Source organism: Rhinolophus sinicus, chromosome 12, assembly GCF_057876585.1.
Source record: "Rhinolophus sinicus isolate RSI-liver-muscle chromosome 12, RSI-T2T, whole genome shotgun sequence".
Lineage (NCBI taxonomy): Eukaryota > Metazoa > Chordata > Mammalia > Chiroptera > Rhinolophidae > Rhinolophus > Rhinolophus sinicus.
Genome location: NC_142512.1, coordinates 11,781,316 through 12,069,673, shown reverse-complemented (window position 1 = coordinate 12,069,673; position 288,358 = coordinate 11,781,316). Strand labels below are relative to the sequence as shown.

General features: G+C 40.8%; 5 protein-coding genes, 1 long non-coding RNA gene and 2 pseudogenes across 8 annotated transcripts; 1 reads left to right on the top strand and 7 right to left on the bottom strand.

Moving 5' to 3' along the window:
• Positions 1-38,361: 38,361 nt before the first annotated feature.
• LOC109460145 (peptidyl-prolyl cis-trans isomerase FKBP3 pseudogene) lies at positions 38,362-39,083 on the bottom strand (annotated as a pseudogene).
• Positions 39,084-46,818: 7,735 nt separating this feature from the next.
• Positions 46,819-148,879, top strand: LOC141568875 (uncharacterized). The gene is made up of 4 exons (XR_012492120.2): positions 46,819-46,936; positions 126,004-126,111; positions 126,782-126,852; positions 148,733-148,879. It is a non-coding gene; the product is annotated as an uncharacterized LOC141568875 (long non-coding RNA).
• Positions 58,041-109,710, bottom strand: MYH13 (myosin heavy chain 13). Its single transcript, XM_088788956.1, has 39 exons — positions 109,507-109,710; positions 107,622-107,765; positions 107,380-107,536; positions 102,217-102,244; positions 102,016-102,127; positions 100,942-101,034; positions 99,012-99,075; positions 98,813-98,911; positions 98,607-98,710; positions 95,212-95,350; positions 92,414-92,532; positions 91,537-91,686; positions 91,247-91,417; positions 90,188-90,497; positions 88,256-88,329; positions 88,073-88,160; positions 83,309-83,426; positions 81,879-82,002; positions 80,620-80,756; positions 78,902-79,157; positions 77,186-77,428; positions 75,402-75,578; positions 74,261-74,406; positions 74,055-74,145; positions 72,657-73,046; positions 70,252-70,378; positions 70,050-70,168; positions 67,640-67,836; positions 67,091-67,274; positions 66,544-66,709; positions 65,760-65,884; positions 64,688-64,996; positions 64,404-64,607; positions 62,782-62,907; positions 62,316-62,486; positions 60,294-60,398; positions 60,096-60,191; positions 58,528-58,662; positions 58,041-58,147 (listed from the first exon to the last, which is right to left on the bottom strand). The coding sequence occupies exons 1-39, from the start codon at positions 109,708-109,710 to the stop codon at positions 58,133-58,135; spliced, it is 5,817 nt and encodes a 1,938-aa protein (XP_088645082.1). The 3' UTR covers positions 58,041-58,132.
• MYH8 (myosin heavy chain 8) lies at positions 134,952-163,157 on the bottom strand. 2 transcript variants are annotated; one of them, XM_088801916.1, is made up of 40 exons: positions 163,079-163,157; positions 162,815-162,858; positions 161,104-161,358; positions 160,318-160,461; positions 160,080-160,236; positions 157,284-157,311; positions 157,075-157,183; positions 156,891-156,983; positions 156,699-156,762; positions 155,989-156,087; positions 155,795-155,898; positions 155,503-155,641; positions 154,188-154,306; positions 153,923-154,072; positions 152,659-152,829; positions 151,464-151,773; positions 151,287-151,354; positions 149,556-149,643; positions 149,351-149,468; positions 148,860-148,983; positions 148,626-148,762; positions 146,851-147,106; positions 144,911-145,153; positions 144,644-144,820; positions 144,420-144,565; positions 144,247-144,337; positions 143,768-144,157; positions 143,246-143,372; positions 142,733-142,851; positions 142,408-142,604; positions 141,132-141,315; positions 140,882-141,047; positions 140,660-140,784; positions 139,435-139,743; positions 138,564-138,767; positions 137,439-137,564; positions 137,178-137,348; positions 136,882-136,986; positions 136,229-136,324; positions 134,952-135,223 (listed from the first exon to the last, which is right to left on the bottom strand). In XM_088801916.1, exons 3-40 carry the CDS (start codon positions 161,305-161,307, stop codon positions 135,074-135,076), a joined length of 5,808 nt encoding a protein of 1,935 aa, XP_088658042.1. In that variant the 5' UTR covers positions 161,308-161,358; positions 162,815-162,858; positions 163,079-163,157; the 3' UTR covers positions 134,952-135,073. The 2 variants fall into 2 exon arrangements, with proteins under 2 accessions (XP_088658042.1, XP_019610778.2); XM_019755219.3 differs by lacking the exons at positions 162,815-162,858; positions 163,079-163,157 and adding an exon at positions 161,462-161,737.
• Positions 163,158-169,227: 6,070 nt separating this feature from the next.
• Positions 169,228-169,995, bottom strand: LOC109460144 (peroxiredoxin-1 pseudogene; annotated as a pseudogene).
• Positions 169,996-194,857: 24,862 nt separating this feature from the next.
• LOC109460130 (myosin-4) lies at positions 194,858-219,831 on the bottom strand. Its single transcript, XM_074319851.2, has 40 exons — positions 219,777-219,831; positions 219,516-219,564; positions 216,916-217,158; positions 216,663-216,806; positions 216,149-216,305; positions 215,216-215,243; positions 215,005-215,113; positions 214,821-214,913; positions 214,618-214,681; positions 214,379-214,477; positions 214,151-214,254; positions 211,920-212,058; positions 211,188-211,306; positions 210,937-211,086; positions 210,172-210,342; positions 208,299-208,605; positions 207,351-207,424; positions 206,688-206,775; positions 206,488-206,605; positions 206,039-206,162; positions 205,808-205,944; positions 205,428-205,683; positions 204,506-204,748; positions 204,021-204,197; positions 203,652-203,797; positions 203,279-203,369; positions 202,802-203,191; positions 202,170-202,296; positions 201,611-201,729; positions 201,286-201,482; positions 199,892-200,075; positions 199,646-199,811; positions 199,420-199,544; positions 198,839-199,147; positions 198,036-198,239; positions 196,572-196,697; positions 196,311-196,481; positions 196,121-196,225; positions 195,918-196,013; positions 194,858-195,130 (listed from the first exon to the last, which is right to left on the bottom strand). Exons 3-40 carry the CDS (start codon positions 217,117-217,119, stop codon positions 194,978-194,980), a joined length of 5,814 nt encoding a protein of 1,937 aa, XP_074175952.2. The 5' UTR covers positions 217,120-217,158; positions 219,516-219,564; positions 219,777-219,831; the 3' UTR covers positions 194,858-194,977.
• A 9,017-nt stretch (positions 219,832-228,848) lies between these two features.
• Positions 228,849-256,701, bottom strand: LOC109460129 (myosin-4). The gene is made up of 40 exons (XM_074319850.2): positions 256,532-256,701; positions 256,253-256,283; positions 254,514-254,757; positions 254,275-254,418; positions 254,009-254,165; positions 252,867-252,894; positions 251,996-252,104; positions 251,812-251,904; positions 251,615-251,678; positions 250,843-250,941; positions 250,647-250,750; positions 250,358-250,496; positions 249,955-250,073; positions 249,716-249,865; positions 247,484-247,654; positions 246,366-246,678; positions 246,202-246,269; positions 245,012-245,099; positions 244,812-244,929; positions 244,386-244,509; positions 244,161-244,297; positions 243,807-244,062; positions 241,494-241,736; positions 241,226-241,402; positions 240,252-240,397; positions 240,078-240,168; positions 239,602-239,991; positions 238,865-238,991; positions 236,900-237,018; positions 236,536-236,732; positions 234,955-235,138; positions 234,510-234,675; positions 234,295-234,419; positions 233,502-233,810; positions 233,211-233,414; positions 232,762-232,887; positions 232,501-232,671; positions 232,126-232,230; positions 231,909-232,004; positions 228,849-230,099 (listed from the first exon to the last, which is right to left on the bottom strand). The coding sequence occupies exons 3-40, from the start codon at positions 254,715-254,717 to the stop codon at positions 229,947-229,949; spliced, it is 5,814 nt and encodes a 1,937-aa protein (XP_074175951.1). The 5' UTR covers positions 254,718-254,757; positions 256,253-256,283; positions 256,532-256,701; the 3' UTR covers positions 228,849-229,946.
• A 2,473-nt stretch (positions 256,702-259,174) lies between these two features.
• On the bottom strand, positions 259,175-283,739 carry LOC109460128 (myosin-2). Of its 2 annotated transcripts, none has more exons than XM_088801915.1 (40): positions 283,675-283,739; positions 283,430-283,472; positions 281,508-281,731; positions 281,271-281,414; positions 279,699-279,855; positions 278,529-278,556; positions 278,337-278,445; positions 278,153-278,245; positions 277,687-277,750; positions 277,465-277,563; positions 276,706-276,809; positions 276,024-276,162; positions 275,552-275,670; positions 275,314-275,463; positions 274,006-274,176; positions 273,569-273,878; positions 272,842-272,921; positions 271,933-272,020; positions 271,726-271,843; positions 270,522-270,645; positions 270,297-270,433; positions 269,943-270,198; positions 267,730-267,972; positions 267,440-267,616; positions 267,212-267,357; positions 267,038-267,128; positions 266,562-266,951; positions 265,783-265,909; positions 264,972-265,090; positions 264,635-264,831; positions 263,723-263,906; positions 263,480-263,645; positions 263,254-263,378; positions 262,779-263,087; positions 262,488-262,691; positions 261,823-261,948; positions 261,562-261,732; positions 261,374-261,478; positions 261,158-261,253; positions 259,175-259,460 (listed from the first exon to the last, which is right to left on the bottom strand). In XM_088801915.1, the coding sequence occupies exons 3-40, from the start codon at positions 281,709-281,711 to the stop codon at positions 259,308-259,310; spliced, it is 5,823 nt and encodes a 1,940-aa protein (XP_088658041.1). In that variant the 5' UTR covers positions 281,712-281,731; positions 283,430-283,472; positions 283,675-283,739; the 3' UTR covers positions 259,175-259,307. The 2 variants fall into 2 exon arrangements, with proteins under 2 accessions (XP_088658041.1, XP_074175756.2); XM_074319655.2 differs by lacking the exon at positions 283,675-283,739 and adding an exon at positions 283,598-283,657.
• Between the last annotated feature and the right edge of the window lie 4,619 nt (positions 283,740-288,358).

Here is a 288,358-nt window from a genome sequence, read left to right as displayed (position 1 = left end):
TGCCCCTGGTTGACAATGTACTTTCTAAAAGAATAAGCCCATTTCCCACTGATTGGCAGCATAATCGCCCTGGGCTATGCTCTAATGTATCTTTGTGTAAAGATGTTCAGTCTTTCCTGAGGAGCTTTTAGTAGAGACCTTCAATCTGGTGCTGGCAGGGTAAGGCACAGACGAAGGCTACACCTCGGGGAGACGGCAAGGCAGTGGTTGCATCAGTTACCTACTGAGCGTCACAAGTGCTCTGAAATTTTGTGACTCCAGTTGCTGTGAAGTCAGGCATCCCAGTGAGGCTTGGCTGGATCCTCTGGCTCAGGGTGTGCCACAGGCTTCAACCAAAATGTTGGCCAGGGCCAACGTCACCTCAGGTGCAGTTGGGAAAAGGTCTGCTTCCAAGCCCAGTCACTGATCATTGGCAGGAGATTCTGTTCTTTACAGCCTGTTGGACTCAGGACTGAGTTCCTCGATGACTGCTGGCTGGAGGGAACCCCTCCACCCCGCCTCAGTTCCTTGCCATATGGGCCTTTCCATACGATAGCTTTTAACATGGGAACTTGCTTCATCACTCTGTGTGTGTGTGTGTGTGTGTGTGTGTGTGTGTGTGTGTGTGTGTGTAAGAGATAGAGAGAGAGAGAAGAGAGAGAGAAAGGCCAAGTATGCTGCTGACGGTTGCTGCAGTTCACAAGAGTCAGAACTGGGAATTGAACACAGGCCCCTTGGGACCCAAGCCCAGGGCTTCCTAAGACTGCTGATCCTAGTTTACATTAAGAACCTGGCAGGGTGAAGATGTGAACGAGAGCCTACCTAGCTTATTCAAGGTACCAGGAGGAGCTGGTAGGTCAGTCCATTGCTGAGGATATGACAAGAGATGATGAGACAGCCAACTCCCAAGGGCAGGAGGGATGATGATTTCACCCACGACTATTCAGGGAAGGAGGCAGGTTCCTCTTCAGGGACTCAGAATCCAAGGGAGTCAGAATCCAAGACAATAGAGAACCATGTTCAATCTTATGAATAGGCATCTGTTCTTTATTACTGGGGTTTCCCCTAGGACGGAATGCCCCCTCCTCCAATCCATCCTCACCTATGAACAGCCTTAAATTTACACATGGTCTCCAGAAGGCTTCTGGGCTTCCCAGGAGGTTTTCATTAAGGATGGAAAATTCTCTGACACTATTTTTTAGATACCACAGCTCCATCAAAACACCTTCTGTGGATGACTACGCACTAAAGGTCAATCTCAATTGTGGATACAACAGTTGAGATTCTTAGTTGCAGAAAAATTTAAGCAGAAAAGGATTTATTATGAGGTATTATACCATTTGCAACATGCCCAAGAAGTCTGAAGAGCCAAGTTTGGATGCCACACAGCTAGGAACAATGCAACCAGCTAACCACACCATGGGATTTTTCTGGCTTTAAATTCTGTCTTACGAGATGTCTGGGATCTGCTTCAAGATAATATGGGAGTGGGGGAAGAGCACGTGAGAGTAGCTCCAAGAAACTGGCCTCAAATTAATAATTGTTGAAATTGGTGCAGATAGATGTGTGTTCTTTTCACCAGCCTGTCTATTTTAAAAACAGATTTATTGAGATATAATTTACATATCATAAAATTCACCCACTTAAAGTATGCAATCTAATGATTTTTAGTATATTTACAGAGTTGAGTAACCATCACCACAGTCTAAATTTAGAACATTTTTATCAATACCTAAAGAAATCCTGTGTCCATTAGCAGTTACTCCCTTTGACGTCTCTTTTCCCATTCCCTGGCAACCAGTAATCTCCATTATGTTTCTATAGATTTGCCTATTCTGGACATTTTATGTAAATGGAATCATACAATATGTGGTCTTTCATGACTGGCTTCTTTCACTTAATATAATGTTTTCTAGTTTTATCCATGTTGTAGCATGTATCAGTATGTCATCTTTTTTCATTGTTGAATAATATTCCATTGTACGTATATACCACATGTTATTTATCCATTCATCTTCTCATGGACACTTGGGTTGCTTCTACCTTTCGGTTGTTGTGAATAATACTTCTATGAACATTGGTATAAAAGTATCTGTTTGAGTCTCTGCCTTTCTTTCTTTTGGATATACACCTAGGAGTGGAATTGCTGGATCATATGGTAATTCTATGTTTAACTTTTTAAGGAATAGTCAAACTGGTTCCCACAGCAGCTGCACCATTTTACATTTCCACCAGCAATGCACAAGGGTTCCAATTTTTCCGCATACTTGCCAACACTTGTTATTTTTTATTCTAGCCATTCTAGTGGGTATGAAGTGGTATCTTTTTATGGTTTTGATTTGCATTTCCCTGTTGGCTAATGATGTTGAACATCTTTTCATGTGGTTATTGGCCATCGGTATATCTTCTTTGGGGAAACGTCAATTCACATTTTTAAAATTGGGTTTTAAAAAATATTTTTAATTGCGTTGTAATACTTTTTCATATATTCTGGGTACAAGTCCTTTATCAGGAAAATGATTTGCAATATTTCCCCCATTCTGTGGGTTGTCTTTTCACTTTCTTGAGAGTTTTTTTGAAGCACAAAAGTTTTTAATTTTGCTCAAGTCTAATTGATTTTTTTATTTTATTGCTTATGCTTTTTGAGTGATATTTAAGAACCAGGATATTGCTATCTGTTTCAACATCTCTACATGTGGCATCTATCCTCAAGGTTGTGTCATGGTCACAAGGTAGGTACTGGAGAACCAGTTAACACCTCTACATTCTGAGCAGGAAGAAAACAAGGCGAAGAGGGACTCATCCCTCTTTAAATAACTTTCCCTGAAACTAATTTAAAAACTTGGAGTTGCAACGCAGGCTATGCCTATGGTAGGGAGATGGGGCACATTAACATTTTTGTCAATGTCAGGGTTGTGACAGTAAGTGAAATGCGTATGCATGGATAGCAAGTACCAAAGCAGCAGGCTGTGCTGGAGAGTGGCAGTTGCCTACCCAATATCCATTCTTTAGCATCCTTAGTGACAAGTAGGACTGTGGGATCATGTTGTCAGAGCTTCCAAGTTTTAGAGGCTTGGATTTCACATTTTACATGAGCCCTCCAGATTTTTCATTGTTGGCAACCAACCAAAAAAAAATATTCGACCTTTCCTAGGCCAAGCACAATACATCTGTGGCCTGTATTCCACCTGTGCTGCTTGTTGGCCATCTCTGCTTTCAGGTGAACATCAGAGCCCTTTAAACACCTGAAGGGCATGGGAGCCATATTACAATTCCTCTGTGTGGCTCCAAGCCAGTGGGTGGAAGTCAGGAGGAAGGAGGTTTTGGCTCAACTTGAGGAAGAACTCCATCCACGGAGCTGTCAAAAACAGAAGGAGCTGGCCGGGGAGGTAGGAAGTTCCCTGTCACTGGAGGTGTTTGAGCAGATGCTAGAGAACTGTTTGGCAATGACTTCTAAGGTCTCCCCAACCCCAGGAGTCTCTGAGGCTGTAAAAAAAATTACCATGTGACTACCGCTGCTGCTGCTGCGATGACTTGCTGAAAGGAGACCCTGTAGGAGGTGAGAGGAAGGCGAGATGCTATGCATCTGGATTGTTAGGGAGCTCGCAGCCCACCAGCTGCTGCTGTGTCCCCCGTTCCCTCCCCCCAAGTGACAAGGCAGTGGGAAACGGGATATGCCCTCAGCATCAACATGACCTCTATTAAGTTTAGCCTTTAGGGACAGCAAAGATTTACTTCTTACATATTCACAAGCATGATTTGATTTCTCTCTACTTAATGGCATAAGAGTACATGCGAGATATGTGGCTTTTCTTATGAAGGATGATTTAGGCTATTCAATTCATTTATTTATTCACTTTCAGGGCTGGCTTCATGGGGGTGTGAGCTGTGCCGGTGCAAGGGATCTGCATTCAGAAGGACCCATGTTTGGTTTAATGCCCTTCTGTCGTCTTCTTAAAAGTCTTACTCATTTTTGAACAAGAAGTCCTACATTGGGCCAGCCCGGTGGCTCAGGCGGTTGGAGCTCCACGCTCCTAACTGCGAAGGCTGCCGGTTCGATTCCCACATGGGCCAGTGGGCTCTCAACCACAAGGTTGCCAGTTCAACTCCTCGAGTCCCGCAAGGGATGGTGGGCTCTGCCTCCTGCAACTAAGATTGAACACGGCACCTTGAGCTGAGCTGCCGCTGAGCTCCCAGATGGCTCAGTTAGTTGAAGTGCATCCTCTCAACCACAAGATTGCCGGTTCAACTCCCGCAATGGATGGTGGGCTGTGCCCCCTGCAACTAGCAACAGCAACTGGACCTGGAGCTAAGCTGTGCCCTCCACAACTAAGACTGAAAGGACAACAACTTGAAGCTGAACGGCACCCTCCACAACTAAGATTGATAGAACAACTTGACTTGGAAAAAAGGCCTGGAAGTACACACTCTTCCCCAATAAAAGTCCTGTTCCCTTCCCCAATAAAATCTTAAAAAAAAAAAAAAAGAAGTCCTACATTTTTGTTTGTATTGGGCCCTGCAAATTAAGTAACGGGTCCTCCCTACTTTTACTCAAACTGTATTCAATGTCTAGTAAGTGCCAGGCATTGAGGATACAGGGCCACACCCAATGTGCTCATAGTCTAGTTGTGGGCAGGGGGTTGGGTAAAGTCGAGAGAGAAACAACCACTGCGATAACTGCTATATAATGCACTAAGTGTTTGCAAGAGGGAGATCTAACCTAGACAGAGAGATTAGGGGACAGAGAAGGCTATCCAGAAGACCCAAGGTCTGAACTTCAATTTGTTGAAATTCATTCTTCCATTATAAGAGAAGTATAGGCAGCCACCTGGATGCTTAACTAGAGACTACATTTCCCAGCATTCCCAGCAGTTAGTTGTGATCATGTGACTAAGTTATTACCAGTAGAATGAGTGGAAATGATGTGGACCACTTCTGGGTCTGGACTTCGAAACAACCCAGTGTGCATTCTCCTTCTTGCACGTGGTATCTGCATGTGGTGGTGAACCAGCTGCAGTCCTACAGATGACCATGAGGGCATGGAGGCTGGCAGAGCAATGACTGAAAGGAATCTGGGTTTCTTAAGGACCGCTAGAGCAGAGCTTCCCAGTCACCTGGACTGCTCATCTCAGAACTGCCATGTGAGCAAAAAGAAACTTCTATTTTTTAATCCACTGCATTCTGGGATCTCTTTGTTAGCCTGCTCTACCCAATACAATGAATAAATAGGATTTCGCCATGTGACAAAAGGGAGAGAAGACAGACTCCAAAGCACCCAGCTGAGATAGAAGATGACACATTCAGGGAATTGGGAGTAATTCAAGATGCCTGAAGTGATGGCTGTGGGAGGGAGGGTGGTGTCTTAGCTCAGGCTGCTATAATAAAATACCTCAGATTGGGTGGTTTCAACAATAGACACTTATTTCTCACAGTTCAGGAGGCTGGGTAGGAAGTCTAACACCCAGGTGCCTGTAGATTCAGTTGCTGGTGAGACCTCTCTTGCTGGCTTGCAGAGTCTCACTGTGTCCTCACATGACAGAGAGAAAGCTCTGTTTTCTCTTCCGCTTCTCCCAGGGACAGTACTACCAGTCATGGGGGCCCCCCCTTCATGAACTCGTTGACCCTTAATCAGCTGCCAAAGTCCCCACCTCCAAAAATAGTCTCATTGGGAGTGAAGAGCTTCAACATATAAATTCTAAAGGGCTGGGAGACACCCACATTCATTCCATAACAAGTGGGAAGGAGGACGACGGGGCCATATCGTGGGCCTTGTGTGACAGGCAAGGAGCTTGCATGTCATCTTGTTGGCTGTGGGGAACCAAGGTGGGGAGTCACATGATCAGATTAGCTTTTTGGTTTGTCAACTTCACTTGCAACCAGCAAACTTTTTAACTTATAAAGTATTTCACAAGACTATTGAGTAATAAATACAATGAACACTCACATACCCACCAGTGAGTTTGAAAAACACATTACAAAGTCCCCAGTATTTATTCCCTTCTAGATTGCATCTTCAGCTTAGTTACTTTTATTTAAAAAAAAAAAAAAAACTTAAAAAAAAAAAAAAAACTTAAAAAAAACCCTTTTATTTATTTAAGTGTGTTTTTCCAGGACCCATCAGATTCAAGTCAAGTAGTTGTTTCAATCTAGTTGTGGAGGGCACAACTCACAGTGGCCCAAGTGGGGATCAAACCAGCAACCTTGTTGTTAAGAGCACCGCGCTGTAACCAATTGATCTAACCAGGTGCCCCCAAAAGAATACTTTTGTTTGTTTGTTAAAAGATTTTATTGGGGAAGGGGAACAGGACTTTATTGGGGAACAGTGTGTACTTCCAGGACTTCTTTCTAAGTCAAGTTGTTGTCCTTTCAATCTTAGTTGTGGAGGGCGCAGCTCAGTTCCAGGTCCAGTTGCCGTTGCTAGTTGTAGGGGGCGCAGCCCGCCATCCCTTGCGGGACTCGAAGAATTGAACTGGCAACCTGTGGTTGAGAGCCCACTGGCCCAATGTGGGAATCGAACTGGCAGCCTTCGGAGTTAGGAGCACGGAGCTCTAACCGCCCGAGCCACGGGGCCGGACCAAGAATACTTTTTAAGGATACTTTTTAAGGATACTTATAGAGCAAGAATGCAAACAGGACATGCATCGTTAAATATCTTAGAGTGTCCTCAGCACCATGCCAGGTACTTTAGTGTATACACATTGAAGAAATGACCACAACTGGGTGGGAAAAAAAAATCCTGGTGCATTCCCTGAATGAGGTGACTCCCTTCTGAGACCAGCTGTGTTCTTGGAGGGGTACTGTGTTACTGGAGCCCAGAAATACCATGTGATGGAATATTTGCATGGAATCTCCAGCCATCGCCTGCTTCTTCTGATTCACGTGCAGATAAATGGTGCCATCAAAAGAAATCTGAGATATATCTCTGGAAGTTTTAAAGTTCTGATAAGGACTTTGAAGGATTTGAAAATACAGGTGGCATTCCATCTTTTCACCCATCTAACGGCTGTGACTTTGGAAGAGAAAGGAGAGAACACTGGGAGTGAACAGCTGGTGATGTTGATGGTGTTGAAGAGGATTTCATTTCCTGGGAAAGAGCCCAAGATACCAGAATATGAGGAAACTGACAAAGGACAGAGTGCCACAAAGACAAGGAAGAATGTGTTTGGCAGGAGATTTCCGAATGGCATCAAAGGGCATTAAAAAGATTGTAATGGGATGCAGAGTGGACAGCTGTTCTTTTTGTTTGCTCAGCATCCATTTGCTGTCTTCTTTTAACAGCCTCCTTATCTTTGAAGGGAAACCATCCATCTTCTACTCACACTCTATGTGACCAAAGAGCGTTGACGCCATCCTTTGGCTCCAGAAGGTCTATCAAAATCTCAATGACTGGTTCAGAGGTGACTGCATGACCCAATCTGGACTAAGGAGAACTGTGTCTAGGACTTTGTTCAAATGATTGGGGAAAAGGTATGCTTTCTTTCTTTATCAGAGTGGCTAAGTGATAGTTTATAAGCTTGGAGCTGCTGAATGCCACCCTGCCTTGATGAGACTGACAATGAAATCAACACAGCAGAAAGCAGAGCCTAATGATGGAGAGAGACAAATTCCTGAAAATATGAGAACACCTGGAGTTAGCCATGTCTGAAGCTAACCCTACCCCTTCAACTTTTCATTCTGTGAGCCAATATCCTCCCTCCTTCCCTTGTTATCTCTCTTGTTTATTGTAGTTTCAGTTGACTTACTACCACTGATAGTTGAGAAGAAAATGGAAAACAGCATCTGTGATAAAGACAGAAACAGGATAACGGAGATAACGCTATTATTCTTGAGTGAAAAATAAAGACAACTGGACCAGAGCCTTATTTATGGTCTTACATTGTCTATTTCCAAAGGCAAAGGGTATAGGGAATGGATAAGGAAAAATTTTCATGCTATTGGAAGAAGAAAAATATAATTTCATAAGCAACACTTGGAGAAGATTCATAACTAGAAAGTGACGATGGATTGATATATGTTATTTAAAGATGCAAATCTAAAGAAAGGGAAAATTATGTAGCATCATCTGCAAAGAAGGTCTGTCCATCAGGGGACGGTGGAGAGCTTTTGGGCCAGGAATAATGAGGAGAATCACAGAAGCAAGACCCCACTCTACCCACCCCCCGTCCCCCAGACCAGAGGAGCCGTCCAGAGGGTGCTTTCCTAATACGTATCACAAAGCATGAAACTGGGTTTTCATGGGGAATTCCACATACCCAGACATAAGCGGAAATTCTCCTTTTGCTAAAATTTAGAACATCTGATAAACTATTAACTTACTTTGTTAACATTTTCTCGGAACACAAAAGTAGCAATGGAACAAGCTGTTTCTTTATTTTTTAAAAAAATCGTTTTCCTCCTTGAATCAAAAAAAGAAGACATCTCTTTTGTGGAAAATTGGATAATATGGTGGTGCAACAACAACCACTTGCCCAGATATAGGTTGGGACTTATATTGTGTGCCAGGTGCTGGCTAAGTATTTCATAAATAGGCTCGTTTAATCACCACAGCAATTTTAAGATGTGCATTCTAGTAGGATCCTCATTTTGTAGATGAGGAGACTGAGGTTTAGTAAAGCTGAAAAATTTCCCCAAGCCAAGTCGGTGTTACAGCTAGAATTCGAACTCAGCCATCTGGATTCTAACCACTACACTACATTCAGTCCATATTTCCTTCTAGTCCTATAAATTCCTCATTTTGTTGTATATTTATCATTTTGTATCTTGCTTTTTCCCCATTCCACTTGATAATATGAGTACTTTCCCATGTTGTTAAAGACTCTTAATTTTTTTGTTAAAAAACTTTACAAGCATATAAAGTGGAGAGACTAATGTAAAGGCTGCCCATGAACCCCTCACACAGCTTCAACAGTTATCAACCAGTCTTCTTCCCTCCATCCACTCCCCCAGTCCATTAACTAAAGCAAAGTGCAAACATCACATCCTTCTGTCTGTAAATATTTCAGCATGCAATTTTAGTAATTCCTTAAAATGATCCGATATCCAGTCTGTGTCAAATTTTCCCGATGTGAACATGATTATAAATGCTATTCTAAATTTGGTTCTGAGAACACATCAGAAAGAATTGGTGGGTGGTATGGAAGAGTCAGAAAGCTTGAACCTGCCTTTTGGGAGTTTGCTGTAGAAAACAACCAAACCAAGATATGCCCCAAGTTTAGGAAACCAGATTTCCAAAAGTTCAGTAGAAAGAAATAGGTACAACTCCAGCTCAAACTGCATTGTCCAATGTGGTAACACTAACTACATATGGCCATTTACATGTAAACTAATTAAAATGAAATAAAACGTAAAAGTCATTCCCACCGTTGCACTGGTTACTTTTCAAGTGCTCAGTAGGCAGTTTAGAAGTAGTTCAGTGTGGTGAGTGGCTATTATATTGGACAGTGCAGATACAGGACGTTTCCATCGTCACAGGAATTTCCATCGGACAGCTGGTCTAGAGTCGAAGAAGGAATAGTATTTACAAGGAGCAGGAGATTCTAAACAATTAAAAAATAACTGTATTTATAATTATGGAAGGTCTTGAAAGAGTGCAGTGTGCCTGACAGGGGACTTGACCAGCTTAACATTCAAGAGGAAGTAGAATATATGCCTCAGGTCTCATTGCTCATTTATTTAGAAGATTTAATTGACTAGACACCACTTAGCCATGTACCAACAAGAGGTCGGCTTTATTTTTATAACTTACGTCCTTGTCTCTAAAAATCCCCTATTTATGCTCAGCCGTGGAAAGACTGAAGTTAGCCCAATCTTATAAATATCAGCTGTGTTTGGCCACTTCCAATTTAAAATAGTTTCATTTCGAGGAAACATTCTCTCACATTCACATATTGTTATTTTCTATTGCCATCCAGTTCAGAGCCCTTGCCCTGGGCTTGGGAAACAGAAGACAACGTTGTCTGTTGGTACCCATTCCTTTCCTCCTCGCAGCCCTCCATGCCTGTTCCAAGAGCCCCCTTGTGGGAAGTGGAGAAGTCAGACCTTTCCTTTCTCTGCCAGGCCATGCTTCTCTGTTTGACTAGGCTCTTAGGGTCTGTCGGTAGCTGCATGGTTGGCTGGATCCACCTAAGTGGGGTTCTAGGTAGGATTCAGCTGCTGTGCCTTGCTTGGTATATAGGTGAAGGCCCAGGCAGTCTGTCTCTGTCCAAGGTCCTAGGCTGGGTGGACCCTTGAAGATAGGTGGTCAAGCTCTCGGAGCCTCAGCCATTCCAAACACAGCAGAACACTTGGTCAACTGGGATCGCTCTCCTGAGTCAGTCCACCTTTATCCAGGAGGGTGGGACTTTCCTGGGTCTCCTTTCATGAAATCCCAGAGGAGGAGCCACCATCCCCTCTGTGCCCAGGTGTGTCACCCCACAACACTTTGTAATAGCACTATGCTGGGCCTCTCTGTGAGTTGCCAAATGCCAGTAAGTTAACTCCAGAAAAGGAGGGAGTACACGCTCCAGGTTCTAGAGTCACTCGTCTACCTCACGGGCACTTCTGTGCAGTCTCCCAACTTGGGAAGACAGGTCAAGAGTCTCCATACTACATGGGATGTGGGGAATGGTTGAAGATATAATTACTTCATTAGGAAATCTGCTCCCTCCGAAAGATGTTCTCTTGTCCCCTTTTGTCCCTTTACCCTTTTCCTTATCTCTTCCTGGTGCTAAAGCCACTAAACTAGTTTAGAAAGGTTTATTAGTTAGTCATCTATTGCTGCAGATCAAATTACCCCAGAACTCAGCAGCTTAAAACAAAACGAATATTATCTCACACAGCTTCTGATAGTCTGGAATCCATGTGTGGCTTAACTGGTAGGTTCTGGTTTAAGTTCTGTCATGCGGTTTCACTCAGGATCTCATCATCTGAAGCTGCATCTGAAGCTGCCTCATCTGAAGGTTTGACTGGGGCTGGAGGAGCTCCTTCCAAGATGGCTCATGCCCGTTGGCAAGAGGCTTTAGTTCCTTGCCACATGGGCCTCTCCATAGGGCTGCTCACAATATGGCAGCTGGCTTTCCTCAGAGCAACTGATCCAAAAAAGGGAGAATGACCAAGATGGAAGTGTCTTTTATAACCTAATCTCAGCAGTGACATACCATCTCTTCTGTGATATTCTGTGGTCTCACAGTCCAACTCTTACACGATGTAGGAGGGGAGCTACATAAGAGTGAGAATACCAGGAGGTAGGTGTTGATGGAGGCTGGCTCCCATGATGAGGTCATGGGTTGTGAGGATCTGGCTGGGGCTCAAGCTCTTTTAATTTCATCTTTTAGAATTTAGCCAAGTTGTTTTCATCACGCATTAAATTTTCCAGGAAAGATCCAGGAAGTGTCTTTGCTGCAATTACCCTTATACATCTACTTATAAAATTACGTTTTGTTTTTATTACTCAAGTAACGTGTATTAATTGTAGAAAAGGAAAAAAAATAGACAAGTAAAAAGGGAGATAAAAATCACCTTTTAGTCCCTCATTCAAAAGTAAGTTCTTTTTTTTTTTTTTAAGATTTTACTGGGAACAGTGTGTACTTCCAAGACTTTTCCAAGTCAAGTTGTTGTCCTTTCAGTCTTAGTCTCAGGGGGTGCAGCCCACCATCCCTTGAATGGGTGTCCAATCGGCACCCCTGTTGTTGAGAGCCCGCGCTCCAACCAACTGAGCCATCTGTCCCCCCAGGAGCTGAGCGGCAGTTCATTGACTTCATTCTAGTTGCAGAGAGTGCAGCTCACTGGCCCATGTGGGAATTGGACCGGCAGCCCTGTTGCCCAGAGCTCGCGCTCTAACCAACTGAGCCATCCATCCGCCCTCAAATATAACTTCTGACCAAAAACAAGAAAATAAAAAAGCAAAAGATAAATTTAAAAAACAAAATAACACAAAAAGAAAAAAGATAAAAAGTAAACTCTGACATATGGTTTTAAGAATTTTCTTCTGTATGAATGTTTACTCTTACAGAATTTTCTCTGTACGTTCATGCTTTTTTTTAAAAAAATATTTTTTTTAACAGGACTTTATTGGAGAAAAGTGTGTACTTCCAAGACTTTTTCCAAGTCAAGTTGTTGTCCTTTCAATCTTAGTTGTGGAGGGCGCAGCCCATCCCCAGGTCCAGTTGCCGTTTTCAGTTGCAGGGGGCACAGCCCACCATCCCTTGCGGGAGTCGAACTGGCAACCCTCTGGTTGAGAGGACACACTCCAACTGACTGAGACATCTGGGAGCTCAGTGCCATCCCAGTTCGAGGTGCCCTTGCGGAATTTGAGGAGTCGAACCGGCAACCTTGTGGTACAGAGCCCACTGGCGAACCAGCAGCTTTTGGGGTTAGGAGCAAGGAGCTCCAACCACCTGAGCCACCGGGCCAGCCCCATTCATGATTTTAACAACTATTTTTTGAACATCTATTATGTGTCAGTAATTCTACTTCCAAGAATTTGCTTAAGGAAATATTCAAGGCCAGCAGCAAAGAATCAATGAATTTGATCCAATACATATACTCTTGATGTTGTTTTACATTTGTTGGTATTTCAGATCTATAAATCTTTTTATTTATGCTTTCTGGTTCCAGAAGTTCTTATCCTCATCTGAGATGACATACATTAATATTTAAGCCGTGGAATTAAAAAAAAAAAACTGTTTCCAATTTTTTTGCATTATAATCAGAAAAGGTATAGTTATGGCCGGCCATACAGTGTCCTCGATAGCGACACTTTTATTTCATCATTTTTTGTTTCTTTGTTCTTTTCCTCTGAATTTTGGAAAAATTCTTAAAACTGATCCCTACAACTAACTCTTCACTTTTTTATTTTAAAATTCCTTTAAAACATTTAATTAGATAATTAAAGCATGTTGTGGATAACAAAAAAGGGTTCTATGGAAAGTAACTTCACAGGCTGATTGGTCATAAATTCCTAACTGGCAAGTCATGGTGGGTAGTCATGCCCCAGGCATATAACTTCTTTAATGAGAGTTTTTAAGCCAACCCTGCCCATTGTTCTTGTGCATCCAGGTTAACACACCTTTGAAATACCAGAAGTAATACCCCTCAAAGGATATTAACCCTCCAGAGAGCAGTAATCTCATTAACTGTCCTGTAACCCAATCCTCACCTTGCTTTCTCCAATCTTCCTAAATCTCTACCTTAATTTCAAATGCATCAAAGAAGCTGCAAAACTGTTATTCTCCAGAGCATTTGAAATTGTGCTCTCTGGCATATGTCATCAGTTTGGCTCAAATAAACTCTTATAAAAATTCTCTACAGGTTTGGACATTCTTACATTGACAATATGAAACAATATCCATAGCGTATGTATAAGATATAAACTACCACCATTGGTTTAAGAAACAAAACAACACCTGTATCTTAGTAGCTTCATCCTCTTCTCTGCTAATCACTATCCTGTAGTTTGTGGTTCTTATTCCCTTGCATTTCTTTATAGTTTACAACAAACTATGAATCCTTCTACAGTGTATTGTCTAGTTATGCAATTTCCCCCTTATGTGAATGCAAGCAAGTTGTATATGATCGTCTGTGAATTGTTTCCCTTCCCTCCCCAACGTTATGTTTGTGAAATTTATTCATATCGATGGTGGGTCTGCAATTAATTTTCACTGTGCTGTAGTATTTCATTGTGCGAATACATCACATTGCATCAATTCTGCCCTTGGATAATGGGAAATTTCTGGATTCTCGCAATTATAAACAATGCTGCTGTGAACATTCTAGTAGATGTCATCCAGTGCACACACAGAAGGATTTCTCTAGAGCAGTCATTCCCAAACTTGGTTACAAATTGGAGTCAGGCGGGGATCTTTAAAAACTACCAATGGGTGGCTCACAGCCCCAAGAAATTCGGATTTAATCGGTATAGAATCTGACTTGGGCATCTGGACTTTAGAAAGCAGGTAGTTCTGATGTTGAACAAACTGTGGAACCGTTGTCCCAGAGTATCTGCCTGGGAGTCTGCATGTACATGCTCTGTGCTACTGGATATTGTCAAATTGTTTCCAGTAAGGAATATGCAAGAGTTCCAGTTGCTTACTGCTTCAGGTTTTCAATGATATATGGTTCCAGCTGATTCAGATGTTTTTGTAATGTCCATTTTATCACTTGTGAAGGGAGTTGTGAATTCTAACTTGCGTTTGTTTTTAGTCTCCGTACATTCCTCCTTTATCACCCTTTTAATACTACCCTTATTTATCTCAGTTTATTGCTTTTTCATCTGAGTTTGTTTTCTCTCTAAGACTTCATATTTCAGAAAGGCCATGTCTTCCTCAGCCCTATGGTGGATGCAAAAAAGTTTTTTGACATTTTATTGATCCAGCAATGGATGGTTGGTTATCAGCGGTTTGCTCTTGTTCTGGGTCTTCTTATCGTGTTGCTGCTTTTTTCCCCCTCCTGTATTTTTTCATAAACCCCATGCTGGTTTTGTTCTCTTAATTTGCTCTTAAACAAAATATGATCTGATGCTTGTCGACAGGTAGAAAGCAAATTCCCTGTGGTCTCATGGGGGCTGGGTCCCATTTCCTTCCCAGTCTAAAACTGAAGCGAGGCTTGATAAACATAGGTCCTGGTCCACTGCCTTGAATAAAATAGGCTCTCACTTGGGATTGCACTGCTCTATGACGTGGCATCTTCCTCTTGCTCCCATCATAGGCTTTGGGGAGGGGTCAGATTTAACCAATTCAGCACTAGATCTGCCATAATTAATGGTGAGGCAGGAGAAAATGAGTGTCGGTGTCCTTTTCTGAAAAACGGAGATGACAATAGCATCTGAGGATTTATTGCACAGAATGGGCTTAGCATAATGCTTGACAGATGGCAAACATTTAATAAGTAGTTGCTGCCATCATTATTATTTTATTATTGGTATATTACTTATATATTGTATGTTGTGTATATATTAGGGACATGTGGTATTATTACTATTCACCCCACTGAAATGTAAGCTACAATGAAGGCAGGTATTTTTGTCTATTTTGTTCATTTCTTTATCCTTAGCAGCTAGAACAGTGCATGCCATATGGTAGACACACAAGAAATATTTGTCGAATGAATGAATTTTGGGGAATTTAGAGAGGCTGTAGTAGGAATTACTCACCACATGCCATTGTGAATCAGAAGTTGGCAGTGTTATTTACAATAGCAAATAATTTGAATCTACCTACATGTCAAATAGCAGGGGTTAGTTGAATAAATTACAGTATATCATATGTTGGAATGCCCTATCCCTATTGCAAAACATATTGTGCAATACTTTTTGATGGGAGAAATGTTTAGTTATATTGTTGGAATGAAAAAAGGGGAGTTACACAATAGTATGTTCAGTATAATCTCAAATATATGAAAAGTGTGTGTGTATAGAGAAAGACTGAAAGTGATAAAACAAAACGTTCATAGTAGTTGTCTCTGGAGGTGGGATTAAAGACGATTGTGAATTTGTTTCTTTGAGCTTCCTGTATTTTCCAAATATGTTTATAATAAGCATGTATAGTTTTAAAGACAACAGAGTGGGTGCTGGATCAGTCTGCATTCTCAGTTGCAAGCAATAGAAATGAACTCTGGCTCATTTAAGCAGTAAGACAATCTAGTTATAGGATACAGGGTAGCTCACAGAATCGCCAGGAGGGCTGGAGAACCAATGTCAGCAGCTACCCAGTGAGAAACGATGCTCCAAATCCCAGCACAGAACTGGCCCAGCTTCCCCTGCTGACATGGGGTGCTTGCAACCCTGGTAACCCAATCTCTCTCCTAGGAACCACCATCATCTCCAGAGAGGCTGCTCTAGTGCTACTCAAAGTGTGGTCCTGGAATCAGCAGCTTCAGCACCACTTGGGAGGTGTTACAAATGCAAATTATCGTACACCACCTCAGACCTACAGAATCAGATGCTCTGGGGTTGGACTTAGCCATCTGCATTTCAACAGGACCTCAAGGTGATTCTTAAGGTCATGAAGGTTGGAAAAGCACTGCTCCATTACTGCTGATGAACCTTTGCATTCAAAGTCCAAGACGAATTTGTCTGGCAGATCCTGGGTGATGTGTGCGCATCCTTGATGCCAGAGAGCTGAGAAACTGTGTCAGCCATGATCAGCTCTGCTCTGTACCAAGACTTATGGGGATGAGGAGGGCTCAAGACATAGAGAAGGGGTTCGGATGCTGACCCACAGAAAGGTGTGGCTGGTGTCTACAAACTATCCCAATGTTTGGAGCAATCAGAGAAGCAAGGTGGGATAAGGTCACTGTGTCAGATGACCGCAGAGACAGCAGCATTGCTTGATAATTATTTTGCTCTGGTCTTTGTCAGAACCAAGAACCAGTCTTCAAACTGAAAAATGCATAACAAACTTCTTTAACAATAAATTATAAACAAAAAGTATTAGGACAGCAGTTTTGGCCGATTCAATTCAACAACTATTTCCAAGCTGATTAAAGAACTAAAAGTACAAAGATAAATTTTAAAACATTTAAATAAAAACATAGAAGACTGTCTTTTTATCACTGAGGCAGTAAAGGATTTTTTAAGTCGAACACGAAGAGCTTAAACTGTAATGGAAAAGAAATGGTGACTTTGTTATATTAAATGTTAAACCTTTGTTATCAAAAAGCACCCTAAATAAAGTGAAAAGACAAACCAAAGTTTGGGAGAAGACATTTGTACCTATATCACTAACAAAAGATTAGTGTCAAGAATATATATATATATTTTAAATTGGGGAATATTGGGCAACAGTGTGTTTTTCCAGGACCCATCAGCTCCAAGTCAAGTTGTTGTTTTCAATCTAGTTGTGGAGGGCACAGCTCCCTGGCCCCTGCAGGAATCGAACCGGCGACCTTGGTGTTATGAACACTGCACTCTAACCACTGAGCCAACTGGCTGCCCTTGCCTAGAATATTTAAAACAATTTCTTCAAATCAGTAAGAAAGAGAAAAACAACCCAATAGAAAAATGTCTCAAAAATGTTTTAGTTATTTGTTGCTACATAAAAATTACCCCAAACTTAACAGTTTAAAATAAAAAATATTTATTATCTCCAGAGAGTCAGGAATTCAGGATTATCTTAGCTCGGTGGCTCTAGCTGATGATGTCCCCAAGGCTTCAATCACCTGTATTCACTTCCAAATTCATTCATGCAGCTGTTTTCTGGGGGCTTCGGTTTCTTACTGGCTGTTGGCAGGACTCCTCAGTTCCTTGCCATGTGGGATACGGCTGCTCACAATATGGTAGTTGGTTTCTCCCAAACTGAGTGATCCAAAAGAAAGAGAATAACCGAGATAGAAGCTGCAGTGTCTCGTATAACATAATCTCAGAAGTGACATGCCATCTCTGCTGCCAGAGTTTCATAGACGACCCCCTGTACAATGTGGAAGGGGACAGTACAAGGATGTGATCACTGGGGCCATCTTGGAAGCTGGTTTCCAGGTGGGAACACACAACTCATAGGTGAAGAAACAAAATCACCAATAAACTTATGAAAAGATGCCCACTGTGACTGATATCCAGGGAAATACAAATTAAAATATCGAGGAACTATTTCATACCCCAGAGTTTGGCAACTGTTCGTCTGACAATACCAAATGTTAGTGAGGATGTGGGAAAAAGGAACTCATGCAGTGCTGCTAGGAAGAAACGATGGAACTAACTGGTAGACTGCCTTGCAGAGCAAGTGGGTAACCCAGAGTTGAAGATGCTCATACCCCATGACCCAGCAATTCCACTACGTGACCGTCTTCGGGGAACTCTGGGGTATGTACACAGGGCTTGTGCTCAAGGTTATCCATTGCAATGGCCTTTGTGGAAATAGTCCAATAGTCCTTTAGCAGGGGATTTGCTTTAAAAAATGGATATTATAAAGCAGTTAAAATAAATGAATTGTATCTATATATATCAAGGTGGATACACTTCAAAAACAATATTGAGGAGTCTTAGGAAGACACATACATGTAATACTACTTATGCAAAATTTTCACATAAAAAGATCAGATATGCATTGTTCATGGATACATGTAAGTGGACTAAAAGTACAAAATGCAAAGGAATTGCATAGTACTTCTTTTGGGGGTGAGAGGGGGATGGGAGTGGGGCTTTAGCTATATTTGAGATATCTTATTTCCTAAAAAAAAGATATCTGAGACAAATACGACAAACCATTAACCTCTGTTTCATGTTGGACGTGGGTACGTGGATGCCAGGATGATACTAGTAATATTTAACTACTGACACACCCTGGGTATTGACCAGCCAGAACAAACACTGATTGTAATTTGAAGCCCCATCCTTCTGTCAACCATCACCTCATTAGTTGCTGGATTGTGGGTGGGTCTGAGAAAGACAGGGTGAGATGTAAACTGCCGCCAGAGCTGAGAGGTAGGTGTGTAGATGATTATCTCTCCGGCTGAAGACACACCTAGTAGATTGCCATGGGGCCCAGCTCTTGGCTCTATTCTACTAAACAATGTTATTTGTAATATGGATGAAAACATAGCAGAGACATTAGTCAGACTTGCAGGTGATGCAAAACCAGAATGAATGAATAATCCCACACTTGACTGAATCTCAAGACTCTCAGGATCAAGGCTGAGTCTCTAATGTAATAATCTCAACAGGTGGAAAAGAGACACTACAGCCAATTTAAAAAAATTAAGGAAGTATAAATACAGTATTTCATTTAACTAAGAGTCAATTACTACTATAGGATGGGAGCCACCTGGCTAGGCAGGTTTTCATGTGAAAATTCCAGGAGTCTTAAAACCGTTTATAATCTGCCATTGGGAATTTAAATTGGTTTCTGGATGGCAATTAGGTGATAGATAATTAAAAGCCGCAAAGAAAATACATATCCTTTGACCTAGCAATTCAACTTGTAGAAAATATTAAGAAGTATGCTAAGTGAAATAAATCAGACAGAGAAAGACAAATACCGTTTGATCTCACTTATATGTGGAATCTAAAAAAGTCAAATTCAGAGAAACATAGAATGGTGGTTACCAGGGACTGAGGGTGGAGAAAATGGGGAGATATTGGTCAAAGGGTACAAACTTCCAGTTATAAGATTAACAAGTTCTGGGGATCTAATGTAGAGCACCATGGTTATAGCTCATAATACTATATTACATACTTGAAAGTTGCTGAAAGAAGATTTTAAGTGTTCTCCCCACAAAAAAGAGATAATAGTTATGTGAAGTGTTATCTAAGGCAGTAATCATATTGCAGCATGTAAATGTATCCAATCAGCATGGTGTACACCTTAAACTTATACAATGTTATATGTCACTTACATCTCAATAAAGCTGGAAAAATAAGAAATCCTCAGAGAAACATACAAAGATGGATGTATAGCAATATTTATAAAAGCATTGTTTATCATAGCAAGAACAAAGCAAAACTGTAAGGAATCCATCCAGAGAGTACTAGTTAAGCATATAACATACATTGGACTATTACACAACCAATAGAAGAGACAGTATAATAAACATAGAAAATAGTTTGGAAGATTTTATAAGAATATATTTATGGGTGGTGGGTTGTGAGAGTTTTTAAAAACTTAGCTGTTGTTTATTTTGTATTTTCTAATGTTCAAAGATTATGTGCTGCTCACATGATGAAGAAGAAAGAGTTTTCAAAATTAGTTTTAGTTGAAAATACATCTAATATAATCCAACAATGTCATGTTGGTGCTAAAAAAAGAAAGTGGCCATTTATGTAATGAGTGAAGCTGTTGAGAGAAATGACCCCATTATAGCCTTCATGTTCCCCTGACGGAGGTCACATTTTAAGTGTTCAGAGGACCCATGATGTTGATGGATTTGGAATTATGTTCTACAAGTAATTGTTGAGAAATCACAGCTATTTATCCCAGAAAACAGATGACTGAAGGAAAACATACTGTCCTCCAAAGTTTGAATGCCCATCGTATGTAGAACATTGGTTCAAAGTTGCTCCAGAAAACAGAAACAGCTAGAAGTTACATGGAAGAAGAATTGGGTTTGCTATAAGGAAGAACTTTCTAATAACTAGGGATTGTTACTATTGCTATAATGAGTTAGACCAGTTGTGGTTCTTTGGTTGCAAAAAATAGAGTCAATGAACACAAACAGGAAAAAATTATTTGAGGTTTTGGGGCATCTTATAGAGATAAGCCTGGGAAAACAGACTCGGAAAAATGAAGGAAGCAAGAGATGTCTAGGATTCTAGATAGAAGGGACAACTCATCAAGATAATACTGTTGGAATAAATTGCACCCCCTTCTTTTTAAAGGTCTTGGCAGCACCACTACATTCAAGATCTAAAGTTCATGGAGTGAGAATCGAATAAGCCTGGCTTGGCCAAGGGAAGGCAGGACATTTTCAGTGACAGTCCCCCTAAGGTCTCATACAATGGACAAGAGATCATTTCAGAGAGAGAGAAGGGGGGGGGGGGAGAGAGAGCGAGAGCAAGAGCGAGAGCGAGAGCGAGAGCGAGAGAGAGAGAGAGAGAGAGAGAGAGAGAGAGAGAGAGAGAGAGAGAGAGATGCTTCCATAAGAAGGGAGAATGAATCCTGAATCCGAGGGATGAAGACAACCAAAGCCAATACATCATTCTACTGGGCCAACCATTTGCTTCATCACTGAAGGATTTTAAGCAGAGGCTGAATGGCCGGTGACTGATAACTACCTGCTTATGCTGCTGTGGGGGGATTCCTACATTGGACTGGGGGGCACTGTAGGCTGAGTTCTGTGGCCCCTCAGTAACCAGTCAGCCCAATACTCTATCTCAGAGCCATACTTAGAGTGCTTTGCGGCAGCCAGCGGCAATTTTCATTCAAGAATGTTAAGGATGTACTTCTTAGACTCCTCAGGGTCCTCTTGACCATCTGATATGATTTTATTACCCATGAATTAAGCAAAGCTTTCATGAACCCATATATTTTGTTATGCTCTGCGTCTTCTGGGTACTTAATTAGGCCCATCAGTTTGTGAAATCCAAAAGACCATTACCATGTAAATGAGTACTTCTGTTTCTTTGTCCCTCGAATTCTACTTCTAAGCATTCACAGATGTTCCCTAGGGTCACGTTTTGGGGTTTGGTGAACAAGTTTATGTTTGCCCTCAAGACACCTTTTGTTTTAAAAATTGAGGGCAATTTAAAAAATTGCTCTGCTGCTCACTCCCTCTCCACCCCCCCCCCCCAGGTTTGCTTTCCTGTGGAATGAGCTTCCACGGGAAATAGTGAAGCAAATGATTATAGAATGGAGTGACTCCATGTTTTCTTTGCATGGGAGAGGTTTTCTTCCCCCCATCAGAGCATGATGTAATCAGAACAAAACCCGGGTGGACAGAAAGAAGCTGAGAATAAGGGAGTCAAAAGGGGGAAGGCACCAGTATGACCTTCCTACTCCATGTGGAGTCAGGACTCCTACTTATAATCACAGAAAATTACTGAAGCAGATTAAAGCAGAAAAGAAAAAATTGAAGCTATTAGGTAGTTCACAGAAGTCTCAGAAAGATTAGATAACCAGATGGAACAAATAAGTAGGAACAAAATGGGGCTTTGCAGTCAGAGAACAGCAAAAAGCATACCACAGAACTAGTTCAGTAAAAAACAAAACAAAACAAACAAAACAAAAACCTGCTGCCAGCACCATTTAATTCCAGAGGGCCAGAGCTTGCATGGTTGACTGCTCTGGTTTGGACACTGGGCACCAATGCTGGCACCATTGCCATTTGCACTTCACTGTCACCCCTAACCCCACCCTATTCTTTCCTAGCTTCCATTGTCCTCCCCACCCTCATTCAAAACATAGGAGCGTGTGCATCTGACTGATGAAATCTGGATCACCGGCCATGCCTGAGCTTTGGGGGAGGCTAGGAGAGCAGGGTCAGGATTTTCTACTTTACTAATTACAACAGGACTCTTCCTCTCATTTGGGCAGTCAAAACCCACCAACGCTGCATGTTAGCACCTGACGTATTTTTCTAATCCAATTCTCTTAGAAACTCCATAAGCTGGTATTTCCCCCACCTTACGGATGAGTAAATTGAGGTTCAGAGAGGTGTAGTAATTGAACTGAGGTCATACAGTGAGTGACCTAACTAGGGCTAGAACCCTTATGTATTATACCACGATGTCTTTTATATGCTGGGTACTATATTTAGCCCTTGACACAACAACCCTGTGAGCTATGCATTATTATACCCATTTTGCAGATGAGGAAATAGAGGCTTACTCAAGTTCTCAGCTCATAAGTGATGGGAAACAGGTGGCATGACATTAACGTCAGCCCTTCAACTGCTACGCAGTGCCAATTCTTGGGAAAAGAGAGAAGTTGGGTGAGTCCTCTCTCATGCTTTCAGTCTTTGTCAGGCAGGTCTTGTGGGGCCATGCCAAGCTACCACCCAGACACCCAGCTCAGGCAACAGGACCTGTCACCTAAGATTCACACTGTCACCAAAGATTCAAAGCTTAGAGCGTTCTCACCTCCTGGTTTGTCACTTCGCTTACGATGAGTTGCCAAGTTCTTTTTCACATGCAAGATGTGTCTTCACTTTATCCTCCTCCTTCGTGCCCACAGCCACATCTCTGGTCCAAGTCTCATTACCGTATGCCAGTAATCTTGCACTATTTTTTCAATTGGTCTCCATGTCTTCAGTCTCCCCCGTGGGCCCATCTGCATGCGGGTAGCCAGTGTCTTTGTGGTGCACGGCATGTTTGACTCTCCAATGTCATTTCATCTCAGATGATTGGTCTAGGCCAGCCATGTCAACTGCCCCTATCCTCTGACAGGGCCATGTGACCCAATAAGACATGGAGAGGGGTATCTGCTGGAAGGATGTTTTAGGATCTGGTCGTGCCTGAATGTGCAACCACCCCAAGAATAAAGTAATTTGTGTTTGCAGAGTGGAGACATGGAATGATCATGGGCCTTTGGGGAGCTGATTCTACTATGCCTGCAGCCTGCCTACCCCTAAATTTCCAGTTAGGTGAGATAATAAATGCCCTTATTGTTCAAGGCACTTTTAATTGGGTTTCTGTTATTTGCCATGGAAAGCATTGTCACTGATAGCCATTTAGCTGAAATACAAATCTAATAATTTCCGTCCTCTGTGGTTTTGCATTGCCTTTGCAATCAAGTCCACATTCCCTAAGGGGGTTCACAAAATCCTTAGGTTGCAATCAGACAATCCTGCTTCCTCTTCTCCAACACACCCTGCACTTCTATGCTGTTTCCTCCCTAGAATGTTCTGTTCCTCTTTCTCCATCTACGGGATGTCTACTCACCTTTCTGGGTCAGCTCAAGCGACAACTCTTCTTTAAAATTTCTCCTAATCCTCCAGGCAAAATGAAAGAGTTCCTTCAGTCTCTGAGTACTTTGTGTCTGTGTTATGGTGCTCTCTGCACCCTCACACACAGTGACAGGCACTCCTGTTTCTGCTCCTTGGCTAAAATAAGAGCTCCTTGAAGGCAGGGACTATGTTCTATCCGTTTTGCACAGGACCTAATCTTTCTGTGAGTACTAATGAAATGTTTATTGAATGTATTCTTATTTCATTTAGATGAACAAGAACCTAGCATATGGCTATTACTTTTATTCATTTTCATTAAAAATAAAGCAATATTACCATCAATAATAACGTCTTTAGGTCTTAGTTTAAGAAGTTCTTGGATATATACCATCTCAATGAATCCTCACGGTATTCCTTTAACACCAATATTATCCCCACTTCACAGACTAGGGAACTGCACACCCAATCAAAGTACGTTTGTTAAGTGTCTGCAATTTGCATAATGTTATACAAAAGGCCAGCTGTGGAGGGAGCTTGCAAAGACATAAAAACCATAGTCTCTCTTCACAGAGTGTACAATTTACTTGGGGAGATAAAAAATGCAGAATAGTTCAGTCGCAAGAGACAAGAGCAATGCACTACAACAGTAAAGAGATATTGAAGGCAGTAATTTATTACATAAAGAAAGAGAGATACAAAACATAAGTACCATAACAATTAAGATGGAAGATAACATCGTGGGCTTACAGTGGAGGTCCATGAAAGAGCTTATAAAACAGAATTGACCCTGGATTTGAAAGATCAGTGGGATTTCCTAAAACGGAGAAGGGAGAAGAAAGGCATTCCTGTGAAAAATGAAGTCTTACAGACAATAGTTTAGTGGTAACCAGAGGTTAAGCAGGGAGCAAGGTGGTAGATGAGGGTAAAGGGGATGAAATATATGGTGATAGAAAGAGAACTGACTCTGGGTGGTGAGCACACAATGTGATACATAGATGATGTAATACAGAATCGTACACCTGAAATCTACGTAACTTTACTAACAATCGTCACCCCAATAAACTTTAATTAAAAAAAAAAAGAAAAATGAAGTCTTAATAGGGTGAAAGTGCATCTCTGCTAGGCAAAGAAGAAAGGATGATAGTGAAAGCCCCAAGGAAATGAAGGAGTGTTGGATGAATGAATGGGTGAATGGGTAGGTAGATGAATAGATAGATGAACAGATGAATAGATAGGTGGATGGGTGAATAGAGGCTGGGGCTCATTTTACTGAGAATGTCCCCAAACAGCAGTGTAATGATGAGTTGTGTTCTCTTCACAAAGCAACTTGGTTTAACTTGCCAACATGAGAGAAAAACACTGTGATATGCAAAATCACTTGCTGAATTAAAACATTTGAATGTGGTAAGAGATACAAGGACAGACCTTGGCTTAAGATGTAATCAGTCCAGTGTGGCCTTTTATTTTTTTTTAAAGATTTTTATTAAAATATAGCTAACATACAAAATTATATTAGTTTCAGGTGTACACTATAGTTATTCAACATTTATATGTCTAAAGAGGTGATCATCGTGATAAGTCCAGCAACCATCTGATATCATATAATGCTATCATTATATTATTGACTATGTTCCCTATGCTGTACGTTATATCCCCATGAATGATTTGTTTCATACCTGGAGATTTGAGCATCTTATTCCCTTTCACCTTTTCCCCCCTTTTTGAATTTTTCAATTACAGTTGACATTGAATATTATTTTATGTTAATTTCAGGTGCACAGCATAGTGGTGAGACATTTGTATAATCTAAGAAATGATCTCCCTGACTAGTTCTCACCTGGCACTATACCTAGTTATTACCATATTATTGACTATATTCCCTTTATTTTATCTTACATCACCATGACTATTTTGTAACTATCAGTTTGTCCTTCGTACTCCCTTCACCATTTTCACCATGCCCCCAACTCCCTCCCATCTATCACCCCAACAAATCTAGTACCCATCTGACACCATACATACTTATTAAAATATCATTGATTATATTCCTTATGCTATACCCTACATCCCCATCATTACTGTGTAACAACCAGTTTGTACTTCTTAATCCTGTCCCCTTTTTAAACTCATCTCTAACCCCCCTCCCATCTGGCAGCCATCAAGATGTTGTCCTTATCTACGAGTTTGTTTCTGTTTTATCTGTTAATTTTGTTTCTCAGATTCCACATATAAGCAATATTTCATTGCATCTGTCTTTCTCTGTCTGACATACTCCACTCAGCACAATACCCTCCAGGTCCATCCATGATGCCACAGGAGACAAGAACCCATTCTCCTCCATGGTTGAGCAATACTCCATTGTATATATGGTATATATGTACCACCTCCTCTTTATCCATTCATCCATTGGATACACTGCCTCCACATCTTGGCCATTGCAAACAATGTTGCAATGAACATATGGATGCACACATCTTCTCAAAGTAGCATTTGGATTTCTTCAGATAAATACCCTGAAGTGGGATTACTGAGTCCTTGTTTGTCTCTTGTTATAGCCTTTGTTATGAGGTCTGTTTTGTCTGGTATAAGTATCACTACCATAGCTTATTTTGTTTGTTTGTGTGTTTGTTTTTTTTCACTTCCATTTTCATGAAATATCTTTTTCCATTCCTTTCAGTCTGTGTGTGTCTTTCAATCTGAAGTGAGTTTCTTGTAGGCAGCATATGTAAGGGTCTTTTTTTTTTTTTTTTTTTTAAATCCATTCAGCCCTCCTATATCTTTTGTTTGGAGCATTTAATTCATTTACATTGAAAGTAATTGTTGATAGATATGTAGCTATTGCCATTTAATTATTCATAATTTTGATTTCTTCCCCCAATCTTAAAGAAGTCCATCTAACATTCCTCATAATACTGGTTGGGTGGTGATGAACTCCTTTAGCTTTTTCTTGTTTGGAAAGCTCTTTATCTGTCCTTTGATTATAAATGATAACTTTGATGGGTAATCTTGGTTGTATGTCTCAGTTTTCATCATGTTAAATATGTTGTACCAATCCCTTCTGGCTTGCAAAGTTTCTGTTGATAAATCAGATGACAGTCTTATGGGAGCTCCCTTGTAAGTTACTAGTTGCCTTTCTCTTGCTGCTTTTAGGATTCTCTCTGACTTTAACTTTTGCCATTTTAATTAGAATGTGTCTAGGTGTGGGTCTGTTTGGGTTCATCTTGTTTGGGATTCTCTGTGCTCCCTGGACTTGTATGTCTGTTTCCTTCACCAGGTTAGGAAAGTTTTCAGTCATTATTTCTTCTAATAGGTTCTCCTTACTTTCTCTCTTCTCCTTCTGGTACCCCATGATGTGAATGTTGTTACTCTTGATGTTGTCCCAGAGGTCTCTTAAATTCTCTTCATGTTTTAAGATTATTTTTCTTTTTGCTGTTCCAATTGGGTGTTTTCTGCTACCTTGTCTTCCAAATCATTGATTCAATCCTCTGCTTCATCTCGTTTGCTGGTGATTCTTTCTAGTACATTTTTCATTTCAGTCATTGTATTCTTCACTTCTGATTTTTTTTATGGTTTCTATGTCCATTTTTATGCTTGTTATTTCTTTGTTGAAGTTTTCACTAAGTTCCTTGAGCATCCTTATAACCATTGTTTTGAACTCTATCTGGTAGGTTGCTTGCCTCCTTTTCATTTAGTTCTTTTTCTGGAGTTTTCTCCTATGTTTTCATTTGGTACGTATGTTTTTGTTTCCTCATTTTGGCTGTATCTCTGTGCTTATTTCTATGTATTAGGTAGATCTGCTACATTCCCCAGTCTTGGTCAGGTGGCCTTATGTCATAGGTATCCTGTGGGGCCTAGTGGCACTGTCTCGCTGGTCACCTGCTCTGGGTGCTCCAGGAGTGCCCTTGTGTGGGTTGTGTGTGCCATCCTGTTATAGTTGAGCCTTGGCTGCTATGGCACATCAGTGGGTGGAATTGACCCTCAGGCTGACTGGTTGTGGAGTTTTGCTACATCCACAACTTATAGGCTGCTGTGTGGGGGTTTATCCCACTGGGTGGGATTCACCCTGGTAGACTCTGGTGCCTGTTCAGACTGCCCTTTGAGTGTACCACTTGTGGGGCTAATTGGGCAGTGCTCTGCTGTGGTCTGAAGCCAACCTCCAAGTATGTTGGTTCTGGGGTCTCTTAGGAGGGGCTCCAGTGCAGGCCCAGGTCACCCACTGCCTTTGACCAGCTGGAACTAGCTGGTAAGAGCTACAAAGTGATCTATGTTTTTTTGCTGCCTGTGCTAACCCTGCAGGTGCATAGGTTAGGCCACACTGTGAACCTGGTGGAAGAGTCTGCCACCAATACCAGGCCTGGGGTTGTGCACAAATTGCCAGGACACCCTGAGGCCTGCTGCCCCTGCCAGCTGCTTTAAGGTTCAGCCCCTGATAAAGCAAGTTGTGTTGTATGCAAGTTGGGTGATGCACGGTCTCAGGGAATCACTAGAGTGGGAAGAGTTGTGGTTAACATGTTAACATAGACTTGGTTTGGTGCCAGTACTGAGCCTGAAATTACTCAGCAAAAGTCTCGGAGCACACAAGGGCCAGTTGTAGCCTGCCTGGGTCTCTCAGACTCTGATAGGTTTTCAAGAAAGAATGCCATGCAACTGGGCCTGGCTGCTCTTGGAGAAAATGCCTTCAGTGTTGGGAGTTTGGGGCAGGGGCCCAGTGAGTCAAAAGGGTGGCGCTGCAGAGCTCACCAGACCAATCATATTCTTATTTGGGCATAAGCGTAGAGGGAGGGCTCAACAAAGGAAAGATGGGGCCAGCCTGCTGGCTGCATGGGAGAAGGACCTCTCATAGGGAAAATGCTAACTGTCTTCCAGCCCTCATCTCAAAGCCACACAACTCAGTCTGTCCCCCGTATGTCTCTGCACCCCTGAATGACTGTCCCTCCGCTGGAGCCCAGGGTGAGTGCCTGGAAGTGAGAGAATGTGTGTGGGTCCTTTAAGAGGACGCCTGAGTTTCCTACCACCTTCCATCCTACCTGGAAGGTTGGAAACCTCACTGCTTTTCACAGCTAGATGTTGCGGGGGCTCCTCTTCCTGGCATCGGTACTCTGGGCTGGAGAGGTTGGTGTGGGGCTGGGGTCCCTCACTCTTCTAGGGTGAACTTCTGTGGCTGAGATATCCTTCCTGGTTCTCAACCACCACAGGGAGGTTTGGGGTTAGCCAGTTCTGTGTCTTTGCCTCTCCTACCAGTCTCAATGTGACTATTTCATATCCTTAGTTACAAAATTTCTGTTCCACCAGACTTCTGCTGGTTCTCCAGGTTGATTGTTCTATAATTTAGTTGTAATTTTAATTTGTTCATGGAATGAAGCAGACACAGTGTTTATCTACTCCGCCATCTTTGATCTCCCAGTGTAGCCTTTTAATATTACATGTGGATATGTTTTCTCACAAACACGTGTGCAGAGACACACACAAAACTTTGCGTTTTTTTCTTTTCTCTTTTACTGTATCATGCCAAAGTTCTGTTTTGACTGAATTGTCATTTTCCAGCTTCCCGTGTGTCGGAGCCCAAAACCCCAATGAGTCAGCATAAATGAGATATTTGGACCCATTAAAATGGTAGTAGCAAGAGTTTACATAACTTGGGTAAAGGATACAATTCAGCTGGCTAGAGAAAGGATATTCTTGATGGGAAAGTGGACTTGACTCCTCAGTCCCATCTTTATTCCTGACAAAAATCTTGTCCTAAATTGATGAGCTTATGTTATCACGATGAGGTGGGAGTTGCCCCCTCCTCTAGCTTTTAATCCCAACAACTGATAAAGCCATATTAATAACATAATATCTTTAATTTCTGCATACTCTACAATATAACCCACCGTCTGTATTCCACACAGATGGTATGGAATTCTTGCTATGCTGCAGAAGTGGGAGCCATGCATCTGAATACAAGGGCTTTTCCTCCAGCAGAGGGTCTTTTCAGCTTAGGGTTTTCCTTAAGATGTGCCACGTTCTGGCCTAACTCACAATATTTGAGGTGAGCCTGAAATGTGTCCCCTTTTCTCAGCTTGAAAAAATCTTCCAGCCTAATATGGCTTGAGCAACTCTCAGTCTGATGTCTTGTGGTTTCTCTGTGAAGGCTTTTCTGGAAGACATTGTTGTTTGCCTACACAAGCCATTCCTGGCCCCCTTCTTTTTCTCTTATTGCCTCCAATTATGGAAGCAGGAAATCCGAATACAAAATTTCCCAGTCTCCCTTGAGCTAGATGTGGCCATGTGCCTTGGCTTGGGGCAATGATAAGAAGAGGAAGTCTACTTGGGGTTTCTGGGAAATTTTTCCTTTTTCATAAAAGAGACAAATTGAGAGCTCACTGATGTCACCTTTCCCTCCTTTTCCCATTCTTGAATGTATAAGTGATGTCTAGAACAGGGGTAGCCATCCTGGGACCATGATGCTACAAGTATGTGGAAGAAAAGCCAATACACTAAGAATGGAAGACGAGGAAGATAGAAAGAGCCAGGATGACACAGTTGAGCTGCCAGAAGTGGTTTGGAAGGCCACTTCCAAAACATGTTGCATTGTTTAAAGCTTTGTTGTTGAGCTCTCTGATACTTGTAGCTGAACACATTCCTGAACTGGTATGGTCTGCCAGTTCTTGGCTGAAGGATGGTGGTAAGGCACAAGAAGGAGGGACTATGAATCTTAGAGACTGACTTTGGAAAGAACCAAGGGTGTGGGAAGCCAGAAACTTGGGGAATGGGTTGATGAAAGGATTCCTCTGGCTATCTTCCTACTTGAGTTTTCCCAATTTCTCCTACCCCAAATACCTCTTGGTTTGAGTTTTAATGCATTAAATCCCTTTATAAGAACTCCAGAATGTTGTTGCAAAACAACAACTATAGCAGTAGTGAGTGAAAATTTATCTTCCCCTAGAGTCAAGCTCCACCAGGACATGGATTTCTGGATGTTTGGTTCAGTGCTTTGTTCCCAAGGTTCAAAACAGTGCCTACAACATAGTAGTTACTCGTTAAATATTTATTGAATCAGAGAATTGTTGAGACTTTGCCTTAAGAGGCTGTTGTTAGTTTGAAAGAAAGAAAGTTTGGCAAATTAAAAATGATGAGGCTTATGATCTGATCGTATGGTTTGACTGTATATTTTACTTTGCTTCTTCTAAGGTCTTTTTCATAATAGTCTTAAGGCCTGTCATGTCAATATATACCTTAAAAATAGTTCAAAAGGGGCGGCCAGTTTTCTCAGTGGTTAGAGTGCAATGCTCATAACACCAAGGTCGCCAGTTCGAGTCCCACATGGGCCAGTGAGCCGCACCCACCACAACTAGATTGAAAAACAACGACTCGACATCCTGGAAAAACACACTGTTCCCCAATATTTCCCAATTAAAAAAAAAGTTCAAAAGGCACAAGTTTTGGAGAATGGCCCACAAAAAAAGACTATTTTCTTGTGCTCTTCCATTATGCTTTTGAAAAGAGGAAATTCTACTGGACCTTGAGAATAGTCTCGAAAAGGAAAATTCTGGTTTACAGATATTTTGAGGACAGAGTTTTGAACAACACATGTGGAAGGCTTCTTTTATACTATTTTAATTGTACTCTATGTATAATGTATTATATCTAGTCTCAAACAGTTTGGTCCTAAGCTATCCTTCCAGCCTTATCTCTGCTTCCCTCTTTACACCTCAATCAAATGGTGCAAGACCCTTTTCCACCTTTAATCTGACCATCTCCTAGTCAACCCTCAAGACCCACTGTGTTCTTTCCCAATCCCTCCAAGTAGTGATAACTGCTCTGATCCTGAAGGTCCTATAACCCCTCATTCCTGCCTCTCTGATAGCAGCTTGTCTGGCTGCCTCATGTGCCAGATTAGGTCCTTCCCATCTTTTGGCCCTTAGTACACACTGGGAGCAGAGTGCATAATGATGGTCCCAGCTTATGTTTACTGAAACTCATCTCATGCTGGACACAGTTCTAGGTGTGTTACATATAGTGATTCATTTACTCTTCCCAATAACCCTGAGGTATGTACTATGGATAACCCCATTTTACAGATGAAGAAATTAAGGCACGGGGGTCTAAGTGTCTTGCCTGAGGTCATCCAGCTAGTGGGTGGCAGAGCCAGCATTATTACATACTGTTCTCTTAATCACTCCATTATACTTGCCTCTGTGAATGCATTTATGTTGGCATGAAATTGAATAGTTAAGGGTGTTCGATTGGTGGATTTAACTAATTCTGCAGATTTTACTGAGCCATACTATGTGCTTGGTGCTGTCCTAGGTCTCAGGGGTATAGTGACAGGAAGGGAACCTGTCCTCATGGAGTTAACAGTCTGGTCCCAGGGAGCGTAAAGTCAACAAAGAAGTAAATAAATTGATGGACCAATATTTATAGAAATTGGGCAGGTCTGTGCATCAGAAAGGAACTTTCCAGATCTGGGGAGTGAGAAGGGGACAGATCCTACCACAGGGTGCTACTATTAAAATACCGTAGATGAGGCAGGCTGAAGATGAAAGAATCATAGTAGGAAATTTCACAAAACCTACTAGGCAGAGATCAATCTTAACCATGAAAGGAAGAAAGAAAGAGGGGAGAGCAAAGCAGAAAAGAACGACAGGGGTCTGAGTAGCATGTGTCCAAGCTGTGGAGAGAGAAAAGGGTGGTAAAAGAAAAGCCTTAAAACACTGTCAGGACAGAAAGAGGGCCAGTGGTAATGAAAGGGACTCTTACAAGTGCCTGGAAATAGGCTGGAGATGATTGTACAGGCGAAGGTTTAAAAAGGCTTTGTTCTTCTGTCTGATAAGGAAAGTCACTGTGGTCCGCAGGAAATAGGGAGCTCTGTGTGTGTGCCTGTGTGTGTGTGTGACAGAGAGAGAGAGAGACAGAGAGACAAAGAGAGAGACACACAGAGAGAGACAGACAGACAGACAGACAGAGACAGAGATTGAGGGGTGGGGAGCATTCTTTCACCCCAAATGCAGGATTATTTTCAGTGTCTATTCTGTATCTTGCACCTGCCTGAGTGAAGGAGCTGGGACTGTCCCCATGAGACATCCGTGATGAAGCCAGGCCCAGGGGTAGGAAGGTGGGGAGGTCACGGTGTGCCTGAATCGCAGCACACAGCTTTCTGTGCGCAAGCACAACTCTGCTGGACCAGCCTCTGGGCACTGAGCCCCTGCTTTGGGGTCCCAGAGCTCACCAAGTGGGAGTGTGGATGCAACAGCGAGAAGCAGGGACTGACTGCAGCCCTTATATCCTGCCCCAAGGGCCTCTGGGTAAGACAGAGAACTAGTGAACATGGTACCCCAGCTGCCCTTAGGGAGCCCCTCGTGACCCCAAAGGCCATGTGGGCCCTATGGTCTGGCTCAAGTGACTTCTGGGGAGTGACCTGAGGGCTGCAGAGAACATGAGGCTGGGATAGTCTGCCTCTCTTGCATCCCTGCTATGAGAGTGGCAGTGTAAGGAGGTGTTGAAGAATCTGGGTTCTGGAGTCCCTTCCATGATCAAATGATCAAATGCAGGCTCCCTCCCTTCTTCCAGACTGGCTTTGGGCAAAATGCAACCGCTATTTCTGCATCTACAAAATGGGCACAGTCGTGCCCCCTCATGGGATTCTAGGGGGAGTGAAAATCTTACAAGGTATAGTAAGCACTTAATAAATATAAATAATAGTTGTTGTTATTATTATTATTGCCCGTGGGGGTTGTTTGTCAAGGAAAAGACACGCATTCTTTGGAATATACCATTCCCCTTTGTTCCTTAGTTTCAAGGGCAATCAAAGTTTTTCAGTACATGATGAAGTCTAAGGACAGACCTTAAAATGAAGTCCCAGAGCTCCCAGCTGTCACTTCCTTCCTCCTTTGTCCTGGGTAGTAGTAGTTAGTCTCTTCGGGTGGTGTAACCCTGGGTTAATAAGTGCCAGGAGGTGTGCCTGTATATAAACAAAACTAATTTGCCACTCCTTTCGAGAATTCGAATAGCTGAGTGACATTAGTTGGGTGATCTGGGCTTCAGTGCCTCCCCCCCTGCCCCCCCCCCCTCCGCCTCCCTGCCCCACCCCAGCCACTGTACTATGAGGAGAAACTAATAGTTCTCCAAGTCCCTGACCCCAGGACGTGCTGCCTTCAAGGCTCTGCCCAGCCAGAGCAGCCCTTCTCTTTCTCTGCTCACTGCTTAGTTTTTTCCTGGTCCTACAGAGGAGGCATGGGCAGGGGGGTTGATTTGCATAACATTTGAAAACAGAATTTGGGCAGCTTTTGTTAGATGCCAAGGGTCCTGTGAAGGGCACAATGCTAAAGAGGAAAAAACAAAAGGAAATATTCTGGGAATTCCCAATTTGTTCTTGGCATCAGGAGCAATCCTAATGTACTAGGAAGTTTCTCTCTGCACCCCCATCCCCTCCACCCACCCGCCCCCTTCCTCCTAATACTTCCTGAACATTGCAAGTGCTTGGGGCTGATGATTTTAACCTGAAACAAGCCCCAAGTGGTTCCAATAGTTAGTTCCTTTGGGTTCACCTCAGGAGATAACTTTTGTAGAGCAGGTGAGTTCAGATGGGGAGCTCAGCGTGTGTCTTAATCTCTTGGAATGTGTTGGCAGCCAGAGCCCTTTGGGGACCAGGCATTCCACTGTGGGCCTCGCCGTGGCCTTGTTCTCATTGATATTCCTTGGCTTTGCCTGCTACTCCCTGAAGATGTTAAATGAGGCACTAATGGTGGCTATGTCTTTGCAATGTTGTGAGGATTGAATGAGTATATATGCAAAACAGGCGTAGCACCAGTGCCTGGCACATATTAGCACTTAATAGATATTAGTTATTTTCGTTTTACTTTCGTTAAAAGTAAACACATCTTTGTAAAAACACATTCTTCCCAGTGCCCCATGGATCCCTTTTGGAAGAACAAATCTTTCCACTTTATTCTTTGAGGCTGCCTAGTGTTATTCTTGATTTTTTTTGCATTGCCTTATAAAATTTAGAACTAACAATTTGTTAACTTCTGCCAAAATAAAGAAAGGCCGGGAGGATGGGCGGGAAGGGAGAGAGAGATAGAAGGAAGGTGGGAGGGAGGGAGTAAGGAAGACATTTAAAAGGCTGTAGAAATTTGGGAGGAATTGATACCTTTATACTATTGAGTCTTGTGATCAATAAACATACCATATCTTTGTTTTAGGTCTTTTTAAATAGCTCTAATGATAAAGTTATTTTATCTGTACAGGTCTTATATATGCTTTGTTTTATTTGCTGCTAGGAACTTGAATTTTTTATATTCAATGATAAGTAGTATAATTTAAAAAAATCATTTTCTGCCTGTTTAGTGCTGGTATACACAAGTACAATTGACTTTTGTATTTTGATTTAAATTTTTTTTATAAATAATATTTTTGTTTTGGATTAATTTTAGATTTACAGAAAAGCTGCAAAGATAATACAGATAGCTCCTGTATATGCCAATTTTCCCTGATGTCAACATCTTGCATAACTGTGGCACATCTATCAAAACTAAGAAATTAATATTGAGACATTATTAATAAATAAACTCCAGATTTTATTTGGCTTTCACTAGTTTTTCCAACAGTGTTTTTGTTGTGGTTGTTGTTGTTACAGGATACAAGCAAGGATATCTCATTGTATTTAGTGTATTTTGAGTTTTTGAAAATAGCTATCTTGCTAAACCCTCTTATTGATTTTAATTTATCGATTCCTTGGAAAATTTTATGTATATCAGCAAATAAATGCAATTTTGTTTCCTCCTTCCCGATCCTGGTACTTTTAATTTCTTTTTCCTGCTGTATTATATTAGGTAGGACTCTGATTAATAGAAATAATGACGGTGGGTATTCATGTCTTATTCCTCATCTCAAAGGAAAAGCTGTCAACAAGCCTGATGTTTTTGTAAGCCTTTGTGTTAGAGACTCTTTATCAGATCATGGAAATTCCCCTTTACTCCTAGTTTAAGAGGGAGCATTTTTAAAAATGGTGAATGGATGTTGAATTTTATCAGTCTTTTTTCTGCAATGATCATATGATTTTTCTTTTTTAATCTGTTTATGTAGAGTATTATTTGTTTATGTAGAGTATTCATTTTCTAATATTAAATCAAATTTACAACCCTGGAATAAACCCAAGTTTATCCCAGGATATATAATCTTTCTTATACTGTATATTCAGTTTCCTAGTATAATTTTTAGAATTTTTTGCATTTATGTTCACGTTCATGGTTGAGATTGACATATACATATATACATATATATGAAGTATGTATTTATTTATATCAAAGGTTGCTCTGGCCTCATAAAATCAGCGGGGTGGTGGTGGTGGTATACCTTCTTTTTTTTGTTTTCTGGAAGAATTTGGATAAGTTTGGAATCATTTCTTCATTAAATGTTTCATTCTCATGTGTGTCCATAGCCAAGAAATATGAGATCCTTGAGTGTCTCACAACCATCTTGACCACACTATTTCTTTTCAGAGTCTCGGAGCACCTCTCGTGAATTGCACTAATCATTCACAGTCACCCGTAGAGCACATGTTTGTCTGGTCTCTCCTGGCTCTGCAATGCTGAGGCAGTGGGGGTGAACCCCGGTGATTTACTCCAGTATTTCCTGGGTGGAAAAGGAATTTTTGTAAGCTTGTGGGATAAGTGGTGGTTGGGAGAGGTGCCCCATGAGCTTGTTTCTTGGGGGCGGGGAGGAGATGGAGGACATACAAAGCCCAGGTATAGAGCCCCAAGCACCCAGGATGGGAGCTCAAACATCCAAAGCTGTTCATTGGAGTGTCGGCTAGAAGGAGAATCAACACAGAAGTGTGGACGACAAGCAGTGCTCCTTGTTCTCCAGCTCCGCGGCCTCCTTCTTTTCCCGACTGGCTGGCTGAGATGTTCTCAGCATTTTCCGTGATAGGGAAACCTCCACAGCCATTTGTTTGGGAGGACAGGGTGTGACATTCACAGCGAGGCTGGTCAGGGCACATTCCAGGAAAGGAAATGAGAGAAGGTTTCCTTTTCCCTCTTCCTATATTATGCCCTGGGGGTGTCTGCCTCACTGGGGGCAGGTTGAGGTTGTTCTAGGACAGGAGTGGAAGGAGCTATCTCCTTTCCTTTCCAAAGCTTTGGCCACAACAGGTCCCTTCGAGGTTTAGTTAAAATTCCATGTTAGTGATTTTCATAAGTTTTGTTCTCCAGCTCTCTTTATACATTAAAAATGAGGACCTCAAAGGACTTTTATTTATGTGGATCCTATCTATTCATATTTACTGTTCTAGGAAACAAAACTGAGAAATTTAAAAATATTTAATTTATTCAGAATAACAATAATTAACCCCCCAAATTAACATAATCTACTTTTATGAAAAATTTATTTAGAATATATTTTCCAAAATAAAAAAATTAATAACTGGCATTGTTTTACAAGTCTGTAAATCTCTTTAATTTCTGGCTTAATATAGCTGATTCTCATGTCTGCTTCAGTGTTAAATCTGCTGAAATAAGCTTTTGTTTCTTTTCTTTTTTTTTTTTTTTTGGCTAAACTATGTTAAAAAAAATTCAGGTTTACACATATATGTGGTTGGAAAAGAAGGAATATTTTAATAGCTTTTCAGATAATTGTGGATTTCTTTTTTGATTGTTCACTAAAATGAAAACTGGTAAATTTCTAAAAGTTAGTTGCAATGTAAAATCTAAAACCATATCATTAAACTTTTCAGACTCTGATATATTAAAGTCCATTGGTCTGTCTTGTACTTCGCTTTTTTTTTTACACTGAATATTATTTTATATTAATTTCAGAGGGACAGCTTAGTGGCTAGACATTTACATAATTTAAAAAGTGATCCCTCTGACTAGTCTAGTACCCATCTGGCACTATACACAGTTATTATCATATTAGTGACTATATTCCCTATGTTTTACTTTACATCTCCATGACTATTTTGTAACTACCAATTTGTATTTCTTAATCCCTTCACATTTTTCAACCTGCCCACAAGTCCCTCCTATTTATCACCCTAAGAAATCTAGTACCTGTGTCTGATACCACACATAGCTATTAAAATATTATTGACTGTATTCCTTATGCTATACCCTGCATCCCCATGACTACTGTATAACAACCAATTTGTACTTCTTAATCCCTTCCCCCTTTTCATCCACCCTCAAGTCCCCTCTCATCTGGCAACCATCAAAATGTTCTCTGTATCTATGAGTTTTTTTTTATTGTGTTTGTTTATTTTGTTCTTTAGATTCCACATATAAATGAAATCACATTGCATCTGTCTTTGTCTGACATACTCTCCTCAGCACAATACCCCCAGGTCCATCTATGACACCACAGATGACAAGAATCCATTCCCTTTCATGATTGAGCAATATTCCATTGTACCATCTCCTCTTTATCCATTTATCCACCGACAGACACCCAGGTTCCCTCCACATCTTGGTCATTGTAAACAATGTTGCAATGAACATATGGATGCACACATCCCCTTGAAGTAGTGTTTTGGGTTCTCTTCAGATAAATACCCAGAGGTGAGATTACTGGTTTCTTCTTTGGCTCTTGTTATAGCCTTTGTTTTAAAGTCTATTTTGTTTGGTGTAAGTATTGCTACCCCAGCTTTTTTTTTTTTCATTTCAATTTTCATGAAATATCTTTTTCCATTTCTTTACTTTCTGTCTGTGTGTATCTTTCAATCTGAAGTGAGTCTCTTGTAGGCAGCATATGTACAGGTTTTGTTTACTTATCCATTCAGCCTTCCTATGTCTTTTGATTGAAGTATTTAATCCATTTACATTGAAAGTAATTGTTGATAGATATGTGGTTATTGCCATGTTATTGTTCTTTTTGATGCTGGATAAATTTTTATTGAGCCTTTTAGTTTACAACATGAGGTAAAAGGAAAATGAGTTCTCCTTAACCAGTATTTTATATAGTTGTAGTAAAATATTTTAAACCAGGGATTTAGAATGGATTACGGTTTTTAAAAGTTGAGGGATCAAGTAAACAAGTTCTAACTTAGCTCCTTGAATCTTTCAGTTGACTTTTCCCTTACAACAGTAACCAGGTATAATTATTTACATAACTTTCTTCAAGGCCATTTCTGATGTCTTTACATCTGAAGCATTGCTATTTCAATCAATATCCACCAATTCCACTTCAAAAATAAGTTTTGCATTTGGTGGAATTTTGGCATCAGGCTGTCCTTTCTTTCCATAAGCCCATTCTGGTTCAATCTCTAGTCGAGCCTTTTCTCCTTTCCTCATTGTCAAGAGTGCTTCATCCCATCCTCTGATAACTTTGTCTATTCCAACCTTAAAACTTAAAGGCTTGGCATTTTTATTCTTCTTTCAACTCGTTTGAATATTGGTATCAAAAGCAGTTCTGTTCTGTAGTGTTCCTGTATACCAGCAGTGAACAACATCTCCCTTTTTGGGGTAGTTGGTTTTATCCCCTTTTTTAAGAACAGATTTTGTGTATTTTGGTGGACCCTCATCCAGAGTCTCTTCAGACTTGGTTTCTTTGGGTTTATCTTCATTAAGCTTCACATTTTTCACCTGCTTGGACACTTTACTTACACGTTTAGTACCCTTGAAACGCTTATTTTAAAAAAGATGGTTGTAGGCTGTAACCAAATAGGATGTAACCTTGTTAGCTGTCTTGGCCACATTTTTAATGTTTCCTGATAACTTATATTCTGCAAGAAACAAATCTGAACCGTGGTCCTGTAGAAACTTGATAATGTCCTTCTTGGGTAGCTGCTCTCGGCGCAGCTGCTCTAAGGTCCAGGCCCTCTGTGGAATGGCAGCCGCCATCTTCCCCCGCTGCCACTGCTTTTGTTTATATTTTTTATCTTAAGTCCCTCTAACATTCCTTGTAATACTGATTTGGTGGTAATGAACTCCTTCCTTTAGCTTTTTCTTGTCTGGGAAGCTCTTTATCTGTCCTTTGATTCTAAATGAAAGATTTGCTGGGTAGAGTAATCTTGGTTGTAGGCCCTTGCTTTTCATCACTTTCAATACTTGGTACCAGTCCCTTCGGACCTGCAAAATTTTTGTTGAGAAATCAGTTGACAGTCTTATGGGAGCTCCCTTGTAGGTAACTGACTATTTTCCTCTTGTTGTTTTTAAGATTTTATCTTTAACCTTTGGCATTTTAATTATGATGTGTCTTGGTGTAGGCCTATCTGGGTTCTCCTTGAGACTCTCTGCACTTCCTGGGCTTGTATGTCTATTTCCTTTGCCAGATTAGAAAACTTTTTAGTCATTATTTCTTCAAATAGGTTTTCAATTCCTTGCTCCTTCTCTCTTCTCCTCTGGTACCCCTATGATGTGAATGTTGTTATGCTTAATATTGTCCCAAAGGCCCCTTAAACTGTCTTCGTTTTTTTTCTTTTTGGATTATTTCTTCTTTTTGTTGTTCTGTTTGGGTGTTTCCTGCTACTTTATCTTCTAAATTACTGATTTGATCCTCTGCTGCATGTAATCTACTGTTGATTTTCTGTTATGTATTCTTCATTTCAATTATTGTAGTGATTATTCCTGATTGGTTCTATTTTATGTTTTCTATCTTCATTTTTATGTTTCCTATCTATTTGTTGAAATTCTCCCTGAGATCATTGAGCAGCCTTATAAACAGTGTTTGGAACTCTGTGTCTGGTAGGTTTCTTGTCTCCATTTTATTTAGTTCTTTTTTTGGAGCTTTGTTCTGTTCCTTTATTTGAGAAATGTTTCTTTGTCTTCCCATTTTGGCTGCTTCCCTGTGTTTCTTTCTATGTATTAGTAGGGGTGCTATGCCTCCTTGTCTTAGTAGAATGGCCTTATGGGGCCCAGTGGTTTAGTCTCTCTGGTCACCAGGGCTGAGTGCTCCAGTTGTGTCCCTTTTGTGTTGAGCCTTGGTTGCTGCTTGCACATCAGTGAGAGGGATTGACTTTCAGGCTGATTGGTTGTGAGGACTGGCTGTGACTACAGTGGAGGAGCTGCTGTGCAGGGGCTGATCCTACAGAGCAGGGTTCGCTTTAGCAGGACTCTGGTGCCTGTACACTCTGTCCTTTGGGTGTGTCATCCTTGGAGGCAGCTGGATGATGCTCTGGCTGGGTCTGAAGCTGGCCACCAGGTGTCCCAGCCCTGGGACCTCCTGAGAGGGAACCTGCTGCAGGTCAAGTTCAGCCACAGCCAGTGACCTGCCCAGGGCCACCCGGTGTGAACCATAAAGCAATTTGAAGATGGTCACTGCCCACACTGGGCTTGGAGGTGCCTCAAGAGGCCAAGCCACAAACAGGCTGGTTTTCACTAGTGCCAGGCTTAGGGATGTTCAGTCAGAGGTGTGGGACATGCTGAAGCCAGATGCTGGTTTGTTTGGGTTTTGTGAACCTTTGAGAGATTTTCGGAAAATCTGCAGCATGAGCCAAGACAGGTTGTTTATATGGGAAAGCCACCAGAAGTGGCATAGGTGTGTCTAAAGTTGGGTCGGGCAGGATCTCAGGAAATTACCAGGGTGGGATGAACAAACAGTGTTAGCTTGGTTGACAGAGACTAAGATATGGTGGCCACCTGCATCTGCACTCTGGGATGGGGGAGGGCTCAACATGGAAACAATGGCTTCTGCCAGCTCCTCCATCCAGGAGAAAGCTTCCCCTCCAGACCTTACCCTGGAGCCAGACAACTTAGTTTCTCCCCGTATGTCCCTGGCACCTTTCCAGCTGCTGCCCTAGTGCTGGAGCTCAGAGTGAGTGAGTCCATTAGCAAGTAAGTCCATGAACGGGTCCTTTAAGAGGAGTGCCTAGGATTGCAGCTGCCCCTTGACTCACTCAACCACAATCTATGCTGGTTTGCACAACCAGAAGTTATGGGGACTTCCCTCCCCAGGACTGAAACCCTGAGCTGGGGAGTCTGGTGTTAGGCTGGAACCCCTTGCTCCTCAGGGGTGGGTGCCTTCACAGCTGAGATACCCCTCCCAATTATTAATGGTCACACATGGGTGCAAGACCAGCCCATTCCGCATGTCTGCTCCTCCTACCAGTCTTGAGGTGGCTTCTTTGTATGTCCTTAGTTATAGGCTTTTGCTTCAGCTGGACTTCAGGCAATTCTCAATGATGGTTGTTCTGTAGTTTAGTTGTAATTTTGATGTGGTCATGAGAGAAGCTAAGTACAGCATTTACTCAGCCATGTTGACTGGACTATCTTGCACTTTGTATGGATCTTTCACTCACGGATGATTTTGTAATATCATGCATTGGTCATTGGGAAAATATTGGTTCACTGAGTTTTGCAGGTATTTCAAATGGTAACACATTTTAATATACAGTATAATATAAAAATCATTTATTAATATCACCACCATTCTCATCAGAAATGTCTTTAAGTATTGGGAAGCTATCAACCGCTATCATGGTAGAAGATACAAGTTTTTCAAAAATTCCATTTTTTCATTTGAAAGCTCAAATTGTATCATTGGCCACAAATATTATTATTATTACTTTTATTAAATATCATTTGTTTTTCCTTAAGTGATAAACATGCTTCATTCACTTTCAAGACATGGTCTGCCAAATATGCAGTTTGTAAAATCTAGCTTTATAATAAAGTAAAAATGGTGTTTCATGAAAAAAGTGTCTTGTGCAGCTTGTAACTCAATTGCACAAGGGCTTTTCCTCAAGAAAATCATCATACTTCAGTTTGCAGAAGTCCTTTTGTATTCTTTCAATTTAATCACACAGAATATTTTAAAAATGTATTCAAGGATTGTGGTTTAATAAAATTAATTATTTGTACTGCTTCTTTAAGGACATACTTAAGTGAAACTGAATTTTGTGTTTTCCGAGAGTACCTGGCAGAGAGGAATACGAGTACAATGGTGCCACTCATTGTTTGGTAGTACAGTTTGCTGCTACTGCCTTGATTTGGGCTATGGCATCAATAATTTACCACTGCTTTTGTGCCATCAGTGCCAATGTCAACACAGTGAAAAACGGAAATGATGTCTTGGAATTATAATGAAAATGGTTTTGACCTTGCAGACCCCCTGAAAGGGACTTCAAGACTTCCAGAGGTCCATGGAACACACTTTGAGAACTGATACAGTATGATATCAACTCAACTGGACCTAAAAATATTTGATAATTCCCAAAATACAATAAGCCTTCAATATGATGGTGATGGTGGTGATGATGGTGATGATGATGATATCTACCATTTATTAATGCTGACTGTATGCCTGGTCTTGTTTAATCACTCCATATGAATTGTCTCTTTTAATTCCCACAACAGACCTGTGAGATGGACTTTATTGTTTTTATTTCACAGATGGGAAAACAGGTTTGCTATACCCAAGACCATAGCTAGTAAGTTGGGGACCTGTGAACTTTATGTCATTGGTTCTTTTGAACAACCCGTGGGGAAATGAAGGCAGGAGGGTTGGTCATGGGAGAAGTGAACTGAGAGGCAGTCACGGCAGAGGTCCTAGCTGATTCCATGGGCGTGGGGTGATAGGGGTGGGACTCTGGAGTTGGTATGGTTTTTAGCTTTGAGCAAGGGGATTGTCATTTATCTCCTCTTTGTCCAGTCATTGGATACAGACCGCCCTGGGTAAGGGGGTATGATCCTGGGTGAGGTGGTTTTCTGGGGTGGAGGGCAATTCCTGAGGAAGGACTTAGCTGAAAGCTATCAGCCATCAACAGTTCCAACAATGGTAGTAATAAGTGCCTGGTTATCTCAAAGGAGGGCTTGGAGGAGTGCCACAGCACCCACTATAGGGCCTGAGGCTCAAGATGTAGTCAAGAGGCTGGCTTTCAATTAAGGGATTCACTTCTGGGGAAGAAAGATAACTGTGATGACAGATCTATGTGAGCTCCAGTAAAGGCAGCTGGCTGGAATTCATGGAAGAGGAGATTCCAGCTTCTTCAAGGTAAGAGAGGTCTTAAAAGCCCCAGACCCAAGCTGCCTAATGCCAGCATCCCTTCAGCATCACTTGAAGAGAGGCCCTTCACGTTTCATCTGAACTGCTAGGTCATGTGGACTTGCTTTGCTGTTTGACGTTGGGCAAGTCAGTTTCCTCATCTTTAAAATAGAAATAATAATATAACAACTCACTTCACAGGAGTATTGGGAGGCCGAAGGGAGATGGGGAGGATTAAATCATTTTGTAAATAGTGAGCTCACCTGCCCTGTACTAGACAATGTTAGAACATTCTTCTTTACATTGAGCAGGAATCTGGGTCCTGTAACTCTTACCCACCGGTCAGTGCCCGTCTTCTACTCTACAGCAGTGGTTCTCACTGTATGTTCCCAAGACCAGCAGCATCAGCATGATCTGGAAACTTGTTAGAAATGCAGATTCTCAGGCTCCTCCCCAGAACTAGTGAATCAAGACCTCTGGAGGTGGGGCTCAGCTGTCTGTACTTTAACAAGACCTCCTGGTCATTCTGAGACACACTGAAGTTTGAGGACTGCTGATCTGGAATACAGTTTCTCAAACTGCGGTGAGAGATTTTTTTTTCTCCAACCCATGTGGATCTACTGGGCAGGACTACGTAGTAGCCATCTCACACTGTATACCAGACTCCCAACAGCACTTCTGCAATACTGACCATGTGTCCTATTCACTGGTATGGATCCACTGGATTCACAGCAGTATCACATAATGTGAAAAGCTCCCAAACACTCTTACTTCTGTACTTATCCCATGGGAGACCGTTAACAAACAGTTTAGAGGTGGGCACTGGACCCTGGACCACATCGTGAATAGAATTGCTCCGGATCTGGGCTCCTCAAATGTGATGTGCTCACGAGTCACCTGGAGATCTTGTTAAGGTGCGCATTTGGATTCAAGACATCTGGGAGGGGCCTGAGATTCTGCCCAGGGGCTTCTGTTGCTGGTGTGTATGTAGGATAGCAAGGCTCTAGACTAGAGCAATGCATAGCACATTCTATAATATCTCTTTGCTCTTGAGTGTCTATCTAAATATTTGAAGCTAGGAATTGTACTTGCATTTCCAGGCCTCTTCTCAAGGCTAAACATGACCAGTTCCCCCAACTGTTCTTTAGGTAGCAATGTTTCCACACCCTTACCCTCCAATCCAGCCTGCCCCTATGCATACCACCCACTCCCCACCTCTCAGTTCAGGCCTTCTCTTCTTTCTTTACCTCTTTCACCTCCTCCTGCCATTTGGAACTATTTATGTCAGTGTTTCCTGGGCTGGCTCCAGTCCCAGGGGCATTTTCAGATCAGTCCTGCTTCTGGAGAGCTCTTCAGGTTGGAGGAGTATCACGCGAGAGCTGTGTATCTGCCCAACCTGTACTCATGTCTTGGTGAGCCTCCTGTTCCCACCTCCCCTCTCCAAAACCTCCTGCCTGCCCATCTGGCGTCACCTGAATCCAACATCAGTAAGCTGGGCTTTCCTATCTCCATTGCCCCTTAAAGCCACCCTCAGGTATTGGAGGGCCTGGGAGGATAGCACAGAGCAGAGAGGTGTCCTTCCTCGGCTGGGGGGATTGTCTCTCTCAGCAGGCCAAGAGGAAGTAGCTTTTATGACAAAGTTGACACTTTTGTGACATTCTTCACAAGGACCCCCCATCCCCACCATCCCAAACTCTCCTCCTCCATCTCACAGGACTTCCCAGAGCCCATCCTACTCCCGCAAAGCCAGCCTTCATCCAAGGCTTTGTTTCAGAAGATCCCCTGTAAGATGCATTTGCTGGGAAGGAGTAGAGGTAAGCCAGCTGCAGGCCTTCACATCTCAGCAGGGATTCATCTATCAAATTAGTGAGTAGTGTGCCCAGCCTCAAGGGCATAAAACTCAGGACTAGATACGTTTAAAAACTTATACAGAGCTTTACAGGGAAATGAACACTCAAAGAGATTAGAAACTCCATTTCATTACCCGGATTGTGGGCTTGTCTGACACATCCATAGATTTTCATATGGCTATGATCAGTATGTATATATTAACTTAGGCTTTTTTCATTTGACTTTATGTAGTAAACACATTAATATATACATCTCGATGTAGCCAAATGTTGTTTGTGCTTTTGCCTCTTAAAGTATATACATAACTCTCGAAGTATACAAACCCTCCAAGTAATCCCAGACTAGCATGGTGGTTGCAGGTTCGGGCCCCAACACTTACTAGCTGTGTGACATTAGGTAAATTCCTAACCTCTCTTAACAGCTATACCTGTGAAATGAGATAAAATAAGACCTTCCAGCATAGAGGTTTTGTGAGAATTAAATGAGATGATCATGTAAAGTTCTTGAAACGATACCTGGCACATAAGAAGTGCTCAGTTAAGGCTGCTGTTATTATAGTTATTACCAGAAGGCACTCAGGCAGTCCTCTAGTACTAAGCACTTGAGTCACTTGAATTATTTTATTTTCAAAATGCCATTATGAATGTTCTTTCTTTCCAGAAACCTCTAGGGACTGCCTCATCAATGCTAGAGGATTCTAAGGTGATGAAGAGACTGTCCCTTGATGGAGTTGGCAGTTGAGTGGTGGAGAGAAACCAGGGAATGAACGGGCCTGGGTAGGAAATGTTGTGTGTCTGCACAGGGATGGGAGAGAGCAAGCAAGGGAGGTGAGAATCAGGAACCACTTGGAGGAGCAGTTGACATTTGAGGTGAATTTGGAATATCTTTGAGAGAAAGGCACGGCTGACATTTGTTATTTACTTCACTCCTGCGTTCCGAGTGCTTAGAACTGCTCGTGGCATGTCACAGGCCCTCAGTGAATTCATTGTTCAAAGGATGAGTTGTCTGCTTGCTCCTCAGAGGGAGCAATGCCTCAGCAGGACCGCCAGCCTGCTGTGGGCTGGCCCTGGGTTCAGATCCCAGCCTTGTCCTGATCTGGGTCCAGATGTTTTGTCTGGCCCCACCCAGACCTCTCCTTCCTGACTCATGGGACAGGAAAATTCTGACGGGAGGGCAGTGCTTCTGAGCAATGATTTCTCCCTGCTCCTGTCAGCAGTGAGAGGCCCTACATGGAATTCAGGTCATTGTGGGGGAGGAAATGATGTTATGTTACGAGAAGTAAGACTCTTAGGACTTGTTGAAGGATGAGGGGTGTCTGCTGGGTCTGAGTGCCAGCTGGTTCAACAGAGAGTGAAGAAAGCTATACCATACATAATCCTATATTTTAGAATCTTTTATTCACAATGGTTTCTCTTTTGTGGGAAAGAGGCAAGTGAGAATAAGTATGGAAAGAAGGGAAATGCCAACTGGCATTCCAAGATAGCCCACTTTGTGCCGGGGAGTTTACAGACGTTGTGTGGATTTGTCCACACTCTGACTCTGGGAATGCAAGGCCAGCCCAATTCCCAAAGTGAGAAGCCGACTCAGCAAGCCCACAGAAACATGCTAGTGAACCCCCATAGTGAATAGTTGGTGCTTCCCTGTCCCCCTACCCCCCCCCCCCACTTGTTCTGGGAAGAGAAACTTGACCTAGTGCGAGGAAGTGGAAACATCCCTTCGAACTCTCAGTTCCTGGAGTTTGGGTGGGGTTGGTCCCTCATGACTCAGACCTGACCTATTAAAGATCCAAACTCTCCTACCATTTCCTGACCATGGGCCCAACCATCCCAGGCAATCAGAGCCAATGAAAACCAGCCCTGGGACTTTTGCTGGAACTCCTACGACAGAGAAACTCTTTTGTTCAGGCTGCCAGCATTTGACGGTAAGATATGGGACCTAAACTGGCCATTTTATAATCCCAAAGGGGCAGGCTTCCTGGGAATAAAGTTAATAGAGGAAAGAAAGAACTGTGGAGGAAAGAAAGAGAGAAAAAAGAGATCAACCGGGCCGACCCGGTGGCTCAGGCGGTTAGAGCTCCATGCTCCTAACTCCGAAGGCTGCCGGTTCGATTCCCACATGGGCCAGTGGTCTCTCAACCACAAGGTTGCTGGTTCAACTCCTTGAGTCCTGCAAGGGATGGTGGGCTGTGCCCCCTGCAACTAGAAAACGGCAACTGGACCTGGAGCTGAGCTGCGCCCTCCACAACTAAGACTGAAACTTGACTTGGGAAAAAAAGAAAAGAAAAGGAATCAACCACATATCCATGGGTCCAGTCAGCCTCAAGATTGACTACACTGCAATTTTCATTTGGGTGAACCAATAAATCATCTTAGACACGTGAAGCTGACTTTCTACCACAGCTAAGTGAGTTCTTTTTTATTTTTTTTTTAAGATTTTATTTTTTATTGGGGAAGGAGGACAGGACTTTACTGGGGAACAGTGTGTACTTCCAGGATTTTTTTCCAAGTCAAGTTGTTGTCCTTTCAATCTTAGTTGTGGAGGGTGCAGCTCAGCTCCAGATCAAGTTGCCATTGTTAGTTGCAGGGGGCAGAGCCCACCATCCCTTGCGGAGTCAAGGAATTGAACCGGCAACCTTGTGGTTGAGAGCCCACTGGCCCATGTGGGAATAGAACCGGCAGACTTCGGCATTAGGAGCACGGAGCTCCAACTGCCTGAGCCACCAGGCCGGCCCTAAGTGAGTTCTTATAACCAGGGTATAGCAGTGGAATTGTGACTTGGATGGCACTTTCCTTCCTATCCTTGCCACTTCCCGGCACTCTGCAGGGTGTAAATCCCCTGAGAAGTCCTCCTAACTTGTTGCCTTGAATAAGCTGATCTAGTAGGACTGGTAGGAGGTTGGGGGTGGGCTTGGCCCTGCACGCCCCAATACCCCTATATACAGAATTGCAGATTTGTTTTTACTTGGATTTCATTGGTTTCACTTAGTGCTGTGTTCTGGTAAATGTTTAATGAGCAAACAAATAAAAAGCCTTGTTTCATAGTGTTTGCCAATTTCTCTGGTGTGAATATTTTCATCATGGTGTATTTCAAGCTATCAACATGACATCACTGAATGGGGAGATGGGACAAGAATGAGAGTGGCAGACCATTAGATGGTATTTCCACCATACATATTTATTACTTGTAAACAATCTCAAGAGCAGAAATAATAACAAAATGTAGTAAATAATTAGGAAGGTATGAGTTTTGAATTATTATTCCCTTTGTTTTTAATATAATTTATCTCATTGTAAGTTTATATAAATTAGCTTTTAATAATGTTTGTGTATAACAACTGGCTTACAAAACTTCTTTTTTAAAAAAGATTTTTATTAAAAAGATAGCTAATATACAATATTATATTAGTTTCATGCATAGACTACAGTTATACAACATTTCTATACCTAAAGAAGTGATCACCATGATAAGTCCAGCAACCATCTGACACTGTACCATATTATCACAATATTATTAACTATATTCCCTATGCTGTACATCACATCCCCGTGACTTATTTATTTTATACCTGGAAATTTGGACCTCTTATTCCCCTTCACCTTTACCCACACCTTTTAAAATTTTCAATTACAGTTGACATTCAATGTTATTTTACAATAATTTAATTAATTTAAGGTGTTCAGGATAGTGGTTAGACATTTATATAATTTAAGAAATGACCCCCCTGACTAGTCTAGTACTCACCTGGCACTATACATAGTTATTACCATATTATTGACTATATTCTCAATGCTTTACTTTACAACCCCATGACATTTTGTAACTACCAATTTGTAGTTCATCCTTCACCCTTTTCACCCTGCCCTCGCAAGTCCTGTCCATCTATCACGCCAATGAATCTAGTGCCCACCTGACACCATACATACTTACTACAATGTTATTGACTGTATTTATTATGCGATACCCTACATCCCTATGACTACTTCATAACAGCCAATTTGTAACAATTAACCCCTTTCACTTTTTAAACCCCCAACCCTCCTCCCATCTGGCAACTATCAAAATCTTCTCTATATATCTATGAGCTTTTTTTCTGTTTTGTTTCTTTTGTTCTTTAGATTCCACATATAAGCAAAATCACATTGCATCTGTCTTTCCCTAGCTGACATACTCTACTCAGCATAATACCCTCCAGGTCCATCCATGCCACCACAGATGGCAAGAACCCATTTCCTTCCATGGCTGAGCAATATTCCATTGTACCAGGTCTGACAATTAAGTTCACAAACTTGTTGCAACGATGTTGCTAGCCTTTTATTGATGTCAGAGGGATTATTCATTAAGAATTTGTACCAAATGGACAGTTAACCAAGTTTACCATTTGGAAGTGCTGAAAAGGCTGCGTGAAAAACTTAGACGACCTGAACTTTTCACCAACAATTCATGGCTCTTGCATCACCACAATGCACCAGCTCACATGGCACTGTCTGTGAGGGAGTTTTTAGCCAGTAAACAAATAACTGTATTGGAATACCCTCCCTACTCACCTGATCTGGCCCCCAGTGACTTCTTTCTTTACCCAAAGATAAAGGAAATATTGAAAGGAAGACATTTTGATGACATTCAGGACATCAAGAGTAATAGGATGACAGCTCTGATGGCCTTTCCAGAAAAAGAATTCCAAAATTGCTTTGAAGGGCAGACTAGGTGCTGGCATCGGTGCATAGCTTCCCAAGGGGAGTGCTTTGAAGGTGACCATAGTGATATTCAGCAATGAGATATGTGGAACTTTTTCTGGGACGAGTTTGCAAACTTAATTGTCATATCTCGTATATCTGTAACACCTCGTCTTTATCCATTCATCCATCGAGACACCCCGGCTGCCTCCACATCTTCACCACTGTAAACAATGCTGCAATGAACATATGGATGCACATGTCCCCTTGAAGTAGTGTTTTGGGTTTTCTTCAGATAAATAACCAGAAGTGGGATTACTGGGTCCTTTCTTTGCTCTTGTTGTAGCCTTTGTTTTAAAGTCTGTTTTGTCTGGTATAGGTATTGCCACCCCAGCTTTTTTTTCATGATATATCTTTTTTTCATCCCTTTACTTTCAGTCTGTGTGTGCCTTTCAATCTGAAGTGAGTCCCTTGTAGGCACCATATATAAGGGTTTTGTTTTCTTATCCAGTCAGCCCTCCTATGTCTTTCAATTGAAGCATTTAATGTATTTACGTTGAAAGTAATTGGTGATAGACATGTAGCTATTGCCATTTATTATTCATATTTTTTTATTTTTTATTTTCATCTTAGAGAAGTCCCTCTAAAATTCCTTGTAATACTGATTTGGTGGTGATGAACTCTTTCTTGTCTGGGAAGCTCTTTATCTGTCCTTCAATTTTAAAAGATAGCCTTGCTAGATGGAATAATCTTGGTTGTAGGTCCTTACTTTTCATCACATTGACTATTTCGTGCCAATCCCTTCTGGCCTGCAAAGTTTCTGTTGAGAAATCAGCTGACAATCTTATGGGAGATCCCTTGTAGGATCTCTAACTGCTCTTCTCTTGCTGCTTTTAGGATTCTGTCTTTGTCTTTAACCTTTGCCCTTTTAATTACAATATGTCTCTGTGTGTGCCTGTTTGGGTTCATCTTGTTTGGGACCCTCTGCACTTCCTGGACTTGTATGTCTTTTCCTTTGCCAGGTTAGAAAAGTTTTCAGTCATCATTTCTTCAAATATGTTCTTAATCCTTTGCTTTCTTTCTTCTCCTCCCTATGATGCAAATGTTGTTTTACTTGATGTTGTCCTAGAGGTATCTTAAACTTTCCTTATTTCTTTTGTCTTTTTTTTTGTTGTTGTTCTTTTCTGATGGGGTATTTTCTGCCACCTTGTCTTCCAAATCATTGATTCAATCCTCTGTTTCATATAATCTGTTGGTGATTCCTTCTAGTGCATTCTTTATTTTAGTTATTGTATTCATTTCTGACTGGTTCTTCTTTTATGGTTTCCATGTCCTTTTTTATGCTTACTATCTCTTTGTTGAAGTTCCCACTAAATTCCTTGAGCATCCTTATAACCATTGTTTTCTACTCTGTATCTGGTAGTTTGCTTGCCTCTATTTCATTTAGTTCTTTTTCTGGAGTTTTTCACATTTTTTTCATTTGGGATGTGTTTCTTTGTTTCCTCATTTTGGCTGCATCTCTATGTTTATTTCTATGTTTAGGTAGGTCTGCTATGTCTCCCCTCCTTATGTATTATGTGCCCTGTGGGGCCCTGGCACAATCTTCCTGGTCACCTGAGCTAGGTGCTGCTGGAGTGTCCCTTGTATGGTTTGTGTGTGCCCTCCTGTTATAGTTGAGACTTGCTTGCTTTGGCATGTCAGTGGGTGGGATTGACCCTCTGGTTGATTGGCTGTGGGGTTTTGTCATATCCACAGCTTATGGGCTGCTGTGTGAAGGGCTTACTCCACTGAGTGGGATTTGTCCCAGGGGGCTCTGGTGCTGTTGAGACTGCCCTTTGGACATGACACTTGTGGGACTAATTGGATGGTGCTCTTCTGTGGTCTGAAGTTAATCTCCAAGTGTGTTGGTTCTGGGGCCTCTTGAGAGAGGTTCTGGTGCAGACGCAGGTCAGCCACTGCCTGTGACTAGCCAGGGACTACGTGGTAGAAGCTGCAGAGCAACCCATGGTTAGTCACTGCCTGTGCTGTACCTGAAAGATGGTGGGAGATGCCATGCCGCGAACTGAGAATGGCTGCCACCAGTACCGGACCTGGGGGAACTCCACAAAAAGCCAGGGCACCTGGAGACCTGCTGCCACCTGCCAGCTCCCTTAAGGTTCAACTGCTGATAAAGCCTCATGTGGTACACGAGTTGGGTGAGGCAAAGTTTCAGGGACTCACTAGAGTGGGAAGAGTCATGCTTACCAGGTTAATGTAGACTCTGGTGTGGCACCAGTGCTGAGTCTGGAGTTACTCAGGAAAAGTCTCAGAGCACACTAAGGCCAGTTGCCACTCACCTGGGGTCCATGGATTCCAATAGTTTTCCAAGAGAGTTCAACATGGGCAGGGCTCGCTGCTCCCCAAGAAAGTGCCACTGTTGTTGGGGGAATTTGGTGGGTCAGGGTCCCAGCAGAGCTCACCAGATCAATTCAGATTCATATTTGGTCATTTGGCCAGATTCAACACAGGAAAGATGGCGCCTGCCTGTCAGCTGCATGGAAGGACCTCACACAGGGAAAATGGTGACAGTCCCTCCAGTCCTCGCCTCAAAGCCACACAACTCAGTCTCTCCCAGTATGTCTCAGATGCCCCCTGAGTCACAGTCCCTCCACAGGAGCCCAGGATGAGTGCCTGCGAGTGAGTGAGTCTCTGTGTGGGCCTTTAAGAGTATGTCTGGGTTTCCCGCAACCTACCTCCCCACCTACATGGTCAGAATTCCCACTGTTTTTCACAGCCAGATGTTGTGAGAGCTCCTCTTGCCAGAACCCGTACTCTGGGTTGGGGAGCCTGGTGTGGGGCTGGAGTACCTTGCTCCTCTGGAGGTGGACCTCTGCTACTGAGATATCTCTCCCATGCTCACCACCATACACAAGTTTGGGGCCAGCCCATTCCGTGTCTCTGCCCCTTCTACCAGCCTCAATGTGGCTTTAAAAAACAAAACAAAAACATATCCTTGTTGATAGAACTTCTGTTCTGCTAGACTTCAAATGGTTCTCCAGGTTGATTGTTCTATAATTTAGTTGTAATTTTAATGTGTTCAGGGAAGGAGGCAGGCACAGTGTTTATCTACTGCACCATCTTGTATCTGTAGATCCAGTTACCATGTTAAATGAATGATCTGTAGGGTCAATAAGGACCTATGTCAAACAACCTCTCCTAGATCACCAGTTTATTATAAAAGGATCTAATTCAGGAACATCCAGATGGAAGAGATGCGTAGGCAAGGTGTGGAGAAAGGGCTCTGAGCTTCATGCCCTCTTCATGTGCTCATAAACACAAAAGATCACAACATTTCATAAAAATTACAATTGGCTTTTGTGAACTGGTATGAGCTGATTCCAGTACACCACTGAAGCTACGCAGATCTCAGAGGAAATGACTGCTTCTTCATGGGCTCAAAAGCTATGAGTGTGGACTCTGGTTTCAACAAAATAAGGGACTTGGAAGCAATCGTAAAATCTTGATTTTGATGAAGGTCTGTGCCAAACTGAAATGTACAATGAAACTGAATGTGTCATTAACTATCTGAATGGGATTTATGACATGGAATTGTTCGCATGCTACAGTGAGGTAGCACTCTTACTTTGCATGGTTGTCTGGTCCTGCTCCATGGGAGGGGACATGGAACAGTGAAATAGGTGTGCGGGGCCGAGGTCCCATATAAGTTAGGGTGTCAGCAGGAAATAGATGGCACACCTAGATTAGCATCATATGAGTGTTTAAAGAAGGGACTCTACAAAGGCGTGGGCATGGGGTGAGGGGACCAGTTACTGGAGGTGGAGAGGCCTGGGGAAGTGGGATGCCTGCTAGGAAATGGAACCTTTGACTGCAGGGAGGGACACAGGGAATAAACACCCTTGACCTCACTCTCCTTCCCTCTGTTCTTCTATCTCAACTCCCCACTGGCTGGACCCAACCAAAAGGCAGAGGGCAAGGAGACCTACTGCTGTCAATCTCTTGGGGCACTGAAAAAAGGTGGAAGGGGTCTGAATGGTCAAATGGTACAGGTCCTGACCTTGGGAATCTCTCTGTGGAATGGACACCCTGATCCTTTATCTTGAGCTTGTTGGAGCTGCCATAGGCCACCTTCATCTCAGAGACATTTAGTTCTGGCCACTTTCACTGCTAGGGGCAAGAGGCAGTTTGTGGAGGTGCTCTGCCTTCTCTTCCATCCTGGCAGAAAAATCCTAGGATGAGGAGAATGAGGTCTGGGGAGGAGACCCTTGACCATGGTCCCACCTTCCGTTACCAGGGCCATTCTATCTGCCCAGTTGGTCCTAGCCCACCATCTCGAGATTATGCAGGGCCCTCTTTCTTCTATGGACATTCAGTTGGGGGAACCCTGGCCTGGGAGCCAGGAGACCTGGGTGTCTAGTTCTGACACTATATCCTGAGGGTTACCCGATCCTATCACTAACCTGAATTTTCTCCTCTGCAAAACCAGGGGCCTGGGCCTGACGATTATGATTCCCAAACATCTCTGTCTAATGTCAAGACTTTAGGAGTGTAATCTCTAGGTCATTTGCATAATGAAAAGCATGTCTTTCCACAGCCAGGAGGTGGCAGCAAAGCTCCGCTTTGAAGGGGCCTGCAGGCCAGGGTAGGCTCTGCTCTCCAAGTCCCCAGAACTCAGAGTCCAGTTTTGTGCCTAGGTTTCACTGCTGAATAACAACAACAATAATATCATCATCAGTTTTCTTATCACTATTGTTAGTAAAACAACCAAAATGCCATCTCCAGTTTGGGCAGTACTGCATAGTTGAGGAAACCTGCACAGTATCACAGGAATCTTTCAACAACCCCATTGTATAGACAGATAGTCAGCTCTCAGCCCCATGCTGAACCTGAGACATTCTCTGACTTACCTAGGCCTCCTGGGGAGTATGATGTGCCAAGGCAGGAACCCGAGCTTTGGTCCTGTGTACTCTCTATCTCAGGGCGTGGGAGATCCCAGGCAAGATCCTCTCTACCTCCCTCTTCAATTTAGAGGGGCCAGGGGTACCCCACCAAAGACCTAAGGGCTTGAATTTGGCTTCCAGCTGCCAGCTGGAATTTGGCTTGCAGATGCTGGGGAAGAACACGCAGGACAGGAATCTCACGTTCACTCCCTTCTCTTTCTTCCAGTCCTCAGGAAAAACCAATTTTATTCTCATCAGGGCAAACTTGATGTCTAGGTGTGAAAGGTTCTCATTCATTCATTCATTCATCATCTCCATTCAATAATTGAGATTCTTTTTTTTAAAATTTATTTTCTAATTTAATAGGAAAACATAATATATTTGTTTCCTCTCACTATTCTTCAGCTGTTACAAACTAACGTTTAATGGAATTCTGGCTTCTGCCTTCTGTTTATTTATTTATTTATTTTTAAAATTTTATTGGGGAACAGTGTGTTTCTCCAGGGTCCAAGTTGTTGTCCTTCAATCTAGTTGTGGAGGGCCCAGCTCAGCTCCAAGTCCAGTCGCTGTTTTCAATCCTTAGTTGCGGGGGGCACAGCCCACCATCCCATGCGGGAATTGAACACGCAACCTTGTTGTTGAGAGTTCGTGCTCTAATCATCTGAGCCATCCGGCCGCCCCTCCAGAAGCTCAGTGGCAGCTCATTGTCTTCAATCTAGTTGTGGAGGGTGCAGCTCACTGGCCCATGTGGGAATTGAACCAGCAACCCTGTTGTTCAGAGCTCCCGCTCTAACCAGCTGAGCCATCCGGCCTCCTCCAATAATTGGGATTTTGATGCGGTATAAGACATTGTTATGAACCGTGAAGGGTACAGGAATGTTTTTTTCTCTTTTAACTCAGAGATCTGGGGGCTCAGGGCTGGGATGTGGAGGGCCAGGTAAGTGCAGAGATACTTGGGGGTGGCTTCTTCCTCGGGGTCCATAGGTAAATTGGGGGGTACTTGAGCCGATGGAATTCAGATCTGTTTTTGTCAGGGAGGAGTGATTCCATAGGAATTTTTGTGTTGTTTTTTTTTTATAACCTTCAATTGCCTGGTGTATTAACTCCTCAAACAGAGGAAGTCCCTTAGAGACACAGCCAAAGCCCCAGACTGTTGTCCATCTGGACCCCTGTCTTACACTCTACCTATGTCCTGAGGTCATGTCTCCCCCTCCCCATTATGATAACAGGTTGCCAGAGTGCTAACTATATGCCAGGCTCTAGATCAAGGGCACTTCTTGCATATTCTTATTTACCTCTCAAAACAACCCTATAAATTACATTGTTATACACCATTTCACATGCGAGGAAGCTGAAACTTAAAGTTGTGAAGTAATTTGCCTCAAATCACAAAGCTAGTGAGTGATGGGGCAGGACTGGGACCCAGGCAGGTTGGCACCCAGGGATTTCACCAGTACAGCACACACCACACGGAAGGAAAACCCACTGCTGTGAGACTCTGTGCTATATGGCAACTCTGAAGAACTGCCCTCTAATTCCCTGCTCAGCATTGGGTAAGCTGTACCCTGTCTGCAACACGTCTGGAAAACGAAGGTATTAATACCTGTCTGATCTCCTGGTGGATTTGTTGGGGGACCGAAATGGAAAGGAGAAAAACAGACATGGGACTGCTTAACATCGTACACAATTGTTCTTTGTATACGAAGTGGCATTATCACTCTTCTTGGGAGAGCAATGCGGAGTGGCAAGAGGGTTGGACTAGGGATTGGTATCTGGGGACTTTGAGAATGGCTTCAGTTTCCTTGCCTGTGAAACTGAGGAGAATAAGATCATTGTTAATAGACTTTTTCATTCCTAAAGTTTAGCAATGGTGATGATGATGATGGTGGTGGTGGTGGTGGTGCCCATGGTGGTGATGATGGTGGTGATGATGATAATGGTGACATCAGACATCTGAGGTCACCTGACCTCAGAATCATTTCCTGCCACCATCACTGCTGCCAGCCCTCCTCAACTTTCAGCCCCACCATGTCAAAGGCACTTGGTGTGGGCTGGTGATGAGATGGAAAAGGCAATCTAGAAGGCCAGAGAGAAGGGATGATCCAAGATGTTAGAGGATAGTGTACTTATCTCGTTGCCTAGTACATTGTAAGCCAGTACTTACTACCAGTCAATGATTTTATTGAGATATAATTCACATACCATATAATTTGATGGCTTTGAGTTTATACACAGTCATATATCCATCACCATAATCAATTTTAAAGCATCTTCATTACCCCCAAAAGAAACCCTGCACCCTTGTCACCCAAATCCCCCATCTGTTCCACTGAAGCTGTAATTTTTATTGTTATTTCTGCTTTACAGAACAAGAAAATTGGGCTCAGAGAAGAGACTAACTTGCCCAAGGCCACACAGTTGGCATGTGACATCAGGATTCCATTCAGGTTTCTAGAACCCACAGTCCATGCTCCTGACCACACAGGTCCGTTTGAGGCACCTCAGGTTCAGAGAATATGTGTAACCAACCCAAGGCCACACAGCTACAGCTATTAAGTGATCAGCCTGGGACTTAAATTTAGTCTTGCCTCCCAACCCTGTCCTTATTCCAACCTGCTACATTCCCACCCCTTCAGGGTAAGTGAATCAACATAATGAGTATCAATGGGATCGTAGGGGCCAGGAGTGAGCCCTAAAACTAGCAAGTTCTTTTTGAGTGCCTGGGCCCAGCCTCAGTCCAGACTTTTGAAGTGAATGGCTCCCCAGGTCCAACTGTTCCCTTCACCTTTTGGCCCTGAGCACCATGGGATGGGTCCATGTAGGAAGAGAGGAGCGATCCCAGCCAGAAGGAGAAGCAAGGCTTGCAAGATAGGCAAGCCATAATCCAGTCTTTCCCAAAACACTTGCCCTCCGAGGAGTGCCTGCATTTGAGAGTACCTACCACCTGCTCAGATGTTATGGGTGCTGTGGGTGGGTCTCAGTGCAGACATGGTCTGCAAGAGGGGTGGGGTGGAAAATCAGAGATGTTTGGTGGAAAGAGCCCTGTCTGGGAGTCTGGGATATTGGGGTCTATTCTCCACCCTGCCATGGACAACTACAGCCAGAGTACTTAGTCTATCTGAGCCCAGTTTCCCTATCTGAAAATTTAGGGAGAAAATGGGTAACTGAATTTGAAAGAATCGTGAGTTCCTAGGAAGAAAATGTGCTATAGTTATCTGAAAGGTTCTTTATTTTTAAATGCTTTGGAAGCTGGTACTTTATCTGACAATTGGCTGGATTTCCACCTTTCTGCATGCGGCCAGGAGTCTCCACTTTCATATTCCTTACTTTCTTTACAGGAATAAGAGGTCAGGCAAGGATGTAAAAACCACCCCATGGAAGGGGAAATGGACCACAATAATAAACACAGTAGAGCTGAGTATCTGAGTAGTTAGAGGAATTTATTTCTCACAACATCTTCCCTCCACTCTCCCGGAGGTGCCCATGGCAACGGGCATCAGGAGGGCCTCACTCTTCCATCTTCTGTGGGAGAAAAAAATTTGTACACAGGATATGAGTCAAACAAAGGCGAGGCTGAATATCATCTTCAAGTGGGCAGCAGGAAAGGCTGCAACGTCAAACAAATATTAAGGAATGGCATTGTAAAAACAAAGCAGGTAAGCCCCTGGAAAGCAGGCTGGCCTTAGTTATTGGGCAGAGCCTCCTGCAACAGGGAGGGATGAAATGATAAGCTGTGTGGCTTCTGGTCCCTCTCTGTTTGTTCTCCTGTGAGCCTAGAACCACAGGGTCCTGGCTAAAGTAGTGGCATTTGTGAGTGGATGACCAGCATCAGGGAAGAGGCACCACAGACACCCTCCCTTGGTCCTGGGCTCAGGACTTCTGGAGAAGTAGTCTGCTCTCACCTGGCCTCCCACATCTCGGTTCTTGACTCTCAGCTTGTTGACCTGGGACTCAGCAATGTCGGCCCGCTCCTCAGCCTCCTCTAGCTCGTGCTGGACTTTCCGGCACCTGGACAGCTGCGTGTTGGCCTGCTCCTCCTGAACAGAAGATGAGGGGTAGGAGGCTGAGGAACCTCTATTCTGTCTCTGAGGCCCTCAGTCCCTGCAGGCCTCTGGGGAACTGGAGAACAAGGAGAGCTTGGGCCCCAGATCTGACTGTAGAGGACAGAAAGCTGAGCTCTCTGCACCTCACCCCTGTTCCCTTACACACCTCCTCTATGCTGTCTTTCCCACTGGAGCTCTTTGAATGAGACTCAAGTCCAGAGTCTTCCCAAGGCACTTGGAGGTGTCAGGACATATGGCCCAGGTCCCCTTTGCCTTATTTTTGCACCAGCACCATCTGCCTGTGACCAGGGCATCGTATGGGTCTATTTCAGCATGAACCAAGGGTTCCTGACAACGGTGGCCTCCTAGGCACCTTCCAGGCTGGCCAGTCCTACTGTGACTGTACTAATGCGAGGGACATGAATCTTTCCCGACATGTAACCAGTTTAGGTCTGCCTCCCTGAAATCAGGATGGAACCAACCAGCCTCCTGGGCAGGGAAGAAAAAGGACAAGGAGAGAAGCCATGTGCTGTCACTTATCTAGGGCAGAGTCCCCCAGTTTTGTTCTTCAGAACACTAGTCCTATGGGATGCTCTGCATGTAATAAAAAGGTTCCCAGGTCCATTAAGGGTAGGAAATGCTACATTCTAGAATGCCTCTTCCACTTTGAAGAGTCAATTACATATGCCCTACAAAATCTGAGAAATCCTTGAAGGAAAGCAGTCACTTCAGCTTTGTTTAACCCAGCATTTCCCAAACTATTTCTTTTCTGTAAAAGAAAACACCGCCCCCCTCCCCCCCACGCCTCCCCGCCAACTCCCAGCCCTGGTTTCCTGCTAACATAACCTCAGACATAGTGTGTCCAGAAGATTCTTTGGGAAATGCTGGTTTTAGCTGATTCCATTTTCTCCCTGTTGGTTTCCCCTATTTGATCAAGGGCAGATGAAAAAGGATGGACTAGAGTGGTGGGAGTTAGGGAGAGCTGGGGAAGGATGAGGTGGTGGGGACCAGGGAGGAGGGGGTGGGCGGGATGATGTGAACTGGGATGGGGTGTCTAAGGTCAGGTCATGGGGCAGGGAGGGCTGGCGGGGTGTGCTGAGGTGATCTGAGTCAGGGTGAAGCGAGGCTGGCAGGTGGGCTAAGATGCTTTGGGGTGGGTGAGGTGAGATAGAGGTGGGCTGCAGGAGAGTGAAGGGAGCGAGGGGGTCAGGCCATGTGGGATGAGGCAAGCGGCACAGAGGAGGTGGAGATGAGGCAGGATTGTGTAACACAGACCAGGGGAGAGAGGAGGGCAAGCATCCTTGTGTTTATAGCCTGTGAAAACTCAGGCCTCAGGTTTTGTGGACTCCAGGAAACAGGAATGCACTCCTGCTCAGGGCGTGGGGACACCCAGGCCGGCGTGGGCTTCTGGGATTTCCAGTACTCACGGCCTCCTCAGCCTGTCTCTTGTAAGACTTCACTTTGGCCTGAAGCTTGTCCACCAGATCCTGGAGCCTAAGGATATTCTTGCGGTCTTCTTCAGCCTGCAAACAGAACAGCAATGCCAGGGGCCCCCAAACCCACCGCTGAGTCTGACAAGGTCTGATCGACAGACAAAGTGTTCACTGAGGTTTTGAGACCTCTACCTGGTACATCATTTCCTTGACTTTTCTCTCGTATTTGTGGGCCCCTTTCAGAGCTTCAGCTCCTCTCTTCTGCTCAGCATCAAGCTCATTTTCCAACTCCCGCACCTGGATGTGGTGAAGAGAATGCAGAATTCAAGTCAGATCTCCCAGGCTTCTCTCACGGACTCATGTGTTCGTCATTTTAGGGTGAACTCAATATCCTCTAATTATAGTTTGCAAAAGTGTCTCCTCCTAGGGCTCAGAAACCACATTTTATTCACAAGACTTCTTAATAGTGGCTTTGCACAAATGAGAACAAGGTGCCTTCTTTGGGCAGGGGCAGCCCCAGGCGCACACAGCTTGGCTATCGGGTCGGGCTTTGCAAAAGATGTCCCTTCCTCTCAGGTTACACAGCATGGCGAGGCTGTGCTGCAGCCCCGACTTCTCCCCACAAGTGAAACTTGCACAACTCTTCACGGTGGCCTTGGTTCCTGATCAAGTAAGGCAGCAGGGGTCATGGAGAGAACCTGGGCATGAGTTTTTGTATAGTTAGGCTGGAGATTATCATTCCTGCCCAAGCTACCCCAATGTGGGGATCAAACTAGACAAAGGATGTGGAAGTATTTTTTAAGTGATAAAGTGCTACACAGGTGTTAATTTCATAGCTGCTGCCACCTTTCCTGAAGTCTTGAAGGGAGAGGATACTACCGAGAACTCAGCTCACCAACTCTGGCCCCAACTCCATAATCCAGAGAGAGCCAAGAAATGGGGGTGGCGGCCAGCCACCCAGAATCCCAGCCACCACAGAGAGGGCATGGCTCGGCACTTGCAGACTCACCAGATCAACTTTGAAATCTACTAGTGGGACAGGCTAACTCTGGGCACTCTTTCAAATGAGACTCCCATCCCTCACCCCCTGCCTCATGGGTCCTGGGAAGCTTTCTTCCATCAGGTTCTACAAGACACCTGTTTCCCTGGGAGTGCTCTCTAGGCCTCTGTAAAGTTTATGAAACCAAAGTAACTGGGCAGCTGGGAATTTGAGGACTTTCGAGGTTCCTCACCATGCAAGGGGGAGGCTGGCTGAGGGCTCCCGCCAACCCAGAAATCACAGAGGGTGGCATGGGGTCTAGCCCTCCCTTGAGGGTGAGATCCATGAGAAGGACAGGCCTAAGCTCATTTTAATAGAATAGCTGGGAATAATTAAAAATAAGCATTTAAATAAATTTTTTTTGTGAGCTCTTACTTCCCTGGTGTTTGCTTATTACTCATGCCTTGTAGTTTTTAGCCTTTCACATTTAAAGTGTATAAGTACTGGTGACCAGTCCTTGGGAGACTGGCATAAAGAATGACTGTATTTGGGTCTTTCCTGATGGGAAAAGTGGTTTCCTTCTCTTTGCCTCCTCTTTCCCTCCCACTCTTTCATTTCCTCTCTCCCAGTTACAATACAGACATCCAGACAAGCTCCTCTGCAGAGCCCTTCTCCAAAATGTTAACTGGTAGTAGAGCCCATTCTGACAACAAATGAAATAAGCCATCACAGGTCTAAAGGGAAAAAACAAGGGTAACAGAAAACAAAGGGAACGATCAGGAAAGAAACTAAACAACTACAAAATACCTTCCCAGGTGAAGCAAAGGCAGGACAGTCCTGTGTGACGCATTGACTTTCCTGGTGAATTGCACTAGCCTGGAGGAAGTGCCAATCACTCTCCATTTAGGATGCAGTGAGAAATACACTGCGTTGCAGATTGTGTTTAGAGATTAGGAGACCTGGGAAGGGAATAAGACCCAGGAGCGGGAGACGGAGGGAGACTACAGATTTCACATCTGTGGATTTGTGTGTGTTGGAGAGTAAGGGCCAGCAAAACTGAAATGGGTGGGAAATTTGGCTCCCACGGAGTTTTGCAAGTAGTCCTCAAACTAAGTTTGCAGTCCACTCAGTCAGTGGCCACTTTCCCACCATCTAACTTTCCGGATTGTGGTTCTGCCTGAAGCTGCTGAACTGGATATCACTTTCAGAGTAAGAGTCCTCTGTAGCCACTCTACCCTGTTCTCCAGTTTCTGGATCTGCTTCTTCCCGCCCTTCAGGGCCAGCTGCTCAGCCTCATCCAGACGGTGCTGCAGGTCCTTCACCGTCTGCTCCAGGTTCTTCTTCATCCGCTCCAGGTGGGCGCTGGTGTCCTGCTCCTTCTTCAGCTCCTCAGCCATCATGGCCGCCTGGTAAAGTTCACAAAAAATGTCAGTGGGCCATCCGCCCCTCCCTACCCAGACCATACAGGAGATGCTCTTAAGGTTGGCACTGTGCATGCTGACATGCGCCTCCCTCCCTCAGCCCTCACTGAGCACGCCTAGCCCTCCTCCCCACTTTGCCTCTGCTCATTTCACCTCTCCAGGAAGCCACAACAGACTGCCTGTGGGTCTTGTGGAGAGAAAACCTACTTGCCATGCCCTGGTTTAGAAGCCCCTTTCATATCTCCCAATGGCATCTCTGAAAAGAAAGAACAGAGCTCACGTCCGTGATAGCTTTCTTGGCCTTCTCCTCTGCATTTTTAGATTCTTGGACAGAGTTCTCCACCTCTGCTTGGCACTGGGCTATGTCAGCTTCCAGTTTTTTCTTGATATTTATCAGGGTTGTGTTCTACAAGAAAAATTAGAGACCAGAAGTGTAAGTTATATTTGGACCCTTAAAACACTTGGAAGGGAGAGAGTTGGGTGGGGAAGGATATAAATCACAATCATGTTTCATTTCTTATTTTTCACATGGGGGGATTTGCTATTATAGATATCATTTCTTTTTTGACCAAATTGAAAGTCCTGAGACAGACCCCAAAATTGCACATAAAATAATTGAATAAATGATCAAGGTAGGCTTTCAAATATTTGAGGAAGAATAGATCATTCAACGAAAGGTATTGGAACAAGAAAATGATTGATAGATATAACTATATCAAATGAAAAATAATTCTAACGATCAAAATATACCATAAACGGAATGGCAAGAGTGAGGACAAACTGAAATACATTTGCAGTGTATATCACTGAAAAAAATATTCCCTTCCTTAACACATAAGACAAATCAATAAGAAAACAGGGCAAAAAGTACAAATAGATAAGACACACTAGAAGAAATACAAGTGGCAAAAAAAAAAAAAATATGATGAAATATTCTGCCTCATTAGTAATCAAAGAAATAAAAATTTTTAAGATGTATTTTCAACAATAAAATTGGTGAAGATTAAAATAATAATAGCTCAGGTCTTTGAGCATTTATAGGAAAGCGCTCTTACATACTTTCCCAATGGGATCAATTATTGGGACAACCTAATTAAAGATCAGTTTACAATATATTACAAATGTCTTTGCTGTTTTGACCGTGAAGTTTTACTTCTAGGAATTTATTCACTTACAGGAATATTAGGAAAATAATAATGGATATATGTGAAAACTTAGTTATAAAGAAGTTCATCATAGCAATCTATTTAATTGTGGGGGGAAACAATGTAAAATATCCAACCAGAAAGAATTGATTAAATAAAAGTGCCATAATACACAACAGTAACGGACTACTTTTCTGTCATTAAAAATAGTCATAGAAGATTAAAGATGTAGAAATATGTTCATGACACACAGTTCAATGAAAATAAGTTGCAAACACTTTGATCACATTTTTACAAAAAATATATTTATGCACAGAGACAAGGGCTTAGAACGAAAGATCTCAAAATGTTAACAATAGGTTTGGTATTTTTCTTCTATTCGTTTGCTTATATTCTCCATTTTTCATAACAAGGAATTTTTTAAAAACTTGGATAAAAATAATTCTTTGGAAAGACAATCCTAATTTTCTAAGATTGTGGCTTAAATGTTACTTCCTCCATGAAGCCTTTTCCAGCCGCTTTGTGCAACAACCCACCCTTCCTTGCTCTGATTTCCCCACAACATACGTGACCTTTTATCTTCAGATGAAAGAAAGCTCAGAAACCTGTCCGTCTGGAGTCAAACTTATTCCAAGTACTAAACTAAACGGAACTGTCCTGACCGCGAGTGTGGGAGGAACAGCGGGTGCTCTTTTCCATCGTGCCGCTGTCCTCCCTGCCCCCAGGTGGACCTCAGGTGCAGGGAGGACAGGCGCACCTGGGCGTGCAGGAGCTGCACGCGGTCGCTGGCATCCAGCAGCTCCTGCTCCGACATCCTGCGGGTCCGCTCCGTCTGCTCCAGGGCCGCCTTCATCTCCTCCAGCTCCTCCAACAGGAGCCCATTTCTGCGCTCCGTAATGGCCAGCTGCTCCTTGAGGTCGTCATTGTTCCTCAGGGTGTCGTCCAGGTGCAGCTGGGAGTCCTTCAGGGAAAACCAGCCGTGAGGCCCGAACCCAGGGCAGGCAGAGGGCCCCTCCAGACCCGCCGGAGGCCACGCCTCACCTTGAGCTGACCCTGGACGGCGCGCAGGTGTTTCTGGGTCTCTGCCAACTGGCGGCTGGAGTGGCCCAGCTGTACCTCCATCTCATTCAGATCTCCCTCCATCTTCTTCTTCAGCCTCAGCGCGTCATTCCGGCTCCGGATCTCAGCATCCAGCATGCTTTGCATGGCCTCCGCTGCTCGCTGGCTGTTTCTTTTCAGCTGCTCCATTTCTTCATCCTTCTCAGCGACCTTGCGGTCAAGCTCGGATTTTGCCTGGCTCAGCTCTAGTTGGACACGCAAAGTCTTGCTTTCTTCATGTTCCAGGGAACCCTAATAAAAGCAAAGGAGAGATTGAAAGTGCTGAGGATAGCCATCTTCTTGAACAGGTATTTTCATTTCCATTATGATAACAGGTGTATGACAATAATACCCATTTTACAGATGAGTAGAACAATACTCAAAGAGGTCAAACCATTTGCTTCCAAATGTCCCTACAAGTAATGAAAGTGGAATCAAAACTTTATTATTAACAATAATGTCTTGAGAGGGATAGAGCATCTTTGAGAATTAATGAAAATTTTATTGAGTGTGTCTGTTTATATGGAGCCATAAGTCAGGAGCCAATCTCTTCTCTAAAATGACAGGGCAATTGCTCTTCCGTTATCCTGACTTATGCAAATTTCCCCAGAACCATCTCAGTCACCCGCCCTGCACTGGCCACAGCTGATTGTGACATCAGGACACTGCACTATTTTGACTATGCAGAATTCCCAGTAGCCAAAGAGGATTGTGTGCAATTGAGGGCTTCTGAGCCAGCTCTTGGGATCTTTGATGAGTGATTTCTTGCTTTCTGAGAGGACATTGAGGACATAATGAACAAATTTATTTTTAAAAGGGGAAATATGGTTGACTAGAGGACACCAGGAAATGAAGCAGCAGAAACACAGCTGTTTGCCCCAGGAAGGCTGGATATTCTTCCCGGTGGGGCCTCAGTGCCCCCTGGAAGGGAGGGCCCCCAAACGAGTGTTCTGGTTCCCCCGCCTTCAGGGTCCTGCCCTCCTGAGCTTCTGCGTGTCACATCTAAGACACTTGCCTCCGCCTCTTCTAGGGCAGCCTGGAGATCTGACTTTTCTTGCTCTACTTGCTTCTTGGTCTTCTCCAATTCCTGAAGATTCTTGCCAGCTTCTGCAATCTGCTCGGTTAGGTCAGAAATCTCTTCTGCAAAGGACAGGCTTGGATTAGGCTATCGCAGTGGGTTTCGTTTGATAGCACAGACATTTGCCAGGCAGTTTAAGGACTGGTGATTCATTCATGACATTTCTATAGGAGACAGTGCAGTGTGGGAAGTCCATTGGGTGAGGTGTCAGCAATACACAAGTGGGTTGCTTCACCTGAACTATGCAGAGAGACAGGTGACAAGAGCACTGTATAGCCCCAAAACTTCAGAAAATATACAAAATGGTCCAGAGAGGACCAGAGAAAAGAACTGTGGAGAAAATACATAGAATCAGTCTTTTGGAACTAGACTTTAGGGGTTTTAGGGGGCATCGGGTCTGGTTTAGTTTTGAAGGTCAGGAGTCTGGGGTCCTAAGGGATTTACTGACATGCCCAAGGACACAAAGCCACATAGAGACAATCCATGGAAATCTTTTTTCTTTAACAGTGAACTTTGCAACCCTCCGTTTTCAACAATGGGACTTTGCTGCTACTGTGCCTTATATCAGGAGGGTTCAGGCTCGGGGTAAACTGAGTAGATGTGAGGATTTTGTGGGGCGGTGGGAAGGAGGAGGGGTTTGGAGGTGGCTGTGGCCACATGGGGGAGGGGTGGCCGGAAGAGAAGGGGAATATCCCACACCTGTGGTGGGGAGAGAACTCACCTTGCAGATTTTTATTCTCCCGCTTCAGCGTCTCTAACTGATCCACTACCTCCTCGTAGGCATTTCGCATCTTGAAGATTTCAGTACTAAGTGACCTGGACTCTTTCTGAGCTGCTTCCAGTTCAGCTTGACTCTCATCCAGCTTTTGCTTCCATTCTGCAACGACCTAGGAGGGAGATGACAAAGGGATATGTGAGAAGCAGACAGGGCCAGGGGATGGTCAGGAATGCCAAGGTTTTACCCTTCTATCCTTAGGGACAAGAAGAGGCCTCATTCTAGACCAGGGGCTCTAAACTCTGATATCCCTACAGGGATCTGCTGTCTTATTAAAGATGTTTTAGTCTCAATGTAAGCTGAATTAGCTTTAGCCAAAATTAAAATTCCCTTTGTAGGGACTGTCACAAAAGTAAAGAGACATTGCAAATCCCAAAACCTCCCCAAACTGCGACTTGAGGCTCTGACTATGTGTGCATTTCACACATGTATGTGGGCGTGAAAGACTGTCACTTTCATTTCCACTACGATCAATCGCTCTTTAGGGAAGGACCTTGTCAAAGTTCCTCTGCTTCTTGTCCAGGGAGGCACAGGCTGTGTGGGACCGTTCCAAATCCAGCATCAGGTCATCCACCTCTCCTTGAAGCCTCTGCTTGGTTTTCTCCAAGGAAGCACACTTGGAGGTCACCGCCTCCGTTGTTTCCTCTGCTTCCTGGAGCCTCTGGGCCAGTTTTTTCCTAAGGGAACCAGATTTATTTTTCTTGGCAAAGGTGGACTATTTCAGAAGGGTCAGATGAGAAGAGAAACAAACAGTCTACAAGGGATTGGAACTTGATAAGACCAAGACCTAGGGTTTGATGAGTGGAGAGGATTTAAGTAGCATCTGAAGAATCCCAAAGTGCTTAGTGGCAAAGCAGGCCACCAAGGAGGCACCAAGGAAACCAGGTGAATGGACAGTACCACACAGGAAGGACAGGGACCCCCCTATCTGAATGCTTAAAACCCCCAAAAACCTGGGAAGAGAGATGCTCTAGGAAGAAGTCTCTGTTCCTTCGCTTGTGTGTTAGGGTCACCTCTCCTACCGTAACCTGGGAGCCCGTACTTGGCCTCCTCCAGCTCCTCCGTGCGCTGGATGGCGTCTGACTCGTATTTGGTCCTCCACTGGGCAACCTCGCTGTTGGCCTTGGACAGCGCCCTCTGCAGCTCGGCTTTGGCTTCCTGCTCCTCCTCATACTGTTCCCGCAGCAGGTCACAGTCGTGGCGGGAGGACTGCAGGGCGTGGGCCAGGGCGTTTTTGGCCTGTGGAATTACAGTGGTGACAAATTGCAAAAATGTTTGGCCATTTTCCAAGTTAAGGTATTTTCACTTAAACCAGCATTTCCCAAATTGTATCATTCCCACGCTGCCTTCACAAATTTTGCTATTGCTATACAGCATATCACCTGTTTTCTTTACTTAATTTTTTAAAAGTTGACTCCTTTATTGTATTTAAATATATTTATTTAAAAAGTAAACTATTACATTATAGTAGATGGGAAACCATTAACATTTGCCACAAACACAGGTAAGCATAAGAATAAATGCAATGGGGCTGGCCCCATGGCTCAGGTGGTTGGAGCTCTGTGCCCCTAACTCCGAAGGCTGCCGGTTCGATTCCCACATGGGCCAGTGGGCTCTCAATCACAGGGTTGCTGGTTCGCTTCCTCGAGTCCCGCAAGGGATGGTGGGCTGTGCCCCCTGCAACTAAGATTGAACATGGCACCTTGAGCTGAGCTGCCTCTGAGCTCCCAGATGGCTCAGTTGGTTGGAGTGCGTCCTCTCAACCACAAGGTTGCCAGTTCCATTCTCGCAAGGGATGGTGGGCTGTGCCCCCTGCAACTAACAACAACTACTGGACCTGGAGCTGAGCTGCACCCTCCACAATTAAGATTGAAAGGACAACAACTTGACTTGGAAAAAGTCCTGAAAGTACACACTGTTCCCCAATAAAGTCCTGTTCCCCTTCCCAATAATAATAAAAATCTTAAAAAAAAAAGAAGAAGAAATGCAATGGAAAAAGCAACGTTATCACCTTTCTAACTAGGTGCTTTGCTGCTGTGGCTCTGTGCCCAAGACCTACTCTCTATGTCTTAACAAGGAAAATAAGAAAGTGCTAGAGAGATGGTATCCAAATCGAGACTGTGTCCTTATGTAGTCAGAAGAATTGAAACAAAATTAGAAAGGGAATCATTCTCTCACTATTTGATGCAATGTTATGGAATGCTGTGATTATGAAAAACCCAGAAGCATCTTTTGGTGTCAACAGTGGGCTGTGTCCCCACACCAGCAAACTCTACGTGAGCTGTGCCATTTCCACGGCTCTGCCGCCTCTTCCTGAGCAGGGCAGGACGTGCCCAGAGGCCTCCATCACACACTCTTATCTGGTCAGGACAGACAGTTTAGCTTAGCTCTCATCATTATGGTCAAAAAACACTCTCTGGTGCCACCATCAAATAAAGAGTTTTGTCAATTAAATGCAGTAATTCATACATTTCATACTTTTTAAAGACACAAATAAACAACAAACTTTGCCCAAGAAGGAAAACTTAGTCACTACTGTATCCTGGCCGAGGACACCCCGGCTCCTATAATGGCCTCCTCATTACTTGGTGAGGATCTGGTCCTCACCACTCTCCTCGCCTCCCTGCTCTCCATGTCCACCAAAGAACCTTACCACGTAATAGAAAGATGGGAAAGAAACATAGCACTGGCTCTTTTTTACATGGAGCTTGGGAGAAGTCCAAAAGATTGCCCTGTAAGTCTTAGCTAGTGCATGCCAGCCTCAAAATTACAATTACACACTTTTGTGGACTCCTGGATTCTCATTCTATTGCTTGAACACACGCCGGCAGCATTCACTAAGCCCCCACTGTGGGGACTGCTGTACTGTGCACTGTACTACCTGTTTACAACTACAGTGGGGAAAAGTTATTCTTGCCCTGTAGGAGCTTACAGATCAGTGGGGAGACCTGGACGATAAACATAAATATCTAGATATTCCCAAAGTTCATGTTTATGCAGATGTCCCAAGGGTGCCCCTAAAACCAGGAGGCCTTTTTGGAGGGAGGGAGCCTACAATTGGGTGTTGTAGCAGGTGACACACAAAGTGTGATGAAGAAGAAAGAGGAGGACTTTTTTAGGGGCTGGGATGAATTTCTGGGCAGAGTGATAGAATACACAGGGGCCAGAGATGGGCAAACTGGTGCAGTGATGGGGGTGGGGACGCCCGTGCCCGGAGCGGGGAGTTTGTCAGACCACCCTGTGGGGGACAGAGGAGCCCAGAAGGAGGAGCACCCTGAAAGAATTTTCCTTCTCTGAGGAAGGACATCCAATACCAAGGTCCTCTAACCTCCAGACTAGGTCCCTACCACACTCCAAAGCCGAGAGAAGCATCCGACTTTGGGATGCAGCACTGCCTCCAGGCAGCTTCTTGGGTACTGTGACTTTGCCATACCAAGAAGAAGTGTCCCTACCTTGGTTTCTTCTTCCAGTTGCCTCTTAAGCTCCTCCAGCTGCTGGGTGAGGGCCTGCTTGCCTTTGGTCAGCTGTGAGACCAGAGCCTCTTTCTCTTCCACGTGGTGGCTCAGCTCCCCTACCAAACAGGGTGGCCCCCACGTCAGGCTGCAGCTTGCCCTGTCCCACGGCCCCTGACCACAGCGCCCTGCCCATCCTCACCATTTTGGGTCTGCAGTCTTGCCTTCTGCATGTTCAGATCTTGGATTAACTGTGTCTGTTGGTCTTCCTTGGCTTTGAGTTCATTAAATTGGTCTTCCACAGTCCGGCACATTCTTTCCATGTTACTCTTTCAAAAGAAAGTCAACATTTATGAGAAAAATAGGTTCCTGGTGTCCAGTATTGAACTGGACAGTTTGATAGGTTAGCTTCTTGTCAGATAAAATAAAAACAAAAATACGAAACACATAAAGGTCAGTTTAGAAAAAGACTCATTTCAGGTTTGCTTTATTTTTATTTGTGATTGCTCCTTAATCCCCCATAGCTTGGAACCTCAGCTTTTGGTAGATAAGTATTTGATGATTGGTAAACAAACCTTTGAGATGATGCCACTCAAAGGAGCCCCAGGATCTTCTTGTAATACAAGTAATTCTAGTGCCATGTGAATAATATTACCTTCTGATGTGTCTGTTTGCAAAAAATAGATTCAGGTGAGCATTTCATTTAGTTACACAAAAGTTCCCTGTGGTGATGGTGGCATGTAGCGTCACCCACTGTGACCTATAGTTGGTCTGTATTTTTGTGAAGTTTGTTTAAAAATCTTGTATATGTTATAGACCTTTTCCCTCTCCCTCCCACCCCACATCCCATAAAGTAAATATATTAGGCTTATTTGTCCTTAGGCTGCAAAGTGAGATGGTAGCAGAAGACAGGGATACTAGATTGAAAGCAAGTCCTCAAGGAGCTTAGGATATCTTTGAGAAGATAATCTATGGACATGAAATATATGGTGTTGGAAGGAGAACTGACTCTGGGTGGTAAACACACAATGTGATATATAGATGATGTAATACAGAATTGTACACTTGAAACCTATGTAAGTTTACTAACCATTGTCACCCCAATAAGCTTTAATTTTAAAAAAGAAATAATTAAATTGGGGCGAGTTGCAAAAGGGATGGGGGGACTCAACAAAGAGAAAAATCAAAGGATACAATGACTTAAAAAATATAGGGCAATATAAAGTACTTCTTCTGTGGGAATTTAAAAGTGAGACCCGAGAGCATGAACCGATGGTGCAGATGGGGAGGTTGTAGGGAGGCTGGGTTATAGGCGCAGCACGTGGGGGATGCTGGGTGTCTTGTAACTCAGCCAAACCTACAGCCTGTTTTGGCTTGGCTTGCTACAGTGGGGAAAGGGGTTGGGGAAAGGGAGGAGAGAGGGAAGGAAGGAGGGAGGGAGGGAGAGAGGGAGAGGGAAAGAGAAAGGAAAAAAGGGAGGGAGGGAGGGGAAAAGGAAGGAGGGAGAGTAAGAATATATACAGACATACTTCTTAGGGGAAGGAAAAAATGAGACAGCCAGAAAAATAAACTATAAAGAAAGAGAAAGGATTTTGTAGCCAGGGAGCGAGGAAGAAATCAGAAGAATGAAGGAGCAGTGTGAACCCAGACGCTAAATAAAGACAGAAAGAGGGTCCACGGAGACCAACTTAATTCTCTGATCCATGTCTCTCATTCCTTTTCTCCATGGACACCCTGACCTTCTGGGCAACCTTCTGTAGGAAGTGCACGGCCCCACATCTGGGGTCTCCACTTTCTGCAGCCCAGCTAAGCAGCCCAAAGTACAACTCTGAGCTCCCCAGAACAAAGGCAATGCTTGAATCTAGGAGCATACAGTACAATCTTTGCTTAAAAGTCACGCACGGAGGCCCGTTTACCCAGAAGCTCCTGAAGTTGAATCTTCTGTGCCCTCATTTGCATGGGCCCCACTATGCTGGGAACTGTAGGTTCCAGGTGGGGAGGGGAAGCCAGTCACAGAAAGAATTTATTTCCAGGTGGGCATTTCTGACAAATGGCCTAAAGAGGTCTCAGAAGACAGGAACCACAGTCTCCGAGGTGCCAGTAATTTGTGACTTATTTTTCTCCTTCTAAATAAATATTTACTTACATGCTTAACTTTGTATTCATATTTTATGTATATTTTCTTAAAGAGACCCTCCCCTCCTAAGTTTTATGTGTTTCAAGTGCCACAAAACCTGGGTCCACCCCACTGTCAGCTATAACCTCTTATCGGCTATGCCTCGCAGGGACTAATATTGTGGACTAAGACGGTTCCGTGTAGATAACCATACCCAGCAAGGCCTGTTGGTACAATCCACCCACAGGTTTAGTTCTAGAAAATGCCAGATGGATTGGAAGCTTTCTGAAAGCCTCTGGAAGGATGACGAGACCTCGAATCGTAGCAGATCATTACATCAAGCTTGACTGACTTGCCTGAATTCGGGGAACTGGGAGTGGGGAAAGTTTCAGGTTGGAACATGCAGTGAGTTTGGGGCATTGAATGACACATGCCCACTGGGCAGGTGGATACGGTGGCCTCGCATTTGCCAAATGCAAAGGGTCAGGTACCTTCGATTTGGAGATGGTTTCGATGTTGCTGGCCAGGTCATCGATCTCCATCTTCATCTCGCTCTTCTCCTTCTCCAGCTTCTGCTTGACCCTCTGCAGGTTGTCTATCTGCTCCCCGAGCTCAGCGACGCTGTCCGCGTGCTTCTTCCTCAGGGTGGCCGCGGTGGCTTCGTGCTGCAGGGTGGCCTCCTCCAGGTCCCTGCGCAGTTTCTGGAACTCAGCCTCCCTCTTCTTGTTCATCTCAATCTGGACTGAAGTTGCCCCACCAGCTTCTTCCAGCCGCTCGCTGATCTCCTCCAGTTCTCTGGCCAGATCTGAGCGCTGCTTCTCAATCTTGGCTCTGAGTGTGTGTTCTGCTTCAATCTCTTCCTCCAGCTCCTCTGTGCGGGCCTGAAAGGGTCATTGTATCAGGAATGTTATGGGGACAACAGCTCACCTTGGGTAGGGGAGGGTGGTGAGGGATAGGATGCAGGTATCATAAAGTAAAGAATACATTGTAACATTAAATTGGTGAAAAAAACTTGGCAGCAATCTAGATGTCCATCAATAGGGGAATGGTCAAATTAACTGTGAGGGAGCCATGCTATCTAGGAGTCCATGAAGCAGTTAGATGTCAACCCATGTCTGCCATGGACAGCTTTGCAGGACACAATGCTACATGAAAGGAGCAAGCGGCAGAATGACAGTCTCAGTGTGATAATATTTTTATATCTGTATACTTATATACTTTGTTTTTGTTCCTTTATATTTTTATGTATATATATAAACATACCTGTGTGTAACATAGATATGTGACCCAAAAATGTATACATAAGGAAAGGAAAACTCTATATTAAAATTGTAACACTCAATATATACTAATAACAAAAGATGAATACAAGTCACATTTGACTTCTGCAATTACAAGAGGTGTTCAAAGTGGTTACCATTAACGTCCATACACTTCTGATCATGATGAACTACTGCTTGAGTAATGTTGACCATCTTAAAATGTGTACACATTTTTTTGGCACCCCCAGTATATATCATATATTTTTGGGGTGTTAATTGGATACATAAATCCATAGCAAAATATCCAGAAGAATTCACATCCGACTGAAACTGGTAGTGACTTTTGAGATAATGGTGAGGGCACTGGGCTTAGGGGGGGTGATCAAAACACCTTTATCAATAATATTCAGACTTACTGATAATATTTTAATTATTTTTAAGGAAATCTATTTATGTGTTATGTAGAAAATTAAGTTATTAATTTGAAAAAACAAAAGGAAGGCCATGGCATTCTCTCGAGCTCCAAGGGGAGGTGGAAAGGAAGAAGCTAAAGAAACAATAGAGGGGAACAGGGAAAGGAGGGCTGGCGAAAGGGCTTCCAGGGTCGGGAAGGTTCCACGCTTTCACCTGCAGTTCTTTAATCTTCTTTTGTAACTGCAGACTGTGAACTTGTTCGTTGTCAATTTTGGTTTGTAATTGACTAATTTCAAACTCCTTCCTGCAAACAGATATAGACGTGTGTATTTAAAATAATATGAAATACAAGCCTTTTCAAGGGGAAAGTTGGTTTTGGGGCTCAAACACAGAGGTGAAAATGAAAATGAAATATCTACTTCTTCAGCTTCTCCTCTACTTGCTGCTTGTCGTTTTCTAGATCCATAATGGATTCCTGAGACATTTTCAGATCTCCTTCCAGCTTCCTCTTCACTCTCTCCAGGTCAGCCCGCAGTTTCTTCTCCTGCTCCAAGCAGCCCTCAAGCTGGGAAGACATGGGTGGGAAGGTTGAGACCCTGTTGGTGAAATGAGCTAGCCCGTCAGCCCATTGCTTTCTTGGGTTCCCTTAAGGTGTGACTGCACGTCTCTGGCCCCGGGAGGGAGCAAGCAAGTTCTCCCCTGTTTCTTCATTCTACTGTCTTCTAGCAAAGGTTACCGTAGGGGGCTGGAGCCCTCAGGGGCTTTATGGTGCCTCTTTCAGCTGATTCCCACTTGATCTGTCCTGGGCCATATTCCCTGTAGAAACATGGTGCCCATAGGTGCATGCTCTTGGGCTTCTCGGGACAGGCGCTGCTACAGTTGTGCCTATGAAGGTCCAGACAGCACGTGAGCACTCCTTTCCTATTTTCCCCAAGCAACTGTGGGGAGACTTAGGCAGTGAATGTGTGTGTGTGTATGCGCGGGCACATGCTTGGGCACACATGGAGGGGGGATGGGTGTAGGGGTGGAGCACACCTGCTCTGACCTCAGGAAAATTAAGGCGACTTGGTAAAGTTCTAGCCACAGTTGGCAGTGACACCTGAACACTTCGAACCTGCCTCTTACCTCAAGAACAAAATGCAACGTGAAGGGGGAAGGGATGATAATTTTCACGGTCACAAATGGAACTCCTGTTGAACAATGTTAGAACAGGCCTGGAGCTTTTGGAACCCAAAGGACCTAGAGATGGATGCTAAGGTGGGTGATGGTGATGACGTTAGCTGCTAACAGTTTTACTAACACTCTCTACGTGCTGAGCTTTCCAGGGGAACTTCCAAGGCGGAGCTGGCTGTATCCCCATTTCACAAGGTGGAAACTGAGGTTTCAGAGTTTAGGTGGCTCGCTCAGCGTTCCAGATGTATTTGGAGTGGGCTGAGAGGCCAAGGGAGTGATTCTGACTCCAGAGTCTGAACGCTCCACCCCTGAGTCTTGTATAGACTCTGCCTTGCCTGAGCTCCCGTAAGCAACATGTGTTAGAGCATAGCAGTCAAATATCCTCACGTCATCTACTTGCTGCTCCAGCTTGACATTTATTTTGATGAGACCATTGACTTTGTCTTCTTCCACTTGAAGATCATCCAGTGTTTGCTGATGGGCATCCTGCAGAGATTTCTTCTCCTTGCTTAATTTGGAAATGTTTTCTTCAAGGGCTGTCATTTCTTCAGAAAGATTCTTTACCTGGGAAAATACATGGGATGTTGAAACAATTAAACCGGAAGTTTCCAGCAAAGGCTGTTGTTTATTTTATTGAAGGACACTGTTGAATGCAAAGTTGCTGGCTCTGAAGAACAACACATCCATCTATACTCATCATAACACATCCACGGGCATTGTTTATTGGGTTGGCTGATTGGGGTTTAGAATGAGGCAGGAAGGAGAAGGAGAAGCATGAGATACTCTCAAGAAAATCCAGAATAGGAGTCCTGTGTTGTCAGGAAGCAGGATAAGGGCATCAGACACGGAGCTTTAAAGCCTTAAATTGAACTTTCCCCGTGTACAACATCCTTCCAGATCAGGGATTGCTAACTCCTTACCCATAGGCTGAATCTGGCCACAGACACCTTGTCTTTAGTCCTCATAATGGTTTACAACTTTAGAAGAAGTTATCAACCTTGAAACACATGAGATTTCACATAAAATCTGGATTTCTGGCTTGGATAAAGTTGGAAGTTCTGGCAATGGGATGGTGGGCTCCGCCCCCTGCAACTAAGATTGAACACAGCACCTCGAGCTGCCATTCCCACCTGGCGACAGTTGGCTGGAGCTGAGTCCTGGCTGCCACTGTGGACAGGGTGAAAGCTCTACAGTTGCCACAGGCTCCACCCCTCCCAGTTGTCCATCCAACACTGACTGAGTCATCTCACACCTGGCCAACCTCACCTTTTGCTCCACCTCATTGGCAACCATTATAAAATGAATCATCTATTGTGTCCTTCATTTAGTTTTGTAAAATATTGACTATTTTGTGTGCACGTCATTTTAGTCTACATATGGTATCATGCTGTATATTTCATTTTCTTACTACGCCCCCCCACTCAGCACTAGGTCTTTTATATCTATCTTGTTGCTTTGCGTGCACAAACCTGTTGCTCTTGATGGCTGTGTAGTACTCCCTGGTGTGTATCCACATCTCACCTCTCCATTCCCAGTGTGGACCCCCGTACTGCCTCCAGCTCTCCCTTGCCACAAGGAATGCTGCCATGAACACCTTTGTATATGTCCCCTTATGGCCTGGTGGGGAAATTCCCTGGTCTATGCCAAGGAGCAGAAACACTGAGTTGAAGGATATATGGGTTCTTAATTCGACTAAGTATTTTCAGATGGCTTTCCCGAAGGCTGCATCAGTTTATAGTCTACCAACACCGCAGGAGGGTCCCTTTACCCCCAGCTCCCTGCCAGTCCTTACCACTATCTAGCTTTCTGCCTCCTTCACCACCCACCTCCCTCATCTGTCTGGCCCCTGTAGGCATTCTTGTTTACTCTTCCTGTGTCAAGTGTGGTGAGAAACAAAGATGACTAGGACTTCCTTCCTGCTTTGTGGAGGAAGGGCTGGGACTGGAAGTTTGTGGTACCAGGCAGGCAGGAGAAGGATGGAGCAAACCTGCGTGGTAGAGAGGAAAGCAGAGGACAGAACCTGATGTGGCCTAAGCACCCATCTACCCACTCTTGCCTCTTACTTCATGGCAATGTTGGGTTAATGGGGGTCCTGCCATGGCTGTCTCCTCCTTACGGAGAGGGAGTCAGGATCATTCAAGAAACTGTGGGGATCCCTTGGGTTTGCCCACCTTGTTCTCTGTGGCATGCTTCTCCTTTTCCACTTTCGCTAGGGTCAGCTCCAGGTCGTCAATGTCTCTTTTGAGAGAAGAGCATTTATCTTCCAGGTTCCTCTTCTTGGCAACCAGTTCAGAATTTACTTCTTCCTCCTCTTCCAATCTCTCATTCAGCTCCTTGACTTTTGCTTCCAGTTGAATCTTGCATTTGATGAGCCCCTCACACCGCTCCTCAGCATCCATCAGGTTTTCCATTTCCTGAAAGAAGCAGAGCATTATGTTTTGATCAGCCTTTTGATCAACGTTGTCTAGGAGGGCAGAGTTTTACTCCCCAAAAGCCCATGAACTAGACCTAAGGAGTGGTCTAGTATGCACATATGCTTATATATCATCCACATACTTTTTTTTTTTTAACCATGAAGGACATCATCCACTTAATAAAAATTCACCCAAAATAATTTCAAGCAAAGGCATTCATGAAGTTTATAAAGCTTCTGCAATCTGGGAATTCTGGACATCCGGCCGTCTCACTCTTTCTACCACCACCAGCTGAAAAGTGACCCATCTCCTCTATGTTATCAAAAGCTAACTAACATTTTCAAGACATTACTACCTTCTAACTTTCAACAGAAAAGTGCTGCCTTCATCTCCTTAGCCCTGCCTCCTTGAGCCACAGAACAGAAAATTCCAAGTCAACAGGAATAAGGGATTAAATCAATACATATCCCAGGAGACTCTGTAATGAGTCTTTAGGACAGACTGAGATTAGTTCTGAAACTTAATTGGGTTATCGCTTCTCATATGAGAGTATTATAAGAACTGGACACACATTTCATGGTTATGGATGAAAAGATACTGGCAAGACTAGGCATGTGTGTACTGATCATGTGCTGTGTGCTGGGCATTTTACACGCATGGACTCCTCTGATCCTTTCAGCAACCCTGTGAGGTGGGTACAATTATTATGCCCGTTTTACAGATGAGAAAACGGAGGCACAAAGAAGATAAGTAACTTGCCCGAGGTCACACAGCTATCAAACGGAGGATCTGGGATCTAAGCCCAGTGATCTGGTTCTAAAAGTTGTTCTGTTGCCCGCTGTGCTTGGGAAAGTGCTCTTAATAAGCACACTATACTGATTGGGATAGTGGAAAGGGGAGGATAAAATGCTTTGCATATTAGGCAAAAGGTAAAGGTATTAGGGAGCTTATTAAAAAGGGCAAATGATAAATGCCTTAACTCTCTGAAATGATACTATTACACAGCCAGAGTGTTACACACTGTATATATGGCTTTGTTTCCTCTATTTCTTTGATTGAAAATGCATATCTTTCAAGCACTTTTGACTATAAGCATGTTACTGAAAATCATGTATAGAAAATTACTCTTCTACTTTGAATCATTTAATTTTATGGTTTATTTTTATTTACGTGATTTTTAAAATATTTGGTGCATTCCTGACAGCTTTTATTATCATGACACATACCACTCATACCTACAGCAAAATAGATCTAACTCTGCTATGAAAGACAGGGAGAAATCAGGGCTAACAGAAATTGACTTTGAAGACACATGCTCTGCTTCCCCTAAGCCAGGGCCAGGTCTTCCTTTTACTGGTAAGGTGGTGAGGCAATACTCTGTATGACCACTGGGTGGCACCAATGTCCCTTGAATAGACACCTGATGAGGCCTCAAGGTTGCTCCTTTTCTATGCTCAAGAAGAAGGTACTTACAGACTGGACCTGCAGCTGGAGGTCATTCTTTTCCTGCAGCAGGGACACCATTTTCTCCTCCATCTCCTTCCGACGAGTCTCAGACTTGGCCAGTTCATCTTTGGCCTTCTCGAAGTCTTCCTTCATGGTGGCCATCTCCTTCTCCGCCTCTGCGCTCTTTAGCAGGGGCTTGATTTTGAAGAATAGGTTCATCCAGGGCCAGTGCTTGACGTTCATAAAAGAACGGATGTTGTACTGGATACAGAAAATGGACTCCCTGTACATCCATTAGGAGTGGGATTAATGAACCACAGCAAGGTCTCGTTTCCACCCTCACCTCCCCATGGACCTACACCTTTCCCGGGTGGGTGGGAGGGAGGTACAGCTAAGCTGTGCAGATCCCATGGGCTCCAGAGCAGGTTCTGCAATGGGGGCAGAGGAAACAGCACGTGCAAAGGTTGGGAGGTGAGCGAGGCATGGGCCATGTGTGGACCTCCCACTTACCTAGCTTCCATGACAAAGCAGTTTTTATGTTTCACAGTATTTTGCTACATGATCTCCCTCTTTCTGCTTAAGTGTAGCTGTGTACCGGAACCTGTCTTCAGTCCACTGGTCATCTCCCAGACTCTTGCCCTAGTAGAACTGATCTATTTTCTTCATTTTGACTGTTGTCTATGTCCCAGTGACACCCATACACGGTTTCCCAACTCATCATCTTCTGTAGCTTCATATCACATAACTCATGTGTACCAGAAAACTTACTTTTCTTTTCTTTAAACTGGCCCCTTCGTTGGGATATTTTTTATTTCTGCGCTGGCTTCCATTCGCCCCACCAAGCTAGTTGCCTGGGAGATGGTCTTGAGTAATACGTATTGGCGGCCCGTTACGGCAACGACAATGTTAGAGCTACACAGGGTATCAGGACACTGTGGAGAATGGGTTTCCATCCAAATGCCCTTCTCCTTGAAACTCCCGCGCATAACCAGCCATCAATGCTGCTAGTCATGCTGCTGAATTATTGAAGGAATAAAACTCTTAAGTATTCCTTCAACCCATCCCTTCCTCTCTTACCCATTGACTGTTTCCTAATTTAGGTCCTTGTCATCTTTTATTTGGACTTTTGCAGCCACTTGGTCTTGGCCTCTCGTCCTCTCAGTTCTGCTCTCCTGATAGCCCGGGTGACTTCTCTGAGCTGCAAGCCTGACACTCTCAGTCGTCTCCTTGTACACCTTGCACAGCTCCCCCATCAACCAGACGATCCAATACGGGCTCATTAACGTGGGACAGGGCTGCCTTCACGGCCTGCCTCTTGATCCTTGCTCCAAACACTATGACCTGCTTGCCGTTCTCCCTCTCTCAGGCCATGCAAAGCTTATTTCAGAAAGTTCTTTTTTCTTGCTGACCCCTTCATGCCAACTCCAACCGCCAGCCAGGTTGGGAACTCATTCTCAATCGTCCTCCACTGCCCTGAATGTAACTCGGACATTGTACTGGTCACAGGCATTAAAATGCACCATGTACTTGTCTGCGTCCCACTCATTGTGAGCTCCTGGAGGGCAAGGTTCATTTCCAGTATATCCCCAGTACTGAGCAGAGTCCCCAGCATGGAATTCCTGCTCCATAAATGTTGGTTAAATGGCTGAACAAGGACATTAATATCCCAAGACGAAAATCAGGAAGTGACAGTTAGCTCCTAAGTAGGAAGGGCAGGGTAGGGTGGAGGTGAGGGTCTGCATCACCTTCTCTCCATCATCTTCTTGAACTCCACCCGCATCAGGTACCCCCGGCACAGGGCCTGCGTGCGCGTCATCAGAGTCACCAGCTTCTCGTCCCTCATCTCCTCCAACAGTCCCAGGAGCCCAGCTTTGAAAAACACCTGTGTTAAAAGAGAGACAGCCCTGCTGTGTTCTCAGCAGGTGTGCAACACTGGGCTCTCGCGAGAGCCTGTTTCTGCCCAAGCCCAACCCTTGACCTTTGAGCCTTGGGTTGGGACTGGCAGCCCTCTGGCTCCCGGGACCTGCTTCTCAGTGTTCTGGTCTCTGCAGCAGCCCCTCTTACATCTTGTTGCAAAGTATGTTCCAGGCCCTACCAACCCACACGGACATAGTCCGACAGAGCTCACATGCAGGAAGCAAAATGAGTCCAGAAAGTGACCTCAGACTCAATTGTGCCCACATTAGGACAGATTCTCAGACTTCTGCCTTCGTGTCCTCCTCCTTCTCTGCACCCTGAGAAGGCTGGTCCCACCTCAGGCCTATTCACCCATGTCCACACTGGCGGAGCGTCCTCGGCTCCCTTGATGTTCCAAAGAAGCAGGGTACCCTTGGTGGCAGCAGGCTCCTCCCTGGAGAGGTGGATGCCCCCAGCCCCAGCCTGTCCCTTTCTGGGACGTGGAGCTTTGGAATCAGAACAGGATTAGAAGCCGGCCTTTGCCACTCACCATCCATGTGACCATGAGCAAGTTTCTTGTCTCCTGGGAGCCTCCATTTCCCCACCCTCCCAACAAACTCCTGAGGTCAGTACCACCTTTATCACCATCAAGTTATTGCCAGGATCAGTGAAATGTGTAGAGAGGGAAGGTCACAGAGCTTAAATGCACACATGCTCAATACACAGTAGACATTTTTATGGGTTATCATTATTCTTCTCAAGTCCTCACTGTCCATGGAATTCTGTGTTCTCTCTCTTCAGCTCTTTCATCTCCTTTAGTGTGTCTTTCCTTTGCTCCCTCCAGGACACCATGTCTCCCATTACTCTTTTACGGCTGGTGAGGCTCCGCCTCCCAGTTAAGCCTCTAGACTCTTGAAAACCAACATGGAGATGGAGCTCTCTGTACCCAGATATAGGGATTCCTCTACCTGGGCTACTAGGCAAGGTGTAGCCAGGTTGACCAGACCGGGGGAGAGAGAGAGAGACCTACTTCCTCCAGTCAGCTAAAAAGCAGCACAGGGCTGTGGTTACGTGGGGTTGGGGGTGTCCCTGCTTCACCTGTTCTCACCTTGGTGTTGCCAAACCTGTACTGCTCCCGGTCCACATCGATGGAGTTCAGAAGCTTCTCAGAAGCATTTTTACTATCAATAAACTGCCCCTCTGGAACGGCACTGGCATTGAGGATCCGGTACCTGAGGAGGGAGCATGGTGGGTCAGTTCCGGGGCCTGCGGGCAGCTGGGTGTGAGGGGGAGAAGGGCCACTGGCTGCACAACCCTCTCCTGAGGGCTGCACCCTGCTTCTCACTGCTCAGACCCAGGGTCTCAGAGCCCTGAGAGAGCCCAGCCCAGCCATCCTGCAACGACCCAGGCCAGAAAGGCCATGTCCTCCCTTTTCCCACGGGAAAGGCTCCGGCAGGAGGTGTGGTGTCATTGTACTTGGGGCGGGAGTGGGAAGCTGAAGGAAGGCAGACTCCAGAGAGCCACTGTGGCTTAGGTGACGAGTCTACCGACAATTGGTCTGGCACAGAGGAAGCTGAGATGTCACCTTCATGAGAGCCCTGCCCTGGGAAGCTGCGTCAGGCCTCACATCTACATTATCCCCATCATCGGCCGCAGTGCAGGCTAGGCTGGTGGTTTCAGTTAAGGGACTCAATTCCCCGAATGGATTCACCCTGAGAAAATACCCATACCCGAGGCCAGGCCTTCTAGAAATTCTCCCTCTCTATCCTTAGGAGGAAGTGGCATATTGTGCAGCTAGTCGGACAGAAGGGGAATCTAGGGATTGCTTCTAGACAAGCAGGTTGTGGCATGAGAGAGAGAGAAACATAATAGAAGGAAGTCCAGCTGAGTGCACAGCTGGAATTTTGCTTTCAGAGGAAATGGTTCCTGTCTGACTCAGCAGAGCCTTGAAATCAGTTGTGACCTGCAGACCTCTAGCCCTCCTGCCTTTGGAGGGTCCTCTCGCCTCCTCCACTCCAGACAAAGCCTGAATTTGTGGACCCAGATAGCAGGTGGGAGGAGACGTGGTCTAGAACAGTGGGTCTTCATGGGGGAAGAGGGGTGATTTATCCCCCAAGGGGACATTTGACAATGTCTGGAGACATTTTTGATTTTCACAGCCTTTGTGGGCGTGAGGGGTGAGGGGAAGGGGTATGATTTGCTACTGGCATCTGTGGGTAGAGGTCAGGGATGCTGCCCCAATCCTACACAGCTCCACAATAAAGGACTCTCTAGCCCCCAACGTCCATAGTGCCGAGGTTGAGAACCTCTGGTCTAGGGTCTCAGTCAGGTTAGAGGGTTTGGGCTGTGACCTTGGAGCCACTTCGGCAGGCTTAGCACTCGCTCTGGGCAGGGGATCTCCCCCTCCCACAGCAAAAGATGAAGCCCGTGACACCCTGCGGGGTCTGTGGACCCACCACACACCTAGCCCAAGGAGCTCCTGTGGGGAACGCGAGACGTGCCCTGAAAAGGAGAGACTGACAAAGACAGGTGACCTACCGCTGTTTGAAGTCCGCATAGAGGATCCGGCTGGGGAATCCTTTCCTGCAGATACGGATGCCCTCAAGGACCCCATTACAGCGCAGTTGATGCATGACCAACGAGTGGTCCATCACGCCTGGGAAGAGAGTGTCCCGGGGTGTGTCGGTGGCTCTTTCATTGTTTTCTTTGATGGTCAGGGCACCCGGAGACACTCTGACACACCCAGACGAGCGTGGAAAGGGTTAATGCCAACTCCATGGTTGGGAATGGCCGGAGCCTGCCTCCAGTCTCACAGTACACACAATCACAACCTCTTGAGGCGACTCTAACACCCCATCACCATGGGAATAAAATCCAAAATATTGATCTTTATCCTCGACTCCGTAGCTAGGTGCCAAGGGAGGGCAGAATGAGTGTGAAGTCCCCTTTGGGCTTCCCATTAGCGCTAATAATTTGAGATGCCCTCTGCCTCTACTTAAAGATAGGGACATGAAATCTGCAGGCTGTGCCTTTCGTGGTAGAGGAGACTCAGAGGGAATAAGGAGGGCTGTGGTCGGGGGTGGAGGGGGCTGAATGCAGGGCAGTCATCTGCTGACCGTTGAATACCTGTTGTGGAAAGCACGGAGGGAGCACTGCAGCTGGGGTGGAAGAAGAGAAGCCAGAGAGACAAACCTCCGTGGGGGAAGCAACATGGTCACTCTTAGTAACCATCGTGGATCAGGCACACATCAAAAGCAGACTGAGAAAATTCTGTCTTGTGACTGTGTGAGGGGTTGGAGGAGAGGTCTGTGGCTACAGAATGACTTCTCATTTGGGGTTTCTTAAGTTGCTGGGGAGGGGCTAACCCTGGCTTTGATTTAACCTCATGGAAACTTCTAGAATGCTCACAAGTTCCCCTGGCTACTGTGAGGAGAGATGATTATATGTTTATACGTTTTCCAAGATTCTGCTAAAGCTGCGCTACTGTCTGATCCAATAGGTGTTGACCACATATGGCTATTTAAATTTGAATTCATTAAAATGATAGATTTGTTTTCTTAGTTGCACTAGCCACATGTCATATGACTAGTGGCTACCATACTGGACAGTGCAGATATAGAACATTCCCATCATTTCTGAAAGTTCTAGTGGACAGCGATTCTCTAGAGGAAGAAATGATTAAAAGCAAGGGGGAAAATGCATCAGAAATTCAGAGAATCACTGATGTGAGAGAACTTTAAAATTCATCTAGTCCAGCTCCCATTATTTCTCGGATGAGGATTATGAGGGGTTCAGACCCCAGCTGTGCCATTTACTAGTCGTGTGAACTTGCACTTTCTATGCCTCAGTTTCCTCATTTGTAAAATAAGGATAACGACAGTACCTACTTCACAAGACTGTTGAGGATTAACTGGGTCAATATGAGTAAAGAACTTAGCCCCTGACATGCAGTACAAAGTGTATTAGATTGTTGTCCTATTGTTCTTCTTTGTTTGATGTACCAGGCATGGTTACAGACACGGCAGAGGCCTCTAGCTCCACAAGGGCCAGGAGCAGAGAGAAAAAGGTGTAATTAGAGGAAAATTGACCATTTTAGAGACAGAAGAAAACTTAAAGACTATCATTTTATGATGGGGAGGTTAGCGCTGCCATTCTGCTTGCCCAATTTGTACACTCAGAGGGGAGAATTTTTCTAGTTCCCACAAAGCCACCCTACAACATGGAAGGACGCTGAAGGAGGCTGAGACTAGACAGGTGAAGTGCCTTGCAAGGAGTAGCAGAGCTGAGGCTGGACATTCTTCCCTCCCAGCGTTCTTCCTGTTCTGCAGACTTCTGGGTTGAGTTCTACGTCCCTCCCAACTCAGGCTGAGATGGTTTCTAGAAGGTTCATAAAAAATTCTCCTTTTGCCTTTGTACCAACATGCAAACCATCTAAAAAGTTCCCTGAGCTGTTGCCTCCTCTTTCTCATGTTACGTTTGCTGCAGGATTTTTCCCTCTTTATTGCCCAGTTATTCATCATTTCCATCCCACTCCTTTCTCCAGTCATCTCGGCCTTCACGGGCAGTTATACTAATCATGTTTTTTATTTCCTGTATTTTATGATGCCTTGACATCTTGGGACCTTGCTGGCCTGGGACAGACTGCCCTTCCCAGAGCTAGCCAATGCCTAGAAATAAACTACTCCCCTGCAAACACACAGTATTTATACGCAAACCAAACAACCCAGAGCTCATGTCTGCCAACCACTACCTGTATCAGGATCTCACACTCAGGGTCAATATCCCTATGCCCTGATCACAACAGGGCCAGGTGCCCGACAATAAGAAGCACCGCTGCTCCCCAGAACCCACTGAAATTATTCACACTAGCCGATCTTAAACCTGCTCACACTGCCTTGCCCATCCATCCTATGGAAACTACAATAAAGGCTCTTGTCCACGGTTCTCCTCATTCCCGCAGCCTTCTGACCGACACTGGTGCTTCCCCACGTGGCCCTGCATGGTATGATGGGCCTTTTCCTTTTAGGCATGATGGATAACTATCTTTTCAGTCATCTCCTGATCTGTTGGCCTCACCATACCTGAATAATAAGAAAACTTATATTTTAAGGCAGCAGTGAGTCAACCATTGGCCAGTCAACAGCATGCATTTGGCAGGACCCAGGTTGCCACAGAGGAGGTGAGAGGACTGGAGCCTGAGCCCTGTTCCTGAGGGGCTCCAGCTGGCAGGAAGAGAACCTGTACCTGTGAACCCTGGGGGAGAGCGGGAGAACAGCTACAAAGCACCAAATGTGCCAGTGGGTGGGACAGGGGGCTTTGCAATCTGATCAAGGGGCCATGATTCTAGTCCCAGCTCTGGGTGCTCTGGGGTGAGGCACTGGAGTCTCCATAGTCCCAATTCTGTCTTCTAGAAAATGAGGAGGTCCTACTAGGTGCCTTCCAAAGGGTCACCCAGGCTCCTGTATCAGTGTGTTAGTCTATTCCCAGAAATGGAAAAGAAAATTGAGAGAAGCCAGAGCAAAGAAGACACAAACAGAGAGGAAAGGGCAGAGATGTCACCGAAACGTACCTTCCAAAAGGAAAAGCACACCAGTGGATGACCAAAAATGTTGAGGCCCCTGGAGGCACAGTTTGAACCCACAGAGGTTCAATTTATCCTCCTGTTACCTGATACTCGCAGGCCATGTACCTTATATTCATAGAAGAGTCATGTTGCATGCACGTTTGATTTGTGCAAATATATACTCAACAACAGTAATGGAAATTGATTTTCTTTATGACAAAACACTGCCATACAAGCCATCGATGTTGTCTGATGCCTCACCAAAGAAACACCTCTATTCCTACACCAAAGGAGAAATTGGCTGTGCTGGTATCACCGAAAGTGCAGCCTGCCCCAGACATTGGGGGTCAACACAGCGCAGCTGGTTTTTGTCTTTAACTTAGGCTTTAGAACCTAACTTCCACAGAGAATAAATTCCGATAAGTAAAGTAGACCAAGGTTGTTTGGAGAATGAAAGTTTCTGGTTTCAAGTAATAGTAACAATAATAATAATTCCCATATGATTATTTTCATTATTATTATATATAATATTATTCTTATAATAATAATTATTATTATTACAACTGACAGCCAACATTCACTGTTGTTCACATAATTGCCTTGTTTTAAATGCTTGATATGCACTCATTCATTTAATCTTCACAACCCTCTAAGGCGGGTTAAATGAGTTAATATTTACAAAGTGAGTAAACACTTTATAAGCACTCATTAAATAAATAAATGAATAACTAAATGAATGAATGAATACGAGGTTTTTGCTTGTGTTTATAGAGCAGAAACCTGAAGTACTTGGCTTAGGTTCCATGAGTAGGAACAAGTAGAGCTGGGATTTCTTTCCTTGACCACCTAACTGCTCTGCTCACTTGTAGTGTTGCCGAGGCAGGACGTTGACTCATGGGCCAGAACCCCAGGATTGGGAGAGAACAGCTTGGCCGGGGAGTGAGCTACTTTGTAGCTGCAGCTCTGTGTGACAGTTTGTCCTTCTAGTTATGACAAAAGACCCTGAAACACAGCTGTGCTCTAAGAATACTTGTGAATCCAGGACTGGGTGGTGGTTAAAGTTCTACTATACTACACAGTGTTCTCTCTGCGTGGTCTCATTCTCGGTTTTCTCATCTATAAAATGGAGATCATTGCTCTTAACTTGCAGAGAACTGTTGTAGGCAGTAGAGCTAATATGATAAAGTGACTGACATACAGTATAGGCTCAGAAAACAGTTGTTATTGATGTTGTTTTTCTTATAGAATACCTGAGACAATTATTTGCCAAATCTAGTGGTTCTTCATTTTGGGGGCAAGGGAACCACAGAGCCCTTTAAGAACCTCATAAGAGTTATGCATCTAACATGTCTACACACGTACATACAATATTTCGGATATGATTTCATATTAGGGGTGCCAAATAAAATAAAAGATGCCCAGACAAATTTGAATTTCAGATTAACAGTGAATAATTTTTTAGTCTAAGTATATCCTAAATATTGCACAAGTCACACCGAGAACCTGTTTCATTGTTTATCTGACTTCAAATTTAATGGGGTGTCTGGTATTTTTATTTGCTAAATCTGGCAGCCCTATTTCATAGACTTCTTAGAGAAATGAGAAAGACTATAATGCTTTCCTCGGGGAAACACACGGGCGTATAAACACACACGCACATACACACGCATGAGTGTATGCACACCCACAGAATTTTGCATACATTTCAGGGAATCCTGTTCTGACGGATTCTTACTCACCAGGAGTCTTGGTTTCGTTGGGAATCAGACATCGTACAAAGTGAGGGTGAGTGCTCCTTAAGTTGGTCATCAATTTGTTTAAATTTTCCTGGGACAGAAACCAGAACAGGCACATTTACCTTAGCAAATGCTATCTCACTGGGCAAAAACACAACTGAACACGGAAGCTGCCAAAATACGAACCCTGAACACCGCTGACACGGTCTGGAAAGAGGAGCCCTTCTTCTTCCCGCCCTTCTTGCTTCCCCCAGAGTCACCTGGAGACAGACAGAGAGGGGGTGTCAGATGCAGCCCCGAGGACACCAGCGGTAGCTTCCTAAACCACCTCTTCCCAGCCCCGAAAGTTTTGGTTTGCTTTTGACATAAGAGACCTTAGGGTTGTTTGCTTTTGGTTCTAAATGCCTCCAAACTACTCAGATTTAGCAACACTCATCTTTGTCACTGTGGAAATGGGGTGGGGTGGGATGTGGGTGGCATTTAACTGGGAGTATAAGTTAGATTCCAAGGAGAATCTTTTCCTTTAGAAATCAGACATGAAGTCCCACTGAATAGTTGACAAGATCGAGACATTCCTCCTGACGACTGTAGCTTCTTTCATGAGGTTATCTCCTTTTAGGCCCGAGTCCCTTTATCTCTTAATAAGGAAGTGACTAAAAGTAATACAACTGAAGTTTATCAAGAATATTCTATGAGTTTTTTGTTTTTTTCTTTTCCAAAAGAAACAACTGAATTTGCCAGCTTAATTTGGAGTCAGTGATATTGGGTCTACTTTTTCTGAATGGCTCCGTTTCAGATTTAGGCTCTGATACATAATCAAGATTCACTCCTGGAGGAAATGTCATGTCTCAGTTTCCCCTATACTCCCCTCATTCCACTCTCCTATTCCCAGGGTCTAGCATGAATGTATGTTTGGGGGCAGGGATAGGGAAGAGAGGCAGGAAAGACCCTTCCCAGATCCACACCAACATAGGGACTTGTATTTAGAATCTTGGTGTTATCCCTAAGTGAATTTATGCAATACACTTACAAAAAAACCTTGATTAGATTCAAACAGGATGGTACTCAACATTCAAGTTTAAACTTGTGCCCAGTTTTTATATTTCACTGCTCAGAGTACACTAGGTATTAATTTTTTTAAATGATCGAATTATAGAATGAATGATTACATTGCATGTATTTTCAAATTAAAGATAAATTTATTAAATTTATGTGTTTAAGATAGTCCACAATTTTTAAACCCTATTTGGTAATTATTTAAAAATATGTATGTGAATAACCTTAAAAAGTGATACTGGCTTATGCCGTCACCTTGGAAAACAATCTAGAAGTTCCTCAAAAGTTAAACAGAGTTACCATATGACTCAGCAATTCTACACCTACGTACATACCCAGGGGAACTGACAATGTATTTCCACATAGAAACTTGTATACAAATGGTCATAGCAGCGTTATTCACAATACTCGAGACATGGAAACAATCCAAATTTCCATCAACTAATGAGTAGATGGACAAAATGTGTAAAATCCATACAATGGAATCGTACTCATATATAAAAGGAAGTGAAGGACTGATACGTACCACAACACAGACAGACCTTGAAAACATTAGGGTAAGCAAAAGAAGACAGACACAAAAAACCTTACAGTGTATGATTTCATTTATATGAAATGTCCAGAATAGGCAAATCCGTAGAGACAGAAAGCAGATTAGTCATTGCCAGGCTGAGGGATGGGGGAGGGAGAAGTGACTGCTAATTCACAAGTGTGAATGAAAATGTTCCTGAATTAGATAATGATGATGGTTGTACATAAAAACCATTGAATTTTCTAAAAGATGAAGTTTATGGCATATGAATTATATCTCAATTTTAAAAAGCTATTAAAGAATGTGGTATTGGTTATCATGTCTACTGAGAAATCTCGTTAACTCCAAAGACCTCAATGTCTAAGGAAAAGGGAGACTGGGAGAAACAAAAATGGAGCTCAGAGACAGACAAACAAATCAAGCTCAACCCAAAGCTTGCGTTTGACTACTGGTTCTTTATAAGCAGCTTTGGGTTATGGGTAATTCCACAAAGATTTCCACAGGTTAAGAGAAAAAAAAAAGACTTTCACCTGCTTCTGCACCAGCATAGTTGGAAAAAAGGAAGGACAGCAGTTTCAGTGAAGACTTCTGGTACAGCCCGACCACGGTCTCATTCAAGGGGTCTTTGTTCTTGTCAAGCCAGCCAGCGATGTTGTAATCCACGGTGCCTGCGTAATGCACCAGCGAGAAGTGGGCCTCAGCCTTGCCTTTGGCAGGCTTGGGCTTCTGGAAGTTGTTGGACTTGCCCAGGTGCTGGTCATACAGCTTGTTCTTGAAGGAAGTGTCTGTGGCCTTGGGGAACATGCACTCCTCTTCCAGGATGGAGAAGATGCCCATAGGCTAGAAGGAGGATAACAGACTACACTTCAGCATTTAATACCAGAACATTCCAACGACTCCATTATCTGCAGGAACCAAAGACAACCTCCTTGGTGCTATTGCTCGGTTACTAGGAACACTGGAATGCAAGTGCTGTGAGAGCAAGGCTCCTGGTCTGTTTGGTGTGATGACAGAACAGTGCTACATATAATATGTGCTTAATTCACATTTGTTGAACAAAAGAACATGGAATGAAATTATGTACATATAAATGTGGCTCACTTTGAGCAACAGGTTTACAAAAATGTAAAGGTATGTACATAGACATAAAGTAAAATTTTAAACAATAATGTCTGGATTTCTCAGTAGTCACCTGAGGAAGATACGCTCATTCCAACATGACCAGTGCTCAAAACATTATTGGAATTCCTTTTTAAAAAGTTAATGTCATCTGTTGTTTTTATAGTAACATTTCCCCAACACCCCTACTGCTCCATAATCCCTCCTCCTTGGGTCTTTGGACAAGTCAGAAAGGTATGAAATGCCACAGTACCTGCTCTGTTCTCATCACATTCTTGGGAAAACTGATCTTAACCACCCATACACCTTTTTAGGTGACCGAACAGATTCTGGGTGTTTTCCAGACACTTACCCTGTATGCACAAGGGGATCTCGCTATCTAAAGGCTCACAGCCTGGAAGCGGGGTTAGAGGCAGCAATGATGGTTCCAACCAAGGAGCTGTACCTGGGAGTGGCATTTATTTCTCTACCTTCTCAATGAGCTCGATGCAGGCAGCCAGGTCCATCCCGAAGTCGATGAACTCCCACTGGATGCCTTCCTTCTTGTACTCCTCCTGCTCCAGCACGAACATGTGGTGGTTGAAAAACTGTTGCAGTTTCTCGTTGGTGAAGTTGATGCACAGCTGCTCCAGGCTGTTGAACTGGGAGTTTTAAGTACCAAACAGTTTGAGTGGGTTTGGAAAATGCAGTGGGGATTCAGCAAAGCAGATACACAGTGGAAGCGGTCTTTTTAGGCCAGACATTTAGCCAAACAACTCACATCAAAGATCTCAAAGCCAGCGATGTCCAAGACCCCGATGAAGTACTGCCGGGGCTGCTTGGTGTCCAACTGCTGGTTGATACGGGTGACCATCCACAGGAACATCTTCTCGTAGATGGACTTGGCCAGGGCGCCCACTGAGTTGGTCACCTCGAATTTGAACTCTCAAATTAGTGTTTTATGGTTGTAGTAAGTTGAGACATACAAGTCGACATCTTGAAGGTTCGAAGCAGTTGGAAATTGACAATTTCATATAGCGTAACCTCACGTTAAGTATTTCTTGAGGCATTCACCCAGCTCGTGATGTTCCCCTTTCTCTGAGAACTATCCCATTTACAAAGATAGTTTTCTAAGAACCATGGTTATAGCACATGACTCTAGCCCCTGGCCACACTTAGTTGAACCAGAGGTGGACGTTTGATCCAAGTTGGGTTCAAGAGAGTGTCTCTCCTAACAATTTGGAATTGGGCTTAAAAGACACTGGCCTCAGTCGCAGGGTAAGGCTGGAGCCATAGAGATATAAACTTGGGAGCTATGGGGTGGCTGTGGGCAGGAGAGGTGGAGAACGCTTATCTGCCTAGGGAGGACACACAGAGAAAAAGAGCGACGAAGTCCTATGAAGCCCTAGAGAAGGAACAAGAGAGAGGCTGCCTGGCTCCAAGGGCTCCTCAGTTCCTGGCTCCAGGCCCTCATGACACCCAGTGGCACTCTGTGCTTTGCACCCCTTGGTTTACCCTTGAGGCCAAAGAATGAATTCCCTCTTAATGCTGAAGCCAGTTTCATTTGTAGCTCTGACGCCTGCAACCCAAAGAGCTTTAAGATGATGGTGAAAACAACAAAACACCTGAGTTGACTGGATTCAGACCATCTCCATTACCTGCTGGACATTTTGCCCTTTAGTGACATATTCATTCCCAACCTTCACCCTCGGACAGCACAGGCCTTTGAGCATTTCTGCAGAATTCAGACCCATCAGGTATCCAGCTTTGTCAGCCACTAAAGGAAGAAGAGAAATGGCATCACACAAAACCAGCAGTTGCTAAAGTGTCCAGTCAGGCCCCTATGTTCTCCCAGGATTGTTTTCTATAATCCTTTTGTGCAGCAGGCTTGGACTTGGCCAATGAAGCTTCTGTAACATAGTCTGGGGAATCCAGGTGTTCAAGAACTTTAATTTACCTTCTTGATGAAATCTTTAATTATAGATTGATCTACAGATGTTTTGTCCAAAAATACACTTACACAGTCATATTGTGGTCTAATTCTATAGCAAAATGTAAAAGCGGCATCATTTGGACAATTAATGTATGTTAGCGCCTTCCTAATTTATGCAAGACTGTGCTAATAGTCAGATACTCAGCAGAGAGAAGTACAAAACCTTGACTCAGCCCTCCAGTGTTTGGAGATGGTCAAAAGTCGTTGAATGTTAGCAATCCATAGTTCCCTGGGAGTTCAGTTGACTTTGGGATGAACCTGGCTCCCTGCATTGAGTTCATTAAAAGGTAGAGAAATGCTGCTCCCAGGGCAGCTCCTCCTTGGTTGGGAGCATCACCTTATTGTTGGTTAGGGAGACAACTTAATAAAAATCCAAGGCAGTATTTATTAAGTACTTAATAAGAGGCCAAATGAGTACTTTACTCTTTGCTCAAATTAATCCCTTTTTCTTGCTATATTCATTTTGGTGGATGGTACCATTATTCTTCTCCTCACTGAAACTTGAAAGTGTGGTGTGATTACATCTGTTCCTCTCACCTCTGACGTGCCTGCATTCAGTCAGGCACCAGATCCTGCTCATTTCACCTTCAAAACAGCTGGCATCGCTAATGTTCCCAAGAGTTGTAGAATAGTATAGGGGCAGAGAGCCTGGACGCTGGAGTCAGAGTGCCTGGATTCAAACTTTGGTTTCACTTCCTTATGCCTCAGTTTTGTCATTTGTAAACTGGGGGGTAGTGGCAGTACCCCATTGCGTGGGTTGTTGTGAAGTGGGCCTGGTGCAGAGAGAGGGCTCAGAGAATATTACCTTGGATTGGTATCATCATCGGAGGAGCTCAGGCTTGGATCACAGCCCTCTACTTCCTCTTTTCCTGCTCCTGAACCCTCAGCATAAGGCTGCCAGGTCTGGAAGAGAGCCTGGGACCCCGCTGTGATATAGATCAGTATGGTCTGCTCTTGCTGAGGAGCCTGACACATTGTTTTTCAAGGTTCCACGCTCTGGTGAGCCTGACTGCTTACGGATTAATTCCAGGCTGTCCCACGTACTTCTGCTACTTGGAGTGTCTGTGGCTTTTGGTGCCTACCACAGACATTCTAAACCATTTATCCTGGCACTCGAGGCCTTCCCGAACTGATGCCAAAATAATCACTTTTTATTCTCATCTTTTACAAATCCATTATACATATCCTCTTCTGTAGCCCGTGGACAACTCTCTGCGCCTCAATCCCCATCACATTCCTTCCTCTGCCCCCTTGTTCATGACGTTTCTTCTGGCTAGACTGCCCTGTCACCCACACCTTTCAGAATCCTATCCATCCATCAAAGTCCACGTCAGTGCCCCCTTTCCCCAGGAAGCCTTCCCTGATTACCCCAATTGGAAGTGCTTCCTGCTCTGACACTAGTTTCTCTCCTGTCACAGAGCATGCACCACGGGGATAGGCAGGATTCCCAGACAGTCCCCAATATTTGCACCTCCTGGTGTACGTACCCCGTATAATCCTTTCTACGCACGCGCGGGTGTAACCTGTCAATGTGATGGGATATTACTCCTGTAAAGAGGTTACTATTCAGTTGACTTTGACTTAATAAAAAGAGATTATTCTGGGCAAACCTAACCTAATCAGGTGAGCCGTTACAGACAGTGATAGAGTCATACATGTTTTCCAGGCCTTAAATTCAAGGCTCTGGTTTCCTTTTACCATATGGGGTTCAAGATACACTGCTTCACACAGTGTGGGGATATTATAAATGGTAGCATTATTAGGGACAAACCAGCCCTATGAAAGTTAAATCCCATTTTACTGATGGAGCTTGTAAAATGCAGTGCGAGAGACTGGAAGCCTGATGAGGAGGGCATGTGGTGGGTGTGTCCTGCTGTTGTAAACCCCTCCCACTGCCCTCTGCCTCGTTTCCAGGCCTCTTGGGGATGAGGCAGAGGTGGACGGTGAGATCATCCAGAGGAGACTTATGGGGAGGAAGATTTGTATCCCAGGCCTTGGTTCAGGGTCAAGTTCAACAGATATCAGAGTGAACGGGAAAGCATTGGGAGGAAGAAATGTAGCTGCCACTGTACCAGAGGCTTCATCTTAGGTCTGGGTGATGAGGCACGTATGATGGATATTAATAACGATAGGCACAGAGAGAAAGTGAAACTCACTTACCCGTATCCTCACATAAAAGTCCACCTTAAAATAACAGGTAAACTGTGATGGTTGAGAGACAGGAGTGTGGGTGGTGATCATTCATTTATGAGAACTAGGCCTTTTATTTTTCAAGGATTCACCAATATAGGATTCCTTGGCAGAGTGACTAAACTTCCCCAGAGCACGCACAATGAGCTTTGGACAAACCAAATTCCGTTTGTACGATTTTCAAAGAGCAGCGCTTGAGAGGAACACCAAGTTTATCTCACGCATGAGCACAGGTGGAAAGTTAACCCCCAGTCCCCTTCCCAACGTGCTTGCCTTCGGTGCCGTCTGGCTCTGCCTGCTCCTCTCGCTGCTTCTGCTTGAACTTCATGTTGCCATAATGCATCACGGCTCCTGTGAGCTTGTAGATGCCAACTTTCTCCTCAGAGCTGAAGCCCAGGATGTCAATGGCATTCTGAGAATTTAAAAAAGGACAGGTATCACAGCAGGACTCAGGGATCCAAATGCAGCTTTCCCTGGCAAAGACCTCATCATTTTTGTGTCTCACGGGGGATAGCGGTTGTCCAAATAAGTGGATGACTGGTGGGGTATGGTAAGATAGGGGTTAAAAACTATTTCTTTAATGTGCTTGTGTGGGTGGGTGGAGGTTATGGGAAGAAAATGGGAATAATCTGTTTTCTTCCATCTGATAAGAACTGATTTTAATCCTTCCCCACTGTCTGTAGATTTGGGGGCTGTTTCCTGGATGAGGCCATTGGGAGCCATTCATTGTGTGATACTGGGAGAAGAAAATCTCATGGGTAGCGTCTGAGAAATAGTGTCCTACAGCTTGACAGGTTGGCGCCGTAATCCAGGAATTTTAGTGGTGTTCAGAATCGAGACCATATGGCATCGTAGAATATTAGAACTGAAAGGAAAGATCATGGAAGAGAATACCACCATTTTTCAAACGAGAAAGGAGCAAACTTTTCCCCTCTTTTCTTCCCCCCCCAGTTTTTAATGAGATATAATTGACATATAGCACTGTATTCATTTCAGGTGTGTAACATAATGATTTGATAGATGTATACACTATGAAATGACTATCACAGTAAGTTTGGTTAACATCTGTCATCACTTGTACGGTAATTACAAATTTTATTTCCTGTGATGAGGGCTTTTAAGATCTACTCTCTTACCAGCTTCCTTTCTTAAAATATATTAAAAAAAATTTTCAATTACAGATGACATACAATGTTATATTAGTTTCAGGTATACAACATAATGATTAGATATTTATATAACTTATATAGTGATCACCCCGATAGGTCTAGTACCCATCTGACACCACACATAGCTATCCTAATATTATTGACTCTATTCCCTATGCTGTATTTTACATCCCCAGGACTGTTTTTATAACTGGCAGTTTGTACACCTTAATCCCTTCCCCTTTTTCACCCATCCTCCCAAACCCCCTCCCATCAAAATGTACTCTGTATCTATGAGTTTGTTTCTGTTTTGTTCAATAATTTTGTTTTTCAGATTCCACATATAAGTGAAATCATGGGGTGTTTGTCTTTCTCTGTCTGACTTATTTCACTTAGCATAATACCCTCTAGGTCCATCCATGTTGTCATAAATGGCAAGATTCCATTTTCTTTTATTTCCAAGTAATATTCCACTGTATATATGCAAGACTTCTTTATCCATTTGTCTATTGATGGACACTTAATTGCCTCCATATATTAGCTATTGTAAATAATGCTGCAATGGACAATAGGGGTATATATGTCTTTTTAAATTAGTGTCTTGGTTTCCTTGCATAAATACCTAGAAGTGGAATTGCTGGGTCATATAGTAATTCTATTTTTAATTTTTTGAGGAACCTAAAAGAAACAAAATTTTGCAGACCCACTCTGTGTGTTAGGCTTGGGGTTAGGCACCATCCATGTATTATCTCATTAAGTCCCTATGAAGACATTATAGGTGTACAGATTTGTCCAAATTTCCAGGTGAAGAACTGGGGTTCTAAGAGAGTAAGTAACCTGCCCAAAATCATACAGGCAGGATGTGATAAGACTGGGGCTTTTGCTAGCACTGGTGTGTTCAAAGATTACAGCAGTTGCTGATTTGATTTTATAACCACTTGGCCCATCTTCTACTACAAAGATTTCAACTAGAAAATCCTTCTCTGGAGTATATATATTGATTATGTGCATGGTTTGCAGCCTGAGCCTAAGCAATGTCCATCGGTGGAGTTGAAACCTATCTGGACATGTCTAGTGAGCTGGTGGGGTAGACCCAGTAGGTCAGGATCAGCAGGATGGTATTGAAGAGTGAGGCACTCTTGGCATGGTGCCCCCTTTGGGGGTGAGGGGAAGAGTTCATGCCAGGAAGTGACCAAAGGGAGGAGAGATTCTGAGGCCAGGATGGCTCCCCCGGAATCCAAATCCTATCCCCGTAGATGCATATCTGTGTACTAGGGAGGGGTCGCTGTAAGTTAAAAGAGAAAGAACTTTTCTCTGAAAAGAACCGGGCAGAAGTGTTACTGCCTGGGGAGCCTCTTGGAGGGAGCAATCCCTTTCGACTTAACCTTCACCCATCGCTCAGAAGAGGCCCCATGGGAGGGAGGAACAACAGCAGAGCCTGACAGCAGAGGATCTACAGGGAGGACCTGAGACAACTCTGAGATGTTGAGAATTATGCAGGAGGGACTCCTCAAGGGCTGCAGCCGTGCATCGGTCGTTACCTGCGCTTTCTGCACTCATCAGTTAGTAAAGGCTGGAGAAATCTGTTAAAACGTATAATGCTAGACTGAAGTTGACTGAAGTTTATTTGATCATGAACGTTTTCTACCTGCTTTAAAACAGCATCACCTGGAAATGTCACAAAGTGAAGGCCAAGAAGCTGGGCACTGGGCAATGCCCCTTGGATGTTGGAAGAGACCCCTTTCCAGAAGGTCTTGCAGCTTCTGTGAGGGCGGAGCTAGCAGGGGTGGAGATTAATTGCTCAGAGATGATGTATTTTAGTTAAAAATGCACACTCTGCGGTTGGGAAGACCTGGATTCAAACACTCTCTCTGTCATTTACAAACTCTTCAAGCAAGTTAAGTATTTTTTCTTACATACCATTTCCACTTTCGTGAAGTGGGGGCCATAATGGTACCTGTCCCAGAAGGGTCTTTGAGGCTAAAATGAGACAGTGCAGTTGAAGGCACCTATCTCAGCTCCTAGCACGTGTTAGTGTAATAACTCAATGAACTGAGTTATTGTTATTGTTATTATTGTTATTATTATTGACACTCCCCAGAGCTAAAGGCCAGAGGCCTGCCAGGCCTGCCGAGCTGGGAGTCTGATATGAGCCTTAGGTGGTAGGCAGCAGGAAGAATGTGTAGCTGCTACACATAGCAGGGTTGTTTTCCCCCCTTTATACTTTTCCACGTTTTCTACATTTTCTTAAAGAATCGTGCAGATGGTTTTGTAAGCTGAAAACTTCCAACAAAACCTTTAAAAACCTTATACATGCAAACATTTGCTCTAAAATGCTAGAGAACAGAAGGCTTGTTTGGGAGAACTCGGGGAGCGGTGTAATCTGCTAATTCTCTGAGAGCCTGGGTCTCATCCTGCAGAGCCCTGGATCCTAGTTTTCTCATTAGATCGCTAAGGGGCCTCTCAGTTCATAAACGTGATAATTCTATGCTTAAATAAACAAGTAAACACAATGCTTACATCAGTTGCCAGCAGTTCTTCACTGTCATCAATGCCGGCCACGGTGACCTCTCCTTGGCTCACAAAGGGAAAGTCAAAGGGATTGGTGGAAATCAGAAGCAGGTCTGTGAAACACGAAGAGCCGTTTAGTGCCATAGGCACAACTTCGTCGTTTTTTTCCCAATGTGACTGCTTCGGAAGATAAGAACAATGTTCTAAGAACTTACCAATTAGTTCTGGCTTCTTGTTTGACATGATTTGGTAAAAAATGTGGTAGCTTCTTTCACTGGATAACTGAAATGTCACTCTGGATTTTTCTAAGAGATCTAAGGTAACAAAAAAAAAAAAAATGTGATTTCAGGTTCCAAAGAGATGCATGCCTTTGTGGACAAATACCAAGGTACCAAATAGAGTGTTCGGACTCACAGGTTTCAATGTCTGCCGATGCCAGTTTTCCTGTAGCTCCAAAATGAATTCGAATGAACTTCCCCTGTCCAATGGCAGGTTGACAAACACCAGTTATTTTCTTTAGATGGTACTGTGGCTAGCCTCTGCGAGGTGCTACCACAGATGGTGGGAAGTGTAGGGTCAGGGAGGAAGTGATGCCAGAAGTGTGAGGACTTCCTTCCTCTCCATTCGCCTGGCACCCAGAGTCCTCAAGCTTGGTCAGCCAACACTCAGGCAGCTGTACCCAAAGCGCTAGGCCCTGTTCCTGCAGCTCTGGGGATGCCCCCATGCTCCCTCTCTAGCTCTCTGCTTGGGGCCGCCTCACTCCTGACTTTCTCCTTAATTTGTATCTTCCTCTCCTGTACTTGGATTCTCTAACTCTCCATAACATCCTTTGATAGCCTGGTCGGACCATCTGTCTGACTTCTTTTTTGCCTCTGGGTGTTACTTCGGAGGTTTCTTGCCTCTGTTTCCCTTACTGCTTACTACAGGCAAACCTATCTCCCAGGTTCAGGCTAGGCTCTCTGGCTCCGAAATGACCCACTCAGAGTCTGATTACCCCCTTTTTGGGTTGCAAGAGGTAAAACTGTGTGTGTGTGTGTTTGTTCCCTTCTTACCTTATCTGCTTACGTGGTCTCTACTACACTGTGAACAAATTTGAGGGCAAAAATTTTGCCTTACTTATTCACCCACAGTCTGGCATGTAGTCAGAACTCAAAAATATGCTGAATATTTTATGAATGAAGCTTACAAAGAGTTAGCAAAGGGTTCATGGAGGTATGTGTGAATTGTAAGCATTGCGTCTTCAGTATTTTTATCTGCTTAATGCAAGACAATGGAAGTTTTAGCCTGCACATGTTTGTTTTGAGGGTGAAAAGTGGACAGAATGACAAGAATGATTGTGACATCTGGGTCAGGGCCAAGAGGAGAGGTCTATGGTCTAAACAAATGGGAGTGAAAATAGGGAGTACCTGAAACTAGGTTGGTGCCCGATTAGTGCAATAACTAACTTGGTCCAAGTACGTGTAATATATCTCTGCTCTTTAACACACACCCAGATCCCCTACAAGGAAGAGTTTAGTTGTGCCCTGGGAAGACAGATGTGCAATGCGCAGAAGAGCAAGGGAAAGAAAGAAACGTCAGGGCGTGTTGCCGCAGTCTTTGATTGATGCATCTGCTTTCATCAAAGACCATTTTAAATTTGAGAGGTAACAATAGAATGCAAGCTTGAGATCATCCAGATATTGTGATGTGTGAAGTTTTGATGTACTTTTGCGTTACAGGCATACATGAAGGCTTCACCTTGGGGTTCTTGCTCCACCGGCTGATGTTTGTTTATTTGCCAATGTGAAACTAAATGTCTTTTTGGTTGAGCTAATCCTATGTGAAATGTTGAAGGACGAAACATATCCTTCAATATCTTCAAATATCAACTTATTCCCAATTTGTAGGCCCTTCTGCCTTCATCAGCTTTTCCCTAAATCCTAATGCCTCCTGACGTGGAGGAGTGCAAATCTGCTAACTTAATTCACACTAAGGTTTCCGTGGTTAAGAAGTCAATGGATATTGCTCGATGGACTTCTGCATGTTAAAATGTTTCCACCTGGGGAGACTGATTTTAGCAGAAAGGGATTGTTCTCTACTTGTGGAATTTGAATCACTATGACTTCCAGATGCTCTGAGGTGATGTTGACTAGTTAGAGAAGGACAGCTCAATCCTTCCTCTGCTGCGAACAAGCCAACACGGTCTTCAAAGTGTATCAGAATATCCCAGTTGGGTAGATTGAGCTGAATCACTTAGATAGAATAAGGCCAAATACATTCTAGTTTATGTGGCAATTTTTCATGTCCAGCATTAGAGGAGAAGATTTGGTTTTGGGGGATAGTTGAAAATTGGACTGGGACTTACAAATCTTGAGGAGTTGTCATTCCTCACGGTCTTGGCGTTGCCAAAAGCCTCCAGCAGGGGGTTGGCCTGGATGATCTGATCCTCCAGGGTCCCCTAATAATAAACAAGAAGAAAAAAAGAGAAGACGTTGGATACCTTCTGAAGTAGCCCCATGGTGACTCAAAAGTATGGCTGCTCTGGGCAGGGTCCAGGGAGAGATGTAGACCAGCCCAGCCTGGTGGCCAGTGTAGACCGTTAGAGGCTTGGAGGTACCCACAGCCCCACCCCACCCGAGGAGTCTTCAAAGTCCCATCCTAGAGATGGTCTTGTTAGCACAGCGTGAAAATGTTTTCTGCTACACCAGATGCCAAGCTCCACCTTGATTTTTCAGACTGACTTTCTTGTCTGATAACATTTCATTATAAATCATGGATTTTTAGAATGTAACGTATTATGACCCATCTAATATAGACATTGGATTCAGAAATATAAATAGAATGTGAGTAGTGAAAGTGACCCAAGAGATCATAGGCTAGAAACAATGATTCTCAAAAAAAGTTTTAAGTAGCAAAATATATTTTATGAGAATGATTGTTCAGAAGTCTGCTTATAGAAAACAGAGTTTTCACCCTCACTTACTTCCCTGCATAATTGCTTTCCTGTGGCTCCAGAGCAGTTTGGAAACTGCTGTCCCAGCCCAGTGGTTCTCAATGTGTGATCCCTGGACCAAGAGCATGAACAGTGGGAACATGTTGGAAATGCAAAATAGCAGGATTGTGAATGTGGAATAGGAATTTCAGTCAGAGATTCTGGGCCTGGGTTCCAGCCATGGAGTTGATACAAGCCCTCCTTATGATTCTGATGTGCACTCCAGTGTGAGAACCACGGGCCTAAACCATTCCTTCTCCAGAGGAGGATGTGGAGTTGCTCAAGGTCACTCGGCTGTTACTGATGGAGCCGGTGCTAGAGCCTGAGTCCACTAGGTGGAATCCCATAAGCACCCTTGGACCATAACCTCTTGCAGTGTATCTCTGCTGAGCACAAGCCCTGCATTGCCCTCTCCCAGCAAGCCTCTGGGTACAGGGAGCGTCTCACCTGCATTTTGCCTGGCTGCTGCTCCTTCTTCTTGTCTCCAGTGACGGCAATTGTTGCAAAGTACTGGATGACACGCTTGGTGTTCACCGTCTTCCCAGCCCCGGATTCTCCGCTGTTGATTTAAAAGTAAGTGAGGTAAAGGAGGGTAGAAGGGGCAGCACGAGCTTCCGAGTCATAATAGTGCAAACACCGGTGACTCACGTGATGAGGATGGACTGGTTGTCTCGATCTAGAAATGCAGAAGGAAGCAAAACCAAATAAATAAACAATAAAAACAGGATATAAAAACTGGGCAATGTTGGGGTTGGTGAGGGTCCCTGAGTTCTAGCTCTGGCTTTGCCTTGCACTAGCAATGCAATGATTTGGGCATGTCTAATCTTCTCTGAGACCATTTGTGCAGATTTCCCAAGTGTGGGATGTGTAACGTGGGCAGCATGGGACATGAACAGTGAATCCCACAGTGTGAAAGTTATTCGTGTTCATAGATCTTTTACTTCTCTGTAGCACTTTCCCATTTCTCCTTTTAATGAAGAAAGTAAGTCTCAGACTCAGAGCTTGTGAAAAGTCACATCTTCTGATTAGAATTTGGGAATACTGATCTGTTTCATTGCATTTTTCTTTTACCTTTATCTTCTAATTGTGGAAAGTGATGGTTTTCCATTTACAATAGTGTTATGGGTTGAATTGTGTCTCTCCCCCTCTCCCCAACTCATATGTTTTTAAGTATATTTTTTAGATTTTTATTAAAAATATAGTTAACATACAATATTATATAAGTTTCAGGGATACACCATAGTTATTCAACATTTATATACCTAAAGACGTGATCACCATAAGTGCAGCAACCATCTGACACTGTACCACACTATCACAATATTGTTGACTGTATTCCCTATGCTGTACATTACATCCCATGACTTATTTGTTTTATACCTGGAGACTTGAACCTCTTATTCCCCTTCCCCTTTCTGCCCTTTAAAAATTTTTCAATTAGTTGACATTTAATATTATTTTATATTAATTTCAGGTGTATAGCATAGTGGTTAGGCATTTGTATAATTTAAGAAATGATCCCCCTGACTAGTCTAGTACCCATGTGGCACTATACATAGATATTACCATATCATTGACTATATTCCCTATGCTTTAATTTACATCCTCATGACTATTTTGCAACTACCAGTTTGTATTTCTTAATCCCTTCATCTTTTTCACTCTGTCCCCCAGCCTCCCTCCCAACTATCACCCCAATAAATCTAGTACCCATCTGACATCATACATAGTTACTGCAATATTATTGACTGTATTCCTTGTGCTATAACCTACATCCCCATGACTCCGGTGTAACAAGCAATATGTACTCCTTAATCCCTTCCCCTATTTCCCCCACCTGCCTAACCCTCCTCCCATTTGGCAACTATCAAAATGTTCTCTGTATCAATGAGTTTGTTTCTGTTCTGCTTGTTTGTTTATTTTGTTCTTTAGATTCAACATATAAGTGAAGTCACATTGCACCTGTCTTTCGCTGTCTAACATACTTCACTCAGCAAAATACCCTCCAGGTCTGTCCATGCCACCACAGATGGCAAGAACCCATTCCCTTCCCTAGCCAAGCAATACTCCACTGTACATATGTACCACCTCCTCTTTATCCATTCTTCCATTAACAGACACCCGGGCTGCCTCCACATCTTGGCCATTATAAATAATGCTGCATGAATATATGGATGCACACGTTCCCTTGAAGTAGTGTTTGGATTTCTTTGGATAAATACCCTAAAGTAGGATAACTGGGTCCTTCATTGTCTCTTGTGATAGCCTTTGTTTTAAAGTCTATTTTGTCTGGTATAAGTATTGCACCCCAGCTTTTGTTTTGTTTTGTTGCCATTTTAATGAAATATCTTTTTCTATCCCTTTACTTTCTGTCTGTGTGTGTCTTTCAATTTGAAGTGAGTCTCTTGAAGGCAGCAAATGTAAGGGTTTTGTTTTCTTATAAATTCAGCCCTCCTGTATCTTTTGAGTGGAGCATTTAATCCATTTACATTGAAATTAATTATTGACAAATATGTAGCTATTACCATTTTATTATTCATAATTTTGATTTTTTTTTCTGTCTTAAAGAAGTCTCTGTAAGATTCTTTGTAATGCTGGTTTGGTGGTGATTAAATCCTTTAGCTTTTTCTTGTTTGGGAAACTCTTTATCTGTCCTTTGATTCTAAATGATAGCCTTGCTGTGTAGAGTAATCTTGGTTGTAGGTCTTCGCTATTCATCAAGTTGAATATTTTGTGCCAACTCCTTCTGGTCTGCAAAGTTTCTGTTGAGAAATCAGCTGACAGTCTTATGGGACCTCTCTTGTAAGTTACTAGTTGCCTTTCTCTTGCTGCTTTAAGGGTTCTTTCTTTGCCTTTAACCTAATTATAATGTGCCTTGGTGTGGCCCTGTTTGGATTCATCTTGTTTGAAACTCTCTGCACTTCCTGGACTTGTGTGCCTATTTCCTTTGCCAGGTTAGGGAAGTTTACAGTCATTATTTCTTCAAATTCATTTCTCTCTTGTGTTCTCTCTTCTCCTGGTACCCCTATCATGCAAATGTTGTTATGCTTGATGTTGTCCCAGAGGTCTCTTAAACTCTCCCACTTTTTTTGCTTTGATTCTTTTTTCTGTTCCAATTGGGTGGTTTCTGCTACTTTGTCTTCCAAATCATTGATTAGATCCTCTGCTTCATCTAGTCTGCTGGTGATTCCTTCTAGTGCATTCTTCATTTCAGTTATTGTATTCTTCACTTCTGACTGGTTCTTTTTTTACGGTTTCTATGTCCTTTTTTATACTTGCTATCTCTTTGTTGAAGTTCTCACTAATTCCTTGAGCATCCTTATAACCATTGTTCTGAACTCTGTCTTTAGTAAGTTCCTTGCCTGCATTTTGTTTAGTTCCTTTTCTGGAGTCTTCTCTTGTTTTTATTTGGGATGCTTGTCTTTGTTTTCTCATTTTGGCTGGGTCTCTGTGTTTGTTTCTACGTATTAGAGAGTTCTGCTATGTTTTCTAGGCTTGGCTGGATGGCCTTATGTAGTAGGTGCCCTGTGGGCCTTGGCACAGTCTCCCTGGTCACAGGCTCTGGGTGCTCCAGGAGTGTCTCTTGTGTGGGTTGTGTGTGTCCTCCTGCTATAGCTGAGCCTTGATTACTATTGGCACATCAGTGGGTGGGATTCACTTTCAGGCTGATTGGCTGTGGGGTTTGGCCACATCCACAGCTTACGTGCTGCTGTGTGGGAGGCTTACCCCACTAAGTGGGATTTGCCTTAGAGGACTCTGGTGCCTGTTGAGGCCACCTTTTGTGTATGCCACTTGTGGGGCTAATTGGTCGGTGCTCTGCTGTGATCTGAGCCAATCTCCAAGTATGTTGGTTCTGAGGCCTTTAGGAAGGGCTCCAGTGCAGGCCAGGTCACCCACTGTCTGTGACCAGCTGGGGGCTAGCTGGTAGGAGCTACAAAGTGATCTGCAGTTGTTCACTTCCTGTGCTAAACCTGGAGGCACGTGGAAGAGACTATGCTGTGAGCCGAGTACATCTGCTACCAGTATTGGGCCTGGGGTAGCTCCACAAAAAGCCAAGACACTTTGAGGCCTGCTGCCACCTGCTGGCTCCCTTGAAGTTCAGACACTGATAAACCCTGTTGTGGTATACATGTTGGGTGAGTCAGGGTCTCAGGGATTGATTAGAGTGGGAGGAGTAACGTTCACCAAGTTAATGTAGATTCTGGTTTGGTGCCAGTGCTGAGCCTAGAGCTACTCAACCAAAAATCTGAGAGCACACTGAGGCCAGTATCCACCTGCTTGGCATCCACGGACTTTGATAGTTTTCCAAGAAAGAGTGCAGTGCAGGTGGGGCTGGTTGGCTGCTCCCTAACAAAATGCTTCAGGCATTGGGGTGGGAGTCACATAGGTCAGGTTCCCAGTGAGTCAGCAGGGTGGAGCAGCGTAGCTCACCAGACCACATTTGGCCCTGTGGGCTCAGCACAGGAAAAATAGTGCCCATCTGCTGGCTGCATAGGAAGAGGACCCTTCACAGGGAAAATGGCAACTGTCCTCCAGGTCTTACACACTTCAGTCTGCCCTCGGCATGCCTCTGACACCCCCTGTGTTACTGTCCCTGCCTGTGAGTGAGTGAGTCTGTGCAAGGGCCTTTTAAGAGGACATCTGCAGGCTTCCATCCCACCCAGATGGTCAGAATCCTATTTTTCAGAGTCTGATGTTGTAGGGTGCTCTTCTTCCCAGCACCAGTACTCTGGGCTGGGGAAGTCAGTTTGCAGCTGGGGTTCCCTTGCTATTTTGGGTGGGGGGGAATCCATGGGTGAGATATCCCTTCTGATTCTCAATGGCCACATAGAGATTTGGACCCATTCTGTGTCTCCACCCCTTCTACCAGTTTTGATGTAACTTTTCTTCTTTATATTTTTAATTATAGAACTTCTGTTTGGCTAGACTTTAGATGATTTTTCTGTAATTTAGTTGTAATTTTAATGTGTTCATGGAAGAACTCAGGCACAGTGTTTATCTACTCCACCATCTAGGATCCAGCCCCAACTCTTATATTGAAGTCCTAACACCCTCTATGAAAAGATGTGACCTTATTTGGAAATAGGGCCATTGTAGATGTAACTAGTTAAGATAAGGTCATACTAGAATAGGTAGACCCCTAATCCAATATGACAGGTGTCCTCATCAAAAGGGGAAATTTGGAGAGAGATGCACACAGGGAATACACCATATGAAGGTGAAAGTAGAGGTCAGGGTGATGCGTCTACAATCCAAGGAACACCAGGTGCTTCTACTTATATCGGGCCCAAGTCATGTCAGGTGAAAGTTAAAGAGACAGAAGTGATATCAGGCATGATGGTGTGACAATATTACCACATCTCTATTTCCTGTGCCATTCTGGAAATTTAGTGAGAAGAAAGAGAAGCCCGAATTTGGGAAGGAAAACAGGTGAAGGCACACTGCTATGTCCCTTTCTCCAACTTTGCATTGTTACATGGCTACTAATATAGACTCTCTTCCAAGTGTGCCCATGTTGGGGGTTCTTTCAATGTGAGGGCAGGGCATCTCCTTGTATTCCACATTCTCCCAAATAAGATGTGCTTAGTGTCCTATGGCCTATGTACCATGACTGGTAATGAAAGATATTGCATCCCTGGCTTTCCATCATGAAAGCATCTGAATCTCCCAAGGTTACTTTGATCATTGCACCATTCAGATGACCAAGGCCTGTGAAAGGCTCGAATAATTAGCTAAGAACCAGTCCAGTTAAAGGAATTGAATAATTAACTAAAAACTATTTTAAAAATATGGATTGAAGAAATTACTCACCAGTCAGCATGAACTGATAGGCGTTGTCAGAGATGGAGAAGATGTGGGGCGGGGCCTCCTGGCGCTTTTTGCCTCGGTAGGCAGACACCACCTCGGGGTTGTACACCGGCAGCCACTTGTAGGGGTTGACAGTGACACAGAACAGGCCTGAGTAGGTCTGAGAAAATCAGAAAATGCAACATGTGCTTCTTGTTTTCACTCAGAGAGATAAACGGAATACAGACACGCTGAAGGGCACTCACGTAGATCATCCAGGCTGCATAACGCTCTTTGAGGTTGTACAGCACCGCGGGCTCGTGGAGATGGGTCATCATGGCCATGTCCTCGATCTTGTCAAATTTGGGAGGGTTCATGGGGAACACCTGGTCACTGTTCAGAGTGAGTGTCTGCATATTGACAGGAAGAGCACATGATGAGTGGGAGAGCTGATGGTCCCTACCGCACTCTACTGGTGTGATGGAGGCAGTGAGAGATGGTGGTACATTTACACCATTACGATGGATACATTTATGGATCATTTCCATGCGCAGAGATGATCCACAAATAACTATCCTTGATTAGGCTAATTCTGGTCAGTCTGCATAACCCATTCAGGTCCGATGCCCCCAGTCAGCAGCCATTCTGCGCACCAGGAATGCATCACAGGTGTGCCGAGTGCTAGAGCTCTCCAGCCCTCAGGGGGGCCAGCTAGGACTCAGGATGGCCACGATTGCCTCTATTTACCCCATTTCCTGTGAGTGCTGAGATGAGACAAAGGTTGGAAGGTTGGAAAGAACTACTCCAGTGTATTCTGTGCATCTCCACCTCAATACCTCAGCTCACATGGGTTCCTTTCTCTGGAATATCTTTATTGAAATGATGTCTAGAAATCTTCAAAATTCAGCTCAACTGCCATCTCTTCCATGACCTGTGTCCTCTCTCCCCTGTCTTTTCAGGGCTTGCATAATTTTGTGCTCCTCTGCTCTCGTAGTTAAAACACTTGCACTTGCATTAGAGTCCATGGCGGAACAATATTTTGAGACTATTACTTAATTTTCCCCTCTCTGTGTTTTCCCCACTTTCCTCCCCCATTCAAGCATACCACTGGCTCTGCACTCCACTAATCAGGAGAAGTAGAAAGTAGGGCAGAAAAGAGAAAGAGCCTGTAAGTCTTTCTGGCTTTTGATTTCCCAAAGCCTAAGGCCTTAGGAAAACTTTGAGAGTTTTACCGAAGAGATAAAAGGAAGGGGATTTGTTGGTACATATCACATCTCTTGAGGAAAGGAGACTCTTCTGCCTTACTACCCTACATTAGAAAGAAACACCCAAGGTAGCACAGGAGAGGTGGAAAATTTGTGAATCCTGAAGCTTCAGGCACTGGGACTTGTTTCTTGGCAGATCTTTCAGGGAGGCAGGGAGACCCCAGTGGGGTTCTGTGTAGGGTTTCAAAAATGTGGCACAATCCTGGGGAGTGGAACCTCAAGAATGGTTGAAGAATATTTACTTTTTAAATTTATAATTTCCCAGTGAAAAGAGGCTGAAATCAGAGATTAAGTTCAATAATAAAAAAAGAAAGAAAGATCTATTCTGTATGCCTGAGTTTGTGAACTGAGAGTCATACCTACCATGCACATCTTAATTCCTAACTAGATGGTAAAGTTTGGGAAAACAGGTATGCTGAGATTTGCTTATATTTGCCAAGTGACAGACACTGTGACCTAGACGTGGTAGGTGTCCAGTAAACATTGAATTGAACAGCGCACTGTAATTCTCTACATTAAATGAGGCATTGTCTTCGGAACTTCCTCTGTAAGTCTCTCTGCAGCCTGGAGAGCTATATTTAATCATCCTACCCAGTGGTGATCAGCACGAATCACTCCCTTAAATAGTCCAAGTCTTCCACCCTCACCTTGGACTTTCTCCAAAGCAAACATCACAAAGACTCTCAAAGCCCACGTTTTTAGAGAAGGAAAGATTCAGGAGCAAAGGTGCATGCAATGGTACTTTCCACCTGCTACTTCATTACAGAATAGATAAAAATGTTGTGGTGTCTTCAGATTCCTAGGGGCTCATGCAATTTCTAATATTCTACTCCAAAGGAAAATGAGGACGCCCTTATTATCAAGGACATCTGAGATCAACACTTACCCTGTCATCGAGGGTCTTGACTGTGACTTTGTCATCTTCCCTGCTCTGAATCATACCTTTCACATATAATTCCTTATCATCCACTGCAAAGCAGGCTCTCTTAGAATCGAATGGGCGATTTTGAGCTTCGATTCTCTCCTTCTCTGGTTTCCGCAGGTAGGGAGCTGCTTCTCCAAAAATGGCCATCTCTGCATCAGAGCTCATGACTGCAGGGGGCTGGGAAGACCAGAAAGGGACTGCTGAGTCTGGAGTCTGGGGAACAGCTGAATCTAAAGGGCCCCACCTGGTTATTTCCATTCAGACAGGGGGCCAGATTCAAGAGGTCCTGGGATTTACCTAGGTCCTGGGGAATCTAGGATCAGGTCTAGGGACTTAGAGTGGGCAAATGGAACGAGCTCAAGGGAATATTTTACTCTAGGAAACACGTTTGAAGGGTTGTTTTCATCTCTGGTGTTGGTTTTGGGAATCTCTCTTAGTTCAGTCCCATGCGTGGAAGTCCCGATTAGAGGAAGTCAAGGGTGAGCCCAATAAAGGAGGCTTTCCTTAATTACACAGCATGTTTGAGCCCCATAACCTTGGTGTCCTCACCAAATCTTAAGGGTGTCTGAGAAGAATTACAGAAGTGTTGATAATTACTAGTAGAAATTTCAGACAGCACAGTGAAAGGTAATGGGTTGCGCAGAAAGTATTGCCACACTTGTTTAGCTAATTATCGGTAACAGTGATGGGAAGCATCACGGCCTAGTGCAATGCCTCCCAACCTTAACATGCACCAGAATTACCTGGACGTTTGTTAAAACACATATCAGTAGGGCCCAATATCAGAGTTTTTGATTCAGTAGGTCTGGGGTGGGGCCTGAGAATTTACATTTCTAGCATGTTCCTAGGCGATGCTGCTAGTCCAGGGAACACACTCTGAACACTGCAGGCATAGAGCCTTCCTACCGCAAGGGTGGTCCTGGAACCTGTTGCATCAGCATCACCCAGCAGTTTGTTAGAAATTCAGAATCTCAGACCCGCCAGGTTACAGAATCAGAAGCTGCATTTTAACAAGATCTTCAAGTGACTTCTATGTACAGTAGAGTTAAAACGTATTGGGTCTAGTGCAGCGGTCTCTAGACTTTCGTTGTGTGTAGCAGTGTCAGGGTGTGACAAGCAGTGTTTAATTAGATTAACGCATGCCTTAAAACTCACTGCCTGGATAGTGTGTGTGTGTGTGTGCGTGTGTGTGTGTGTATGTGGTGTGTGTAGTGTGGTGTGTATAGGTAGGTGTCTTTCTGCCTCTCTCTCTCTCTCTCTCTCTCTCTCTCTCTCTCTCTCTTTCTCTCCCTCCGTCCCTCCCCAACCTTCCCTCTTATCCTTCTTGTCACTCTCTCTTCAAACCACCTCCCTCCTCTTTATGTATTTTCCCTGCTTAAAGCCGGAAAATCTGGCTTAAAATCAGTGCACGAAACTTGGTCAAACCAGTTAACTTTTCTGGGCCCCTGTCTATTTCCACTTAAAATGAAGAAGCAAGCCTAGCTCATTTCTAAAGTTCCCTGCAGGTTGTATGGTTTTGTGATTCCTTCTCATCTGCTTTTGCTTCTCCCGTTCCCTCTTTTCCCACCCTTCCCGACTCCTATACTTCTTACCCCACATCTCTTCCCGCTCCCTTTCTTTCTCTCTTTTTTCTTTTCCTTTTCTTCTCCTATAATTAACCATAAGACGGAGTTAATTTTACACACATGTATTCCCATACCTTTCTTAAGAAGAGTCTATATTTTTTAACAACGCCTTTTATATTCCCTATTAAAAGTGAGAAAGTTGAACGTTTTACAGTTCTCTCTTGGCAGTCACCCTTCCCCACCTTACCCTTTGTGAAATGGCTCTTCACTGGGACCTGCTGCTTCAATATCCCTTCCTGCGATTTTGTGGGGTTCTGTTCTTACAGAAAGAGAAGCATCCGCTTCCCTCTGTGCTCTATTTTGATAAGTTGTGTTTTAATTTTACTTTGGCCACTGGGTCTGCTGAACCATCAGTGTCTCGTGGTTAAGTTTTCATAGTGACAGGTTGGAATTCAATATAGCACCTACAAAGAGGTCCCCTGGCCTGTGGCCATAATGCAGGTTTAAATTTCTTCCTCCTGGGTGATGAGGAAAAATTCATCCATACTGCCTGCCCCTTCTCTGAAGGGGGTCCTTTGCGTTGTGGTTTAAGTGAGTTTTATTGTAGCAGCAGTTCTCAAAGTTTGTGTTCTCAGAACCCCTTCATATTCTTAAATTGAGAATCTAACCATACTTGCTTTATGTAAATCATACCTACTGATACTTTCTATATTCTAAATTATAATGGAGAAAATTTAAAAATATTTATCAATTTATTTAAAACTACTATCTAATCCATTACATGTTAACATAAAGTTTTTTATGAAAATGACTATATTTTCCAAAACCAAAAAAAAAAAAAAGTAACCAGAAGAGTAACATTGTTTTTCATTTTTGCAACTTTCTTTAATGTCTGCGGTATAAAAGACAGCTGGATTTTCATGTCTACTTCTGTATTCAGTCTGTTGCTGTAAGTTTTTTGTTGTTGTTAAAGTAAATATAGAAAATTGGCTTTACACAGTTATGTAATTTGTTAAAGAAAATAGTATTTTAATCACCTTTTCAAATAATTGTGGATATTCTTCTTAGATATCATACCAAAACTTGACAAGTGAGAGTTTCATAAAGGTTGGTTGCAATGTGAAATCTGGAACTATATCCACAACTATTTTGTACTCTATTACATTAAAATCCATTGGTCGGCATTTGAACTTTGAGTGGATCTTTTTCTTATGTATGAACATTGTATGTTAGTCATTTGGAAAATATTGGGTCACTGAATTGTACAGAACTTCCAAATGTTGACACATTTCATTATAGAATATAAAACCGTCATAACCATTAATATCACCACTGATCTCATTTAAAAATTCTTTAAGTTTTAGGAAGTTGTCAAGCTAGTGGTGACAGATAAAAGTTTTCCAAAATTCAAATTTTTGCTTGAAAGCTCTAGTATATTGCTAGTCACAAATACTGTCAGTTGTTTTCCTTGAAATGACAAGAACACTTCATTCTGTTTTGAGAAAATGTCTGCCAAATACCCAAATCTGAATAACCATAGTTTGTCCACTAGTTGTTCTTCCAAGTAAAACTGATGCTTTGTGAATAAAGTGGCTAGTTCATATTGCAACTCAAACAACTGTACATGTGCTTTTCCTCAAGATAACTATCCAACTCTGGTTTGCAATTGGAGTGCCTTATGCGAACTTCCCATTTCATCACCTAGAATATTATAAAGATATGTATATAAGAATTAAAATATAGAGTTGACCCTTGAACAACGAGGGGGTCAAGAGTACTGAACCCCCATGCAGTAAAATATCTGCATATAAATTTTGACTCCCCCAAAACTTAACTACTCATAACCTACTGTTGACCAGAAGTCTTACTGATAAACAGTCAATTAACACATATTATATATATTATATACTGTATTCTTACAATAAAGTAAGCTAGAGAAAAGAAAATGTTATTAAAGAAATCATAAGAGAAAATACACTTACAGTTCAAACCCATGTTGTTCAAAGATCAACTGTAATAAAATTAATAACTTTTATAGCTTGCTGCAAATTTTAAATCATTTTTAAAGGAAGCTATCTTTTTAAATTAAAACAAACAGGCAAACAAACATGTTTTTCCAGTGTATAACATGAAGACTACAATGACTACTGGTACAATTTGGTGCCATGCCTTGATTTGTAATAAGGCACCAGAAGTTTTATCTATCCTTGCTTTTACATGATTAGGTCAACACAGTGAAAAAGGGGATTAGCACTTGGGTGTTATTATGAAAACTGTTTTGACTTCCTGAAAAGTTCTCAGGGCCACGTTTTGAGAATGGTTGCACTATATAATATGAGGGAATCTTGTCAGGTGACACAGTTACGATCTCACATTATTTAACTTGGCTTAGTATTAAGCATGGTACCCAAAGTGTTGGAAAATGATTCACATCAAAATCAACAGAATCTCTGGGGTTGGGACCGGGGAATCTGAATTTTTCTCAAGGGCTTTAAACAGAGTGATGTTTGGGAACCACTGGTTTAAAGCATTATTTTGTTTCCTACAGCCACTTTTTCCAAAACTACGGCATGATCCTATTGGTCATACACAAAATGGGTGTAGGCAAATATTTCTTAATTTTAATTCAACTTTAGTGTGCATTTAATTCAACTGTAGTCTCCAACTGGGAGTATTGTTGAAAATATATTCTGATTCAGCAGGTCTGGGGTGGGGTTTGAGATTCCGAATATCTAACAAATGTCTTAGCAGATGCTGATGGCCCATACTTTCATAGATGGCATAGGGGGTAACTTAAAAAAAAAAAAAAGCTAAGAAAAAAAAAGGAATCAATTCAATGTAAGTGAAAATATTAAATGAATTAATAGTACTATTGTTAAATGGATATTGCAAAATATGTGATTGTAGTATAAGAATATATACCACAAGTTATGAATTGTAGGCAAAAGAAGAAACGTTGTGGAAAAACTACAGTGCTCATGATCAAACTATATTTTTAGGCATCTTAGAAAAACGAGACTTTCCATCTGGATTTCAAGTCGCTACCAGATTTGAGGTGGAGATTTTTCTCTTTTCGTCCACTGCCCTAACCATGACTCAGAACCCTGTGTCTCCTAACTTTACTGCTTAGATGATGCAAGAGTTGTCTCAGCAATAGTCTTGCAAAGGAGTTGTCCAGCCTACTCAACACCTTCAGGGAAAATTCTTCTTCATCTGGGGCAGGTTGCACAGGCCAAATATTCGTCTTGCTTTAAACTAAAATCTGGCTTTCTGTAATTTCAGCATGACTGATTCTTATTCTAGTTTTGGTATCAGCAGGAAGAGTTCAAACCTTCTTCCTACAAGTAAACCTCTTCACCCACTTGATGGCTGTTCAGCAATTTTCATTGCTTTATGTTCTCCATGCTAAATAGCCCCTGCTCCATTTTCATCTGCTTCTTCCGTGATGTGCTTCTGAATCTCCTCTGTCATCATGGTGAACCCACTCCTGTTAATCTCTTAAAGTGTGACATCCAAACCATATGTCATCTTCCATCATCATCTGCCCTCACCTCTCTTGACCCAGGTGTAATGACTGAGGTGGTGACTGCCTTTTGGCAGCCTCATCACACTGCTGACTCACCGCTCACTGTCGACCAAAGCCCCTCAATCCCCTGCATACGTGCAGTTGCTAAGTCAAATCTTCTCCTCAGATTTAGGCAACTGTGTTCTGGGACCCAATGGTAAAATCATTTATTCTTGGCTGATAAACTTTACCTTGTTAGGTCTGATCCAACTCTCTAGGTGTGACCCATGGTGCCCTCTGAAAGTCCCCTCATTAGCCTCTTCTCTGTTCTGAGAGCTTGACTTGCTTCAAACCCTCCATGGCAGTGTCCCTTCAACCATCAACTCTGCTCCTGTCTTTGGTGGGTCTTCTAATTGAGATGGCCATACTAGTCCTCCTAACCTCCATCACCACCTTCTCTGTGCTTCCCCCTTCACTGCCCCCAGTTGCTGTCCGTGCACCATGCATGACACTGCTCTTGATTTTCATTCCTCTCCTGGGAATTTCTCAGCCACTGTATCTTGTCAACAAAGGTGTGGTCATGACTCAATTAACTGGTTTTCTTTGTCCTAATTCATCTGGAATTGCCTTTAACAAACACAAATTTTGCAGCGGAAAGGGTAGTGTCAGGAAAGGGATTTTATTACCACACTAGGAATAAGTTTGGATAGTTTTCTCTTTATTCTCTCCACATTACTTGTGAGTAAAGGCACAGCTGGGTGGATTTAGAGGTGCAGACTCCGCTCGAGGAACAGCAACGTTCACCTGTGTGTGAAGACTGAATCTTGACCTTCTGAAGGTCATGTTCTGGGCCAACTAAGACCTGGGCTTGCATGTCAGAGCTCTGCGCTGTTTTTTTAAGGAGGGCACAGCTCACAGTGGCCCATGCGGGGATCGAACCAGCAACCTTGATGTTATCAGCACCATGCGCTAACCAACTGAGCTAACTGGCCGCCCCCTGTATTTTATACTTATCAGCATAATGAGCAAAGTTGGGGAACCATTCCTCTCTTGGTAAAATCTGCATATTTTGTAATCTTCCCTTAAGAATACTTCAATAATTCATTTTCAGCTCCTTATGAATGCGGCAAGAATGAGGATGTGTAAAACAATATTTGCTAATTTCACTGATTTCGTTCCCAATCAGGCTGAAAGTAACTCTTACCTTCTTACTTCTCAAAAGTGATGCTCCGTGTCCTTCAGGAATGACGTGTCTTCTTGGGGGTTATTTCAGAAATAGAAACCAAAGAACAAATGACCTACAAAGAGTTTAAATAAAAATAAAAACTGTGATTCTTCCAAGTTTAGCTACATTTAAGTAGGTACACCATAGATTGTGTGGGCTGGAAATACATTTGCCATTTTTCCCTTTGGGTAAATCGTCATTCTTTAAATAATTGGTTAATTACATTTGATTAATGCTTTTTGTTTGGAGTATCTTCTGGGTATGCAAAGTACCATGTCAGCTCCCTAAGGGGGAACAGAGTAGGAAAAAACCAGTCCCTGCCTTACAGGAATGCTGAATTTAGAAAGGGTTAAGAGAAATACTCAAATAAGTCTTTGAACAAAGAAGAATAAGACAAGTTCTGTAAGAGTCTAAATGAAGTGCTGTGAGGACTTAGAGAGATGACGTTACTGGCTGAGAGTAGGGGGCTCTGAGGGGTCAGGGAAAAACGAAAGGAGGAAGGAGAATGAGCCAGATTGTACCCTGGATGCTCAGGGCCAATAGTTGTGAACTGTAGGCAAAAGAAGAAAAGCTGTGAATTGTGGGTAAGACATTCTTTAAGGGGACGAGGAAGAGGACACTTAAATATCCTCAAATTTCCTGGAGAAGATGAAGGCAGGTAGGGCAGCTGAACACTCATCCAGCACTAAGGAATCTTAGGTTTAGGAGTTTATAACCTATGTGATGATCTCAAGGGACCATGAGAATCTGAAAAATTTCAATATCAAATTTAATTTAAACAAACTTCCCATTTACTATGCGCTACCTTTATGGAACCCAGAGAACATGTCATGAAATACCAGTTAGGCAGGAGGACACATTTGAACACTTGGTTACTATTTTGGTTGCCTCCTTCTGTCTTAGATTTCTGACTCTCTAATAGTCTCCAACTTTACCCTAAAATTCTCACAAATTTCTCAGGAAAAAATGAAATGATTACATATTATATTCTGAATCTTTAGCTCAAAAGAAATCAGACTTGGAGGCAGACCCTCAGTGTTCTAATACCAGTTTCGTTAAGTAGCTGTTGTAATTTCTTTGGGCTTTGGTTTCCTTCTGTAAAATGAGACAGACGGACCAGAAGATATCTCCAAGATTCCTCTTAGCCCTGTCAATCTATGATGGACAGTACTCTGGTTGAAACAGCCTGAAATCAAAGAGTCACAAATCTTCCAAAGCTGGAGTCCCTCTGAGGGATGCTACTGACGTATCAGAGATGACCCAGCGCAAAGCCATGCAAGACCAGTCTGGAAACTAGTCAATAACAAGCAGACTATGACGGATAGGATGGATAAAGTGCATGGGAGAATTTCTTCTCTCAATCATCTCCCAGAAATCCTGACATGGGAAAAAAAAAATTAAGTAACATAAAAATTTCAAATAATAGTTGAAGGCAATTACAGAAAAGATATCACAAATTAGCATGTTTATTGCTAACTGCCTGGTTTAACACCGACCTAAACAATTAGTGGGGATTATGATCATATTCAGTTTTATTCTGCAGGTTAGTTATTTTTGTCTCATGATTGCTTGTATTCTTGTCTTTTTACTCCTTGTAAAAGCTTATTGAAAGGTAATTATCTGTCTTGCTTTCTTGTCCCCCATATTGCTTTTAACACAGGACCTTACGCTTAGTAGGCCTTCAGTAAAAGCTACTGTGTTGCCTTCCCTCCTTGACTGATAACTTGATCAGGTTTAATCACAACCACATGGAACAAAAAAGTGGGCACCTGTGAGCACCTCACTTACCTTGAGATGCTGTGGTCAGAGCGGTTTCAAGAGTGTGACCCCCCAGTGCTCTTTATACTCCCAAATCTGCCAGCCCAGCACTCTTACTTGGCTGTATTTTGGGGATCACCATTTACTCCTTAGATGCAAATGCGTCGTTGTCCTGATCTGTCACTCTTGTTAAGTTACTTGGATAAATGACCAGCAGAGGCTGTATAATGCCAAGTCAGCTGTGTAGGGATTTTGATGCTGGACACAGATCTTTGAGACTTAGAGAGTCCTAGGGGCTAAGTGGAACTGGGGCAGAGTGTGCTAAGAAGGTCAGTAAAGGGCAGAGCCACAGGATGAATTGTCAAGCAATGAGTGATCAATAGCATGGATAGTACCTACATCTCATCTACCTGACATTGATGTGGGAGATGGGATGGTGTTGCCTCTTCTCAGAAATTTACGGAAAATTAAAGATTGACCGTTTAACATAACCAGTGTTATTGACTGATTCAATGTCAAAAAATCCATTGATGAAAGAAAGTTTTCTAAAAATGTATTACACGTTATCTTGTTTCATTTACTCTAGTATCTCGAATAGAACTTTTTCTTGATCATTCCAGGATCTGGGAGGTGATGTAATGAAGTCATTAGGAATATTAGTTTTTTAGTGGGTTTCGCCCTGTACTAATTGCTCCTAGATTGCTATGAATTTTTGTGTCTACTATTTAATTTTTATATATTCACCTTCATGGCTAGCCTCTCTGGTGCGATTCTTTCTGTAGTTAGTATGTTGCCTCTAATAGCCTGATTTTGTTTTTTTCTAATCTGCTATAGACTGGGAAACAGATTACAAAGTTAAGATGAGGCTAAAGTAAGAATCAGTAAGTTCCAAGTGAAGTTCTAGAGTGTTCTAAATACATTGTCTTTGTGACAATTCATATGGTTGTGTGGGGCACTTTTTTTTCTCTAAAACATAAATATATTTGATGTAAGAACAACCGTACATGTACAAGTTAGAGCCATTTAAGCAATACAGTCTGACCTGTTCAAATCGTACATAATCAATGATTGCTGAAACAAGATTCTCTATCGAGTCCTCCAGGGGATAGTCTCATGTAAGTGAGGTATTTCCAAAGGTTGCATTGGTCAAAATGAAATATGGGCAGCGGAGGAATAGATAGGAATAGGACTTCCATGTAGCATTTTCCAAAGTAGATTTCACAGAATGCTGATTTTGAGAGAAAGTATGAAATAAATGGTCCTGTGGTTAAATGAGTTTAGGAAAGTGGAAAATTTTATCCCCTGATGTTAGCGATTCACCACAAATATTAGCATATTAAGGGATCTGAGGAGATTTCTTTCTTTTTGTACCTGGTGATTTGATGTTGGAATACCATCTCATTCTCTGCTTCAGGAACCAAGACGAGAAGCTGAAGGCTGTAATCCATATAGACATTGACTCTGTTTCTTAGCACCAGAAGAAAGCAACAGAGAGATATCAGGCATAAACACGACTGCTTTTATTCAAAAGCTTTTTGTATGTAGCAGATACTCAGTAAATGTTTGCTTGGTGAATAAATGAATCAAGATGAGTCATGGGGAATCTGTGTTGACAGAGGGCTGAAGTGATAAGGCAGAAAAGAATGGAATCAGACGCAGTCTCACTTAATAGTAATAGTTTACATTTATTAAGAACTCACTAATTGCCAGGCTTTATCCATATTGGCCACATGAAGTTTCATGACAGTTCTGTGAGGTAGGTGCTAATATCATTCCCATTTGACAGTTGAGGAAACTGGATCACTGAGAGTTTACATAACCTGCCCAGGGCCACACAAACTAGTAAGTGGCAGAGTGGCAAACACTCTCTGGCTCTAAATCTTATGCCTATAACCTTTCACTTTTGCGAGCACATCACTTTTGAGTGCCTACTTGGTATAGGGCTCTGTGCTGAGGAAGGGGGATGGGAATATGAAATGGGGTCACTGCCCCAAAGGAGCTGACGATGAACAAGGAAAGAGAGGATATAGGCAAGAAAAGGATAATTCACTTTTTCAAGGTTAAGCTAAGTTCCAAGATGAGTGGGATGCACTGGATTAAATGTGAGTACAAGGTATTTGAAACTCATAAAATATGCTGTTTGGGTAAAATATTATCAGAATTGTTATTAATGATGACTATACTGCTTTGGAGGAGAGAAGAGGTTAGTGTGGAGATAATAATGGCCTTTTAAAAATACCTTTCAGTTTATGTAGAATTTTTGCATATTTCATTATGTTTGCACAAGCCTCAGGGCTTTATACTATTATTATTCCCATTGTCCAAATGGGGAAACTGAGGCCTAAGGGGGTTAAGTAGTTGGCCAAAGGCCCCACAGCTGGTAAGCAACAGAGCCAGAATTGAAATCTAGGGTTTTTTATTCTAAAGCCTCCCTTTTTCCTCTATCCTCCACTTTCTCTTAAAGGAGGCAGACTTTTACATGGGTAAGAGGAACAGGGAGGAGGTGCTAAGCTTAGAGAAATGAGGGATTGTCCCTTGGAAACAAGGCTTCCCAGGGAGTGTTTCAGAAAGGTTGACCGGGCAAGCCTGGAGTTAAGGTTTGAGGTGGGGTAGGGGATAGCACGAAGGTAAAGGCTGGAGAAATGGGCCAGGCTTGTTTGTGAGGGGCTTCCAATGCCCAGTGAAGGAGACAGGATATTATTCTAAGGTCATCGGGAACTTTTTGAGGTTTTTGAGCAGAAAAGTGTGTGTGTGTGTACGTATATATATATATATATATATATATATATATATATATATACACGTACACACACACACACATACACACACACACACACTTGTCACTTGGAATATATATATATATCATGGGATATATATATATATATATATATATATATATACATGTATATATATATAAAATCATGGAATATGATATCCATGATAGGATATACTGGAAAGGGAGAACCTGGGGGCCTAGAATCATTTATCAACTATTTAAAAAATCTTGGTGTAGGGGTGGTCGGTTAGCTCAGTTGGTTAGAGTGCGGTGCTTTATCAACAAGCTTGCCGGTTCGATCCCCACATGGGCCACTGTGAGCTGCGCCCTCCACAACTAGACTGAAACAACTACGTGACTTGGAGCTGATGGGTCCTGGGAAAACACACTTAAATAATAAATAAAAGATAAAAAAAAACTTTAAAAAAATCTTGGTGTAAAACTTTCCAATATGATTACACAGGCTCTGATGAGTTATGGACAGACGGTTAGAATTAATCTCTAGATGCTTCTATGAATTCAAATCTGTGTTATAACTCTCCAGAGCATCAGAGGACTGGCTTTCACAGTGGTTGTGCCCTGGTGTCTCTGAATTCATCCTGCAGATTCAAAGAGAAGCGTGTTGTGTGGGCTCAAAGTTTTCTGCCTCATTGTCCCATTTAGGCACAGCAATAAAAGAAAACCTTTAAATCCCAGGAGGTGAAAAGACCTCTGTGAACTACAGCTTTATTTTTTTGAGGCCCTATCCCACATTATATTAATATATTAAAATTCACTCAATATATATTTACATATTAAAATCTACTTGGATTGAGTATAAAAAATAATCATGGCATAAGACAAAGAAGGCCTTGATTAAGTAGGATAGAAATGAGATTTAAAAGGAAAGAGAAAACCCAAGGTACACCCCAAAGGCAGGATCCACAGGACTTTGATGACTGCTGTGTTTGAGGGGGAGCAGGAATCAGAGAATCCTGCCTTTCATCCAGCCCTCATTTTAGTCTGGGAAACTAGGAGCATGAAACCAGCTCAGAGGAAATACTGAAGCCGGGGAAGGCGAGCTTAGATTTTAGACATGTTGAGGTTGAGAGGATGGTGATGATCACCTGGAAGGGAGAGGTAAGGGTTCAAAAATTTAAAGCCGAAGTCAAGGCTAGAGACGGTTGTGTTGGGGGGAGTGGCGTCACTTGAAATCATTAAGAAGGACGAATTCTCAGAGGAAGGCTGTATGTTTAGGAAGCGGGAAGAGAAAATGAAGATGCAAAGAAAGGAAGAAAAAAAGAAGGTCATTTTCCAGTAAGCAAATACCTGTGTGAGATCTTGTTGGAGCCAGAAGAGCCAAATGGGTCCATATTTTACTTCTGCCATTTACCAACTGTGGCAAGTCACGTCACCTCTCTCAGCAACTGTGGTGATTTTTCTGTCAGCTGAAAAATCAGAAAAATAATTCTGTTTCTGCCTGTCATGAGGATGGTGTGGGGATCAAATGAGACACTATCTACACCATCTAGATGTGGTTGTCTCTGCACGCAGCTGTTTCCAGATTGTGCCAAACAGTATGTTTTGATCTGTATCAACCTGGACACAGACCTCAGCAAATAACTTATCGGCACCAAAACATAAGAGAGCAATGTGGACTTTACTGAGGATTTTGTGGGGGAGACATAGAAGAGGATTATATCACATCCGTTAGAGTAAAGTATGGAAAGTTTCCATCAGAAATGTCAGTTCTACAAAGTCCATTTTCCTTCACACTGATGCTGATGGTTTATTGCCTTTCTTCCCCCAAGTTGTCTTCCCCACACCTACTGCAACTCAGTTGTTCCTCTATAACGGGGAGCCATATAGCTTTGCCATAGACCCGTATTCCTACACATCTGGTTACATAATAAAATATAAGACCTCAAGTAAAGAAGATCATTTGCATCCTTACACAGTCCAGTAACCACCTATTTTTACTCACCTCTGCCCTTTTGGGGGGGGGGGGGGTCTCATCTTTATCCCAACACTATGCTCTTACCATCATCCCATCTCTCCCAAACCTGAAAGGAGTTCTGTGAATGAAGGTTTTCTCCATTCTTGTTACAAAATAATTTTGTGAATTCTAAAGTGAAGGGAACTTTATCATTAGTGTCAAAAGAAGTCAAGTGAGGTCATATTTCCAAGAGAGAGGATACAATGAAGAGCACTATGCAGAAGATGAAGAAACAGAGGACGATGAACAGGGCATAGATTGGTCAGGGAGGTGATCCTGACATTAACGTTAGCAGGATGGTGGCGGTGGAAGCTTTAAAGGGGAGGGATTAAGCAGTGAGCCGATGTTAAAGAGGAGGAAAAGTTTTCCTGATTTTCCTAGGAGCAAATTTCTCCACCGATCATTACATCAGATGTACTCAGAGGAAATGTAGTCTTGGATGGTGCAGGAAAGAGAAGGAAGTAGCAGGACCAAACAGAGGTCTAGGAAACAAGTGTGATCAAGGTGATCAGAGGGCCACTTGAAAAGAAAGGGCAATTAATTGTGCTGGTAGCAGATCATACCTTACCCCTTACACCTATCTATGAGCTTATATAACAGATTAAATTTTAAAATGCAGCGGGAAGTTCCCTAGCCAGGAACGGACATTTCTGGGTGAAAGTCATAGGATAGTTACAACCACTAATTCATTTTATATATATACATTCTATATATATTCTATATATATTCTACATACATGTATATATATAATACACAGACACACACACACACATATATATATATAATTAGTTTCAGGTGACACTAATTCATATTTGAATTGAATTAAAGATTTAAGTGAGAATACTAGATTTTGGAACGGGGGGGGGGCCTTGAATTTTATCTAACTTTACAGAATCAGAAATTGAGGTTCTGGAAAGGTTGCCTAATAACGTTAAAGGTAGAAACAGACCCCTTCCCATTCTATTCTCAAACCTAAAGGAGCTAGTTCAGAACTTTTTCAAATGCAATACATAATCTCCTTCACTGCTGGCATTTATAAACTGAAATTTTGCAAAGCAAACAGTTGATAATCAATCATCAAGAGAGTTATTTAAATTGATTCTTCTTAAATCTCAATGAGGAGATAGATTTACCAGTCCTACATGTGGGAAAACTGAGGTTTGGCATGGTTAAGTGACAAGCCATACAACCAGTAAGTGGCAGAGTGGGAACTAGAATAAACATCTTTGACTCCAAGTCCGGTTTGTCTTTTCACTACAAGACAGCTGCTTCTGGCTTTGCAAGATCCTGTAAGACACTAATGTTCTCAGAATTATACACACTTCTCAGAGTTACACACAAACCAGGCATCCTTCTCCAAAACAACACGGAGAGGTTGTGTGGATGGCCTGGGAACATTGCGTTCAGAGAAGAAATCCTATCAGCTAGGTCTGCTCGGTAAACTGAGTACTTCCCTGCCTGCCCTCATAACCTTAACTGATTCCTTTGAGAGTTAGGGTCTCTGTCAGTTGCCTTTTTCTATTAGCTGTGTTTTAGTTACTTTGGTTGCTTACAGCCTCATTAGAACTAAGAAAAACATGACTAATTACTTTTAGTTACTACTATTGGGGTCTTAAATGATGTATCCTACAGACACACACATATACACACACGCACACATTTTCTTTACCGGACATAGCCAAAACATACATTTATATTGTTAAAATTTGCATGATAGTGTAATAACGGAAAATGGACCTTGAGAATCAGACTGCTGGGGTTCAAATCCTGACTTCACCATTTAAACTATGTGCATTTGGGCAAATTATTTAACTTTTTGGAGCCTCAGTTTCTTCATTGGTAAAATGGGGATCATAACAATACCTCACTCATGGGTCCTTGTGACAACTGAGTTAATGAACTCATGGCAGGGTTCTATTTGGAAGGGACATGATAGTTTCGGAGAAGGGAGAGTGGTGGGGCCATGTCGAGAGTCTGAAATTTAGAAACCAGGAGCTTTCTCTAGAGAAAGCACCAACCGCTGCCAGTGCCAGAGGGCCCTGGAAGGCAGGACAACATCTTTTACTGTGTTTCCCCAAAAATAAGAGCTAACTGGCCCATCAGCTCTAATGTGTCTTGTGGAGAAATAATTAATATAAGACCCGGTATTATATTATATTATAGCCGGTATTATATTATGTTATATTATATTACATTACATTACATTATTCCCAGTATTATATTATATTATATTATATTATATTATATTATATTATATTATACCCAGTCTTATATTATATTGAAATAACACCGGTTCTTATATTAAGTTTTGATCCAAAAGACATATTAGAGCTGATGGTCCGGCTAGGTCTTATTTTCGGGGACACATGGTATGTTGTTCTTCCATGTGTTCTACGTTGCTGTTTGGTGAGACCTGCCCGCTGACAACAGTCTGACCACTGTCCATCCAGTCCTCACTGCATATGACCACTTTCCTGTTCAGATGGCTCAGAACACTCTTAAATCAACTCCCCAATCCCCTTCCTCCACCACACACAACAATAAAAGAGAACAAGGAAGATAGAACCTGGATACCTGAAATCATCCTAGTTTGCTTGGGCTTGCGGTTTTAAAATCAGGAGAGCCCTGGGCAAACCTAGGTAAGTTCATCACCCTACCTGAAATGTTGTTGGGGATAGGATGGCAAAATTCTCAAATCTGACCAAGAGGAGGCTAGATGGAACAGCTAGAGATCTCCCACCAAGCCAAGACGGTGACAAAACTCAGCCCTAGTGCTAATTTAGAAGCTGTAATGCACAGAGCCAGCAACATAATGAGCAAACCCTCATTCAATTGTTAATTCACCACACATTCACTGAGTGCTGCTGGGAGGATTTTAAGTGCTGGGAGACAAAACAGGCAAAGTCTCTGCCCTCATGGAAATTCTAGTCTAGTGACTATGTGGGACAGACAACAAACAGATATCTAATGTCAATTAGTGATAAATGCTCTGAAGGAAAGGAAAAACAGGAAACAGGATAAGGAAATACTGGCTGTGTGGTGTCTAAATAGGTTAACCAGGGAAAATTTCTCTGAAGCGGTGATATTTGAACTGGCACTGAGTGAAGTGAGGGAGCAAACCATGAGAATATCAGTGAGAGAATATCAGTGTTCCAGGCAAAGGAAACAAATGCAAAGGCTTTGGGAGGTGAGTGTACCTGCAGAGGAACAGAAAAAGGCCAGTAGGGCAGGGCTGGAGGGAGTGAGGGAAACTGTAACAGGGAATGAAGCAGCAGAGGTGGCCAGGTGCCAGCTGGTTGGAACCTCGCAAACTAAGGTAAGGATTTCGGGTTTTAAATGTTAGCTGTTATTATAAAGTCATCTTTATTCTTCTCTATTGTGTGTTGAGTGGTGGCCCTATTATGCAGTGTTTCTATTCAGCTTTGCTTCATTCTGTCAAAAAAGGAAAAAAAGAATTTATTGAGTGTCTGCTCTCCATTCAACAAGTAACTTGTAAAGACACTGTTCTAGGTATTGGGGATAAAAATGTGGTTCTCTCAAACATTTTAGGATTTAGTTGGGGGTGAGTGGGTGGATCACAGTGCGGACCACGCAGGAAAAGACAGCAGCCTTGAGCTTTGACTACAGGAAACAAACAAGGTTTCAATTTTCCAGCGGGGGAGGAGTCACTCCTGGTGTGCCCCAGGGCATCATGGGAGGAGCAAGACCAAGGGATGGAAAAGCGGGACCAGTCAGCCTGGAGGCGATGGTAGGACTTGGCTGGTAAGTGTGCATTTGCCAGTTTGTGAGTGAGGAAGGCCTTGATGGCCCTCACGACTTTTTACAGCTCTGCGATTCCATAGAGTAACTGCGTGAAACTGTGATGGGGTGGCTGAAACTGGACATGGAGAGGGAATTGGAATGCAGGGCTCTTGATGTGACTGGGGCAGAAAGAAATTTTTGAAAAATTTCTTCAGTCACCAATTCCACTTGAAAATTTTCAATGCATATGTAGGCATGTTATTACATTGCATATACATATATATCATGCTAAATCCACTTTAAGTACTAAAATCTGTATCAATTGAATTATTTTTCAGATTACTGGAAAAATTTATGCTTCATTTGTTCAAAAGGTACTACTACCTTTCTCATTCATGCTCTTAACAAAATTTCTCATAATTTGAGCCCTTGCACTGTGTAGTACCTCAGTTCCCCCAAGAGAGAGCTGAGCCACAGTTCCTGTGAGGAGCTGAGAAAATAGTTCACCTTCTTACTAATCTAAGAAAAGCCCTGTTTTGGGTGTGTTTTCCAAGGAGAATGATTTTCTCCTTCATCACAGGAGAGGCTTTCTTTTTCCTTGTGGGTTCCGGAAGCAGCAGCGTGGGTGCCCTGGGAGGCATCAGGCCGGTAAATTCCATCCTTAAGTAAGGTTCTTTCCCTCTGCCCACAGCTGATTCTTCTGCTTCCCACTTAAGAAAATGTGACCTATGAAGTCTGCTGTGAAGGTGCCTGGGGACACTGGTATGTATAACATGTGCCCAAATCTCTGCCACAGCCAGGAGGCAGAATTTGTTTGCTCACTGACAGCTGCTGTGTTAGCTCTGGAATGTTAATCCTTACTGAAAGCTTGGATGAAAGGCAACAGCTTTTAGCAGCTGTGCTAATGGTCTCATCCATCAAATGACCCTCTCCTCTTCACTTTTCTGTTGTCAGTTATATCCATGTCTATGATGAGAAGTGGATATGAAATCTTCTTAAGAAGCAGCTTACTTTTATTTATTGGAAAAATACGAGCCTTTAAAAAAATTCCAAAGGTGATATACACATTGTAGAGATTAAAAATGTAATCAAACATACTGAAGGAATTTTTAAAATCACTCCTAATATTTTAGCTTAGAGGTTCTTAGCTACCAAATTTGGTTTAAGCCCTTTCACACCTTTTTCCCCTGTGTTTCCATAAATGCATACACAATTTTTTAAAACACAGGTTTCTAAACACATACACAATTGGGATGTCAGTCTCTAAGCATGGTTTTGTGTTCTGCCTTTAAAACTTAACAAATTATGAAAATTTTCTCATGGTATTAACTCTTCTTTTACATCATGATTTTTAATAGTTACATAGTATTCCATCCTATAAATGTACCAGGATTTATTTAACCAGTTTTCTATTGTTGGGCGCTTAGGGTGCCCTAATTTTTTTCTTTTAAATATTCTAGTAAACATGTGCATAGATATGTTTATGCATATCTTTAATTATGAAATTTATAGAATAGAATTTCTGGGCAAAGGCTATGAATGTTTTAAGGTTTGCAGTAGTGGAATTCCTGTTTTTGGAGTCCCCACAGTAATGGTGTTGCATATGAAAACATAAAGTATTCACTGATGATTGTTCTGATAGTCAGATGTTGTAAATATGCAATAATCAATGCAACATGACTGCAAAATAAAATGACAGATCTTGCATAAGTTGCAGAATGTAATGAAGTTGATGAAAGTGGTATTAGAAATCTGCTTGAATTTTGCAAAGCCATTGCGCAGTGTGGATACAGCAATACTGAAGAACTGAAAATTGATAAAGACGATGATGCAATAAGTGTTTCAAGAGAATGAGTTCAGGATCAAAGGATTAGGAAGACCCTTAAAAATATCGATGAAACCATCATACATTTTTTTTTTTTTTGCAAAGAAGGACATTCTTTATGATTGCATTGCAAACAATTAAAAATAAAAGATGTCACATCATACAAGATTGTGGGAACTGTCTCTTTCCTCCCAACTCCACTATTGATTCATTCATTTTTCGAAGAATTAGCAGAGCTGCAATTAGCAGAGTTACTTAAATGTTGTGAAATGGAATAAAGTTATTTTAATACTTTTGCTGCATTTTTAAGATAAAAATCTCAATCAGACTTCCCCCCCATTACTTAGTATGTAATTTTGGACCTCATTTTAATTTTGATTCACTTTAAATGGCTGCTTTCCTAGATTACATTTTGTCTATGTAGAAAATCCCAAAGAATTTACAAAAAACTCAAAACTATTAAGTGAGTTCAGTAAGGTTTCAGGATATAAGATAAACATACAAAAATCATTTGTATTTCTATATACTAGCAATGAACATGTGGACACCAAAATTATAAATAAAATACCTTTACAATCACATAAAAACAAAAAGAAAGAAAGAAAAAGAAAAATTAGGTTTAAATCTAACAAAACCTATATAGGACTTGTATGCTGAAAACGACAAAACACTGCTGAAAGAAATCAAAGATTTAAATAATGGAGAAACATACCGTATTCATAAGTTGGAAGAATCAACATAGTAAATATCTTAATATCTGATAATAAAATTAATCTAATTCTGTAAAAAATTATAATGCCAGCTTTAAAGTCTGACATACAGTATTCTAATTGCTATTTTCCTAAAGCACTGCAATTGCAGTATTTCTTCCACTGAAAAATTTTAAACAGCTTTATGGAGGTATAACTGACATATAATAAACTACACATATTTAAAGTGCATTGACATGTGTATGCACTGTGACACCATCATCTGAATCAAAATAATAAACATGTCCATCATCCCCAAAAGTTTCCTTCTGCTTCTTTGTAACACCCCCTGCTGTCCCTTTGTGCCTCCCATAAATCATACCTCCCCATCCCTAGGCAACCCCTGGTCAGTTTTGTCACTATAGATTAATTTTTTTTTCTAAAATTCTATATAAATGGAATAATAGAGTCTACACTTATTTTTATTTTTAATCTTTGGTCCGGCTGCTTTCACTCAACATAATTATTTTGAGATTTCTCCATCTTTTTTTTGTGTGTTAGTAGTTTCTTTTTTATCACTGAGTGGCATTCCACTGTATGGATTTACCATACTGTGTTTATTCATTCACTTGTTGATGAACCTTTGAGTTGTTTCCAGTTTTTGGCTATTATAAATAAATATTCTGTGAATATTTGTGTACAATTCTTTGTGAAATGACTGGAACAAATTGACAATTTCATAACTTTTTAAGAAGATGCAACTTCTTTCCAAGTGGTTGTGCCATTTCACATTGTCACTAGCAGATGTGAGAGGTCTAGTTCCTCCGCCTCTTGGTCAACACTTGGACTGTTAGCTATTATGATTAGTGCATAGTGATATCGCATTATGCTTTTTTTATTTTAAAATATTGTTTTATTTTTTAATTACAGTTGACATACAATATTATATTAATTTCAGGTGTACAACGTAGTGACTAGACATTTATATAACTTATGAAGTGATCACCCCAATAAACCTAGCATCCATGTGATACCGTACATAGTTATTAAACATATTATTGACTATATTCCTTATGCTGTACTTTATATCCCCATGACTATTTTGTAATACCAATTTGGAGTTCTTAATCCCTTCCCCTTTAACACCCACCCCCTAAACTGCCCTCCCATCTGGCAACCATCAAAATGTTCTCTGTATCTATGAGTTTGTTTCTGTTTTGTTTGTATATTTTGTTTTTTAGATTCCACATATAAGTGAAATCATACGGTATTTGTCTTTCTCTGTCTGACTTATTTCACTTAGCATAATACTTAGTTATCCTGTCGGTCGCAGTAGCACACTCTTCATGGTCACCTGAGCTGGGTATCCAGGTGTGTGCCTCTTGTGTGGGTTTTGTGTGCCCTTCTAGTGTAGTTGAGCGTCTAAGTCCATCCATGTTGTTGCAGAAGGCAAGATTTCATTATTTATGGCTGAGTAATATTCCATTGTACATATGTACCACTTCTTCTTCATCCTTTCATCTATTAATGGACACTTAGGTTGCTTCCATATCTTGGCTATTGTAAATAATGCTGCAGTGAACTTATGGATGCATATGTCTTTTTGAATTAGTGTTTTGGGCTTCTTCAGATAAATTCCCAGAATGGAATTACTGGGTCCTTCTTTGTTATATATAGTCTTTGTTTTAAAGTCTGTTTTGTCTGGTATAAGTATTGCTACCCAGCTTTTTTCTTCATTTCCATTTTCATGAAATATCTTTTTCTGTCCCGTTATTTTCAGTCTTCGTGTGTCTTTTGATCTGATGTAAGTCTCTTGTAGGTAGCATATGTGAGAATCTTGATTTCTTATCCATTCATCCACCCTATGTCTTTTGATTGGAACATTTAATCCATTTACATTTAAAGTAATTATTGATAGATATGTAGTTATTTCCATTTTATTATTCATATTTTTTATCTTTTTTCTTCTTCTTAAAGAAGTCCCTGTAACATTTCTTGTAATACTGGTTTGGTTGCGATGAGCTCCTTTAGCTTTTTCTTGTCTTGGAAGCTCTTTGTCTGTCCTTCGATTCTAAATTATAGTTTTGCTGGGAAGAGTAATCTTGGTTGTATGTCCTTGCTTTTCATCACTTTGAATATTTTGAGCCAATCCTTTCTGGCTTGAAAAGTTTCTGTTGAGAAATCAGTTTAAATTGGGAGCTCTCTTGTAGGTAACTAACTGCTTTTCTCTTGCTGCTTTTAAGATTCTTTCTTTATCTTTTTTTAAAAATAAATTTTATTGGGGAATATTGGGGGACAGTGTGTTTCTCCAGAGCCCATCAGTTCCAAGTAGTTGTCCTTCAATCTAGTTGTGGAGGGCACAGCTTAGCTCCAAGTCCAGTTGCCATTTTCAATCTTTAGTTGCAGGGGGCGCAGCCCACCATCCCATGGTGGGAATTGAACCAGCAACCTTGTTGTTGAGAGTTCGTGCTCTAACCAAATGAGCCATCCGGCCGCCCCCATCTCTCTTTATCTTTAACCTTTGGCATTTTAATTATGATGTGTCTTGGTGTGGGCCTGTTTGGGTTCATCTTGTTTGAGACTCTCTGTGCTTTGTGGACTTGTATAATATATCTGTTTCCTTCACCAAGTTAGGGAATTATTATTATTATCCATCATTAGTCCTTCAAATATGTTTTCAATTCCTTGCTCTCTCTTTTCTCCTTCTGGTGACTCTATGATGTCAGTGTGGGTATGCTTGATGTTGTCCCAGAGGCCCCTTAAATTATCCTCATTATTTCAGGTTTTTATTTTTTTGCCATTCTGATTTGGTATTTTCTGCTACTTTATCTTCCACATCACTAGGCCAATGCTCTGCTTCCTCTAATCTACTGTTGATTTCAATTTATTCTTTATTTCAGTTATTGTATTCTTTATTTCTGACTGGTTCTATTTATGTTTTCTATCTCCATTTTTGCATTTCCTATTTCTTTGTTGAAATTTTCACTGAGATCATTACATATCCTTATAACCAGTGTTCTGAACTCTGCATCTGGTGGATTGCTTGTCTCCATTTTATTTAGTTCTTTTTTGGAGCTTTGTTCTTTCATTTGGGACATGCTTCTTTGTCTCCTCATTTTGGCTGCATCCCTGTGTTTGTTTCTATGTATTAGTTAGAGCTGCTATATTTCCTGGTCTTAGTAGAGTGGCCGATGTAGTAGTTATCCTGTGTGTCCCAATGGCACAGTATTCATGGTCACCTGAGTGGGGTGCTCCAGGTGTGCCCCTTTTGTGGGTTGTGTGTGCCCTCCTATTGTAGTTGAGCCTTAATTGCTGTTGCCATGTCAGTGGGAGGGATTGACCCTCATGCTGACTGGTTGTGAGGACTGGCTTTGACTACAGTGGAGGAGCTATTGTGCAGGGGCTGACCCTACAGAGCAGGATTTGATTTAGCAGGGCTCTGATGCCTGCTGAGTCTGCCTTTTGGGTGGGTTGTTTGTGGAAGTAGTTGGGTGGTGCTGTGGTATGGTGTGAAGCTGACCACCAGGTGTGTTAGTTCTGGGGCCTCTTGGGAGGGGCTCTGGTGCAGGTAAAGGTCAGTCTGCTGCCTGTGCCCTGCCTGGGGCCACTTGGTATGAGCTATAAAGTGATCTGCAGATGGTTGTTACTTGTGCTGGGCTTGAAGGTGCCTGGGAGAAACTAAGCTGCCAACTGAGCCTGGCTGCTTCTAGTTCTGGTCTTGGGGCTACGTAGCAAGAGGTACAGGGCCTGGTGAGGCCAGGTGGGGTTTGTGAACTTTTGAGAGATTTTAGGAAAGTCTGCAGTATGAGCCAAGATGGACTGTTTATATGGAAAAGTCATTGGAAGTGGTTTAGATGGGCCTACATGTTGCATGGGACAGGGTCTCAGGGAATCACCAGGGCAATCGAATAGTGTTAGCCAGGTGAATGGAGACACAGATATTGTGCCCACTTGCATATGCAGGCTGGGCGGGGGGAGGGCTCAACAAAGGAACAATGGCTTCTGCTAGCACTTTTGTCTGAGAAAAAGCTGCCCCTTCAGCCTTTGTCCTGAAGCCAGACAATTCACTTCCTCCCCATATGGTCCCAGCACTGGAACTCAGAGAGAATGAGTCTGTCAGTAAGTAAGTCCTTGTGTGGGCCCTTTAAAAGGAATGCTTAGGATTTCAGCTGTCTCACTCAGCCACAATCTCCACTGGTTTTCACAGTCAGAAGTTGCAGGAACTTCTCTTCTCGGCACTGGAACCCTGGGTTGGGGAGGCTGGTGTGGGGCTGGGACCCCTTGTTCCTCAGAGGGAACCTCTGCAGCCAAAATACCTCTCCTGATTTTTAACCTCCACATGTAGGTGTTGGATCAGCTCCTCCTACCATTCTTGACGCAGCTTTTGTATATTCTTAGTTATAGGACTTCTGTTCATCTAGACTTCAGGCAGTTCTCAATGATGGTTGTTCATAGTTTAGTTGTAATTTTGATGTGGTTATGGGACAAGGTGAGCCCAGTGTTTACCTACTCCACCATCTTGATCAGAACTCTCTCATTATGTTTTGTTGTTTTCATAATGACTCATGGTGTTGGGCATTTTTAATGTGTTTATTTGCCATCTGTCTATCTCTTTTAGTGAAATGTTTGTTTACATCTTCTGCCTCTTTAAAATTTGGATGATTTGCTTTATTTTTTAATTGTTACATTTATTTATGTATTCTGGAGAAACATTCTTTATCAGGGATATAATTTGCAAATACTTTTCAGTCTGTGACTTATCTTTTCATTCTCTTTAACCGTGTTTTTCAAAGAGCAGAAACTTTACATTTTGATGAAGTTCAATTTATCAATTTTTTTCTTTCATGGTTTGTGCTTTTGGTGTAGCTAAGAAATCTTTCTGTAAGCCAAGGTCACAAAAATTTACTCTTATATTTACATGTAGAAGTTTTGGTGATTACAGTTTTGGTTTCTTCTTTGATCCAAAATTTTATTTCGGAGAGTATTTTGAAATATTTTTGTTTTAAGCTTTGTTATTCATATTGGAGATTGTGGCCTGTACAATTTATCCTGTAAATAATTGAGACTGATCAGGGTTGGGAAGTGGGGGAGAGTAGATGCTAGAAAGTGAAAGAGGGAGAGGGGTGCATAATACACAATTTTTGTCTACGTTGCATTTTTGTTCTACTGCCTCCTCTCTTTCTGGAGGCCAAACTCCTCATGTTCATATTCCACCAAATCATCTTTCTTGTTCTATTCTTCTTTTCATAATCTCTCTCTCTCTCTCTCTCTCTCTCTCTCTCTCTCTCCCCCTCTCCCTCCCTTTCTCCCTCTCCCTTTCCCACCCACCCATCCAATCTATCAGAAAATCCTATGCATACGACCTTCACTGTATATCTAGGATTCATCCACTTCTCATCATCTCCCAGTGCTATTTCTCTGGTCTCAGTCACTGTCATTTTTTCATCTTTTATTTTACTGTAGTCTCCTAACTGGTCCCCCGTTTCTACCTTTGCCTCCTTCAGTCTATTTTCAATACAGCAGCCAAAGTAATTCTTTTAAAATGCATGTTAATATCACTCCCCTGCTCAAAGCTTTTGCATGTCACTCAGAGTAAACATAAAAATCTTTATGTGGCCCCCAGGCCCTACATGAGCTCTGGGACCCCTGGTTCCTCACTTATAACTACTTTGTTCATTCTCCTGTTCTGCTGGCCTCTCTCTGTCCCCCTGATATGCCAACCTGCCCCTGCCTCATGGCCCTTGCTTTTTCTGTTCTTCCCTCTGCCTGGAAATGCTCTACCTTCATATACTCCTTTGGCTTACCCTCTTGCTTCCTTTAGGTCTCTGCTCAAATGTCTTTTCTTATTAGAGAGGTCGTCCTTGACTATCCTACTAAATAGTAACTGCCTCCCCCAAAGTTTTATATTTCCCATTAGAACTTACCATCTTATACATTACAGCTTCTTATTTGTTGATTGCCTTTCTCTCCTTATAGAATATAAGCACCCAGAGAGTAGGAACTATGCTTTGTTCACTGCTATACCCACAGAACTTAGAACAGTGCCTGGCACATAGTACACACTCAGTAACTATTTGTGGAGTAGTTAAATGAATGGGTCCTGTCTGAAAGGGTGTTTTCTTCAGTGATTTTTAACAATTTAAAGAGATTTAATAAAATCACATCCAGCATAAGATAATTGTGTGCGTGGGAGGATGGGAAAGGGGATGCTGGATGGTGATGGAGGTACAAAATATTGAATGCTCTGCAAAACCATATACAATATTTTAAATAAAAAAATAGCTAGGTGAGAACTGTATTTGACAGTCAATAATTTTGGAAATAAAAAAGCGACAGTTTGGTTTAATGTAGAAGTTTACTGTAGTTTTTATTCAACAGTAAGAGAAAAGTAAACATCATAAAGCAAGTGACCAAAAAGAGCACATTTTGTGCATTTCGTCAGCCACTTGGCAGCATCGGGCAAATGTGTTCACTCTGCGCTGAATTTTGTGTGAACTTCACGGCTCTTCGCCCGCAGCTTGTTGACCTGGGACTCAGCGATGTCAGCCCGCTCCTCAGCCTCTTCCAGCTCATGCTGGATCTTGCGGAATTTCGTGAGATTAGTGTTGGATTGTTCCTCCTAATAACAGAGATAAAAATGTGAGAATTAGGTTTTATGGTACTCCTTGCACTTGTCACCAAACAGGATTATTTTTTCAACTCACATATTTCCTTGTTATGGTCAGTTTACCATATCTGACTTCAAATCTGGACAGAACTTATAAGTTTAATTACATTTTTTACTTTAAAGAATGAGAGAAGCCATTTCAAAATGGAAGGGACAACCTTATGATATCAAATCTATATATACTTGAAATCCATTTTTAATGTATGGAGTGGAAGCAGAGACCGAGGTACCCTCCCTTAAAAGTTTCGTGAGAAAATGTAAGGTCAAATTATAACTTTGGGGAAATCCCACTTTAAATTTTTTTTGCCATATATTTTAACTCTGGTATACAGAGAAAGGAAAAAGTGGGGCTAGGAAGAAAGTAGGCCTCTATCGGCTGAACTTATTACCATTCGTGCCTCTCTCTTCTTTCCTTTCTTTACTTCCTACTTACTTCCTGCCTACTACATTGTACTTGGAAGAATGAGGAACAACTAGGGAAAGTAAAGCTGGAGAATCTTCTAACGAGCATGTCCTTATTTGCTATGGCTTAAGTGGAGAGATGATCCCCGATGATGATACTGGTAGTGAGTGAATAAATCAGTTGGGGTGAAAGCATTATATTTGGCTTTTGAAAACACTTGAGTTTGTGCATTTCTAGAGGGAAAATAGTATTTATCATGGTGTTATTTAGAGTTTCTACTGTGTCTTCTTTGCAGCTATCAAGTAAGGTGGGTTATGTAGAATTTTCTTTCTCCCCCCCTCCATACTTTACAAATTGTGCAATAATAAAAATGTCTTCTCTTGAAGTTTTATTCTGTAATTAGGATTTGGGGGTAAATTTGTATTTATAAAATCATCTCAACCTGTGAGTTGTCTATTCTTACTTTGTCTCCTTCTTTCTCATTAACATATTTTCTTTATCCATTTTCTACCCCAAAAGAAGTTTTCTTCCCTCAAAAGCATAAAGATACTTACAGCCTCCTCAGCTTGTCTCTTGTATGATTTCACCTTTGCCTGTAGTTTGTCCACCAAGTCCTGCAGCCTGAGAACATTTTTGCGGTCTTCCTCAGTCTGAAAGTTGGAAAAAACGATCTGCATTCAACCCAATGAAATAAGCCTACTATAGGTGGTAAAATAAGTCCCTTTGGTATGACGGCAGTGGGCCTGGGGTACACTTGGTCAATTCCGAGGCTTCCTTCCTAGTAATGACAGTCGACACTCTTGTTCTGTATCCAGTGTGTGCAGGCACTGTATTAGGTAATTATACACAACTTCTCTAACCCTTATCTTCCTACCATGGAGAGTAGATGTTGTTATTTTATTTTATAGGTGATGAAACTAAGGTTCAGAGTGTTAAGTAACTTACCCCAGTTCAAAAAATAAGAGAGGCCAAATCAGCGCTCATACCTAGTTTATCTGGCTTTAAAACCTCTATTCTTTCCTCTCTTATGCTATTATCTAAAGGCCTTTCTGATCTTTCCAAGCCTAGTGTAGGTGTGTGCTCAGCATCTATGTCATTTGCCCCTTGTATGTTCAAGTTCATGTGTCTTTGTGAGTGCCACATAAATCACCACCAGGTTTTCCCACTGGGAAGGAAGTCTGGATAGTCTAGAAAGCTGTTTCCTTACCTGGTAGGTGAGTTCCTTTATTCTTCTCTCATGTTTCCGCAAACCTTTAACAGCATCCGCATTGCGTTTCTGTTCATTTTCAACCTCTCCTTCAAGCTCACGTACCTGCATCCAAGAAAGATATTTACTGATAGAGTCAGTCTTGGAGGGTATTAATTAGCTCAAGATCTACTGGAAGATACTGGATGGATGTCCTCAGCCCCAGGACAAATACGGGAGTTGATATGTAGGAAGAGAGAAAGGTAGAGAGAATGCCCCTTTTCCGCTCTCAGAGTCAGAGAGATTGAGACACCTACCCTGGCCTCCAGTTTCTGGATCTGCTTCTTCCCGCCCTTCAGGGCCAGCTGCTCAGCCTCGTCCAGACGGTGCTGCAGGTCCTTCACCGTCTGCTCCAGGTTCTTCTTCATCCGCTCCAGGTGGGCGCTGGTGTCCTGCTCCTTCTTCAGCTCCTCAGCCATCATGGCCGCCTAATTAGCAAATGAATCAAGATCATAAGGAAACGTGGTCATGGTGGGTCGCATACCCGTATCAGGAAAACAAGTGCTCAGCGTGCTCACGTCAGTGATGGCCTTTTTGGCTTTCTCTTCTGCGTTGCGAGCTTCCTGGACAATGTCCTCCATCTCTCCCTGGATTTGGGAGATGTCTGTCTCCAGCTTCTTCTTGGTGTTGATCAGGCTGGTGTTCTGTTAAAAATAGTGGAAATTTGTAAGATTTGCAGTTTGCCCTCTTGAGGTTTTACAAATATCTGACTTGTTGGCTCATGCAAGGGACTAAGGGGAACGTTTCACTAAACTGTAAATATTTTGTAGTGCAAAATCATTATTTGCAATGTTGGAACCCCTCCCCCCCCACCAATTGCCCCAAATTCCATCTAATTTATTCATAATGACTTCTGAGGTTTAAGAATGCCTATATTAATTAATTGCTCTTTCAATTATATTTCAACTGGACATCTGGACATCACTAGTATTCTATCCTTAAAAGTTTGGAAATATTAGCAAAGAATAAATTCTTTTTGTGAGTGTCTGGCACTGGGAGTTTCTCCATGAGAAGGAATCTATTCTCTGTGAACTTTCATGCTTTGGCCCCTTAGTTCAGAATGCTGAAAGTCCTATGGAAGCATTTTCTTAAAATGTCAACCCAGTGGTCTTCAGAAGGAAGCACTACTGCCCCAGTGGGTATTTGGAAATGTGTAGAGTGGATATGTTTCATTGTCAAAGTGACGAGGGAATGCAACTGCTTTTAATATTTGGACAAGTCAGGGGTGCGAAATGTCCTGCAAAGCATTGGGTCAGTAAATACAAAGGGCCAAATGCTGAAGAGCCCCTCATGGGAAACACTGCATGAAGCCTTTTCAGATTCTGGAGTCAACAGATATCTTTATTCAGGTTTGGTCCACATGATGCTTTGAAAAATAAACAACCAAACCTTGTTTTTAAACAAAAAGATAATACCCTCTTTTTTGGGGGGAAAGGGGTAGAAAATCTGAAAAAGACAAATAGGAACACACACATAAAAACACTTTTAACCCCACATCGCAAGATAACTGCAATTAATATTTTAGAGCATATCCCCCATCCTTTTTCATACACATATGTTTATAAAAATGGAGTACTTTTACACTATAATGCCGATTCATCACTTACTAATACACCAGCATTTATTTGATGTGAGGGTCTCACCTGGGTGTGCAGGAGCTGGACGCGCTCACTGGCATCCAGGAGCTCCTGCTCTGCGATCTTCCTGCCCCTCTCCGTCTGCTCCAGAGATGCCCGCAGCTCCTCCACCTCCGCTTGCATCAGGTTGGCTCTGCGCTCCACCATGGCCAGCTGCTCCTTCAGGTCCTCCTGGCACCGGAGGGCGTCATCCAGGTGGAGCTGGGTGTCCTGTTAAATAAGAAAAATGGCCTTAGACACTCTTAAGAGGATATGAACATCTCTGGAGATGAACTGGAAGAATGTACTGGTGCCAGGACAGGAAATGACAGGACTGTCATTTGAAAGATCATGAAAGTGGTGATGTCACCAGCTCAGGTAAGAAAGAATGACCAGGAGACAGATTCTTCTGTTTATTCCATTAACTGGTTATTTTTTCATGTGTGAGTCACTAATGGCTATTATTTATGGAGCATTTTCCATATGCTTTACCCAGGACTTGATATCCGTGGTCTCATTTGATCCTCACAATAACCCTATGAGGGTGGGTAGTTTCATTCTTATTTTGTAGAGGAAGAAACAGATTCTAAGAGGTTAAATAACCCACCTAAAATCAGGCAGCTAGTAAGTGGCAAAACTAAGACTCAAACTCAACGCCTGTTGGTGCCAGTCTTACATGTCCTCTCATATCATACCTTAATCTGGGCTTCTGTTTGTTCTTTCACATAACATTTCTTTAATAATATTATGTTCTATGTGTATTTAATTTAGCTACCTCCATACTATGAGCTGTATAATTCGTTAAAAAAAAAAAGCGTGGTTTCATGGATGGTTTTGAGGAATAGAAAACAGGTAGCTTACCTGACTTATCCGAATGGTTAAATGTGGACTCATTTACCTTCAGGATCCCTTGGGTGTTTCTGTAGTTTCTCAGGGCCTCAGCAGCCATGCGGTTGGCGTGGTTCAGCTGGATTTCCATTTCATTCAGATCTCCTTCCATCTTCTTCTTGACTCTCAGAGCATCATTCCTGCTCCTGATCTCAGCATCCAGCATGCTCTGCATGGAGTCCACAACTCGAACGTGGTTTCTTTTCAGCTGGTCAATTTCCTCATCCTTTTCAGCAATTTTCCTGTCAATTTCAGACTTGACCTGGTTCAGCTCCAGCTGGATGCGCAGGATCTTTCCCTCTTCATGTTCAAGAGATGCCTTAACAACACAGTGATCAATTAATAATGGAAAATAATGTGAATCTTTAGACTACATTCCCTTGTGAGCCAAACTTTTATTAATACTAGTTTATGTAATTTCACAAAGTACAGTGCAATGGTTCCAGGAGTCTGCTAGGTAAATCATTCTTTTGTTTATTTAGTCATGAATTATATAGGGCAGCTCTGTAATAAAGGTGCTTTGTAAAGTGCTATGCAAATATTATTCATATAAGTACTAACAAAAATTATATGATTAAACGTATGTGTAGTAAACATGAACTCTTAACCTGTTTTATAAATTAAAATGCTCATATGTGATATTCTAAGTCCTGTTGTAGAAAGTTTCAGTTTTAAAAGATATATTTTTTCTGATTTCATAATACATGTTCACTGTAGAATATGGGGCGATATATAAAAGCAAAGAAAAAACTTGTGTTGTGCCCCCACTCAGAGAGAACCATTTTTGCCTAGTTTTTTTCTCTACTTATATATATTTATACATAATACAGTTATATTGTTTATTCAAATGTGTATGTTGCTTTAAAAGTTACTGTCTACCATAGATATTTCCCCATACTAATTATATTTAATCTCTGTATAAAATTGCATCATGTGGGTGTTCTATAATTTTTTTAATCTTGTTCTTGTATCGGACATCTTTGTGCTTAATAGCTTTACTTCCATTTAAGATTATTTTGTCAGGATTGTTTCTTAGAAAAATTGATGGGTCATAGTATTTACATTTTTAAGGCTTTTGATTACTGTTGCCAAATTGCCCTTCCTAAAGGTTATATGAGTTCAACTTCTCAATAGTTCTGTAATAATATATCTATTTTACAGTATCATTGCCTACTTTGAGTGTTTCACTGATGTTTGTCTTTGATTTTTCTGCCCCAGTACCTAACAACATGTACCTCTGCTTCCTCTAAGGCAGTCTGAATGTCACATTTCTCTTGGTCCAATTGCTTCTTTATTTTCTCCAGTTCATGGATTTGCTTCCCACCCGCAGCAATCTGCTCAGTGAGATCAGAAATCTCCTCTGTCAGTGAACAGACAAGGGGGAAGTGGTCAGCTGATGGCAACATGGGAAGGTGCAGCCAGGGCCATGTGGGGCAGGAAAGTTCAAGAGGACTCACGCTGTAAGTTCTTATTCTCTCGCTTTATGGTTTCAAGGTGATCCAGAGATTCCTCGTAGGCATTCTTCACCTTGAACAGCTCCGTGCTGAGAGACCGGGACTCCTTCTGGGAGGCCTCAAGTTCAGCCTGAGTTTCCTCATACTTCTGTTTCCATTCTGATAGGATCTGAGAAGCAGTAAATCATCAGCCGAAGCGAGGAGAAAGGGAGACTAGGTAAAACAATGATAAAGTTTAAGTAGGCTGGGCTACCTTGTCAAAGTTCCTTTGCTTCTTATCAAGAGCCGCGCAGGCAGCATTAGATCTCTCCACATCAAGCATGAGGTCCTCCACTTCATTCTGGAGCCGCTGCTTGGTCTTCTCCAGGGAGGCACACTTGGCGTTCACGGCTTCTACGTGTTCCTCTGCATCCTGCAACCGCTGGGCCAACTTCCTCCTGAAAAGTTAGCTAGGCAGTTAATAAAAGCGGTCAAGGACAGGGGCAAACGTTCACCTTCTTCATCCCCTTTACAGTCCTGTTTCCATAATGGCAAGTAATGTGGTTTTCAAAACTGGTAGCCAGAACTGCTTTCTGTATGAAAAGGTTCAAAGTGGTGAACAACTGGATTTAGGTCCTTGGTATGCTACTGAATTCTTAGAGGCCACTGTTGATAGTGCTCCATTATTTGGGTCTTACTGTGTAAGTAAGTCAGAATCTTTAGGACTTCTGATTGAGTATCATTGGGGAGGATGTGTGGCCAGAACAATTTAATTGATTTGTTTATATATCTCAGCTCATTTCAAAAAGGATTCGAGGCTAACTAGGTATTTTATGGAACAAAAATATATCGAGCATATATATTTGCTTTTGCAGACTTTCCATTTCATTGAATGTATTTTTTCTCAAGGAAAAGTAGCCAGTCTCTTCTAATCATATATATTTGGACAGTCTCACCAGAGAAAGAAAATGATGGGTAAATCAGGACAATTCATGCAGTTTAAGCAAAAACAGGTTTTTTTTCCCCTTGTGAATTACCTACATTCTTCATTCCTAATTGTGTACCAACTATACATCCTTAAGGTACAGAACAGTCTTTAGCTCTGAGGCCCGAGAAGATCTACTTGAAGGTCCCCTTTAGTCTGTGTACAGGCTAAGGCTTTACTTGTTTCAGACCAATCCTGAATGTTACGTGGCCTCTAACATGAGTTTTAAGAGCCATCTCTTTATACTGCAATACTTAAGGTGGGCTCTGGAGTCAGAATGTCTGGTTCTAATCCCAGCTGTCCCATTTTTTAATCATATGCCCTTGGGTTAGTTCGTTAATCTCTCACAGCCTCAATTTCCTCATTTGTAAATAGAAATAAGAATAACAATACCAAAATAATGTTGGTATGAAAGCTAAATGAACTTATGTACCAGTATATATAGTACTTGACACATAGTAGGCACTCAGTAAGTGTTAGCTTCTATTATTGTTACCAACATCATCACAGAGTGGGCAGCTCAGAAACCATGTCATGTTCCTCCCCCAGAGTTCACAGTACATACTTGGCCTCCTCCAGCTCCTCCGTGCGCTGGATGGCGTCTGTCTCGTATTTGGTCCTCCACTGGGCAACCTCGCTGTTGGCCTTGGACAGCGCCCTCTGCAGCTCGGCTTTACCTTCCTGCTCCTCCTCATACTGTTCCCGCAGCAGGTCACAGTCGTGGCGGGAGGACTGCAGGGCGTGGGCCAGGGCATTCTTGGCCTGCGGAAAGACCAGTTCAGTGACTTAAGTTCATTTACTCAGTGATATTTAATTTACACATCCGAAGTGAAACCTAAGTGGACATGCTTTAGGTTTGATTAGCCGAGAAGATATTTGGTAAAACTCACTTTAGTTTCTTCTTCTAGCTGACGTTTCAACTCCTCAATCTGCTGAGTAGATGCTTGTTTATTCCTCGAAAGCTGAGAGACTAAAGCATCTTTCTCATCTAAATGTCGGGAATATTCACCTAAGAATAATAGAAGTAAAGAACTTTGTTAATGACCTTAAAAAAATTATCCTAAAGTTTTTATATATATGTGTGTGTATATATATATACACACACACACATATATATATATATATATACATATATATACATATATATATATGAATGAAATATATACTTCTAAATATTATAGAACTAGTTAGAACTGGAGATTAAAGAGCAGAATTGCCATAGGAGTGTAACAAGTAAATTTGCTTGCTGATTCTTGCTAATTTTCTTTTTCTTTTTGACCTGCTTAGCACGTTCAGATAGTTTGTTTATCTTCCTCTAAAATGAGAGTATTGCTATTTATTAAGAACCCCTGGAATTGCTTTTATCTGGTACAAAGTTTCAGGACTCAGAGCAAGGGCTTCACCTGCTTCCGTCTGCAGGCGCGCTCTCTGAGCCGTCAGATCGTTGATCAGCCGCTGCTGCTCTTCTTCCTTTGTCTTAAGTTCACTCAGTTGATCTTCTAGAGTGCGGCACATCTTTTCAAGGTTTCCCTGTGAGACACGTGGCAGTGAAGGATGAGACGTTGTATGCAGTAAAAAAAAGGTAAAGCTTGATGCTTAAAATATTTTTAGATTGACTAAATTGATGTTGTGTGAGTAGCAAGTTCTGGCACCAACTCTATGGGACATGCTGGGATTCAAGCATGGTGAGTGCATGACGTCCCTAAAGAGTCACTGTTGGAGCCCATCCATTTATCCAAATAAGACTGACACTCGTTTAAAGGGGATTTTGAAATAATCTTAGTTGGTCAGAGCCAGCGTTGAAAACAATGAAACAGAATGGAGTATATTAGAACAGAAAACAATAGATGAGTGCTATAAACTGCCTGCAAACAATGTTTAATGACAGAGAACAATGGACCTCATTTAGAGACGGTATTGGGTACCTTGGCCTTGGCAATGGTCTCTGCGTTACTGCTAAGGTCATCGATCTCCATCTTCATCTCGCTCTTCTCCTTCTCCAGCTTCTGCTTGACCCTCTGCAGGTTGTCTATCTGCTCGCCGAGCTCAGCGACGCTGTCCGCGTGCTTCTTCCTCAGGGTGGCCGCGGTGGCTTCGTGCTGCAGGGTGGCCTCCTCCAGGTCCCTGCGCATTTTCTGGAACTCAGCCTCCCTCTTCTTGATCATCTCAATCTGGACTGAAGTTGCCCCGCCGGCTTCTTCCAGCCGCTCGCTGATCTCCTCCAGTTCCCGGGAGAGGTCAGAGCGCTGCTTCTCTGCTTTGGCCCGAGAGGCCCGCTCGGCCTCGATTTCCTCCTCCAGCTCCTCAATGCGGGCCTGGGGGGTGACACAAGCACATTAACATAAACTCATCTCAATTTCAGGTTACTCTAGGGTGCATAAAAAATGGAGGCGAGATGACTCACCTGCAACTCTTTGATCTTCTTCTGTAGTTGAATTCCTACTGCTTGCTCATCCTCAACTTTGCTTAGAAGATGGCTGATTTCAAATTCTTTCCTTTATACAGAAGAACAAGACATTAGTACCCCTATGAATTGAAAGATGATGTCACATAGAATTTTTTTTCTGGAGTTCCTACTTTTTAAGCTTTTCATCAAGTTGCTGTTTGTCATTTTCTACATCCATTGTGGATTCTTGGACCAATTTTAGGTCACCCTCTAGTTTCCTCTTTGCTCTTTCTAGATCCATTCGAAGTTTCTTTTCTTGTTCTAGAGACCCTTCAAGCTAATAAGAAAGGAAAATTTGTTAAAAACTGAAAGTGTATTACAATTTTTTTCAAATGGTTATTAAAAATACACTTACGTCATCCACTTGCTGCTCCAGCTTGGTTTTAGCTTTGGTCAGGGTGTTGACTTTGTCCTCTTCTGCCTGCAGGTCATCCAGGGTCTGCTGGTGGGCCTCTTGGAGGGCCTTCTTCTCCCTGGTCAGCTTAGCTATGATCTCATCCAGGCTTGCCATCTCTTCTGTGAGGTTTTTCACCTAGAAGGTTAAAGAGGGATTGTCTCTACTATAAAGCAGCATATTGGACGGTAGAACTTCTATTTTAGTAAAGCAGAATATGATTCATACCTTATTTTCTGTGGCGTGTTTCTCCTTTTCAACCTTGGCCAGTGTCAGCTCAAGGTCATCGATGTCTTTCTTCAGTTCTGAACATTCGTCCTCCAGTTTCCTCTTCTTGGCCGTCAGCTCAGCATTGACCTCTTCCTCATCCTCAGCTCTCTCATTTACCTCTTTGATTTTGGCCTCGAGCTGGATTTTGGTTTTAATCAGTTGCTCACACCTTTCTTCTGCATCAGCTAAGGCATCAGCTTCCTGTGGGGAGATTCAATGAGATATTTAGAGAATTTGTTACTTAATTTGAACTTGTTCTTTGTATGAAATAGTAATGTTCACTGAATATTGATGAATTTTCAGTATGAATATAAATTAAACTTAATTGAATATTATTATATGGCCTAGGGAAATGAAGCTCATTAGAAGTGCGACTATAGCTTTAGAAGCAAATCAGTCTGCAAAATGATTGGGTTGGAGCAATTGACTTTTAAAAAGCAGTGTGTAGAAGAGTGGAGGAACCAAAGGAAGCCTGGTTTCTTGTCCCAAATTTGCTATATGTATGACCTTTATTGCTTTATTCCCCTTATGTCCAATTATCTCATATATAATTAAGGGAGTTGGAATAAATGATTGCTAAGAGCATTTCAGCTGTAATATTCAAAGATCATGACTTAGTCAAATTGGTTAATTTGGGTTTTGAGCATTCCCTACTCACCTCAAGCAACTAGTTACTAGACTGAATTTAAAACAGAAAAGAAAAAGAAAAAAAAAGTATGCCTATGAATACATTTCCATGCAGCATTGTTTTAATACCGTCAAAGCTTCCTGATAGTCCATAACAGACCTATAATTGTCTGCAATTTTCTTTTCCGTTTTACTAATTACCTATTAGTCTTAAAATAAATTTTAGAATATATAAGAACATGTGATTTTGTGAAACTATATAGTTCAATAATGTTTTTATAAATGACTAAAGGACTCACATAAAAATTAGTTCAGCCACTAATTTTTTAGATTATTCTTGCCTGGGGAATTTCTTGAATATCTCAGTGCTTGTCTTGTTCATATGTTAAGTTTTTGAATGCTTAAATGGATGATAGTGGGGACTTCCCAGGTTCCTTTGCATCTCTTTTAAACAGTGAATACACTCAATAAACTAATGATAATACCTATGAAAGAGGTTAAGATGAAGAGGTGTGATCCTATGATTTTGGGAAAACTTTCCCAAAGTATAAGTAAAGTTATCAGAAGGAAAAGTTGAAAATAGCTTCAACATTTTAGGAAAACTATCCTTTTCATAGGTTTCTTCATGACATTTTTGGGCTTGTTGGACCAAGGAAATGGGACGTTGTGCTTGGCCAGAGTGCAGGTGCCAAACCTAACCCCACTCTGATTACAACTCCTTCCTGAACCAATAAATAGAGGCCTTAAGAACTCTAAATCTGTGTCAAAGGAAGAATCATAGAGGGCATTTACCATATACCCTGGTAATTCAGTTCGAGTACCACAAATAAATTTTCTGAGCTAAATCTCAGGGGCTGGGGAAAGGAGATACAGACAGAAATAAGAATAACGGTCTTGAATTTGCATACAAGTTCATACATTTGCATTCAGAAAATAGGACTATATTTTAAGACTGGGATGAAGCAAGGCAAATGGACACAATGAGATTTGGGGGCTGGCCTATCAGCTGCTTCCTTCATGTTAAAATTGTGATACCGTTAAATACATTCTTCGATCTTCCCTTTTCCATTTGTAATTTGGAAGTAATTGTGCCTTCATAAGAATATTGAAGATTAAGTGAAATTCCAAAAAAAAAAAAAAAAAAAAAAGGAAAAAAACACACCTTGAGATTTCCTTTTTCAAGAAAAGGCCATTTGTAAATCCAATGTATGTATGCATTCCAGAAAAACTGTATTCAGTAACATGGTATATTTAGACTACAGAGTACTCACAGACTGAACCTGAAGTTGCAGGTCATTTTTGTCTTTCAAGAGAGTGACCATTTTTTCCTCCAGTTCCTTTCTTTTTGCCTCTGACTTGGCAAGTTCTTCTTTGGTTTTCTGAAACTCTTCCTTCATGTTGGCCATCTCCTTCTCGGTCTCTGCACTCTTCAGCAGGGGCTTGATCTTGAAGAATAGTTTCATCCAGGGCCAGTGCTTGACGTTCATGAAAGCACGTATATTATACTGGATGCAGAAAATGGCTTCTCTGAAATGGCATAAAAATATCAGTGTAGATTGATCTAATATTAGAGACAATGTTATTGGTTTTGTTTTTTTATTACACACAAACTCCCCTCTTAATGACCTCCTACATATGGATATAAATGACATGTCAAATTCTGTATATGTTATATGCAGGGTACACACATACACATACATACACGCACACGCATGCACATGTGCCCTTACCTTCATACTCATAGTATCCTCAGTATAAACACTTTACTAATGTGTGCTGCTCATACTGGACAATTCTGGGTTCTTAAGTCCCTATCAAACTAACAAAGAAGTGGACTTTCGAGGGGGAGTGCTTTACATGGCTGAGCCTCATGTCCATTCCAAGACCATTTGAGATATCACAACCTTAGTGATTTGAGAATGGACGTGGCACTTGTAAATTGATTGTGCTGCTTGGCTGTCGGCATACGGATGTGAACTATGAAATGGTAGAGGTTGCTTTCTGAATTGCCCACCTAAATTGAGCTTATGATTTATCATGTCTTCCTTGAAGCCTCTCCTCTTACTTTACTCACCAGCGAATTATACACCGTGTAAAATTCCTTTGTTAGCTTCTTCAGAGAATATACTGGCTTTTTTTCAAATTCTTTCAAATGCCTCATTTTTACCTGCTCAGTTAGATTTTTAATATCTACAGGGGAGTTAGCATGGCCTGAGCTCCAAAATTTGTTTTATTAAAATAAAATTGTAAAATAGTAATAAAAGATATCCCTTCAGCAAACTGTACCAATAGACAGCAAGATTTGATTGCTTTATAGCAATGTGTATGTCTCTTCAGGCTTGCTGAAATGGAAATTATATTTTTATAGGTCCAATTTATAAGAACCGTAAAACTCTGAGAAGGCAGATACCATGACACAAATCATAGACACAGGCAAAAGACTTGGGAATACTTATAATGCAGACCTAAATAAGTACTTAATGAAGAAAATAAATGCAGAATGTGTGTGTGTGAGGACAGGAAATTCAGTAGTGCTGTGTAGATAGAGCTGGCTGAGGTTAATTAGAGAAAGGAGGAGGGGGAAGTTCTGAATTCCTAAATAAATAAATTAGGATGAGGAGAGAGAGCTTGTACAAACCTGAAAATAGGAGATAAGCAAATAATTTAGCCTGGCTGGAAAAGGCTGTGTGGTTGGAAATGATAGATGAGGTGGGGGATAGAGAGGACTTTGACAGTCACGCAAGGTAACTTGGATTTGACATGGGAGACCATGGGGAACCCCAAACTGAGATATGGTGTGCTGAAAATAGTGCTCACTGAAGTCATTCCTGCAGCTGTATGTGAGAAGCTGTAAGAGAGAGATTGGAGGGAGAAAAGAAGTGTTGGAGGGAATCCAAGTGTAAGCAAAAGCTGCTGTGTTGTCGGAGTGAGTTCTGAAGTGGGTGTAAAGCACATCTTGGCCACAAAATGAACGTTAATGAACAAGGAAGGCTGACTGACAGTCCCTAAGGGACCTCACAGTCTTGATGTCTTGCAAGGTTGTTACCTCCTTTGCAACATCTTCTGATATTCTACCCTCATTAGGAATCCCCTACAGACGGCTTGAGTTCTTGTTATAATCTGGGCCAATTTGTCATCTCTCATTTCTTCCAGAAGACCCAGAAGGCCAGCTTTGAAGAAAACCTGGAGAAAGGGAGAGTCACAAATCATCCCCATACTACAGGAGACACAGGGAAGGCAGAAGGTACTTGAATCAGGTGTAAATAAATAACAGTTATACCTTGGTATGTCCAAATTTATATTGGGTGTGGTCAATGTCGATAGACCCTAGAAGTTTCTCAGAAGCCTTCTTGCTGTCAATGAACTGTCCCTCTGGGATAGCACTTGCATTTAGAACTTTGTATCTGTTTCAGTCAAAGAAAGAAAGATTAGGAATGTGTGCTCATGTATGAAAATCAAGTGACACCCAAAAGAAACATCAATAAAAGTCTCAGAGAAAAAGTAAAATTAAAAAAAAAAAATCCAACTGTCCTGTAAGTGCAGATAATAAAACAATGTGACTTTCCCACTGTCTCATGCATGCCTCCTTCGTATTTTTAAGAAGTGCCACCTCTTCTAACTGGTTATTATGGCCTGCCCCGAGACTATGTTATTTGGCTTCTTAATTTTGCAATATTTACTAAGCAGGATCCATGAAATATGATGAACAGAAAACAGCAGTTAAGGTGATGCATTTTCAAAGCATTCAGTGAACTACAAGGAGAGACTGACCTTTGTTTAAAGTCCCCATAGAGGATTCTGCTGGGGAAGCCCTTCCTGCAGATACGGATGCCTTCCAGCACACCGTTGCACCTCAGCTGGTGCAGCACAAGTTGATGCTCCATGGACCCTAAAAACATACCAGAGTACTTACTATGGGGCACTGCATTTTCAAACTTGTGCCTGTCTGATTATCTCATGGTTATTTCTGTCTTACCAGGAGTTTTGGTTTCGTTGGGAATGATGCACCGTACGAAGTGAGGGTGTGTGCTCCTCAGGTTGCTCATCAGTTTATTTAAATTCTCCTTGAAAACCAGATAGAAGAGACTCGATGAGAAAGTTGTGTTTCAGATTTCTTTTTGGTAATTATATGGAATGAACCGATGAACACTCTTAACTACTAGATATGTCTGTGAGGCTTCAATTGCACCGTATTTTAAAGGTCTCAAGAGTTCTAGCCTGCCAAGTAACCGAAAGGCCAAAATACTGAGAAGAAATGCAGCCGTCCAAGGTAATAATTTGTAACACTTAGGATCTGTCCTATAAACAAACTGAAAATTCAGTAGCCCAGAAGTGTTCCTAACTGGGAAACAAAAGACAAAGGACTATGCCCTTGTTCTGCCAGTAATGAATTGCTTGACTCTATGAAAGCTCTTTTGTCTCTCTCAGCCTCATCTGAAAATAATTGAGTTTCTCTCTACGGTCTCTTTTGTCTCTCTCTCAGTGCTAATGCTTTTCACAGCAGTGGTTTACAGTGGTAACCTAGGTTAGCAATTGTTCCAACTTTTGCCATTCCTCCCTTGAGTTTATTATTCTCTGGGAACTGTAACCTCTTGTTTTGATTGTTTTTTTTTTTTTCAGTCTAAAATCATGAGACCATATATCCTTGGGTACCTGAGAACGATCCACAGCCTGAAGCATATAGGGGGAGTTATTCCAGAAATAGAGTAATTGGTTATGGCAGATGATGATGTTTTACTCAACCATAGAAAACTCACATATAATAAACATTTCTCAGTGTTTCTTAGGTATACTCTTTGAGGAGGCAGAGTTGGTTTCTCCCCCACCCCCACATCTCAGTTAACCATTAGGAAATAAACAAAATAAGTAATGAATTTTTCATTTTGAAAGTATGTACAAGGATAAGTTGATGTCACAAGAATCTGTTGGGTGATTCACAAGAGTACTATTAAGCGTTTGAATGCAGATTGCTAGTGAGAAAGAAAAAGAACAGGGCAGTGTTCCTGTTTCGGTCATAGGTTATATCTGCATTTTAGTTTGAAAAGGAATGAGACTTAGCCATTTACATTCAGACAAAGCAAAGCAGTCATTAGGCCGGACATTTAGTATATTCCTCTTTAGAAGAGCTAGTTCTAAGCCACTTAAGAAAATCACAGTATTTGTAGTAAAGGTATTATTGTTCTTTTAATCTCAAGATTTTTTTTTTTTTTTTTTTTAGCTTAATCATCCATCTGAATCACTAGCCTTGGCTTTAGGTGCTTTTTGTACCTAAAAATTAAATCCACTTTAGAGGGCAAAGATGTGTTTTGGTGGGAGGATGTCCTAAAGGGTGTATCTCAGGCTCATTGTCAAAGAGGAATTCAGGAACATTCTCAAAGGGCAACATTAGCAGAATAAAGATATGACCTTCCACAGGGATAGTCTGGGGGTTCAGCTATGCTTCCTTAAAAACAAGCCTTATTGTATAATAAGAAAGCTTCTAAGGACATTTTGACATTCCTGAATGCAGTAGATGGTCATAATAAGGAATAATGGGTAAAGCGCCTGACCCTACAGGACAAGTATTGCATTAGCTATACCCTGACAAGATTGAGTATTTGAAGTGATTCCTATTAACATTCCATTCTGTCCTAATTTATTCTGACTCTAATAATTATGATAATTCATAGAAACTGAACAGATTTCTCGAATTAAATTTGTACTTTACCCTGAAAAGAGCTGACACAGTCTGGAAAGAAGAGCCCTTCTTCTTAGCAGCTTTCTTTGTACTACCATCTGAGGTAAAAAGAAAACCCATCAATTAAAGTAGAATCCCAGAGGCTAGAAAGGTGTGTGAATATTCTGTGGGAATAGGTTTAAGTTAGATTAACGCTACAGAAAGTACCTGCTTCAGCACTAGAATATGTGGAAAAGAGACTGGCCAGAGTCTTCATTGAAGACTTCTGGTACAGCCCGACCACGGTATCGTTCAGGGGGTCCTTGTTCTTGTCAAGCCAGCCGGTGATGTTGTAATCCACGGTGCCCGCATAATGCACCAGCGAGAAGTGGGCCTCAGCCTTGCCTTTGACCACCTTGGGCTTCTGGAAGTTGTTGGACTTGCCCAGGTGCTGGTCGTACAGCTTGTTCTTGAAGGAGGTGTCTGTGGCCTTGGGGAACATGCACTCCTCTTCCAGGATGGAGAAGATGCCCATTGGCTGAATTCAGAAAAGTAGACATTGGTGTCAATCTATTTTCTCTCAAAAGATATAGATAAAGGGGCTGTCATTGGATCAATGATCATTCCCCAATTAAATATATTTATACAGTAAAACAGGGTCACAGCTCTAGTGCTATCACCAGAATGACTTTTCCACCATTCTTTCTCATATTCAAACCGCAGCATCATTTTCATTAAAAGAATAGCTGGATACAAACTCCAGATGTCAGCACAGCGTGTGGGGGGTAATCTGTTAAAAGGGTCTGTATTTATCACACTGTTTTTCCTACTGAGTGGATTAATCTATTGTCAAAGTTTTATTTTGCTATGAAAAGGACTTACTAACTTTGATGTTTACTTTATAGGCAATAATTAAGCAGTATAAAAACTCAAACCTTATTTAAAACAGTCTGTGTATTTAATCTCCTTAAAGATAGATTAAGAAGCATAAGCAACTTGACTTCTTGACTTCCAAACAGATGACCTTTCATATAAGCCCTAGCTGTGTTACCTGTGCATTAATTTTTATTTAGAAAAAAGAGACTTATTTCTATGCTGATATCTTGTATCATAATGGAGATAGATTTAGAACCAATGAGATAGTTCCTCTTGAGAAGCAGATCAGCTCAATAAAGCCTTCCTTGCGGCTTTAAAATTGGATTTGAATCCGCATTGAACAAAACTGTTCTAGAACAAAATGAAACCAAACATTCTGATCCCTCTGATGTAAAAATTGAAAAGAGAAAACTACTTCTAAATGGTAATTTTCTAATTTGCTCTGAAATCAATCTATTGAAGATTAAAGTCATACTTCCTAGCGTTGCTTAAGACACATGGGAAAGTTATCCTTCCAGTCCAGCCTTTCTTGAGAAGTCAAACAGACCTTCTCGATGAGTTCGATGCAGGCAGCCAGGTCCATCCCGAAGTCGATGAACGTCCACTCAATGCCTTCCTTCTTGTACTCCTCCTGCTCCAGCACGAACATGTGGTGGTTGAAAAACTGTTGCAGTTTCTCGTTGGTGAAGTTGATGCACAGCTGCTCCAGGCTGTTGAACTGCACAAAACAAAAATTTCAACAGTAAATGGATTTTTATAGCAGCAAAATTCATTAGTGAAAAAAATATGTTATTGAAAAAAATGTGGAAGATCGCTAATGAAATAAAATTTAGACTAATTGTTGTTCCTTCAAAAATTCCAGGAAAAAAATGATTGTTTCTGACATGAACCCTTTTCATGAATTCTGGGCATTATTTAAAGGCATAGATGTCAATCACACCAGGAGTTCTGGTAGAATCTACCGCCTTCCACCTCTAAGATTGCATGGACAGTAATATACATGAAAAGCACAATCATGATCCTTTGACTTATAGTTCAGATTTAAGGGTGAAAGTAATTTATTGGACAACCTCACTTCTTTTACTACCCCCCACTCTCCAATTCAAGATAAAGTTCACATTGTCACTTTTGGCTGTCACATTGTTAAGGAAAGCTTATCTAATTTATCTTCTATGCATATCAAACATTTGGCAAATCGTCCTTGTGAGGTCTGTGAAAGCAGAGACCTGATGTAGTGTAACAATTCAAGATCTGGAAGAGTCTTTGTAAAAATTTACATCCTCATTTTATAGATGATGAAGCTGATGCCCCAGAGGGGAAATGGTACGTGTCACGTGAACCTGGAAGAGAAAGACTCTGAACTGTCTCTATACTTCTACCTTTAGGCCCTTTCTCCTCCATGGGTGATGCCTTGTGTATGGACCAAATGCCCAGATCTGGGTTCCTGCCCTGGCTTTGCCTTATATGGTCGTAGGATCTTCAGCAAGTGTTTTGATTTTCCTGATCTCAGTTTCTCCACATGTAATTAGCAATAATATGAATTACTCCTTCATGAGTTGTTTTGAAGATTAAATGAAGTAACATTCTGAAGGGCTTCATGTAATGCCAGAAATACACTGAATTCTCAATAGATCTTAGCTGTTATTATTACTACATTCTGTTACCTCCCAGATATTTTGGAGGTAACTCTAGGTGCATTGCTGGAGAAAGCAGTGTAGAAACCACAAATTTAAACGAGTAATGATAATACCTAGTATATCAAAGTCCAAGTTACCTTCCTCCCACTTTTTATTAATATGAAGACAACTTACATCAAAGATCTCAAAGCCAGCAATGTCCAAGACCCCGATGAAGTACTGCCGGGGCTGCTTGGTGTCCAGCTGCTGGTTGATACGGGTGACCATCCACAGGAACATCTTTTCATAGACGGCTTTGGCCAGAGCACCCATTGCATTGTACACCTTCATGGACAGAGTAATGTTTTTGGTGTTATTAAAGGCATTATTAAAGGAGTAATGTTTGCTGGCATTATTACAGGGCTGGGATGTGTATGATTCACTGATGTCATGAATTTACCTGCTGCACAGTCTGGCCTTTGGTGACGTACTCATTGCCGACCTTGACCCTGGGGTAGCAGACGGCTTTGAGCAGGTCAGCGGAGTTCAGATTCTGGAGGTAGGCTGCCTTGTCAGCAACTGCAGAGACACAATTCAAGAAATGTTATTTAAGGGTGGATATACTTTTTAACCTAATCTTGCCATTTTTCTCCAATCCATTTTCTTTATTATTTAAATAAAACCTTTAAATAATTCTATAGAAGATCAGATGACCACTCTCTGTGCATTCGAGGATGTACTTGCTAATAAATGGTCAATCAGTTATACTGGCCTTTGGTGATTTATTGTAGGTTGCTTTTGAGAAATTCATCAACAATAAACACATTCACTGTTTATGGAAATACTTTATGTCTAATCATTATGTTGTTTGACCTGAAACTAATAAAAAAAAGAAATACTTTATGTAAGGTACAAGCCATAGTCCCTGATCTTAAAACACCTTAGGTGTCATTGGAAGTATAAGATAAATAAATCTTAGTATTCACTGGTAGGGACACGTAAAAGTCAGAATATTTGCATCCTTATCTCAGTTTTGCATCTCCCAATTTCACCTCGTTGGATCAGTTTCTTTATCTGAAAATGCGGGAATTAAATTTCACTTCAGAGTGCCTTTCTAAAATTCTGTCAGTGACTATAATATAAATGCCACGTGTCAGGTACAAAAGTAACTGCTGAAAAATGTAGAGGAGAAGGGCAGGAAGGGCTTCAAGGAGCAGATAACTTCAGCTTCCGTGGTAGGTCCTATACCTACGTGGTAGGTTTCTATACGTAGAGTATGATTCTTCTTTCTCAATTCCTTTTTCATCTTATTTGCTGCCTAGACTGTCTACAGGCTTAAATATAGACAACACACACATGTACACAGATATCTAGGGACGTTCTTCACCCCCAGCTATGTTTGGGCAGATCCTGTATTACCAGCCACTAGGCAGTGCCGAACTAGGCCACCAGGCCAGGTTATCTTATATACCTGCCCGCCATTGCCAAGGTAAAGCAGGCGCACTGTTCCATCTCATTCTCTGGCCCCGGGTTGTATTTTTTTAGGTATCTCCTTAAAAGTGTCTATTAGGGTTCACTTGAACATATTTGGGCTGGATAGAAATGATGGAGCTATGGAGATGTGAAGAAGGAAAGGGGATGAGAAAAGCATGTAATGTGTATAAATGTGTATAAGCACTTCAGAAGTCCAGCTGCAAAGGGGACGTGAGTTTAGAATAGGCTTTTTGTCTTGCCATATTCTCGAATTCAAATCCAGATGGAGCTTCATTTGGTACCTTCGGTGCCGTCTGGCTCAGCCTGCTCCTCTCGCTGCTTTTGCTTGAACTTCATGTTCCCATAATGCATCACTGCCCCTGTGAGCTTGTAGATGGACACTTTCTCTTCAGGAGAAAAGCCCAGGATGTCAATGGCACTCTGCCATGAGAAATGAAAGGACAAAGGTTAGGGCAGAAGAGACTAACTTATTTAGGAGGATTTATATTATATACTAAGGTAATCACACAGCGGGTTGCTATTGTCACTCCCATTCATAATGGATTTTTTAAAAAGTGTGTGTGTGTGACTTACATCGGTTGCCATCAGCTCTTCCTGGTCATCAATGCTGGGGACTGTGATCTCCCCTTGACTGATGAAGGCGTAGTCGTATGGGTTGGTGGTGATCAGGAGCATTTCTGGTACATAGAATTCAGGGGGTATGTTTTACATCAGAAGTTGTTAATAAAAATATTATCTTTCATCTGTGAATTTAAGATCTTTCTTACCAATCAATTCTGGCTTCTTATTGGAAGTAATCTGATAAAAAATATGGTAACTTCTTTCCGCCTTTAGCTGGAAAGTAACTCTAGACTTTTCTAGAAGATCTGGAAGGAAAGGGAAATATTGAATTAGAAAAAATATTCATGCTGCTGAGATATTAAGTGAGCTTTAGTGTCTCTGCTACAATTGGGGACATTACATAGGCTCCATTGAGATTTCAATTTGGTGATGAATCCTCTTGGTGCTACATATATGAATTCCAAATACATGCGGCAACTGCCCAAAGGTTCTCACCATCTAAGAACGAAGACTAAAGCGACTGAAGCATACCTACGCTAGAAAAAATAAACTTTTCCTGTGGGTGCTCCGTGGCCTCTGTGTTATAATTTATCGTTAACATCCCTTCCTTCCTTAGATCAGCTCCGACTGTGTCAGGGGCTTCCTTGCAAACACCTCCCAAAGCTCAGATCAAGAGCAAATCACAGAGATGTATTGTAAACCTATAGGTAACTTGTAGGAATGCATAAATAGCCCTAGTGTAGGTCCTAGAAAAAAATGTCATAGTTGCTTCTGAGGCAGGAATTCCAGAATGAGCTGTGGCATTGGCTCACGGGCAACACTGGCAGCAGGCTCAATGCATACCAACTGTTGCAAAATACCCCTGCCAATGAAATCATGTGTATCTGTTTTGATTTTCATTGGTCCTATTACTCACATGTTTCAATATCTGCAGAAGCCAGCTTCCCTGTAGTACCGAAGTGGATTCTAATGAATTTACCCTTGGAAAGAGAAAGATTATTTTGTATTTAAAAGTTGAAGCACACAGTGATGCAATTGAAATGATAATTCAGATGTGGGTACTCTGACACTTAAGGGCAGAGAAGACCCCTCTGTGACTGAGACTCACAAAGCGAGAGGAGTTGTCATTCCTCACGGTCTTGGCGTTGCCAAAGGCCTCCAGGAGGGGGTTGGCGCTGATGATCTGATCTTCCAGAGTCCCCTGCAAAGGCAAGAGCCGTCCTCACATCTGGGGCTCCAGACTTCCTGAGAGCCCTGGCAGTCTTGATGCTGACTCTGGCTGTCAGACTCACCTTCATTTTGCTCGTTTCCTCCTTCTTCTTCTCTCCAGTGACTGCAATTGTTGCAAAGTACTGGATGACACGCTTGGTGTTCACAGTCTTCCCTGCCCCAGATTCTCCACTGTCAAACAGAAACCAGAGAAGAGATCAGAACTACAGCTCACATTGCCAACATTTAAGACAATCACCACAAATGAGAGAAGAAGAAACAAACCACATACGTGATCAGGATGGACTGGTTCTCTCGATCTGTGAAAGAAAAATCAAGACCATCAATTAAAAAAAGAAACAAACAGCAAAAAAATCCCCACAATCAATATGAAGATTTTTTAATCAGTTCAGATCAAACACAGCCATTTTTTTTTTTTTTTTAACATTTTAGAGATGTTCCCTATGATTTTGTTTTTGTATTGAGCCCCCAAATAGCACTTACCTTTGGGAGTAAAATTTGTGAAAATGAGAGGAAAAGAATCATCTATTTTTTGTGCTTTATTAATTTTTAACTTTTGTTATGAAAAATTTCAAGCATACATAGAAGTAGAGACAATAATAAAAGAACCCTCATGTACCCATCATACAGCGTCAGCAGTTACTCTCATTTGGTCAATTTTATATAATCTATACCCCCATCCATCTCACTGTATTATTTTAGAGAAAATCCCAGGCATCGTATAATTTCATCTGTAAAAGAATCATAGAGGAGGGTCGGGGGAGGTAGGAGAGGGTAAAGTGGGTCAAATATATGATGATGGAAAACTTGACTTTGGGTGGTGAACACACAATGCAATATACAGGTGATGTATTATAGAATTGGACACTTGAAACCTATATAAATTTATTAACCAATGTCACCCCAATAAATTTAATTAAAAACACCCCCCAAAAAAGAATCGTAGAATTTTGAAGTTTTCAAAGATAAAGAAGCTAAGACCTGAAGAGGAATAAGTAACTTTTCTCATAATTACACAGCTGGTTAAGGTCAAAGATACTCAGGTCTTTTGACTTCCAATATATATATTTTTCTGCTACTGGACTCCTAGTTCTTGATATCATTAATTTGATGCTGGTGATACTAAACAAGGAAGGGATCTGGAATTGTAAATGTTTGTGCTTATTCACCTTTTTTTGAAGGAATTTGTTTTCCAGATTCACTTCATTTTTATTATGAACAAGCAAAATCCCACATTAGTACAACTAGCTTCAGAGCTGATAGTAGAATTATTCTAAAATTATTCTTAGGTCACAAATAACTACTCTCTCACACAAAAAGGAAAAAATCCCACCCAATCAAGGAAAAGATATCCTGTATATGTTTCCATGACGATGAGTTTATGCATTCTCAAATTTTGTCTGGCTAGTTATCCATTACTTATCTAATGGATTCATTAAATCTTTCAGAGAGAACCATATAGACTAATGATTGTAACTGGGACTCACGGGCATATCAAGTTCATGATGGATACTGCTACTATAAAAATACTCAGGATTTAAGAGAATTCTTCTGCTGAAGGATCCCAAAATGCTTTATAAAAAGCACTATCATTTACTTTGGTTTTCCTTTTTACTTTATATACATTTTTAAATAATAAAAACAAAAATTGTCACTGGTTATATAATCAATGTATTGGATTTATACCAACTTTCTGATTTGTGAAAGCTCTAATTTTATATTGATAGATTATAGATTTTTGAGAATTCTTAAATTTAAAAATTATTCAGAGAAATGGGTACAAATCTACATGTTAGTTAGATGTAGATATAGATTTTAGAGAACTTTAAAGTTCTATTCAGGGAAGTAGATACAGATTTTGGAACATATTCAGATTGATTTCTTTTTCCAATAGAAGAAAAATCATGAAGATCACATCACATCTAGTGAGAGCATAGATAATAATGTTCTAGTCTCTTCTGGCAATGCCAAACTAACATCAACCAGGTCCAATATCACAGTTTTGCCTGGATTTATATGAAAATCATGTTTGGAAGTCATAAGCAATCTTGAATTTGGAGCAGTTCCAAAGCTGCTGAGGTGGGGACCTTGGTAGGGGTGGAGGCAGTGTAAATGCAGCTGCTGAGTATTAAAACCTCTGCAGTGAGCCAGCATTTGGATACTTTTTGGAAGGTGGTTAGCTTCTGTTCACAACCAAAGAACAGTTTACTGGCATGAAATCCTTACAGAACTACTGGCCTATTTGTAATAAAAGATTCCTATTTTATTCCTTTTTCTTCTTTCTTCTTCTTTAGAGGACAATTTAAAAAACAAGTGCAACAAAACAGACATAAAAAACAAAGCAACAAAACACTCTCAGTTTCCAAAATCCCATGGACCAACAGGAAACTCAGGAATTTAGAATATTTCCAAAAGCAATACATTTGGAGTGTGAAGATAAAAGGTTTTAATGCTGAGTTTGGGCCTATAATGCATATCAAAGCTTTTTATACTTTGATAAGGCAGTAATAACAGACTTTGAAATAATTAAGAAATATATTTTCAGAGAAAGAGGCATCTTTGGGAAAAGTCATAGCTTTCTTTCTTTTTCTTTTTTTTTTTTTACTCTTGTTTTACCCAAAAAGCTGGCAATATCAGCTGTGGCATTTCAAGATAAGGCTTTACAAAGCTTTCCAGCTATAGCCGGTAACTGTTTTCCTTGATTGCTGTGGATGTGGATATTTAAAATTAATCTATTTGAACTTTTTTCTATCCAAAACAGAAAGTGAAAAATATGGGAAAGTAACAGATAACTTTACAGAGTTCTGTTAATTGTTTCAACGAGGCTTCCAGTGACTAGCTAGGTTAGCTTGGGCAGGTCAGTGAACTCAGCGTCACTTTATTCATCTACAAAATGGAGATGGCTGCTGGGAAGCACATACGACACTGCGGCTCTGGAAGTTCTTTGCAAACAGTGAAGCCCCACGTGGCTGCAGTGTATTATTATCATCGAGGCCCAGACAAAGTCTGTTTATTCATTAAAGATTCTATTGCCACATTTCTGTAAATAGCTGCATCGCTCACTCACCAGTCAGCATGGACTGATAGGCGTTGTCAGAGATGGAGAAGATGTGGGGCGGGGCCTCCTGGCGCTTTTTGCCTCGGTAGGCAGCCACCACCTCGGGGTTGTACACCGGCAGCCACTTGTAGGGGTTGACGGTGACACAGAAGAGGCCCGAGTAGGTCTGAGAAAATCAGACAATGCAACATGTGGATCTTGTTTTCACTCTTTAAATGGAATAAAGAGACGTTGGAAGGGCACTCACGTAGATCATCCAGGCTGCGTAACGCTCTTTGAGGTTGTACAGCACCGCGGGCTCGTGGAGATGGGTCATCATGGCCATGTCCTCGATCTTGTCATATTTCGGAGGGTTCATGGGGTAGACTTGGTCATCTTTGACAGTTAGAGTCTGGCAAGTAAAGTTAGAGACCAGTTTGTATTAACGGTTGGAGGTAGGGTTTCTGTTTGCCTGTTGGTTTGGGTTATAAAACTACACTTGCAGACACTCTCCTTTAAATAAAGTCATGAAAATATATTCATTTCAGAATTTGGTGCTAAGCAAATCTGTTTCCTATGATGAGCTAGGACACTACCTTTTTAAAAAGAGTTTTTTTCTTCTGTCCCCGGTTTACCCGGTTATATCCTTTCACTCTTGTTTTAAAAGGTTATTTTTAAAATTTGTCCTTGCCATTCATTTCAAGAAACTTCTATTTGGGGGGAAGTAATGGAGGATATTAATACATTATTTAACTCAGTAAATAGTAGTTCTGATAGGAGAAGTTAGCTTTGATCTCCCCAGGTGTGGGCAGTTAGACTGGGAACTGGGGAATTGAAGAGAAATGGTGCAGGCTGATACTAGTGGGCTAACGTCCTGTGGGTCGCTGGGAAGGTGAGAAATGAGGTTACTACTGAGAATTCTTTTGCCTTCTAAATCTGGTGTCTATAAATGGACTAGAAGGGTGCTTGTATCAGCAATAGATAAGGCTTCAGCTCAAAGTGAGGAGATAAAAAAAAGGGGGGGGGAGTATTTTCTCCTTATGTTTTTACTTACTGCTCCACTTTCTGTCTTTACAGTTACTTTTCCTCCATCCTTGCTTTGTATGATGCTCTTTACGTAGGATTCCTTGGGCTCCGTGACAAAGACTGATGTTTTAGCATCAAAGGGCTTGTTTTGTGCCTCAATCCTCTCTTTTTCCGATTTTCGAAGGTAGGGGGCGGCTACGCCAAAAATAGCCATCTCTGCATCTGAACTCATGGCTGTGATTTATTGAGCAGAGGAGTCTGCCTTGGGGAAGAAATGAGAGAGCTGGAGAAAAGGAAACCAGAAGTCATACATGTGAGTTAGGATTTGAAATGAATGTTGAACCTCTACCGCCTAGGCTGTAACTATCCTTCCAAGCTGCCGTTACCTGTTTAACACAGAAGCACTAACGCAGGACTGGTGTGGAATGAGATTGCCATTTCAGTCTTCATTTTCAGGACTTTGAAAATTCCCTTCCCAAATTGCTTGTATGTTGATCCTTAGGGCTAGTGTGCCTACGGTTGAATGAGGACGGAATCCTTGCCGGTTTTAATCTCTAAACTGTAACAGTATCAATAGCTAAAACTGTTGCTGGATTGTTTTATAGCAACTGTCATTCTTTAATCCCTACTTTTCCTTTTGCATAATGTTTGCAACTGCCATGTGCTAGGGCAATCATAGAGTTAGGAAGAGAAGCTTGTCTTGTGCAAATGAAGGTTGATATTTTCAAAGCTATCAAAAATATCTTTGCCTTTTAGATGGTCATTTTTTAACTCATAAACCACATAATTATTTTTAACATCTACTTGATGTTAATATTTGGTGTTGCGTCTCTCAGTGGGTCATTAAAAGAATCTCATAATAAATTCTCAGTACTCGGGATTAGTAGTCATTTGTCTTGCTACCAAGAGACTTAGCATTGCCTTAATTCCAAAATCTCTTTTGACAATCTTCTTCTGGCATGAGAGATTTCAACTGTCGGCTAACAGACCTAACCACAGAGAAATGAGAGCTTCAGCACAGAGAAGGCCCCTTCTTCCCACATAAATGCCACAGGCTTCTTTTCTTTCCATCCAGAAAAGAGAGACAAAAATTTTAGAGTTTGTCACACTCATGTAAGCCATTGTCCTGTGATTGGTAGATGTGCCCCTGCAACATTAGTCTGTTAGACTGACGGAATCTTTCCTTTACTTTCAGGTATAATTACTCGGGGAAGGGCCAGGATCTCTTCCAAGTTAGGTATATATTTAACACTCTGTGCGTGTAATACTTGTGATCTTTTAAATGAACAATGAATTTAAATGAATCTTTCTAAAAACAAATAATAGTGAAGCATCAAAAAGGAGCTGAAATATTATGGTTTTAAACAAGATGTTTGTTGGTGTTAGATTTTTAGATACGAATTTTCCCAGAGTGTTTAAAACATATTGGTACAATGTTTAAGTATTCATCGCTTTGCAGTAGAGGGAAGCTGGCATGGAACAGCTTGCCCTGGACAGATCTAAGTGCAGCTGAGAACGCACTATAAAAATTCATCCTCTCCTTAATGGTCCTTTAATCCTGGAACTCAAGTGAGGGTTGTCTCAGAGAATAAGATATTCTGAAAAAATGACTTACTAGCATTTATAAGACTATTCGGAAGCACCACCTACTTGCATAGTTGCAAAACATAGAAGTGGTGTGTAATTAAGTGTTGTTCCCTGCTTCATTAGATCAACAAATGAATAAAGCTGAGTCTTACCTCTGGAGTTCCAGATGAAAATGCAGGTTCAGAAGTATCTAACACTGTAAAACAACACGTTTTTTATTTTCTTTTTTATTATTAGCAAAGCTCTGAATTTCCAGTAAGATAGTTACAGAATTAAAATTCCCCTGCTTCAAAGCTTAAATCTATGAAAATAAAGGTCAGAGTTGGGAGGAACAGTTTCAGGCTCAGAGAAGGGTCATGGGGTAAGCTCTTTCTGCCCCCTGGGGTCCGTCAGGTCCCAAGGCCCCCATCACTTACCTCTGGGTTCTTGGTGGCAATAAGGCAGGAGCGATCTCTCATGCTTATATAGGAACTAATGTGCTGATGCTGCAGCTATCTTCTCTTTGTTAGGGCAAGACATTTGGCAACATGAACCCTCAGCATAATTTGTACTGACATTTGTCAGGTTTGGATATAATTAGAAGTATTCATATCATTTTGAGTATGTCAACCAATCTCCTATAAATAATTTTACAAGGGCCATTCTGCCGGCAGAGAATGCTTTCTAGTATGTTAGGAAGGTAATCTTTGACAGTGCCTGGTGGGGCCTCAAAGTAAGTTCCTAAGCGCTATATTCGTTTTGGCAAACTCTTTTGTGCATGCCTGTGGTAAGTCGGTGATCAGATACTCGGCAACGCATCGCTGTCAGGGCCCTAACCACTTTTCCTTATTTGATACCATAGGGACCCCCCAGTTCATTCCTTGGGTCACTGCCGAGGCTTACCCTTGGAATCTGGGCTTGGGCAGCAGAGCCAGTTTGCAAGGAGATTCCACAATGGGTTTCCACCACTGGGCCAGTGCTACATATTCAATGTTGAAAAAAATTATTATTTCATTAGAAAATAATATGTATTCATTGTAGAAGAAAATCAGTAAAGAAAAAATGTCTATAATCCCAATATGCAGCAATAAAATAACATGTAGACATATAAGTAGAGTCATACTATATACACATATAGAGTATATATTAATATATGCCTTATAATCTGCTTTCAAAATTAATGTACCACTAATGTAATGTATATCCTATTCTTTAAACAAATTATATCGTAACCATTCTTTTTAATTAAAATCTTTCTTTTTGTAAAGGTTAGGTACATTGAGGTATAATTTATACACAGTAAAAAAATCATCCTTTTTAGGCAACAGTTGTATGAGGTTTCTTTGCTTCTATGAAATAAAATGTAAACTTTATAATAAAATTCACTTCTTTTGTTGTATCGGTCTGTAAGTTTTTACATGTGCATCGATTTTGTAACTACCACCACAGACAGGATGCAGAACAATTACATTTCTATGAGTTTTGATAAATATATGCAGTTGTGTAACCTCTTACATTTTAATTACATGAAAAATGAAAGCCTTATAGATTAGGCTAAAAGTCCCCTTTGATGAACACTCACAAAGCAGGTAACTCCCTTCTCTCTAGAGTCAACCACCGATCTCAGTTTGGTTTATAATATTTCAGACCTTTCCTGTGCATTTACAAATTTATACTTAGGAAAATATAAATTAGTGAAACTGGCCTAAGAAAACTGTCCCATAGAAAATTTATAATACAGATACTTAAAATATAGTATAAGTAGTTTATGTATTTACCTTGCTTTTATCATTCTATACTCTTGGATCATTTTCCATGTTAACATATAAACAAAAATATGGAAAATTTTCAAAAATATGCAGAAGTAAAGAGACTGGTGTAATGAACCCATTGTACATATCACCCAACATTAATAATTACCAGTTCATGGTCAGTCTTGTTTCATATATATGCCCCTAACCACTCCCTTCATCCCTGGGTATTTCGATATTAACTCATGTAAAAATTTCTGTGTAGAATTCTGTATGTTGTAATTGTAATCATATATTTTTTTATACAAGTTTTAAAGGTTTCTCTTGGCTTAATAAAGGTCTTAACTTTACATCTCAGTCTTATAGAAGTTTATATTTTTATCTAATCAAAGTTATAAAAATATTTTCTTTATATTTTTGCTTTGTGTGTGTGTGTGTGTGTGTGTATTGTAAAACGCCCTTCCCTAACTCAAGGACTCAGGGTCATAAATGTGTTCTATATTTTCAAACTAATGTTTTTAAAGAAAATATTGAGATTTATAATCTAGCTATGTGTATGAGAGAGAGGGAGAGAGACAGAGACACAGACACAGAGAGAGAATGTAATCAGTTTCTGGATTCCATATTTTGTACCATATTTCTGTGCCAATAACACATGTTTTAATATCTGATAGGGCAGATTTTCCCTAATTATTCATTTATTTCAAAGTTGTCTTGACAATTGTTGCACTCTCTTGTATGAATTTTAGAATCAGATTATATGGAAAATCCTGTTGGGATTTTGATTTAGATTAAATTGAATGAATAGATTAATTTGATGAGATTCGATACCTTTATAATAGTGAGTCTTTCAAGTACGATATATTTTTGTTTATTCCGAGTCTTTATAAAAATCTTAAGTTATGTTTTTCTAGTTTTTTAATGTATCAAAGTTATTGGGGTAACATTTGTTAATAACATTATATAAATTTCTGATGTACAACTTTGTAATACAACATTTATATATTCTATTGTGTCCTTACCATCTGAAGTCAAGTCTCCTTCTGTCACCTTGTATGTGACATCCTTTACCCTCTTCATCCTCCCCTCACCCCCCTTCCCTTCTGGTAACCACCATTCTGTTGTCTGTATCTGTGAGCTGGGTTTTTTATTTGTTGCTTTTTGTTCTATATCCCCTATATGAGAGAAGTCATGTTTCTTGTTCTTTTCCATCTGACTTACGATAAAAAATATGTGAGTATTGGATGGCTGCTGCTGAGTGCCATCCAACAGAAAGGCAGAAATCTTCAATACGGGAAGCAGCAAGTTGAATCTTAGTAACAGTGTGTGACAAGTTTCAACTTGTTTGGTGCAGTTAGTCGGGTGTGAGCTACGGTTGAGAGAAGGTGTGTTTTAAAGTGTGCCGTAAATCATGGATCACAAACAATACATTAACATGAAATGGGCAAACTGTTTGATCCTCCATCATGACAATGCTTGTGTTGCACATCGCTTCTGGTACGGCAATTTCTGTCAAATAAAAACATTACGGTGTGCCCCCATCCACCTTATTCACCAGATCTGGCACCATGCGATGTCTGGCTCTTCCCCAAAGTCAAAATGACCATGAAAGGTAAATGTTTTGACTCAATTCAGGACATCGAGGCAGCCACTATGGTGCAACTAAAGACACTCACGAAAGAAGACTTCCAGAACTGCTTCAGAAAGTGGCAAGAATGATGGGATAAGTGTGTTCAACGTGAGGAGGAGCAATTTAAAGGTGACTTGTATATGCCCCCCAAAATTGAAAACATCTGCTTATATAAAAACTTGTACACAAATGTTTGTAGCAGCATTATGAAACTAATAAATATGTTCTGGAATTAAATTGTGGTTATGGTTACCTAGCTGTGAATCTACTAAAACCACCAAATTGTATATTTTAATGGTGAATTTTATGGTATGTGAATTATATCTAAAAACACATTGGATTTTATCAGTGTGTATTTTTTTTCTTTCTGCATCTATTGAGATTATTATTATTTTTTCTCCTCTAACTAGTTAATGTAGTGAATTTTGTGGTATGTTTTCTCACTTTTAACATTCTGGAAACCTATTGACATAATATTGTTTATTTCCCAGCTGCTTTAAGTTTACTAATTTTTGTGTGGGATTTCTACATCTGAGTTTATATGTGACTGGGTCAAAGTTTTCTTCTGTTTTCTTCTGTTATTGTTTTCTAGTTTTTAAATTTTTTTTTATTTTGGGGAAGGGGAATAGGACTTTACTGGGGAACAGTGTGTACTTCCAGGACTTTTTTCCAAGTCAGGTTGTTGTCCTTTCAATCTTGGTTGTGGAGGGTGCAGCTCAGCTCCACGTCCAGTTGCCATTGTTAGTTGCAGGGCGTGGAACCCACCATCCCTTGTGGGAGTCAAACCAGCAACCTTGTGGTTGAGAGGATGTGCTCCAACCAACTGAGCCATCTGGGAGCTCAGCGGCAGCTCAGCTCAAAGTGCCATGTTCAATCTTAGTTGCAGGGGGCACAGCCCACCATCCTTTGCAGGAATCGAGGAGTTGAACTGGCAACCTTGTGGTTGACAGCCTGCACTCCAATCAACTGACCCATCTGGCACTGGCCCATATGGGAATCAAACCGGCAGCCTTAGGCATTAGAAGCACGGAGCTCCAACCACCTGAGCCACCGGGCCGGCCCTCTTTTCTAGTTTTGATATCAGGATCATGCTAGTGTAAAATGAGTAGCTTTCCATTTGTGTCTATTTTCTGCAACAATGTGTTTATGATGTGAATAATCTGTTCCATTATGGTTTGGTAGTGTTCCTTCATGAACTCTTTTGGCCTATTGCCTCTTTGGAGGATAAATATTTTACTCTTATTTAAGTTTTGTCATGACTGTTGATTAGTCTATTCAGAGTTCCCACTTGATTTTTTTTTGGGGGGGGGGTGGTCCATATGGAAAATTTGTATTTTCTTAGAAAATTGCCTATTTCTTGTGAGTTTTTAGATTTTTTGACATTTTTGTGCATATCTTTTACAATTAAAAACTCCTATGTAGTCATCCATTCCTTTTTATTCTTTATATAATTCAATTTTGTTCTTTTTATTTTAAATCATATTTGCCAAATTTTTGTCACTTGTGTTGATGATTAATTTAGTTTTACCAACTAACCCTTTTTTTCTATTTTATTGTATTCTACTTTCAATCTTACTCATTCCTTTCTTTTATTTCTTTAAGTTTATTTGTCTGTATCTAGATTCTTGAATTAAAAACTTACTTCGTTTATTTCCATTTTATGTTCTTACAAGGTTATTCGTGGTTATAAAATTTTCTTTGGTTACTACTTTGGCTGAATCCCACAGTTTGGTATGTAATACCCTAATAGTCCTTTAATTATATTATTTTAAAATTTCTATTTCAATTTCAACCCCAGAAGTATCTAGAGCATATTAGTTTATTTCCTTTTTCTTTTCTTTTTTTTTGTTATTGAGATTTTTATTAAAAATATAGCTAACATACAATATTATATTAGTTTCAGGGGTTCACCATAGTTATTCAACATTTATATACCTAAAAAAGTGATAAGTCCAGCAACAACCTGACACCGTACCATGTTATTTCAATATTATTGACTATATTCCCCATGCTGTACATTACATCTCCATGACTTATTTGTTTTATGCCTGGAAACTTGGACCTCTTATTTTCCTTTCCCTCCCCACCCCTTTTTAAATTTATTAGTCACAGTTGACATTCAATATTATTTTATATTAATTTCAGGTGTACAGCATAGTGGTTAGACATTTATATAGTTTAAGAAGCGATCCCCCTGACTAATCTTGTACCCACCTAGCACTATATATAGTTGTTACCGTATCATTGACTATATTCTCAATGCTTTTACTTTACATCTTCATAACTATTTTGTAATTACCAATTTGTACTTCTTACTCCCTTCACCTTTTTCACCCTGCCCCCAACACCCTCCCATCTATCACCCAACAAATCTAGTATCCATCTGACACCATGCATAGTTATTACAATATTATTGACTATATCCCTTATGTTATACCCTACACCCTCATAACTACTTTGTAACAACAAAATTATACTTCTTAATCCCTTATCCTTCTTTCCACACCCCCAACACCTCTCCCATCTGGCAATCATCAAAATGTTTTCTGTATTTGTGAGTTTGTTTCTGTTTTGTTTGTTAATTTGGTTCTTAGATTCCACACATAAGCAAAATCACATTGCATGTGTCTTTTTCTGTCTGATATACTCCACTCAACACAACACACTCCAGGTCCTTCCATACCACCACAGATGGCAAAAACCGATTCCCTTCCATGGCTGAGCAATATTCCATTATATATATTGTATATACCACATCCTCTTTATCCATTCATCCATCGAGACACCCAGGCTGCCTCCACATCTTGGCTATTGCAAACAATGTTGCAATGGACATATGGATGCACACATCCCCTTGAGGTAGCATTTGGGTTTTCTTCCGATAAATACCCTGAAGTAGGATTACTGGGTCCTTCATTTTCTCTTCTTATAGCCATTGTTTTAAAGTCTGTTTTATGTGGTATAAGTATTGCTACCCCAGCTTTTTAAAATTTATTTTTCATTTCCATTTTCATGAAATAACTTTTTCCATCCTTTACTTTCTGTCTCTGTGTGTCTTTCAATCTGAAGTGAGTCTCTTGTAGGCAGCATATGTGAGGGTTTTGTTTTCATATCCATTCAGCCCTCCTATGTCTTTTTCCCCCCTCAGTTCCAGTTTAATAGAAACTACAAAAGATCAAAAGTGATGCCTCACTACTGTGCACATCAGTTGGTCTGCCTCACAGCAAAGTTCAGGCCATTTCCTCCACAGGAATAAAGGCCTGTCTATCCCATACCACATCTGGGCTAAATCTAAGGACTTGTGTTTTAAGCATGACAGTAGTACAAGAGGTTTTGTTCTCATGGCTATCCGCTAGCCCAGCACTCGTTTCTGCTTAGAGAAATATTCTTTGCTCTTCTGGACATCAGGCTTGATGGTATCACTGCCAGGCTTCCAACCAGCTGGGCACACTTCTCCATGTTTGTCAGTGAACTGGAAGGCCTGACCTAGTCTCAGTCTCATCCACAGAGCGGCCAACAGGGAGGTCATTTACAGTGATCTGCCGAAGGATACCTTTATCATCAATGATAAACAGGCCCCTGAACGAGATGCCTTCATCAGCCTTTAGGACCCCATAGTCCTGAGCAATGGTGCACTTGGGGTCTGACACCAAGGGAATGTTCATGGGTCCCAGTCCTCCTTGTTTCTTGGGTGTGTTGATCCATGCCAGGTGACAGAAGTGAGAATCCACAGAAGCACCAATCACTTGGCAGTTGAGTTTCTTAAATTCTTCTGCCCTATCACTGAAAGCAATGATCTCCGTGGGGCACACAAAGGTAAAGTCAAGAGGGTAAAAGAAGAACACAATATATTTTCCTTTGTATTCAGATAGACTGATATCTTTGAACTGACCATCTGGCATAACAGTTGTAGCTTTGAAGTTGGGGGCAAGGTGCCCAATTTTAGCATTTCCTGAAGACATCTTGCTATCAGCAGCTCTAAGTCACCAAAACCAGTCAGGAAGAGGACACCCCTCCTATGTCTTTTGATTGGAACATTTAATCCATTTACATTGAAAGTAATTGTTGATAAATATGTAGCTACTGCCATTTATTATTCATATATATATATTTTCCATCTTAAAGAAGTCCCTCTAATATTCCTTGTAATACTAGTTTGGTGTTGATGAACTCCTTTAGCTTTTTCTTGTCTGGGAAGGTTTTTATCTGTGCTTCGATTTTAAATGATAACCTTGCTGGGTAGAGTTGTCTTGGTCGTAGGTCCTTTCTTTTCAACACATTGAATATTTCAGGCCAATCCCTTCTGGCCTGCAAAGTTACTTTTGAGAAATCAGCTGACAGTCTTATTGGAGTCCCCTTGTAAGTTACTAGCTGCCTCTCTCTGGCAGCTTTTAGGATCTTCTCATTGTCTTTAAACTTTGCCATTCTAATTATAATGTGTCTTCATGTGGGCCTGTTGGGTTCCTCCTGTTTGGGACTCTCTACACTTCCTGGACTTGTATGTCTATTTCCTGCGCCAGGTTAGAAAACTTTCAGTCATTATTTCTTTAAATAGGTTCTCAATCCCTTGCTTTCTCTCTTCTCCTTCTGGTGCCCCTATGATGAAAATTTTGTTATGCTTGATGTTGTCCCGGAGGTCTCTTAAACTATTCTCATTTTTTTTTGGGGGGGGGATGCAGGGTCATAGAATAAGCATTTATTATCAGAGTACTGATGGTTTGAGAAGGCAGCGGGTTAACACCCCCAAAAACTGCCTTAACATTCTCAGACCAGCCTGGATATTTAAGGGAAAATCTGGGCCTTCCTCCAAAGGCTACATGATGGTTCTGGAGGTCTGCATGGAGCCTCCCCTGTGGCAATGTGGCTCTCCAATGTGGTCATCAACACAGGAGCAGGGATGACAGTAACCTGGAAAGAATTCTAGGTCATGAAGATTGTAATCGGCAAGCACAGGGGGCATTGTGACTAGTAAGCAAGCATAAGTTTCAGGGTAATTATTTAAAGCAGGGAACTGGGACAGGGGACGTTTTAAGGTCAAACTTCCGGGAGTGGGTTGATCAATTGTTAAGCTCTGGGGCAGGGAGAGGCGAGGCTAGGGATATTGCAAAGCCTCTTTTTTGGGAGTCCCAACCGGGCCCTGCTTTAGTACCTTTTCATTCGTTCAAACAGAATAAGTAAAATAATGCTCAAAAAAGTTTAAGAATAACTTTTTAAAATCATTGCTAAAACTGATCATTAAAAAAAGAACAGCTATTTTTTTTTCAACTCTGATCTACATGCTGTCTTATAGCGAGCTGAACTGATAAATTATTGTTCAAAATTTGAAATTATTGATTATATTCATATTCTCTAGAAATTACCTAAATACATGGTTTTGATACCTCTGAAGGCAGGTGGAATTGTTACTGTGGAGAGGGCCCTTCTCTCTGCAGTGTCCCGGTGCTTGGCATCTCAAGCAAAGGATTGAACGAGATACCAAGGTAAAGCAGCAGAAAAACAGTTTATTAGAAGGGATAGTACACTTCAAAGAAATAGGCGTAAACCTGAGCAGTAGAGAATGGCTCAAGGGCCCAAGGTGGCATTATTAGGAGAAAAAGTACACTCCAAGGAGTTTGGAGTGGGCCGAGCAAAAGAAGAGGCTCAAAGGCTTACTCTCACTTTTTAAGTTCTTTTTCCTTTTTCCTATTCCAATTGGGTGTTTTATGCTACCTTGTCTTCTAAATCGCTGATTCAATCCTCTGCTTCATCTAGCCTACTAGTAATTCCTTCTAGTGCATTCTTCATTTTAGTTATTGTATTCTTCACTTTTGAAATCACTTTTACAATTTCCATTATTATCTTTTGTAATGCTCACTATTTCTTTGTTGAAGTTCTCACTAAGTTCCTTGAGCATCCTTATAACGATTGTTTTGAACTCTGTCTCTGGTAGATTGTTTGCCTCCATTTTGTTTAGTTCTTCTTCTGGAGTTTTCTCCTGTTCTTTCATTTGGGACACATTTCTTTGTTTCTTCATTTTAGCTGCCTCTGTGTGTTTGTTTGCATGTATTAGGTAGATCTGGCCAGGTGGCATTATGTAATAGGTGTTCTCTGGGGCCCTTGCACAGTCTCTCTGGTCACCTGCTCTGGGTGCTCCAGGAGTGCCCCTTGTGTGGGTTTTGTGTACTCTTTTGTTATAGTTGAGCCTTGATTGCTGTTGGCACATCAGTGGCTGGGACTGACCCTCAGGCTGCCTGGCTGTGGGGTTTGGCCATGTCCACAGCTTATGGGCTGTTGTGCAGGAGGCTTACCTTACTGAGTGAAATTCACCCCAGTGGACACTGGTACCTGTTGAGACCACCCTTTGTGCCACTTGTAGGGCTAATTGGGTGGTGCTCTGCTGTGGTCTGAAGCCAACCTCCAAGTATGTTGGTTCTGTGACTCCTTGGGAGGGGCTCCAGTGCAGGTCCAGGTGAGACACTGCCTGTTACTGGCTGGGGGCGTCCTGGTAAAAGCTATAAAGTAATCTGCAGTTGTCCGCTGCTTGTGCTAAACCTGGAGGCCTGTAGGAGAGGCTATGCTGTGAAATGAGGATGCTGCCACCAATATCAGGCCTGGGGTAACTCTGCAAAAAGCCAGGACACCCAGAGGCCTGCTGCCACCTGCCAGCTCCCTTAAAGTTCAGCCCCTGATAAAGCCTCTTGCAATACATGAGTTGGGTGAGGCAGGGTCTCATGGAGTCACTAGAGTGGGAAGAGTTGTGGTCACCAGGATAATTTAGACTCTGGTTTGGTGCCAGTACTGAGCCTGGAGTGACTCAGCAAAAATTGCAGAGCACACTTAGCCCAGCCACCACCTGCCTGGGGCGCATGGATTCTGAACGTTTTCTAAGAAAGAATGCAATATGGGAGGGCTTGGCTGCTCGTGGAGAAAAGTGCCTCCAGTGTTGTGCGAGTTGGGTGGGGTGGAGTCCCAGTGAGTCAGCAGGTTGGAGCTTCGAAGCTCATCAGGCCAATCAGATTCAGATTTGGCCTGTCGGGATGGGCTCAACATAGGAAAGATGGTGCCTGCCTGCCAGCTGCATGGGAGAAGGACCCCTCACCAGGAAAATGCTGATCGGCCTTTAGTCCTCCTGCCATATGTCTCCCAGGTCCCATGAGTCACTGACCCTCCCCTGGAGCCCAAGGTGAGTGCCTGCAAATGGGTGAGTCTGTGTGTGGGCCTTTTAAGGGTTTGATTGGGTTTCCCGCAGCCTTCCATCCCACTGAAACCATCGGAATCCCCACTGTTTTTCACAGCCTGATGTTATGGTGGCTCCTCTTCTCGGCACCTATACTTGGGGTTGTGGAGCCCGGTGTGGGGTGTTGGAGTCCCTTGCTCCTTTGGGTGGAACCTCTGCAGGCAAGATATCCCTCTGTATTCTCAACCAACACATGGAGGTTTGGGGCCTTTCCATGTCTCCACTTCTCCGACAAGTCTCTATGTAGCAGCTTCTTTATATTTTTAGTTATAGGACTTCTGTTCAGCTAGACTTCAGATGGTTCTCCAGATTGATTGTTCTATAATTTAGTTGTAATTTAATGTGTTAATGAAAAGATGCAGGTACAGTGTTTATCTACTCTACCATCTTGGATCTCTCAGCATGTTTGTTTTTTAAATTTCCAGACTTGGGCATTGGAATGAAAGTTCTCTTTTAGCTGTTAATTTTGTGTGTCTGTGTGTGTGTGTGTGTGTGTGCAGTTTGTTTCCTAGCAGGCCCAATAGGAATGAGGAATGTGGTTCCTGCGTCTGTGTTTGTATGTGTGAGTGTAATAAAACAATTTAGATAACATCCACATATGAATATTATTAGCACTCCACAAAAGTAACTATAATTTTTATAATTTTTATGCTTTTCTTTATAGTTTTTTCATATGTATGCATCCAAAACAATGCATATCATTTCTTTCCTGTTTTTGAGCTTCATATGAATACAACTTTATTTATTCTTCTGTGGGGACAGCCCCAGGAGTGCAGTTTCCAGGCTCTTGGCCTCACGTGGAAAGGTGCTGGCTCAGGTAGTAGATGGCCATCAACTGTGATTGGATGGCCATCAGCTGTGGCTAGTTGGCCGTCAGCGGTAACCAGTGAGCCATTGGCCACTAATATAACTGCTGTGGCTACGCTAGCAAAAAATGGGGGCTAGCAAGAGGATGGTGGCTGAGCTAGCAAGAGTGGATTACAGATAGCAAGTGGGGTTGGTTGGTTGGCAGAGAAGCAGACAGGTTGCAGATCGTGTGGATCCTGCTTCCTGTGTCTTCAACCCAGCCACCAGCGAGAATATAGTGGTATGACTCCCCTATCTATGGCTCCATGGGTGTTCCTTTTTGGCCTCACCATATCCTGCGTTCCTATGTGGGGAGCGGGACTAGAGACCCTGCCTACCACCCCGTGTGACACTTCAGTATCACTTCTTTTACCCAATGTTATTGTGAGACTTTTCCATGAAGTTGCATATAACTGTATTTATTTTCATTACTGTACAGTATTACACTGTATGGTATTAAGACAATTTATTCATTCTACTGTAGACAAAATTTGGGGTTGTTTCCAGTGTGTTTGCTATAGTTTTAAATTTTATCTTGTTCTAAAAATAGTTTATATTTATTTTGTGGCTTTGTACATGAGTTGGTGGTTGTTGTTCCTCTCCCTACTCTTCCTTCTTCTTTGAACAGCTTTATTCAGGTAGAATTTTATATGTCTTAAAATTTGTCAAATGAGTTTTATTAAATTTAGGCAATTGCACAACCATCACATCCAGTTTTATAATACTTCCATAAACCGAAAAATTCCCCTCTGCCTGTTTGCAATCAATTAATTCCATGTCTAACCCCAAACAACAGGCAATGACTGATCTGCTTTCTGTCTCTATAATTTTGCCTTTTATAGAAATTTAATATAAGTGGAATCTTACAATGTACAGTCCTTTCTGTCTGGCTTCTCTCCCTTAGCCTGTTTTGGAGTTCATCAGTGTTATTGCATGTATCAGTAGTTCGTTCATTTTTATTTCTTAGTAGAAGTCCATTGTATAGATGTGTCACATTTTGTTTTTCCATTCACCACTTGAAGTATGTTTGAATTGTTTCTAGTTTTTGCCTATTTTGAATACTGTTATGAATATTCCACATAAGGCATTGTGTGGGCATTTGTTTTTATTTCTCTTGAGTAGGTAAGTAGGGGTTGAATTGCTAGGTTATATATGTTTAACTTATCTCAGACTTTTTGCACCCTCAGATCTAATTTTTACTTCTTAAAGAGTGCTGTCACCTCCATTAAAAATGCATGTATTAAATCTTTGAAAAGCATTTATATTCTTTCATTGTTGAGCACAAAATTTTATATTTATCTTTGTAATTGAGCTTGTTATTTGTGTTATTTGTCTGTGTTCTTAGTTTTGTCTAGTTGATCTGTTATTTTTCTAGTAGATGTAAGTTAAAATCCTCTACTATGATTGTTCTCAGAGATTTCAGATTTTTGTTTGTATAATTCAAAGATGGTTGCTAAGACCATAGAAAATTGTGATCATTATATCTTTCTGGTAGATTGTATCTTTTAAAAATAAAATATGAACTATATCTGTCCCTTTTTTTAGTATTATTTTGCCTTGAATTCTATTTTTGCTAATATTTTGCTATACTTCCTTTTACTTTTTGATAGCATATATATAGGTTATCTTTTCCCATATCTTTATTTTCAACCTTTCTTAGTTATTGTATTTTATACCAAACTTTTAAAATTCAACTAGTGGCTTTAAAAATCCATCATGAGAGCCTCTTTTTTAGTAGATAAATTTTAGAGGCAAGAAACTGGCTGGCATGCTTTTTATGTTGTGTAAAATGTTTTAAATGTAACTATTTAACTAGTTACTAACAATGTAACTAGCCAGATATTATTTTGTATGGTTTTAGGCAAGTTACCTAACCTCTGTAAACCTCAGTTTCTTCATCTGTTAAAGGAAAATAATAATAATTTTCTACCACTTCACAGGGTTAATGTGAATATTCAGCAAGAAATATATGTAAAGCATCTAGCATAGTTTTCTGGCAATGTAGAACATATTTTTTAAATATTGGCTGCTTAAAATTATATAAAAGAGCTCTATCGCCGTGAGTCATGAGATATCATTGGAGTCTTTTACAAGGAACTGACATCATAAGATCTGTGTTGTAAACACAATTACGGTAGCAGCATGGAAGATGAATTAGAGGAGTGAGACAGAGATAAAGAACTCAGTTAAGCAGTTGTTGTCCTATTTTAGGAAAGAGTTGAGGACCTGAACTAAGCCAACAGCTCTTGGAAAAGAAAAGAGGGGGAGGAAATCAAGAGGTATTAAGATGGTAGGCTTAATTGTGCTTGCCACTGGTGAAATAGAAATAATTTTAGATGTTTGAGAACCTTTTAAAATTATTTTACCCCAAGACAGCTAAAAATAAACTGAATTTCTTGAGGTTGGGGGTAATTTTTTCATGGGAAGGGAAGAGATTTGGAAGTAATGGAAAGGTTACCATGTCTTGGCTACCGTAAATAAAGCTGTAATGAACATCGGAGCACATATATCTTTACAGATAAATGTTTTCAGATTTTTTGGGTAGATACCCAGGAGAGGGATTGCTGGATCATATGGCAATTCTATTTGTAATTTTTTGAGGAACCTCCACACTGCCTTCCATAGCAGCTGCACCAGTCTGCATTCCCACCAACAGTGTATGAGGGTTCCTTTTTCTCCACAGCCTCCCCAACACTTGTTATTATTTGTGTTGTTGATGATAACCATTCTGACTGGGGTGAGGTGATATCTCATTGTGGTTTTTACTTGCATTTCTCTGATGATTAGTGATGTTGAGCATTTTTTCATATGTCTATTGGCCATCTGTATGACCAAAGTGTCCTTTGATAGATGATTGGATAAAGAAGATGTGATATATATACACAATGGAATACTATTCTGCCATAAGAAAAGATGAAATAGTGCCATTTGCGACAACATGGATGGAATTTGAGATTATTATACTAAGTGAAATAACTCAGACAAAAAAGTTGAGAACCATATGATTTCACTGATATGGGGGATATAAAACTGAAAACAAAGGAACAAGACAAACAAATAAAGAAACAAAAACTCATAGACACAGACAATAGTTTAGTGGTTACCAGAGGGTATGGGGGGAGGGAGGTGGTAGATGATGGTGAAAGGGATCAAATATATGATGATGGAAGAACTGACTCTGGGTGGTGAACACACAATGTGATATATAGATGCTATATTACAGAATTGTACACCTGAAACCTATGTAACTTTACTGACCATTGTCACCCTAATAAACTTTAATTTTTTTAAGAAAGGAAGTAATAGAAAGTTAGATATATAACTTGATGGACAATTGCAATGTTAGAATTTTTAGTAAAAGAATGCAAGTATTAGCTTTTACCAGACAATGAAGTAACAAGCCACTCTACCTGACATTAAACATATTTTAGAAATATGTGGATTAAAACAGTATAAAATTAGTGTAGGTGAAGACAAGTAGATCAGTAGACCATAATATAGTCCAAAATTTGGCTGTTACATATATGGCAATTTGGTATATGATAAAGGTAGCATTTCAAATCACTGGGGGGAAAGGAAAGACTATTCAATGAATGGGGTTGAGAGTTATTATTTGAAAAAATATTAAATTAGGTCCTTGGCTTACACCATTTGTAAAAAGTTCTCAACGAATTGAACTCTTAGCATTAAGACAAAGCAAAACTATAAAATAAGAGATACACGCATGCACGTGCACACACACACACATACAGAGGGTGCCAAAAAAATGTATACACATTTTAAGAAAGGAAAATAATATATTAGAATTATGCTGATGGTAACCACTTTGAGCAGCTTTTGTAATTGCAGAAGTCAAACATGACTTGTATTCATCTTTTGTTATTGGTATAATTATTACAATTTTAATGCAGTTTTATCCTTTCTTAAAATGTGTATACGTTTTTTGATACCCTCTGGTGTGTGTGTGTGTGTGTGTGTGTGTGTGTGTGTGTGTGTGTATATATATATATATCCTTCAAATGAAGAAGAAAAGGAGATACATGCAAATAGAAAAAATAGCCAAAAGATATAAATATACAATTTGTGGAAGAGGCAATACAAAGGGCCAATAAATTTGAAAACATGCTCAGCCTTAGGAGGTGCAAGATCAAATAACAGCCAGTATATTTCACCCACCCCTCAGGTTGACAAAAAACAATTTGACAGTAGCAAACGGTACTGTGAGAGAGTGGATGCTCTCATATGCCATGGATAAGAGTGTAAAATTCCAGCACAATTTGTTGTATCTTTTGAAATTTAAAACCTCAGTGATTGCCCTACTTACTCTCTTTCTTACAGAAGCACAGAGGAACAAGAAGGTATGCCAAGGCTGTGTATTTAGCATTTATCCTAACAGCAAAACTTTGGAAACAACAAAGTCCATTCAGTTACTTTGTATTCATTAACTGACCACATGTTAAGTGGTGGTGATCTGATTATATGGTCAGTGGTTGAAACCTGATGCTCAATTTAATCTGAGATTTGGATCAACGCAATGCATTTCCCACTTGTTTTCTTTGAGCTATAATCTTGTAAATGAAAAACCGTATTTACAGTAACAATCAACACCGAAGTACGGAGTTTGTTTAATGGGCAATATATATATAAGGAAACTAAATTGTGAGATGTATTTTGCTAACGCCTATTTATTGGTATATTCCAAACCTTCTCCAATGAGATATCTGTTACACAATTCTTGAGTGACAACTCATTTCTTTTAACTGAGAGTAAAAGCTCTTCCAACATCTGACTTATATCCCTTTTCCATGCTCTTCTCAGCAGTGTCTCCTTACAGTTAAGCCCAGAGCCAGCATTAAGTTACTGGTTCTAATGTTCCTTCTGCTCTAAGAGTCTTTGCCAAAAATTAGCTTCCAATTCCTAAGATTCTCTTTGCCCTACCAATTTCTCTATTTTCTCTCTCTAGTGAGGAAAAGCAGAGGAATAACAGTCACTTAAGGCATCCCTACCTTTTCTAAGGTGAAACTCTGTGGTTATCTCATCTTGAACCAAAGGAAACAACACTCCTTTTCTTAAGACTCATGCCAGAGAGGAATGTTAGTTAGATTCATCTGTTCTTACACGTAGTTAATTTCTTCTTCTTGTTGGTGAGTAGTATTCCATTGTGAGAATATATCATGTTGTTTCATCTATTCTCTTGCTAATGGATAGTCTTTTTGTGGACATGTTTTTCATTTCTTTTGGTTAAACATCAAAAGAGTGGAATTGCTATATCAAAAGGTATAAAAATGTGTATTTAATTTATAAGAAATGACCAAAAAATGTAAAGATAATAGTTGAACCATTTTACATCCTTACTAGCAATACATGAGAGGCATAGGTACTCAGCATACTCACCAACATTTGTAATTGTTAATCTTTATGATTTTAGACATTTTTATAGATGTGTAGTGGAATCTCCCTGTGGTTTTAATCTGTATCCTCTAGATCAGTGATATTGAATATCTTCTAATCTGGTTATTGTGTTACCAGTGCAGGGGTCCTTGCCCCTTTCAGGGTAGAAATCAAAAGAGTGGGTGAAACAGTTTTGCAATGAGGAAGGTTTATTCAAGTCAAAGCTTGACGCACTCCAGAAAAGAATGGCTGTGGCCCCCAGAGGTTTACAGGTACAGTGGTTTTATGGGCTCTTGGAGGTAAGGGCCACCTCTTCCTCTTTCTTTTTTTCTGTCTTAAGGGCCACCTCTTCCTCTTTCTTTTTTCTGTCTCCAAAGTATGTTGAGGTGGGTCCTACACTGTGCCTGCGCAGTGTACCTACATGCCTCCTTGGCATCTTAAATCTCCATCCAGGGGTGTGTTTTCTACTATGATAGTGAGGAAAAGTCACTACAGGACAGCTCTTTTAAAAATGCACATGTGCGACTTTAAGAACTTTCTCTGGGCTTGATTATCTCACCTGTGATTATGATTCTGTCCACTTATTTATTTTATTTTATTTTATTTTTGACTGAGGGACAGGGCTCAAGGTTGTTTTCCCTAGCTGCAGGTTCTGACCACAACTGGACCTTCACACATCTTCTTTTTGAAAATGTCTGTCAAAGTCTTTTGCTCATTTATATTGGATTGTTTTCTTTTTATTATTTTTTTGTATGTGTTCTTCATATACAATAAAGTCATTTGTTGCATATATATGTATTGCATATATTTTCTCCTATCCTGCTGTTCGCCTTTTTTGTGTCCTCAAAAGTGTCTTGGTGAGTGATAGTTTTAATTTTGAAGAGAACAAGTTTATAATTTTTTTCTTTTGTTTTAGTGTTTGTGTTCTGTTTAAGAATTTTTGCCCAGGATCACAAAAATATGCTCCTACGTTTTCTTTTAGAAGATTCATAATTTTAGGATTTACATTTAGGTTTGTTATACCTATTCAGTTAATTACTATATATGGTATGAATTATTATTTTTTTCCATACAGATATCTAATTGATCCAGGATCATTTGTTGCAGAGACTTTTCATTCTATATTGAATTGCATTGGGAATTTAGTAAAAAGTCATTTGACTGTGTATATAATGAATTTACTTTCAAATTCTCTATTCCTTTCCATTCTGTTCCATCTATCTATATTTTTCTACCCTTATGTTAATACCACACTGTCTTAATTACTGTCACTTTAAAATAAGTTAAAAAATTTGTGAAGTCCTCCAAATTTGTACTTCTTTTTCAAGATTGCTTTGGCTATTGAGATAGCTTTGGTCCTTTATATTTCATATGCATTTTATTTATTTATTTTTTAATTAAAGTTTATTGGGGTGACAATGATTAGTAAAGTTACATAGGTTTCAGGTGTACATTTCTATAATACATCCTCTGTATATCACATTGTGTGGTCACCACCCAGAGTCTGTTCTCCTTCCATCACCATGTGTTTGATCCCCTTTACCCTCATCTACCACCCTTCTTTCCCCTTATCCTCTGGTAACCACTAAATTATTGTCTGTGTCTATGGGTTTTTGTTTCTTTGTCTTGTTCCTTTGTTGTTTTCAGTTTTCTATCCCCTATATCTGTGAAATAACATGGTTCTCGACTTTTTCTGTCTGACTTATTTCGCTTAGCATAATAATCTCAAATTCCATCCATATCATCGCAAATGGCACTATTTCATCTTTTCTCATGGAGGAATAGTATTCCATTGTGTATATGTACCACAGCTTCTTTATCCATTTATCTATCAGACACTTTGGTTGTTCCCATCTCTTGGCCGCCGTAAATAAAGCTAAAATGAACATTGGAGCACATATATCTTTATGGATAAATGTTTTCAGACTTTTTGGGTAGATACCCAGGAGACTGATTGCTGGGTCATATGGTAATTCTATTCTTAATTTTTTGAGGAATCTCCTCATTGCCTTCCATAGTAGCTGCACCAGTCTGCATTCCCACCAACAGTGTATGAAGGTTCCTTTTTCTCTACAGCCTCTCCAACTCTTGTTATTATTTGTCTTGATGATAATGGCCATTCTAATAGGTGTGAGGTGATAGCTCATTGTGGTTTTTACTTGCATTTCTCTGATGATTAGTAATGTTGAGCACCTCTTCATATGTCTATTAGCCATCTGTGTGTCCTCTTTGGAGAAATGTCTATTCAGGTCCTCTGCCTATTTATTAATTGGGTTGTTTCTGTTGTTGTTGTTGTTGAGTTGTATGAGTTCTTTATATATTTTGAATATTAGCTTCTTATCAGAGACATTGTTTGCAAAAATCTTCTCCCATTTGCTTGGTTGCCTCTTTATTTTGTTGATGGTTTCTTTTGCTGTGCAGAAGATTTTAGTTTGGCATAGTCCCATTCATTTATATTTAGCTTTTACTTTTCTTGCCTTTGAGGTAAAATTCATAAAATCCTCTTTGAATTCAAGGTCCATAAGTTTAGTACCTATGTTTTCTTCTATACAGTTTGTTGTTTCAGGTCTTATGTTTAGATCTTTGATCCATTTTCTGTTAATTTTGGTACATGGTGACAGATAACAGTCTAGTTTCATTCTTTTGCACGTGGCTATCCAATTCTCCCAGCACCATTTATTGAAAAGACTGTCTTTCCTCCATTGTATGTTTTCAGCTCCTTTGTCGAAAATTATCTGTCCATATCTATGTGTGTAAATTTCTGGGTTTTCAATTCTATTCCATTGGTCTGTGTGTCTGTTTTTCTGCCAATTCCATACTGTTTTGATTATTGTTGCTCTGTAGTACAAGCTGAAGTCATGGAGTGTGATACATCCAGCATTATTCTTTTTTCTAGGATTGCTTTGGCTATTCAGAGTCTTTTGTGGTTCTATACAAATCTGGTGATTTTTAAATTCTATTTCTTAAAAAAAATGTCATTGGGATTTTGATGGGGATTGTATTAAATCTGTATATTGCTTTGGGTAATATGGCCATTTTAACTATGTTGATTCTTCCAATCCATGAACATAGAATGTCTTTCCATTTCTCTGTGTGTTCTTTAATTTCTTTTAAAAATGTCTTATAGTTTTCAGTGTATAGTAGGTCTTTCACATCCTTGGTTAAGTTTATTCCTAGGTATTTTACTCTTTTTGTTGCAATTGCAAAATGAATTTTTTTTTAATTTCTTTCTCTGAGATTTCATTGTCAGTATATAGGAATACAATGGATTTTTGTACACTGATTTTTATAGCCAGCAACTTTACTGTATTTGTTTATTGTTTCTAATAGTTTTTTTAGTAGAGTCTTTAGAGTTTTCTATATAAAGAATCACGTCATCTGCAAAAAAAGTCAATTTAACTTCTTAATTCCTAATTCAGATGCGTTTTATTTCTTTCTCTTGCCTGATTGCTCTGGCTAGGACTTCCAATACCATGTTGGATAACAGGGGCGATAGGGGGCATCCCTGTCTTGTAACTGATCTTAGAGGAAAAGCTTTCAGTTTTTCACCATTAAGTATATTAGCTGAAGTTTTGTCATATGTAGACTTTATTATGTTGAGGTACTTTCCTTCTATACCCATTTTATTAAGTGTTTTAATCATAAAAAGTGCTGTATCTTGTCTTTCTGCATCTATTGATGTAATCGTATGATTTTATCTTTTATTTTGTTTATATGGTGTATCACATTCATCAATTTGCGTATGTTGAACCATCCTTATGCCCGTGGAATGAATCCTACTTGATCATGATGTATAATCTTTTTAATGTATCATTGTATTCAATTTGCTACTATTTTGTTTAGAATTTTTGCATCTGTATTTATAGAGGTGCTGGTCTGTAGTTTTCTTTTTTGGTGTCATCCTTACCATGCTTTGGCATCAGAGTAATGTTGGCCTCATAAATGAGTGAGGAAGTATTGCCTTTTCTTCAGTTTTTTTGGAAGAGTTTGAGGCGAACAGGTATTAAATCACCTTTGAATGTTTGGTAGAATTCACTAGTGAAGCCATCTGATGCTGGACTTTTCCTTTTGGGGAGGTTTTGGATGATTGATTCAATTTCCTTACTGTTGATCAGTCTATTTTCCAGCTGTTCATGATTCAGTCTAGGAAGGTTATATGTTTCTAAGAACTTGCCCATTTCTTCTAGGTGTTGAATTTGGTAGCATATAGACCTTCATATTCTTTATATTCGTATAGTATTCTTGTATGATCCTTTGTAGTTCTGTGATATCTGTCATAACTTCTCCTCTTTCATTTCTGATTTTGTTTATTTGTTTCTTTTCTCTATTTTTCCTTAGTGAGTCTAGTCAGGGGTTTGCCAATTTTATTAATCTTTTCAAAGAACCAGCTCTTTGTTACATTAATCTTTTCTATTTTCTTTTTGTTCTCTATTTCATTTATTTCGGCTCTAATTTTTATTATATCCTTCCTTCTGCTGACTTTGGGTTTCACTTCTTCTTTTTCTAGTTCTTTAAGGTATAATATTAGGTTGTTTATTTAGGATTTTTCTTGTTTCTTGAGATAGGTGTGTGATGATATAAATTTCCCTCTTATTGTTGCTTTCACTGCATCCCAATAATTTTGATGTGTTATATTTTCATTCTCATTGGTTTCTCTGTATCTTTTGATCTCTCCTTTTATTTCTTCTCTGACTCAGTTGTTCTTTAGTAGCATGTTGTTTAATCTTCACATATTTGTGTTTTCTTGTCACAGTTGATATCCAATTTCAAAGTGTTGTTGTCAGAGAATATGTTTGGTATGAATTCAATCTTCTTAAATTTCTTGAAGCTAGTTTTGTATCCCAACATATGGTCTACCTTTGAGAATGTTCCAGGGGCACTAGAAAAGAATGTAAAGTTTGATGTTATAGGATGAAGGGCTTTGTAAATGTCAATTATGTCCAATTGGTTTCATGTGTCATTTAAGGCTGATATTTCCTTATTGATTTTCTGTTTGGGTGATTTATCCACAGCTGTCAATGGTATATTTAGGTCCTCTACTATAATTGTGTTGTGATCAGTTTCTCCCTTTAGTTCTGTTAGTAGTTGCTTTACATATTTTGGTGCTCCCTGACTGGGAGCATATATATTAAGTGTTATATCTTCTTGTTGTAGTGTCCCCTTTATCATTATGAAATGTCCATCTTAGTCTCTTGTTACCTTTTTCATCCTGAAGTCTGTTTTGTCAGATACAAGTATGGCCACACCCCCTTTTCTCTGGATGCCGTTTGCTTGGAGTATTGTTTTCCACCCTTGACTTTGAGTCTATATTTGTCCTTGCAGCTGAGATGTGTCTCTTGAGGGCAGCATATGGTTAAATTTTGTTTTTTGATCCAATCTCCTGCTCTATGCCTTTTTATTGGTAGGTTCAGTCCATTTACATTTAGGATAATTATTGATACATGAGGATTTCCTATAGCCATTTTATCTTGTTTTCTGGTGGCTCAGTGTCTCCATTGTTTCTTTGCCTTCGTGTTTCTGTCTGTTATTTTCGTTTGGTGGCATTCTATGAATTTTTTCTTGTTTTTAACGTTATGTGTCTCAGTTCTGTGTTTTTTGTTTTGTTTTGTTTTGTTTGAGTGGTTACCATTAAATTTATGTAAAGAAAGTTTCATGTATACGTTAGTCCTTTATCTTGAGCATACATATTATCTCCATTCCCCTTTGCAAGTTCAGACCTTTACTCCCTCCCTTTTTATTGTCATAAATTAACCCTATATATGCTGTGAGTTCATTTCTGAGTTGCAGAAGCAAATTGTCTTCTTCTCCTTTTAAATGTTTTTATATCCTTTACCCTTTATTTTATGTTTACGTGTATAGTGCCCTATTCTGTGTAAGGGTTGCCATTTCCTGCTTCTGTCTGTCTGTTAGTAATCTTACTCCTATTTTTTATCATTTTGTCTTTTTGTTTAAAGTATAATAACTTCCTTCAGTATTTCCTATAATGCAGGCCTTGTGGTGGGAAATTTTCTCAACTTCTGTATATATGGAAAGGTCTTTATTCTTCCTTCATATCTAAAGGATAACTTTGTTGGATATACTTTTCTTGGTTGGTAATTTCTCTTTTTCAATAGTTTGAATATTTGATGCCACTCCCTCCTAGCTTGTAGAGTTTCTGCTGAAAAATCTGATAATAATCTAATGGGTTTTCCTTTGTATGTTACTGTCTTGTTTTCCTGGCTGCCTTGAGAATTCTTTCCTTGTCATTAATTTTCGACAGTTTCACTATAATGTGCCCTAGAGAAAGCCATTTAGGATTGAGGTAATTAGGTGTTCTGTTTGCTCCTTGGATTTGAGGATCCAGTTCTTTCCATAGGTTTGGGAAGTTCTCATTGACTCTTTGTTTGAATAGGCTTTCTATGCCCTCTCTTTTCTTTCTAGTATACCCATTATTCTTATATTGCTCTTTCTGTTGAAGTCAGGTAGTTCTTGTAGAGTTCTTTCATTTCTTTTAGCTTTATAGTCTCTCCTTCCATCTGTGTCATTTCCAGATTTCTGTCTTCAATATCACTCATTATTTCCTCCATCTGGTCAGCTCTATTTCTTAAGCTGGCTATTTCATTCTTCATCTTTTATTAACTTCTTAATCTCCAGAATTTCTATTTGGTTCTTTTTTAACCTTTCAATCTCTTTGGTAAAGTATTCGTTTCGTTCGTTGATTTTATTTCTGAGTTCATTAAACTGCCTATCTGAGTTTTCATGCATCTCATTGAGTTTTTTCAGAACAGCAATCTTTACTTCTCTGTCATTTAAGTCACATATTTCCATGTCTTTAAGTTTATTTTCTGGAGATTTTTCATTTTTTTTTTCCTGAGCTGCCTTGTTATCTTGGTTATTCATGATAATTGATTAATTATTTTTCTTCCTAGGGATCTGTGAGAATGAGTTCTGCAGCAGGTTGATATGAAGAGGTCTTTCTTTTGTTTTCCAGTAGGTAGCACTGGAGCATTTTATTTTCTCTTGCCCTGTTCTGGCTTCTCGTGGTGGCAGATATCCTGGGGTGAGGGAAGTCTCCTCTGTGCCAACGTCATTTCAATATCAGAATACCTACCTGTGCGAGAATGTGGAGAGCGATGAAACCCTGAAATCCCAGTGCTGCCCCTGCAGCCAGATGCAGAGCTGTGAGCCTCAGCAGCCCTGGGTGTCCCTGCTGGGATCAGCTGTGAAAGGGGGTGCAGGGGCGGGAGAGGCTGCTGGGGTGTTTTTGTCTTTGCTCTCTGACAAGTAATTGCAACTGAGACACCATAGTTGCCTTGCCCCTATATCTCCTCCCTTGTAACTGGAATTAACTGCAGTGTGCATCTGCCACTCAGGAACTGTGTCTCTAGTTCTCAGGACTGTTGATATTCTGCTCTTTAATCTGACACTGCTATAGTTTCTTCTGGCACTCGGAGGATGTGGGGGAGACAAGTTCTGAGATGGTGTAGGGGAGGTAGCCAGGCTCCTTGACTTTGTTTTCTGCCTGGCAGTGAGGGCTGTTAGACCACAGTTGTGACACTTCTGTATTCAGTCTTTGCCCTGAGGTCTCTGTCCCCATCGCTGGGTTCAGCAATATCATATGCTAATCACTCAGGCAGGCTTGTTCAGGGCCACAGAGAGGGTACCTGCAGCCTCAATCCTCTCCTCTCCGGGGACGCAGTGAGCTCCACATTGTTTACGTGGCCCCTGTCTCTGCACTTCTCCCTTTTCTCCTGCCCTCTTTGCCCCAACTCCCCCACCTTCAGATGTTTTGATTCGCAGATCTCTCAGACATGTTCGTGTGTTGTGTAGGGAATCCTTTGTTGAGTTATAGCTGTTCAACTTGTTGTAACTTCAAGGGGAGAGATGAAGGGGGACCCCCTCATGCCACCATGTTTCTGATGTCCCATTTGTTTCTTTTCAAATAATTTCTATTTTTATTGATCATCTCTATTTGATGTGAAATTGTCATCATGCCTTACTTGACTTCTTTAATCATGATTTCCATTACTTCTGTGAACATGTTTATATTGGCTACTTTGATGTCTTTTTCTGTTAAATCCAACATCTGGTTACTGTCACAGGCAGTTTCTGTTGCCTGCTTTTTTTCAGCGTGTGGGCCAAAAGCGTTTCTTTGTGTGCCTCATCATTTTCAGTTGGAAAGTAGATATTTTAGATACTATATTGTAGCAGCTATGGGGACTGCCATCCTTATCAGGGCTTGTTAGTTTTATTTGTTTTTAACTGGCTGGCTCATCTTAGTGAAGTGATTTCCCACCCACAGTCCTAAGCCTCTGATGTTGCTCTTCTGGGAAGTACAGCTTTGGCTCGCTTGCAGTCGCCTTGGGATGACAGTGGTTTTGATAAGGCTCTATTACTCTCTTTCCTTGACTGCATCCAGCTGTTAAACTCCACTCATTACTGGCTGATTGTTTTATTGTTTTTAGTAATTCCCCTGGGCATAAATGGCTCTACGGAGGGGTCCAATCAAATTCTGGCTCCTTTGAAAGAATAGTTCCAGAGGTCAGTCTTTGATATTTGCTCTCATCTTAGGAGGGCTTCTCCCAGCTATCTTATTCCGTGATTCTCTCCTGAATGTTACCTGGCCTACAGGTTAGCCTGCATCATGAATCTCTTCCTTTCACTACAACTCTACTGTCCTTGAGAGTGAACTTAGGTTTAAAGTTCTCTGCCCTCTGTTGCAAATGAAATTAGTTCCTGTGGGAAAAATACAGAAGGTCTCTATATGTTGACCTGCTTCTCCCCACCAGGCAAAAATCTCTGAGTGAGGGCTCTGGAGATGTTGGTGGGAACAATTATAAACTTCTCTTTGAGTGACACTCTTACTCTCAGAGCTGAGCACTTGGTGGGGGTGAGGGGAACAGCCTGAGGTCCTCTTGGCTTGTCCTTCTTGGTATAGAAACTCCACTCCTCAAGCCAGGTGAAGTTTTGATCAAGGCTTCAGCATTCTAAGCACACTAGACCCATGACAGAGCCTCTATTCCATGAATCATGGCTGGGAAGAAGAATATAGCCCCCATCTCTTGACCACGGTTGTCAAGGACTTAGCCTGAGAAACAGGTAGCTGGGGGCAAAATGAGAAATACTGATGTTTTGCTTTTCCTGAGAAGAAAGTCCTCTGGCTGGGAGCAGGGGAAAGAAGGAACCCTGTGTTCTTAGCCTAGTAATCTGGAGTGCAGTCTGTTTCTCTGAGCTGGGAAAGTGGGAGAGAGGAAGTAATATTGATTCAAATATCACAGACCCTTATCTTCCTTACAGAATTTTCATAGATTTTTCTTGATAGATGTTTCTTTATTTTCTGTTTTCCCTTAGGACCATTTCCAGAGGCTTTAAGGATCAGTGACATTTCTCAGGCTGTCTTGCCAGAGTTAATTCTTCCTATAGTGTGTGTGTGTGTGTGTGTGTGTGTGTGTGTGTGTGCATTTCTTTGCATGTCATTTTTTGTAGTTGTGCAAAGAAATGCACACACACACACACACACACACACACACATATATAAAATCTTTTGTTGTCATGTTACCAGTTCAAGTGAAGCATGGAAACCTTACCTCCCTTTAAGTACTTTTCTCTCCCCCTTTTACAATTAATTGTTTTAAATATTTCCTCTGTATACATTTAGAAACACGTCAGATAGTGATAACATTTTTGTTTCAATCATTAAACATAATTTAGAAAACTCAAGAAGAGAAGTCTTTTATATCTATTTTCTATTTTTGATTACTGTGTTTTTTTCCTTTTTAATGTTCCAAGGTTCCTTTCTTTCTGGTTTTCTTCCTGTTTAAAGAACCTCCTTCGGTGATGTTTTTTAGGGTAGATCTACTGATATTTTTTTTCTTAGGTTTCATTCATCTGAGAATGTCTTGATTTCCTTTTCATTCCTGAAGCATATATTTTTCTGGGTCCAAGATTCTTGATTGACAGTTTTTTCCCCAGCACCCGAAAAATAGCTTTCTAACCTCCATGGTTTCCAGTGAAAAATCTTCTGTCATTTAAATGATGACATCCTATAGGTAGATGTCATTTTTCTCTGGCTGCTTTCAAGATATGTTATTTTGCCTCTAATATTTAGAAATTTATGATATGTCTTGCCGTGGATTTCTTTGAGTTTATTCTATTTGGAGAAACTCCTTTTTGAATCTGTAGGTTATGTTACATGCCTGACTTAGATTTATTCAGCCATTTTTTCTTTGAGTACTTTTTCAGTTTTGCTCTCTTGCTGCTCTTCTCTCAGCACTCTTATAACATGCACGTTAGCCTTCGGACTCAGTACAATTTTCCCCCCATCCATTTTATTTCAGTTTTTCAGATTTGGTTATTTCTGTTGTTCTATGTTCCAGTTCATTGATTCTTTCCTTTGTCCCCTCCATTTTTCCATTGAGTCCATTTACTGAGCTTTTTATTTCAGTTGTTATATTTTTCATTTCTAAAATTTCCATTTGTTCTTTTTTACATCTTCTATTTCTTTGCTGAGACTTTATATTTTTACATTTGTTTCAAGCATTTTAATAAATGTTCCTTGAAGCATTTTTACTACAGTTGCTTTAAAATCATTTTCAGATCATTCTAACATTTTTATCTTCTTGGTTTTGGCTTTTTTCCATTCATTTATCCTTCTTCATTCAGTGTGAGATCATCTTGATATGAAGAGTGATTTTCAGTTGAAGCCTGGACACTTTTGTATTATGTTCTGTGATTCTGGATCTTATTTGAACCTTTGGTCTGGCTTCCTGTGACACTGCTCTGTCATGGGAAATGGGATGGAGCCACTTCATTACTGCCACATGGAGGTACAAGTCCCGGTTTCCTTCTGTTGACACCTGACAGGTGGTATCCTCATTATTCTTGGGTGAAGGTTGGAGCTCTGTCTCCCCATATGGCCTCCTTTGACACCACAGTTGGGGGGGTGTTGGTCTCATTACCGTAGGGCAGTTGTGAAAGTGCTGAGTTTTCACTAGGCCTCTTCTGAAGAGAACAAGAAGTGTCTTCTTACCGCCAGGTGGTTGGGAGTCAAGGATCTTCATGTTGTTTCTACTGGAACCATTTGTGGAGTCTCATTTCTGGCCAGCAGGCATGCAAGTCTCATTTTTCTACTTGCCCTCCCCTGACACCACCCCAGTGGGGATGTTGAGGCACCTGATTACAGCCTCACGAGGGTGGAAGTCCTGGCTTTCCACTCGGCTTTTGCTGGTGATGGGGTGGGGCCATATTATTTTCTGTGTTTTTGGCTACAGTAGAGTCATTATTATCTGAAAGTTTTCTGTCTTGCTAGGCTGCCCATTACTTTGTCCTTTGGCTAGAGAACTTTTTTTTTCTTTTTTTTCCCTGAACTCACTGGTGTTTCTGTGTTGTCTCCTTTGTCAGCTCCAAGACTGGGGCATATGAGGCAAAAAGAAAACCCAGGGAACTTACCTCTCTGGTCCATCTTCTCTCCACCTTTCAGAATCTCTTATATGAGGTTTATGTATAATGTCCTAAAAAGCTCTACTTAGCAGGAGGAATAGGGAAGAGTGGGTCAACTTTATTTTCCTAGAAACAAAAGTCTTACTGATTTTTGTTGTTGTTGTTGTGGTTCTACCAATTACTTAATATCCTCTGCATTAGGATTTAGTTTTGGGTAATACATGTAAAATACCTAACACTGTACATGGCACGTATATTAAGTTCTTATTAAATTATTATGCATTCTCCAAATATTTCTTGAGCAATTGTTACATGATAGGCAATTTTCAACTCCCTGGATGTTTAGCAATGAACAAAACAAAGTCCTGCCCTTGTGGAGCTAATATTTTAGCAGAGGGAGACAGACATTAAACAAATAAATTAATAATCAAGTGGCGATTAGTTGTGTGAACAGATTTAAAGCAAATCAAGGGGATAAGAAGTATAATTGTCAGGGCAGGGAGAAAGGGTGGCATTTTGATACTGAGTATCCAGGGAAGGCCTCTTTAGGTGTAATATGACCAGAATCCTGCAGATATGAAGGAGCAAGCCATAGGGATATCCAGGTGAGAGTAGAGATCTTTCCTGTCCCCTAGTGAATTGACAGATTACTGACCTTGTTTCTAGGGGAAGAATGTCATCAGAACCTTTCATTAGTCAGGCTAGTCTAGAAATCCAACACAGTGCATTACTTCCTGGATGAAGAGGTAGAAGATCTTAGTCTGGGCTTGGGTCTGTCATTTATTAGTTATCCAACTTTTGAGAAATCACTGTCCGCTTTGAAGCTCAGTTTCCAAAAGGATTCTACCTATCTCACATTGTTGTGAGTATCCAGTGATTGGCAAATTGTACATGGAAGCATTTTGCAAGTAAAACAAGGAGTACTACAAATGTAAGACAGTAAATTGTATTATAATGACTGACAGTGCTGCCCAACTTGGACTCAAAGACATTTAGATTGGATTTTAGCAATAATTTAGGTCAACTTCCTCATTTTATGGATGAAGAAACTGAAGCCCGTAGAGGTTTGGCTGAAACATGGGATGTAAACACAGGGCTATATAATATTATATGTAATAATTTTGTGAAAGATTTGGTGATAATATACAGCTGTGGTTTTCAGAATATAGTCCTTGGACTAGCAGCGTTAGCATAACCCGGGAACTTGTTAGAAATGCACATTCTTGGTCCTTAACTCAGACCTACTGAATTAGAAACTCTGGAGGTGGAGCCCAACAATTGCTGTTTTAACAAGCCCTCCATAAGATTCTGATGCATGCTGCATTTGAGAACCACTGATGTGGAGGTTCACACAATCTCTAGGCTCAGGAGGAAGAATGCTGTCTATCTTAATACCCAGAATCAGCCTTTAGCAAAATTGTGTGTAAATGGCCTTTGTAGATGCATTTTCTTATCTCCCCCTTTTCCCTCCCTTAGAGTTGCCTCCCCTTCAGGCACTTGTCAGAGACCTCTTTGTTTAGATGCTTTTTTAGTTGGTTAGCCAATCATTCTAGTTAGGGCATTAGTTGAAATTAGCATATTTTCAACTTAATAAGATATTAAATAAAGTGAACATCTTCCAGGAGGCCAAGGATTCAGTCTGTAATAGTAGGATATTTAGATATAAGATAGAAGGGGAGGTAATGTTTTAGAGTAGAGGTATCTTAAGATTTCTTCTTTTCTTGATACCTGGTTATTTGAACACGTATAAGTTGAGTTGAGGGAAAAGATTCATGATATTTCCAAGTATCAGTATGTCAATGGTCCCAGAATTCACTTTCAGTTAGCATGGTCTTTAAGTCTTCAGAATATAGGGAAGTAAACAAACTGGCCTTATTACAAATTCTTAGGGGATTATAGAGTGTAACGATGCCTGGTTGGATACTAGGGCACGGTCATCTCTGCCTAGTTCCCTATGTATACATTTTAAATAATTTTAAGTCAGAGAAAAAGTCCCTTGCCCTTTGTAACATTTCCCAATCTTCTTCCAGTCTTATTCTTTCCATCACAGTAAGTCTTCATGCTACTTATTAGGGAGGAATCAGGCTTAAACTACCTTCATTGTTCCTAATGCAGAGCTGTTGTTGGAGACAGCGTACTGCCTTCTCGCATGCACCCTGTTTGGGTTCTCATATCCAGCATCAATAGGTTAGAAATAGTTCCCATTTCTCAGCCATCCCTCATACCAATTAAAGAAAAGACAGAGTATTACACGCATTTCTAGATTATCATGCATGGTTTTGTTGTAAGCGATCCGGAAGTAAGTCTGTAAATAACCTCATCTGTGAGGAAGAGTATGAACCAGAATAGCTGTGATTCTAAATCCTTCCTGTTTTAATCAGTGACCCAGAATAACTGACCCATATATAGTTAAATCTACTCTCAACTTTCTACATAAACAATTATTTAAATAGTTAGGACACAGAATAATAAAGCAATTGCCCAGTGCTTTTGAGGTCAATAGGTTAACTCTACAAAGTTTAATTAAAATTTGATAATAAATGCTTATTCTAGGCAGGATATTTCATTAGTCTCCATCATGACCCAGGTGAAATATTCCTTATAACTATTTTCTATCCCCTTTAAATTCTCTTCTCATGAAGGAGGCTTCTTATTACTAATTAGGATTCCCACACTGGGGAAGGAGGTTCCCTCAAGCAGCCTCCTCATTAGGAAGGTATATCCACCATTATAAAATAATCAATTGGTATTCTACTCTCATATATTAAAGATCCACACAATAAAGCCAAATTGTAAGCTTTATAAAAGTATCAAAGAAAAAACCACTCTGGCAATGGCTCTGATAAAATACAGTCACATTCTTTTTGCTATTAAGAAATAAATTGCCTTTCTGGTTCCACCTTAAAATATGAACAGTACTAGAAAGATCAGGTTACTTGGTAAGCAGAACTGTGTATATAAATTAGAAGGTTAACAGCAATAATTATCTGAAAAGTTTTGTCATTTTTCTTGGAGAGGGAGGTGGTTCAGAGGAAAAGAATTTCCCCCAAAAGGAAATAAAATCTATAACCACGAAGTAACTGGTAGGTTTGAATGCAGTGAAACTGTTGAACTTCTTCAGTGTTCTCCCAGTCCTTTCTTTACACTAGTGTTAGAACTCTGCTTTCACTCTGAATTTTTGTTCATTTCCATCACTATCATCTCTAATTTCTCCATATTCATAGCCTTCTTAATAGTCATTCCAGGCTCTGGTCTTTCCTATCGTACTCTATCCTCTGTACCGCTGCCAGAATTGAGTCAACTGTCCTCTTCATGGAATTTGACCAGTTTGATGTATGTTCATTATAATTCCTCAGCTCTGCCTGTGAGGCTGTACCCTTCTCAGTCAGGTTTTCCCTTCTACCTCTGACCTCACCTGCTGCCCTTTGCTGCTGGCACCTATGTTTAAACTATGAAATTTCATGCTCATTTTCTTTTCTTCTAATGACCAGCTCCTTTTCTCTTTTACCTAATAACTATACATCTTTTAGGAGGTAGCTCACAGTCTTCTTTGAAAAGTCTTTCTGGATCCCTCAGGTTAGCAGCTCACTATGTTATTGTCACGTTTTGTTTTCATACTTCAATCAGAGTATGTATGTTGTGCTGTAATCTGTTTGAATTGCTGTCTGTCCCACTGGCTTGAGCTCCTCAAAGGCAGGGATGAAGTCATATCTTGGGTGCGCAATTCTGTACACACACATACTTGGTATTCATTAAAATTGGATGAATGGAATTGAGGGTACATTCACCACCTTTACATCCTCTCAGAGCACTTCATTTCATTTGCCTTCTATTAAAAGTTCATTCATTGCCCACATTCATTTTTGTCACCATCTCTGACTGCACCAATAGGAGCTCAACAAGTGCTGAGTAAATGAATTAGTTCCAATAGCACTATAGAGATTGTAATTAAGAGACCCATGTCTTTTTAGATTGCAAAATTATCTGCAGATTTTATTTCCTTGATATTACAGTGACAAGTGACAGTGACAAAGAACTTCACATTTTGCGCATTTCTTTGGTCACCTTTCAGCATTAGAATGAATTACTCTTCACTTATGACTTTTGTGTGAACCTCCCGGCTCTTCACCCGCAGCTTGTTGACCTGCGACTCGGCGATGTCAGCCCGCTCCTCAGCCTCTTCCAGCTCGTGCTGGATCTTGCGGAACTTGGCGAGATTGACGTTGGATTGTTCCTCCTGAGGAAAGAAATGCATTTGAGAGTATAAGAACATTTGATGTTTTCTGATTCTTAGTGCCTGTATTACTAGAAGTAGCTACAGGATTTGCTTCACGAATGAGACAGTATAAAGTTTCTGTTGTTGGGTGATGTACCCACACACTCACCTCAATGAATGAGTGGGCTGACAACCCCCTGCCCAATCCCTTTCTCTTAACTTACTTCCTGGCAAACTTAAGATGCTACAATGACCACTGGAAGGTCAACATAGCAGGAATCTGAATCAGTCTTGTTTCTGTGAAACAAACTTTAAAAAGTAGGCACAGTAGTAGAATTGGCCACAGAGAACCTTAAGGAAGGTTTCAGAATTAACAGGATAAGAAACGTAACTGCAGCCAAATGAAAAAGAAATGTCCTGAGATGGATTTATCATGAAGTTAAATAAAAGTTAAACTTCAGAGCCCTCATTTGCATAGCCCTTATGAGGGCTGGGAATATAGCACCCCCAGATGGGAGTTGCAGAGTGTTCTCAATAGGGAGAGAATTGCTTTGTAACGAGGAAGCATTTCTGTGTTAACAAGTCTGGAAAATTGCTTAAAGAGGTCTCAGAAGAAATGAACCTGAATCTCTAAGGCTCTAATAATTCATGGTAAAATGTTCTCCTTCTCAAAAATAAATACTCATTTTCATACCTAATTTTGTATTCTCAATTTTATATTCTTTGCCTTAAAAAAAGCCTCTTAAATTCTATAACGTTGAAGCTCCACAAAACCTGGACTTGCTCCTGAACCTTTCAAGATACTCACAGCCTCTTCGGCTTGTCTCTTATACGCTTTAACTTTGGCTTGTAGTTTGTCCACCAAGTCCTGCAGCCTGAGAACATTCTTGCGGTCCTCCTCAGTCTGAAATGAAAAAGGTAGCAAATAAATAGTGTCAATATTTGAAAACAACTCATTTTTGTTTTCTTTTCTTGAAAATAAAATTGGGAAAACATGGAAAGGCTGGTCACCTGGTAAGTGAGTTCCTTCACTCTTCTCTCGTGTTTGCGAAGACCCTTCACAGCCTCAACATTGCGCTTCTGTTCATTATCAACTTCATTTTCAAGCTCCCTTACCTGGAAGACAACAAAGGTGTTTAACAAGTGGCTCTAACGAGCTGCATGAACAGTCTGGGAATCGAGTGAAGTGATGGAGACCCACCCTGGCCTCCAGTTTCTGGATCTGCTTCTTCCCGCCCTTCAGGGCCAGCTGCTCAGCCTCATCCAGACGGTGCTGCAGGTCCTTCACCGTCTGCTCCAGGTTCTTCTTCATCCGCTCCAGGTGGGCGCTGGTGTCCTGCTCTTTCTTCAGCTCCTCAGCCATCATGGCCGCCTAATTAGCAAATCAATCAAGATAATAAGGAAACGTGGTCATGGTGGGTCGCATACCCGTAGCAGGAAAACAAGTGCTCAGCGTGCTCACGTCAGTGATGGCCTTCTTGGCTTTCTCTTCTGCGTTGCGAGCTTCCTGGACAATGTCCTCCATCTCTCCCTGGATTTGGGAGATGTCTGTCTCCAGCTTCTTCTTGGTGTTGATCAGGCTGGTGTTCTGTTTTAAATTAATAAAAAAGGAGAAAAGCACATTTAATTATGAATATTTACATGATCAATTTTATTAGTGTATATAGGCATAAACTATTTATCTAAGAAATGTTCAGAATAAAAACCAAATCAAAAGTTGATTTTATGTTTATGCCTACTCTTCTTTCTACTCATATTTCTGTTAATAAAAATTCTCTGGAATTCTTCCAGGTAGAATTTAATTTTTGATATCAAAGATATTTGAAAATTATCAGTGGCTATTTATAAGCATAAAGCGCTACCCCTTCCCCAGGAAAAAATGTAAAGTGCTGTACTGTGTAGCACCACACAGCTCATGAATAATTGATGATTAACTTTTAGATGTTCATTCATATTTGTTGGTTCTATATTTTAAGTATAAAGTATATATTTAAGTATATATTTTAAGATTAGCATCATTAATGGTACAAAAATGATCCAAGAATCTTTTATGTTTTGGAAAAGTGATAATATTTGAAATATTCAATCTATTCAAGGGTACTAATACTGAGTAAGAAAAATGGTGTATTTTAATTTGGATATAAAATTATTTATAGTATGTGATTTTAACATTTCTGTGATGGCTATTTACTTATATTGTAACTTTTAAAAGTATACAATAATGTTTATTGTAATAGTAGAACATACAAATTAGCAAAAAAAGAGACAAAGAATAGTTATTGTCCTCTTACTACCCAGAAATAACCACTGATAACCCTTTTGTTTACCCTTCTGGATGTTTCCTAGATATTTTTAACAACAAAAAAAAAATATCATGATTTATGTATTATTTTTAAGTTGCTTTTTTAACTTTCTACGTACTACAATGGCTGCATATGAGCTATTGTGAGGATAGACCACCTTTTATGTAACGAATCCATTAGAAACAACAAATGCTAGCTAGCAGTAATGATCACCTCCATGAGTTTGAATTTAACAGCTTCTTTTTATATCCCATGAATTTAGCTTTGTGTGCACACATGGTGGCTTATTCTTTCTCTATTTTATTTGCTATCTAATGCAGTTTAGAGTTGCAAGACAAAATGTCCACCTATCTTGTATGTATGGTGATTGTTAGGGGGTCTTCTGTGCTTTTTTACAAATTTTCTAGAACTCAAAATTATTTCAAATGAACATGATTATGCCAGCCCATAAATATACTTGTGAACAAGCTAGGACCCAGGATGTACTTATTGATGTACATTTTCCAGAATTCCAGGAAGGGATTCTTGCCAAGACCACTCCTTACTATACAAACAAGCTTATCCTCTCAAGTTATCTTCATCTTTAGGGAATACATTTGCTTATCCGTAGTCCTGAATCTTACCTGGGTGTGCAATAGTTGCACACGCTCATTAGCATCCAGCAGCTCTTGCTCTGCCACCCTCCTGCTTCTCTCAGTCTGTTCCAGGGATGCCCTTAGCTCTTCAATCTCAGCCTGCATCAGGTTAGCTCTGCGCTCAACCATTGCCAGTTGTTCCTTAAGGTCATCTTGGGATCTGATGGCATCATCCAAATGTAGCTGAGTGTCCTACACAGAAAGAAAATGACTCCTGCTTATGCTCCAATTAAAGCAAATACAAATCTAATGTCATGTACACACATTGATCTTAAATTAATATCTTAGAGTATGATTAGACAGGAAAAATCTGCAAGTCCCTTTAATGACAAATCTTTTGTAGCCTAGGGTAGTAGTCCTGCTCAAAAGAACATGATGTTATATTATTTTAGATCCCGAATCATAGGAAAATACTATGGCTTAAGCTACAAAATTTTGGATCAGGAGATTATCCTTAGAGATCAGCTAGTCTAATGGTGTTATTTTGTGTATTTTAAACAAATGAAGTCCAGATAAATGAAGTGATTTATGCAGTGGCATGTAACAAAACTCTCTCATCACTTCCTCTGTCTCCTCACCCCTCACTACTTTGTCTTCTCTTCAGACAACAAAGTCAACTCTATCCTGTGCTTTCCGGAATTAAGCTCTTCTTTAGCTGTATACATAAAAATTTCAACTGATCACCATATTATTTAGGTGATGTATGGCATTTGGTCCTCCTAAAATATTAAAAATTGAGTTACCAATCATACTCAGACTGTATGACACCATGTGTGTTTATCCCAATGTACCTTCAGTATTCCTTGTGTGTTTCTAAGGTTCTTTATTGCCTCCGCAGCCTGACGGTTGGCATGGTTTAGCTGAATTTCCATTTCATTAAGGTCTCCCTCCATCTTCTTCTTGATCCTCAGGGCATCATTCCTGCTCCTGATCTCAGCATCTAGGGTGCTCTGCATTGATTCCACAACTCTGAGATGGTTCCTCTTTAGCTGATCAATTTCTTCATCTTTTTCAGCAATTTTCCGGTCAATCTCAGATTTCACCTGATTTAACTCAAGTTGGATGCGAAGGATTTTGCCCTCTTCATGTTCCAGGGATGCCTTTAGAAAAAGCAACATTTAGGTTTACCTAAGCATAAAGTTCAAAGAACTTTTTTTTTCAGTTATGATAATTTCAAGAAGGCATTAAAAAAACTCATAAATTTTCATACATCTTAATTCAGCCTATTACTTCTTCATTCCCAAGGTACAAGTCAGTATTTCTCACTGAATCATATGAGTTATCCCCTAAAAGTTTGCAACATGATTCATCTCAGTTGCTATTAATTTTTCAACTTATTTATAATGCACAGGTGAGCAAACAATACATGTACCTCTGCTTCCTCTAGGGCAGCCTGTAATTCACTCTTCTCTTGATCTATTTGTTTCTTTATTTTCTCCAATTCATGGATATGCTTTCCTCCCTCTGCAATTTGCTCGGTTAGGTCAGAAATCTCCTCTATAGTTTAATAATAAAATACCAAATTCAGTTGAGAGAAATGAAACATTGAAAAGATACTTCCCTGCCATTTTTGGAATAGAATGATTACAAAGACTCACGCTGTAAGTTCTTATTCTCTCGCTTTATGGTTTCAAGGTGATCCAGAGATTCCTCGTAGGCATTCTTCACCTTGAACAGCTCCGTGCTGAGAGACCGGGACTCCTTCTGGGAGGCCTCAAGTTCAGCCTGAGTTTCCTCATACTTCTGTTTCCATTCTGATAGGACCTGGAAGTACATCAGAACTAAGTCTCTGTAACCTAGAATCACTCCAGTTTCCCCCTAGGAAGCTGGTCACTGTGGTCTACCTTGTCAAAGTTCCTTTGTTTCTTGTCAAGAGCCGCGCAGGCAGCATTAGATCTCTCCACATCAATCATGAGGTCCTCCACTTCATTCTGGAGCCGCTGCTTGGTCTTTTCTAGAGAAGCACATTTGGAATTCACAGCTTCCACATGTTCCTCAGCGTCCTGCAGACGCTGGGCCAGCTTCTTCCTGAAAAGTTGGTCAGTGTGAGTGACCAAGAGCAGAATCAAAGTTACTGCAGGCAACTTTATAAAGCTGCTGACTAAGAAAACATATTTTTTCCCAAGATTCTTTGCTCGTATGTCTATAAGTTAAGGTTTTCTAAAATGTCTTCTCAGCACCCACTTTATCTCTTCTAGAATTCTGTTTTCCCTAGAGAATTTTTATCTTTATCTCAGGGGTTGTCAGATATATTTACGAGGCCATTTGTTTGTATGTGTGGTAATGGAGGAAGAGGAGGAGGTGGAGAGGTGGAGAAAGATTTAGCTGACTGAGAAATGTGAGGATATGGGGATGAGGAAGATGTGACAACCTTGAACAAGAGTCACATCATCAAAGGATGTTAGCATTGAATAGGGTCCTTAAACATTTTCTTGTATGGTCCTCTTTACAAATGAGGAAACTGGCCCAGAGTAACATGTTCAAGGTCATACAATTAATCAGTAACTTTCTGGGTTTAGTCAGCCCAGACAATAAATATTATTCCATTATTACACTTCTCAAATATCCTCCAATTTTACTGCTCCCTTCACCAGCTCACCTCTCCCAACCCACACTCTAATCTAGAATAGTCCACCTGCTAAAATCTCTCATTCTGTCTAGTTCTAACAACTACTAAGATAAATCAAATTTAGAGAAGCTTCCTTCGCTGGGGACATAATGGTTATTTTCCTTCTCGGTGTAACTCCCATGAGTTTTATTCCACAAACTGTGTGTTATTAGTGAAGAAGTTCATTTTTCTGGTGGTTAGTTAAATAATGACAGAGTATGAGGGTCTTATTCTGAATTTCCAATACTCCAGGTGGGGATAAACTAATTACTGTTAATTATAATGTTCATAATAATGTACCAGGTAGTCTCAATGTCTTCATTTCTCTTCATATTAAAGGAAATTAATTCTACTTGATTCATAAAGGGTATGCTGATAATTATTAACTCATTTTGCTGAAAATAAATTTAAGATCCTTTTGTAGTGGATCAGAATGGGGAGAGGGTGCCCACGCTCCATGGACATGCACTAGGATTTAAGGAGAATATGGTGCAATCCACCACTCTGCAATAAAATGGGCTGCAATCCTTCACTTGTCTCCATGTCTGGAATATTCTCTTTCTTTCATTTTTCCTTTGCTGTTTTTAAACATTTACTTCTTTCTGACCCCTCCCCACTAAGAGCCCGTACTTGGCCTCCTCCAGCTCCTCTGTGCGCTGGATGGCGTCTGTCTCGTATTTGGTCCTCCACTGGGCAACCTCGCTGTTGGCCTTGGACATTGCCCTCTGCAGCTCGGCTTTACCTTCCTGCTCCTCCTCATACTGTTCCCGCAGCAGGTCACAGTCGTGGCGGGCGGACTGCAGGGCGTGGGCCAGGGCATTCTTGGCCTGAACCAACCAAAAAGTGTGCAATGTAAGTTTATGTTCTGATCATCCATATTCTCTGTGTGAAGTTCAATAGTGTCTTCTTGATGCAGAATTCAAGTGGTTAAAAATATCAGCTGGAGAATTCTCACCTTAGATTCCTCTTCTAGCTGCCTCTTTAATTCCTCAATCTGTTGTGTAAATGCTTGTTTGCCTCGGGATAGCTGAGAAACCATAGATTCTTTCTCATCTAGCTGTCGTGAAAACTCACCTGTGAAAGACAAAACATAAGTGATTTTGTTCTGTTACCTAGGTGAAGAATAATTGAAAGAACTAAATAACGTTAGACCTCTTATTTCATATAATGGAAAGACTAACTCAAGAGCTTTGAGGCCGTTGGGAAGGTTATTTCCTGCTCTTTCAAAAATGTGTGCGTTTTCTTTGGTATTTTAGGGTTTGGGTTTTTTTGAGTAATGCTGAGGCAACAAAAATTTCCTCTGCTCAGGGAGCTTGATTCCTCCCCCCACCCCAATGATACCTTATAAATCATTCTTTTTACCATCTCACAATAAAAAGATGAAAGAATAACAAATCAATGGTAAATGGGTGTATGTGGCTCAAGAAGTAATTTGTGTTTGACAGGTATACACAGGTGGAGGCTTGCCTTTCATTCTTTACCACTCCACAGGCTGGTCGCATTTATTTACTGACCTGATTCTGTATGTAAACGTGCCCTCTGGGCTGACAATTCATTTATTAAGCGTTGTTGTTCCTCTTCCTTTGTTTTCATTTCATTAAGCTGGTCCTCTAGTGTGCGGCACATTTTCTCAAAGTTTCCCTGTGGTGAGAAGCACAAACAGAAAAGATGAGACATTTCGATTCATAAGTCTGGGATTTGGAGAGCTGTGAGTATTTGTGGAAAGGAGTTCCATTTTATTTACTTTTCTATCTACCTCAAAGCCCTACACATGCCTTGGATGTAGAGGTACATAATTTTGTCTGAATTAATAAATAAATTATTGTAAAAATGATATTGGAAATGACTGCGAAGCATAAGCATCATTTAGATTCTGCATCATGTAGAGTGTGGTTTTTAGGTACTTTGTTTATGTTTTTCCTGTATTTATATTCTCTCACGATGTTAGTGGCAACGTTTAAAGTGATTTCTACAAATAAGATGTGAAAACCAAAATGGTTCAATTCAATATAGTGATGTCTATTAGAAATAATCTTAATATTTGAGATAATATCTTAAGTTTGTACAGTTGGATTAGATGTAGTTGTATATAAATTTGATCGTTTTGAATTGTTGCAAATAAAGATGAAAAGGGGACAAGAAAGACCTTGGCTTTGGAGACAGTCTCCATGTTGCTGGCCAGGTCATCGATCTCCATCTTCATCTCGCTCTTCTCCTTCTCCAGCTTCTGCTTGACCCTCTGCAGGTTGTCTATCTGCTCCCCGAGCTCAGCGACGCTGTCCGCGTGCTTCTTCCTCAGGGTGGCCGCGGTGGCTTCGTGCTGCAGGGTGGCCTCCTCCAGGTCCCTGCGCATTTTCTGGAACTCAGCCTCCCTCTTCTTGTTCATCTCAATCTGGGCTGAAGTTGCCCCACCAGCTTCTTCCAGCCGCTCGCTGATCTCCTCCAGTTCCCGGGAGAGGTCAGAGCGCTGCTTCTCTGCTTTGGCCCGAGAGGCCCGCTCGGCCTCGATTTCCTCCTCCAGCTCCTCAGTGCGGGCCTGGGGGGTGACATATCAATATTAACCTGAATACATGGCATCCTTGCTTCGTGTAATGCCCAGAGAAGGTGGATGTCATATACTTACCTGTAACTCCTTGATCTTCTTCTGCAGCTGCATCGCAAGGGCCTGTTCGTCTTCAATCTTGCTTTGCAGATTGCTCATTTCAAACTCTTTCCTGTTAGAAGAGCATCACGTTAGCTCACAGTCAATTCTCTCAACAGTCTTCTTTTCTGTCTATAATCGAATGTCTTTATACTGCTGGTGTTGAAGAAGTGAGCAGTACATGTTTTGCAAGTCAATAATCTACTATTTTCATTAAATAAAATAGTGAAAGATATCATTGTTGTTGTTTTTTTTACATATGCCATGAAGTAATATTTTAGAGATCTTTAAAGCATATATTTCATCTGAAATGACAGGTAATAAGCAGGTTACAATTAAATTGTATCGTACTCACTTTTTGAGTTTCTCATCAAGCTGCTGTTTGTCATTTTCTACATCCATTGTGGATTCTTGGGCCAATTTTAGGTCACCCTCCAGTTTTCTCTTGGCTCTTTCTAAATCCATACGAAGTTTCTTTTCTTGTTCCAGAGATCCTTCAAGCTAAATTTATAATGCGTTTTATTTACTTCGGTTCTTAAGCACTGGACTCTATATTAGTAGCTTTCAAAGATACACAGGGCAATTGAAAAAGATACACCAAATAGCCTGAAAACATTAATTATTGCTTCCAACAGCAGCTAAAAGTTAATGAGCATCACTTAGGGTTACGCGTTACAATTGTTTATTTCCTCTTAAGGGGAAACACTGTGTTTTTCACACTTACGTCATCCACTTGCTGCTCCAGCTTGGTTTTAGCTTTGGTCAGGGTGTTGACTTTGTCCTCTTCTGCCTGCAGGTCATCCAGGGTCTGCTGGTGGGCCTCTTGGAGGGCCTTCTTCTCCTTGGTCAGCTTAGCTATGGTCTCATCCAGGCTTGCCATCTCTTCTGTGAGGTTTTTCACCTTTAGATTTGGACAAATATCAGGAATGTTAATGACATCCTGTCATCTTGATGAAAAACCTGGTAATAATCTTAGAGCAACGTCAGCCTGATAGAAAAGAGAAACTACAAGCTAACTCAGGCATATGTGGCTAAAACCTATGGGAGATAAAGGTCAAGGTAAATAGAAATTGTAAAGACTAAAAAGATGACATAATTATGATGGTACTTTCCTTTCATATTCAATAGTTTTAAGATAAACTTTCAATTAAAATACTTCAGTAATAAGCTAGCATTTGTAAATATTCTGAAAGGAATCATGATTTGTACCTTGTTCTCTGTGGCATGCTTTTCCTTTTCAACCTTGGCCAGTGTCAGCTCAAGGTCATCAATGTCTTTCTTCAGTTCTGAACATTCATCCTCCAGTTTCCTCTTCTTGGCCGTCAGCTCAGCATTGATCTCTTCCTCATCCTCAGCTCTCTCAGTCACCTCTTTGATCTTGGCTTCGAGCTGGATTTTGGTTTTGATCAGCTGGTCACATCTTTCCTCTGCATCAGCCAAACCTTCTGCTTCCTAAAGGGAGAAATTAAGTATTTTCATTTGTCTAAGCTCTATCTGCAAATACACAAAATTTATTAAAAGGTGGAAACCTCAATGACTGAACCAGTTTGGTCAACACATATGCCAACTAACTTGCCAGCTTTTAAAATCAAAAGGACAAAATGTTAGTAATTTCAATCTTCTGATAAAATATAATAACAGATCTACAACTATCCATGCATGGAAAGTTAAATCAGGAAAATGAGCCTTTTGGCAAAATTTGCACCTTTGCTACGTTGGAAAAGTCACTTATTTATGCTAAGACTCAGCTTTCTTTCATTTTTCTGTCCCAATAAAGAAAACATAACTTCTATTTTATGCAAAAAATATTTACTGAGGAGAGAACATTCTAATCCAAGAGACGGTTCTATAAAGAAAGGAAAATGTCGATGGATATTTTTATTATTTTGCTCACTGACAGCCAAATGATGTATGAATGTACATATGAGCATATGCAGCATAACTTGTGACTTTGCATCTATCGCTTCTTTAGGTCTGTGTCTTAGTATTTTTGAAAGGTAAACAATTACAACAAATGTTTCAGTGGAAACCATTTATTTATACACCTTAAATTTAAAAAATTCTCATATCAAGTCAGATATTGTTTGGATGATGTAAGATATGGCTAAACTATGCAATATTTAATACTCACAGATTGAACTTGAAGCTGTAAGTCATTTTTCTCTTGCATCAGAGACACCATTTTCTCTTCAAGTTCTTTCCTTTTTGCCTCCGATTTAGCCAAATCTTCTTTGGTCTTCTCAAATTCTTCCTTCATGTTGGCCATCTCCTTCTCTGTCTCCGCACTCTTGAGGAGGGGCTTGATCTTGAAATACAGCTTCATCCAGGGCCAGTGCTTCACATTCATGAAAGCACGGATATTGTACTGGATGCAGAAGATGGACTCTCTGTAAGAAACAAAAAAAGATGCAAATGAAAAAGAATGTGGAAAGTGACCATCCCTCAACAAAAGTAATGAATGCATTGGATTCAACTGTGAAGGTGGAAGAGGACTTGTACTTGGTCCCTTACCTCCTCTCCATCATCTTCTTGAACTCCACCCTCATCAGGTACCCTCTGCACATGGCTTGAGTGCGTGTGATGAGTTGGGCCAGCTTTTCATCTCGCATCTCCTCTAGAGTTCCCAACAGGCCAGCTTTAAAGAAAACCTTGCCAAAGAACCAATTTAATACGTTATTTCCATTCATGAGAAAGTCCAAAGGGGATGAAATTATGATAGATAGCAATTTACGTTGTTAGTACCTTGGTATGACCGAATTTGTACTGGGTGTGGTCAATGTCAATAGACCCTAGAAGTTTCTCAGAGGCTTTCTTGCTGTCAATGAACTGACCCTCTGGGATAGCACTTGCATTTAGAACCTTGTATCTGTCAGAATAAAAAGGATATTAAAGTGTGGTTTTTCTTCACTGAATTAAAAAGAGGTGGAACTCTTGGTAGCTATCATTGAAAAAATTATAGATTGATTTTTTTGGTGACAAATGCATTCAAATAATCAATCAGTGCTTTGTGTAGAACTTGCAAAGATATGATGAAACATTTATGATAATATAAACCAAGACTCCTTTCTTTTATGATCACATTTTAAATAATTGCATTTCAGTGTTCAAGGAAAAGTTGAAAAATATTTGAGTGATATGGCAATGTTGATGTAGACTAGCAAATTGAAAGGAATAAATAATGAGACACAAACCTCTGTTTGAAGTCTGCATAGAGGATTCTGCTGGGGAAGCCCTTCCTGCAGATACGGATGCCTTCCAGCACACCGTTGCACCTGAGCTGGTGCAGCACAAGTTCGTGCTCCATGGCCCCTAAAAAGAAGATATTTTTTCTGTATAAAAGTCTAAGGAAAAGTCACATTGAAGTCTTATTTGGGTATCAGAAATATCTTACCAGGGGTTTTAGTTTCATTGGGAATGAGACAGCGTACAAAGTGGGGGTGAGTGCTCTTCAAGTTGGTCATCAGCTTATTTAAATTCTCCTATAAAACCATATGAAAAATTTGAAAATAGTTTCTAGTTCCATCGACTTGCGAGTCCCTGACAATGAATGACCTGTGGTTAATGTGCTCCCATTTCATGTTTTAATGAGCTGTCTCAATGAAGAACAAATAATGACAGCCAAGAGAAAGCATATACATGAAGTATAGATAGAAAATTATGGGTTACACAAAACAGTCAACTTTAGTTTATTTTTCTCAATCACTGCCAATCAGTGAAAATTTGTATAGAGACTTTGGTCATACAAAATAGATGTAACTGAAACCAGTGGTTGCTTTTCAGAGAGGGTTTGATTTCATGTGAAATTTGTTTAATGCCAGATATTTCAGATTTGGGGCTTAGAGAGGATACGGCTCATTTATCATCAGGTTTGATGTGAAGAGACGCACTGTGGGTCCGCTTCTTGTTGTTTTTCCTGAGATATTTTTCAGATTTTGTTTAGTGCATAAGTACTTTTTTCAGCTTCACCATAGATTTCTTTAAAAGTTCTTGCACAGTTATGATAATTTAATTTTTTTACATAAGCAACCCTTTGGAATTCAAGAATATACTGTACCCTGAAAAGAGCTGACACTGTCTGGAAAGAAGAACCCTTCTTCTTGGCACCTTTCTTTCCACCACCACCACTTTCTGAAAAATAAAATAAAATAATTAAAATGATTTGCAACAGCCTTTTTTAAGTACTAGCCATCGACATCAGGGCTGCCAAAATTCCTTTGGGAATTTAAATTTGCACTCATTCCTGTTATCGTTCCTATTCGTCTTTCCATATCTCTCCTCCTTCAACTCTAGATTTGGAAAATATAAGCATTGGCTCACATTATAAGCATTCGGTAAAACAACACCAACAACGGAAGAACTGTGTATGAAAAGAGTATACTTGGGGAAGGGATGGGACTCCTCTAATCCAAATCAGCAAAGTCTATTCCCCTGGAGGAAGTGCCCAGGAGACAGAGTCGTGGTGCCTCCTTGGTGCACACATCCGCCAGAGAACAGGCAAAGTTGCCGGCTTGGTGTCAGGTAGGGGAACCTCTGCTGACTTGCAGGGAAGTCCTGTCTCCTCTTTGTCTATATTTTTCTGCTATTACTTGTACTATTACTGATGTTAGGAAACGTAAAAGAACAGAACTTCAATTTCTCAAGCACTAGTGCCCTGACAAACAATTTCCTCATCTCCAACTTAGTGGGATCCTTGAAGGAATCAATACTATTAATATGGTAGAAATGAACTGTATGATACTGAGCAAGTCACTTAGGCTCTCTGAGTCTCTGTTTCTTTACTGGTGAAAGGAAACCATAGACTAAATGATCTATAGTGTCAATTTTACTTCTGAAAGTCTATGATCGTAAGACGGTAGCACACTTATTAAATATACTTCATTTCATTAGATCCATATTGGCCGGTATTTTCATGTTAGGTCTTGCTATAAGTATATCTGTCCCTGATAAATAGTATATTTCTGGTTTGTGACTCGAGGAACATATTCACGATATTAAAAATGACCTTCAGCAGCTGCTCCCCCAGCGAAGAGGAGGGCCAGAGTCTTCATTGAAGACTTCTGATACAGCCCAAGCACGGTCTCGTTCAGGGGGTCCTTGTTCTTGTCAAGCCAGCCGGCGATGTTGTAATCCACGGTGCCCGCGTAATGCACCAGCGAGAAGTGGGCCTCAGCCTTGCCTTTGGCAGGCTTGGGCTTCTGGAAGTTGTTGGACTTGCCCAGGTGCTGTTCATACAGCTTGTTCTTGAAGGAAGTGTCTGTGGCCTTGGGGAACATGCACTCCTCTTCCAGGATGGAGAAGATGCCCATAGGCTAAGAGTAGGAAAAATGGGACAATGATGAGTCCCTCAGAAAAATATGCTCCAGTAATTTATGTACTTGGTGGAAACCTGAAAATATAACGTTCCAAAAGAAGACTTGGCATGATAAGAAATTAAATAGGCATGATACTACTTTATAGCCTATTCTCTACTACTGAAATGTGAAGCAATCATGTACCAAGGACATATGGGAAATATGTTAACTAGAAAACTCAATTAAAAAAAAAGAAGCCCATCTGTGCCACTTGACAAACTTTATGTGCAGAGTAGAAAATTAAATTCCAAAGCTACCATTTGAAAGCTGGATTCTTTATTCCATAAGTGTATATATCTAAATACTTTCTTTCCTACTGACAGTGTAACTTCCTTCACTGCAAATCTAGACATGACAAAAATATAAAGAGAAGAGAGATTATGAATAATGACTAGAAATGATCCATTCCCAGTAGAAAAGTTCGTCTCATGTTGTAGCATTAAAACTCTTTGTACTTCAAGCTGTATTCTCCACCACTGTGGAGTTAAGTGATGCTAATTTGGTTTTGCTTTGTAAGCAGATTGACTCTTTTCAGTGTCAAAATTGATATGAAAGCCTGGTAGAAAATTCTACACTGATGATTTTGCTTCAGTCACAAATTATCTTCCCCAACTATTTTCAGTGTTCCAGAAACTGAAATACTACAAAAAAACAGAGATGCCTTTTTTTGAGGACTGTATAGTTTTGGTGAATACTACAGATATTATATCATCGAATTAAAATATCTTTCTCTCCAACTGGGCACACCTACTCTGCTTTTACGCTCTCATCTTGCATATTTTTATGAATTTTGACATTAGTTTTTGAAGTTTTCCTCCAGGGCAGTTGCATTTGCTTTTTCCACTGCTTATGGTAGGATTCACAGAGATGCCTTATTGATACCAACAGGTATATGCTGAGTTTCCACTACACTTTTGAAGGTGTTTAATGATTGTTTGATGAGTTTTAACATCTTCAGAACTGATATAACTATTGCTTTACCCTCTTGATAATGCAGAAGTCAGGGCTCATTTCCAGGTAAGGCTATAGAGAGGTTCGATGTTTATTTAGTAGTCATTATTAGTTTACTCAGTAGTCATCAAAGTTTTAATGACTGTAACAATTGAAGAGTTAACCTTCCAACCTTTAAGATATCTTGACATATCCTGCCTTAACACACATGAACGATGATATATACACAATACACCATCATGAGTTCACCAGAGTTAATTAAAATACGCAGAAGGCTAGCTGTGATTTCATTTCTTTCTCATATGTGCATGAAATCATGTAGGAATAACAGTGAGGGAAAATAACAGTGAGGGATAAACGTGACTGTGTATGTGTGTGTGCTGTAATCATTTTTCTACAAATTACTTTCTTCGTTAAGAACAGATCACTGTGACGCACCTCACAACTGATTGGAGTACACAAGTATGTCATAAGGCATCACTGCTTGTTCTGTGAAAATGGGGAGTGCAGTTAAACATAGGAAGGTGGACTATTTGTTTTTCATGTTTTGAAGGCTTGAAACGTCAAACAGACCTTCTCGATGAGCTCGATGCAGGCAGCCAGGTCCATCCCGAAGTCGATGAACTCCCACTCGATGCCTTCCTTCTTGTATTCCTCCTGCTCCAGCACGAACATGTGGTGGTTGAAAAACTGTTGCAGTTTCTCGTTGGTGAAGTTGATGCACAGCTGCTCCAGGCTATTAAACTAGAGAAAATATAAACATTAGAAATTACTCATAACTTAAGTATTTGTATACTTAATACTTGTATACTACTAATATCTCCTTCTGAATTTAAGGCATTTTGGTTTATTAAATTACGAAGGCTCAGATTGTTTTCTTAACATATGAAATAATTCTAAACAAGGGAGAATTGACTCTCAGTACTTTGCTTTCCATGTAACTGCCTGAAATCACGGATATGAGGCAAAATACTGTTAAATGAGGACATCTTTTAAATATTCAGAGTAATTTAAGGAAGTGTTTCTATACTCATCTGCTTGGATCCAGGATAGATGTTGACTATTTTAACCTTTCATGATCATTTTTGAGACTTCTAGACTTGCAAGACTAAAACTCTCTTTTCCTATTTATACCTATTTACTAGTTTTCGTATCTCTTCGAAGACCCTTCTTTAGCATAAATTCCATTTTGTACTTTTGTAAAGATACTTTTGAATGCTCTAAATAACTTAGTCTTCTTTCATGTGTCTAGTTAGTTTGTAGGACAGCTATTTTCCAATATTGACAGCAGCAGCAAGATCTGTAAACTTTCCTGCTACAAAGTTCCTGTTAACTCACATCAAAGATCTCAAAGCCAGCAATGTCCAAGACCCCGATGAAGTACTGCCGGGGCTGCTTGGTGTCCAGCTGCTGGTTGATACGGGTGACCATCCACAGGAACATCTTCTCGTACATGGCTTTGGCCAGGGCGCCCACCGAGTTGATCACCTTCAAGAACAACGGTAGTTTAGTTTTTGGATTGAAGACAGTGATGGACCCTTGAGTCTTCTGTGGTTCAAATGAATCAGAGGGTGTGAAGTCATCTTTACCTGCTGCACAGTCTGGCCTTTGGTGACGTACTCATTGCCGACCTTGACCCTGGGGTAGCAGAGGGCTTTGAGCAGGTCAGCAGAGTTCAGGCCCTGGAGGTAGGCTGCCTTGTCAGCAACTGCATGAACAAGGTAAGAATGGTGAAACCGGTCCTGGCTTACACAAGTTAAGGTGTGAATGACAATGACACAGGAAAAAAGTTTTGCTCAAAGAGTAGTATGTACAAATGTGGCAAAATCAACTCATTTGCTAATATTGTTTCAAAAGCATTGCTAATTCCAGTCATTTTTAAAAAAATGATAATTTGAGACTTGGGGAATTGATGTTCTGTGTGATATTTGAAACACAGCTAAAGTGGACCACAGATAAAAATGATATGAGAAACTCTAGTCTAGATAAATAGTGATAGGAAAATTCAGATCTGTTTTTTTTTTTTTTTCCCACAGTGCACGTGGGCACACAGTTTATTCACTGGAATAAAAAAAGTTTTAATCACATAGCAAATACTAGCTTGCAATAAGCCAATGAAGAATGGAATGGGCAGAAATCATATCTCCACAAGTCTGCTCAGTCATGTAAAACACCAGGCAGTGAGTGTGCGTGTCATTTCTTTCCCTTGATACCGTTTCCTTTCATTCAATAAGTCAAAGAAAGTAAAATCATGGTCCATGCCTTTGAGGAGCTGATGATGTCAATTCTGTTAATTGAAAAATATCCACAGGGTGTGGTACCTTCAGTGCCATCTGGCTCAGCTTGCTCTTCCCTTTGCTTTTGCTTGAATTTCATGTTCCCATAATGCATCACAGCTCCTGTCAGCTTGTAAATGGCCCCCTTTTCATCAGAGCTGAAACCCAGGATGTCCACAGCACTCTGTGGGAAGAGTTGGATTTAACTCACCTCACAATTATCGCCATGGAAGCCTCAAGATACTCCTCCCTACTTTTTTCCTCATCACGCATTGTCTTATATTTGACTAACACTTTGTCATTTTCGAAAGACACTCAGATTCATCACCATCTTGCTCCACGTAGCAACACCAAGAGGTATTTAGACAGTAAAAGTTGAGTCATGCGGACAGCAAAGATGTTAGATGACTTGTCCACACTCACTCGGCCAGGACTCGGAGCCATGGTTTTGGATACCAAAGCCAGTGCTTTCATCATCTCTCCACATGAGCCTGGCCTTGCCACACATACTTATTGTCTCATGGGTTTCCTTGCTCTTTTCTCCAGCCTCACAAATCTCTATTTGCTCCTCCTTCTCCTATGTTGTCCTAACCCAACACATAATCAAAGTCTACCTTCCCACACTAATGGGCATGAAGGATGCAGTTGGGAAGAGGGTGTGAGGACAACAGCAGTGGCCTGAGTTTTTCTCCACCTGCCTCTCTGATACCAGATCACAGCTCAGCTGAGCATGAGACTCCTGGCAGTGAACTTTACCTGACAATTATTCATGTAGGTAAGAGACATTTGTGGAAAGACTTTTCTCCTTTTATTGAAATACTTTTGCATCTTTTTCCTCTATCAGATTTTGATTATCTTCATAGTTGCTCATGCTAAGCTTTGAAAAGGCTTATGCAGTGGGGGCAGGCATCAGAGAAGGTAGAAGAAGGTATGGTTATTTACCATGTTTGTCTCCTAAGACGCTTTCCTCAGATTATTGCCGTTCAGTTCTGCTCACTGACTACCTATTTACAGAACCTAGACCTTATTACAGAAGTCCTGGAGCAAGACTGCTACATTTGTCTAACCTCTGTCACTAGGAGCATTTCTCAACTCCGTATCACGTTTGGACATATGAATATAGTAATAAGTTATAGAGAGTAAGAGCTGATATTTATAAGATAAAGGCACACAACTAGTTTGTAGACTTCTTGAAAATAATACTTTAAAAGTATATTTGCAAGCAAGTTTCAATCCTATCTTGGGAATGTTGAGATATTCCCACTGGTGTAAAAGTTAAGAATAATCAAAGAAATTTGACTATTCAGAACCTTAAAAGAAAATGCAAAAGATGTATAAAGAAAATAAACCAGAGTAATAATCCTTAAAAAAAAGAGGAGGGGGTCTCCTATCCAAGTATTAAGCAAAATAAGTCAGAAAAAATCGAGACCCATATAATTTCACTCATATGCGAGATATAAAACTGAAAGCAACAAACAAACAAGATACACAAATAAGCAAAAACTCATAGATACAGACAACAGTTTAGTGGTTACAGAAGGTAAGGGGGAGAAGGGGTGATGAAAGAGGGAAAAGGGGGTCAAATATATGGTGATGGAAGAACTGACTCTGAACACAGTGCAATATATAGATGAAGTATTATAGAAATGTACACTTGAAACCTATATAATTCTACTAACCAATGTCACCCCAATAAATTTAATTTAAAAATTTTTAAAAAGAGGAAGGGGAGAGAATCTAAAGTTTCAATAATAAATGTAAAGGCTGCATGGAGTCCCCAAAAGAGTATTTTTCAGATGGACAATCCATTTCTTCTTATGCTGCATAGGCAGGAGAGAATTATATTATTAGCCCACGGAGGTATATTCAAAAGAAAGTTCATATTCACATTCGATTATAGAGGAACTGTGGGAATTTCATATTCTATTACAAAAAATGTAAAAATATTATAGCTGTTTCTCAGATTCTTGGATGTAGACTCTGGCATAAAATGAAAGGGAAGCATCGCTATTGGAGTACAAAAATTGACCAAAAATGACTGATGAAATAAGAAAAAAAAAGCCAATTATCCAAGGACTGACAGAGACCTAACATTTATTACAGACATTTAAAGTTTCTAATACGTGTGTGTGGGGGGAAGGGTCGCATTGCAATATCTTGTAATTTCATCCCAGGGGTAGGAAAGCCTGAAAGATAGTATTGCCTAGTTACAGTCTTTCTGATTATCCACTCTAATAGAGGAGAGTGCTGTGTACTGGAAAAGATCTGTGACTTACATCTGTGGCCATCAGCTCTTCCTGGTCATCAATGCTGGGGACTGTGATCTCACCTTGACTGACAAAGGCAAAGTCGTATGGGTTGGTGCTGATCAGAAGCAGTTCTGAGCACATGGAAAAGAGTAAATACAGACAGAGTTACTTTAGTCATCAACAACACTTCAGAGGGAACTTCTTAGATGGGCTGGTATTGTTTCTTGGCAGAAATCAATCGCAGCTATTTCTTACCAATCAGCTCTGGTTTTTTGTTGGACATAATTTGATAAAATATGTGGTAGCTTCTCTCAGCCTTTAGCTGGAAAGTGACGCGGGACTTTTCTAGCAGATCTAGAAAGTGAGATGAAAAGAAAAGGCCCCAGTGGAAAATGAGGTGTTTGGAAAGTTCACATGACATAGCTAAGAACAAGATTTTTAATATGTACCCCAAAGAAAAAGATTCTCAATCACTAATATTTATTATTACTTACATGTTTCAATATCTGCAGAAGCCAGTTTGCCTGTGGTGCCAAAATGGATCCTGATGAATTTACCCTTAAAGAGGCAAAGGAGGACTTATTGTACATATTAAAAGGCAGACACTATTTCTCTAGTTATGGAACAAATAGAAAAGATGTTGCTACAGAAGAGGCAGTGCTGATTCTCGCACGAAAGGGAAGACCAAGAGACTTACAAAGCGAGAGGAGTTGTCATTCCTCACGGTCTTGGCGTTGCCAAAGGCCTCCAGGAGGGGGTTGGCGCTGATGATCTGATCTTCCAGAGTCCCCTGCAAAGGCAAGAGCCGTCCTCACATCTGGGGCTCCAGACTTCCTGAGAGCCCTGGCAGTCTTGATGCTGACTCTGGCTGTCAGACTCACCTGCATTTTGCCAGGTTCCTCCTTCTTCTTCTCTCCAGTGACTGCAATTGTTGCAAAGTACTGGATGACACGCTTGGTGTTCACAGTCTTCCCTGCCCCAGATTCCCCACTGTCAAGTCCAGACAGAAGAAAAAGTCAGAATCTAAGGCTGTAGTAGTAACCACTGCAAGGATCAAAACTCAACAGAAAAGAAGACGTGAAATGTACATACGTAATCAGGATTGACTGGTTCTCACGATCTGTGAATGAGAAACTGAAGCTGAAGATAATGTTTAAAAAAAAAAAAAAGAACCTTAGCACATAGATTAACACCGATGTTGTAAACTCAAAATTGTCTTTTAAAAGCCCCCACTCTATGGTGATGGAAGGAGAACTGACTCTGGGTGGTGAACACACAATGGGATTTATAGATGATGTAATACAGAATTGTACACCTGAAATCTATGTAATTTTACTAACAATTGTCACCCCATAAATTTAAAAAATAAATTAAAAAAAAAACACGAAAAAAGCCCCCACTCACCCCAAAATTATAACTGTATCAATTGGTGCTTTGCTTTCTTCACAAGATACTTTTTAAAAATAAGTAATTAAGTAAAAACAAAAAGATGTGCTAATTAATCAGTGTGCTAAACTCCCAATACCTTTAGTGTGATAGAATATGTAATGCATTATTTCACCATATTGCCCATGAGAATAAACTATCAATAGTAGATGGATGAATAATAGTTTCATGTCCTAGTTCATAGTTCAAACTGCTGTCATGATGTGAATAATGTCCAATCTGAAGTTTTATATAGTAATTGTGGCAACTTATCTCTAAGAGATTTCAAAGTTTACTTTTTAGGAGAGATGATATGTTAGGTATAATTAAAATGCATAGTTGATGCCTACATTTAGTTGATTTTGAGCTGTAATTTGCATTAATTAATTTGGATTTTAGCATAGAAATCTAAGCAAAGTTCCTTATAGTTTTGGACCTGGTGCATTTCATTCTAAATATATTTCCCCAATTTTATTAGTTCTATTATTATGTTCGTGCTGAACATTTTATTCTCCAAATACTGGCCCTATGTCTTCTGTGTTATCAATATACACATATTTTATAAGTGGCTATAAAAATTGTAACTGTGGACTCACTCACCAGTTAGCATGAACTGATAGGCGTTGTCAGAGATGGAGAAGATGTGGGGCGGGGCCTCCTGGCGCTTTTTGCCTCGGTAGGCAGACACCACCTCGGGGTTGTACACCGGCAGCCACTTGTAGGGGTTGACGGTGACACAGAATAGGCCTGAGTAGGTCTGTAGGAAATGACATGGTTGCTCAATCAGTAATCACCTCATTAATCTGCCTTGGAATTATGGAGAGAGAGACCTAAGTACTGCATTAGTTCCCATAAGGCTTCATGGTTTCATTCATTTGCTGCCTCCCTCTAACACCCACCGTGGCACAAAATGCTGCAGTTTTTCAGCTAATTCAGGATTAGGGAGATGGCTTTCCACATACATATTTTCAAATACATCAGGATTTACAACACTAACCAAATGATGGGTCTTGAGATAACACTGCAGTAGCAAAGTCTGAAAATAAAGTCCAGTGTGTTTTAGCTAACAGAGTACTTGGAGTTATGGAACAGTGAGGTCCAAGGGGGCACTCACGTAGATCATCCAGGCTGCGTAACGCTCTTTGAGGTTGTACAGCACCGCGGGCTCGTGGAGATGGGTCATCATGGCCATGTCCTCGATCTTGTCGTATTTGGGAGGGTTCATGGAGAAGACTTGATCATCCTTAACTGTGACAGTCTGTTAAGAAAAGGAGAAGCCTGTGTGTATCAACTAAGTAGTAGAAAAGGGTTCAAAGGTCAATTACACCTCCCCCTCCTTTTTACTTATTTATTTTTTTTTTACTCACAGCTCCACCTTCAGTCTTGGCTGTCACCTTCCCTCCTTCCCTGCTCTGCACTGTCGCTTTCACGTAGGATTCCTTAGGGTCCACCACAAAGACAGAGTTCTTGGCATCAAAGGGCTTGTTTTGGGCCTCAATGCGCTCCTTTTCAGGCTTCCGGAGGTAAGGAGCAGCCTCCCCAAAAATAGCCATCTCTGCGTCGCTACTCATGGCTGCCGGTTATGGATGGCAGCACAGCACCAGGTGGACCTAGAGGGAAGAAACAGAGTTGGACGATGCCCCAGGGTGTGGGTGGACAGTCTCCTGTCGCTCTCACATTAACGTGCTTTGCTGGATTGGCCATGTTTACTTCCTCACCCTTGCTTTTATGCCTCACTCCTGTACACCATGTAAAGTTTCTGAACGAGTAGTTCATTGCTTCGAAAGCCTCATATTAGTAGCTTAATTTTTCTGGCTTTTTAAAGCCTCCATTGTGTCTTCTCTATGAGCTGAGAAACATGGAGGAATTGACGTTTCAGTCAGCAACGTTTGTAATGCCCCAAGTGTGTCTAGAAGCTTTTCTTTTTCTGCTTGCTTTTCTTTTCTTTCCTTTTTTCCACATCACCCCCCCTTTTTTTTGACATAGTGATGATACAAAGAAATGGAAAATAACTGTTAAAAGTGGCTTTACAATCTAAATGGACCTACTTTAAAAACTCAAATATTTAGGCAAATTTTCCTCCTGCCCCAAATTATTAAAGTTGGATGTATAAACGAGACATAAAAATTATTAAAATTGGATTTTTGAAAAGGTACATCTGTTCAGTGAGGACATAGTCCAGGTTGAAAACATCTAATTAGCACAAATAAATTCCCAGTTAACTGACAAGTGTTAGGTAAATAAAGGGAAAAATAAGTACAACAAAAACTGAAAATCTAACAAACGACTTTGTCCTAAGTCGAAATTAAGTATGTTTTATCAATTCTTAAATTGTGAAAATCAGAAATATTGTCTAAACGAAACATAACTTTAAAAGTTTCTTGGAGAAAAAAATGAATTTTTAATAAAATTTTTGTAGCGATTGTATATTTTTAGTCTATACTTTCCTTTGTTTTTAGCTGGATTGTAACATACCAATCATTTTTATGATTCTTATTGTTGTAGGTCTCTCTCTCTCTCTCTCTCTCTCTCTCTCTCTCTCTCTCCATCCCTTCTTCCCGCCCTCTCTCCTTCCCTCCTCCTCTCATCTTAAAAATACCAATCCTCTAAAAATCTCTTCTGAAATGGGTAGCCAATATAAAGTTTCAAGCCAAAATAAACTTAATTTTTTTCCCACTGAGAAATTAGTTGTGAGAAAGTAAGTCCTCTTGCCCTGATGGCAAGGAGAGGATGAGTGACCAGGGTTAAACAAGGTGACCTTTGTGGAGCAGAAGAGGGGCTGGTTTGTGGAAAACAATGTCTTGGTTGACAATGACAACTGCCTCAACCTTTTATAGGCTTTCCAGGAATCTTGGTCTTTTATCATCAGCATTAAACTTCCTCTCAACTTACACAATGTTAGATATGGAATTTGCTGTTTACTATATCTCTGAAATCAATGTAGTTCATACTTGTAAAAGTCTTTTAGACAGTTTCAGGGGACAGATGTTAGAATTTAATATTAGGGTTTTTTTTTCCTTCAAAGGAGAAATGTAATTCAATTAATTACATTGTATTTTGTTTCTGTGTTTCAAGGCTTGTTACGGCAAGTCCTTGAATCCATTTGCACGGTGATAATTGCCTCAAGTTCAACAAGCAACATTCCTACACAGTGTGTCCTGTTCTTTTCTAAGTGCATAAGCTGATATATTAAATATAAACTCATATGAAATAATTATTAAATGGATGTATGTATATTATGTATATTCTTAATACAGAAAGTATAGGTCCTGACACGTGGAATTGGGCGAGGTCCTTTAAATGTTTTTGTTCTATGGGAGGAGTCCTTGGAAGCCCCCGACTTACATCAGAGATGGCAGGAGCTGGAGGGACCCTAACAGTCACCTAGAACACAGCCTCCTCATTTTACTGATGAGGGAACTGAGGCTCCTTCAACTAAGGAGAGTGGCAGGGTCATTCAGTGTCACAGAGGTATAAAGTGGTGGGGTGGTGCTCGGACATGAACCCTGTTCTCCTAAGTCCAGAGTCAGTGCTAATTCCACTGCAACACACTATTTCAAGATGCATAAATGTCAACTGGCTTGACCCAGGAAACTAGAGTCAGTGAAAAGCCTGGCTTGGCATCTAGAAATTTTGACTTCCAGATCACATAGTGTTGATATTCCCACTCCATCTCTCTGATATATCCTTATTGGTTAAGTTGCAGTAGTAGTTCACATTAAATATTGCATGCGATCATTGCATTCTTTTGGAAGGTCTAACAACATGTAAAAGAGAAGAGTCATTAAATTTTGTGTGCTTAAATGATCTCAAAAGTCAAAATTTTATGAGAAGCCATGTTTAAAGAGCAGCTGCTCCTTGTATCTTATTCCCAATACTGAATTAAGAAATAACATGGTAGCTCTTTAAGACATGGACATTTAGAGATGCCTTTGTTCTTAGGAGCGTAATAATAGATTACTCTTACCTCTTGTGTTACCAGATGGAGAAGATGGCAGGCTCAAAGCAGACAACTACTGTTGAAAGAAAAAACAAACAGGGGAATGCATATTCTTTTATCTTATTTTTCTCATTTAATCACAAAATAATAGTAACTATGTGCACAATATCATTCTTAGGAATGTTGGAAAGAAAAATTAGAATTTGGGAAACAATAGCCATCTCCCTTAAGTGACTAATAATTATCAGGAATGTAAAACTAGCCAAGTGTTCTTCCACGTATACATACCTTAAAGAATTTTGAGGACGGACAGGACAGAGGCATCTCCACTCCACTTTTATAGAGACCATTCTGCCAACACAGCAGCCACCTCAGCTGTCCTATCTGGGAAACTACTTGGCAAAACCTTTTTTTGGCAATCTCTTTGCACAATATTCACTGACTGTGGCCGTGAATGGATATAATTAGAAATATTTGTTGTCACCTATAAATAATTTGATAGAGGATGATCTAGGGGTTGTTTTTTTTTTTTTATAGGCATTTGATAGGGGATGGGGATTCAGAGCTTCTAAGGGTGTTTCTCCAGGTTTGCTTTTGCATCATTCATCACAGAATTCAAAGCCAGGTTCCCACTTACTCTCCTGCCTATAAAATTGGTCTGACAGAATCAGCCTGATGTGAGACGTTTAGGATGAATTGATTTGTTAGTGTTTAGAGCCACTAAGAAGCTGGGGTGAATTTTAGATCTGATGCTATGATGGGAAGCAGTGACTGATGGATATTAAGGCAGAAAATTCCTAGCTCAGGTCCAGAGTTTAGAAACCCTGGCAGTCGATTCTTTTAAAGTCTGATCGCCTAAACATGAAGGAGAAAGTCAATTCTTAGATTAGGCAGTGGTGACGAACCAGTGGTGGAATCATAAGGATTTAGAATAGATATAAACACTCTGTTCCTTCTCTGGAGGAGTTGCCATGGATATCTCCAGCTCATATGTTTTCCCTGAGGGGACAACAGGATGCTGTTGGGGGACAACATGAGGATGGGGGACAACATGATGTTCCGTGCATGTTTCCACTGCATAATGGAAGGAGACACAAACATGCATTCCTAGCTCATGGGCACATCCTCACGACTAACTGTAGCTCTAACGAGGTGGGTACTACATATTTTTACTTAAGGGGGGAGGAAAGGCACGGGATCCACAATGCTCTCTTTGTGAATTAAGATGATAAGTGGGCCATCACATATGTGCATGATACTTGTAATCTGGGCTCTGGTGGTTTTGCCACCTACACAGCTGTTGCTAAATATGACAGGAAATCTATCTAGTCTAAGTATGTCCCTAAGATCTGGTGTGATATTTTTGACTGTCATCTGCTAGCTTAAATTACTGATGAATGTGATTAAAGTGTTTATACATCCTATTGACTTAGAATTTCTCTTTAACACATAACAGATTGAATCGTTCATACTTTTTATTTCTTTTGATTCAATAATGTGGACTAGTTGGTCAGATTTTTTTTAAAAATCTCCTTGGAACTAATTCATAGAAGTCTAATGATTTACCAAAAATGTTATGTTCTAAACCAGAAAGAAGAAACATCTTGATTTTTCTCTAATTTAAGATTTTCATGATTACTCACTTATTTTACTTCTTTTGCAACTTAACATGTAAATTATAGGCATAATAAATGTTATCAAACACATGTACTACTCTTGGAGCTGAAAGATAAAGGAGAAACTGTGAATGAGACCAAGACACATAGGCTGAGTTATACAGGTATAGCTAATGAGACTCGGCCTACTTTTCTTAACAGTCAGAGCTTTGACCTATTGCAGGTAGATTGATCATTCAGAGCTTGAAAGCTCTAAAACACAACAATAATATTGTAGTGGAGATTGGCGTGGACCACCAGGAGTGGCTCAGAAAACCTTGCAGAGCTTGGATAAAGAAGAAGAGAACCAATGCAGGAGGAGACATTTCCTTTAGACTTGTTTCTCCGAGGACTGTCTAAATAGGAAATGCAGGAAATTAATACTAAGACTTCTTGTATTTGTGTGGTTCTTTATGATTAGATATGGGTGGGAAGGAGAGTGATTTTGGATATTATATTTAAGCAGTCTAGATAAAAGCTTCTCTCTAGCATTTCTCCCTCATTATCCTCAAGATTTGGAAATATTATAGGCATCTGTGATCTTGTACTTCTTAATCAATTGAAAACATAAATCTGGTGAAAACCTTATATTTGCTTCACCTTATAGAGTTGTATGAATTAGATTACATAAGTAATCTCAAGGTTGTAATATTTATATAAGTAACATATGTATTATAGATTATTATATTACTATATCATAAATGGAGACGGTATGTAATTTATATGTAATGTCATTTAATTTACACACACACAGACACATATATAAAATACTTAGAACCGTGTCACCAGGGTCTGTTGAAGCAGACATTTCCTAATTGGAGGTAAATGCCACAATGGTGACACTTTACCTGGCTGACACGTCTCCCAAACATACTTGGAATCAAAGTGGCAGCAAAGAGCTTAAGAGAGATGGGGTTAGGAGATGTCAATGAACAAGATTATTTTTGTTGTTATGTTTTTCTTATATAAATTGTGTTCAAACAATATAGTTGGGAATGAGGCTGGAGAAGATATTCGTGTCCTAGCTTCTGTGGTACCCAGCATGACAGCATGGTCTCCAAAAACCCCCCTGAGATTTGGAAAGTCTGACTATTGTTTGTCTTCTTTTAAATTTCTCTGTGACTCCAAATTTCTGGGTCATCACTACTGAAAAGAAGTTGCATATTAATTTTTAAGTCAACTGTTTGTTACACTCTATAGAGTTCTCATTCTAACAGGTGGTACAGTCATTTCCTCATTTGTCTATTCAATACAGATTTATTGAATGTTCACTGTGTCAGCCACTGTTCTAGCACAGGGTATTACTATAAAAACTGGCAAAGCCCATGCCCTCATAGCCATTTCAGTGAGTGGGGGTGGATATACTCAAGCATACAAGTCAATACATGGTGTGCCAGATAGTATCCAGTGCTAAAGCAGAGTAAAGGGCAAAGGGAGTATTGTACCAATGTGGGTGATCTGGGAAAGCCTCTATAACATGGTGACATTTAGGTAGAAGTTTGAGGGAAGTGAAAGAGCAAGCAGTATGACTATCTAGAGTGTTTCAGACCAATGGAACAGGAAGCACAAAGTCTCTGAGGCAGGAGCACACCTGTTCAAGGAGCAGCAAGGAGACTTATGTCCTGAGCAAAACGGGCAAGGTGGAGGCTGGCAGATGGGTATGGAGGGTCAGGTAATACAGGATCTTGTGGAACCATGGAAGGACCTTGGCTTTTAACCTGAATGAGATGGAGAACCAGAGGGGAAATTTAGGAAGTGGAGCGATGTAATCTGACTGGAGATTTAAAAGAGCCACTCAGACTCCCGTGTTGAATGTATATTATAGGCAGCAAGGGGAAGCCGAGGGTAGATAGCAGGCTATTGCTTCAATGCAGATGGAATATAATAGTGGTTTGGACCATGTTCCAGATACTATAGCTGCATAACAAATTATTCCAAACAACCTTTTTATTATGCTCATGAATTCTGTGGGTTAGGAATTTGGAATCAGAAGGGACATAGCAGTCTCTGTCCTACAATATCTTGGACATCTGAGAACCCCAACAGCTAGGGGGAAGTTTTATATTTCATAATGAAGATTAGAGAGCAAAAGGATTGTTGAGAAGGGTAGCTAATAAACGAAGTGGTATCTGGAGGTAGCCATGGGGCCAAGGGTATGTTTGTTAAAAGATGGGAGAAGCCAAGCACATTTGTGTTGATGAGAAGGATCCTGTAGAGTTAGGGAAACTGATGATGCAAGAGAGGAGGGGATGATACAGGGTCACAGGCAGGAGGGGCTGGAGTCCAGAGGCCAAGTGCAAGGATGGACACTGATGGAAGCAATGACACCTCATGTATTAGGAAAGAGGACAGAGAATGAGGGCAAGATACAGGTGAGTTGGTGGATTTGATGGTGGGAAGATCAGGGCATTCCTATTTCCTTGTTTCTATTTTCTCAATGAAGGGTGAGGCAAGGTCATTGGCTAAGAGTGAGGGTGGTGGAAGAGACGTAGTGGGTATCCAGATGGAAGACGTGAAATGTTCATTTTGGAGGGTGAGAAATGTCCTAGGTTTGCCAACAACTATTGAGTTATAATCATGAAGTTAAAGTGAGACCAGTTCAGTAGGTCTGTATGCTTTTCTCCAGTAAATTTAGTTGCTTGGATATGGCCACAGAAAAGATGAACAGTGAAATATAAGGAGAAAGGGGCAAAGGAGTTAAGAATCTTTTCAAGTGAGTGATTATAATATTGGACCATGAGAATTAAGCTTGGATGAAGAAGAAATGAGAATATGAGGGAACATATCAGAACAATGAAAAAGTGGTGGGGGTCAATGGTTAGGTGGTCTTTGTGGTGTCAAAGAATTACAGGGATGGACTATCTGGAGGAGGTGAGCTGGAAGAAGAGGAAGTATTGGATAGACATCGAATGGAATAAACCCTGCTTGGTTGTGGTGTGTAATTCTTTTTATAGACTGTCAGATTCAATTTGCTAATATTTTGTTGGGGAGTTTTGCATCTATGTTCATGAGATATATTGGTTTGTAGTTTTCCTGTCTTATAATGTCTTTATCTGGTTTTGGTATTAGGGTCATGTTGGTTTCATAAAATAAGTTAGAAAATGTTCTCTTTGCTTCTATTTTCTTGAAGACATTATGGAGAATTGGTATAATTTCTCCTAAATGTTTGGTAGAATTCACTAATAGAATTCTCTGGACATCATGCTTCTTTGAGAAGCTTATTAATTATTGACTCAATTTGTTTAATAGTTTTAAGCCTATTCGGATCATTTATTTCTCCTTTTGTGCTTTGGTAATTTGTGCAGAGATAAAATGGGATGCTTGAAATTGAGATTTTTGTGAAGGTACAGATATTGATAATGACTAAGTCAATGATGACAGCATGATTTATCAGTCTAAAGTCTGAACTTTCCTTGAACAGGAGAGATAAGACAGATGCAATAATCGAAAAGGAGAAAGAAGGTAGGGTGCATTAACTGAGCAGGAGACATAAGACGGGATGGAATAACTGAACAGAAGACATAGGACAAGATGCAGTAATTGAAGAGGAGAGATAAGAAACAATGCAATAAATGAGAGGCAAGGAAGGAGGAAGAGTGAGAGAGAGGAGACAAGATATAAAAACTGAACAAGAGAGATAAGATAGGATGGAATAACTAAAAAGGAGGGATAAGACAACATACAATAAATGAGAGAGGGTGAAGGAGGGACAGAGAGAAAGAGAGAGGACAGGATGCAATAAATGAACATGAGAGATAAGACAGGAAGGAATAACTGACCTGCAGAGGTAAGCCAGGATACAATAAGTGAGCAGGAAAGATAATACAAGGTGCAAAATGAATGGAGAGACAAAACAAGATGGAATAACTGGGAGAGATGAGAGAGGTTGCAATAAATGTTGAAGAAGGATAAGACGAGTTGCAATAAATGAAACAGAGATAAGATAAGATACAATAAATGTGCAAGAGAGATAATAAAGGATGACATAACTAGACAGCAAGTTATGACAAGAAACAGTAACTGAGCAGGAGATATGGACCAGATGCCATAACTGAATGTGAGAGATAAGACAGGAGGGAATAACTCAATGGAAGAGATAAGACAGGAGAGGGTAATTGAACAGGAGAAAGTAGTAGGTAATTGCTCTAGAGAGAGTCTCCCTCCTACTAGTGAAGTCTTCTTGGCCTGGTGCCTTTAAGGATGAGTAGGGTGAACTTACAAAGAGGGTGAATGGGCATTATGGTCAGAGGCAATAGGAGCAAGAAGAATATGACAGTGACAGTAAAATATGAAAAAGGAACATTTAAGTCTACATGGGTATCATAGAACATGTAAGAATGGATGCTTTGACTCATAAAACGTTAAAGGGAGTAACATTTAAGCTGAAACTTAAAGAATGTGTAAACATTTGCCAAGTGGAAGAAGTTGGAGGGCATGCAGGAAGCAAATTCAAAAGTATGTAAACATCATTTATTCATTCTTTCAAAATATAATTATTGAGCATGTACTCTACTCAAGCACAACGCCAAATGGAGGGATACAGGGATGAAGAAGACCCCTTCCCTACACTCATGTAGCTTACATTTTAATGAAGAAGAAGGACATTATTTATAATTCAGTAAGTGATCGGTGAAGAGAACGTATAATAGGGAAATCTGACCTATTTTGGAGGGTCTAGGAGGGTTTTCTTAAGTAAGTGAAATTTAAGCTGAGATTTAGAGGATGAGCAGGCCTTATCTAGTCCAAGTATAAATGTGAGGGGTGAGAAAGATGCTTTGAAGCCAAGGGAACAGCATATGCTAAGTCCCTGATGTGAGAACACTCACAATATATTCCCAGAACTGGAAGGAGTTCAGTGTAGCTTGAAACATAAGGAGGGACAAGGAGAGTATCATACGGTGAAGTTTGAAAGCAGGGCAAGAGTCGTCTTCAGGATTTCAGTCTTTATGCCACGAGCAAAGGGATGGTTTTAAGCTAGAGAATGATGTGCTCAGATTATTGTTTTTAAAAAGATCTCTCTGGCTGTAGTTTAGATTTCACCAGAATGGTTTAGACGTGGAAAGAAAGAAGAGACGTGTGAGAGACCAGGCAATACATGATGGCAGTTTGCATGCGGACTATGGCAGAAAAAGAGAGAGAAGATGATGATCTTCAAAGATACGTGTATTTAAAAGTAGTGAAGAAAAAACATGACCATTGATTGGTCATGGGTGAAGGAGGACAGGTAGATTTCAAGGCTGTTTCCTAAATATTTAGCTTGAGCAAGTGAGTGGTTACTGTTGCCATCTACTCTAACGAGGAACAGTACAGGAATACAAGAGAGGTTTTAAGGAGTGGAGGGGAAGATCGTGAGTTCATTTGTGTTGAGTTTGAAGTGTTTTTTAGTAGCGATATGAAGTCTGGAGCTCAGAACAGAGAGCTAGAGTTGGGATATAAATTTGGAATTCGTAGGTTACAGATGGTAATGGAAGCCCAGGGAGCAGATGACGTCAGCCAGGGAGAAAATGTAAAGTGAGAAGAGAGGGGCCTAAAGTGAAAACTTGAGCCACGTCACGTTGAGTTCACAAAAATATCTGATAGTTAGGCAGAGGCCAATGAGCTGATGAAGGAGAGGAAAAGAGAAGCAGGAGAGGCAGAACTATAAAGAAAGCCAAGGCACGGCAGAGTTTTGGAAATGAAGGGAAGAGAATATTCCCAATAAGAGAGAATGACCAGATGTATAATATGCAGTTGGAAGGCCGATTTAGTTAAGGATTTAGACTTGTTCATGTGATTTAGCAAGGAATTCACAGGATCCTAGTGAGATCCATTTAGGTGGAGTACAGAGTGAAAGCCAGATTGGAGTGAGTGGAGGAAAAGGAGAGAGGTGAGAAAGCAGAGACAGACTATATCTATGACTCTTCTGAGAAATTTTGTTGTCAAGGAAAATAGAGAAGTGAGACAATAACTAGAGGGAAAAAAATAGGATCAAGGGAGAGCTTAAGAAAGGATCCAGGGGTGGCTGGTTAGCTCAGTTGGTTAGAATGTGGTGCTGATAGCACCAAGTTTGCTGGTTCAATCCCCACATGGGCCACTGTGAGCTGTGCCCTCCTAAAGGAAGGAAGGAAGGAAGGAAGGAAGGAAGAAAGGAAGGAAGGAAGGAAGGAAGGAAGGAAGGAAGGAAGGAAGGAAGGAAGGAAGGAAGGAAGGGAATCCAGTAAAGTGGAAGAAATTGGGAATGAAAGTGAAAAAAAAGGATGGTCTATTGTACAAATAGTCTAAGAAGGAAGGAGGGAATGAGATTCAGAGCCAGGTAGGGGAAGTGGCCCTATTTGGAAAAGAGGCCTCCACATTGAAAGGAAGAAGATGGTTTGGCAGTAGAAATGTAAGTCCATTTCCATCCGATGGCATTTCCTTTTCTTTTAAGCAGGATGTGAGATCATTTCCTAGGGGCAAAAGGGAAAGTGGAGACTTGAGGCGAGTGGAGAAGGTTTGCAATAGAGAGCAATAGAGTGGTTGGGCAAGTTGACAGTGTAACTCCAGCACTGAATGCCCCGTGGGGTTAGTGGTAGGAAATTTATAGTCGTACCATTTTCTCTGGAGTTCAGAGCAGTGAATTTTCAGATTCATTCAAGTTTAGTGTTTTTACACTCCAGTCTGACAGAGCATAGGAGATGGCAAGGATGTTTATGGTATTGTCAAGAGAGTAGACAAAATGATAGATGGTGAATTTTTGCTTAGTTGGGAGAGAAATAAAGATAAAATAGGGGATGGTGAATACCGAAAAAGTAAAAGGCTAGAATACTGGAGGTGCTTATGGTGTTGAAAACTATTATGCTGGGGATAGTCCAACAAGCTAGAAAATCAGGAAAGAGATGCTTGATTTGGTGGCTTAGAAGACGGCATTTTCTGGAGTGAGGCTGTGGAAGGGGCAGAGTGGAAGAGAAGGCAGTGGAGCGTGGGAGACAATGTATTGGATGAATCATCCACGTGAATGTTGAAGTCTCCCAGATGTATGGAAAGAATTGGGTGGAAAGGCAAGAGGTGCTAAAATCTTAATGAATGAAAGTCAATATGCAATAGCAGTAGGTATGCAGAATAGCCGAATAGCATGAATCTTAAAGAAGGAAGACCTTTCTATAAGCCGATAAGTGGCAATGGGGATCGACAGGGGGTGGATTTCATTTCTAGCTCAGGACTATGGAATTCTTAAAACATGAGAAAATAATGGTTACCTCTTAAGAGACCTTTCAGGTAAGCATTGTTTTCAGGGAGAGGCGGATTTCAGTGTAAGCCAAGAGGTGGGGGGAAGTTCCAAGGGGCATAAGAAATCCCATGTTTTCCAGGAGGGTCAGTGTTAGGTGAGAGTACAACTGGGATTGGTTAGTTATCAGACCCTACCTCGTTGCTTAGCATTTGTCTATGTATCTATTCATTGTCTTCATTAAGTGAATAACCAAATGAAATGGCAATATGGAATTGGACTATTACGTTGTAACCTCTGGCAGAAAATTGGATGATATATTAAGTACTGTTAAAAACTGCTTTATAAATTGCTTTAAAGTCCGCTCAAGGTGCAGTGTTAGAGAAATCAGTCCAATGATCAGTAGAAAATCAGTGAGGGAAAATCAGTGAACAACCCTGAGGGAATCTTCCCCAGGAGCTGAAGTCCAGAGGTGTGCAGCTAAATAATTTAACCTACTGGGTAATAATGAAAACCATTTAATTTTGTTTTGTTTCTCTTTAATAGGTTCTATATGATTCTTGTAAGACCTTTGTATCATTTGATTAGATAAGATACTTGCTATTTTCTTTGATCCTTGTCTGTTACAAAATGAGATAAACAGAAAGCCCTCAACACATGTAAATCTGTAGTAGTAATATTACTACATTAAACATTATAATCATGATAATTGCCTCAGCACTATAGAAAGGCACAGTGTAGTAACCAAAAGATAAAATAATGAGAGTAGGGAACTGACTTTTTAAAAGTATTAATTGACCTATCCTATCCGAAGTCCCGGGAGGAAGCCTTGTAAAAGATACAGAAGTTTCCAAAGAGAGAGAAGAATAATTACTGAAAATATATTCATTCTTAATTTCTATTTATCATTCTAATGTAATAACAAGGGACGAGGCTCAGTAAAACAGACAACTAAACATCTGTAGGTAACAAAAACCTAAAAATCGCCTCTCTATTTAAAAATGACCAGAAAGTCTGTAGGATGCATTTACCTCTCAAGGGATCCTACTCCCAATTTAATCCCTAATCACATTGTTATAGTGAGTTACACAGAGTTTTGCTTTTTAAAAACTTTTGAGTGTCTAATCTAAATTTTTTACTTTTTCTTTTCTTTTATGTCAGTAATTAGTGCTTTATTTTGTTTTTACTCGGTTTTGGGATCAAGACTTTTCATTTTATTAACAAATCTGCTTTTCTGATAACTAGCTGATGTTTTGCCAAGTGAGGTTTCCAAATACTCTATGCTCAGAATGCCTAAGGTGTGTCAGCCTCTAAGCTTCACCTGCTCCCACAGGGGCAGTTATGCTTTAGGGCACTTACTACCTACCCGGAATTGGCCTGGCTGCTTCCTACCACTTTATGTTTCTGGTGACTAAATCCTTTTCCAGAAGATACAAGCAAAATGTTTGTTTCTGTATTTGATGTACAAAAAGGTAAATTGACACAGTGGGGGGAAAAAAGAGACTCACAAGTTTTTTGCAAATAAATTTTTTATCTGCAAAAACCGTAAGTACAAAACAGAGTGACAAAGAACTTCACATTTTGCGCATTTCTTTGGTCACCTTTCAGCATTAGAATGAATTACTCTTCACTTATGACTTTTGTGTGAACCTCCCGGCTTTTCACCCGCAGCTTGTTGACCTGGGACTCTGCGATGTCAGCCCGCTCCTCAGCCTCTTCCAGCTCGTGCTGGAGCTTGCGGAACCTGGAGAGGTTGACGTTGGATTGTTCCTCCTGAGAATGAATGAAAATACATTTAGGAGCAAATATGGTTCCAAATTTCTAGTTTCTTAGGTCAGTGGTTCTTGTATTTGCTTTTTACTTAAAAGTGATTCATTCTAGTAAAACTTTTTTAAAAACCTAGAAAAATTCTCTTACACTTTATTATTATTATTATTATTATTATTATTATTATTATTATTTGTATTAACTCCTCTCACGTATCTTGAATTCATGGATAACAAGGATAGGTGACATTTGTCTTAAAGATGTTCTAAAAGTTCTGCTTTTAGAACTTCTAAACATCTTCAAGCTACTCCTAATATGCCAGTTTTCCAGCCTCTTTTTCCCCCCCAGAATCCTGAGAATGGAACCAGACCTTTTAAAAATGCCAATATGCAATCTATATTATACCAAACGAATAGCCTTGAGTATAAATTATTGCCACTTAAGGCAGTTTAGAAATTAAACAAGAAATTGATTGTTTCCTAAAATAGTCTGAGTGGTCTCTTATTGTGTTTGAATACATAGCAGCGAATTTGAGAAGGCCAGTTCTGGTTTAGTCTCTAGTAATCATTCTCTTTTAAAAGGCTCATTTCGAACCGTCCAAAATGTGGCATTCAAATTTAGAACGTTAAGAAAACTTAGAATCACTAAATAACAGAATGTGAAAAGAACCTCAGATCTTCCTTTTACAGATAAACAAAGTAGTAACTAGAGAGACGTTAACTAAGTCTCTCTCTCTCTCTCTCTCTCTCTCTCTCTCTCTCTCTCTCTCTCTCTCTCTCTCTCCCCACACACACACCTTAGAGGCCAGGGGAAAAACAAAAACCATAAATGAACAGAAGAACTAATTTGTGATATACAGGTATGTATATTCATACTTCCATACTTAGGAAATTGATATGACTTTATTATTATTATTATTTCAGATGAATTACAGACTGGGGAAATGAGATAAGGTGAAATGCTAAGAATCCATGGTTTGAACATAACTGAGATCTTCTGAGCTCCAGACTTAATATTAACTGCTTACTTGACACACCTTCACTTGTGTACATAATGGTATTTCAAACAATGTTTCTGAAACAACATTCCTGTTTTCTTATTGCCCTGAAAATCTGTTCCTCCCTTAGATCCCTGTTTTAGTAAGTAATATGCCACCCACCTGGTTACTCAAACCATAATTTGATGAATTACCTTTGATTTCCTTTCTCTCACCTCCCAAGTGTAATCTATTAGCATATTTTGTAGTTTCCACTTCCAAAATATCTCAGCTTCTCTCTCTATACTCCACTACTGTCCTAATCCAAGCCACAGGACCACCTGAAAAACCTCCTAAAATGTTTCGCTGTACCTACCTGTGTTATCCGACAATCATTCTCCACATAGTAGACCAAATAGTGTTTAACAAATATAAACCAGGGCATGACTCACCCAACTTAAAACCCTCCCGTGGCTTTCCAGTGTCTCACTGTACTTAGAATAAAAGCCAGACTTCTTATCAGGGCCTAGAAGACCCTGAGATCCTCTTCCTACCTTGCTCTTCAGCCCATGTTACTTCAAGCTCCTTTGTTCTTCTGCTTCTTGAACCAAACGTCTCCCCACTCAAAAGCTTTGCATTCACTCTTCCCCATTCCTATGACATTTTCCCCTGGCTCATCAGATGGTTAGTTTCTTCTCATTCTTCAGAACTTCATTGAACCATTTCCCTTTCATCTTTCCTCATTTTACCTTTCTTTTCTTTCATCGCTTTAACTGAATTGGCTTGGACATTTCAGAGAACTGGGGTTGCCCCGTCACCCCAAGGGATTCTGAACTCACCGCTTCCTCAGCTTGTCTCTTGTAAGCTTTCACCTTTCCTTGCAGTTTATCTACCAGATCCTGGAGCCTTAGTACATTCTTGCGGTCTTCCTCAGTCTGAAATAATATTTTAAAGAGTTAGTTTCTTGAAAGAACAAATGCATCGTATTTTGTTGTACATTTGACTTTGGATCCCTTGCAGACTAGGGTGAAAACCTAGACAGGCCATTTTCCTTACTTGGTAAGTGAGTTCCTTTACTCTTCGTTCATGTTTGCGAAGTCCCTTGACAGTTTCAACATTGCGCTTCTGTTCACTTTCAACTTCTGCTTCAAGTTCACGTACCTGCAAGAAGATGGGCATTTGAAAGACATTTACTGCTATCCATTCATTTAATGGATGTCTACCCTTCAAATGACCTGTAGTATTTTTTTTACTTTTTTACTTTTTTGTATGTAGTTTTTGATGCCCTAGTCTAATCACCCCTCTTATGAACGCTCGGGCAGCAAGGAATAGCTCTCATCTCTGTATGCCCTACATCATCTAGCAGTGCTGCATATTCAAAATCATGTGTTGTATTGTCATGAGATGGAAATATGTTGATCAGAGACCCACCCTGGCCTCCAGTTTCTGGATCTGCTTCTTCCCGCCCTTCAGGGCCAGCTGCTCAGCCTCATCCAGACGGTGCTGCAGGTCCTTCACCGTCTGCTCCAGGTTCTTCTTCATCCGCTCCAGGTGGGCGCTGGTGTCCTGCTCCTTCTTCAGCTCCTCAGCCATCATGGCTGCCTAATTAGCAAATAAATCAAGATAATAAGGAAACGTGGTCATGGTGGGTCGCATACCCATATCAGGAAAACAAGTGCTCAGTGTGCTCACATCAGTGATGGCCTTCTTGGCTTTCTCTTCTGCGTTGCGAGCTTCCTGCACAATGTCCTCCATCTCTCCCTGGATTTGGGAGATGTCTGTCTCCAGCTTCTTCTTGGTGTTGATTAGGCTGGTGTTCTGGTTATGATATCAAATTTAGATATAGTAAGTACATGAGAGCGAAATTAGGATGCCTGATGTTCTAATGAAATCACAAACTAGTTAATTACATTAACTGGTACCTCTTCTTCTTCCATAAATTATCTGAGTTGACATAATTAATTTAAAAACAATCAAGTCAGGATGTGACAGTCCAAATACGCAAAAATATCATTAATACAAAATACACTAGTTCTAAACTTTATCCTCCATGATGAATACATTTTTAGTACTAAGATATGAGCAAGAATTTGATTTTCCTTCCTCTGTATTTTTCACTATTCTCTTCTTCGTCTACTCACCTGGGTGTGCAGGAGCTGGACGCGCTCACTGGCATCCAGGAGCTCCTGTTCTGCCATTTTCCTGCTCCTCTCCGTCTGCTCCAGAGTGGCCCGCAGCTCCTCGATCTCAGCCTGCAGCAGGTTGGCTCTGCGCTCCACCATGGCCAGCTGCTCCTTCAGGTCCTCCTGGCCCCGGAGGGCGTCATCCAGATGGATCTGGGTATCCTGTGGAATGAACGATCATTGAGATGTCTTGTTCTCAGGGCTGCAGTCACCCCAACTGCCCTGGGACCATCTCTGCAACCCATTGACCTTGAGAATGCCTTGGGTGTTTCTGTAGTTCTTCAGGGCCTCAGCAGCCATGCGGTTGGCATGGTTCAGCTGGATTTCCATTTCATTCAGGTCTCCCTCCATCTTCTTCTTGATCCTGATGGCATCATTCCTGCTCCTGATCTCAGCATCCAGTGTGCTCTGCATTGACTCCACGACTCTGATGTGGTTTCTCTTTAGCTGGTCAATTTCCTCATCCTTTTCAGCAATTTTCCTGTCAATTTCAGACTTGACCTGGTTCAGCTCCAGCTGGATGCGCAGGATCTTTCCCTCTTCATGTTCAAGAGATGCCTTAATGACAGCAAGAGGTGACATTAGCAGGGAATAGGAGTGTGTGGTATTCTAGAAATAGGAATTAGTTCCTACTTTTTTTTATGTAGGTTTCAAGTGTACAGTTCTATAATACATCATCATATATCACATTGTGTGCTCACCACCCAGAGCCTTATGTCCTTTTTTCCCCCACCCTCTACACAACACATCTTTAATCCATTGTTTTAGAAATTTCTACGATGTGATGTTGTTGATTTTACACACTTCTATTTCCCCAGCTAGATTGTGCCCCTGACAGAAGGGGCCTCATCTTTGCTTTCTCAGTGTCTGACATAGTTCCTGGCATATATTTATGTTACTTGTATGCACGGTCAACTCTTCATCCCATACTTAGTACACAGAGTAAAAATTATTTTTCCTTTCTCTTGATTCACCACTTTTTGCATGCGATAGACCCTAATTTCTCTCCTAATTGTTTTAGAGTGTACAATAAAGTGTCTACCTCTGCCTCCTCTAAAGCAGCCTGAAGTTCAGCTTTTTCTTGCTCGATTTGCTTCTTTATTTTTTCCAGTTCATGGATACGTTTCCCTCCTTCCGCAATCTGCTCCGTCAGATCAGAAATCTCCTCTGTTAGTGAACAAAAAATATGAACATTAGTTCAGTAAGGGAAAACATTCTTTTAACGCTTCTGTTAAAGAAAAGGTAAAATATACTCACGTTGCAGATTCTTGTTTTCCCGCTTGAAGGTTTCAAGTTGGTCTAAGGATTCCTCATAAGCATTCTTAAGCTTGAACAGCTCTGTGCTGAGTGAGCGGGACTCCTTCTGGGAAGCTTCAAGTTCAGCATGAGTTTCTTCATACTTCTGTTTCCATTCTGACAGGACCTGAGGGGCAAGGAATGGTCACGAAATTCAATGGAGAAAGTTTGATGGAATGAAACTACTGTTCTGGCAACTTTCAAACAGAGTTGAGATGATCTTGGATTGAAAAATAATTATGAATGAGAAGAGTAGAAACCACAGGACACCCCCTCCCTCCACTACTCATGGAGTAGGAGATACTGAGAACAGTCCTCAGATGGTTGGAATACCATAAGGCACACTGAAAGTAGCAGGCTATCTTCAATCACGTTGGACACTGAGGCAAAAACTGGCACAGAATACCTTATCGAAGTTCCTCTGCTTTTTGTCTAGGGCCGCACAGGCAGCGTTTGTTCTCTCCACATCAATCATGAGGTCCTCGACCTCATTCTGTAACCGCTGCTTGGTCTTCTCCAGGGAGGCACACTTGGCGTTCACGGCTTCTACGTGTTCTTCTGCATCCTGCAACCGTTGGGCCAGCTTCTTCCTGAAAAGTGAAACAAGGACAATAGACGTGAATGGCCATCAGCAGAATCGGGTGTTTCAAAGTGGGTACTAAAAGAGAGTGATTTCCACAGTCAGACTCCATAATACTTTGTTTTTCAATCTTGTTTTGTAGGCCTGGTTGTGTATTAACTTATTCCCACTCTCCTACCAATCAAATACTGAAAACAACCCAAATTTCAGTATTGCCATGCTTCATAGACTGGCTTGAAGATAATGAACATCCCAAGCCACCATTTTACTCTTTAAGGTAACTGGTTTATGACTCCTTTATAGGATATTAGTAACTAGCTTGAATTACTATCTTTTTATGTCTTGTCTCCAATGAATTTTGATCTTTAGAGGGTAGAGTCTGTATTTGGCTAATCTTTGTTTTCTTATAGGCTCTCACACATATTAAGTACTCAAATATTATATTAACTGAATTCAAATAAAATATACTTGATTTTGTCTAATTGTATTCTTTATTTTCCTAGCTTTTCATTAATGCTTTAATTTAAAAAAGCTTTCCCAAATCAATATAAATTTTGCTTTGAGTGAGCCACTCAGAATCTCTTCCACCAAAATACTATAATTCCAACTATATGGTTGTACAGCAGCCACAGAGTAAGTATCTAGATCTCTCCTTAAACTATCTGTTGAATAAGCAGTTCCCTTCCTGTCCAGATTTTCCCTCTTACAGTTCAGCCTTGAACTTTTTATTGCATTGAATATTTAGTCCTTTATAAAACAATTTGTTTCCTTCTTATTACAGAATTTGATGTCTACTTTTACTCTTTAATAATATAGTTCTTATTCCCCCCTCTTTTCCACATAACCACATTTTCACATCTCAAAAGGAGGAACTGTGCTTTAAGCCTAATTATTTTTCTCTAACTTAAACCTATCACGTTGAACCAATATTTCTGTTAGTTGCTGAGAGGGAGCAGAGGCATAGGAGGGTACAATTAACTCTTATTCTATCTACACTTGTATAGCTAGAATGATGTAAAAAGTTCCCCTTCTTAAAAATAATTATTCAGCTCCCTGTTGCCTTATGTCCTTTCCCTTTTTCAAAAATTAAACTTATTGGGGGTGACATGGTTAGTAAAATTACGTAGGTTTCAAGTATACAATTCTATAATACATCATCATATATCACACTGTGTGCTCACCACCCAGAGCCTTATGTCCTTTCTTTCCCCACCCTCTAGCTTAATTTCTTTCCTTAGACAACCTAGAGTATTTGTTTTCCTTGCTTAGTTTATGTTCATGCATATTTTTTTCCCTAGTTTTTTATTTGTTTTGGGAGCAGTGGACATTAGCCCATTTAGTGCTTATAGCAGATATACTTTGATTATTAATGCAGACATTTCCATTGTAACTAAGTCTAGAGCGTACTTGGCCTCCTCCAGCTCCTCTGTGCGCTGGATGGCGTCTGTCTCGTATTTGGTCCTCCACTGGGCAACCTCGCTGTTGGCCTTGGACATTGCCCTCTGCAGCTCGGCTTTACCTTCCTGCTCCTCCTCATACTGTTCCCGCAGCAGGTCACAGTCGTGGCGGGCGGACTGTAGGGCGTGGGCTAAAGCACTCTTGGCCTAAGAACATAGAGATTAGTGACTTAGTTTTATATCTTTGAAGTGATATTTAGTCCCTAAACTCCTATAGGCCACCAGAAAAAAATCTGTAGAAGCAAGCAAAACATAAATAACCCCAAAAACAAAGATAATGACAAAAACAACACCAATTGGTAGAGCTCACTTACCTTTATCTCCTCTTCAAGCTGCCTTTTCAATTCCTCAATCTGTTGTGTGAATGCTTGTTTGCCCCTTGAGAGCTGAGAAACTAATGAGTCCTTTTCATCTAGCTGGCGTGAATATTCACCTATATAATGACGAAGATACAGAAAACTCAACCTTACTTTGGAAATTAAAGCTCTTAATTAAAAACTGGAGCAGGGAAAGGAGGACTGAGTCTGAAACATGATGGAGAGCATGGATTACACCAAACCACCAAAATCTACTTCAATCCTAATGAGAAAATCTATGCAAAAACTGAGAAATATGTGACAATTTAAGGCAGATTACATCCTTATGAATGGCACAAATGATTTTGGGAGATATTTAAGATTACTTGATCACAATATAAATTGATGAAGAAACATGTGAAAAGTAATATAAATCAAACCAAAAAAAACCATTCCAGTGTTTTTTGTCTAAGGCAATAGTGTTGTACTAGTTTACCTTCCACTGAAAGTTGATTGAAACAAAGAATTTAGGAGATTTTGAGCAACTTTCTCTGTAAGCAGAAATTCTGGAAGCAATTTTATATTGAGAAACAATGAAGTATCCTTCTACCCCTAGAATGAGTTGGTTTACGGATAACTAATCAGTTTCTAAACTAAATGGCCGTTAAATTTGTCTCCAATTCTTTAAGCACCATAATTCAGAAAATACACTATATTAAAAATAGAAGGAAACCTTTCCGTACCAGTATTTGAACTGGTTACCTGGAAGCCTTATCTCTAACATTTAAGAAGAATCAACTTTCACTTTTTTTCCCACACCACTAAGATACTAAGAGTAAACACGTACTGAGAAAGAGAAACTACAAGGAATTTTTTATTCTTTGAGGATACATTTTTTTTATCACAAAGTGTGCTTACCACCTGTATAACAATAATAATAATAACCTTACTTTGAGCTTTGTTCTAGAAAGAACAATATTTGAACAAATATGAAAGAGTAAAGAGGTTCTCCAGCCCTTTGATATGCTTATTACTTTAATAGTCCAGATGACCCATAAAACAATTTCCATTGTGTTACCTCCCCCTTGGGGAGGTTGAACTGTGGTAGAAAGCTGGACAAGTGGAGAGGGAGGAGTCAATGCAGCGACGCTCCAATTTGGATAATCAAAATACTATTAATAGGAACCTCACTTGGATGTTCCTGGGCTGAACTACGGTCCTGGATATTTCCCTCCTTCACTGTGGTAGCTACCAGCAATTGTCAAGACTTCAGGAAAAAGACTGGAATAAGCATTTTTGGACAACTGCCACAGTTTGTCATATTGAAAATGGGGATAACGTTACACAGACTAATGAGGATAAAGTAATAAATAATTACTAGAATCATTTTGAAAAGTGGAAATAAATACTGTGAGGATATACTTTTTATTTGTTAACTTTTAAAATTTTTTATTATATTTATTGGGGCGACATTGGTTAGTAAAATTATATAGGTTTCAAGGGCACATTTTATAATACACCGTCTATATATTGCATTATGTGTTCACCACCCAGAGTCAGTTCTCCTTCCATCACTATATATTTGATCCCCTTTTCCTCTTCTACCACCCCTCCCCCCTTACCCTCTTGTAGCCACTACACTGTTGTCTTTTTTACTACAATAAAATCTGCTTTAAAATGTTTTGGATCACTTTATTACCAAAAAACAAAAAACAAAAAACAACAACAACAAAAACAAACAAACCAAAAAACAACAACAACAAAAACCCCCAAAAAACAAAAAGAAAGAGAAAAGAAAACAACCAACCAACCAACAAAACAAAACAAAACAAAAAAAAAGTCAGTGGTCAAGAATGAGTTCATAAGAATAGGTGCCTCCCAGGAAGATAATATGTGATCTCAGGTAACTCAATGCAGTTTTTCAGCAAGTTGAGCATCCAAGGTAAATTTATCATTCAAGGTCAACACTGGTAAATGGCCCACCTGATTCTGTCTGCAGGCGCGCTCTCTGAGCCGTCAGGTCGTTGATCAGCCGCTGCTGCTCTTCTTCCTTTGTCTTAAGTTCACTCAGTTGATCTTCTAGAGTGCGGCACATCTTTTCAAGGTTTCCCTGCATTCAAAAAGTGGTAGAAGCCATCTCACACGAGTGTTTGGACAACAGAAATTTTCAGTAGTCCCAAGTATTCCATAGGAGCTGCAGTACTCATTTATTTTGAGAATAAACTACTTTTATAAATACACAAAAACAACAGAAGTCTTAGATGGTGATGGGAAGAGTAACAAGACACATAGTCTAAACATGCTGCTATTAAATCACTTTGTGTATCTGCCTTTACTCGATTAACTTATCTGTGATGTGAGAATGATACTTGATTCAGCTCATGAGATTTTCTGGAGAAGCAAATTATGTATTTGTGCTTAAGAGAAAAACAAAAACGCCTAATCAAGGTAAGGTGTTTTAAGAAAATCTTAAAATGTATGGTTGAATCATACTAATTTTATTTGAAAGAGCTTAAGTTTTCACTGTGCACATTTGGGTATGGCTCTTTTCCCATTAACAGTGAGCGCTTTGCCCCATCGCACCTGAGTTGCTCCTCCCTCTGACCAGTCTCCTACCTTGTCCTGCCATAGCCTCTTCCTGCCAATTACTAATGGTTCTGGAAAGCCTCACTCACACCTGTCTTACAGAAATCTCTTTGAGACTTAGTGCATGACGGTACCTTGGCTTTGGAGACAGTCTCCATGTTGCTGGCCAGGTCATCGATCTCCATCTTCATCTCGCTCTTCTCCTTCTCCAGCTTCTGCTTCACCCTCTGCAGGTTGTCTATCTGCTCGCCGAGCTCAGCGACGCTGTCCGCGTGCTTCTTCCTCAGGGTGGCCGCGGTGGCTTCGTGCTGCAGGGTGGCCTCCTCCAGGTCCCTGCGCATTTTCTGGAACTCAGCCTCCCTCTTCTTGTTCATCTCAATCTGGGCTGAAGTTGCCCCACCGGCTTCTTCCAGCCGCTCGCTGATCTCCTCCAGTTCCCGGGAGAGGTCAGAGCGCTGCTTCTCTGCTTTGGCCCGAGAGGCCCGCTCGGCCTCGATTTCCTCCTCCAGCTCCTCAATGCGGGCCTAGGAGTGGTGAAATGCACGGCTGAGCTTCTCTGTGCTAGTAATTTTGTCAGGTTGAATTAGACAGATGGAAATCATGTACTTACCTGTAACTCCTTGATCTTCTTCTGCAGCTGCATCCCGAGGGCCTGTTCATCCTCAATCTTGCTTTGCAGATTGCTCATTTCAAACTCTTTTCTATCAGAAAAGCGTTTTATGTCAGTCACAGAAATATTAATAGTAAGTTCCCCATGATTTAAATCTTTGTCCTTGCTGCTTACTTTTTGAGTTTCTCATCAAGCTGCTGTTTGTCATTTTCTACATCCATTGTGGATTCTTGGGCCAATTTTAGGTCACCCTCCAGTTTCCTCTTTGCTCTTTCTAGATCCATCCGGATTTTCTTTTCTTGTTCCAAAGATCCTTCAAGCTAAAAGTGAATAATTCATGAATATAGTTCCTGGGATGTTACCTCCTTTTGTCCCATGTTGAGCTTGTAAACATTTAACTCATATCTAATCAGCAAATGCTTTTGATTTTCCTTGGAATCAGGCAAATTTGTCCCATCTATTCCATTTTCATTGCTATTTACCTAATCCAAGGAGTCACCATTTAAAAGGTGAAATGTATCTCACTACCATATTTTTACAGTAAACTACTGGGGAGACATCACATCCTCTCTGTCTTCCCACTGGAACCCATGTGATCAGTGCTTTATCACAAGGGGTGGACACTGTAGCACTAGTTCCAAACATGGTCTTTGTCAGTTCCTCCCTGACTCAGACATTTACAGTGGGTTCTCGATTCAAAGTCAGATCATGTTTAAAGCCAAATTTACCTTCCACATTCCTTATTTGGAATCCCCCTTGCTCCTGTGAGAGAAAACCTTATGGGTCATTATGGCTTCTTTGCTCTTCTTATGCTTCCTGCTCAGAACACACTTTCTCTTCTATAACTTCCCACAGCCTCTCACCTTTCAAGCCCAGCTAAAGATGCATTTTGTTTGTACAGCTTTTCTTGGTGAACACATTACCTTCCTTCCCCCTAGTTCTTTTCACCCATATTGTTTGTTACAACTAACTTTGTTTATTTTTTGACTTGTGTGTCCATCTTAATTCTTGTAGCAGGGATATTGTCCTATACCCCATCTTCATTGGAAACACTTGAAATGTACTCGTTACACCATAAGAATGCAAACTCACGCTTACTTAGTTTGTTGCAAAGTTAAAACAAAAAATTTACATGATGTTAGGCTTACATCATCTACTTGTTGTTCCAGCTTGGTTTTAGCTTTGGTCAGGGTGTTGACTTTGTCCTCTTCTGCCTGCAGGTCATCCAGGGTCTGCTGGTGGGCCTCTTGGAGGGCCTTCTTCTCCTTGGTCAGCTTAGCTATGGTCTCATCCAGGCCTGCCATCTCTTCTGTGAGGTTTTTCACCTAGAAGGTTAAAGAAGGGATTGTCTCTACTACAAAGCAGCTTACTGGACGGTAGAACTTCTATTTTAGTAAAGCAGAATATGATTCATACCTTATTTTCTGTGGCATGTTTCTCCTTTTCAACCTTGGCCAGTGTCAGCTCAAGGTCATCGATGTCTTTCTTCAGTTCTGAACATTCGTCCTCCAGTTTCCTCTTCTTGGCTGTCAGCTCAGCATTGATCTCTTCCTCATCCTCAGCTCTCTCAGTCACCTCTTTGATTTTGGCCTCGAGTTGGATTTTGGTTTTGATCAGCTGGTCACACCTTTCTTCTGCATCAGCCAAAGCATCTGCTTCCTGAGAAGGGACAACAGACACTTTTATATTGTAGTGCTCTGGACATTTTCAGGTTTTTACTAATATTTTGAAGATAAACAAGTAAATTGTGTTTTAAAAAGCCTTAGGTTAATTTTTATTAGCTTTCCATGATTTAGGAAATATTTATTGGACACTTACAGCACTGAAGATTTTTTTAAAAAGGGAATTTACGTCATGGTTTCTAGTAAAATTATGATATCATTATATTTTTAATGATGGGGTTCAGGACACACTCCCTCAAATATGGCACTTTGGCATACTAAGAATCTTAAGCTGAAGGAGCTTGAGAAAATGGCAGAAGCAGGAAAGTCACTCTGACCTTCTCTCCTCACCCTTCTCCCCTGAAACAGGTCATAAAGTTCGCATGCAAATGGTACCCTCTCTGTACAAGGAAAGAAAACTTTCTTATTACCAGAGATGGGAATTTGGGAGCCGAGAAGACTGTATAAACAAACTTTGTTCAACTAACCCTATCTTCCTAGTTACTTCTTCACCATTAACTACCTCTAGCCCAAGCCCCTTCGTCTTGCCAGTGCTTCACAAATTTATTGTTTCTTTGTCTAAAAGTTATAAAAGATTACTGTTCTGGTCACTTCTTCAAGTCTTAATTTTCTTGTGAAGGCTCCCATGTATGTGTAAAAATTCAATAAATTTGTTTACTTTTCTCCTGTTAATCTATCTTTTGCCAATTTAATTTTCACACCCAGCCAGGGACCCTAATAGGGTTGAGGAAAAATTTTTCCTCCCCTACATGGTAATCTATATTTAATGTGTTGGTATATAATTTCTGATCAGTCAGTTTTCTACATTTAATATTTATTTCCAGAAAAGTTTAGTATATGAAAAACAAAGTTGTTGGGTATCTACCAGGTTGCTAGGAGGGACAGGTAATATCAGAAAAGTGACTTAAAGAGAACACATGCCCTACAGTGACAAAGTAGCTGAGAATTAAAAGGTACCTGGAAGAACTAAGGGAAACTGAACATGTTAGAAGTGGTGCTAATAGAAGTAGCAAGCATGTTTCTCATGAGAAGAGATAGGAGTTGGACTATAATCGTTATGAGAGCAGGGACCATATTTCTTGCTCAGAGTTGTATCCTTGATGCTTGGAACTTCACCAAATATTTATTAAATGGATAGTTGATAGAATTATGTTAAAAAGGAGTCATTTTATACTCAAAGGAGAGGAATATGCTTGGATCAAGCTTAGATACCCCCTACAATTATTCTTTGATTCTCTTCAATTTGGAAAACCCTGGTCTACATAAACGACAAGGAAAGTCACAGTGTATTTACAGTTGATCTTTCTTTAAATTTTCTAGTTATGTGTCCAAAACTGATAGAGTAAACTTTAATGTTCCTGTTGTTGATTTCAGTCGTAGCAACTGAAATTCTCATGTCATTTGGATCACAAAAATGGGTTGGACTGTGACATTTGATCAAATTTTTTGTTCCCAAGTCTCTGGGTATTTATTGGGACCTGAGAACAAGAACATCAACTCAATCTCTCATGCTTTGCATAAAAATTTATACTATTTATAGAAAGTCTTGCCATTATCCTTGCAATGATCCTATTCTTTCAGGTACTAGAGAGTTTCCAAAGATAGAGTTGAGAGGAAAGTTACCAGGGGACCATAGACATAAAAGTTCAGAATATTGGTTTCAAGTTGATCCATTTTCATCACAAAGTGTCCTCCTTCTTCATTGTCAATATTATTCTTTTTTCACTGCTCTTATTTGCATTTTTCAGTAGGGAGAATCTTAGGGAGCACAGATCACCTTATTTCCTGCCCATATTCTGCTAGGGGAAACAATAGGGGAAAAGGAAAAACATTCTTCTTTTATTTTCGCCTTCTCAACAGCAAGGAATCCTATCACAGTGCTTTTTAGTAATGTTGTGTATGAAATTTTATAGAACATTCTAAGGAGTTTTGAATTAGGGAAGATTGATAATAAATCCCTTAGTAAGGTGGAATCTACACTTTTCCTTAGCAACTGCTGAACTGAAATTTTAGCATCAGATTAAAACAAATGGGTTCTGACACTCACAGATTGAACTTGGAGTTGTAGGTCATTTTTCTCTTGCATCAGAGACACCATTTTCTCTTCAAGTTCTTTCCTTTTTGCCTCTGATTTAGCCAGCTCTTCTTTGGTCTTCTCAAATTCTTCCTTCATGTTGGCCATCTCCTTCTCGGTTTCCGCACTCTTGAGGAGGGGCTTGATCTTGAAATACAGCTTCATCCAGGGCCAGTGCTTCACATTCATGAAAGCACGGACATTGTACTGGATGCAGAAGATGGACTCTCTGTGATAGGAACAGAAATGTTCAAAGTCAGGTGATAACAGCACTCAGAACCAAAAAGCCTAGGCTGATGGGGTTTAGTAAGATGTCCCTATGAATACCTTCTTTCCACCATCTTCTGGTACTCCACTCTTGCCAGGAACCCTCTGCACCTGGCCTGAGTTCGGGTAATCAGCTGGGCCAGCTTGTCATCTCGCATTTCCTCTAGGAGCCCCAGAAGACCAGCTTTGAAAAAGACCTGAGCATGGGTAGAGTTACAGATCAGAAACTTTACATGAACTTCAAAGGGATGGAAATAGCATCAGGTAGGTTTTAGAGATTATTACCTTGGTGTGACCAAATCTATACTGGGTGTGGTCAATGTCAATGGACCCAAGGAGCTTCTCAGAAGCCTTCTTGCTATCGATGAATTGTCCTTCAGGGATAGCACTGGCGTTTAATACCTTGTATCTATTTAAGTCAAACAAATAAATGATGTAGCTGTTGTCATCAACAAGAAATCTTCCTGCCTTACTATAGAAACAACATAGTTGTCGAGTAATCTAACAAACATAAACAAGAAATTATATCTTTTTATCTATTCTTTGTATATTCAAAGGGTATCCAACTTTTGGCATGTCAATACAGAAGCTATTCATTTTGTTTCTCTTCTTCTCATCAATTCTAATAGAAGGTATAAAGGATTCTTTCATTGAAAAAAATAAAGTAAATAAGAAGACTCTCTTAAAATAATTCATGTGAGAAAATCTGACCTCTGTTTGAAGTCTGCATACAGGATTCTGCTGGGGAAGCCTTTCCTACAGATACGGATGCCTTCCAGCACACCGTTGCACCTCAGCTGGTGCAGCACAAGTTCGTGCTCCATGGCCCCTAAACAGGAGAATACACATGCCTCATTTCATGGTCTAAAGCCAATACACCGGAGCTTGTCTGGATATGAGAAATGTCTTACCAGGAGTCTTGGTTTCATTGGGGATGATACACCGTACAAAGTGAGGGTGAGTGCTCCTTAAGTTGGTCATCAGCTTGTTCAAATTCTCCTGTGGGACCATATGAGTACTGGGTTTAAAAGTGGACTCTTTTCAGACAGTCATATTTACAGACATAATCATTATGATTTATGACATTTGTTCAATTCTAATGAATAGAATCCAGATTTGAATATGCAAAGAGTCATCACTGGAATTTCCACATTCCCAAAGTGGTCTTCCAGCTCCCATTTTTGTGCATTATTTACATATTTTTCTACTAGATGTTGAAGTGGTTGTTCAGTGCTATTGAATTTGAAGCATATGTTATAAATTTGAGTAACATTCTAAATATATGGAAATACTCTACCCACACTTTTTGCCTAGATATGTAGTCTGGTTTTACAAGTAATTCAATGTCTTCCTCCAAATCGCCATTTCTTTCTTTACCCAACTTTCAATTGTATCCACTTCCCTATTATAGGCTTATTCCTTGTCATAGTCAGGGAGCTAGGCCTTCCTCTGGTTCCATAGAAAGTGGCCTTTTAATGCCTCATTCTGGGAACTGGCAGAAAACTGACAGACATGTTTCCAAGTGTGAGATGTTTTCCAAGGAAATCCTGGTTTTTTAAGTCATGTCAGTTATCCCAGATGAAATTGTCAAAAGAAAAGTAAATTTTCCCTAAAGAGCTAGTTCTTATCACATCTGGTTACTTATTCTTTTAGCTCAGTTTCCAAATTCCCACCACTATTCTATCCTCAACTTTCAAAATCTACTCATTTCAGTTATATACCAATATATACCTAAGCACCTACATTATTGGGAGGCTCCCAAAGTCTCAAGCAAATCTCATGTTTTGCTTAATCCTATCCCAGTAGAACCATTTAAGTGTCAAAGGACCTTATTTCCCAGGCCCCAGATTGAACTTTACCATCTGATACTGACTTCCGCAATTCACTCTCGTCCCTCCTGAGGCCGTGTCTCCTATATTCTACTAAGCATCTCTTCCAAACTATGGCAAACTTCCCTGCCACTCAGTTTTACCACTATCTGCTGACCTATTTCCTTGAGGCACATCCAGTTCTAGAATCCTTGCAAGACTACTTCCCCTTCTCTACCCAATAAAGTAAAATTTAATTTCCTGAATCTAATTAGAGAAAAGGAAGTGTGTACCCTGAAGAGAGCAGACACCGTCTGGAAGGAAGAACCCTTCTTCTTGCCACCTTTCTTTCCACCAGACTCTAAGGAGGGCAGAGAAAGCACAAGCAATCATAGCACAGGTTTTCTCTGTTTACGTTTTATACATTAAGTAAAAGATGAATTCTATTGAAAATTACCTGCTTCAGCAGCTGCTGCTGCCCCAGAGAAGAGGTAAGCCAGAGTCTTCATTGAAGACTTCTGGTACAGCCCGACCACGGTATCGTTCAGGGGGTCCTTGTTCTTCTCCAGCCAGCCGGCGATGTTGTAATCCACGGTGCCCGCGTAATGCACCAGCGAGAAGTGGGCCTCAACCTTGCCTTTGGCAGGCTTGGGCTTCTGGAAGTTGTTGGACTTTCCAAGATGCTGTTCATAAAGCTTGTTCTTGAAGGAGGTGTCTGTGGCCTTGGGGAACATGCACTCCTCTTCCAGGATGGAGAAGATGCCCATAGGCTAAAAGAGTGAAAGGAAACAAGTGCCATTTTAATTTTGTCTGCTGGTAGAAATCATGGGTAAAAATTACGATCCTCTTTGAATAAATGTATCCTGTATTTCCTGATAGTTAGTGAAAACTCATTCCTTTGGCCTGAGTCCTTAATTTAACAAACACTTATCAGGTATCTATCAAGATCCAGGTTCTGTGTCCGGCTCTGAGACGTGATGGAGAGTGAGAGAAACAAAGGGTGTGCTCTGGTGGAATTTGTGTCTTTGCCCCAAAGACTTTAGAGCAATGTTTCTCCAAGTGTGACTTACAAATGAGTTGCAGCAGAATCACACGATAAAAAAATGCAGATTCCAAGGTTCTGCCTCACACTTACCAAAAAGTATTTCTAGGGGTAAGATTAAGGAAATCCATAATTTTATTACTTATGGTGAGTCTTTGGCACAACTGAAATTCAAGAGCCTCTGCTTTAAAGTACTAGAAATTTTTATTTCAAATGCCAATAATAATGAATCTAAGGAAGACAAAGAAATAATAAGTAAAAGATACTCTTGTCAGTGCTCTTTTGTAAGGAAAGATGGCTTTAAATATACGGCTTTGCACTGCAAAGTGCAGGGAAAGGTAGAGGTCTGGAGTCTATAGAAAACATTCAGTTGCCTGTACCAGAACACCTACCTCAGAGATGGCAAAAGGAGTGTTCCTGATTTTGTTTACAAGTGGCAATCTTTCACTATAGTAAATGCTAAGATTTTGCGACTTTCTTTTAAATGCCGTAGATCAGCAGTGTAATCTGTGATCTGAAAAAAGCAAGCGAACCTTCTCGATGAGCTCGATGCAGGCAGCCAGGTCCATCCCGAAGTCGATGAACTCCCACTCGATGCCTTCCTTCTTGTATTCCTCCTGCTCCAGCACGAACATGTGGTGGTTGAAAAACTGTTGCAGTTTCTCGTTGGTGAAGTTGATGCACAGCTGCTCCAGGCTGTTGAACTGCAATCAGCACAAAATACAAATTAACATTCATGTTATCATAAAACCTTCTCTTTGACAGGGGCTTTTCTTAGTTGGCTCTCCTAACTGGCCTCTGAGGATGCAACGGCGTCATCCTGACTGTACAAGCCCCTCTCTCCCTCCTGTGTCTGTTTTGCCGCTGGGGGCTAGGAAGTGTCACCACACTTGTTGGAAGTATCTCTTAAACAGGAGTAAACAGGCTCTGCGTGATGCTTCCCTGTGCAGTTAAACAATTTTATGGTTTTTGCAATATCTATTTTTGTGGATCCGAGGTTTCTTAGTCATTTGTGACTTTGTGGTTATGTTGCATAACCAGCTAAAGTTGATACCTCTGAGCCATTGTGATCTGTATGTTGTTACTAATAATAGGAATAAAAACTCAACAACTAACATTTGTCGAACATTTACTATATGCTAGACACAGTGCTAAGTGCTTTGCACAAATTATTGCATTTGACCCTCAAAGCCATCTTTTTAAGGTGGTGCTATTTGCCCATTTCATGGGTGAGAAACACTATTAGAGAGGATAAGTAACCTGTGCAAGACCCTCTAGTAAGAGGCATGGCAAGGGCTCCAATGCTTTTTTTTTTTGGCAAGACAAAAATAAATAATACACATTAAGTAGACACGTTCTATATTGTACTACAGGGTGTAAGTGTTATGAAATAAAAGAAAACGCAGAGTAAGTTAGGGTTACAGGAGCATGGCTGGGGTTCGGATGCTTTGACGCCAGAGCCAGTGTTTGTAACCAGTATTAGACCTTGAAGAGATCTGCTCTGCTTTACTATTCAGGACACCTAGATCTAAACACGAGTGGGAGTGCTCTTGTCTAAGAATTGTGTCGCCATACACAAACGTCAAAGGGGTTCTACCACACGGATGAACCTTGCAAACATTATGCTAAGTGAAAGAAGCCAGTTGTAAAGGACTACGTATTGTATGATCTCATTTATGGGAAGTGTCCAGAACAGACAAATCCATAGAGACAAAAAGCAGTTGAGTGGTTATCAGCGGCTGGGGGAAAGGGAAGTGGCGGATGGCTTAATGCGGATGGGATTTCTTGTTGGGGAGATGAAAACGTTCTAAAATCGATTGTCATGATGATTGTATACATCCGTGAATATACTAAAAACCATTGAATTAAGTACTTTCAGTGGATACATTTTTATGGTATGTGAATTACATGTCAATAAATCTGTTATTAAAAAAAATGTCAAAGAGGTTGTAAGTATGCACTGTCGTTACTTTTCTTATTTGAAAGAAATGTGAATTGCTCTTCTTGTTCCTGCTTGGTGCCGGATTATTCTTTTGTTCCTAAGGTGGGCTTGGGAATTTCTGGAAATGCTCTTGTCACTGAACCTCAGAAAGATTCCTCCTGTGTCTATCCATTCACTCAGAAAAAGTGTAGAAATGCGACCTGTGGGTCATGCACACTGAGATATGTTGTCAGGTAGAGGACTTCGATACCCTCGTTTTCTAAGCTACAGGGGATGTATTCCTTCTTAGGCCAGATGAATCTGAGTTTTTTAACAATGCCATTCCCAACCTCTGTACCTGGATAGTGCAGGGCAAATAGGAATCTTGAAACTTATCTTTGAATTTGTCATTGTTTTCCCCACTGTCATCTTTGCTGTCAGTGTCACCCTCATCACCTTCTTTGTCATTTACTGAGTACTAACTATATGCTTGGGGTCTGTGCTTAGGGCTTTCAATTCAGAATTCTTGTAATTGGCAGAATGATCTCAGAAGTGAATGTGTTATTTGGAGTGCTAGGTGACCTACCTATAGGTCCTTGTTGAACTTGCCCTATGCTTGGTCAGATACCATTCCCAAGTTCACACAGGAAGGAATTGACAGAGGTGGAGTTTGAGTCCAGATCCGTCTCATTCCAAAGCTGATGACCTTTCATAGACTTTTGGTCTTGTTTCATGTGTCTATTTGGTTTGTAGTACAGCTATTTTTCATAGACCTTTTCCAATATTGACTACTGTAGCAGCAAGATCTGTAAACTTTCCTGCTACAAAGGTCCTGTTAACTCACATCAAAGATCTCAAAGCCAGCGATGTCCAAGACCCCGATGAAGTACTGCCGGGGCTGCTTGGTGTCCAGCTGCTGGTTGATACGGGTGACCATCCACAGGAACATCTTCTCATAGATGGCTTTGGCCAGAGCACCCACAGAGTTGATCACCTTCATGGACAGAGTAACGTTTTTGGTGTTATTAAAGGCATGTTGTGAAGACCAGGACTGTGCATGATCCATTGACGTTGTGCACTTACCTGCTGTACAGTCTGGCCTTTGGTGACGTACTCGTTGCCGACCTTGACCCTGGGGTAGCAGAGGGCTTTGAGCAGGTCAGCAGAGTTCAGACTCTGGAGGTAGGCTGCCTTGTCAGCAACTGCAGAGACACAATTCAGGTACCCAACATGACCTACTGTGCACTCCATAATCCATAGGGGCAGAGTAATTAATGAGACACTATTCAGGTACCCAACATGACCTACTGTGCACCCCATAATTCACAGGAGCAGAGTAATTAATGAATCACTTTATAGAAACTGTGTGTGGGGGTAAAATTGGGTATGTTCATCAGAAGCTCAGCTGTGCAGGAGCCATGCGTTTGGAATGGGCTTTTTTGACCTATATTCTCTTATTAAACCCAGATGGAGCTTCATTTGGTACCTTCGGTGCCGTCTGGCTCTGCCTGCTCCTCACGCTGCTTTTGCTTGAACTTCATGTTCCCATAATGCATCACTGCCCCTGTGAGCTTGTAGATGGACACTCTTTCGTCAGAAGTGAAGCCCAGGATGTCAATGGCACTCTGCCATGAGAGATGAGAGGACAAAAATTAGGGCAGAAGACACGAATTTGTTTAGGAGAATTTATACTGTATCTGTAACGACACATGTTGTTATTGTCATTCCCATACATAATGCTTTTTTGTTTTTCTTAAACTGCATGAGTAACTTACATCTGTGGCCATCAGCTCTTCCTGGTCATCGATGCTGGGGACTGTGATCTCCCCTTGACTGACAAAGGCGTAGTCGTATGGGTTGGTGGTGATCAGGAGCATTTCTGGGTACGTAGAATTCAGGGGGTATGTTTTACATCAGAAAATGTTAATAAAATGATTAACTTCTAGCTTAGAAATTTAAGTCCTTTCTTACCAATTAGATCTGGTTTCTTATTAGACATGATCTGATAAAAAATATGGTAACTTCTTTCTGCCTTCAGCTGGAAAGTAACTCTAGACTTCTCCAGAAGATCTGCAATGCAAAGTAGACATCGGATGGAAGGGTCGGGGGGGCTGAAAATTATAAAGTTCCTAGAGTGATTTTGGCACTTAGGATAATTTAGCTAAATCTCATTGGCCCCTGGAGATTTCAGTTGAATGTCCCCATGAGGTATCAAATATTACATCTCTACAATGGCAGTTGTTCTTGCCGTCTCTAGAAAGAAACTAAAGCATGCTGGCCCAAGGCATGTTCATTTCTCATACAGAAGATCCTTGACATTTGGAATATATTTGATTCTTGATAACTCATCCCTCCCCAGGGTCTCTTCTCACTTTATAATAGAGGGGCTACTAAAAGAACATTCATCCAGGCTCAGATGAGGAAGTAATTGCATATAGTCAAACCACAGGCAACTCATTTACCCCCAGTGTTAGTTTTTCCTTAGAAAAATTTAAAATTAATTTGGAGGCTGGAATACATCAGACAAGCCCAACAGCTCCTGGCAGTTCCTACAGAATCATAAGCTCATGACTGACGTGCCTAAAGTACACTGTGGACTATGGACAAGACTGGCATTAACCCTGGGCACGTTTGGCAGCAGACTAGTGTTTCACAGGCTCCAGGCTCAGCAGAAGCTGCAAAATGTTCCTCCAAACCATCATTTGTCATTCTTGGATTCTATTTAGGAGGTTCTGTTACTCACATGTTTCAATATCAGCAGAAGCCAGTTTCCCTGTGGTACCAAAGTGAATCCGGATGAATTTACCCTTGCAAGAAAAAAGATGACATTATATACATAACTTGAAGCATACAAGAAAGAAGAGATTGAAATGATAATTCAGACATGCTTTCTCTGGCGTTTAAGGGCTGAGTAAACCCTTCTGTGTCCAAGAGACTTACAAAGCGAGAGGAGTTGTCATTCCTCACGGTCTTGGCGTTGCCAAAGGCCTCCAGGAGGGGGTTGGCGCTGATGATCTGATCTTCCAGAGTCCCCTGCAAAGGCAAGAGCCGTCCTCACATCTGGGACTCCAGACTTCCTGAGAGCCCTGGCAGTCTTGATGCTGACTCTGGCTGTCAGACTCACCTGCATTTTGCCAGTTTCCTCCTTCTTCTTCTCTCCAGTGACTGCAATTGTTGCAAAGTACTGGATGACACGCTTGGTGTTCACAGTCTTCCCTGCCCCAGATTCCCCACTGTCAAACAGTAAGCGGACATACATGAGAAATTAAGCTATGTGACAAATGAGCCTGCTCCCGTCAGCATTTACTACTATGTATCTGTTTTGACATGTCTTTGTCAGAGTCTACTAGGTCTTTCTCTGCAACCTACATATAGCTCATATAACTTCTATTGCTTAGCACTGACAAGAAGTAGAGAAACTCATTCATTATTCATGTAACACATATTTCTCCAGTGCTTAAAATATGCCAGGCTCTGTTCTAGGTGGTGAGGCCTGGGCTTGAGGGTGCCCAAAGGCAGCCACTCGATAACTAGGTAGTAAATGAAACAATTCATAAAAAGAGCTCTATGAAACAATGCAAGCGTTCTTCAGTTTCCTTAGACCAATGACAAGGCCCAACTTATGTCTTTGGAAAAATAGACATCTTCAAGGAGGCTTTAAAAAATGAACCACTGGTAACATTCCCAAACTGCTCACCCTTCAGAAGGCTGTGTGTTTCTCGCTGCCCTGTACCAGGTTCTGGCCATGCCCAGAGAAGGGGTTTTACATCTCCTACTCTCAGGTAAGTCCTGTGGAACTTTCAAGACTGGACGAGCAAGTGATGCAATTTTTGGTATTAGTTTATATTTTGATGCTATTTAAATCCTACAATACAGTGAAAACATCTAGTTTCAGGCTGATCACACCATATGGGCATTAACTAATTTCTTCTATCAGTTTGTCATTTTCCCAGTGAGAGTACAATGCTAGTAAGACTCAGAAGAGTAATACATACGTGATTAGGATAGACTGATTCTCCCGATCTGCAAGAAAAACAGTTGGACAGTCAGCATGCATACCAGTTACACAAACAAAACTTTGTATAGGAAAACACGTAGGAAATTGAGCATAACTGTCATTTCCAATGGAGTTTTTCAATACATTATTGTAAAGTTATATATGGTATTATTCTCAAGCCTCTAGTTGGGGAAGAGAAACATAAAATATTGTCATATCTTAAATTCCTTAAGCTGCCACAGGAAGTGTGTCCTGGTTTAAAATAAAGAGCAGAATTTTCCAAAGGCAGATACATTCCCTAGTTATCATCTGTAGATTTCAATGTCATGCTGTCTGCTGATTAATGCATATAACTTAAAATGCGTAATATGCTAAGGGTTTGGACTGTAGTTTAATAGGTTAAAATAATATTAGCAGAGACAAGGTTGAGATTTACTTTCCAAATGGAGCAATAGGACACACACACACACACACACACACACACACACACATGCACGCACACACACCTTTGTGTCATAGCCACAGACCACAACCCTAACTCTGACCAATCTTCCGAAAAGTATGACATTGAGACCAAGAAAGATCAGGTGGAAAAGGAGGCCTCAATCAGAATAAAATCCTTTTAAGGGGGGAAAACAACAACTTTTGTTTATATGCTTATAGCCCCCAAATGCCATCTTCATTCAAAGGAAGGGTATTTTATCTGAAATGGGCTCTGATGAATTAAGAGATAACAGGACTTCTAAAAGTATCTAATTTATAATCAACAAGAAACTTAGGCACTAAAATGATTGAACATATATTTTTCATTTTTATTCAGACAATATGATTCAGTTGTTACTTAATCTTACTCTTGTTTCTTAAATACATAAAATAAATCATGCCTTTTCAAGCAGGGAGACTAAACAAAAAACTTAATAGGGATGGAGCAGTAGCATGGTCTGGTAAAATCATGGAGGTGGAATCAGTAGAACTGAATTTTAGTCTCTGCTTTCACAGAATGTACTGCTCTGTGGTTTAGTCACCTCTTTCGTACAACCAGGGGGTTGGATTAGATTATTTCTAAAGGTCATTTTAGCTTTAACATATGTGATTAGAGGTGGCAAAATAATTCATATGCAAGACAGTTGAGCCACTCACCAGTCAGCATGAACTGATAGGCGTTGTCAGAGATGGAGAAGATGTGGGGCGGGGCCTCCTGACGCTTTTTGCCTCGGTAGGCAGTCACCACCTCGGGGTTGTACACCGGCAGCCACTTGTAGGGGTTGACGGTGACACAGAACAGGCCTGAGTAGGTCTGCACCAAAAAGAAAAAATATATATTATTTTATGAGAAACTTAATAATCTATTTTTCAAAAATATTAACGACTAGTAAGTGAACAGAAGGCCATGAGATGGAACTCACGTAGATCATCCAGGCTGCGTAACGCTCTTTGAGGTTGTACAGCACGGCGGGCTCGTGGAGATGGGTCATCATGGCCATGTCCTCGATCTTGTCGTATTTCGGAGGGTTCATGGGATAGACTTGGTCCTCTTTGACAGTTACAGTCTGTCAAGTCAAACAAGAGAGGCCAGATCAAAAAATGTCAGCACATCTAACCCAAAATGAAAGACAATTGAATCATCTCCAGATGTTTTACTCACAGCTCCAGCTTCAGTCTTGGCTGTCACCTTCCCCCCTTCCCTGCTCTGCACTGTTGCTTTCACAAAAGACTCCTTAGGGTCCACCACAAAGACAGATGTCTTGGCATCAAAGGGCCTGTTCTGGGCCTCAATGCGCTCCTTTTCAGACTTTCGGAGGTAAGGAGCAGCCTCCCCAAAAACAGCCATTTCCTGGTCTCCACTCATGGCTGCAGCTTATTGATGGCAGCCCAGTTGAAGACTCTTCCTGGCAGATGAAGAAAAGATATTATAGAAATTTTAAAACTGGACCACTAGATTCACTTTAAAAAAAACAAGCAAACATTCTTTATTTACTGACCTGTACAGTATGCCCACCTCCCTAGCGTGGCTGAAGGTGAAATGTCAGTCTCCGTGTTCCCTGCCAGTGCTGACACAGACTTAGTCAAGTCATGTGTTTGGAAAGAGACCGTTGTTTCTGGCTCACCTACCATATGATATTGTACCTGCTCTCTGAGTTTCATTTGTTTTATGTACATTGATCTTTATAAGCTGCCGACTATTGTTTATACAGAACACAAAGCTAAGAAGATGGCAGGATGTTCTCCACCTCTTTCACTTATAGTTCTTATCTTCCAATTGGATTATAAGCATCTTGCAGGCAGGGAGCACTTTTTCCTCTGTGGCATCCCTCACACCTCTTAGAACACATGCTAGATACAGCAAATGGCTCAAAGCTGGCTTTGTGAATTATGTTTCTAAAATGAAATATGTTTCCAAAATTCTAGGAACTATTTTGTATGTGGTGAAAATCTTTTCATTATAGATTTGGATTTTCAAAGACTGCCTAGTAAGGGAAATCGAAAATGTGAGGAGCTTTGTTTTGCATTGTTTTGCTAAAATATATTCTATTATTCATCAATTTCTCTTGCTCCTGTATCATAATTTCGACAAACTCGGCTTCTTCACCTATCTTTAGCATTTCTCAAAGACTTAATATAAAATGTTATTACTTATATTTTCTTGCTTTATTACTAATGTTATACAAATTTCACAAAAATTTTTCAAGATTTGTCTCTTGCCACTTTAACATCCATTAATCCTGTCAATATTGATCATAGGTAACCTATTTTATAATAATAATAAAGATATCTTTTCCAGGAAAACTTAAAGTTCTTGGTCAAACTTTTCCATTCAAACTACATGGGTCCAGACAACACAATTAAAACGTCTGTCTTGCGGAAAATGCTCACAATCATTTTCCATATCATGTTTTTTAAAATTCCATTTTACAGATTGTGAAACAACCTGCAGATTTAAGCCACTTTTCCAAGACAAGGATTCAATCTATTCAGACAGCATCTCAGGGAATTTTATATTATATAGTGCTGAATAGAAGCTGCAGTATAGGAAATTTGCATTTTCTCTATAAATGAACAATAATATTGAAATGTTGTATTGCATATTATAATTCTATTACTTGAAAGTAAACTACAATGTTGGACATTGAAAAAAAATGTATAGAACTCCTAAAGACTCTGAGAAAGCATTTTCATGTATTATAAAGGCTATAAATGAATGAGAACCCATTTCGAACGTCCCTCTCGAATTCCCTTGAATTTTTCCCTTGAATTTTTCAAGGGAAGCATGATCAGCCATGAAATTGAAAAGCTTTTATTTCATAACCCCCTGGGCACTCTCCAAACCACAGCAGAAGACTTTTTGCACCCTGAGAGGAATGAGAAAAAAAATCAGTATCTTACCTTAGAGACACAACCTTGAAGTGGGTCAGAACTGTAAGAAAAAGAACAAATTTCTTCTGAATTAAATTCTAACAGGCCCCAATAATAGCATGCATAATTCTTAACTGAGAAGCAGGAAATGACTGGGAACACTGAAACATCAAATTAAAATTGCTCCCGAGTGAGTTGGTGCTTCACTGAAGGGCAGCCAGGAGCAATGGGAGCCAGGATGTGTGGCATGCGTGCGGGCAGCCAGACATCCCTTACCGTCCTTCAGAGCCTGTCCTCACACACACTTACCTTGAAGCTTTATGAGGAAAGACAAGTCATACTCATTCCAAGGGTACTTTTATAGGCTCAAATATGGAAAACACGTAGCCTCCTCCTCTTTCTTAAAAAACCATTTGGCCAAACATGTTTTTGGCAATGAAGGTCTCCAAGCATAATTCTCCTCGTATTAAAGATGTTTGGATATAATTAGAAATATTCCCTCTCACATTAGGTTAAGTATATGAATCAATCTCCTATAAATAATTTGAGTTGTTGGCAATCTGTAAGCGATCTGCCTTTGGAATAATGTAAGGTGTTGTTTCAAAGGCAACTCTGTTCTGGAATCCCTGGACTTTGTTGCTTGCTGCTCTTCTGTTTCAGAGTCGCCTGTGTGAAGCCTTGTCAACTGCCCACACAATTGCAGATATTATACTAGGAAAGGAAGTTTCTGCTCTTTACCAGAGAGGTATAAAAAGATTGTTGGTTCCTCCCAAGAAAATATGATTTTTTTTTCTAATTAAAAATTTTTTTTTTTGCAAATTATTGTGATTTTTCAAGAATGCCTGGAAATTTAATTTAAAAATTTGCTTCATGAAGAGCAGCCAAAGATAGCTTTTTTGTTTTCTCTAGTCAGTCTCCTCTTATTCACTGCCCCATCATACCACTCCCACTTTCAATTTGCTCCAAAACTGCATTGCCTCGCGGAGTTGAACAATGTCCAGCTTCTCTCCTTATTTTAAATGCAAGTCTCTTGAGAAATCCTATTTCTTCTATCAAATTCAGCATAGGAAAATATTAGAAAACAGGGCATTTTTCTGCCTAAAAATGCAGCAGCTCTGACTTCTCTTCCATCAGCTAACCATGGTATATATTTCACAACGATACCTCATCATTGTTTTCTATTCCCATTTTTAATTTTAAAAATATTTGTTTTATTGTTTCTGTGGCTTTGCATCTCTCTATGTCAGCACTGACTGTCAGGAACTGACATCAAATTTGCTTAACATGCCCTTTTTTGCAACCATTCCTGTATTATTGTACTTATATTTCAATCAATTTAATGGAAGTATGTTGCCTTATGAAAGCTGATGTCTGGAGATACTGATTGTAATGGTCACACGATTTTATTATCATCTAATCCATATTCCTTGTTTTACTAATAAAGCAACTGAGATCCAAAGACTAGAAGAGAATCTTCACTAATCACACAGTAATCTAGATCCTGGTTACCTGATTTACAGTCCAGCATGTTTGCTGGTAACATTCTTCTACCTGGAACAGATGAAAGCCAGCAGGAAGGGTCTTACAGGAGACGTGCTTCTGAGAGGGGCTTCCCTAACCAACTCTCAACATGATTTGTTACCATAGGTACATCATTTTATTTTTTGCACATTTGTTTTCTTTATCAGGCATGTGGAAAATGTGGGCAATGATTCTCAAGAAGAGAAAACGATTAAATAATGCTCTCAATAAGATTTGATGGGAATATTAAGACAGCCTTTGCTCTGGATAGTTTTCCAAGAAGTAGAAAGTAAGATAATTATTTTTATCACTATTGCCAAGTTATGAGGCACGTAATAATTTATAGGTGATGTGGGAACAAAGTGAAAGAGGGGCCAGTGCAGCGAGGAGGGCAATTCCACACCCTTCCTAAGGCCGGTGTGACAGTGTGAAATCCAATCACCTGTTAAACTGCTTTCACACATCTAATTTAAATTATTGTCTCCCAGTGCTATTTAAGCCAATATACCTTTGTTTTCTATTCAGATGGGTAGTTACCTGTTAGCTTTTCCTTTATGCTGTCCAGGAAGGCTATATTTTTGGCTATGCATCTCAACTGGATCCAGTTTAAAAATTCTCGATCCCCTAGGAAAACTTCTCTGAGTAATTCAGATTGTTACCATATCTGGTTTTTGCATCAGACTCATAACTCATCATTATGTGTGTTGAATATACATTTCAATAATCTATTTTGCGATTCATATTTTATCAATGCTTTTAATCTGTTATTCTGGCTCTTTACATGATTATATATACAGGAGGCCATAAACTCTGGAAATATAGGCTAATAAACAGCTTATTGATATTACATTATAATACGTAGAATAATATTCTTTTTGTCTCCAGACTTTACAGCTTTCACAGAGAGAAGGGTCACATCTCACTCTTTCATGCCATACCCATTGCCCAATACACATACTGTGAATATACAGTATATTGGTACTGATGATGAAAGCTTTCATGTGCTAATAATACTACTTTGGATTTGTATTCTTGATAACAGCTATTAAAAGCAAGGAGAATTAATGATAGATCTCAGTCTGAATCCCCATGTAACAATATAGCTAGTGCCATCCTTTGCATAGACCTGGAAAATTAGATTCATATTAGGGAAAGCAGGAGTTTTCTAAGATCTTACTATACTCCAGTATCAGGGAAAGTTTAGAAAGAAATACAAATGACTTCCAGATTTCTGTTCATCAGAACTTCCCTACCAAGAGACAACTTTATAGTCTTAAAGTATTACTATAGACCTAAAATAAAATGGCAGGGTGAATGTGATTGGCAAGGTGAATGTGATTAGTGGCAGGGTGAATGTGATTGTTTGATAGCCTTGAGATTATTTAAGCTTTGACATTGCTTTAGGAGTGAGAGAAAAGACCAGTCTAAGGATATTGTTTGCAAAGTACCCTAGCTCTTTATTTCCTTTGCAATAGGGTGGAATAGACAGTAATTACAGATAGACATGACCAAAGACTTCACATTTTGTGCCTCTCTTCAGTCATTCCACAGCATCGGGGCATGATCACTCTTCACTTATGATTTTTGTGTGAACCTCCCGGCTCTTCACCCGCAGCTTGTTGACCTGGGACTCGGCGATGTCAGCCCGCTCCTCAGCCTCTTCCAGCTCGTGCTGGAGCTTGCGGAATTTAGATAGATTTGTATTGGATTGTTCCTCCTGAGAATAAAAATGAAATTGTAAGGAATCCATACTGTGCATCTTTCTAGACTCTCTAGGCCTAAGGGAAGAAAGGACTTGGCATCTACCGACAAGTTAAACTACTCGACAGGAATCATGATTGTCTTACCGTCTTGCTTATCACTGAACTTAATTTTATGATTTATTTGGGGCTTGGTGTCTCATAAATAATTATATCTGTATTTTTGCAACCAAAACATATTAAAAGATATATACCACAAGTAGAACAAGAAAAAACATAAGAGCAGAGAAGAAGGCAAGAATATTAAAATGATGCTTGTTAAGGTTTGCTATAAGATGATTATTCTCTCGAGTTAGATATTCTTTAATTCATATTAAGGATGAATTTCTTAATAATCTCTTTAAATTGAAAAAAATGTTGAATTTTATCATACATCATTTCATCACATTTCAAAACAATTACTTTTTTTTCCTGCTTTGTATGTAATGATTCTATTAACAGATTCCCTAATATTCAGGAGTCCTTCCAATGTAGGAGTTAATCCTATTTAACTCTTACTGATGCACAACCCCCCGAATAAAGTAAAGGTTTCATTGACTTAGTAATTTATCTTTACTATATTTACACTCATGAGTAAAACTGTCTTTAGTTTTTCCCCCCATTCTCTCTTGGATGGGTTTTGGTATGAGGGTCATGTGAGATTCTTAAAATGAGTTGGAAAGCTTTTCATCTTTTCCCATGCTCTGGAATGGCTTACATAGCATGGGGATTATCTGTTCCTTGAAGTTCTGAAAGATCTATCTGAACCTGCGTCCATTTTCAGAAGTAATTCTGAAATAACTTTTTCAGCTAACTTAGTAATTCATATTCTCCTAGAAAAATCCCCAGTTTCTTTAAGATTTCAACTTTGTTGACAGATTTATATTTTACTTTTAAAAAATATAAACCTACTTGTAGGGTTTACCCATATTCTAATTCCTAATGAGCATTTGTATTTTCTTTTTCCTTGATTGAGCTAGAGGTAAGGGTATTTATTTTATTACTATTGTTTTATTAATTCACCAGAAATTGTCAACTATTACTGAAATCAGCAAATTAGAAAATAGTATACTCTAATTCATCAATTTCTACCTTTGTCTTCAACAGTACTTACTTCCATTATTTCATTATTATTTATAATTTCTTTATTGAAATGTCAGTTTATTCATTTATTTTTGATTCATAATGAAAGCATATGAAGCAATTAATTGTCCTCCAATGACAGCATTGACTGTACTTTATAAAAGAAGCATCTTACTTGAAACTTTATTTTAATTGATAAATATTCAGCAATTATCTGTTTGTTTCTAATTTAATCCAAAAATATTTAGGAAAGGTTTTTTGTTTTTTTTAATGATTAAGTATTTGGGGATTTTTGTTTATAGTTCTCATCACTTTACAATTTTATCACACTCTTGCAAGAGAATGTGGCCTGTATCATTTCTGCTTCGAAATTTTTTGAGGTTTCTTTGTGAATTGAAAATTTACCTTAAAATCAAGCTATTAATATTAAAAATAATAAGCAATAAGTATAAAATGCACAAAAGTTTGTAAGAAGTACACAGTCTTCTATAAAGCAAATGGCTTATTTACTACAGGAGTAGTAAATCTAATTATTTACTAGCTTTTTTTAACAGAAGACTTCTCTCTTCCCTTCTATCTTAAGGATACTTACAGCCTCCTCAGCTTGTCTCTTGTAAGACTTCACTTTTGCCTGAAGTTTATCTACCAAATCCTGAAGTCTGAGAATATTTTTCCGATCTTCTTCTGTCTGAAAGATTATAGAAACCATAGGGTTTTACTTCTAAAGCACATGACCATTGTGTCATTGCACATGAGTATTTCACATATATATGGAGGAGTGCTTAGCTGATAAAAAATTTTGCAGTACCTGGTAAGTGAGTTCCTTCACTCGCCTCTCATGTTTGCGCAGACCTTTGACAGCTTCAACGTTACGCTTTTGTTCATTCTCAACCTCTCCTTCAAGCTCACGTACCTGCGAATAAATAGGCTCTTAAGAATTTTGATCCAATAAGGCATTGGGAGCTAATGGAAATAGATAGATATTGAGACACCCACCCTGGCCTCCAGTTTCTGGATCTGCTTCTTCCCGCCCTTCAGGGCCAGCTGCTCAGCCTCATCCAGACGGTGCTGCAGGTCCTTCACCGTCTGCTCCAGGTTCTTCTTCATCCGCTCCAGGTGGGCGCTGGTGTCCTGCTCCTTCTTCAGCTCCTCAGCCATCATGGCCGCCTAATTAGCAAATCAATCAAGATAATAAGGAAACGTGGTCATGGTGGGTCACATACCCGTAGCAGGAAAACAAGTGCTCAGCGTGCTCACGTCAGTGATGGCCTTCTTGGCTTTCTCTTCTGCGTTGCGAGCTTCCTGGACAATGTCCTCCATCTCTCCCTGGATTTGGGAGATGTCTGTCTCCAGCTTCTTCTTGGTGTTGATCAGGCTGGTGTTCTGATTAAAAATAAGTTATAAGTATTTTTTATCACGTTACCTAAGAACTTAGTGGCAGCCATTTTAGGAAAAAAAATTCAGTTGAAAACTTGCAAGTCAAATGCTCTTCAATATTATTTTGTTATGTAGTATAATTAAATAAAATGGAAATGTTATAGAATATTCAGCATCTTCAAGAATATGGTTCATAATTAGACCAAATAACTCTATAATTTTATAACTGCCATTTATCAATCAGACCATTCACAGGGATAAAATTATAACAGATGTTTAAACATTCCATTTCTCCACAATAAAAATTTCAATATTGATAACTAGCATCAATAAATATATTAACACAAAATAATATGGGTAACCTTAGAATAGCATAGGCAATGAATAAATTAATTTATGCAAAATAAAAGAGCAAAACATTTCTCAGTAATATACTGAAAAAATGACAGAAGTATAAAACCTGTCTGTCAAATAAAAATTTAAGCTTATATTTTCTGGGACATATAGGCATTTATTAAAGGTGAGTTCTTTGTGCTGAATCCCACCTGGGTGTGCAGGAGCTGGACGCGCTCACTGGCATCCAGGAGCTCCTGCTCTGCGATCTTCCTGCTCCTCTCTGTCTGCTCCAGAGTGGCCCGCAGCTCCTCGATCTCAGCTTGCAGCAGGTTGGCTCTGCGCTCCACCATGGCCAGCTGCTCCTTCAGGTCCTCCTGGCCCCGGAGGGCATCATCCAGATGGATCTGGGTGTCCTGTGGAATGAATGATCATTGAGATGTCTTGTTCTCAGGGCTGCAGTCACCCCAACTGCCCTGGGACCATCTCTGCAACCCATTGACCTTGAGAATGCCTTGGGTGTTTCTGTAGTTTCTCAGGGCCTCAGCAGCCATGCGGTTGGCGTGGTTCAGCTGGATTTCCATTTCGTTCAGGTCTCCCTCCATCTTCTTCTTGATCCTGATAGCATCATTCCTGCTCCTGATCTCAGCATCCAGCATGCTCTGCATCGACTCCACGACTCTGATGTGGTTTCTCTTTAGCTGGTCAATTTCCTCATCCTTTTCAGCAATTTTCCTGTCAATCTCAGACTTGACCTGGTTCAGCTCCAGCTGGATGCGCAGGATCTTTCCCTCTTCGTGTTCAAGAGATGCCTTAATGACAGCAAGAGGTGACATTAGCAGGGAATGGGAACATCTGGAAGTTTTTCTGCACACCTTTCCTTCCACAAATGTTGTGCTATTTATCTTTTTATTCAGTCCATGTGGATGGGCCTAATTCTTTTCTGCATTTATTTATAATGCACAATTTGACCTGTACCTCTGCTTCCTCTAAAGCAGCCTGAAGTTCACACTTTTCTTGTTCCACTTGTTTCTTTATTTTCTCCAGTTCATGGATACGTTTGCCTCCTTCAGCTATCTGCTCCGTGAGGTCAGAAATCTCCTCTGTTGTTTGGGTAAAAGACAGGTAGAGATTTGGTCAGACAGAGGACAGAAGAGAAAAATTCCTTCAAACATGAATACTATTGAAAGTGAAAGGGACTCACGCTGCAAGTTTTTGTTCTCCCGTTTTAAAGTTTCTAGCTGATCCAAGGATTCCTCGTAGGCATTCTTCATCTTGAACAGCTCAGTGCCAAGAGAGCGGGACTCCTTCTGGGAGGCCTCGAGCTCAGCATGGGTTTCCTCATACTTCTGTTTCCATTCTGACAGGATCTGAAAAACCAAGAGTGGTTACCTGCTGTAAAGGATGGAAGAAAATAATGGAGAGCAGAGGCTGCTGCAGAAATTACCTTATCGAAGTTCCTCTGCTTTTTGTCTAGGGCCGCACAGGCAGCGTTTGTTCTCTCCACATCAAGCATGAGGTCCTCGACCTCATTCTGTAACCGCTGCTTGGTCTTCTCCAGGGAGGCACACTTGGCGTTCACGGCTTCTACGTGTTCCTCTGCATCCTGCAACCGCTGGGCCAGCTTCTTCCTTGAAGATTATATATATTTGTAGAAAGACATGAGCCAAAACAAGAATTATGAACTATCACCACACTGAAAAGTATTGGAAACTTCATATAAAAATATTTATATTAAAAATATCTATACATTCACTTAACAAATATTGATGAACTCTTTATGAACCAAACACTGGGTACACAGCAGTGAAGAGGACAGGAAAGGTCCCTGCCTCGTGAACCTTCCACACAAGTGGGAGTGATAAACAATAAGCAAGTGAGAAAATGCATAATAACATATTGCTGATATAAGTGCAATGAGGAAAAATAAAATCGAGTAAGAGGTGGGCAACTATTCTACATAGTCAGGAACAGGTACTCCCAGGAGGTCACATTTGAGTTATCTAAAAGAAATCAGAGAATGAACTAGAGGGAGATGTGGGGGAAAGCATTTCAGACAGAGGGAGCAGCAAGTACAATGCCGGGAGTAGCACTGAGCTTGGTGTGCTTGACCAACAGCAATAAGGCCTAATTATCTGTATAATTGTTTGTTAGTCTTTGTTTCCTTAACTAGATTTTAGGTGAGAAGGGTTGAGATCGTGTTTGCTTTATTTACGTCTTCTTAGGGCTTGACAGTGCCTGGCAAATAGGAGCTAATTAATGAATGTTTGTGGGCTAATTCACGGAATCTTCAAAGGTTGTATCTTTCTGATTCAATGTGCAAAGTTTTCTGCAGATTTTGTCATATCTGTACACATACTTGGCCTCCTCCAGCTCCTCCGTGCGCTGGATGGCGTCTGTCTCGTATTTGGTCCTCCACTGGGCAACCTCGCTGTTGGCCTTGGACAGCGCCCTCTGCATCTCGCCTTTGGCTTCCTGCTCCTCCTCATACTGTTCCCGCAGCAGGTCACAGTCGTGGCGGGCGGACTGCAGGGCGTGGGCCAGGGCATTCTTGGCCTGCGGAAATAGGTACACTTTCATTTTACTGGATATTTAATGTTTAATTATTAAGTTTCAAAACCCTTTAAAAGCTGATGCAATGGACTCCAGTTAGGCTCAAGTCATGGGGGTAAAATGAGTCTTATAATAATAGTTACTTTTGTCTCCTCTTCAAGTTGCCTCTTTAATTCCTCAATCTGTTGAGTAAATGCTTGTTTTCCCCTTGATAACTGAGACACCAGAGCTTCTTTCTCATCTAGCTGACGTGAAAATTCACCTGACAGGCAAAAGAAATGGCACCATGTTTTTTTAAGCGAAGAAAAAATTTGCAGGCCCATATTAGAAATAAACTTTAACTTTTAACATCCCCTTCAATTGAGTGCTCAGATGATAGAATTATCTATTGAAATCTTCATGCTTAATGTCAAATTTCTGATTTTTGTGGTGAAACTTACATATTAATCTGAATGAATAAATACAGCTTAGATTCTTATTGTTCTCTCTGTAACTAATCCTTCAGGGTATATGATACTGTGAAAACCAGGTGATAACTGTCAAAGAAGGGAGCTCAAATGTGTAATTCTACCTAGTCCCGGTTTCATAAGATTTCTGAGAGACTGGGTTACCCATCGCCCTACTCAGAAATTTGGTTCACTGGGACATAGATAAAAAGAAGCTTGGTCTCAAACAGAAGCCCTGGACCTATGTTGGAGTGATTCCTAACCCCACGCACGCCCTCAGTGTAGCCAGATACTCAAGACCTTTCCGGAGTAGAGTTTGATCCAGTCCTACTGAAGTCTGTATCTCCAGCATCGTCCCCAAAGTGACCTCGCAAGTAGGTCGAGCGTCTGAGCTATTCAGTGAATCATCCGTGTTCTCAGTTGCTTTTATTAGACTTTCTCTTCACTAAATCAGTTGTTTTTAATCTCATCATCTTTACTCTTAGGCCCTATAGAAGAGGAGAGTTACCAGATTCTGTCTGCAAGCGGCCCCTCTGGGTAGTCAGGTCGTTGATCAGCCGCTGTTGCTCTTCTTCCTTGGATTTCAGTTCACTCAATTGGTCCTCTAGAGTGCGGCACATTTTCTCTAGGTTTCCCTGTGTGAGAAAAAGTAAAAGGAGTAAATGAAGATATTTTAATATAATTTTGCTCTAGCTACAATATCTTTTGAAACAGAAAAATATTTATTTTGACATATAAAATGAATTCTTTTATATGTAATACGATATACCAGAAATTTTTTCTTTATATTTTATGATTGCTGTCCTAAGTTGAAAATATACATTGGGATTTTTAAAAAGCTAATCATGAAGCTCTGTTTAATATTAATATAAAAAAATATAAAGATTGTGTTCTAAATTTGAAATTTTGTAAGACTTGTATGGTATATTTTCTAGAAGCATATTCATAAATACTTCCTTGCCTTTATATAGAGTGACACTTTGCTTATTGGACAATTGAGAATGTTGGAGACCTGTGTTCTTCAATTGAAGACCAAGAAAACACAAATAACCTATGTTCAAAAGCTTTTATTTATTAATGGTATGATGAGGCCGATGTACTTAACTTTTTTGATTTCCGTTTCTTCATATGTTAAGTGGAAATAATGCAAATACTAATATCTTTCTTACTAACCTCCTGGATTACTGCATAGAACAAATGACATTATGTGTGTAAAGTGCTCTGTGTAAACTGTGATGTGTACATACAGGGCTATTGCTAAGAACAATTTCCCAGACTCTATAGTACCTTGGCTTTAGAGACTACTTCTACATTGCTAGCGAGGTCATCGATCTCCATCTTCATCTCGCTCTTCTCCTTCTCCAGCTTCTGCTTGACCCTCTGCAGGTTGTCTATCTGCTCCCCGAGCTCAGCGACGCTGTCCGCGTGCTTCTTCCTCAGGGTGGCCGCGGTGGCTTCGTGCTGCAGGGTGGCCTCCTCCAGGTCCCTGCGCATTTTCTGGAACTCAGCCTCCCTCTTCTTGTTCATCTCAATCTGGGCTGAAGTTGCCCCGCCGGCTTCTTCCAGCCGCTCGCTGATCTCCTCCAGTTCCCGGGAGAGGTCAGAGCGCTGCTTCTCTGCTTTGGCCCGAGAGGCCCGCTCGGCCTCGATTTCCTCCTCCAGCTCCTCAATGCGGGCCTAGGAGTGGTGAAAAGCACTGCTGAGCTTCTCTGTGCTAGTAATTTTGTCAGGTTGAATTAGACAGATGGAAATCATGTACTTACCTGTAACTCCTTGATCTTCTTCTGCAGCTGCATCCCGAGGGCCTGTTCATCTTCAATCTTGCTTTGCAGATTGCTCATTTCAAACTCTTTCCTTTTTGAAAAGTAGCAAAGAATAACAATTGAGTCCATATCCTCCACTGGAAGCAAGTTAATAAGTAATTCTTTCATACTTACTTTTTGAGCTTTTCATCAAATTGTTGTTTTTCATTTTCAATGTCCATTATGGACTCTTGGGCCAACTTGAGGTCACCTTCAAGTTTCCTCTTAGCCCTTTCTAGGTCCATGCGAAGTTTCTTTTCTTGCTCTAATGACCCTTCAAGCTAAACATAAATAACGTTGGGTCAAAAGGATTGCTTAGCGTCCTTTCAAAAAAAATTTTTTTTTAAATAATCTTAGACTTACATCATCCACTTGCTGCTCCAGCTTGGTTTTAGCTTTGGTCAGGGTGTTGACTTTGTCCTCTTCTGCCTGCAGGTCATCCAGGGTCTGCTGGTGGGCCTCTTGGAGGGCCTTCTTCTCCTTGGTCAGCTTAGCTATGGTCTCATCCAGGCCTGCCATCTCTTCTGTGAGGTTTTTCACCTTAGGTAGTAAAAATATTTTGCATTACATGTTATATTTTGGTGGAGTCAATTTTATGCTTGCACTCAATAATAATAATAAAAACATAAACTTTCTTTGTATGTGTTTCATACCTTGTTCTCTGTGGCATGTTTCTCCTTTTCAACCTTGGCCAGTGTCAGCTCAAGGTCATCAATGTCTTTCTTCAGTTCTGAACATTCATCCTCCAGTTTCCTCTTCTTGGCCGTCAGCTCAGCATTGATCTCTTCCTCATCCTCAGCTCTCTCAGTCACCTCTTTGATCTTGGCTTCGAGCTGGATTTTGGTTTTGATCAGTTGCTCACACCTTTCTTCTGCATCAGCTAAGGCATCAGCTTCCTTAAGTTGGAAACAAAATCAAAATTGGGAAGAAAGAATGAAATATTTCCAGTGATAACAGTGTAAATCTCTGCCATTTGTTCTTTGGATTTAAACTCTAATGAATCATCTGCTGTGTGCAATGCAAGATACTCCACATCGTGGGGAAATAAATATTTCAAATATTGTCGTAGTCCTTTAGAAATGTGTGCAGTTGTCCCTAGGTATCCCTGGGGGATTGGTTTCAGGGTGCCCACCCTCCATGGGTATCAAAATCCACAGATGCTCAAGTACCTTACATAAAATGCCATAGTATTTGCATATAACCTACACACATCCTCCCATAGACTTTAAATTATCTCTAGATTACTTATAATACATAATACAATGGAAATGCTATGTAAATAGTTGTTGTACTGTATTGTTTAGGAAATAATGACAAGAAAAATGTCTGTACATGTTTAGTACAGATGCAGCCCTCATAGGTCTATCTATATAGTACATCAACAATAACATAACATTTTTTTCTAATTTTTCAATCCACAGTTGGTTGAATTCACAGATGAGGAACACATGGATATGGATGGCCAACTGTATTCTTCAGTAAATTAGAAAGCTTACCACCTCCCAGAGCTCCCATAATTCAGAAAGTACTTAGTGACATAAGAGATCAGAGAACTTGTATCAGATATGGTTTTGTGAATGAAATGGCATTTGAGTTGGGCCTTGACAGATGGGTAGGTTTCGGTTCTGTAGAAATCAATTTACTGGGGGGAAGGAACAGGAAGAGAGAGGGCATTCCAACAAGAGAAATTCAGGATGCAGCGGCTACTGAACTATTGCTCTTTGTAGTACTAGAAGACGATTTGGTTATAATGCTCTAAATTCAAGTTGAGCCATAAAGTAATAAAGAAATTCCTGGCAACCTGCTATGTTTCCAATTGAGAAGGTTTGGGGTTGACAGGAAATGAGAGAGAAATTGTTATATACATTTATCAGTGAGCCCCCATAGCAGTCTTTGAACATGTAAAAGAATAAAATGTGCTACATATCGCCATGTAGTGAATATAGAGGTGTAGGACATATTCTAAGTAGTTCTCTAGGGACAAAAAAAAATAAAAAATAAAAAAAAAATTGGATAGATTTGAAGCAGGTGAGGGCAGAAAAAAAAAGCTCTTTTTCCTTCTGCAATCTAGAATCAGGAGTTGTTATGCCACCCAAACTTGACAGAAAAGAACAATCTCAATCAACTGGAAAAATATGATTTTGTGATGAGTAAATAATACCAGATCAATTCAATTCAGTTCAAATGAAAGACAGTCTTTTATAGATTACATTTCAGACTTGATGGAAGCAGCTCTGAAATGACTGGCTCAGGAGGGAGCAGGTTGGATGGCAGGAGAGAGTTGGCAGCATGCAGAGTGACTTAAGTGTTGCTGCAGCCATCTGGGTATGAGGACGGGGCACTGACAGTGGAGATGGATTGGAAAGAGCAAATCTGACTTTTGGAGATCAGTGACAAACAATAGTTCACTAAAACTTGACGTAGAATATTGCCATTTGTCAGCTGTACATATTGTGTTTTAAGATCCCTGGACATCTAAATGGTCAAGCAAGTTTCAGAGAAAAAAAATCACTCTCTCCATGCCATCCTCCCCTTTGTATTTTATTTGGGGTAAGTTCATGTTAAAAATCACTTTCAAGGACGGTCTTCAAAGGGAAAGGAAGTCATAAACGCTGTAGTTTGATGAAACTGTGTAGAATGGAAGAGAGCCATTTGTTCTACCTCATTGCTCAGGTGCTGGTGTGGGGTGTTTATTGGGCAGTGAAGGAATATAAGGACGACATCAGTACCATCACAATGCTTTCACTTTCTCCTTGCAGTGAAAGTCTCCCAGACTGACCACCCAACTTCATATTGCTAGTGGCCAGCCTTCTAGCACTTGCATCCTGGGTAGCTGAGCAGTACCCAGGATGATACCGCTACTTACAGACTGAACTTGGAGCTGTAAGTCATTTTTCTCTTTCAACAGAGTCACCATCTTTTCTTCAAGTTCCTTTCTTTTTGCCTCTGACTTGGCAAGTTCTTCTTTGGTTTTCTGAAACTCTTCCTTCATGGTGGCCATCTCCTTCTCGGTCTCTGCGCTCTTCAGTAGGGGCTTGATCTTGAAGAAGAGTTTCATCCAGGGCCAGTGCTTCACATTCATGAAAGCACGGATATTATACTGGATGCAGAAGATGGACTCTCTGTGATAGGAACAGAAATGTTCAAAGTCAGGTGATAACAGCACTCAGAACTAAAAAGCCTAGACAGATGGGGTTTAGTAAGGTGTCCCTATGAATACCTTCTTTCCACCATCTTCTGGTACTCCACTCTTGCCAGGAACCCTCTGCACCTGGCCTGAGTTCGGGTAATCAGCTGGGCCAGCTTGTCATCTCGCATTTCCTCTAGGAGCCCCAGAAGACCAGCTTTGAAAAAGACCTGAGCATGGGTAGAGTTGCAGATCAGAAACTTTACATGAACTTCAAAGGGATAGAAATAGCATCAGGTAGGTTTTAGAGACTATTACCTTGGTGTGACCAAATTTATACTGGGTGTGGTCAATGTCAATGGACGCAAGGAGCTTCTCAGAAGCCTTCTTGCTATCGATGTATTGTCCTTCAGGGATAGCACTTGCGTTTAATACCTTGTATCTGTTAAAACAAACACAGTATTTTTAAAAACTTGGTTTACTGGTGACACTAATAGCTCTATTAATAGAACATTAAATGAGCTCTATTATTATATTTTGTTCCCAGGAAGGACATTGTATATATGGATAGTCAATTTAGTATCGACCATCTATTTTTACTCCATTTTACCTTTCTGCACAGTTGTAAGTTTCCTTCCTGCCTCATCGGACTTTGTTTTCTCAGGAAAGGATTCTATAATCTTGTTCACATTAAGGTGTAGATGACCAATAAAATGTAGCATGTTATCTTAGCTAGGTGTATTTGCTTTTTAAGATCCTGAGTCTAAGAATGTAAAGTTTTCTTGAGGTATCTGGTAGAAAGTACACTTCAGGCATGAGGAACTGTCCTAACCACCTAACGTCAAATGTAGGGGTGCTTTAGGTCTTGAGCACTGGAGTTCTCTGTCAACTCCACCAGACCCAGACTTAGGAAAAACCATTTTCCTACAGCTGTTACCCAGCCTCTTTGCCTGTTATTTGATTCTCAAGATGGGTTTATCCTGGGAGGAGAAAGAGGAGCTGACATGTTTCCAGGAAACTAGTGTGTGAGAGAAAAAGGTGAAGATACCGAAGAAGGGATATAAAATCACTTCTTGGTAGCTATACTTGCATGGGAAAGTTCCTAATTCAGCCATTTAATTACCATGTGACTTTGGGTAAGTAACTTAATTTCTTTGAGCCTCAGTTTATTCATCTATAAAATGAGGTATTGGTAGGACTTGCCTCTACTGAGTTTTTATGAGGATTAATTGAGATGATCCAAATATATTAAGCATTCAAAAAATGGTAGTACTCATAATTATTGAAGTGAATGTATACATCTATGAGCTAACCCAGGAGCTTAGTAATCCAAAGAAAAGCCTGCAGCGTGTTTAATGTGTGGTATATCTATATTTTAAAGGTGTTTGGAGGCTTATAATTTTTCACCTTTGTGTGGAAAATTAAAACAACAAATAGAGGCATATTTTCGCTCAACTGTTTTGCTTGCGTTAAATGTATGTGTGTTAAACTTTAAGATACACCATAATTAGGAGAGTCTGACCTCTGTTTGAAGTCTGCGTAGAGGATTCTGCTGGGGAAGCCCTTCCTGCAAATACGGATGCCTTCCAGCACACCGTTGCACCTCAGCTGGTGCAGCACAAGTTCGTGCTCCATGGCCCCTAAGAAATACATATTTATTTCATTGCAGAGTTTGTGAAAAAGGAAGTATGGCAGTCATGCTTTGTTCTCTCATTTTAGAACTTCTTACCAGGAGTTTTTGTTTCATTGGGGATGATACACCGCACAAAATGTGGGTGGGTGCTCCTGAGGTTGGTCATCAGCTTGTTCAAATTCTCCTGTGAAGTCAAGAAAAATCCTGTTATCTCAGACTTTAGACATGGTTATGAGCATTTTGGTGAGGTCTATGAAATCAGTGTCTACGGTTGAGTTGAATGACCAGTATGGAGCATTTTCACTTAAGGGAATAAACACCTTGATATGTTTCTCATGAGATACAGTTTCTGCCTCAGTACTTATTTCTCCACTTTCTCCACATATAAAGCAGCCAGATACATGATTCTTTTTAGTGTATACAAGCACCGTTCTACCCCCAGTCACCCACGTACATCAGGGCCATTGCCTTCCCATACTAAATGGTCACACTTTCTTCTACTAAATTCCATAGTTTTCCAATAAGGAAATGCAAGCCTGCACCACATTTGAACTTTTTCTCATAAATATAGTTCTCCCTTTCCAACTCTATCAATGCTTAGGGCATAAAGATTGTCTATAAGAGGAAAAATTCTATCAGTTATAATTGAGAATTGACTGGATTAAGAACAAGTATACCATATTATGTTCCTTACAAGCTCGCTGTTAGATTTTCATTAGTCTTACTGACGATTTTTTCTCTCTGAGTACATGTCATTGCTTCTTTTTCTGACTCAATGAAATTATGAATGGCAGAGTATTGTTTTATAAAATTTTCTATAAAATATTTTTTTGTTGTTATTTGGCTTAGCATGAAAGATGAGCTAATAATTCTGGAATAATTCTCTCCAAAGCTAGATTAACAGAAGTCAGTCCTTTCCTAAATGACTTTTGAAAAGAAGACTCTGTGCTTTAAAAACAAATTCTCAAAATAACTGGCAAGCGTCAAGAGCAGTTTCTTCCTTACTCTGAAAAGGGCAGACACGGTCTGGAAAGAAGAGCCCTTCTTCTTGCTACCTTTCTTGGCACCACCACCTCCGCTTGCCTCTGGAAAAAAAACAAGAAAAGATACCATTCAAATATAGTTTTAAATCAACAGGGCTACTTTTTGCCTATTTGTTGATTTCTGTGCTGAAGTGGAGCTTTTATTTTTTTATTTTATTTATTTATTTTTTTGACACTACTGGTCTTTCTATTTGAGACAGAATGAATCTCATATGCCAACTAAGCTTGCATCCACTTTTCTGTGATTTTTTTTTTCTACACTAGGAAATGAAGGGAAGGGCATTCTCCTCACCAAATAGAAACAAACTCAATATTAGGACATTTGGGGACACTATAATTTCAAAAATCATTTACAGAAGCTAGAGTGGTAGACGTTTGTCATTCCGTTGCCATGAATATCCCCAGATACTCAATATCCAGCAGATATGGAGAAAAAAGCAGGAGAGAATCAAAGAAGCCCAAGCTTTTCTTTAATTGAGATCCTGACAGTTCTCCTTTGACCCTTTGCTCTAGGGCCTCTGCCAGTTCCGGGTGTGTAATTACACTGCAGCCTACTTCCTCAAAACTCAGTAGAGGCACAATGGGTTTGGCCCAGCAATCCTTCTGCCGGGGCTATGAGATCCCCAGCCTCAATCTAGCATCACATTTTGTAACATGCAGAGGAAGTGTTGGATTTTTTTGAGTACTACCTGCTTCAGCAGTTTGAGCCCCAGAGAAGAGGAACGCTAGAGTTTTCAGTGAAGACTTCTGGTACAGCCCAACCACGGTCTCGTTCAGGGGGTCCTTGTTCTTGTCAAGCCAGCCGGTGATGTTGTAATCCACGGTGCCCGCGTAGTGGATCAGAGAGAAGTGGGCCTCAGCCTTCCCTTTGACCACCTTCGGCTTCTGGAAATTGGCAGACTTTCCAAGATGCTGTTCATACAGCTTGTTCTTGAAGGAGGTGTCTGTGGCCTTGGGGAACATGCACTCCTCTTCCAGGATGGAGAAGATGCCCATAGGCTAAAAGCAGACCACACACAAAGTTATAATTCTATTTGAACATTTTTCTCTGTGTATAGAATTCAAATAAGATGCAATGCATAATTTAGTTGTCCACAAAACATGGTTTCTGAAGTGCAAAACAGACCTTCTCGATGAGCTCGATGCAGGCAGCCAGGTCCATCCCGAAGTCGATGAACGTCCACTCGATGCCTTCCTTCTTGTACTCCTCCTGCTCCAGCACGAACATGTGGTGGTTGAAAAACTGTTGCAGTTTCTCGTTGGTGAAGTTGATGCACAGCTGCTCCAGGCTGTTGAACTAAATAAATAGATATGTTTACTTTTCTCTTTAGCAAATTGAGCGTTCTTAAATATAGGACTTTTTAATTTAAAAACATACATCAAATAGCCTTTAGATTATAGCTATATCAAAATTATCTGTGAAATCTAATGTTTGCTACCATTTATGCAAAGTCCTAAATCGTTAATACACTTTTCCTGCACTTGTTTAAGTGAACGCAGGTATTTTTCTGAGTTCCTACTTAATCATTTCATGTTTCTTGCCATTAATTTCTGCATTTTCTGTTGACTCATTCAAGAGCTAATCTGTGACCCACTAGAAGCTGGAGGAGTCTCTGTTGTATGGAAGTCATCATGGTCAGCCTTGCAGGTGAGCGATAACTGCCACCCTTGTTCTTCTTTAATTTGAAATGAAAAAACAATCAAGATACCAAATATTATGTATAATATGTTAACACACTTGTATTTCTTTCACACACTTGTATTTTTTAAAAAATGCCAAAGGGTTAACATCAGCTAGATGTAAAGAGTGGAATTAATGTGGAATCCTTTTCCTTGATTTTCTATATTTTATGCAACGCCCATTGTGCTTTTAGAATTAGAAAGAAAAAGATAAACTTGTTCAAAACTATAAGCAGGAAAAATGTATTTCATAATCAGATATGAGTTTTTATCCCATGATATCATATTGAGTATTAAGAGTTAATTGCATTGAGGTTATTAACGCTGATTCTAAATTACTAACCTTTTATCAGCTATTGTTATCTTCCTAAGTATTTCTGGATGAGTTTTCCACCATATATTCCGAGTATATTATACATTGCACAGGTTTACTTTGATATTTTTCTGTTAACTTCATTTTGCATTGTGGGATTTTTAGAGTCCCACCCCTACCCCACTATACCAAGCTAATTCCTAACTCCCTTTGCGTCATGTAAAGCATTAAAGAGTCGACATCAAGTGCATTATTTCTCATAGAAATGGAATTGCCACTATAATAGATGATTAGGAGCTGCCCAATCACACTCTTTTAAGACTTAGCATAGCTTTTTGACAGTGTTAAGAAAAGGTCATAATATTTACATATTTTTTTCTCATTGATGTTTCCATTGCCTTAGTAATATACAATCCCCTTACCAACCAGCTCCCAACTCACATCAAAGATCTCAAAGCCAGCGATGTCCAAGACCCCGATGAAGTACTGCCGGGGCTGCTTGGTGTCCAGCTGCTGGTTGATACGGGTGACCATCCACAGGAACATCTTCTCATAGACGGCCTTGGCCAGAGCGCCCACTGCATTATACACCTTGAAAGACAAAGATACAGCTCTTGAGGTTATCAGAGGACTGTAAAATGCCTGCATCCCCAGTGGTGAATTTGAATTATGCACCTACCTGCTCTACAGTCTGGCCTTTGGTGACGTACTCATTGCCGACCTTGACCCTGGGGTAGCAGAGGGCTTTAAGCAGGTCAGCAGAGTTCAGACCCTGGAGATAGGCTGCCTTGTCAGCAACTAAAAGGAAGAAAGGGTAGAACAATCTCATTATGGCCCTAAGCAACTCACTGCTTCAATTTTTTTTTTTTTTTTAAAGCTACAGGTGTTTTGTGCAATGTTTTTAGAATATCTTTGTGAGTATTTTTGCCCATTTCTTTCATTAAGTTCAAGACCTGGATTATGGGTAGTGTGCCTTAAAGAACTTCAGAAATTATAGGAAATACATGTCTGTTTCACATAGTGTATTATCTACGTATACTTTAAAACTCAATTATTAAAAATGAGTGTCTTCCTAGGAAAACACAATGGCAACAAGTTAACAATGTGATTTTCAAACAAACATAAACTCAGGTGGATGATTCAGTTGGTACCTTCAGTGCCGTCTGGCTCTGCTTGCTCCTCACGCTGCTTTTGCTTGAATTTCAAGTTCCCATAATGCATCACACCTCCCGTGAGTTTGTAAATGGAGACTTTTTCATCATTAGTGAAGCCCAAAATATCAATAGCACTCTGCCAATATAACCAATAGGATAACTGTTAGGTTATGACCCACACATTTACTATCCATAGCTCACATCCCATTGCCTGACTTGTCAGTCGAAGTGAGGAAACTACCAGTACTGATGGGGGCGAGAGTAGCGGGGGAGGGGGACAAGGAACTTCCTAGATTGGGTGTGTAGGGAGTTGGTCAACCAAAGGCCAGCACAGAGCGTTAGAATTACAGCAGTATACCCTCTGAAGATTCAAAAGGAAACTTAAGATACAGAACAAGGATAGTAAACTTAAGGAACTTGTTATTTTGAGAGGTGGTGTGGACCTAATGCAAGCAGATTATAAAAAATGGTGTAAGTAAATTCAGAAATGATAGCTCTTTAAAATACTATTAAGGGAAAGGAGGGGCACATCCCAATCTTTTCAGGTGATTCCAGGTGACACATTGATGCTCTTCTTTGAATCCTCTTTTGCTTTTTCTACTGGAAACTGAATGTTCATCTGGAGGAACCATTACTCTGAACCAACATAATCATTCTGATTTTCTTGTATTCTACTTACATCTGTGGCCATCAGCTCTTCCTGATCATCAATGCTGGCCACACTGATCTCCCCTTGACTGACAAATGGGTAATCATATGGGTTGGTGGTGATCAAAAGCATTTCTGAGGACATGGAACAGAGCAAAAGTAAGCAAAATTATCCTCTTAATTAAAGCAAGAGATTTCTAGACAAACCCTAAGGCCCTGTGTGATGCCAAAGAAGATGATCACATATTGGGAAAAGTTACATTTGTAACAATAATTAGTACAGTGTTTACTATTTAAAATCCCAAATTGAAAAACACCTAAATATCGTAAAAGGGTATGATGGTTAAGTAAATTATGTTTATCTCTAGAGTGTAATATTATGCAACCATTAGAAACAGTAAGGTGAAGCTATACTTGCTGACTTGATAAAAGCCATGATGTATTATTGCTCAATGAAAAAAGTAGACTATTGAAGAGCATGTAATTATGATCCAGTTAGTATATATATACATCTGTATGTAAATATATATGTACAGAAAATGACAAGGATGCTATCCATTCAAGCGTTCATGGTGGTTATTTCATAGTGATGGAATTTGGAGGCGTTATTTTCAGTTTTCATTCGAATTTTTATAACGAACACACATACATTTTTACCAAAGTTACAAAGGTATTTTCAAAATCAAGATGATGTATAAAATTGACAAAATTCAGTCATGGCATACTAGGTTGGATCATAATTGATAGGTGCTAGTGTACTCATTCTGAAAGGAATTATGACATTTCTTACCAATTAGTTCTGGCTTCTTGTTTGATGTGATCTGATAAAAAATATGATAGCTCCTTTCAGCCTTAAGCTGGAAAGTAACTCTAGACTTCTCTAATAGATCTGGAAGGAAACAAGTAGCAGACAGGAAAAATGCAGAAATTCATGTGAGATGCAAATTTCATTTGGTCAATTTTATAGGTCATAAGAAGCAGAAATGATTGCAAAAGATATCCAAGTACGTACATGTTTCAATATCAGCAGAAGCCAGTTTTCCTGTAGTGCCAAAGTGGATTCTAATGAATTTACCCTTGAAAGGAAAACTAATATTACTACTTTGTTTTTAAATCATACCAAATTTTTGAGAAACTCAAAACACTTGAAAGGCTAATACTTTAATATTAAATAAGCTCAGAGAATATTTGTATCAGGGAGGAAAAGGTGGAACTCCTATTTTGTAAGTAAAAGAATTTTATCTTTGATTTTAAAATTGTAAATAATTATAGACAATGATAGATGAGAAAGAACTCAGCTATAGTGTTACATATCTTTTTAGACTGGACTTGAATCCATGTTACTGTGTGCTCAGAGGAAATAGAAAGAACCATGATGCAATATAATGTGAATGAAAAAGATTCAGAAAATGTATTCACAAACATTCCATAAATTTTTACCAGTGAGCAGTGTCTATAATAGTAGCCAAGAGACTTACAAAGCGAGAGGAGTTGTCATTCCTCACGGTCTTGGCGTTGCCAAAGGCCTCCAGGAGGGGGTTGGCGCTGATGATCTGATCTTCCAGAGTCCCCTGCAAAGGCAAGAGCCGTACTCACATCTGGGGCTCCAGACTTCCTGAGAGCCCTGGCAGTCTTGATGCTGACTCTGGCTGTCAGACTCACCTGCATTTTGCCAGTTTCCTCCTTCTTCTTCTCTCCAGTGACTGCAATTGTTGCAAAGTACTGGATGACACGCTTGGTGTTCACAGTCTTCCCTGCCCCAGATTCTCCACTGTCAAATAGAAAGTAAGTCAGATGAGGTCCCAAAGCTGGCAGCTATTGCAGCCATGAAAAGAAAGTATGAAATCTACTTACGTGATCAGGATTGACTGATTCTCTCGGTCTACAAAAGAGAAGTTATAGACTTTTACTACTGTTTCCTTACATAATTGTAAATGGTAAGTAAAGTAAAATGGAATGACCTTAGTGTTTTTCAAGCTTAGTATTTTTCAGCAATCCCTAGGGTTTGGTGGGCTCTAGATCTATTACCTTTTCCAGCAGCTTTTTCTCCTGCTCTCTGTGGCTCTCCCACCCCCATACATGCAACCATTTAAACAGAACACTGCAAGGAAACACCAGACTTTTTGTGTGGTTTGACTAAATAAATATCAAAGGTGGACTTGGGTCTTCCATTGGATTTAGATGACAAGTTACTGACATAGTTGTTGTAGGTATTAGAGGTAATAAAAATAGGGACTGGAGATATATTTAGCATGTGAGAAGGAGTAAATACAGTAAAGGTGGTAACTTTGGAAGTTATCATGGCTTTAGTCGTATTTTTAGGGGAAGGTAAACATTTGTTTGGATGTTGTACTTTACTTGAAGGGGAATTCTCTAAGCCCTTTCCCCAAGGTGCATAGTACCTTAGCTTGGTCTAGCTGCGATCATATTCTAGGAAGAGGATTCATGGTATAATTGTTTTAGTACCAAATACACCTTAAAATCTGGAGTGTGTTCAGGTTGGTTCTGGGAAAAGGCAGTAGCATTTATGCCATCCTTAATATAAAGAGACTATTCATTGGTCATGATTCCTGATATTGAGGATAAGGCCGCAGAGGCAAATTTTACTCTTCTGTTTTTTTGGCTCTTGGTAATGGAAATACAGTTTGTATGTATGATTGTGTATGAGAGAGACTGTGTGTGGTGTGTGTGTGTGTATGTCTCTGTGTGTGTGTGTGATGCACACACATATGGATGTTGCTTGTGTTTTTGCTCAAGCTTATTTAGTTTCTGAGCCATTCAAAAATAAATTATCTATCTATGGCCAACCTCTGTTGACCTTCAAAAGTTTAAGAGATCATTAGCAATTATGTAACAGTAGAGATTGCAAATCATCTTTTACATTCTCTCCTTCCTGGACCATCTGCCTCAACATACACCAGCCTCAACTGAAGGGGGCCATCTCAAAGAGTGCTGAAATGGTTAGAGTGTCTTTCTCCTACGGTTCTGCTCTAAAAAGATGCACATATAAAGCATTCAACTCACCAGTCAGCATGAACTGATAGGCGTTGTCAGAGATGGAGAAGATGTGGGGCGGGGCCTCCTGGCGCTTTTTGCCTCGGTAGGCAGCCACCACCTCGGGGTTGTACACCGGCAGCCACTTGTAGGGGTTGACAGTGACACAGAACAGGCCTGAGTAGGTCTATACAAGGGAATAAGAAAGAATAACTATTTAAAGGCCTTTCCTATTATTTGTATAATTCACTTATTAAATGAATTTTAACTAAAAAGAACACTTTAAATAAGTACTCTACATTTCTTCAAGGCATCAGCATGAAAACTAGTTGGAAGTTTCAACAGCAAGATAGCAAAATCCTTGAGGGAAGGGACCACAATTTAAACTCATTAATCCCCTTGAGATTTGTCACAGTGATTTTCACATAGCAAGAGCTCCAAAAGTTTTTTGGTTTTTTTTGTATGTGTAGTGTGAGACATTTTTATTGCATTTTAGGAAATAAGCATGTATTTTTTTATAACATTAAGGTAGTTCAAATTCATAAAAATATAAATTTGGACACAACCCAGGAGCCCAACAATATAGGAATGGTTAGGTGAACTATTGTACATCTTCCTAAGACAATATGATCCAGGCATTTAAAAAGGTAAACATGAACGTATGCAGCAATACTGGGGAAATATTTGCAAACTACGGTTAGGTTATAAAGAAACAGAACACAAAATGATGCAAATACATTTTGATTACAGCAGGGGAATTTTCAAATCTTTAACAACTGAACTAGGACAGGAACCAACAAATAAGAATGGATGCTATCTCTGAACACTAGGTGTGCTTGTATAGGTGTTGTGCAGCTGAGTATCAGCACTAGCTCAACTACACAAAAATGTCAATGTAACATAATAAATTTAGTTAGAAAACATATACTGAGTGTGTACTATGTGCCAGGCCTCTGCAAGGCATTAGGAATGAAATACACAAGAGGTGATATTCCTTGAGGAACTCTAAGTCTATGTACAAGACACACATGTAAATGAATGATGGTTGAAAAACATGGTCCGTGTTATTGCGGAGACAGAAACAATAGGACAGAACATGCAACATGCTGGGGCAGTTCGAAAGGTTTCATCAAGGCATTCCAGTGAAGGGACCAGAACACATAGATAAAAACGCTGCTATTTTGGTGGAGCAAACAATGAGTGGAATTTGCCTTTTAAAAACATTATTTTTAAGTGCTACAACATGAGCTTATTTTTTCCCTTTATATGATTCTGCTGCGGGAATAAGGGGACGGGTTTAAAAGATAGAGATGCAGCTGAGACATAAACAGTAGCTGCTCCAAGGTTTGTTCAAGGGATCTGTGGCAAACCCAGGATGTGGGCAATGGCCTTGACCAGCTTTGGATGAGAAGACAAAGGGCAAAGTGCCAGCTGTTGGGTTGTGTCTTACAACAGCAATAGTGAACCTTTCAACTAGTTACACCACTTGTGAAAGCAAAGCGGGTCACTACTTGTGACCCATTTATCCAGCAGTGGAAGCAATGAGCTGGCAGAATCCATAGTGATGATGATGAAGACCACTTTGGGGTGGGGGGCACTCACGTAGATCATCCAGGCTGCGTAACGCTCTTTGAGGTTGTACAGCACCGCAGGCTCGTGGAGATGGGTCATCATGGCCATGTCCTCAATCTTGTCATATTTGGGAGGGTTCATGGGGTAAATCTGATCTTCTTTCACTGTCAGAGTCTGGCCGTAAAAAGGAAAGAAAACTGTTTATGTCAATTAAGTGACCAAACAAAAAAAAATCAATAAAATGTGAGCTTCTGGGACTCTACTCACCGCCCCCCCTTCAGTCATCACAGTCACTTTCCCTGGCTCTCTGCTCTGGATAGTCCCTTTGACAAAAGATTCTTTGGGCTCTACCACAAAGACAGAGTTCTTGGCATCAAAGGGCCTGTTCTGGGCCTCAATGCGCTCCTTTTCAGACTTCCGGAGGTAAGGAGCAGCCTCCCCAAAAACCGCCATCTCCTGGTCTCCACTCATGGCTGCTGAGCCAAGAGGACCTAAAAGAGATGAAACATTTCACATTAGAGATTCTGGACTACCACGTATATCCATAAATTTCTATGTTGATGACATTTCAAGGGCCCTGTTGGAAATTCCACCGGGCAGGTCCACTGTACACTATGCTATAATTATTGAAACAAACATAATCAACAGGACTCAAATGCATCAAGGGTCACTGTGTATTCAACACTGTACTTGGGGCTTTGCATCCATTATCTTCTTTTGTCCTTCAAGACTGGCATTCTAATTAGGGAGTTGGGTTGTAGTCTCAGCCTACAGCTAAGGAGCCTGTGACCTTGGAGAAGACATTAGATCTTTTGAGCCTCAGTGTCTCCATCTTTAGAACGGGGACCACAATATCTGTCTTTCTTAATCCACAACCCATGAGATATAGTGAAGATGCTTTGAAAAAAGGTTTAAATGATGACTGAAAAGCAATTTGAAGTAGTTCAGGCTATCATTTAGATATAAAGTGCCACTTATTGTAACGTAAAAACATTCCATTTCTTGCCATATGATGTAAGAGAACTTTATTTCCTTCTTTAGATATTCAGCTAGAAGTGCTCACATTCAGTGGTTTTGGAGAGATTATATTTTTGTTTTCCTCTTTTTAATTGGTTGCTTAGTAGACTTTTTCTAACATAATGTCTCTGCATATTAAATCCAGTTAATCAGTTTAACCCTGTTAAACTAAATGAGGATAAAAGCCACAGCAAACATCTTCATTCTTCTACATTGAAGGGCTCCCTTTGCTTTCCAAATTGTCTACTAACGAAGGCAGGCTTGGACTATTCCATTCTACGTTATTTGCAGGTTGCCAGTGGTATCAGTAGAATAAAAGGTTTGGCAAAGATTGCTCCTGCAGTCAATTACATGATCAAATTACTTGAAACTCATTTTAATCAGCTACCCAACAGTCTCTCTCTTTAGGAACGCAGTCTGTAGTACCATGTTTCCCTGAAAGTAAGACCTAGCTGGACAAACAGCTCTAATGCGTCTTTTGGAGCAAAAATTAATGTGAGACCTGGTCTTATTTTACTATAATATAGACCCTGTCTTATATAATATAATATAATATAATATAATATAATATAATATAATATAATATAATATAATATAATACCGGATCTCATATTAATTTTTGCTCCAAAAGATGCATTCAAGAGCTCAGTGTCCCGCTAGGTCTTATTTTCGGGGAAACACGGTAGCAGGGCAGGTTAATACCTTTATTATATACATAACAAAAATTTCAGTGTTTTGTTTCATACAACACTCAGCACTGGGTAAGGTAACTTTCAAAAAGAGTTTAAAGAAGTTTAAAGGAAACATTTTCCTAGATACTTCCTTACTTATTTGTTAGATATGTTTAGCAGGATACATTTTTGTCAAATTTGTAATTTTTAGCAAGGGAATCTTAGTGCATATTTTTTTCCTACAAAAATAAAGTAATAGTCTATTACCAACTATTCTCTTGCTAAAATGTCACCCCACCAATGCTTGAGTCCTCAGTAAGGCTATGTGCATTGTTCTAAAAGGTGAATTCTCCCTCTCTCTCCCTCTCCAGAGCCTCTCCTGAAGTACAGTTGTTAAGATATTTACTGAGTCAAGCACTTTTCCAAAGGTTGCTAAGTGATACAAGTCCATCCCAGAGGCACCTTTGTTCTCCTCCAGGGACTGGTTAGTTCAAATCTTACCTCGTTAGCAAATGAGAAGATGCAGCCTGGAAGTGAGACAGTTCTGTCCAAGGAAAGAGAAAAGCACTTGGTTAACCCAAACCCAAACCCAACAAAATCCCATTTGTAGCATTATTTGCTATTGTAAGCAAAAGGCAACAAAAGGCATGGGTGTAAGACATGCAGTACCAGAACTAGCAGCTGCAGCCGACACTTGGCGGTGTGGCCAGTGTCCCTCTTAAAAGTCCTGTCTTGTTCCCACTTACCTTGGAGCTTTTTAAAGCAGAACGAGTCAGCCTCATTCCAAAGGCTCTTTTATATGGATAGCTATGGAAACAATGCAGCTGCCTCTTGTTTCTTAAGTCAAAAGGAATTGTTTGGCAAAAAAAGTCTTGGCAATCTTGCATCCCCGCATAATTCTCATTCATATTAAGAATGGTTGGATATAATTAGAAATATTTTTCTTATTCAGTATGTGAATAAATCTCCTATGGATAATTTGAGAAGATGATCTGAAGGAAGTTTCAGGCTGATGGATAGATAGTGGCTGGACAGCCAGAATACCTGGCTTCTCTCAAATCCTTTTGGCTTTTCTGGGCGTGCCATTTGGGCTTGCTTGTGTCACTTTTCATATTTAACATGTTAAATGATAGAAATAAAATACTAATATTTACTTTATTAGTGAGGGTTAATTTTCACCTGTTGATCCTTCCTTTCCAGCCCTGCAAATTTAAGCCTTATGCCTTCAACAATGTAAAAAGAAACAAGGTCCTCTCTTTGTCCCAATATCCTTCTGGTTTGGGGAATATCCTTATTTTTTCACTGTTTTGCTTTTGCCAAGCTTATCCTCTATACAACACAGTTTCCTGTCTACCTACTCATTTGACTTGCCTGCAATAAGAAAAGCTTAATAGTTTCTGGTAGTAAAAGGTGCTTTTAGGGAGTATGTCCCAACATATTTTATGTCAGCACACCAAGAAAAACGTGATGCGTTAGAACACACTAAAGTAACGTGGAAGTGATAAGGCTATATCTATAAAGCGCTCTGTGAGAACATTTCTTTATGTGATATAAATATAATAAAGATAATATACCCAGCATTAATACTGAATGTGTCTAAAACTTCCAAATAACATCTTTTTTAAACTTTTAAAAATAAATTTCAGCTAGATTGCACAAACAAAACTCATTTATATCTTGTTTTCTACTTGAAATAATGACAACATTTCCTGGTCAAAATTGTTTAAATGATGGCATACAGTGTTTGCATTCTTGATAATTATCATCATGGGAAAACTTTGCACAAGAAGGTGACAAAAATGTAAAGCCCTATTTTTCTTTTTTTACAACTGTTGAAATTATATTTTAAAAATTCACCAGCCCATTTTTCTCCTGCTTTGACAAATATAATGTTGAAACTTCTAGGATAATGAGAATAAATTTTAAATCCACTTGAACTCTTTTTCATATCAACTATTTTTGTTGTTGTTGTTAAAGTTTATTGGGGTGACAATGGTTAGTAAAGTTACATAAGTTTCAAGGGTACAATTCTGTAATACATCATCTATATATCACATTGTGTGTTCACCACCCAGAGTCAGTTCTCCTTCCATAACCATATATTTGATCCTGTTTACCCTCATCTACCATCCCCCTTCCCCCTTCCCCCCTGGTAACCACTAAACTATTGTCTAGGTCTATGAGTTTTTGTTTCTTTGTTTGTTTGTGTTGTTCCTTTGTTGCTTTCACGTATCAGTGAAATCATATGGTTCTTGGCTTTTTCTCTCTGACTATTTCACTTAGCATAATAATCTCAAGATCCATCCATGTTGTCGTAAATGCCACTATTTCATGTGCTCCGATGTTCATTGCAGCTTTACTTACGGTGGCCAAGACGTGGAAACAACCAAAGTGTCCTTTGATAGATGATTGGATAAAAAATATGTGGTATATATACACAATGGAATACTATTCTGCCATAAGAAAACATGTTAAGTATTTCAAAAGATGGTGAACTCTCTAATCTTCAAAAAGTCCATGAGATAGAGCCACCCTATTGCTAGTTTGGTCACCATTAAAAGGGCACATCAGCCACAAATACACAGAAGTGCCTGATATATTCAAAGTCCAAGATTTGGAGTTGCCTTTCTGAGCTGCCTCCATCAGAACTTGCTACTTGGCCTTCCAGAACCCCTACGCTGACTGGCTGCCCTCTGGCTGCATGCCCTATTCTAGGCATCCTGCAACACCAGTCCTCCCAGCAGCTCTAGGAGTCTCTTGCCTACAGCTGGTAGCATCACACGGTCAGCTGGCTGCTGAAGTAAATGCCCTCCCTGGTTCCACTCAGCACATGGTAAATGCCACTGTTTTTCCAGCCTTCTTTGGGGATTGTAGGCGACACTGTCAAACTCTAATTCAGCTCAGACCACCCTCTGAGAAACCCCTGGTTAGGCTTCTCAAAGATGGAGACCACCTCCTAAGGCTCTGGCAACCCCTGCCCATCCAGCCACCCCAAGACAGAAAAGAGCAGCATTCCATCGCACATCTGTAAACTTTTTGATGCCAAGACACACTGGCTGGGTAGCTTTGCCTTAAGGTGAGTTGTGATTCTGTTTCCCTATACTGAGCAGCCATTTTTAGCACCCAAAACAATATTTTTTATGTTCTCTTGTTCCATTCCCACTGCCCATGGGCATTGTCTTTATATTTTATTAAATATTTATGTTTCCTGATCTTTACAAAATGCCCTTCACTTTTAAGTCATCTTATGATTCCATATACTTCTTTCTCAGTTTGTAAACTCCGTCAGTGAATACTATATGTATAGGTAGAAACTTCGAATATGTTATTTTTTTAATGTAATGAAGAAAAAGCAAAGCCCCAGTGGTTGAGATTTACACCTTAATTTTTCCCTATGCCACTTGGCTCATGACTTGTGATTGGTAAATATTATTCGAGAATTAGGACTTAAGGAATACGTCAGTCAGTATAATTTGCTTTTCCACTCTGCAAACAAGGCAAAGATGTACATTCACTTTGGATATTTTTCTTGATGTCACCATGATTTTGACCACTGCTCTAATGAGTCAGGGGCATTCTACTTTCTGTTGCCTACCCCTTGGGACATCCGTCATATTTAGGTCTAGTGACAAGTCAGAAATAGAGGGAATTCAAGAGTAAATACTGGTCTGTGCAGTGCGGAGGTTCAAAGGGAACAGTAGCCACTGATCCTGTCTTCAGGAGGTTATAATCTAACTGAGAAACCAAGAGAGCACTAATGAAGTGGCTCAGGTCACCTTCAAAACAACGTCATACCAGGTTTAAAAACATACAGTGCACAAGTTCTTTGCAGGAAAGGAGCCATATTTTTGCATCCATTTGAGCCTCTTCAACCCCTAAATTGATGTGAACATATGGACAATGTCTTCCAGATTCTACTTTACAAATTCCAGATGCTCCAGATTTCTTTATCCTAATCATTCCTGTCGCTGACAACTGAAATTGGATCCTGGATGTGACTTTTGACTACATATCAGCTGAGTATCCTTGGAAATTTACTAAACCTTCCCAAGATTCTGTTTTCTGACCTAGAAAATGGAAAATGAAGTGATAGCTTATAAAGGCTTTTGAGGAATAAATGAAATAATAGAATGCTTAGAAGCTTAGAACAGTATCTGACACTCACTATTAATTCAATAGATACTTACAATTGTCATTACTATGGCACCCATCTTTTGTTACTTCTTTTAAGTTTATTGGGGTGACAATGGTTAGTAAAGTTACATAGGTTTCAGGTGTACAATTCTGTATTACATCATCTATATATCACATTGTGTGTTGACCACCCAGAGTCAGTTCTCCTTCCATCAACATATATTTGATCCCCTTTACCCTCATCTACCACCCCTCCCCCCTTACCCTCTGATAACCACTAAACTATCGTCTATGTCTATGAATTTTTGTTTCTTCATTATTCTGAACTCTCTGTTGCAGTGAAATGGTTTCCTTTCTCATTCCTATAACATGACATGCTTGTTTCATTGATCATTTTAATTACCCAGTGAACATTTACAGAGAGTTACTACGTGCCAGGATCTTCGGTAAGCTCCCCATTGTGGAATGGCATCTTCTCGTTCATATCATTTATATGTCAATATTAAAATTCAGATCAGGTCTTACCCAGGCATTTTTTTTGCAGTTATTCTACTTGATAGAGCAAGGGTAGATTGGCTTGGGAAGAGACAAACAAGTGTAAGATATTACGTTAAGATAGGCATGAAGAAACAAAAGCCTGGTCGAGGGAGTTGGTGCTCAAGAAATTGATTAACTGGTGATCTCCAGAGAGGGGAAATGAATGTTTAGTAACAGGGTTGAAGGGAGATGGACATTTTATACTATACCCTTTTGTACCTTTTGAATTGTGCGCCTCGTGTGTGTATTACTGCTTTAAAAGTTAAAAGTGATGATTTGTCAAAAGGGGATCACTCTAAAAATGAAAGAAAAAAAAAAGAGCACGTGGAATTGAAAGAAGAATGACCATAGAATTAAATAGAACAGAGATTAAGCCCTAGATATAGAGATCCAAGATGTAAGTTTTCCAGTGGCCACTGCTCTCTTTTTCCGTAGACTGGATGCCAAGTCCATCAATCTGCATATTGAAAACTATGGGTTTTGATGTCATCTTATAGGAACGTGTTGGTTTCCTGGTCTAACAATGGTACTTTGCAACAGTAACCCACATGTATGAATTCCCATCAGTAGAAATCAATACTTCTAAATGTCCAGTCATAGACATTTCCTGAGAATTTTCTTTATAAAGATAAAATGGCTAGCAAGAGGCCTCTGGGAATGCTCATAATTTAAAGTTATTGAGAGAGATGATGAGGATATTTCAAAAGCCATTTAAAATTTGGTTTGGTCATATATCACGTGGCTCTTTTTAGTAGTTGC

Coding starts and splice junctions, on each gene's coding strand:
- MYH13 (XM_088788956.1), bottom strand. CDS start 109,710: ATGAGCTCTGATGCAGAGATGGCCATTTTTGGAGAAGCAGCTCCCTAC. Junction 82,003..83,308: donor TATGCGGACTTCAAACAGCG/GTAGGTCACCTG, acceptor CTCCCTCCTCAG/GTACCGGATCCTCAATGCCA. Junction 65,885..66,543: donor GGAGAATAAAAATCTGCAAG/GTGAGTTCTCTC, acceptor TGTCCTTTGCAG/AAGAGATTTCTGACCTAACC.
- MYH8 (XM_088801916.1), bottom strand. CDS start 161,307: ATGAGTTCAGATGCAGAGATGGCTATTTTTGGCGTAGCCGCCCCCTAC. Junction 151,355..151,463: donor ATATTCTAGTGCTGAAGCAG/GTACTTTCTGTA, acceptor TTTTTACCTCAG/ATGGTAGTACAAAGAAAGCT. Junction 142,852..143,245: donor GCGCCTGCAGACGGAAGCAG/GTGAAGCCCTTG, acceptor TATTATTCTTAG/GTGAATATTCCCGACATTTA.
- LOC109460130 (XM_074319851.2), bottom strand. CDS start 217,119: ATGAGTAGCGACGCAGAGATGGCTATTTTTGGGGAGGCTGCTCCTTAC. Junction 203,192..203,278: donor AGAAGATCAAGGAGTTACAG/GTAAGTATATGA, acceptor GTCACCCCCCAG/GCCCGCACTGAGGAGCTGGA. Junction 196,014..196,120: donor TGAAGGAACTCACTTACCAG/GTGACCAGCCTT, acceptor TTTTCATTTCAG/ACTGAGGAGGACCGCAAGAA.
- LOC109460129 (XM_074319850.2), bottom strand. CDS start 254,717: ATGAGTGGAGACCAGGAAATGGCTGTTTTTGGGGAGGCTGCTCCTTAC. Junction 246,679..247,483: donor GCATCGAGCTCATCGAGAAG/GTTCGCTTGCTT, acceptor TCACTCTTTTAG/CCTATGGGCATCTTCTCCAT. Junction 244,510..244,811: donor TATGCAGACTTCAAACAGAG/GTCAGATTTTCT, acceptor TGACTTAAATAG/ATACAAGGTATTAAACGCCA.
- LOC109460128 (XM_088801915.1), bottom strand. CDS start 281,711: ATGAGTGGAGACCAGGAGATGGCGGTTTTTGGGGAGGCTGCTCCTTAC. Junction 265,910..266,561: donor AAGTAGTCTCTAAAGCCAAG/GTACTATAGAGT, acceptor TTTCTCACACAG/GGAAACCTAGAGAAAATGTG. Junction 263,646..263,722: donor AGCAGAGGAACTTCGATAAG/GTAATTTCTGCA, acceptor TTGGTTTTTCAG/ATCCTGTCAGAATGGAAACA.